The 218,876-nt window shown below is 50.0% G+C and overlaps 2 protein-coding genes across 2 annotated transcripts; one reads left to right on the top strand and one right to left on the bottom strand.

Moving 5' to 3' along the window:
• Positions 1–43,165: 43,165 nt before the first annotated feature.
• LOC119943903 (ecto-ADP-ribosyltransferase 5-like) lies at positions 43,166–44,712 on the top strand. The gene is made up of 2 exons (XM_038765094.1): positions 43,166–43,380; positions 43,917–44,712. Exons 1-2 carry the CDS (start codon positions 43,166–43,168, stop codon positions 44,710–44,712), a joined length of 1,011 nt encoding a protein of 336 aa, XP_038621022.1.
• A 10,900-nt stretch (positions 44,713–55,612) lies between these two features.
• PDE2A (phosphodiesterase 2A) lies at positions 55,613–211,716 on the bottom strand. The gene is made up of 31 exons (XM_038766628.1): positions 211,506–211,716; positions 164,485–164,545; positions 113,203–113,292; positions 109,110–109,198; positions 91,670–91,779; positions 90,744–90,799; positions 83,149–83,208; positions 82,761–82,935; positions 81,981–82,033; positions 81,645–81,719; positions 80,779–80,820; positions 80,219–80,287; positions 79,492–79,622; positions 78,486–78,597; positions 75,311–75,350; positions 74,907–74,970; positions 74,364–74,442; positions 73,789–73,966; positions 71,921–72,033; positions 69,404–69,481; positions 68,746–68,868; positions 68,110–68,180; positions 67,272–67,394; positions 65,264–65,351; positions 64,466–64,513; positions 63,913–63,987; positions 62,437–62,536; positions 60,805–60,917; positions 59,463–59,501; positions 57,189–57,295; positions 55,613–57,051 (listed from the first exon to the last, which is right to left on the bottom strand). The coding sequence occupies exons 1-31, from the start codon at positions 211,571–211,573 to the stop codon at positions 56,850–56,852; spliced, it is 2,832 nt and encodes a 943-aa protein (XP_038622556.1). The 5' UTR covers positions 211,574–211,716; the 3' UTR covers positions 55,613–56,849.
• Positions 211,717–218,876: the final 7,160 nt, after the last annotated feature.

Genomic DNA, 218,876 nt, shown 5'->3' on the forward strand with positions numbered 1-218,876 from the left:
TAAATGACTTGCCCAAAGTCACACAGCAGACAAGTGTGGAGCCAGGATTAGAACCCATGACCTCTGACTCATAAGCCCAGGCTCTTGCCACTGAGCCACGCTGTTTCTCTTAGAGATAAACTGTCGACTGTCAGAGATAAACTGTCAGCTCCTTCAGGTCAGGGATTGTGTCTACTAACTCCATTGTAGTCTCCTAAGCACTTATTACAGTGCTTTGTGCAATGCTCAATAAATACCATTATTTTACTTGTACATATCTATTCTATTTATTTTATTTTGTTAATATGTTTTGTTTTGTTCTCTGTCTCCCCCTTCTAGACTGTGAGCCCACTGTTGGGTAGGGACCATCTCTATATGTTGCCAACTTGTACTTCCCAAGTGCTTAGTACAGTGCTCTGCACACAGTAAGCGCTCAATAAATACGATTGATTGGTGGAAAATCTTAAAGTCAGCAGTCAGGAATCTGGTCCATGTGGAGGGAGATTATAAATTCCTTAAGCACTGAGATTGTGTCTACCAGCTCTTTTGTATTGCACCTTCCTAAGTGCTTAGTACAATAGCTGGTAAATAGTAAGTCCTTAACAAATACCATTTTTTTTTAAAAAAAGTACTTAATACAGTGCTCTGCACACAGACACGGCTCAATAAATATGATTAACTGATGGAATGATTGAGGGAAGATGTACACTGAGAAAGATCTCGGGAAGCTGATCTGGGCAGGACCATGGACTGTGGATTGTGGACTCCGTGGGGATTAGGGACAGGGGAGTTAGATGCAGGGAGACTGACAGGGAAGCTGAAATGGAACTCAAACCAGGTTATGATAAGCACTTGGACCTGAGTGTTTGAGTGGGGAAGGAAGAGAATAATGGGCTGATCAATTAATCAATCATTTGTATTTTATTGAGCACTTACTGTGTGTGCAGGACACTGAACAATGAATGAATATATGCTTGTACATATTCATTACTCTATTTTACTTGTACATATTTACTATTCTATTTATTTTATTTTGTTAATATGTTTCCTTTTGTTGTCTGTCTCCCCCTTCTAGACTGTGAGCCCACTGTTGGGTAGGGACCATCTCTATATGTTGCCAACTTGTACTTCCCAAGCACTTAGTACAGTGTTCCGCACACAGTAAGCACTCAATAAATACGATTGAATGAACAACCCCCATCCCTCCCCATCCCCCCCGCCTTACCTCCTTCCCCTACCCACAGCACCTGCATATATGTATATATGTTTGTAGGTATTTATTACTCTATGTATTTATTAATTTTATTTGTACATATTTATTCTATTTATTTTATTTTGCTAATATGTTTTGTTTTGTTCTCTGTCTCCCCCTTCTAGACTGTGAGCCCACTGTTGGGTAGGGACCATCTCTATATGTTGCCAACTTATACTTCCCAAGTGCTTAGTACAGTACTCTGCACACAGTAAGCGCTCAATAAATATGATTGAATGAATGAATGAAAGAATGAACCAAGCACTTGCGAGAGTTCGAGTTAGTAGATGTGATTGATTAATTAATGATGGCATTTATTAAGCACTTACTATGTGCAAAGCACTGTTCTAAGCACTGGGGAGGTTACAAGGTGATCAGGTGGGGCTCACAGTCTTAATCCCCATTTTACAGATGAGGTAACTGAGGCACAGAGAAGTGAAGTGACTTGCCCAAAGTCACACAGCTGACAATTGGCAGAGCTGGGATTTGAACCCATGACCTCTGACTCCAAAGCCCGGGCTCTTTCCACTGAACCACGCTGCTTCTCCCAATCCCCAAGGAGCTTACAGTCTAGTGGAGGAGACCAAAATGAAAAGAAATCATAGATAGGGGGAGGAGGCAAAGTGTAGTCAGTCAGTCAGTCCGTCAGTTGTACTTATGGAATGCTTACAATGTGCAGAGCACTTTACTAAACATTTGGAAGAGCACATTATAACAATGAACAGATGCATTCCCTACCCAAATGAGCTTACAGTCTAGAGGGGAGCTTACAGTCTGGAGAGGATATGTATATAGCACAGTGGGGGTGGGGTGAGTATAAAAATGGTTAGGGGTGTCAAAGAAAACTTCACGGGCTCTGCATTATGTTCAAAGGGGTATGTCGGAGACAAATTTATTTCTAGTAACACTTCTTCTAGCATTAGTAGGCAGTGGTTGCTGACAGGCAGTTTCCTCTACTAGTCAAGGCCACCTCAACTTCAAGCAATACAGAGTTTCCTTATATACAGTTAGTACAGCATCCTAGCTTCCCATTCATTCATTCATTCAATCGTATTTATTGAGTGCTTACTGTGTGCAGAGCACTGTATTAAGCGCTTGGGAAGTACAAGTTGGCAACATATACAGACAGTCCCTACCCAACAGCGGGCTCACAGTCTAGAAGGGGGAGACAGACAACAAAACAAAACATATTAACAAAATAAAATAAATCGAATAAATATGTACAAGTAAAATAAATAAATAGAGTAATAAATAGGTACAAACATATATACATATATACAGGTGCTGTGGGGAGGGGAAGGAAGTAAGGCAGGGGGAGGGGAGACCACAATTCATAATATATACCTTAAGACAAAGAGCAATAAATTTCTCCTTGACTAATTGCTCAACCCTGCCTCATTCTCCTCACTATAGAGGTCTGGTGGGCAAATACTACAGATAAACCAACCAGGGGTCTTGATGTTGCTAAGGGAAGAACAGCTCCATCCTGTCTCAAGACCTTGGCATACCGAGCAGGCATCTGGACTGACATCTGGACAGGGGAAACAAAGGAGGAGAGGATACATGATGTGCCCACTTTGAGTAAATGGTGACTTGGCCAGACAAAATGGGGTCCAGGCCTAAAAACCTATTATGTTCCATCCCTTGGTATTCTACCACTCCCAGAGACTCTAGTCATCAGAGCTACTCTTAAATAAGATGGTTAGGAGGCCATCCAAAAGGCCCAGAGACAAATCATCTCAGAGGGAATGGTTGGATGCGTGGCTCAGTGGAAAAAGCACAGGCTTTGGAGTCAGATGTCATGGGTTCAAATTCCGGCTCTGCCACTTCTCAGCTGTGTGACTTTGGGCAAGTCACTCAACTTCTCTGGGCCTCAGTTCCCTCATCTGTAAAATGGGGATTAAGACTGTGAGCCCCCCGTGGGACAACCTGATCACCTTGTATCCTCCCCAGCGCTTAGAACAGTGCTTTGCACATAGTAAGCACTTAATAAATGACATCGTTATTTGCCGCTAGTCTCCTCACTTGCCGCTAATCTCACTGTGCCTCGTTCTCACCTGTCCCGCCGTCGACCCCTGGCCCACATCCTCCCCCTGGCCTGGAAGGCCCTCCCTTCGCACATCTGCCAAACTAGCTCTCTTCCTATCTTCAAAGCCCTACTGAGAGCTCACCTCCTCCAGTAGGCCTTCCCACACTGAGCCCCCTCCTTCCTCTCTCCCTCCTCCCCCTCCCCATCCCCCCGCCTTCCTTCCCCTCCTCACAGCACCTGTATATATGTATATATGCTTGTGCATATTTATTACTCTATTTATTTATTATATTTGTACATATTTATTCTATTTATTTTATTTTGTTAATGTGGTTTTTTTTTGTTGTCTGTCTCCCGCTTCTAGACTGTGAGCCTTCTGTTGGGTAGGGACCGCCTCTATAGGTTGCTATCTTGTACTTCCCAAGTGCTTAGTACAGTGCTCTGCACACAGTAAGCGCTCAATAAATACGACTGAATGAATGAATGAATGAATGAATGAATGGATGGAAAGGGGTTAATGCAAGGCCTAGACCTCCGTGCTTCCATAGGGAATACAGGAAAGCAGTCCTAGTGGAAAGAGCCTGGGGCTGGGAGTCAGAGGACCTGGATTCTAACCCTGGCTCCGCATCTTGTCTGCTGTGTGACCTTAGGTAAGTCACTTAACTTCTCTGTGCCTCAGTTACCTGGTCTATAAAATAGGGATTAATATTAATTATGGAATTTGTTAGGCACTTACTATGTGCCAGGCACTGTACGAAGTGCTGGGGTGGAAACAGTCCTTGTACTGCATGGGGCTCACAGTCTTCATCCCCATTTTACAGATGAGGTAAGTGAGGCACAGACAAGTTAAGTGACTTGCCAAAAGCCACACAGCAGACAAATGGCAGAGCCAGGTTTAGAACCCATGACCTACAGACTCCCAAGTCTGTGCTCTATCCACTATGCCATGCTGCTTCTTCTCAGCAGATTAAGGTTAAGGCTTCTCAGATTAAGATGGTGAGCCCTATGTGGGACGGAGACTGTGAGATTGTATCTACCCCAGGATTTAATACAGTGCCTGGCACAGTGTAAGGGCTTAACAAACACCATAAATAAAGTGCATAGGCAATGCAGAAGGGAGAGTGAAAAGAATGGGGAAATGTGAGGTTAGTCAGGGTTAGAAGACTTTCTGGAGGAGAAAAGATTTTAGTAAGCTTGTGAAAATGGAGCACTGAAATATTTTAGAGGAAGAATTTTGTAGTTAATCGGATGTGAACTGAACGGCAGTGATGAGCCAAGGATGACTTAAAGGTTGTGGGCCCCAATCATTCAATCAACCAATCAATTAATGATATTTATTCAGTGCTTACTGTGTGCAGAGCACTGTACTAAGCATTTGGGAGAGTACAACAGACTTAGAAGACCCAATCTCTGCCCTTAAGGAACTAGGTTCCCTTCTGTTCAAGGCACTTAAAGACTAGAGGAGGAGACACATTGATATAAATAAATAAATTACGGATATATACATAAATGCTGTGGGGCTGCAGGAGGGGTGAATAAAGGATGCAAAAGCACTTAGTGTAGTGCTCTGCATGCAGTAGTGCTCAATAAATATGATTGAATGAATGAATGAATGAAAAATGCAAGTGTGAAACAGAAGGTAGTGGAAGCAGGGGAAATGAGGGTTTATCGGGGAAGGCCTCTTTGAGGATATGTGCTTTTAATAAGACTTTTAATAAGGCCTCAATAGCACGAGCGTCTACTGTGTGCACAGAACTGAGTATTGAGCACTGTGCTAAGCACTTAGGAGAGTATGACAGACGTAGAAGACACAATCTCTGCCCCCAAGGAACTTAAAATAAATTAGATAGGAGGAAGACAATGGAAAGATGATGACTATGTGGATAAATGAGTGTTTATATGGAGTATGTACATTGCTGTGTGGCAAGTTTATTCAATCACATTTATTGAGGGCTTACAGTTTGCAAAGCCCTGCACTAAATGCTTCTGAGAGTACAATACAGCAACAAACAGACACATTCCCTGCCCACAATGAGCTCACAGTCTAGTGGGAGATTAGAAGTGCTATGGGGTGAGGATGAGTGTGTCAGTGTGGAGGTGGGGCCAAAGTACTGAAATGCTAGTTCAGAGGATGTGTTCTGAGGATGAGAAAAATCAGTTAGGGAAAGTCATGTGGAGGAGATGGGATTTCAGAAGAGCTTTGAAGATGGGGAGAGCTGTGGTCAAGGGGATATGAAGCAGGAGGGAGTAAGCTCCTTGTGGACAGAGAATGTATCTGTTTATTGTTATATTGTAGTTCCTGAAGTGCTTAGCAAGGTACTTTGCACACAGTATGTGCTCAATGAATTTAATTGAACTAATGAATGAAAGAATGAAAGAGGGTGAGCAAGGGTTCAGAGGTCAGGGAGATGAGAATGAGGCATGTTTTCCTGAGAGAAGTAAAGAATGCAAGTTGGGGTGTGCTGGGAGAAGAGAGTGGATAAATCAATCAATCAATCAATCAATCATATTTATTGAGCGCTTACTGTGTGCAGAGCACTGTACTAAGCGCTTGGGAAGTACATGTTGGCAACATATAGAGACAGTCCCTACCCAACAGTGGGCTCACAGTCTAAAAGGGGGAGACAGAGAACAAAACCAAACATACTAACAAAATAAAATAAAATAAAAGGAGGGAAAGAGCTGATTGAGTGTTTTAAAGCCAGTGGGCAGGAGTTCCTTCTTGATGCAGAGAGGAATGGGCTGCCAAAGGAGGGTTTTGAGGAGAGGTTGAGGCATATGACATTTTAGGAAAATGATCCAGGAAGCAGAGTGAAGTTTGCACTGGACGGAGGAGATATGACAAGGGCTTGGACCAGGATGGTGACCTTTTGGATAGAGTGGAAGAAGGGGATCCAGAAAATACAATTGAAATGTGCTGGGGGAGATACAAGATATTCAGGTAGGATGCAGTGCCTGCCCCACATGCATCTCACAGTATAAGTAGAAGGTAGAATATGTACTGGATCCCCACCTGACAGATGAAGAAACTGAGGTCCAGAGAAGTTAAGTGACTTGCCCAATTTCACACAGCAGGTTTGTGGCAGAGCTGGGATTAGAGACGGGAGTCCATGCCCTTGCCACTGAAGATGTCCTAGAGGTGGGAGGAAATGTGAAATTGCAAAGGAGACAGGGGACCATGCTGCGGAGGCCACCCCTCTCTATGGATGACTCTCGCATTGGCCTTACCAGCCTGGGGAGGGAGAGGAGGAAATGAGGGCCTACTTGGGGAAGGTCTCTTGATGGAGATGTGCCTTCAATAAGCGTTTGAAGGTGGGGTGAGTGATTGTTTGTCAGATATGAAGAAGGAAGGTGCTTCAGGCCAGAGGCAGGATGTGGGCAAGAGCTTGGTGGTGAGATAGGTAGGCTTGAGATTCAGTGAGAAGCAGAAACAGCGTGGCTCAGTGGAAAGAGCATGGGTTTTGGAGTCAGAGGTCACGGGTTTGAATCCCAGCTCTGCCAGTTATCAGCTGTGTGACTTTGGACAAGCCACTTAACTTCTCTGGGCCTCAGTTCCCTCATCTGTAAAATGGGGATTAAGACTGTGAGCCCCCCGAGGGACAACCTGATCACCTTGTAACCTCCCCAGCGCTTAGAACAGTACTTTGCACAAAGTAAGTGCTTAATAAATGCCATTATTATTAGTGAGTAGGTTGACATTGAAGGAGCAAAGTATGCAGGCTGGGTTGAGACCCAGGAAGAGGCCTAGTCCATGCCCTCCCTCCATACATCCACCAAGCTAGCTCCCTTCCTCCCTTCAAAGCCCTACTGAGAGCTCACCTCCTGCAGGAGGCCTTCCCAGACTGAGCCCCTTTTTTCCTCTCCTTCTCCCCATCCCCCCCACACTACCTCCTTCCCCTCCCCACAGCACCTGTATATATGTTTGTACAGACTTATTACTCTATTTTACCTGTACATATTTACTATTCTATTTATTTTGTTAATGATGTGCATCTAGCTTTATTTCTATTTGTTCTGATGACTTGACAACTGTCCACATGTTTTGTTTTGTTGCCTGTCTCCCGCTTCTAGACTGTGAGCCGTTGTTGGGTAGGGGCTGTCTCTATATTTTGCCAACTTGTACTTCCCAAGTGCTTAGTACAGTGCTCTGCACACAGTAAGTGCTAAATAAATGTGATTGAATGAATAAATGAATGAATAAATGAACATTGGGCCAGCTGGTCTACCTCAGAGGCCAGGTGGTGTTGCCTGGCATGTCTGTTCCACTTGTGGTCCTGTGCAAATCTTTCAGAAACAATGGTGATGGTAGTGGTGGATATGCTTGTATCCGTCCCAGCTCTTGGTACAGTGCCTGGTACTTAGTAAATGCTTACCAAGTACCACAGCTATTATTCTCTAGCCCTGCATCATCACCACCACCACTACTACCACCACAACCATCAGCATCACCACCATCACCACCTCCACCCCCACCACAACAACCATCGCCATTATCACCACTTTCATCACCACCACTACCACTGTCACCATTACCACCATCACCACCGTCACCACGACCAGATTCCAGGAGTAAGCCCCTTTTCAGAGCAAGAGTGAAAGAACAGTCCCAGCTCCTGTGCTCTAGAGTTTCCGATGATGTGGGCCAGCCCTCCCTGACCACCCAGTCTAACCCCACCCGATCCCCCTCCTGCTGGTTTAAAGGGGGTAGACAAGATGCACTGCCCTTTTAAGGCTCCAGAAGCCTTTGGCCTTCTCTTTCCCCTACAAAAGTCTTCTGCCTGGCAAACTGGTGCAGTTTGCATATGAAAAGGAGACAGAGCACAGTTTGGTCAGGGTTTGGTGAGTAGGGGCTGTGGCTTAGCCTTCTCTTGCCTTTTCCCCTCCCCCTTGCATGGGGTAGGGGCAGCTGATGGTTATTGTATTGATGATGCTTCTGCTGCTGATGAAATGCCGCTATGGAGTTAGCGTGAGCAAGGGGAGAGGGCTGAGGAGCGTAAGGGCTGGCTGGTGGGGGCAGCATTGACTCCAAAATTGTCAGAAATGATTTTGATGGATGCGTGGCTGAGCTGTGGGTAACTGGTGTTGAGCCCTCAGGATGTGGGGCGCCTGATATTGATGGTTATGACTGTGTGTGGTGGGTAGGTGTGGTGAGTGGTGGGAGTGGGGAGGAGGTGGGAAAATGGAGAGGGGCTTGCGGGTGGGCTGAGGGAGGTGATGGTCTTTTTTTATGTTTCTGTTAATGCTACTGGGCAGGTGGTGTTTGGAGTTGGATCCGAGGAGGGAGGTGCTGGACGGAGGCTTTACTTGTGAGCCCGTTGTTGGGTAGGGACCGTCTCTAAATGTTGCCAAGCACTTAGTACAGTGCTCTGCACACAGTTAGTGCTCAATAAATACAAATGAATGAATGATTATATTTATTAAGTGCCTACTGTGAGCAGAGCACTGTGCTACGTACTGGGAATTGGACAAGGAGTCTGTCCCTTGAATATAGGTGGGGGAGAGGACTGGAAATGAAACAATTATAATAATAATAATGATGGCATTTATTAAGCACTTACTATATGCAAAGCACTGTTCTAATATATGTTTGTACATATTTATTACTCTATTTTACTTGTACATATTTACTATTCTATTTATTTTATTTTGTTAATTTGTTTTGTTGTCTGTCTCCCCCTTCTAGACTGTGAGCCCGCTGTTGGGTAGGGACTGTCTCTATATGTTGCCAATTTGTACTTCCCAAGTGCTTGGTACAGTGCTCTTCACACAGTAAGTGCTCAATCAATATGATTGAATGAATGGGGTGGTTACAAGGTGATCAGGTTGTCCCACGGGGAACTCACAGTCTTCATCTCCATTTTACAGATGAGGTAACTGAGGCACAGAGAAGTTAAGTGACCTGTCCAAAGTCACACAGCTGACAATTGGCGGAGCTGGGATTTGAACCCATGACCTCTGACTCCAAAGCCTGTGCTCTTTCCACTGAGCCACACTGCTTCTCTAATAAAATAATAAAACAATAAAACAATAAGACATTGAAACAGCATAAGGGACATGGACAAATGCACAATGCAAAAATTAAAAAGTCAGCAAGGAGCTTTGACTGGAAGAGAGGACTGTCAGGCTCCTCATGATTCAGAGTCCACGGCAACCCCCAGAGACACAGCAAGGACTACCATGCTGCTGGTTCTCTTTCCCCCCAGGATGGTGGAAGGCTGGATGGGAGGTGGTGTCTTTGATGGTGTGAAGGGAAGCCGATGCTGGTTCTCAGGGAGACAGGGCGGCCGGAGCATCCTGGGAGCAGAGGGTTTGCTTGGCTGTGGCGGTGGCAGCGTCAGTGAGGTGGGAGGGGATGGATGAGAGCTCATAGGGAGGTTGAGCTGCAATACCTGGATGCTCCCCTCAGAGCCGGGTGGGGGGGGGGGGGGTGAAGAGGGTGTTAGAAGATTAGTAGCAGAAGCAGCAGCAGCAGCTCTTAGATGCACAGAGCATGCCGGAGGGCAGGAGGTTCAACAGCTGGGGTGCGGGTGTGGGGGAACAAGATGCAAACATGCAGGAAGGCAAGGCTGTGGTTACCAACTACCTCATGCTGCAGTGTGACAAGGTTTGTGAATCCATTTTAATCCTTATTTTAAGATCCACTAGAGGCATTTTGGAGAATGGTAGTACCTGGATGGGCAGGGGTGGAGACCATCTTGCTTATGTGCAACAGTGATATTTCGATAGGGTGCTGGAGACAGGGAACTTCCGTTCCCACTCACCCTACACTGTGAAACATCCTGGGGGCTCAGGGTGGTGTGGATGAGGGTGGTTCTAGCTTGGGGGTGACTGCTGGACTTGGAGTCAGCGTTGCCAACCAGGGGTTCATGGGGGATGGGACAGATGGCACCTTACTGACAGGTCTGTGGGGTCTGTGTGAGGCCTCTCTAAGTGACTCTCCTCCTTCTATACCCATTTCCTAGTTCTTCCCAATGGACTGAGGTCACCGAGGGAAGGGCATAGCTTCTTCTCTCCATCCTGAAAGCTCAGTGCAGTGTCTGTACTCATTGGGAGCTGGGCCCAGTGTGGGAGGGGCTGCCCTGGCAGCTGTTGCTGCAGTGCTCGGCCAGTTCATTTATTCATTCAATCGTATTTATTGAGCGCTTACTGTGTGCAGAACACTGTACTAAGCTCTTGGGAAGTACAAGTTGGCAACATATAGAGACGGTCCCTACCCAACAGTGGGCTCACAGTCTAGAAGGGGGAGACAGAGAACAAAGCAAAACATTAACAAAATAAATAGAATAAATATGTACAAATAAAATAGAGTAATAAATACATACAAACATATACATATATACAGGTGCTGTGGGGAGGGGAAGGAGGTTGGGGGGGGAAGGAGAGGGAGAGGAAGGACGGGGCTCAGTCTGGGAAGGCCTCTTGGAGGAGGTAAGCTCTCAGTAGGGCTTTGAAGGGAGGAAGAGAGCTAACTTGGCGGATGTGTGGAGGGAGGGCATTCCAGGCCAGGGGGATGATGTGGGCCGGGGGTCGAGGGTGGGGCAGGCAAGAACGAGGCACAGTGAGGAGATTAGCGGCAGAGGATTGGAGGGTGCGGGCTGGGCTGGAGAAGGAGAGAAGGGAGGTGAGGTAGGAGGGGGCGAGGTGATGGAGAGCCTTGAAGCCGAGGGTGAGAAGTTACTCCTGATACTGCAATACTGAGGGCAGGAGACCAGTGAGGCGCTCTTCCTCCTCTACACTCTTTTCTTCCTCTGCTCCTCAGCTCGCAAACTCCATTCCTTCCCAGATAACCTTCTCTCTGTCCCTTGTGCTCCCTATCTCCCCAGCCCACCTCCCTCACTAGTCTCCACCTTCCCAGGTCCACTCAATAATTGCACTTAGCATTTGCACACACTCTTGACTTCAATTAACTTATTGTCAGCTGTGTGACTTTGAGCAAGTCACTTAACTTCTCCATGCCTCAGTTAACTTATCTGTAAAATGGGGATTAAGACTGTGAGCCCCACTTGGAACAACCTGACAACCTTGTATCTACTCCAGTGTTTAGAACGGTGCTTGGCACATAATAAGGGCTTAACAAATATTATTATTATTATTTTTCATTTGTTTTTCGAGCCTCTTCCTCTCAACAACCATAGTGTGTGTGTGCCTGGTCTGTGACATTTCCACTCCTCAAATGGCACTGAAGCTTCTTGTGTTCAGGGACTAAGTCTTCTCCTCAGGCTGTTCTCTATTTCTTCCTCCTCCCAATACTCACGAATAACTCTTGTCTCTGACCACACCATTAAGATGCAAGTGTCTTTCCCAGGTGCCTAACACTGCGCTGCACTAATAGCCTTGAAGATAAACTGTACTCCCCCAGGTGCTCAGCACAGTGCTTGGTGCCCAGTAAATACTAGTGATTGCTTAAGTGACTGAAGCTCGGTCCTCTCCTCACCTGTTTCAGGAACACTGAACTGGTGTTCTGGTGTCTGTCCTGTCTGAGTGATCAATCGGCCCATAGTGTTGATTGAGTGCTTACTGTGCTCAGAGCACTGTACTAAGCTCTTTAGAGAGTACAATTCACTCATTCATTCGATTGTATTTATTGAGTGCTTACTGTGTGCAGAGCACTGTACTAAGCCCTTGAGAGAGTACAGTGCAACAGAGTTAGTAGACATGTTACCTTCCCACAAGGAGCTTATAGCCTACTGGGGGAGACAAACAACAGACATGAAAATAAATCACGGTGAGATACATAAGCATTGTGTGGCTGAGGGCAGGGTGAATATCAAGTGCTTAGAGGGTATAAATAATTCCCATACAACGGCAATGCAGAAGGGAGAGGGAGTAGGGGAAATGAGGGCTTAGTTGGGGAAGGTCTCTTGGAGGAGCTGTGATTTTATTCATTCATTCAACCATATTTATTGAGTGCTTACTGTGTGCGGAGCACTGTACTAAGCACTTGGGAGAGTACAGTATAACAACAAACAGACATATTCCCTGCCCACAACATTCTTATAGTCTAAAGGGGGAGACAGACATTAATATAAATACATTACAGATATGTACATAAGTGCTGTGGGCCTGGGAGGGAGGATGAATAAAGGGAGAAAGTCAGGGTGACACAAAAGGGAGTGGGAGAAGAGGAAAGGAGAAGGCTTAGAAGGTGGGGAAAGGAGGGGAGGGATGGCCGCTGTTGGAAATGAACTGGGAGAGAGTTCCAGGACAAAGGGAGGATGTACTTAGTAAGGGATGAGACTGAGGTACAGTGAGTAGTTGGCGGTAAAGAAAAGAAGTGAGTGGGCTGGGTCATAGTAGGAAATCTACGAGTTAAGGAAGAAGGGGGCAAGGTGGTTGAGTGCTTCACAACCAATTGTAAGGAGTTTCCATTTGCAGAAGTGGATAGGCCACTGGAGGTTCTTGAAGAGTGTGAAAACATGGACTGAATGCTCTTTTAGAAAAATGATCCGGGCAGCTGAGAGACTGGAGTAGGGAGAGTTAAGGAGGTCAGCAAGCAAATAAATGCAGTAGTCAGGGTGGGATAGGATATGTATTTGGATCACTGTAGTAGCAGTTTGGATGGAGAGGATAGGACGGCTTTTAGTGATGTTATTAAAGTAAAGCTGACAGGATTTAGTGACAGATTGAATATTTAGTTTGACAAAGAAGAGTCAAGGATAAGTGCCAATTTTATGGACTTGAGACAGTGAAGATTGTAGTTTTGCCTACATTCATTCATTCATTCATTCATTCAATTGTATTTATTGAGAGCTTACTGTATGCAGAACACTGTACTAAGCACTTGAAGAGTACAATTTGGCAACAAAGAGAGACAATCCCTGCCCACAACGGGCTCACAATCTAGAAGGGGGAAGATAGACATCAAAACAAGTGAACAGGCATAAATAGCATCAATATAGATAAATGGAATTATGGATATAATAATAATAATGGCATTTGTTAAGTGCTTACTATGTGCAAAGCACTGTTCTAAGCTCTGGGGAGGATACAAGGTGATCAGATTGTCCCACGTGGGGCTCACAGTCTTCATCCCCATTTTACAGATAAGGGAACTGAGACACAGAGAAGTGAGGTGACTTGCCCAAAGTCACACAGCTGACAATTGGCGGAGCTGGGATTTGAACCCATGACCTCTGACTCCCAAGCCTGGGCGCTTTCCATTGAGCCATGCTGCTTTATTCATCCCCCCCTCCCAGGCCCTCCGTACTTATGTACATATCTGTAATTTATTTATATACACATCAAAACAAGTGAACAGGCATTGATTATAAATAAGTAGAATTATAGATACATGCATATATACACAAAGTGCTGTAGGGTTGGGGGGTAAAACAAAGGGAGTGAGTCAGGGTGATGGGGAGGGGAGGGGGAGCTGAAGAAAAAAGGGGAGGCTTAGTCTGGTCCTAGTCACTTAGTCTGTAGTGATGGGGAAGTCACAGGGAGGACAGTGTCTGAGTGGGAAGATAACGAGTTCTGTTTTGGACATGTCAGGTTTGAGGAGTCAGCGGAACATCCAAGTAGAGGTGTCCTGAAGGCAGGAGGAAATGTGAGGCTGCAGAGAAGGAAAGAGGTCAGGGCTGGAGATTTGGAAATCATTTGCATTGAGATAGTAGTTGAAGCAGTGAAAGCAAATGAGTTCTCCAGGTGAGTGGGTGTAGATGGAGAATAGAAGGGCAGCGTGGCTCAGTGGAAAGAGCACGGACTTTGGAGTCAGAGGTCATGGGTTCAAATCCCAGCTCCGCCACATCTGCTGTGTGACCTTGGGCAAGTCACTTAACTTCTCGGAGCCTCAGTTACCTCATCTGTAAAATGGGGATTAAGACTGTGAGCCCCATGCGGGACAACCTGATCACCTTGTATCACCCCCAGTGCTTAGAACAGTGCTTTGCACATAGTAAGTGCTTAACAATGCTATTATTATTATTATTAAGGGGACTCAGAACTGAGTCTTGAGGGGACCCCCCCGCCAAGTACCGTGGCTTAGTGGAAAGAGCACAGTCTTTGGAGTCAGACATCATGGATTCAAATACCGGCTCCACCACTTAGCTGTGTGACTTTGGGCAAGTCACTTAACTTCTCTGGGCCTCAGTTACCTCATCTGTAAAATGGGGATTAAAACTGTGAGCCCCCCGTGGGACAACGTGATCACTTTGTAACCTCCCCAGCGCTTAGAACAGTGCTTTGCACATAGTAAGTGCTTAATAAATGCTATTATTATTATTATTATTAGAAGGTGGGAGGCTGTGAAAGAGCTTGTGAAAGACATTGAGAATGAGTGACCAGAGAGATAGGAGAACCAAGAGAGGACAGGAGCAATAATAATGATAATAACAACAGTAACAAAGATGATGATGATGATAAAAAATTGACACTGTATAAGCATTGGGGTACATACAAGATAATCAGAGCATACAGTACAGGGGGGAAGACATGTTAATGTAAATTAAATTATTACATATATGTACATAAGTGTTGTGGGGCTGAGGGTGGGGTGCTGAAGGGTGTAAATCCAAGTGCAAGGGTGATGCAGAAGGGAAGTTTACTTATCTGAAGAAATCTACCAGACAGTAGTATTTATTGAGCACCTTTTAAGGGCAGAGCATTGTACCATGAATTTGGGAGAGCACAGCTGAATTGGTTAACATGGTTCCCTCATTCAGTAGGTCTTCCAGACTTGTTGGGGATTTTCAATTTCTGATAGGAGGAAGTTGGGTACATAAAATGTTGTGGGACTGAATATGTACCTTAGTGTTGAAATACATTCAATTGTATTTATTGAGCACTTACTGTGTGCAGAGCACTGTACTAAGCACTTGATGGAACTGAAATGGTCAATTGGAAAGAGGGATTCATCAGGAAATGCCCCCTTAATGACAGTAAGTGCTCAATAAATACGATTGAATGAATAAATGACATGTAATTTGAGTAGAGTTTGGAAGATAGGCAGAGCTGTGGTGTACTAGATATGAAGGAGGAGGTGAGGGAGTGAGCGAGGGGTCAGTGGTGGAAGAGATGAGAGTGAGACCGACGAGAAAGTTGGCTGGAGAGGAATAGAGTGAATGAACTGGGATAAATTGGAAAAACAAAGGTAAAGTAAGAGGGAAACATGACTCTCTGGGGAAATGGGAGAGATGTGGACTGGAGGCTGGAAGTCTGGAGAACAGCGAGGCAACCGATGCTGTGGCTGAGCTAGGATATGGCAGGCATCAGGATGTTGGGGGGAAAGGGGTGGATATGGGACATACTGTAGAGAAAAGTCCTGTAGGATTTAATGACACAGAATGTGGGAGTTGAGAGACTATGAGAAGTCAAGGATGATAAAGCTAAGAGCTTTGGAGGCAAAGAGTACAATGAGAAGTCAAGGATGATAACAAAGTTAAGGGCTTTGGAGGTGGGAAGTGCAGTGATGGCTTTGACCCTGAAACAAGCAGTTCCGTGGCCTGATGATTTGCCTCCTTTGACCTCTGACCAGCCCAGGGGTTGGAAGGCCACTGGTAGATTGCCATGAGCCTCTAGTTGGATAGGGAGGGCACTCTCTCCTGCATGTGTCTTGCCTTCCCCAGCCCCCAAGAAAGAATAATAACAATGGGATTGAGAGTGACAGGTTCTGTACTTAATACTGTACTGCAGAGAGTTCAGTATAACAATAAACAGACACATTCCCGCCCAAAAGGAGCTTACACCCTCCCATCCATCTGGAATTCCCTCCCACTTCATATTCCCTTGAGCACAGCTCTCCCCATCTTCAAAGCTCTTCTGAAATCCCACCTCCTCCACATGATTTTCCCCAGTGGATTTCTCTCATCCTCTGAACATGCCCCCTGAACTAGCATCTCAGTACTTTGGCCCCACCTCCACACCGCCATACTCATCCTCACCCCATAGGACTTCTAATACTCCTCTAGACTGTGAGCTCGTTGTGGGCAGGGAATGTGTCTGTTGTTGTAATGTACTCTCAAAAGCGTTTACTACAGTGCGTTGCACTCATTAAATATCATTGAAGAAACGTCTGCACATAGCAATATACAAACAGTATTTAAACACTCACTCATCCACATAGTCATCATTCTGTTGTCTTCCTCCTATCTAATTTATTTTAAGTTCCTTGGGGGCAGAGACTGTGTCTTCTATGTCTGTCATACTCTCCTAAATGCTTAGCACAGTGCTCAATGCTCAGTACTCTGCACACAGTAGACGTTCATGCTATTGATTGAGGCCTTATTAAAAGTCTTATTAAAAGCACATATCCTCGAAGAGGCCTTGCCCAATGAACCCTCATTTCCCCTACTTCCACTCCCTTCTGTTTCACACTTGCATTTTTCATTCATTCATTCAATCATATTTATTGAGCACTACTGCATGCAGAGCACTACACTAAGTGCTTTTGCATCCTTTATTCACCCCTCCTGCAGCCCCACAGCACTTATGTATATATCTGTAATTTATTTCAATCAATCAATCAATCGTATTTATTGAGCGCTTACTGTGTGCAGAGCACTGTACTAAGCACTTGGGAAGTACAAATTGGCAACATATAGAGACAGTTCCTACCCAACAGTGGGCTCACAGTCTTATTTATATTAATGTCTCCTCCTCTAGTCTGTAAGTGCCTTGAACAGAAGGGAACCTAGTTCCTTAAGGGCAGAGATTGGGTCTTCTAAGTCTGTTGTACTCTCCCAAATGCTTAGTACATGCTCTGCACACAGTAAGAGCTTAATAAATATCATTTATTGATTGGTTGATTGATTGATTGAGGCCCACAACCTTTAGGTCATCCTTGGCTCATCACTGTTGTTCAGTTCACATCTGATCAACTACAAAGTTCTTCCTCTAAAATACTTCAGTGCTCCATTTTCACAAGCTTACTAAAGTCTTTTCTCCTCCGGAAAGTCTTCTAACCCTGACTAACCTCTCATTTGCCCACCCTTTTCACTCTCTCTTCTGCATTGCCTATGCACTTTATTTGTGGTGTTTGTTAAGCCCTTACATTGTGCCAGGCACTGTATTAAGTCCTGGGGTAGATACAATCTCACAGTCTCTGTCCCACATAGGGCTCACCATCTTAATCTGAGAAGCCTTAACCTTAATCTTTTGAGAAGAAGCAGCATGGCACAGTGGATAGAGCACAGACTTGGGAGTCTGAAGGTCATGGGTTCTAAACCTGGCTCTGCCATTTGTGTGCTGTGTGGCTTTTGGCAAGTCACTTAACTTGACTCTGCTTCACTTACCTCATCTGTAAAATGGAGATGAAGACTGTGAGCCCCATGCGTGACAGAGACTGTATATCCTCCCTAGTATTGAGTACAGTGCCTGGTACATAGCAAGTTCTTAACAAATTCCATTATTATCATTATCCTTATCATTATCAATAATAATCCTCATTTTATAGATCAGGTAACTGAGGCACAGAGAAGCTGTGATTTATTGAAGGTCACACTATGGGCAAGAAGCAGAGCCGGGATTAGAATCCAGGTCCTCTGACCTCCCAGTCCCAGGCTCTTTCCACTAGGCCACTCTTTCCTGTACTCCCTGTGGAAGCACAGTGGACTTGACCTTGCATTAGCCCCTTCCCATCCAACCATTCCCTTGGAGCTATTTTGTCTCCGGGCCTTTTGGATTGCCTCCTAAACATCTTGTTTAAGAGTAGCTCTGATGACTATAGTCTCTGGGAGTGCTAGAGTACCAAGTGATGGAACATGATGGGCTTTTAGGCCTGCACTCCATTTTGCCCAGCCAAGTCCCCATTTACTCAAAATGGGCACATCATGTATCCTCTCCTCCTTTGTTTCCCCTGTCCAGATGTCAGTCCAGATGCCTGCTTGGTATGCCAAGGTTTTGAGACAGGATGGAGCTGTTCTTCCTGTAGCAACATCAAGACCCCTGGCTGGTTTATCTGTAGTATTTGCCCACCGGACTTCTATAATTAGGAGAACCAGGCAGGGCCTGCTGTTTGTCTTAAGGTATATATCATGAATTGAGAAGCTAGGATGCTATACTAAATGTATATAAAGAAACTCTGTATGCTTGAAGTTGAGCTGGCCTTGACTAGTAGAGGAAACTCTGCCTCTCAACGACCACCACCTACTAATGTTAGAAAAAGTGTTAGAAATAAATTTGTCTCTGGTATACCCCTTTGAATCCAATACAGAGCCCGTGAAGTTTTCTTTGACACCCCTAACCACTTTTATACTCACCCCACCCCCACTGGGCTATGTAAATATCCTCTCCAGACTGTAAGCTCCCCTCTAAGCTGTAAGCTCATTTGGGCAGGGAATGTGTCTGTTCAGTGTGGTATTGCACTCTTCCAAATGCTTAGTAAAGTGGTCTGCACACCGTGAGCATTCAATAAATACAATTGACTGACTGACTGACTATACTCTCCCTCCTCCCCCTATCTGTGATTTCTTTTCATTTTGGTCTCCTCCACTAGACTGTAAGCTCCTTGCAGACAGGGATCGTGTCTACTCACTCTACTGAACTCTCCCAAGTGCTTGGTTTAGTGTTCTGCACACACAGTAAGTGCTCAATAAAATACAAATGATTGATTGATTGATGGGTTGACCTGAGCGTTGGCTGTATGAGTGGAGAAGACGGAGGAGAAGAAGGGGCTCTCAATAATAGCATTCCAACTGAGACTAGGAGCCCACTGAGGGAAGAGCTGCACCTTGGGAATCCCTCAGCATGGAACCACGTCACTGATGGACCCTGGTGTTGAGGAGCTGGGGACAGGCAGGGAGGGAAAGGCTGTTGATCAGAGTGAGTCCCCCAGAGGCTCAGAGTGGCCCAGCCTCCCGAGGTTACACCTGATCTGGTCAACAGAGAAAGACCTGGACTTTAAAGGTCTCCTTTCAGAACCTCCCCCGTGGGTGGAAGGTGGAAGGGTGGAAGGTGGGTGGGTGGAAGGGGAGAAGGGGTCATTCCAGGACTACTACTTCTGCCAGAGCTGAGGTCAAGCCCATCCTGACTTACTTACAGGGCTGGGGTAAAGTCTGGGAAGCAATAACATCCCAGTGTTTAGGGTGCCAAGTGAGGAGAGATGGCAAAATCAATCAATTATATTTTTGAGGGCTTACTGTGTGCATAGACTATACTAAGCAGTTAGAAGAGTCCAGTCTAACAGTTGGTAGACACATTCCCTGCTCACAAGAAGTTTATGGTCCGGAGGGAGACAGGAAGCTGAGTGTCAGACCCTGGCTTCTGGCCTGGTTGCTGTAAATTGGAGACTGTGTCCACAGGTGATCTGGTCTGGGGAGAGAATGATAGAGGGGTTCCCAGTGGCCCCAGAGCTTCAGCTCTCATTCACTACCCTGCCAAGCTCTGCTCACAACCCCCCTCATCCCCTCTCCTTCGCACAGCCCCAGGGTCCCCACCTGGAGGGAACAGATTCACCATGTGTCTGGGATGTGGTTCTGGCCTAGGAGATGCACCAAATACTTTCCCACTTTGTGGCACACTCAATGATATATTCGATCGTATTTATTGAGCGCTTGCTATGTGCAAAGCACTATATTGAGCACTTGTCCACCTTAGAGATTGTCTCTCTGCCTGGGAGTCAGAGGAGCTGGGTTCTAAATCCCCCTTTCCCACTTGTCTGTTGTGTGATCTTGAGAAGTGGCTATACTTCTCTGTGCCTCAGTTCCCTCATCTGTAAAATGAGGATTAGGGCTATGAGCCCCAAGTGGGACATGGACTGTGTCCAACCTAGACGGTGAGTTCATCATGGGCAGGGATCATCTCTTTTTATTGCTGTATTGTCATTCATTCATTCAATCGTATTTATTGAGCGCATACTGTGTGCAGAGCACTGTACTAAGTGCTTGGGAAGTACAAGTTGGCAACATGTAGAGACGGTCCCTACCCAACAGCGGGCTCACAGTCTAGAAGACTGTGTGACTTTGGGGAAGTCACAACTTTATGTCTCAGTTACCTCATCTGTAAAATAGGGATTAAGAATGTGAGCCCCACGTGGGACAACCTGATTACCTTGTATCCTTCCCAGCACTTAGAACAGTGCTTTGCACATAATAAGTGCTTAACAAATGCCATTATTATTATTATTGTACTTTCCCAAGAACTTAGTGTAGTGTTCTGCACACAGTGAGCTCTCAATAAATAGGATTGAATGAACCTGATTAACTTATATCTACCCTAGCCCTTAGTAGACGGCCTGGCACATTTTAAGGGTTTAACACTGCAAGCCCGTTATCGGCAGGGAACACATCTGCTAATTCTGTTGTATTGTACTCTCCCAAGCTCTTACCACTGAGTGATCGACTGGTAAACAAATACCGTTAAAAAATCTGGGGCTGCTTCTCTATCGCCACCTGGTGGACAAAGACATTTGAATACGAATCTGTTCCTGTTTCTCTATCGCCACCTGGTGGAGGAAAATATTTACATGAGAATCTGGGGTGGGCACTTCTCTATCGCCACCTGGTGGACGAAAATATTTACATGAAAATCGGGCTGCTTTTCTATCATTCATTCATTCATTCAATCGTATTTATTGAGCGTTTACTGTGTGCAGAGCACTGTACTAAGCGCTTGGTAAGTACAAGTTGGCAACATATAGAGACGGTCCCTACCCAACAGTGGGCTCACAGTCTAGAAGACTCTATCGCTCTCCTGGTAAACAAGATCTTGTGTGAAAAACTGAGGCAGCCTAGTGCTCACCAGGCCGGGATTAAAAGCAGCAGCTGGGCCTTCTCAGACCTTCTCCACTGTGGCTGGTGAAACATCTGGTAATTGCAGGCTCACATCCCCGCATGTTCGCACCTTTTAACCCTCTCCACCGTGGCAGAGAGAACTGCCTTTCCTCCCCACCACTTAGGAACCCTGCTTCTGACAAGTTCTGTGCATTATTATTATTATCTGCTGTACTCCTCAAGGACTTTTGATATTCACCCCTCCCAAACCATGCTCATGTACATATTCCCATACTTTGAGTTTCCCCCCTATCCGTGATTTATTTTTGTCTCCCCCAGTAGACTGTAGTTGAGGAACCAGGAAACTGGCCTTGGCTTTCCTTTGCACCATCGAGGAGACCCCATCGCGTCCTGTTCTTCACCACCCGAGAGGGAAAGAGAAAAACACCTGCAGCATGAGGTCTCTATAAAACCTCACGAAGGGTGGTGGTTGCAGTAGTGGTTGTTGTAGCTAAGGGTGCACCTTGGATTCTGAGCCTTGAGGAATTCACCTCCTCTAGTCACAACGTCCTATTGCAGGCTCTGCCAATTGTCAGCTGTGTGACTTTGGGCAAATCACTTAACTTCTCCGGGCCTCAGTTACCTTGTCTGTAAAATGGGGATTAAGAGTGTGAGCCCCCGTGGGACAACGTGATCACCTTGTAACCTCCCCAGCGCTTAGAACAGTGGTTGGCACATAGTAAACGCTTAATAAATGCTATTATTATTATTATGAGAGGTAGAAATGTATTTACTGAGCACTTACTAAGCACTTGAGAGAGTACAATGCAACAGATTATGTTCTGAGCCCCTCCCTGACCACCCAATCTAATCCCACCCAATCCCCTTCATGCTTGCTAAAAGGAGTCAGACAAGTTGCACTGCCCCTTTAAGGCCCAGGGGCATTTCGGCTCCTCTTTTCCCCTACAAAAGGCTCCTGCTTGGAAAATTGGGCTAGTTTGCATATGAAAGGGAAGCTAGAGCTTAGTTTGGCCAGGATTCTGTGAGTAGGGGCCGTGGCTCCTTCTCTTGCTTCCCCCTCCCTCCCTAACCTTACCCCAGTGGGATAGAGGCAGCTGATGGTTATTGCTGCTGCCCAGATGAGTGGTCTCAGGGGCTGGCTTGGGGCAAGGGGAGGTTGCTGGGGAGAATGAGGACTGGCTGGAGGGGGCGGGATTGACTGCTGAGGGTCAGAAATGATTTCGTTGAATGCGCGGCTGAGCTATGGGCGACTGGCGTTGGGCCCGCAGGCCAGTAGGTACGTGGTTGTGTTGAGGAGTAGGGGATAGAGGTCAGAGGCTGGAGTGGAGTTAGCTTTCATATGTTCCTGATAATGCTACTGGGTGGGTGGTTGTTTGGGGTTGGGTCTGAGGAGGGAAATGATTGAGGCTATACTTGTGACCGTATTTATTAAGCGCTTACTGTGTGCAGAGCACTGTACTAAACATTGGGAATGAGACATGGACCCTGTCCCTTGAGGGGTGAACAATCTATGAATATAAGTGGGGGAGAGTTGCATATACTCGTTTTTCGAGACTCTTCCTCTCAACAACCATAGTATGTGTGCACCTGGGCTGTCATATTTCCCCTCCCCAGATGGCACTGAAGCTTCTTGCGGTCAGGAACTGTCTTCTCCTCAGGCTGCTCTCTATTTCTTCCTCCTCCCAGTACTCACGAATAACTCTTGTCTCTGACCACACCGTTAAGATGCAAGTGGCTTTCCCAGGTGCCTAACACTGTGCTGCACTAATAGCCTTGATGATAAACTGTATTCCCCCAGGTGCTCAGCACAGTACTTGGTGCCCAGTAAATACTAGTGATTGCTTAAGTGATTGAAGCTCAGTCCTCTTCTCACCTGTTTCAGGAACATTGAACGTGTATGCTGGTGTCTGTCCTGTCTGGGTAATCAGTCAACCAATAGCATTGATTGAGTGCTCACTGCGCGCGGAGCACTGTACTAAGTCCTTTAGAGAGTACAATTCTTTCAGTCATATTTATTGAGCGGTTACTGTGTGCAGAGCACTGTGCTAAGCCCTTTGGAAGTACAATGCAACAGAGCTGGTAGCCAGTTGGGGAGATAAACAACTAGCCAGCCTAGTTGGGGAGAAAAACAATAGACTTGAAAATAAATCACAGTTAGATACATAAGTACTGTGGGGCTGAGGGCGGGGTGAATATCAAGTGCTTAGAGGTTATGAATATATAATAATGATGGCATTTGTTAAGCGCTTACTATGTGCCAAGTACTGTTCTAAGCGCTGGGGGAGATACAAAGTAATCAGGTTGTCCCACATTGGGCTCAGTCTTAATCCCCATTTTACAGATGAGGTAACCGAGGTCTAGTGAAGTGACTTGCCCAAAGTCACACAGCTGACAAGTGGTGGAGCCGGGATTAGAGCCCATGACCTCTGACTTCCAAGCCCGGGCTTTTTCCACTGAGCACAGGGGCAACGCAGAAGGGAGAGGGAGTAGGAGAAATGAGGGCATAGTCGGGGAAGATCTCTTGGAGAAGCTGTGATTTCCTACCTCTGGCCTGGAATGCCCTCCCTCCTCACGTTAGCCAAATTAGTTCTCTTCCCCTCTTCAAAGCCCTACTAAGAGCTCACCTCCTCCAGGTGGCCTTCCCAGACTGAGCCCCCCCTTTTCCTCTGCTCCTCCTCCCTTACCCATCTCCCTTACTCCCTCCCTCAGCTCTACCCCCTTCCCCTCCCCACAGCACTTGTGTATATTTGTACATATTTACTACTCTATTTTATTAATGATGTATATATATATATCTGTAATTCTATTTATCTATTTTGATGGTATTGATGCCTGTCTCCTTGTTTTGTTGTCTGTCAGCCCCTTCTAGACTGTGAGCCTGTTGTTGGGTAGGGAGTTTCTCTATCTGTTGCCGAATTTTATTTTCTAAGCGCTTGGTACAATGCTCTGTACACAGTAAGTGCTCAATAAATACGAATGACTGAATGATTTTATTCATTAATTCAATTGTATTGAGTGCTTACTGTGTGCGGAGCACTGTACTAAGCACTTGGAAGAGTACAATATAAAAATAGACACATTCCCTTCTCACAATAAGCTTACAGACATTAATATAAATTAATTAATTTAATTAATATAAATAAATTACAGATCTGTACATAAGTGCTGTGGGGCTGGGAGGGGGATTAAATCAGGGTGTTGCAGAAGGGAGTGGGAGAAGAGGAAAGGAGGAAGGCTTAGAAGGTGGGGAAAGAGGTGGGGGATCTGTTGGAGATGAATTGGGTTGGAGTTCCAGGACAAGGGAGTATGTGCATAGTAAGGGGTTGGTGTCAAAACAGATTAGACTGAGGTACAGTGAGTAGGTTGGTGATAAAGGAGAGAAGTGAGTGGGCTGGGTTGTAGTAAGAAATCTGTGAGGTCAGGAAGGAGGGGGCAAGGCAACTGTGCTTCACAACCAATTGTAAGGAGTTTCTGTTTGCAGAAGTGTATAGGCAACCAAACCACTGGAAATTCTTGAGGAGTGTGGAAACATGGACTGAATGCTCTTTTAGAAAAATGATCCAGGCAGCTGAGAGAAATATGGACTGGAATAAGGAGAGGCAGGGGGTTCAACAAGCAGACAAATGTGGTAGACAAGGTGGGTTAGGATATGTGCTTGGATCAGTGTAGTAGCAGTTTGGACGGAGAGGATAGGACAGCTTTTAGTGATGTTAAGGTAGAGCCTACAGGATTTGGTGACAGATTGAATATTTGGTTTGAATGACAGAGAGGAGTTGAGGATAAATGCCAATATTGTGGACTTGTGAGACAGTGAAGATTGTGGTTTTGCCTACATTAATTCATTAATTCATTCATTTATATTGAGTGCTTACTGTGTGGAGAACACTGTACTAAGCACTTGGAAAGTACAATTCGGCAACAAAGAGTCAATCCCTGCCCACAACGGGCTCACAATCTAGAAGGGGGCAAACAGACATCAAAACAAGGAAACAGGATATAGATAAATAGAACTATGGATATATACACATCAAAACAAGTAAACAGGCATTAATTATAAATAAATAGAATTATAGATATGTACATATATACACAAGTGCTGTGGGGTGGGGGATAGAGCAAAGGGAGTGAGTTGGGGTGACAGGGAGGGGAGCGGGAGCCAAAGAAAAAAGGAGAGGTTTAGTCTGGTTTTAGTCATTTAGTCTACAGTGATGGGGAAGTCACAGGGAGGACAGTGTCTGGGTGGGAAGATAACAAGTTCTGTTTTGGACATGTGAAGTTTGAGGAGTCAGTGGAACATCTAAATAGAGGTGTCCTGAAGGCAGAAGGAAATGGGAGGCTGCAGAGAAGGAGAGAGGTCAGGGCTGGAGATTTGGGAATCATTTGCTTAGAGATAGTAGTTGAAGCAGTGGGAGTGAATGAGTTCTCCGGATGAATGAGTGTAGATGGAGAATAGAAGGGGACTCAAAACTGAGTCTTGAGGGGACTCTCCCCTCCGTCCCCCGAGTTAGAAGGTGGGAGGCAGAGAAAGAGCTTGTGAAAGACGTTGAGAATGCGTGTCCAGAGAGATAGGAGAACAAAGAGAGGACAGGAGCAATAGTAATAATAACAAAAGTAACAATAATGATGATGATTAAAAATTGTGGTATTTTTTGACCACATATGATGTGTCAAGCACTGTATAGGCTCTAGGGTACGTACAAGATAATCAGAGTTTACAGTGTAGAGAGAGAGACAGACATTAATGTAAATTAAAACATTACAGATGTGTACATAAGTGCTGTGGGGCTGAGGGTGGGGTGCTGAAGAATATAAATCCAAATGCAAGGGTGATGCAGAAGGGAAGGTTGTTTATCTGAATAAATCTATCAGACAGTAGTATTTATTGAGCACCTTTTATTGTACCAAGAATTTGGGAGAGCACAGTAGAATTGTTAACATGGTCCCCCTCCTTCAATAGGTCTTCCAGACTTGTTGGGGAATTTCAATTTCTGATAGGAGGAAGTGATTGAGTCTAAAGACAGGTATATAAAAAATGCTGTGGGACTGAATATGTACCTTAGTGTTGAAATTCCTTCAATCATATTAATTGAGCACTTTGTGCAAAGCACTGTACTAAGCTCTTGATGGAACTGAAGTGGCCAGTGGGAAAGAGGGATTCATCAGGAAATGCCCCCTAGATAACATGTAATTTGAGTAGGGTTTGGAATAATAATAATGATGGCATTTATTAAGCGCTTACTATGTGCAAAGCACTGTTCTAAGCTCTGGGGAGGTTACAAGGTAATCAGGTTGTCCTGTGGGGGGCTCACAGTCTTAATCCCCATTTTACAGATGAGGTAACTTAGGCACAGAGAAGTTAAGTGACTTGCCCAAAGTCACACAGCTGACAATTGGCAGAGCCGGGATTTGAATCCATGACCTCCGACTCCAAAGCCCACGCTTTTTCCACTGAGCCATGCTGCTTCTCTTTGGAAGATAGGCAGAGCAGTGTTCTACTAGATAGAACAGTGCTTTGCACATAGTAAGCGCTTAATAAATGCCATCATTATTATATGAAGGAGCGAGGGAGTGAGCAAGGGGTCAGTGGTGGGAGAGATGAGAATGAAACCGACAAGAAGGTTGGCTGGAGAGGAATGGAGTGAATGAACTGGGATAAATTGGAAGAACAAAGGTAAAGTAAGAGGGAAATATGATTCTGGGGAATTGAGAGTGGTGTGAACTGAAGAGGCTGGAGGTGGGGAGAAGAGCGAGGCAGGCGATGCTGTAGCCAAGCTAGGCCATGGCAGGACTTGGAATGTTGGGGGAAGGGGTGTATATGGGAAATATTATAGAGGGAAGTCCTGCAGGATTTAATGACACAGAATATGGGAGTTGAGAGACATAAGAAGTCAAGGAAGATAAAGTCAAGAGCTCTGGAGGTGGGGAGTGTAGTGATGGCTTTAATCCTGAAACAAGCAGTCTCACGGCCTGATGGTTTGCCTCCTCATAATAATAATAATAATTATAATAATGGTATTTGTTAAGCTCTTAGTATGTGCCAAGCACTGTTCTGAGTCCTGGAGGAGGTACAAGGTCATCAGGTTGTCCCACGTGGGGCTCAGTCTTAATCCCCATTTTACAGATGAGGGAACTGAGGCACAGAGAAGTGAAGTGACTTGCCCAGGGTCACAGAGCAGACAAGTGGCGGAGCCGGGATTAGAACCAGTGACCTCTGACTCCCAAGCCCAGGCTCTTGCCACTCAGCCTCGCTGCTTCTATGACCTCTGCCCGCCCAGGGTTTGGAAGACCACCAGGGAGAGTGCCATGAGCCTCTAGTTGATTAGGAAGGACACTCTCTCCTGTATGTGTCTTGCCCTCCCCAGCCCCCAGGAAAGAATAATAACAATGGGATTGAGCACTACCTGCAGGGCAAGCCCTGCAGTAAGGGCTGAGGTCCGTACAATGCAAGCAGGTCTAGCACAATCCCTGTCCTACATGAAGCTCACCATCTAGTGGGGAGGAGTTTGAAGCATAGAGAAGCTACGGGAATTGCCCAGGGTCACACAGCAAAGGGGCAGATCCACTTCTACCATCCACTCCTGGTTGGTGGGAGGGGAATTTGGAATTTGCTCCGTGGGGCAACACCAAACCAGAAGGGGTTGCAGCCAGCTTGGACTTGGGCCGCATCTTCCCCAGCACCCCCAACCTGCCAAAGAGTGGCAAGTCCCCTCTGGGGGGGCCTGGACTGAGCAGGGAGTGTCTCGCTGAGACCGGGGCAAAGAGCTACAGTGGGTAGGGTGGCTTTGTACCCATAGAACAAACTGACCATGCAGCTTTGCAGGTGAGGTGGGGGTGTGGGGGACTCTGGCGCTGACTGAAGAGGTGGACAGTGGCTGAAGACAAATTTGGGGAGGAGAGAGGGGTTGGAGAAATGTCTGCAGCTGCAGAGAGAATTATTTCTAAGCAATAAATGGTTAAGAGTACCAGAAACAATAGTAGAAAATTGCCTGGAAAATCACGCCTTTCATCAGTTTGACACCTTTCATAACTAGTGGAGGTTTAGGAGTTTGCAGTGGATAAGCCACTCTCAGAAGCCGATAATTGAGAACAGGCTGTGTAAAGAAGAGGGTGCAAAGCCCCAGGGTTTTTCTGGTTGTTTGGGGTGGCAGATCCCGGACTGGAACAACCAGGAGAGGTGTTAGGGGGTGAGCGGCTGGATGGGGAGGTGGTGCTGATAGAGAGCAGGGAGACAGCAGGGGCAGAGAGGAAGCAGGTGGGCATAGCCATTATGGAGGCTGACAGTGCTGGGGGTGAGTGTGCCTGAGCTGAGCAGCCCCGGCTGTCACACACAGGGGTTTGGGGGGGTCCAGCCTGGAGCTGGGGAGCAGGACAAGGAGCATGGAGAGCAGTAGCCGGGTCAGAGGGCCAGGGACCACCATACTGGGAAATGTTTGGAGAGATGGGATATCGGGTTACCCCTGGGACCACAGGTGAAAGAGAGGACCCTCTGGCCCCCCACCCCCACTTTGCTGTTGTCTCCAAACAGCAAAATAAGGGACCTTGGGAGGGAGGGATTCCTCCCTGCAGCGCTCCATGCCCCGTACCAGCCCTTGCTCCGAGGCAGAGCCAGGTCCCCAGCAGCCAAGACAGAATCCTGAAGCCTCACAGACCTAGGGTTGGACAGTGCCTGGGCAGTCCCTCTGACCTTGACCCATGGGCCCCTTCCCACACCCACTCCCCAGGACAAGAGGTGGAGGGGATGGGCAGAGCAAAGAGGTGACTGGGTCTCCGCCAGCAGGGTAACTCAAGCCATAGGGGCTGCAGCCAGAGGCACAGATGGGACACAAAATGGCCCCTCACCTAAATTGCAAGCAGCATTTTTCTTATCTGAAACACTGAGAATCAGTCCCCTCCTACTTCCTCTGTGGAGCTTCCATGCTTTGGCACTCTCCACCCCAAAGCACTATAGCAACACCCCATTTGCCCCACTCTTGTGTTCCTGGTGGACACAGCCCTGGTCTCCCTCTAGTCCTGGGTCCTCAGCCCCCACACAGATGGTAAAAGCCCCTTCTGCCAGTCAGTCACCAGTGTCTTCTGAACAGCCCCTGTACCCTATACTGAGCGCCTCTGGAGTTTACAGTGGAATCAGGGAGACTGAAGACACTGATTATATTCATATAATGAGAACAGGAGGAAAAGCATGGATACTACAGATAACAACTGAAGTAAGCAAGTATTAATAAATAAATTGATATGCAATGAGTGGGGGGGTGGCTGAAGGAATGATGATAGCTGGGATATGGGCATTACTCAGGAAAGGCCTCCTGTAGGAGGTGGCTTTGGTTTTGAAGAGAGAGAGACCCAGTTATCTAGACACCCCCCCCCCCCCCCCCGCCCCGCTGCCAGGGATCTAACTCCCAACTCACTCCCCAGATAGGCACAGCTGAAGCAGGTTAAAGTCTTCTCTGATCTATTGAGGAGAAAATTTCTGCTCCACTTCTCATTGGTAGCGTTCAACGTGGAAGACTTCATTCATTGGGATCAGCACCTCCTCCTGATCTGACTGGTAGGAGAAGTCTCAGATCCTTGCCCCCAGGCAGGTCCAGATGGGGAAGATGGTCGTGTTGCCAAATTCTGGAGTTGCCTGGGACTTCAGGGCCCTGGAGCCAAATGACCCCAAGCAGATGGTTCTGTTTCCACAGTGAGTGAAGAAATTGGTAGAGTGGAGGATCACATCATTAATGCACTCCTTGTGCAGGAGCTGCAGTGCTCTGGTCAAATAGAAGTGGATGATTTTGTAGTGAAAATTCTTCTTGTAGTTTTCCTGAGGATTCCTAGCAGTCCACACGGCCTCATGAAAATTTGTACTGAAATTTGGATGGGTGTACATCACGACAGCTATGCAGTATTAATCTTTGAAGTTCCACGTTGTTTCCTTGGCATTTTGGTGCCATTTCATTTTTGTGCCAGCCCAGAGATTGCGGAGGTCTACATCCTTGTCTGTTTCATTTCCTCCTCCAGCAGCCATGGGACTTTAAAATCCATGCCTTTTGCATACTTTCCATACTGGTCATTGACTGTGTTGAACTCCATGGTCATGTTGTTGCTCTCCATCGGGAGAGAGAGAAAGAGAATGAGAAAGCTATATCAGGCTGGGGTAGCGATTCGAGGAAGGCGTGGAAGCACTAAAATCCTCCCATCCCTACAGGTTTCCATGTGCTAGTCGGATGGGCCAGGATCTGACCCGTGAACCACGGGTACCAGTACCACTCAGGAGTCTGAGTTGGATTGGCTTGGGGCAGCCAGGGAAGAGGAGGGCCGTGTGCAGGTCTCCGCAAACAGAGGACATCAGACTCTGGACCAACATAGTGAAGGCAAGACCAAGGACATATGTTAGTTCATTCATTCATTCATTCAATCGTATTTATTGAGCACTTACTGTGCGCAGAGCAGTGTACTAAGTGCTTGGGAAGTACAAGTTGGCAACATATAGAGACGGTCCCTACCCAACAGCGGGCTCACAGTCTAGAAGCACTGCTAGAACAGCCTAGAACAACTAGAATGAGCTAGGCCTAGAACAAGCTAGAACAACTAGCAAGGTCTAGAACTGCTTTCTAGTTCTGAAAGCAGGGGAATAGAGGAGAAGAAAACCTAAAATAAATAAATCAACACCAAGTCAATAAAGAGATCTTCATGAGGGGGCTGAGGTGGCCTAGTGGGTGGCCAAACCAGGGGGTGTAACATACCACTATCCTTATTATTAATATTAGTATTACTATTCCTATGAAGGTGGAAGACTAATTTGGGAAGGCTTTCTGGAGGAGGTGGGGTTTCATTTGATTTCCAGGGGAAGGTGTGAGTATGGGGTTAGCAACAGGAGCCAGTTGTCAGCTGTGTGACTTTGGGCAAGTCACTTAACTTCTCTGTGCCTCAGTTACCTCATCTGTAAAATGGGGATTAAGACTGTGAGCCCCCCATGGAACAACCTGATCACCTTGTAACCTCCCCAGTGCTTAGAACAGTGCTTTGCACACAGTAAGCGCTTAATAAATGCCATCAAAAAAAAGCATTAGAAGGTGGTGAGGTCAGCTCAGGTGGAGAGAAGAATATGAGTGAGTCAATGCCTCCTGACTGCCCTTGACCCCTCTGCCCTCCCCAGCTACTGGTGGCACCCAAGGCCAGCTCCTCATCCTCTTCCTGTGCTCTGGGGCTCAGGCCTGCTATAGACATAGAAAGTGGGAGTAGTGGCCCAAAGGGGGCCAGTGGCAGTTTTCCTAGTCAGCCCAACTGGGGACTCCTCCAGGATACAGAGGTCAATTTTCAGGGGTCGAGACAAATTGTCAAGAAAAGATGAAAACTTTTCTACGAACAAAACCAGTGCCAGCAAGTATTTGCTCCCTAAGCCCCACCCTGATAGGGGAACTCACTCAGCCAGGAGAGAACTATGGGGTGGCATTAAACTGAAAGCCTATGGGGACAGTGTCGGATCTGCTGTGGACTCTGCAGCTTCTGGGGCTGAGAGCCCCTTCATTCCTCTCCCCCTTATCCCCCTCCCCATCCCCCCCCACCTTACCTCCTTCCCCTCCCCACAACACCTGTATATATGTTTGTATGTATTTATTACTCTTTTTTATTTGTACATATTTATTCTATTTATTTTATTTTGTTAATATGTTTTCTTTTGTTCTCTGTCTCCCCCTTCTAGACTGTGAGCCCACTGTTGGGTAGGGACCATCTCTATATGTTACCAACTTGTACTTCCCAAGCATTTAGTACAGTGCTCTGCACACAGTAAGCTCAATAAATATGATTGAATGAATGAATGGGGCTCTGACCTCTCTGGGGAGCAACGGGTTCAGGGTTTGGTAACCCTGGATGTGACCCTGGAAAAGTCATTCTGGGTAGAATAGTATAGGTAGAGGAGAATATCCCAGAATTGGCTTAGAACTGTTGGATATGTGCCTAATGCCCTTCTCCCCCCATATCTTCCATTCCTGCCCTATTTTTCCTCCTATTTTTTACCCCTCACCTTTCTCTTGTCCCGCCTTTACATCGCAGCTCAGGGGCACCTCTTCCAAGAAGCTTTCCCTGATGAGTCCCACCTCCTCTCCATCTTGCCTTCAATCACTGATCCTCACCTCCCCCCCCCCCCACCCCCCAGGCTCTCCCTTGGAATGCTTTTTAGTCTGGAGGGAACAGGATGGTGGGGGTTGAGCAGTACTTGAGGGGTTTGCACCAAAATCTGGATAGAGAAGCTCATGACAATAATCAAGAGGGAAGACTCCATGTCCCAGACCTGCAAGAAGATTGTGAAGTCAGTCCAGTGAGGGTGGGGGGAAGGAGACACCCGACTTAGCCCCATTTCATTTCCCCTTTGGGGATGCCTATAACTGGCCCTTCTATTCTCCATCTGCATCCACTGTCTTGGAGAAATCATTCACCCCATGGCTTCACTACTATCTCCATGTAGATGACTCCCAAATCTGCCTCTCCGTCCCAGACCACTCTCCTCCTCTGCAGTCTCATATTTCCTCCTGTCTTCAGACATGTCTAGTTGGATGTCCCGCTGACAACTCAACCTACGTACTGTGCCTTGATCTTGTCTCTCTCTTGCTGTCTGCCCTTCTTCCTGCCTGAAATACCCTCCCACTTCAAGAACAGTGCTTGACACATAGTAAGCGTTTAACAAATGCCATTATTATTATTATTATTACTATTATGTCCAACAGACCACCACTCAGCCCACCTCCAAAGCCTTATTAAAATCATATCTCCTCCAAGAAACCTACTCTAACCATACATCCTCCCAACCACTTCTCCCTCACTTCTGCTTCATCTGTGCACTTAGTTTATACCCCCTATGCACTTGGATAGTCAATCCACCCCCACAGCACACATTTGCATATGCTTATTCACTGCTGCTTCTGTAATTTATTTGAAGGTCTGTAACGCCACTTGATTATAAGCTCCTTGAACACAGAGATTATGCCTACCGATGCAATTGTGCTGTCCCAAGTGATTAGTACAGTGTTCCATCCACAATAAGTGCTCAATAAGTAGCCTTGATTGGGAAGATGCAAGAAGATTGGCTAAAACACAAGGAGAGATGCTGTCTTGCCCACTGGGCCATGCTAATGCAGTGAGGCGACTTTTCTGTCCCCATGGCATTGGAGATCATCCCTTCAGCCTTTCCTCTTTCACCACCTCCTGCTGGGGATGAACCTGTATCCTATCTCTGCATTCACCCCAGTTCTGCTTCAAAGCCTCCAACCACTTGACCAGCTCGGGGGGCCCCAGAATCTGGGACTTGATTCTGATACTGCTTTTGCACAGACGTGAACTCCATTTCTCTGGGGCTGGGACTTCTCTTTCTCCCAGCTCACCTGCTCCTGAGGTGTCCTGCTCACTACTGCAAATTTGGCTCAGGACCTGTGGTCCGTTCCACAGACAAGGGTAGGGAGGAGGAGGAGGGGGAGGAGGAGGAGGATGACAGAGTTGAAGCAACTGCGCTTTCGCTTTTAACAGGAAGAAGCGATAAATTCAGTGCCTGACAATTTTTCATTTCCTGCTGAAGCACTGAGGCAACTCGAGCCCAGCCTCAGCACTCTCCTTCCCCTCTCTCAGGACTTGGACTGAACCAGCCCCATACAGGCCTCTCTGCAGACTTGCTCTTGCCATAAGGTCACACTGCTTCCCATCCACAATCACGATTACAATCACATCACCCATCTATAATAATGATAATAATGGTAGTGCTCGTTTATCACTTACTATGTGCCAAGCACTTATTGAGTGCTGGGAAGAAACACTATAAGAAGATTACACAGTCCCTCCCCGACAAGGGGCTCGAAGTCTACGGGGGAGGAAGAGCAGATATCTTACCCCAATCAATTAATCAATGGTATTTATTGAACATTTACTGTGTGCAGAGCACTATATTAAGTCCTTGGGAAAGTACAATGTAACAATATAGCAGAGTTGGTAGATGCATTCCCTGTCCACAATGAGTTTATAGTCTAGGGGGATCTTGTGTGGGTTGCGGGGATGGATAGCGATGAGGAAACTGAGGCACAAAGAAGTTAAGTATCTTTGCCCAATATCATACAGCAAGCCAGAGGTAGGATTGGGATTAGAGCCCAGGTCTTCTGACTCCCAGATCTGTGCGCTTTTCGTTAGGTCACAGCAGTGGAAAGGAAAAAGAGACCTGGGAGAGAGAAAGCAAGGGTAGCCAGTGTCCACCAAGCCACAGACCTCCCTGTTGGCACAGTTTGTTGGCTCAGCCTGGTTGTAAAAGTAAATATTTAGGCTCCTCTTGGAGACAGCATCCTTGTAAAAGAGGAGAGGGAAGCTTATACTTGATTTCCTCCTCTCTGAACTACATTACCCAACACCTAGGTGGACTTGGTCTCCCAGCATGCTTTGGGAGATTGGAATCTTCAGGGAGGGAATGAGACTGATCAAATAAGCCTCAAGCAGAAACTGCTCATCACTTGATTTAAGGCATTTGATCAGTTCTCCCCCTCGTACCTAACCTCCCTCAACTTCCAATGTGCCCCAGCCTACACCATTCACTCCTTTGACACCAACCTATTCACTGTATCTCAATCTGATCTTTCTCCCAGATGACCCTTGCTCACACCCTCCCTCTAGCAGGGAACTCCCTCACCCTTCATATATGACAGATCAACACTCTCCCCACCTTCAAAATCAAACTAAAATCACAACTCCTCCAAGAGGCCTTCCCTGACTAACTTCTTATCCCCCCATCTTAGTCCCCTTCCCCTCTGTGTTGCCTATGCACTTTGGTCTATTCCCCTTATGCATGTTGATAGTCACCCAACTCCCACCCCAACAGCACATATGTACAGAGAAGCATTATGGCCTAGTGGATAGAGCATGGGCTTGGGAGTCAGAAGGACCTGAGTTCTCATTTTGGCTCTGCCACTTGTCTGCTGTGCGACCTTCGTCAACTCACTTCACTTCTCTGTACCTCAGTTACCTCTTCTGTAAAATAGAGGTTAAGACGGTGAGCCCCATGTGGGACAGGGACTGTGTCCAACTTGATTTGCTTGTTATCTACCCCAGCTCTCAGTACAGTGCCTGGCACATATTAAGTGCTTAAAAATACTACTACTATTGTTATTATTATGAATAGTATTATTATTAGTATTCATTTTGATATGAATAATAATAACAAACAAGCCAGAAGAATGTTTCCATTCAGGAGTGGAGGACCTTCAGTTCCCTCTCTTCTCCTGTCCCCTGCTTCCTCCACCCCTGCAGGCCCTCGTGGCTCAATGGAAAGAGCCCGGGCTTGGGAGTCAGAGGTCGTGGGTTCAAATCCCGGCTCTGCTAATTGTCAGCTGTGTGACATTGAGCAAGTCGCTTAACGTCTCTGTGCCTCAGTTATCTCATCTGTAAGATGGGGATGAAGACTGTGAGCCCCACGTGGGACAATCTGATCACCTTGTATTCTCTGCAGTGCTTTGCACATAGTAAGCGCTTAACAAATGCCATCATTATTATTATTACCATCACCCCTGCCCCATCTGCCCTGTGGATCCTCCAGCTCCCCTTGCTTAGTGATACCCATAATCTCCTTCTCATCTTCCCCAAATGAGCAATAGGTGCCAATCCCAGGGAACAAAGTCTTAGGGAACAGATCTACCAACTCTGTTGTATTGTACTCTCTCCCAAGCACTTAGTACAATGTTCTGCATATAGTAAGCACTCAATAAATATCATTGATTATTTGACATCCACCACCCAGTGTGGGTGAAGGGTTTTCGACCTCAGAAGCACAGAGCAGCCTTGCCCTGCCTCAACTGTGTCCTCCAGGAGGGTGAGAGGGAGTGAAAATGTCAGGGGGTGATGTCCTGGGAGTCTCTGGGAGGCAGGACTGACCAGGAGGCTCTGCTCTGGAAATGGACACTGGAGATCCTGGGCAGTAGAGATCAGGGCCGTGTCCATCAGGAACTCTGGTCTCTGGGGCCTAGAGGAGAAGGAGGAGGAAGACTGGGTGAATCAGGAAGAAGGGGCTGTGGGGAAATAGGCTGGGGAGGGGAATGTCCCCAAAACTAGCATAGAAGTTCCATCTCTTTTTAAGCCTCTGTTTCAGGTTTTTAAAAAAAGCAACCTGAGTTTCAACTGGCTAAGATAAAAAAAAATCCCATCGACTCCTTTCCATGGTCACCTCTCCATGACCCACTTCTGGAGAAAGGACTGTCCACTTTGTGTGACCTCTGGGCCAGTTTTCTGAACTCTAACCACCAGGGAATTGCTTTTTTTTTTTCAGATTGGTGAGTGAGATGACATGAGCACATACTCTTTACTGTGGATTCTGAGCTGGTGCAGCGGAGGGACCTTCTCCCTACAGAAAGCAGGAACTTGTTTTTTTATCTGCTGTGGGTGTTTCCTATTTTCACCCTTTGATTTTCTCCTTAGGACTACGGTGACTCAGAATACATGCAACTCTTTGCCTCGTCTCTGTTTAACCCTTCCTGGTGCTTAGTTCGACTGTACTCACTGAAGAGTAAATACCATTGAGTGCTCATGTATTCAGCACAATGGTTGGTTGGGAAACAGTGTGGCCTACTGGATAGAGCCCAGGCCTGGAAGTCAGAAGGATTTGCGTTCTAATCCCTGCTTTGCCACTTTTCTGCTGTGTAACCTTGGGCAAGTCACTTAACTTCTCTGGGTTTCAGTTCCCTCATCTGGAAAATGGGGATTAGGACTGAGCCCCATGTGGGACACAGACTATGTCCAACCTGAATATCTTGTATATACTCTAGTGTTTAGAATAGAGTCTGGCACATAGCAAACGCTTAGCAAATACCATAAAAACCAGGGTAAATCCCTCTGATTTTTTTCTTTTTATGATATTTGTTAAGCACTTACTATGAGTCGGACACTGTTCTATGAACTGGGCTAGGTACAAGGTAATTAGGTCAGACACAATCCCAGTCCCACATGGGGCTTACAGTCTAAGTAGGAGGGAGAATGATTTCTCCATTTTACAGTTGAGGAAACTGAGGTACAGAGAATCAATCAATTATATTTATTGAGCACTTACTGTGTGCAGAGCACTGTACTAAGCACTTGGGAAGTACAAGTCAGCAACACATAGAGACAGTCCCTACCCAACAGCGGGCTCACAGTCTAGAAGGGGGAGACAGAGAACAAAACCAAACATACTAACAAAATAAAATAAATAGAATAGATATGTACAAGTAAGATAAATAAACAAATAAATAAATAGAGTAATAAATATGTACAAACATATATACATATATACAGGTGCTGTGGGGAAGGGAAGGAGGTAAGATGGGGGGATGGAGAGGGGGACGAGGGTTAGAGGAAGGAAGGGGCTCAGTCTGGGAAGGCCTCCTGGAGGAGGTGAGCTCTCAGTAGGGCCTTGAAGGGAGGAAGAGAGCTAGCTTGGCGGATGGGCAGAGGGAGGGCATTCCAGGCCCGGGGGATGATGTGGGCCGGGGGTCGATGGCGGGAAGGCGAGAACGAGGCACGGTGAGGAGATTAGTGGCAGAGGAGCGGAGGGTGCAGGGTGGGCTGTAGAAGGAGAGAAGGGAGGTGAGGTAGGAGGGGGCAAGGTGATGGAGAGCCTTGAAGCCAAGGGTGAGGAGTTTCTGCCTGATGCGCAGATTGATTGGTAGCCACTGGAGATTTTTGAGGAGGGGAGTAACATGCCCAGAGCGTTTCTGGACAAAGATAATCCGGGCAGCAGCATGAAGTATGGATTGAAGTGGGGAAAGACACGAGGATGGGAGAAGTTCAGTGATTTGCCCAGGATCACAAGCAAGCAATCGCAGAGCCAGGATTAGAGCGCAGGTCCTTCTGACTCCCAGGCTTGTGCTCTCTCCACTCGTAATAATAATAATGATAGCATTTGTTAAGCACTTACTATGTGCAAAGCACTGTTCTAAGTGCTGGGGAGGATACAAGGTGATTAGGTTGTCCCACGTGGGGCTCACAGAGAAGCAGCATGGCTCAATGGAAAGAGTACGGGCTTGGAAGTCAGAGGTCATGGGTTCTAATCCTGGCTCCACCACTTGTCAGCTGTGTGACTTTGGGCAAGTCATTTATCTTCTGTGTGCCTCGGTTACCTCATCTGTAAAACGGGGATTAGGACTGTGAGCCCCACGTGGGACAACGTGATCACCTTGTATCACTCAGCGCTTAGAACAGTGCTTTGCACATAGTAAGTGCTTAACAAATGCCATCATTATTATTATTATCCCCATTTTACAGACGAGGTCACTGAGGCACAGAGGAGTTAAGTGACTTGCCCTAGGTCACACAGCTGACAATTGGCAGAGCTGGGATTTGAACCCACGACCTCTGACTCCCAAGCCCATGCTCTTTCCACTGAGCCATGCTGTTTCTCTGAGCCATAGTGATCTCGATTGATTTGAGGCCGTTCCTTTCCTCCCGCTTTTACAAATCACTTGTTTCAGGAATGTTGAATGTGAGTCTGGATGCCTGTCCTGTGATTGCCACCTGTATGATGATCAGGTTCGATCCTGAGCCCCCTGGAGGGGACCACTGTGCCCAAGTGATGTTGCCTGTGTGAGTCCCTGAGAGCAGTGACAGCATCACTCCTTCGTGTGTCTGTCTGAGACTACCCCTGAGAACAAGAACGTGAGAATCTGTCCAGCAACGGAACAGCTGTGGCTGGGGGGCGAGGCAGGATGTGGGGATCAGGCAACTGTTAGACTGGAATCCCACCGAGGATGGGGACCGTGCTTCTTGTCTCACCGCAGAGTGTAAACCGGGGCCATTCAGCGCCCCCTTATCACTGCCGACTGTCTGTGCTGTAATCAGTTGTAGCCGACAGTACTTTAACACACCCATCCATCGATTAATCAACCACTGGTGCTAATTGAGCACTTTCTGTGTGCAGAGCACTGACCTAAGACTTGGAAGAGTACAATGTAATAGAATTGGTAGACACAATTGTTGCTCACAGGGAACTGATAGCCTAATGGGGGAGGAATGCAATTCTTGTCAGCCTGTCTCCCTCATTAGATAGAAAACCCCTTGAGGGTAGAGATCCTGGCTTCTACTCTATGGGATGGCAGTGAATCTATAACAAGCTTTTAAGCCCTAAGTGTGAGAATCCAGTATACTCTTACCTATTAAAGAGAACCATTTAAGATGAAAAAAAGGAACAGCTTCGGTAAATTCTCAGGGTTGCCTAAAGACACCATCCAAGTGTCTTTAGCTCCTGGAGGGAGAAAGAAGCTTCATGGAAAATTGGCATTTGTTAAGCACTTATTATGCTTATTATGTGCTAAGTTTTGAGGTTCAGATATAGGTTACCATACTAGGCAAATTCTGCCTCTTGTCTGTTGTGTGACCTTGGGCAAGGCACATTCACTTCTCTGGGCCTCAGTTTTTTCTTCTGTAAAATGAGGATCCAAGACCTGTTCTTCCTCCTTCTTAGTATATGGGCCCCATATGGGACAAGGACTGTGTCCAACCTGATTGTACTGTATCTACGCAAGTGCTTAATAATAATTGTTGTATTCCTTAAGTACTTATTTCGTGCCAAGCATTGTACTAAGCATGGTGGTAGATACAAGTTAATCAGGTCGCACATGGGGCTTGCATTCTAGGTAGGTAGGAGAGCAGGTATTGAATCCCCATTTTGCAGATGAGGGAACTGAGGCATGGATAAATTGCCGGTTGTCCAGGGTATGTAGCAGAGCTGGGATTAGAATCTAGGTCTTCTGACTCCTAGGCTCATTCTCTTTCCACTAGACCATGCTCCTTCCCAATATGGTGTACAGTGTAAATGCAGTAATGCTGTGTTTAGCACATTGAAAGTGTTTAATAAATCAGACCTAGTGGATAGAGCATGGGCTTGGGAGCCAGAAGGACCTGGGTACTAATCCCAGCTCCACCACTTGCCTGTTGTGTCACATTGGGCAAGTCACTTCATTTCTCTGGGCCTCAGTTACCTCATCTGTAAAATGGGGATTAAGACTGTAAGCCCCATGTGGGTTGGCCATTACCATATCCAACTTGATTAGCGTCTATCTAGTTCTTAAAACAGTGACTGTTACATAGTTATCATTTAACAATTGCCATTAAAAAGGCACACAGGGGAGGGACCTGCTGGAGAGTTGCTCACTCTGACCTTGCTTTTCACACTTCTTTCCCTCGAAAGTGAAAATGCTGCTGTCTCTGTCCCCTCCCCTCAAAAAACAGAAACCAGGTCCCGGTGGCAGTTTACAGACTCCCCAGCTCCAACCCGGGGTCTGAGGTGCTAACCAGACAGTGAGCCGGAGAAGCAGGTTGGTTGTTGGTTGGGAGGGTGGGGGTCCGTTGGGCATGGGCAGGGCTGGGCCCTGACCCAGATTCTAGTGCTCCAGTGGGTCGGGATTTTGAAGAGGAGTTGGGGCTCTGCCCAGCAGGAGAAAGGAAGATAGAATAACAGGAGAGTGTTCTCCTAGCCCCCACCCTGGGGGGTTGTCCCCCCCACCTGTCCTTGGGGGAGGGTACATGTGGGGAAGGGCCATGAGAAGCAGGATCCAGCACCAGGCTTGGAGGTGGAGGCTGAGCATGGGGGAATTTGACTAGGAGGCTCCCAGGGTTGGGGGCAGTACCCAGCCTTTGAAGCCAGGGAGCACTTCCCTTTATCCCCTCAGCTCCCTGTCCCCCCTCACCCCCACAAAAAAGCACTCCCATTGTCTTTCCGGGTTTCCTTCCAGGTCACCACGAAGCTAGGAGATGGGGCTGCTTCTCGTGGTCACTGCCCTCTGGGTCCAGATTCTGTTCCAAACACCTCAGGTATTCACCCTCCCCCATCTTCCTGTACCAAGAATCAGTAAAAGATGTTTTCTTTTTTTTCCTTTTTATCAATCAGTGGTATTTATTGAGCACTTAACATGTGCAAAGCATTGTTCTAAGTGCTTGGGAGAGTATGATGCAAGAGAATTAGCAGATACATTCCTGGCCTTAATATGCTTATAAAGTATTTGGAAGGAGCTTTTTTTTAATGGTACTTGTTAAGCTCTTACTATGTTCCAGGCACTGTGCTAAGCACTGTAGTAGATACAAGGTAATCAGATTGGACACAGTCGCTGCCCTCATATAGCTCCCAAACCCTGCCCTCTCCTTGACTTTCCATCACTGTAGATGGCACTACCATCCTTCCTGTCTCACAAGCCCACAACCTTGGTGTCATCCTCGACTCCGCTCTCTTGTTCACCCCTCACGTCCAATCCGTCACCAAAACCTGCCGGTCTCACCTCCGCAACGTTGCCAAGATCTGCACTTTCCTCTCCATCCAAACCGCTACCTTTCTGGTTCAATCTCTCAACCTATCCCGACTGGATTACTGCATCAGCCTGCTCTCTGATCTCCCACCCTCCTGTCTCTCCCCACTTCAGTCTATACTTCACGCTGCTTCCTGGATCATCTCTGTGGAGAAACACTCTGGGCATGTTACTCCCATCCTCAAAAATCTCCAGTGGCTGCCAGTCAACCTACACATCAAGCAAAAACTCCTCACTCTTGGCTTCAAGGCTGTCCATCACCTCACCCCCTCCTACCTCTCCTCCCTTCTCTCCTTCTACAGCCCAGCCCACATCCTCCACTCCTCTGCCACTAACCTCCTCACTGTACCTCATGCTTGCCTGTCCCACCATCGACCCCCAGCCCATGTCCTCCCCCTAGCCTGGAATACCTTCCCTCCACACATCTGCCAAGCTAGCTCTTTTCCTTACTTCAAAGCCCTACTGAGAGCTCACCTCCTCCAGGAGGCCTTCCCAGAGTGAGCCCCCTTTTTCCTCTACTGCTCCCCACCCCTCCACCCTACCTCCTTCCCCTCCCCACAGCACCTGTATATATGTTTGTACAGATTTATTACTCTATTTATTTTACTTGTACATATTTACTATTCTATTTGTTTTCTTGATGATGTGCATCTAGCTTTATTTCTATTTATTCTGATGACTTGACACCTGTCCATATGTTTTGTTTTGTTGTCTGTCTCCCCCTTCTAGACTGTGAGCCTGTTGTTGGGTAAGGACCATCTCTATGTTGCCAACTTGTACTTCCCAAGCGCTTAGTACAGTGCTCTGCACACAGTAAGTGCTCAGTAAATACGAATGAATGAGTGAAGCTCACCTCAATCCCCGTTTTACAGATGAGGAAACTGAGCATAGAGAATAATAATAGTAATAATAGTGATAGCATTTATTGAGTTCTTACTATATGCAAAGCACTGTTCTAAGCACTGGGGAGGTTACAAGGTGATCAGGGGGCTCACAGTCTTAATCCCCATTTTACAGATGAGGTAACTGAGGCCCAGTGAAGTGACTTTCCCAGAGTCACACAGCTGACAATTGGCAGAGCTGGGATTTGAATCCATGACCTCTAACTCCAAAGCCTGTATTCTTTCCACTGAGCCACACTGCTTCTGCCCATGGTCCCACAGCAGAGAAGTGGAAGAGATGGGATTAGAACCCAGGTCCTTCTGACTCCTAGACCCGTGGTCTATCCAATATGCCATGCTACTTCTCAGTCATTGTACTAAATTCTAGGATAGATGTGATCTTATCAAGTTGGACACAGTCCTTGTCCCACATGGGGCTCGCAGTCTTAATCCCCATTTTACAAATAAATTAACCTAGGTACAGGGAAGTGAAGTGACTTGCTCAAGGTCAAACCGGTTCCTGAGACATGCATATCCCTGTTGCTCTTGGGGCAGGAGCAAGTAGAGTTGGGATCAGGAGGGAGCTTTGGGTGGAGGTGAAAGTCAGGGATAGGGTGGCAAGTTGGAGAGTGGGTGGGCATAATGAAGGAAGACGTCACAGTGGTGGTGCTCTGGAGCTGTGCTGTAAAGGAAGGAAAGAGGGATATGGACATTGGAAAAGGGGGTTCTGCAGTTTCTGGTAAAGCCAACATCATCATCATCATTATTGTTATTATATTTGTTAAAGATGTACTATGTTCCAAGCATTGTTCTAAGTGCAGGAGTAGATACAAGATAGGTCAGACACAGTCCTTGTTCCATATGCGGCTCACAGGAGGAGCAACAGGCATTGAATCCCCATTTTATAGTTGAGGAAACTGAAGCACCAAAAGTGAAGTTACCTTGCTTGCCCAAGGTAACATAGCAAGCAACTGGCAGAACCAGGATTAGAACCCTGGTCCTCTGTCTTCCGGACCTGTGCTCTTTCCACTAGGCCAAGTTGTTCCCCAAAAGAATCCCCCCGGAGAATCCTTGCTCCCAGAATGACCTTTCCAAAGCTGTGGTTCTCCCTGGTCCCCTGCACCTCGAATCCACTGGCACCTGGTTTGCTGGATCCAGGGCACTACCTTCAGGAGATGTGGTGCACCAGCCCCTATCGCACTATTCTCCACCTTCAAACATTCTCCAAAGATGTCAGCGATCCAGGAACAGTGGTGGGCATCAAGGGAGTCCAGAGTGGGCCAGGGAGGGCCCAAAGGCATTGCCCCACTTGGGCTTTCCATCCTCTCCCCCAACCTCAGCTATTTCCTCTTCCAACATAAGCTTCCTTACTGTCCCTTGGTTGTACTCCCTCCTCTCCCCACCACCTGGAACCCCATTCCTGCTCTGATCTGCTGACCTACATTCCTCTCAAATTCTAGGTCTTCCTGAAAAGTCACCTCCTCCAAGAAGCCCTCCCAGAAGGAGCCACCACACTCTCAGCCCCTCAGCTACCACAGAACTCATGTGTAAAACTGTTTATTGATTAGTTAATCCTTGATTGATTAATTCATTTTATGAGTCCTTTCTATCTAGTCCCATGTTTTTGGTCTTATTTTCATTATATCAACCCAGATTCTAATTCCTTCTGCCCCCTGGATGCCTTAAAGTGCTTCCCCCACCTAATCCTAGGCTTCTGAATGGCCCTGATCACTGACCATCTGAGGGTTGGACACCCTTGTCTGGCCCCCAGCTTCTTGCCCCAGCTCCATCTCTGACGGGGAGAGGGAGGGTGTACGCTTGATGCCCAACAAGCTCCTGTCCCTCCTCTGGTGCCTGCCCCCTAATCCTCTCTGTCCAGGTGAGAGGCGAGCAGATCAAGATGACCATGGAGTATGATGCTTTTGATGACCAGTATAAAGGATGTGAAAACGAAATGGATTTGGAAGCCTCTCGACTCCTGGAGCACGAAATGAGAGAAAATGAATTACTCCAACTTTCCTGGGTTGAAGCAAGGGAAAAGTGGCAAAATGGGACCAAGGAGAAGGTGTCTCCCCTCCCCTCAGGCTTCAAGGATGAGTACGGCATAGCGGTTGTGATGTACACTAATGACAAAATTCATCTAGACTTCAACAGGGCCGTGCGGACAAATGGTACGTCTCTGAAGAACTACAAGAGTAATTTTCAGTACAAAGCCGTCCATTTCTACCTGACCAGGGCCCTGCAGCTCCTGCCAAAGGTCAAATACACCATGCAGCTGTTTCGGGGCTCTAAGGAAGAGTTCACTCACAGAGGGATGGGCCCCATGCGCCTTGGGCGTTTCGGCTCCACGTCCCAGAATCGTTCAGTAAGTGAGGAGTTCGGTACGTGCACCTTCTATACCATCTATACCTGCTTGGGGGTGGATATCCAAAAGTTCTCCTTTGATGAAGGTCAACGAGAAGTGCTGATCCCTGTGAATGAAGTCTTCACCATCACTCCAGGGAATGAGAGAGGCCACTTCATTCTCAACTCAAAGAAGACTTTAGCCTGTTTCAACTGTGCCTACAGAGGAAGTGAGTTAGTGTGTAATATCCTGGGGTTAGTTCTTGAAGGGAATTCCCTGGGGTGAGCAGGGGGGTGGGTGTGGGTCCTCTCTGGTGTCTTCTCTCTAATTCTTTCCTGACTAATCCTCTCTCATTGCAAACCAAATGTAGTTATTCATTCAGTTCATTCAATCATATTTACTAAGCACTTACTATGTGCAGAGTACTGTACTAAGCGCTTGGGAAAGTACAATACAACAATAAACAGTGACATTAGCACCTCACCCTCTCCTACCTCAACTCCCTTCTCTCCTTCTCCAGCCCAGCCCGCACCCTCTGCTCCTCTGCCCCTCACCTCCTCAGCGTACCTCATTCTCGCCTGTCCCGCCGTCTACCCCCAGCCCACATCCTCCCCCTGGCCTGGAATGCCCTCCCTCCACACATCCACCAAGCTAGCTCTCTTCCTCCCTTCAAAGCCCTACTGAGAACTCACCTCCTCCGGGAGGCCTGCCCAGACTGAGCCCCCTTTGTTCCTCTCCTCCTCCCCATCTCCCCCCACCTTACCTCCTTCCCCTCCCCACTGCACCTGTATATATGTTTGTACAGATTTATCACTCTATTTTACTTGTACATATTTACTATTCTATTTATTTTATTAATGATGTGCATCGAGCTTTACTTCTATTTATTCTGATGACTCCTGACCACATGTTTTGTTATGTCTCCCCCTTCTTGACTGTGAGACCGCTGTTGGGTAGGGACCGTCTCTATATCTTGCCAGCTTGTACTTCCCAAGTGCTTAGTACAGTGCTCTGCACACAGTAAGCGCTCAATAAATATGATTGAATGAATGAATCTAGCTTTATTTCTATTTATTCTGATAACTTGACACCTGTCCATATGTTTTGTTTTGTTGTCTGTCTCCCCCTTCTAGACTGTGAGCCCGTTGTTGGGTAGGGACCATCTCTATATGTTGCCAACTTGTACTTCCCAAGCGCTTAGTACAGTACTCCGCGCACATAGTAAGCGCTCAATAAATATGATTGAATGAATGAATGAATGAATTAGCAGCATGGCTTAGTTCTTATCCCAGCTCTGCCACTTGTCTGCTTTGTGCCTAAGTTCCCTCATTTGTAAAATGGGGCTTAAGACTGAGCCTCATGTGGGACAGGGACTGTATCCAACCTCATTTTGCTTGTATCCACCACAGCACTTAGTATACAATATGTGCCACGCACATAGTAAGTGCTTAATAAGTGCCACAATTATTATTATAAACAGTGACAGAGAGAGGTGGTAGTTGAGTGAATGAGTTCTTCAAGGGGGTGGGTGTAGATGGAGAATAGAAGGGGATCCAGAAGGGGACCCAGAAATGAACCTTAAGGGACTCCCAGAGTTAGGGGCTGGAGGGCAGAGGAGGAGCCCACAAAACAGACTGACAATAAGCGGCCAGAGAGCTAGGAGTAGAATGAAGAGAGGACCATGTCAGTGAAGTTGAGGTTGGATAATGTTTCCAGGAGAAGGGTGTGGTTGACAGTGTCAAAGGTAGCTGAGGGTTCTAGGAGGACTAGGATGAAGTAGAGGCCATTGGATTTGTTGAGAAGGAGATCATTGGTGACCTTTGAGAGGGCCCTTTCTGTGGAATGAAGGGGTTGGAAACCAGCTTGGAGGGGGTCAAGGACAGAATTCGAGGAGAGGAATTTGAGATAGCAGGTGTAGACAACTTGCTCAAGGTGTTTGGAGAGGAATGGTATGGGGCAATAACTGGAAGGAGACATGGAGTCAAGGGAGGGTGTTTTGAGGATAGGGCATGGGCATGTTTGAAAGCATTGGAGAAGAAGCTATAGGAGAGAGAACAGTTGAAGATGGCAGTTAGGGAGGAAAGAGAGGACAAGTGTTTTGATAAGGTGCAAAGGAATGGGATTGGATGGGCAGGTGTAGGGAGTGGGGTTTGAGAGACGGCAGGAGATCTTCTCTAGAGATACTACTGGGAAAGATGGGAGAATTAAGGGAATTGCAGCAGGGAAGAGGGACAGCAGGAGGAGCAGGGGTGATTTTAGGGAGATCATGCCTGATAGTGTCAATTTTCTCGATAAAGTAGGTGGCTAGGTCATTAGGGGCAAATGATGGGGGAGGTGAGAGGAATGGGGGTTTGAGGAGGGAAATGTCTGGAACAACTGGGGAGGGTGAGGGACATGGGTGTCAATAAAGATGGAGAAAATTTTGCTGGGCAGAGGAAAGGGAAGAGTTAAAGAATAGGAGGGTAAACTTGAAGTGGACCAAGTCGACCTGATATCTAGATTTCTGCCCACAGTGCTCTGTGGCTCACGCGCAAGAGTGAAGGAGGTGGACTGTGCAGGTTATTCAGGGCTTTAGGTTAGTGATATGAGATAATAATAATAATAATGGTATTATGCGTCAAGCACTCTTCTAGGCACTGGGATAGATATAGGGCAATCAGGTTGTCCCACATAGGGCTCACAGTTTTAATCTCCGCTTTACAAATGAGATAACTGAGGCACAGAGAAGTTGTGATTTACCCAAAGTCACACAGCTGACAAGTGATGGAGTCAGTATTAGAACCCCAAACCTCTGACTCTCAAGCCCGTGTTCTTTCCACTAAGCCACGAGGGATTAGGGGACTGAGTGAGCTGAGTGAAGAGCATGGTGTTGAGAGCATCAGTTTGGTTATCAAGGGATGGTAGTTTGGGTATGGAAGCTAAACGGGGCTAGATGAGTTGAGAAAATTGGATGGGGTCAAAAGATTGGAGATCTCTGTCTGGGAACAGTACAGATTTGCAGAGAGGTGTGTGAAAGAGAAGGCAGGTGAGGAGGTTGTAGTCAGAGGGATTTCAGGGTTGGTTAGAGTAGAGACTATGCAGTCGCTAGAGATAATGAGATCTAGTGTGTGTCTAAATTAGTGAGTGGGCTAGGTGGGGTGGAAGAGGAGGTCAGTGGAGTTGAGTGATGGAAGGCGGGTTGCAGAAAGGTCATCAGGCACATCTGTGTGGATACTGAAGTCCCTACAAATCAATGCAGACAAAGAGAAAGAGAGAAAGAATGTGAGAAAGGGATCAGAATGGTTAAAGAAGTTAGAGGTGGTATCTGGGGGTGGTAAATGACCGTTATTAGAATCTGGAGTGGGTGATAGAGGCAGATGATATCGGCTTCGAAGGAAGGGAAAGTAAGGGATGGGGGAGGTGGAATGGTGCCAAAGTGGCACTGGGGTGTGAGAAGGAAGCCAACACCTCTTCCTAACTCTGTTGCGTTGTACTCTCCGAAGCACTTGCTTGGCATACAGTGAACACTTAATAAATAACACTGATTCATGGATTAATTGATTGATCAAGGGCTGGGAACCAGAGGACCTGGGTTCAATGCTCACTCCATCAGTGTGGCCTTGGCCAGGCCACTTAATTATTCTGTGCTTCAATTTCCTCAACTGTAAATTGGGGATTCAATATCTGCTCCTCCACCAACTTAGACAATGAGCCTCGTAAAGGTCAGGGCTGTGTCTGACCAGATTAACCTGTATTTTTCCCAATCAATCATATTTATTGTGCACTTAGCCTGTGTGGCTCACTGTACTAAGCACTTGAGAGAGTACAGTATAACAGAGTTGGTTAGACAAGTTCCCTACCCACAGTTGCTTTGAGAAGCAGCATGGCCTAGTGGATAAAGCATGATCTAGGAAATCAGAAGAATCTGGGTTCTAATCCTGGCTCTATCACTTGTCTGCTGTGTGACCTTGGAAAAATCACTTCACTGCTTAGTGCCTCAGTTACCTCATCTGTCAAATGGGGACATAGATTCCAATCTGTTGAGCTTTTATCCACCCCAGTGCTTAGTACAGTGCCTGGCACATAGTAAGTACTTAACAAATATCATTTAAAAATATGAGCTAAGTCTAGAGGGGGAAACAGATATTAATATAAATCTACAGATTTTTACATAAGTGTAGTGTGGATGAGGAAAGGGTAAATGAAGAGTGCATAACTAAGGGTAAAGGAGACACTGAAGGGAATGGGAGAAGAGTCACTTCAGTTCTCTGGGCCTCAGTTACCTCATCTGTAAAGTGGGGATTAAGACTGTGAAGTCTATGTGGGACAGGGACTGAGTCCAACCTGATTAGCTTGCATTTGCCCTAGGGTTTAGAACAATGCTTGAGACATAGTAAATGCTTAACAAATACCATTATTATGATGATTACTATTATTAATCATCATCATCATAAGAGGAAATGAAGGGTTAGTCAGGGAAGACATGTTGGGAGGAGATGTGCTTTCAATAAGGTTTTGAAGGTGGGGAGAGAGATTGTAGGATATGAAGAGGGAAAGTGTTCCAGGCCAGAGGCAGGACATGGGCAAGATGTCAGTAGCCAGTTAGGCGCTATTGAAGTGAGTAGGTTGGCAGTAGTGGAGCCACGTGAGAGGCTTAGGTAGTAGTAGCAGATCGAGGCGGTAAGGTAAGAGGGGGCTAGGTGATTGAGTGCTTTAAAACTGATAGTAAGGAGTTTCTGTGTGATGTGGAGATGGATGGGCAAACCAATGGAAGTTCTAGATAAGGTGTGCTTAGTACAGTGCTTGGCACATAGTAAAGCACTTATCACATTCCACCATAATAGTAATAATATTTAGTATTATTATTGTTGTTATTACAGGGCACTGCACAAAACAGATGCTCAGTACCTAGTCATGACTGACTGACATAGAAGTGCTTAGTATAGTGCCTGGCACATAGTAAGCACTCTCATTCACCCCACATATCCAATCTTTCACCAAATCCTGCCAGCCTCACCTTCACAACATACCCATGATAAGCCCTTTCCTCTCCATCCAAACCGCTTTCACGTTAGTACAATGACTCATCCTATCCCGACTGGATTACCACATCAGCATCCTTTCTGACCTTCCAACCTTCTGCTTCTCCCTACTTCAGTCCCCACTTCACTCCGCTGCCCAGATATCTTTCTACGGAAACGTTCAGGGCAGGTCACCCACCTCCTCAAAACTCTCCAGTTGTTGTCTGTCAGCCTCCTTATCAAAAAAACTCCTCACTATTGGCTTCAAAGCTCTCCATCACCTTGCCCCTTACCTCACCTCCCTTCTCTCCTTCTACATCCCAGCCCGCACACTCCGCTGACCCTAACCTTCTCACTGTGCCTCGATCTCGCCTGTCTCACCGTCTGTCTTGCCTCTTGCCCCTGTCCTACCTCTGGCCTGGAACGCCCCCCCATCTCTAATCTGCCAAACAATCCCTCTTCCCCCCCCTTCAAATCATCATCATTACTGAAGGTGCACCTCCTCCAAGAAGCCTTCCCAGACTAAGCCTCCTTTTCCTCAGCTCCCCCTCCCTTCCACATCACTTCAACTTGCTCCCTTTGCTCTTCACCTCCCACCCCACAGCACTTGTGTATCTATGTATATATCTATAATTTTATTGATTTATACTGATGCCTGTCTCTCTCCCCCCCAACTAGACTGTAAGGCCAGTGTGGGCTGGGATTGTCTCTATTATTGCTGAATTATACTTTCCAAGTGCTTAGTACAGTGCTCTCCACACAATAAGCATTCAATAAATATGATGGAATAAATACATAATTATTCTTGTTATTGTGCTATAGGGAAGGGGGTGGAGAGTCCTGAACTAAATGGAGAAGCAGCATGGTGTAGTGGATACAGCATGGGCCTAGGAGTCAGAAGGTCATGGGTTCTAATCCAGACTCTGCCACTTGTCTGCTGTGGGACCTTGGGCAAGTCCTTTCACTTCTCTGTGCCTCAGTCACCTTATCTGTAAAATGAGGATCGAGACTGTGAGCCCCACATGGAACAGGGACTGTGTCTAACCCAATTTGCTTGTATCCACCCCAGTGCTTAGTACAGTGCCTGGCACATTGTGAATGGTTAACAAATACCACAATTATTATTAATATTATGGATACCAGGGCTGTGTCCATCAGGAATTCACACCCCGACCCCAACCCCATGTGGCTGGGGGCGATTTGTAGGGGCTGATGGGGTGCTGTTGGAGTGGAGTGTGGAGGGCCAGGAGAGGGGAGAAGGAGCCAGAGCAGGCAGATGGGAACTGACCTTCTATTCTCTTTGTGTTTCAGATGAGAAAAATGCCACTTGCAGTTCAGGTGAGCAGCCATCCCTTCTCCCATCCCCGCCCCTCACTCCCAAGGTCCCTGACTCCAGCTCTGTGCTCTATCCAGTATGCCAAGGACCCCGGACTGGAGGGAGACCAGGGCTGTGTCCATTGGAAACACAGGAGAGAGGACAGATGGGGTGTTGCTGTGGTGTTTTTGGCAGGGGCAGAGGGTTAGGGTTGAATATTGTTTTGCAGGTGGGGAGAGTGATTGCCTGTTGGATATGAAAAGGGAAGGCATTCCAGGCCAGAGGCAGGATGTGGGCAAGAGGTCAGCAGCAAGATAGGTGAGATTGAGATACAGTGAGTAGGTTGGCATTAGAAAAGTGAAGAGTACAGGCTGTATTGTAGCAGCAAGTCAAGGAGGTAAGGTAGAAGGGGGCTAGGGAATTGAATTAGAGAAGCAGCATGGTTCAGTGGAAAGAGCCCAGGCTTTGGAGTCAGAGGTCGTGAGTTCAAACCCCGGCTCGGCCACTTGTCAGCTGTGTGACTTTGGGCAAGTCACTTCACTTCTCTGTGTCTCAGTTCCCTCATCTGTAAAATGGGGATGAAGACTGTGAGCCCCCCGTGGGACAACCTGATCACCTTGTATTTCCCCCAGCACTTAGAACAGTGCTTTGCACATAGTAAGCGCTTAGTAAATGTCATTTAAAAAAATTGAATGCTTTAAAGCTGGTGGTAAGGAGCTAGATGCTTAGGTGAATGGGCAACCCATTGGAAGTTCTTGAGAAGTGGCGCTGAGTACAGTGCTTGGCACATAGTAAAGCGCTTATCACATTCTACTATAACAACAATAATATTATTACTAATTATCACCATATTATCAAATTATAATATAATAGATGCATATCATTACAATATGATAGGATACATTATAATATAACCTTACCATTAAATTATAATTATTAATAATTAGGATTCTTATATAATTATTGTTATACAATTATATTATGTTATAATATATGTAAATATATATATGTAGGGGACCTCGCTCTGACCCGGGACATGAGGTCAGGGCAGTACAGTGTGGGGCGGGACTGACGCTGTCTGGAAGTATCCCTCACTCCCTAAGTCCCTTGTTTCCTGGTTTGGAAATAACAGCAGAGTGGGGGTGAAGGTGGGAGGAACTTCTGTTTCGGTTGGTTTCCCCAGTGTAACCTCTTCCCCCCACCCCCCATCTCTCAGATTACTGCTCTCAACTCTACCCTTTCTACTCAGCTAGACTCGCTCGCTCCCCTTTCCCTTCGCCGCTCTCGCACCACTAACCCACAGCCCTGGATCACTGCCACTGTCCGCCTCCTTCGCTCTTATGCTCGAGCTGCTGAACGCTGCTGGCGAAAGTCTAAACACCATGCCAACCTCGTTCACTTCAAGTTTATCCTTTCCTGCCTTAACTCAGCCCTCTCTTCTGCCAGACAAAACTATTTCTCCTCCCTTATTGACACCCATGCCCATCACCCCCGCCAGCTCTTCCGTACATTCAACTCCCTTCTCAGGCCCCCGGTTCCTCCCCCTCCTCCTTCCCTCACCCCCAACGATCTGGCCTCCTACTTCATTAACAAAATTAAATCCATCAGGTCCGACCTCCCCAAAGTCTCTTCCCCCCTTTCTCCAACCCCCCGGCTCTCAACATTCTCTGCTACTCTCCCATCCTTCCCAGTGGTATCCTCAGAGGAACTCTCCTCCCTCCTCTCAAGTGCTACTCCGGCCACCTGTGCTTCTGACCCCATTCCCTCTCATCTTATGAAATCTCTCGCTCCATCCCTTCTCCCCTCCTTAACTTCCATCTTCAACCGCTCACTCTCCACTGGTTCCTTCCCCTCTGCCTTCAAACATGCCCATGTCTCTCCCATCCTAAAAAAACCCTCTCTTGACCCCACCTCACCTTCTAGTTATCGTCCCATATCCCTCCTACCATTCCTTTCCAAACTCCTTGAACGAGTTGTCTACACGCGCTGCCTAGAATTCCTCAACAACAACTCTCTCCTCGACCCCCTCCAGTCTGGCTTCCGTCCCCTTCATTCCACGGAAACTGCGCTCTCAAAGGTCACCAATGACCTCCTGCTTGCCAAATCCAACGGCTCATACTCTGTCCTAATCCTCCTCGACCTCTCAGCTGCCTTTGACACTGTGGACCACCCCCTTCTCCTCAACACGTTATCTGACCTTGGCTTCACAGACTCCGTCCTCTCCTGGTTCTCCTCTTATCTCTCCGGTCGTTCTTTCTCAGTCTCTTTTGCAGGCTCCTCCTCCCCCTCCCATCCTCTTACTGTGGGAGTTCCCCAAGGTTCAGTGCTTGGTCCCCTTCTGTTCTCAATCTACACTCACTCCCTTGGTGACCTCATTCGCTCCCACGGCTTCAACTATCACCTCTACGCTGATGACACCCAGATCTACATCTCTGCCCCTGCTCTCTCCCCCTCCCTCCAGGCTCGCATCTCCTCCTGCCTTCAGGACATCTCCATCTGGATGTCCGCCCGCCACCTAAAGCTCAACATGTCGAAGACTGAGCTCCTTGTCTTCCCTCCCAAACCTTGTCCTCTCCCTGACTTTCCCATCTCTGTTGACGGCACTACCATCCTTCCCGTCTCACAAGCCCGCAACCTTGGTGTCATCCTCGACTCCGCTCTCTCATTCACCCCTCACATCCAAGCCGTCACCAAAACCTGCCGGTCTCAGCTCCGCAACATTGCCAAGATCCGCCCTTTCCTCTCCATCCAAACCGCTACCCTGCTAATTCAAGCTCTCATCCTATCCCGTCTGGACTACTGCACTAGCCTTCTCTCTGATCTCCCATCCTCGTGTCTCTCTCCACTTCAATCCATACTTCATGCTGCTGCCCGGATTATCTTTGTCCAGAAACGCTCTGGACATATCACTCCCCTCCTCAAAAACCTCCAATGGCTACCGATCAATCTGCGCATCAGGCAGAAACTCCTCACCCTGGGCTTCAAGGCTCTCCATCACCTCGCCCCCTCCTACCTCACCTCCCTTCTGTCCTTCTACTGCCCAGCCCGCACCCTCCGCTCCTCCACCACTAATCTCCTCACTGTACCTCGCTCTCGCCTGTCCCGCCATCGACCCCCGGCCCACGTCATCCCCCGGGCCTGGAATGCCCTCCCTCTGCCCATCCGCCAAGCTAGCTCTCTTCCTCCCTTCAAGGCCCTCCTGAGAGCTCACCTCCTCCAGGAGGCCTTCCCAGATTGAGCCCCTTCTTTCCTCTCCCCCTCGTCCCCCTCTCCATCCCCCCGCCTTACCGCCTTCCCCTCCCCACAGCACCTGTATATATGTATATATGGTTGTACATATTTATTACTCTGTTTATTTATTTATTTATTTATTTTACTTGTACATTTCTATCCTACTTATTTTATTTTGTTGGTATGTTTGGTTCTGTTCTCTGTCTCCCCCTTTTAGACTGTGAGCCCACTATCGGGTAGGGACTGTCTCTATGTGATGCCAATTTGTACTTCCCAAGCGCTTAGTACAGTGCTCTGCACATAGTAAGCGCTCAATAAATACGATTGATTGATTGATTGATTGATCTCTCCACACAGCACCCAGCATGGTGGCTCCCACCCATCTGACCCTGCTGCTGCTGCTCTTGGGCCTCCTCATCCTGCTCCCCGGCTCCCGTCTGGATCCCCCAACCCTCTGTGTGTGACAGCCTGGGGTCTCTCACCTCAGGTACACTCACCCCCAGCACTGTCGCCCACCAGGATGGCTCTAACCCACCTGCGGCCCACCCTCTCCCTCACTGCCCCTGCTGTCTCCCTCCTGTCTCTCAGCACCAGCTCCATGCCTCCACACTCACCCCCACCTCCCCAGCCAAGCCCTCCCACTCCTCTCCTCATTTTCCCAGTCCAGCATCTGCCTCTGCAAACCACCAGAGAAACCCTGGACTTTGCAGCTTCTTTTTTATGCAGTCTTCTCAATTATCCACCACTGTAGATTCCTCAGCAGCCAGCAGTTATGAAATATATTTTTAGATTGATGAAAGAGGTGGTTTTCCAAGACTCCCTGAAGGAGAGAGACTTTATCTAATTCCCCATCCCTGCTGCTTAATTCTCACCCAGCATTTAATGAAATTTACTGCACATAGTAACTACTATTACACAGTTAGTGCTACTTGTTCGGTTGTTCTTGACTATTTATTTTTCTGTTTGTTTTTTCTAAATGAGAGTGAGCATCTCTCTAGACTCAGGGAAGAGAGAAAAGGGCAAAGAGATAGTGGAGTAGGGGGGAAATGAAGGAAGTTGCCAGGCAGGCTCAGGTTGTGGCCGCAAGCTGGGTGGGGAGAGAGGGGAGGGTGGTGCCTGTGGGAGTCCAGCCCCAGGGCAAGGCCGGTGCAGGGTCAGAGGTCGGGGGGTGAGGTTGGTCTTTGCTATTGGAGTGATGAGTGGGTGGAACTGTGGAGGTCCGGGATGGGGAGTGGAGGGGGTGACAGGCGGACAGATGATCATCAGGGATGGGATCATGAATTTTTCCTCTCAGGGTGTTGGAAGCCAAGGTCCTGCCAGAGAGGCAGGAGAGAGCCCTGGGTCCTGGGCCCCAAGGAAGGAGATGTTCCTAGCCCGGGGCCGGCGTAGGATGGGGGAAGCGGCGGAGAGTGCCCATACTCTGGCCCGTGTGGACCCTTGCCCCTTCGGTCCTGCCGTGATAGGGGCTGTTTTGGGTGACCCCCTCCTCCAACCCTAAATACATGCAGGCAGATGAAGTTCATGCCACCCCTCTCTCATCCCCTGCCAAGTGCACAGCTGGGAATTTCCCTCCCCTCGAGTGGACCTCTCGGCCTGAGCAGCCCCTTCCCCTTCCCCATGCAGCTCGAGCCCCATGGGGTCCATTAGAAAGAAATAGATTTATTCTCATGTACAAAGCGACCAGCCCACAGGACCACGGACACAGTGGCGAGGGGCTCCGTGGAGTCAGGACCAAAAATGCCTCCGTGCAAAGGCCACTCGAGAGGGTAAGGCAAGGCCCTCAGCCCAGCCTCTGGCACAGCCTCCCGCCCTGCCCTCCCGCCCCCCACGATGTGGACTCAGAGACACAGAGGAGGGAAACACGAAGGGAAGGGCCGGCGGCCCCCAGCTCCTGTTCCCCGGGCAGTCCAGGGAATTTGGGGGCCCGGGGTCCGATGACCTGAGAGAACGGGGGGTCCAGAGGAATGGGGAGATGGGGGACCAGGGCCAGCAGGACCCATGGTTTCTTCCTGACAAGAATTGTCCTGCTCGTCCCCCGGTCTTGGCCGAAGGGTGGACAAGGAGGCGCAGAGTTTGCTGGCCCAAGCTGGGATGGCCTAGGGGCCGGGGTGGAAAGGGGACTGGGGATGGTCTGGGGAAGCCTGCCTAAATCTCCCTCTGCACTTTGTCCTTTCTGGAGATTGGGGTGTCTGGGCTCCACCTGGAGGGGTGCAGGAGCTTGGGCCCTGGGGTGGTCTCTGGGAGTCCTGGGGGCGCCAATAAACCCTGACCCTCCTCTTTCCCCCAACTGATGTGCCCTAATCCCTGCCCCTCCACCTTCTGCTCCCTTCCCAGCTCTGTGGGGGATGGTTATGGGGGGGACACTTGCGTGAGGGGGTAGGGGGGCAGTGTGTGCCAAATTTCTGGGCATACTGGGAGTCCTGCACGTAGACTTCTAAGTCCTTCCTGGGGGTGGGGGTGCCATATTTCTGGGCACTCAGAGATATCTAAGTCCATTCTTTGGCACCCCCTGTGGAACCCAACTCTGCCTCTTTCACCCTTTTGTGGTCTCCCTCTCCCCGCCCCATCTGGATCTCTGGCCTATCTCTAGGTATGACATCCCATCACTCAGAAAACGCGGGAGGGGTATGGGGGCACATGAGGTCACAACTGGGAAACATCTGGAATAGATTCCATGAGATTCCACGGTATCCACGAGCTGGTCTAGGTGGAGGAGGGGAGGGAGCCCCAGGACCCCGGCCCCCACCCGCCTCCCTGTGTGGTTCCCTGGAGCTGAGAGGGCAGGGGGAGAAGGGGAAGGGGGACATGGAGCCAGAGTCCTTTCCCTGGAGAGCCCAGAGGGAACGTGCCTGTGGGCGCAACCCCTGTGGGGAAGGTCACGCCGTGTCCAGGCTGCAGCAGCCGTTGAGCCGGCCGCCCCCGTCCTGGAGGTCGTACTCCTCATCCAGGAAGTCCAGAGAGTTGTTGCTGGGCAGCCCGCGCAGCGTGAACTTGTGCGACACCTTGGTCCACTGCTCACGGTTGGTGGCCACACGCTCGTACAGCTCGGCAGACTTGGGGAACAGGTCCTGGAGCAATCTGGGGATCAGCCCGAGGGGTGGAAGAGGCTGTCACTCTGGCCCTGGCCTTTTCCATCCCTGTCTTCTCCTCCCTCCGCCCCCTCCCCAGCAGGAACAGGCCGATCCTGCCCGGAGCCAGCGGGCGCGCATGCGCACCTGTAGATGGGCATGGCGATGTGCTCCATGAAGCTGATCTGCAGTTCGGGGATGTAGGCTTTCTCCCGGTCCATCATCTCCATGGGCCGGTTCCCCATTGCCTTCTCCTGTGGGGCAGCGGTTGGGGCCGGAGGGCAGGGTCAGAGGTCAGGTCCAGCGTCCCCCCAACCCACACCTTACCTAGAGGTCCACATGCATAACCCCCCCTCACTCCCTGCAGCGCCCTGCCCGGCGTTTTGAGACCGTGGCCACTTTCCCCGGACCCACCAGGAGGGGCTTGCAGCTCTCCAGAGGGATGGGGGAAGGGGACTTGGGCCAGGCTGATCACACCCACTTTGAGTCTTCTGCTGCCTGATGGAGCAGGTGACTTGCTCCTCCTGTCCAAAATCCCCTCCCACCAATCAGGAGCAGGTGGGAGAAAGAAATAGACCCAGCCCATGAGGATAGTCTGTCTGCCCTCAGAAGCAAAGCACTGGAACCAATGCACCTCAAACAACCAATGGTATTTATTGAATGCCTACTGTGGGCAGACCACTTTACTAAGCACTTGGGCTAGAACAGAATAACATAGTTGGTAGACTAGATCCTTGTCCACAAAGAACTTACAGTCTAAAGGGGAAAAGGCTTTAAAATAAAATAGATAGGGGAAATAAATCATGGAGTACAAGCCTACATACGTAAGTGCTGTGCTCCTGTGCACTTCCCCTTCCATCTCTATTTCATCCATTTCTCAGCTGCCTATGACACTGTTGATCACCCCCTTCTCCTGGAAACATTATCTAACCTCAGCTTCACTGACACTGTCCTCTTTTGGTTCTCCTATCTCACTGGCTGCTCACCCAAATCTACATCTCCAGCCCTGATCACTCTCCCTCTCTCCAGTCTTACGGTTCCTCCTGCCTTCAAGACATCTTTACTTGGATGTCCTCCTGTCATCTCAGACTTAACATGAACAAAACAGAACTCTATATCTTCCCACTCAAACCCTGTCTTCCCTGACTTTCCCATCACTCTTGAAGGCATTGCCATCTTTCCTGTCTCAAAAGCCCATAACCTTGGTGTTATCCTTGGGTTCTCTCTCTCCTTCAACCCACATATTCAATTCATTATTAAATCCTGTCTGTCCCACCTTCACAACATAGCTAAAATCTGCCCTTACCTCTCCATCCAACTACTACCACAGCAATATAATCACTCATGTTATCCTGCCTGGATTACTGCAACAGTCTCTTTGCTGACCTCTCAGCCTCCTGTCTTTTCCCATTCCAGTCCACACTTCACTCTGCTGCCTGTATCATTTTTCTGCAAAAACTTTCAGGCTATGTTTCTCTACTCTTCAAAAACCTCCAGTGGTTACCCATCCACCTCAGCATCAAACAGAAACTCCTTACCGCCAGCTTTAAAGGACTCAATCTCCTTGGCCCCTCCAAACTCCCCTCACTACTCTATTACAACCTAGCTTACACACTTCGCTCCTCTGATGCTAACCTTCTCACTGTACCTCAGTTTTGTCTGTCTCACCACTGACCTCTTGCCTATATCCTGTCTCTGGCCTGGAACACCCTCCTTCCTTCATATCTGACAATTACTTGTCCCACCTTCTAAGCCTTATTTAAGGCACATCTTCTCCAAGAGGCCTTCCCTAAGCCTTCCTTTCCTCTTCTCCCACTCCCTTCTGAGTTGCCCTAACTTGCTCTCTTTACTCATCCCCTCCCCGCCCCAGCCCCACAGTCACTCAATTGTATTTCTTAAGTACTTACTGTGTGCAGAACACCATACTAAGTGCTTTGGACAGTACAATATAACAATATGACAGACACATTTCCCACCCACAATGAGCTTACAGTCTAGAAACTTATGGACTATAAGTTACAAATATATCTGTAATTTTATTGTATTAATTTATTTTATTTATGCTATTTATTTTTTGTATATTAATATCTGCCTCCCATCTAGACTAAGCTCATTGTGCATAGGAAATCTGTCTGGTAATATTGTTATATTGTACTGTTCCAATCGTTTAGTACAGTGATCTGCACACAGTAAGCACTCAATAAACATAACTGACTGACCTCCCCCATCCCCCAGGCCTTTCAGAGCCCAGACCATCCCTCCATCTCTCCCTCAAGGACCTAGGAACCCGGCCCCACCCATCCCCAGGCTGTCCAGGGCTCTCACTGGTATCCAATCCCTATCTGGCCCTTGCCCATCCAGATTTCAAGGTAAGGTTGGAAAGAAGAGCTTTCCCATGCCCGTCCCCAGCCTGACACGTACCAAGTCTCCCTGGGAGAAGAACTCCTTGTAGATCAGTTCCTGGAGGGAAACAAAGCCAGTTTTGCATGACAGAGCCTCCCCAATCTTCCCAATGGGAAATGGCCTAAGACCCCCCACTAGATCATGGAACTGGGGAACTTCCCAACCCTCCACCCCTGCTCCTCCCAGGGATGCAGCATAACCTAGTTGAAAGAGCACAGACCTGGAAGTCAGAGGACCTGGGTTCTAATCCTGACTCTGCCACTTCCCTGCTGAGTGACCTTGGGCAAGTCAATTAGCTTCTCTGTGCCTCAGTTACCTCATCTGTAAAATGGGGATTAAGACTGTGTCCTCCAGGTAGGAAAGGGACTATGCCCAACCTGATTAATTTGTATCCAATCCACCACTTAGTATAGTGCTTGGCCCATAGTAAGTACTTACGTTATTACCTAGCACTTGCCTTTTTTTAAATGGTATTTGTTAAATAGATAAATAAATAATGATGGCATTTGTTAAGCGCTTACTATGTGCCAAGCACTGTTCTAAGCTCTGGGGGGGATACAAGGTAATGAGGTTTTCCCACATGGGGCTTACAGTCTTAATTCCCATTTTACAGATGAGGTAACTGAGGCCCAGAGAAGTTAAGTGACTTGCCCAAAGTCACACAGAAGACAAGTGGCAGAGTCAGGAAAAGAAAACCATGACCTCTGATTTCCAAGCCTGTGCTCTTTCCACTGAGCCGCGCTGCTTCTCTATTTATTATGTGCCAGGCATTGTACTAAGCCCTGGAGTAGATACAAGCTAATCAGGTTGGACACAGTCCCCGTTCCACAAGGAGGTCACAGTCTTAATCCCCATTTTACAGATGAGGGAACCAAAGCACAGAGAAGTTAGTGATTTGCCTGAGGCCACACAGCAGGTAAGTGCCAGGGCTGGGATTAGAATCCAGATCCTTCTGACTCCCAAACCTGTGCTCTATTCACCAGACCATGCTACTTCACTCCTCGGGTGGGGCAAGGGAAGGCAAGGACATCCTGGCTGTCAGAGGGGTCAGACACTAGAACAGGGGAGTGAGTGAGGGGGTGAACTTCTGACCAGAGTCAAGGAGTTGGAATGGATGATCCTAGGGTTGCAGAATCATCCTCCCTGTTTCACAGGTGGGGAAACTGAGGGATACGGGGCAGGGCTAGAGGAGGGGGCCAAAACCTGGCTGGAATGCTAACTTTAGGAACCTGGAGTCCAGGCCTCCAGCCCTGCTTTCCCCACCCAGAACCTCAGCCCTTCCCACTGTTTACAAGTGTGACCACGTGGGTGGGGAGAGCGTGCAGGTGTGTTCCTTCTCCTAACCCATCGAGGGACTCACCGCAATCTTCCGAGTGGTCTTCCATCCCTTGGTCTGGTCGGAAAGGTCGCAGGAGGTCATGAGGAGGCAGAGCAGCAGGCCGTGGTGCTGCTTGTTTTTCGGATCGTAGCCCACTGGGGACGGGGGAACAGACCGGAGCGTAGAGCGGGGAGGGATAATCTGAGCATTCCTGCCACCTAGTGGGCACGGCCGTGAACTGCACGGGACCCATGGCCCTGTTCGGGGAGAACTGGACCCCGAGCAGAGTGGGGCGGGGGAAAAGAAGGTGCGAAGGGCCGAGGTCTGGGGAGGGCGGGAGGATTGGACGCTTAGGGATGATGACCAAGCCCCTTTCCCCCTTCATCTTGATAATTGCCTCCCTGGCGCAATTCCCCTCCAATCCCAGGTCCCCAGGAGTGGAGTGGCCCATTGCTTGCCCAGCCTTGGAGAACAGCGCCTCGGGCAGACCAACAGGCAGGACACTCAGCCCCTGGGGATAGGGTTAATTGCCTCCCCACGACCCCCCAACAATTTCTACCTCACCTCCCTTCTTTCCTTCCACAGCCCAGCCCGCACCCTCCGCTCCTCTGCTGCTAACCTCCTCACTGGGCCTCGTTCTCGCCTGTCCCGCCATCGACCCCCGCCCCACGTCCTCCTCCTGGCCGAGAATGCCCTCCCTCCGCACATCCACCAAGCTAGCTCTCTTCCTCCCTTCAAAGCCCTACTGAGAGCTCACCTCCTCCAGGAGGCCTTCCCAGACTGAGCCCCCTCCTTCCTCTCCCCCTCCCCATCCCCCCACCCTACCTCCTTCCCCTCCCCACAGCACCTGTATATATGTTTGTACAGATTTATTACTCTATTTTACTTGTACATATTTACTATTCTATTTATTTTATTTTGTTAATGATGTGCATCTAGCTTTACTTCTATTTATTCTGATGACTTGACACCTGTCCACATGTTTTGTCTTGTTGTCTGTCTCCCCCTTCTAGACTGTGAGCCCACTGCTGGGTAGGGACCGTCTCTATATGTTGCCAACTTGTACTTCCCAAGCACTTAGTACAGTGCTCTGCACACAGTAAGCACTCAATAAATATGATTGAATGAATGAATGAATGACGGCACTGTTGCTGGGGCATGTGCAAATCATCAGTGAATATGTGATGCATAAGGGCTGCTTGTTCCTTCTGTGGGTTGGGTTGTACCATTAGCTGATTGGGTGCCCACAGTAGTCTGGGTACCACCAGCAGCCTCAGTGCCACTGAGGGTTGAACCAGCATGGGCCCAGTCTTTTACAGCATCCTGAGGCCCTGAGACGCCACCAGGGCCATGAGTGGTTCTGGTCATCAGTGACAGTCTGCTCACATCAGCCATTTGGGTACTATCAGGGATCCAAGACCCCCCAAGGGTCTGGGCACCATCAGCAGGAAAGCCTGCCTGTTTAGGATGGTGAAAGAGCCTGGATTTCCATTCCAGAGGTTAGGGAATGGGGAAGACGAGCCAGACTGGGGGTCTTCCCATCCTTTCCCTGCTCCCCCCTCCCTCCGAGACCCCTCCTCCCACTTCCCAGCCCCAGGGACATTTCAGGTCTGTGTCCATGTCAAGCTGATCCTGGGTCACAGGGTGGGGACCCTCGGGCTTGGCTGGCCTTACCTTCAGCCATCCTCTGAAGGTCCTTGAAGATCCTCAGGTGGTGGGCCAGGTCGGTGGCCAGGATGATGTCTCTCATCAAGTCCAGCATCCTTTGGTAGTCCTGGGTGTTGGGAGGACAATCAGGGGCCAGACTACTGCTCCTTGCCCCAGGGAGGTCATCATCATCATCATCATCATCAATCGTATTTATTGAGCACTTACCATGTGCAGAGCACTGTACTAAGCGCTTGGGAAGTACAAATTGGCAACATATAGAGACAGTCCCTACCCAACAGTGGGCTCACAGTCTAAAAGGGGGGGACAGAGAACAAAACCAAACATACTAACAAAATAAATAGAATAGATATGTACAAATAAAATAGAGTAAAAAAATATGTACAAACATATATACATATATACAGGTTCTGTGGGGAAGGGAAGGAGGTAAGATGGGGGGGATGGAGAGGGGGACGAGGGGGAGAGGAAGGAAGGGGCTCAGTCTGGGAAGGCCTCCTGGTGGAGGTGAGCTCTCAGCAGGGCCTTGAAGGGAAGAAGAGAGCTAGCTTGGCGGATGGGCAGAGGGAGGGCATTCCAGGCCCAGGGGATGACATGGGCCGGGGGTCGATGGCGGGACAGGCGAGAGCGAGGTACAGTGAGGAGGGAGGTCCGTTGCCATTCATGAGATTTGATCAGCTGGGGTGTAGAGAGCCCCAGGGAACTTATGGGCATACCAATCCGTCCAATGCTAGGGTCTGGCTGCTATCCTTCGTGGGTGGTCATACCCTCCCCCCCCCCCCCCCACAGATTGACCCAATGGACCCTGATATCTAGTCTAGGATGTGTCAGGCTGGATGTGGCTGCTGAGCTCTGTTGTCTGTGGGTCTGACCCGTCTCTGACACTTTTCTGCCCCCAAGAGGAAGCAGAAGTTGAAACTGGCTATTTCAGGCTGCAGCTAGGGCACTGAGGCCATGACCCCTCATTCCCCACCCCCCACCCCCACCCCGGTCCCCATTTGGATCCCGGGCTGGAAGCTGTGATCTGTCATGATCATGCCCTCTCCACCCACCATGAGAAGCAGCATGGCTTAGTAGAAAGAACATGGGCCTGGGAGCCAGAGGTCCTGGGTTCTAATCCTTGATCCCCCAAGGTCCGCTTTGTGACCTTGGGCAAGTCAACTTCTCTGTGCCTCAGTTTCTTCAACTCTTCATTCATTCAGTTGTATTTATTGAGTGCTTACTGTGTGCAGAGCACTGTACTAAGCGCTTGAGGATTGAATCCTACTCCCTCATATTTGGACTGTGTCCAACCTGGTTAATGTGAATCTACTCCAGTGCTTGTACCTCAGTACTCCAGTACTATCAATGTACTCAGTATGTATCAATGCTTGGTACATAGTAAGCATTTAACAAATATAATAATGCTAACATTAATAATGATGATGATAACCCTAATCCCCCAGCCCAAGAGGGCTCCCCTCCACCTCAGCCCCTCTTTACCTTCCTGGAGAAGTGGTCAAAGATGTTGCAGCCCTGGGTGTTGAGGATGGCTATGGCCTGAGCAAAGTGATGTCTCTGAGGGAGGCAAGCAGAGAGAGCCCCCAGGCTCCGTATCAGTCACTGCACCCATCTCCCCACCACCCCTACTCCCAGGGCAAGTCCTGCAAATGGGACAGGTAAGAGAAAATGAGATCGGACTGCAACAGGAGGGATGCAGTTTACACCACAGATAGAACCATGAGGGCAGGATGCATGACAGTGGATCAAGGGGCCAGGTGGAGGCCTCTTGAACCCAGGAGGGAATTTGCATGGGGCCAGGAGGCAGAGGGATGAGTAAGAAGACTCTTCAAGGTCCCTCCCATCCCAGGGATTTTATTGAGTCCATGGTGATTGCCAATGCTGGAAAGGGAAGGGGCAGGGGATAACAGAGGTCCACTGCTCCCTTTCCCCGCCTCCATGCCTTGCCAGGGCAGGGTCAGGAGCAGTCCACAGGGCTCCCTGAGAGACAGTGGAGAGGGGGTGTTGGGGGCTCTGGATGCTTCTAATCCAATACCTCCATGACGGAGCCCTCTGAGCTGTACAGTGCTGCCAGCACGGATTTCTGAAAGAGAACAAACACCTGACAGTCAGCAGGGCTGGGGGTGGAGAGCAGGACATGCCAGCTCCTGCTAGACTGGGGATGGGAGGGGGAACATGAAGCTGAGGTGGGTGCTTTGGGCAGCAGGCAATGGGGTCTCTGAGCTCAGGTCTGAGTGGTAGTAGTACAGGAGAAGTTCAGGGGATGCAGATCCTGACAGTTTGTAGAGAATGGTGGCCAGGGGCAGGGGCTGAGGGGGGCTTCTAGGAGGAGAAGCAGTGCTCAAATACAGTAGTCGGGATCCAGGGACCACCTGGGGTCTTTGCAGCCCCTCTCAGAAAATCCCATGCCTTGTCAGAAGCCTGGGGTGAGTGAGGCTTGGAGCCCCAACAACAGGGAGAAACAATGGCTTCTCCCCAGAGCAAGAAGTCCAGAGGGATGATGGGCACCATCATGCCCAGGGAGCCGGTGGCTCTGCAGGAGGGAGGAGCATGGGGGAAAGGGGCAGGCAGCCCCTCTGGTGTCTGGCTGTCCCCTGCCCAGCATGTCTGCCCACCCCCAAGCACAAAGGGCAGAATCTGGAGATAAATTAGGGTTCAGAGTGGCTGGAGCCCACAGAATCTGAGAGGAAGCAGTGGCAGGTTTGGCTCAGATGTTTGGTGTGCGGACTCTAGGTATGTCCCGAGCCAAGCCAGGATCGGCTCGCCCCTTCCCTACTGGATGCCTGGATCCCAACCCCCAGCCCTGGAGAAGCCAATGGGGGCCAAGTCTCACCGAGGCCACCTGGAAGCTGTTGTTGGTGCCTCTGTGGTCCAGGTCGTGGCACATGCAGGAGATGAACAAGGCGAAGATCTCGATGTCCCTGGAAAGTGTATGAGGAACAGAAGGGAGGACTGCTGGAGTCAAAGGGGAAGATGTCCAAGCCACCCCAGCCACCAGCCTGGACTTCTGCCCTCTCTGGAGATGGTGGCAGGGTCCAGTCCCAGGGAGTGGGAGGAGGATGGGACTGCTGGTCTCCCACCCAGAGCAGTGGAACTAGATGTGGTTTTGAACCCCTTTCGCTGTAGGAACAACTTCCTGGGTTGGGTGGGGGGCGAGAGGCGGGGAGATCATGGAGGTCTTTGAACTCAGGACAAACCCTTCATTCCCCATCAAGAGGATCAAGGGGAGTGTCTCTGCTGAGAGGCAGGGGGATGGTGATCCTCGACTGCTCCCTCTCTTTCAACCTCCATAGTCAGTCTGTCCCCAGGTTCTTCCTCTGCGACATCTCCAGAATCTCCCCCTTCCTGTTCGCAGGTACAGGAACTTGTCATATCCCTTTTCAACTACTGAATCAGCCTCCTCGCTGCCCTCTCTGCCTCCAGTCTCTCCCCTCTCCAGTCCATACTTCACTATTCTGCCTGGATCATTTTTCTAAAACACAGTTCTATGCACATCTCCCCACTCTTCAAAAACCTCCGCAACAAGTGGGAACTGCTGACCCTCAACTTAGCTCCCTCACTCCTATTTATCCTCACTCTTCTCCCACTACACCCCAGTTCTCACACTCAACCCAGCCTACTCACTCTTCTTCTCGAGTCCCCTGTTCTTCATTCTTGTCCCACTCGCCACCACCCTCTTGCTCACATCCTCCCTCCACATCCAACAAACCACTGCTCTTCCCATTTTCAAGGTCCTCCTGAAATTACGTCTCCTCCAGGAGTCCTTCTCTGGTTAATCTCTAATCTCCCCACTCTATTTGTCTCCCACCTGAAACTTCAGTAGTTCCTTGTCACCTAAGCAGTGTGGCTTAGTGGATAGAGCACAGATCTGGGAATCAGAAGGATCTAGGCTCTAATCCTGACTGCTGTGTGACCTTGGGCAAGTCACTTAACTTCTCTGGGTCTCGGTTACCTCATCTGGAAAATGGGGATTTTGTTAATCAGGGATTGTGTCCAACCTGATTAACTTGTATCTACCCCAGAGCTTAGTACAGTGCTCGGTACATAGTAAGCTCTTAACAGGTACTATTGTTATTAATAATTATTGTTATTATTATTGAGCATTTGGTAGCAACCTAAACTGTGGGTAGAGAATATATTCATTCATTCAATTCAATCATATTTATTGAGCGCTTACTGTGTGCAGAGCGCTGTACTAAGCGCTTGGGAAGTACAAGTTGGCAGCATAATCTAGGCATTCAATAAATACGACAATGAATGAATGAATCTACCAACTCTGTTGTATTTTATACTCCCAAATACTTAGTACAGAGCTCTGCACACAAAGTGCTTAATATATATCAATTGCTGACAGTTTCACCCCAACTTTAGCACTTATGTAAATATTCCTATACTCCATTGCTTCTACCTGAAATTTATTTTAATATCTGTCTTTCCTCCTTGATTTTAAGCTCCTTGAGGGGAAGGGATCATATCTACTAAACTCTATTGTATTCTTCCAAGTGCTTAGTTGAGTGCTCAATAAATACTGTTGGCTGAATGATTGACGGACAAAAACACCTTTGTACTGGTGAGCTCAGATGGCAGCATGGACTTAGGGAGACCACAAATATGAGCATTCTGGGGACACTGCTTAACCTTGTCCTGGCCCCCCCTTCTTCCAGAGCTTAGGGTTGGGGGCACTGGAGAGTCTATCTCAGAACAAGATCCCTTTCCCATTTTACCCACAGAGCTGGGATCCAGTCACCTGTCTCCCTCTCCACCCCCCTCCCCAAATCTCCCCAGGGGCTGGGCCCACTTCCCCCTCAGCTGGATGACCGGCCTGGTTGGAAGGGGCTCACTCGAGATACTTGGCCAGCTCCAGGTTCTTGTAGAGGAGGTAGCAGAAGTGGGAGACAGAGAAGGCGTGCATCCAGTTGTGATAGGGGGGGTCGCGGTAACCCTTCTTCACCATTAGGCAGAAGCTGCAGAGGAGACCACCCTTTAGAGCTGAACTTCCAGACTGCCTGCCTACTCCCTCCTGGAGGCCCACCCCCTCCAAGAAGCCCACCCTGGGTGACAACACCTCACTCCAAAGCTTGCAGTCACTCTAGACTCTGCCATAATCTGTGTGTTTAGCCTGGTGTCTCCGTCTCTGAGGGTCAGGGGTTAGGGGATGGTGCTGCGGTTTCTAGAGGTGTTTCTATTTCTTTAATTGGCCTCCTTGGATGCTTTTTTCAAGACAAGTGTTGCTGTGGCTCCTGACTCTCCCATCAGACGGTCAGCCCCTCAAGGGCAGGGACTGTGTCTTTTCCTCAGCCCTTACCCAAGGCCCTAGCTAGCATCTGATAGAGCAGATAAGGTGGGCACACACACAGACTGTCAGCTTCTTGGGGTGGATCAGTCTGAGATGGAGGTGGTCCTGAGGTATGGGGGAGGCTGGAGTAAAGTTGGGGGAGGGGTGCTCAAATCCAGCCCACCTGAAATGAGCATCTAGGAGGAGAGACTAGGTCGACACTAAGAAAATGAAGTTTGTGGATTATCTGTGGCTTTCCATCTCCCAGATCGCCATGCCATGGATAATGAAGACTTGGCTTAATTGTATGCTCAGGGGTACAGAGGCGGCATTGGGGAGGAGAGGTGGGACCAGGACACAGAGGTGGTGGTGGGATGTCAGGGGCTGAGGGGTGGGAGGCGCACCGTGCCAATGTCTGCCGGTCAATCTTGTAATTGTTGATGAAGTTCATGTCCTGCAGCATGCTCAAGATGGCCTGAGGGAACAGGGAGGGGCACAATGCATCCATCACTCATCACCACCCTCAGCTGCCTTCCCTCTTCCTTCCTTGGTGGGCTCAGCAAGGGGCTCTGACTCCCCTAAGATCATCCCTGGCTCCAGCCCTGGGGTTCCTCAAGGGTCTCCACCTGTCAGGTCCAGCTTCCAGCAGAGTCAGAAGGTCTCTTGCCCTGCTCTCTTCCCCTCCTTGTGTGAACAGAAGCTCCCCAAAGTGTGGGAGGCATTTGTCTCCAGAGCTCCAGTCTGAGGGGACCCCCATCCTCTGGGCAAAACTGACCCACCTCCCCCCGTAACTCTTGATCATCCATTCCGAGCATCCCTGTCTGACAGTTGGGAAGTCTCTGTGAGATCTAACCCTAATCCCTCCTATTGCAGCCCCTCTTGCTCCCACAAGATCAAGTTTCCCTCAAGTGTATCTGCTTGCAGCGTAACCTGTGAGATGTTATGAAAGAGTGAGGAGGTTGGCAGGGAGAGAGAAGAAAGGATGGGGAAGAAGAAGGGCTGAGGCAAAAATGGGAAGGGGGACTAGGAGGCTTCCTCACCATGGAGGTGTCATCCTCGGGGAGAGAGCGGGGGGTGTAGGTGAAGCAGGCGAAGTTGGAATCGATGGCGGCCACGGGCTGGATTCCGTCCCGGAGCAGCTTGGTGTATTCATCATCGGAGACCTGGAGGGAAGGGTGGTTAAGACAGGATGGGGGTTTTTTTACAGGCCAATATTCTTTTCCCTGTCCCCTCCACCCTATCTGACTGCCTCATCCGTTCAGCTCCATCTACTCCTCCCCAACCCTCTGCCCCATCCCTTCCACCCCATCCCTTCTGCTCCGTCTGAGCTGCCCCATCCATTCAGACCTGTTCCCTCTGCCCTATCCATTCAGCCCCATCTGTTTTGCCCCATCCCCTCTGCCCTATCAGCACTGTCCCATTCATTCAGCCCCATCCGTACAGTCCCATCCTGTCTGCCTCATCCATTCAGCCCCATCCGTTCATCTTCACTTCCATCCCCTCAGCTTCTTCCCCTCAGCCTCTGCAGCCCAGGGGTGCAGCCCTGGCTTGGCCCTCCCCCCGGACCTGTGGGAGGGGCCGGCTCCCCCAGCCACTCTCAACCCCTTCCTCCATGACTCAGGAGGGAGCCATGGCAGTGCTTGGGGGGGAGTGGCCCAAGCCTGAAGCCCAGGCCCCCCTGCCCTGCTGAAGGGTCACCTTCATGTGGTACATCATCATCTCGTTCGCCAGGTGGCTGCGGTACTGGGCCTCGTTCACTTTCTTGTAAAGCAGGGACTGCCAAGGAGAGAGGGGGCAGTGTGTTAAGGACCTCTGGCCTTCCCCGTTATGTCTCTATTTTCTCTCCCGTGCCTCTGTTTTCCTGCCAAAGTCTCCACCTTCCCATCAGGTTCTCCACTTGCCTAGTAATGTCTCTTTCTTCCCTCCAGTGTCTCCTCTTTCCTGCCAATGTCTCCACCTTCCCACCAGTGTCTCCACCTTTCCATCAATGTCTCTGCCTTCCTGCTAGGATCTCCACTTTCCTGACAATGTCTCTTCCTTCCCTCCAGTATCTCTACTTCCTGCCAGTGTCTCTACTTTCCCACCAACGTCTCCACCTCCCTCTATAGTCTCCACTTTACTACCAATGTCTCTTCTTTCCTACCAATGTTTCTTTCTGATAGTCACCATTTTTCTGCCAATGCCTTTACCTTCCCACCAATGCCTCTACCTCCCTGCCAACGTTTCCAGCTTCCACCAGTGTCTCCACCTTCCTGCCAATTTCTCCACCTTCCTGGTAGTGTCTCCACTTCCCTGCCAGTGTCTCCATTTTCCTGCCAAAGTTTCTGGCTTCCTGCTAATGTGTCTATCTTCCCACCAACATCTCCACCTTCTTGTTAGTATCTCCACCTTCCTGCCAAGTATGGGAAGATCCTGTGTGTGACAATGTCCAGGCTCCTATTAGAGATGGAACTGAAGTCAAAGAAACTTGCAGGGCCTGCTGCCTAGTAACTACATTTTCCAGAGGCACAAGGACTTCATTTCCCAGAATTCTCTTGATAGGCAAGCTAATAAGCCAGGCAGTCTTCAAATTCAGTAGCAGAATTTTTGCTCCCTCTCCTCCTGATTCCTGGGCGTACTCTGGTGTCTTGCCAGACATCCTGTTCCATGTGTTGACCCAGGGGTACCCATAATAATAACGATGATGATAATAATAATCCTCCTCTCCTCCTCGCCTCCCACTCTGCCCTACTCCCTTCTCCTCCCCACAGCACTTGTATATATTTGTACATATTTATGACTCTATTTTATTTGTACATATTTACTACTCTATTTTATTAATGATGTGCATATTGCTATAATTCTATTTATTCTGATGGCATTGACACTTGTCTACTTGTTTTGTTTTGCTGTCTGTCTCCCCCTTCTAGACTGTGAGCCCATTGTTGAGTAGAGACTGTCTCATATGTTGCCAATCTGTACTTCCCAAGCACTTAGTACAGTGCTCTACACACAGTAAGCGCTCAATAAATATGATTGAATGAATGAATAATAATAATAATGATATTTGTTGAGCACTTACTTTGTGCCAAGCACTGTACTAAGCGCTGGGGTAGATACCACAAGGTAATCAGGTCCCACTTGGGGCTCACAGTCTAAGTAAGAGGGAGAACATGTATTAAATCCCCATTTTACAGATGAGAAAATTGAGGCTCAGAGAAGTTAAGTGACTTGCCCAAGATCACAGCAAAGGCAGGATTAGAACCCAGGTCCTCTCACTCCCAGGCCCGTGCTCTTTACAGGGCCATGCTTGCAACTTTGTGTGTCACAGGGAATATGGTTGTCTTTGGACATATTGAAGTCTGAATAGCAAATGTAGTGTAAACACTGGTTTAGCTTTCCTCTTTCTCTGTGCTTGGGTCTTAAAAGAAACTGTACCAGAACTTGGAATGTTTGTTAGATGTCTGGAGAGTAGAGTGGGGAGGTGCCATGGATTTCCCTCTGGTTCCTTCACCTGGACCTGGTAGCATCTGGCAGCCCACAGCTTCTTGGTTGTCACATGCCCAGCGATGTGAGTCCCGAGGCTTGGAATCTGGAGTTGAGACCCCCTTAAGGGGCTACGCTCACTGCCCTACAATCTTTTCCCTCCATTACCAATTACAACTTTCTGAATCTCAAGTACCACAGGCCCCCTCCTCAATTACACCCCAGCCCTGGGTGGAGTGTGGGGCCATTCTGACTGGAGGGTAAAGGGAGGGAAGGGGCAGGAGGAGATGGTGGGATAGGGAGTGGGAGAAAAGGATTGTGGTAGTGGTGGTATAAAAGGAGGCGATGGGGAATAAAGGATAGGGTTAGAAGGTAGGGGAGATAAGAGACAGAAAGTAAGAGATCATAGATGAAGAGATAAGGGAGAGGGGAAAGGGTCAGGGGATAGAGGTCGGGGAGAAGAGAAAGGAGATGGGGATATGGGACAGGGAAGAGAGGATAGAGGGCATTAGAGAGGGGAAAGGGACTAGAGAATGGGACAAGGGAAAGGGAATAGAGTGCAGGAGATGGAGAACAGAGGAAAGCGGGTAGAGGATGGGTACAGGGGAGAAGGGATAGGGGAGAAGGGACAAAGGACATAGGAGAGGGATGGAGGGTGGGTATAGGGAAGAAGGGATAGAAGTGAGGAGACAGAGGCTAGGGGTGAGGGCCTGGCACAGGGGATGGAGCCCAGCCAGGGTTGGTGCTCACGTGGGCGATGCTGATGCCGCAGTAGATGGAGAAGGCTGTGGCTAGGTCCTCGTCGAACTTGCTGAACCAGGGTCCGTTGATCTTGTTCACCAGCTCGGCCACCCCGATGACTTCTGAGGGGGTCATCGAGTGGGGGGCAGGAGGAGGATAAAGAGGGGTGAGTTATTTTCTTTTTTTCATGGTAATTGTTAAATGCTTACTGTGTGTCAGGCACTGTCACTAAGCACTACTGTAGATATAAGCTAATCAGATTGGACACAACCCATGTCCCGTGTGGGGCTGGCAGTTTTAATCCCCATTTTACAGATGAGGAAATTGAAGCAAAGAGAAGTTAAGCAACTTGCCCAAGGTCACACAGCAGACAAGTGGCTGAGCTGGGATTAGAACCAGGTCCTTATGACTCCGAGGTCACTAAGCCATGCTGCTTCAGGATCAGCAAAAGCCACTCCTAAAGTCCCTCTAGATTGTAAACTCATTGTGGGTAGGGAATATATGTTATGTTGTGCTGTACTCTCCCAAGCACTTAGTACAGTGCTCTGCTCACAGTAAGCGCTCAATAAATATGATTGACTGACTGCCCCTACCAGCTCAGTGATCCTCCAGTTCTGGCATCAAAAAGGAATGGCCAGGCCCCTGGTCAACACTTGTGTAGGGGGAAGGGTGGGGAGGGGTCAAGGGCTGCCTGAGCCTGGCGGACACAGCTTGGCCTCTAGTGAAAGGGCTCTCACCTACGAGTCAATAAGGGCATGTGCCTCCTGGTCAGGTCAATCTCACATCTGGGCTAAGCAACCCCTGGCCCCCCATCCCTACCTCCCGGCTCCCATCCTCTGCTGTTCCTCACCCCCAAATCCTGTTCGACATCACCTAGTGCCCCTGTTTTCCAGTTGAGCAAAGTAAGCATGATAATGGCTATCTTTCCTCCCACCACCAAAGGCCCCTGCTCCCAGCATTCTCTGGGCCTGCTGGGCCACTGTAATTAAAGCTCCTACTGTGTGCCAGCCCCACTGCCTCCCCGGGAGGCTGGCACTAGCTTTCCACCATGCCATCGAGGAGACCCTATCCCACTGGTGGGAAAGAGAAAAACACTCCCAGAATGAGGCACATCTTGAAGACTCCATAAAACCCCAGGAAGACTGGTGACTGCTATAGTGGTCGCTGTGGCTGAGGGTGTGCTCCGTACTGAGTCCCCAGGAGCCTGAAATTCTGCTCCTCTAGCCCCAGCATCCTACTGATTTTGCTTTTATTTTGCTTGTTTGTGTCTATGTTTTAGGCTGTTTTGGTGTTTTATTGTTTCATCACTCATGATGTGTCTGTCTCCAGTTCCTTCTCTCCCACTTATCACAGACTGTGAGCCCCAGAATGAAGGGAACCATGGCCAATTCCACCCCTGCACACTTTTCCAGCACTTAGTACAGTGCTCTGTACACAGGAAGCACTTAATAAATACTAAATCCTACTCTCTCCTACTAAGACTGTGAGTCCCATGTGGGAAACTAGCTTCTAGCCCAGCACTTAGAAAAATGCTTGACACATAGTAAGTGCATAACAAATATAATAATGATAATAGTCATTATAATTATTGTATTATTATTCATTATTATAGTATTATTATTATAATACTCCTCTGCAGGCTCAGGCCACTACCAAGCTCCTTGGCAACTCCCCAAGTCCTCTCTGCCCTGGCCTGCCCTGCAGCTCCCCTGGCCCTGGCCACCCCCCAAGTCCTCCCCACCCCTGCAAGAACTGTAGTTCCCCTGTCCCCTGCTGCCACCCCGTCCTCTCCACCCCCACAGCCCCCTGGCTTCTGCAGTTGCCCCAGTCCTGTCCTCCCCGACAGGCCCTGCAGATCCCCCAGCCCGGATGCCCACCATGGTTCTCATCCTTGATGGGGAAGCAGAGGATGTTGCGGGTGCGGAAGCCAGTGCTGTCGTCTACCCCACGGTAGAACAGTGGGTGGGAGTAGGCATCCTTGATGTTGAGGATGGTGCCCGTGGTGGCCACATGGCCAGCGATGCCCTGGTCAGCCGGGATGCGGAACTCCTGGCTCTGAGGGCACAGTGAGGGGTGGGGATGGGCAGGCAAGTGGATGAGAGCATCAGAGGGTTAAGGTTGAATCCAGCCCTCAACCCCAGCCTCTTCGATTTACCCTTCTACCCTAGAAGACCCTTAACAACCCCTCTTGTGACCCCTCACTTCTGCTTCCATCTAGTAGTACTCTACCCCATCCTCTTCCATCACCCACCCAGGGACCCCTCCCCCACACACCACCCTCCTCACCCTCTTCTCCCTCCCCAGAGTGTCCAGTCCTTTTCACCCAGTAGCCCCCACCCCCTCCTCCCCTCTCCTCACAGAGTGCCCAGTCCCTTATCCCCAGCAGACCCTACCTCAGTTCCCCTCCCTCACAATAGAACACCCACTTCCCTCCCTGCACAGTGGCCCCCACCTCATCATCCACCACACCTCCATCAAACACTTTAGCCACCAGCTCATGGTTGAGTCTGTCCAACAGGAACACAGAGCATCTAGAAAACATGGCGGGAGTCAGGGGATTGGGTGGGATGGGAGTAACTCCTCTTAGATCAAGGCCTCTCCCTACAGGGTGGGAATTCCTCCTCTAAGAGGTCCATGGGGGTGGAAGGGGTGGACTGGGGTCCAGATCCAAGCACAGAGGGAGGCAGAGGCTCCTGGATCTGACCTACAGCACTTGAGGCCCAAGGCTGAACTGGACCATCCTAGGGAAATCTAGGGGCCTGAGGATGAGGCAGGACTGGAGGGGCAAGCAATGGAAGAGGGTCAAGGGCTGAGGCACCAGGGAAAAGAGGAGCAGGGGTTCTGGGAGGAGGGGGGCAGGGCCAGAGCTATTAGGGAGGAGGAGGAGGTAGGGTTGGAGTCATTCTGGGAGGAGGGGGACAGGGCCAGGGGCACCAACCAGGGAGGAGAGGGGTATGAGGCTGGGGGCACTTTCATGAAGAATCCTGCAACTCACATCTCTGCATTGCTGAGGTTTCTGGCCTCAGTGATGATCTCCTGCAGCAGCACTGACACATCATCTGTGGAGCAGAGAGAGGAAAGTGAGAGAGAAAGTGAGAGGCTGTGATGGAGGGGCAGGAGTGGACAGGGGACGAGGAGGAGTAGGGACAGAATGGCCTGGCAGACACTTTGGAGATACAGACAGTCATTCTTTAATTCATTCAGTCCATTTTTCCCAGGCGAAGGGCAAAGGTGTCAACACAACCAACCTGGTTCCTGGAATGGGGTATGTGGGGAGGCCTAGTCTGGCAGGTAGGATGCTAAGAGGGAGAGGTTCTTGGGGGACCCTACAATGCCTTCTCATTCTCCCCGTCCTCCCCGGCCTCCCAGTGTGATGGACACAGCAGCAAGGACACTCACCCAGGTGAGTGAAGAGGTTCTTGGCCACTTGCAGAAGAGCCTGTGGGAGACAGAAGACCCAGACCCTTCAGGCAGGACAGAACAGTCCAGAGGTCACTGGGGACATCCTCCTACCCCTGAGCCCTGACCGATGAGCTGAATTTTTCCCCTCACCATTGGATGGAAGGTTCCCCCAGAGTGGGGAAGGGGGCTTTCCGGGGTCATGTTCCCAGGAACTGGGTCTGGAGGGGAGTGACCCAGATGGACCTGGTCCCCAGAATTCCCACGGAGGAAATCAGGGAGCTAACAAGTTGACCTGGTGCCTCCTGCCCTGATCCACCTAGGGACCCAGAGGATACTAGATGAATAACCCTGATCTCTGTTTCCCTGAAAAAATACCCCACCTCCTCTGGCACAGCAGGTCCAAGGATAGACAATTCCCCATTATCCAGGGGCCCACCATCCAATGGTGGGTTATTTGGATCCTTGCCTTCCCCTCCCTGCATAAAGAAATGGAAGAAGCAACATGGCCTAGTACATTATTGGATACAGTATTGGCCTGGGAGTCAGAAGGACCTGGGTTCTAATCCTGTCTCCACCACTTAATCGTTGTGTGACCTTGGGCATATCACTTCACTTCTCTGGGCCTCACTTTCTCCATCTGTAAAATGGAGATTAAGACTGTGAGCCCCACTTGGGACATGGAATGTGTCCAACCTGATTAGCTTGTATAGGCCCCAGCGCTTAGTACAGTGCCTGGTGCATTTTAAGCACTTAAATACCATAAAAAAGTCGGTGGAGAAGGAACCAAAGATTGGTGGGGGGGCAATATTCTTTGCTGATAGCATCTTGGGGGGTTGAAGAGGATTGGGGGAAGGAGTTGAAGCGTTTGGATAACAGGAGGGTTTTTGCTCTATCTGTGATTCCAGCTGTTCAGACTCTCCTTGCCCCCTTGACCTGAGATAATGGGGAGTTACCTGCATCCTGACACCCCACTCTGTTCTGGGACGGAAACTGAGAGAGCTAGAGACCCAGCCCTTGTCAGGACCAAGATTCAGGCGTCTCGCCTCCCTGCCTGGGGGTCGCTTATCAATGAGCCTCGGGTGTGAGGATGCCCGGCTGTGAAACTCCCAAGGAAAGCAGCCGAAACGTCTCAGGTGGTCTCGGCTGGGATTTTCTGATGATCCCTTCCCCTGCTCTCACACTTGGACTGGCGCTCGGGATCCCTGCAGTGCACAATATGACCACTAGAGGGAGCGCACACATAGCCGGAGGGCAAAGCCTCGGAAAAACATTTTTAGTGGTGTTAGGCTCTTATTATGTGCCAGACACTATACTAAGCGCGGAAGTCGATATAAGCTAATCAGGTTGGGCACAGCCCCTGTCCCAGACGGGGGTCACAGTCTTGATCCCCATTTTACAGGTAGGGTAATTTAATAATAATAATAATAATGGTATTTGTTAAGCGCTTACTATGTGCAAAGCACTGTTCTAAAGCGCTGGGGAGGTTACAAGTTGATCAGGTTGCCCCATGGGGGGCTCCCAATCTTCACCCCCATTTTAAAGATGAGGTAACTAAGGCACAGAGAAGTGAAGTGACTTGCCCAAAGTCACACAGCTGAAAATTGGTGAAGCCGGGATTTGAACCCATGACCTCTGACTCCAAAGCCCGGGCTCTTTCCACTGAGCCACGCTGTGAAGTGACTAGCCCAAGGTCACACAGCAGACAAGTGGCAGAGCCGGAATTAGAACCCAAGTTCTCTGACTCCTAGGCCCCTGCTCTTTCCACTAGGCCACACGGCTTCTCGTGGAATTTCAGGCCATGCAGGACTTTACAGTGGGGTACTGGACTCAGGATTCCGGGACTCCTTGAGAGGTCATCTTATAATAATAATAATAATAATAATAATAATAATAATAATAATAATAATGGCATTTGTTAAGCGTTTACTATGTGCAAAGTACTGTTCTAAGTGCTGGGGGGGAGATACAAGGTAATCAGGTTGTCCCACATGGGGCCCACAGTCTTCATTCCCATTTTACAGATGAGGTAACTAAGACACGGAGAAGTTGAGTGACTTGCCCAAAATCACACAGCTGACAGGTGGTGGAGCCAGAATTAGAACCCACGACCTCTGACTCCCAAGCCCATGCTCTTTCCACTGAGCCACGCTGCTTCTCTTATCCATCCTTCTGCCTCTGGGCAGGCCCATACCATGACTATCTAGGGCAGAGAGCAGTCCCGTACAATTTTCAAGCCATTTTGTCTTATGTCATTCTAAACTGGTTAATCTGGGACTGAATTTGAATCTTTTATCAGCCCTGCTTCAGGCTAAGGCCGTAGCTTCTTGCTTGTCTCTTTTTTGGATCCTAGGGTGCCCAGGTGGATAGAACAAAGATGGGGATGCTCAGGAGGGCCAATGTGGGAGCCCAGTGCTGGGCAGGAGTCCCCGTCTCACCCCTGCCATTGAGCCAGGCTGGCAGTGGCCACAGCGCGCAAGGAGGTGGAGTGGACGATTGGGTCAGGGCGTGTTCCTGAAGCTCAGATCTCAGGGAGGCAGAGAGGCATGGGAAGACTGAGGTGATGTAGTCAACACTGGGGTCAGGGAGAGGTTGGGGCCACAATGAGAGCTGGGGTTCTCCAGGAGGCAAACCATCTCTTGGCTCTACTGCTGGACCCAGAGTTCTAGATTGGGTGGGCTCTGAGGCTGACTCAGGAGGGTATCGCTTGGGTCTGATGGCCTCCTGCTTCGAGTTTCCACTGAAGTTAGGGCAAAGTCAACAGTTAGACTTAAAGCTAGGAGAGGCCCAGGGTTGGGGTCAGAGACAGAGTCAGGTTCCTGTTCATTCATTCAATCGTATTTATTGAGTGCTTACTGTGTGCAGAGCACTGTACTAAGCGCTTGGGAAATACAAGTTGGCAACATATAGAGATGGTCACTACCCAACAGTGGGCTCATAGTTCGAGGAAGTTCGACCCGACAGGCCACTGGGGCAGAGAAATCACTGTCTTTGGGGTTCCCAGGCTGCCCTCCCCGCCAGGCCCTGAATGAACCAGTAAGGCAGGGAGTCAGACAAAACTGCTTGGATGGGGAAGCTGAAAAGTTGAGAGAGGGGCTGGCTGAGGGGTGCTGAGCCTAGGAAGTAGCTAGGGGCAGGAGACAGGGAGAGCAGGAAAGGGCAGGGTCTTGCTCACCTGGCATTCACACTTGAGCTTTTGTTCCTTCTGGAAGGCCAGAGTGCTCGTGAGCACTGTGGATGTGTAGCAGAAGCAATGGAGGATTTTGTGTTCATCCTCATCTGTGTACCTGGCAGAGGAAGAGAGAGACTGGGGCCAAGGGCTTGGGCATGGTCCCTGGGGGACCCAGCCAGGCATAAGGGTGCTTCTCGTCCAGGGAGAGAGAGGGCCTGCTCTGTGACCTGGAGCAAGTTGCTTAACCTCTCTGGGCCAACCTTTCCTCATCTGCTCCAAAGCAAGAATCCTCCAGCCCTTCCTGGATCCTGGGGGGAAGGAGAAACCTTGCCTTCCCCTGCCCTCTGTTCACGAGCATCAGGGCTGCTTGGTGGGGTGACAGGTGTCTGGGCCTGGAGGTGAGGGGTTTTTCTCCCCAAGCCTTCAGGGGGCTTGATTGTCCCACAATCCCAGCACTGATGGAACACTGGCCAGGGGAATCCTCCCCTTATAGTTCTGAGGCTAGAGAGTGCCTTTTCTGGTCATCCTCTGCTTTCAGCCCCTAAACTCTTCTGCCCTTCATGCTACTTCCTTCCTCAGACTCTGTTCCTGTGTCTCACAGACTCTCACCCCCAGAAAGAGTTCCCTGCTACCTCATCTCAATCCCCCTTACTGCAATTCCAGCCCATTTCTGCCCTCACTGGAGATTCTCTTTCTCTTTCACTCTAGTAGTTGGGCTTCCAAGAAACCCAAGAGGCCTTGAGATGGATGGTCTCTGGGTCCATCTTACCTCTTCACTGGGCCCCTGGCACCACAACTCACTGCTGCCTAGCAGCAACGTTATCACACTATGGATGGACTGCAAGCTCCTCTTGGGCAAGGAATGTGCCTTGTTTTTTCTCAAGCACATAAGCAGCAAATGTGTACTCAATAAATATCATTACCACCACCACCACCACCATATATCCCCTCAGTCCTAACTCCCCACCACAGACTGCCATTTTGGTGCTGTCCCAGCCCCTTAACTCACATTTCTCCTCCCTTTTTGTTGAAGGCGCAGGCCAAGGCGACCACCTGGGATGTGGCTCGGCTGATGACCGGCACACATAGCATGGAGAGGACCTCACATCCTAGCATGCTTTGCAGCTGCCTCAGCTCCTCCTGTGGAGAAAGCAGGAAGACAGAACTCAGGGGAGACAGAGCTGGACAGAGGCAGAGGGCAGGGAAGGTGGGTGTTTCTGCCAAGCCCTCCTCTCCTTCTAGACTGTAAGCTCAATGTGGGCAGGCAAAGTGTCTACCCAAATGTTATATTGTACTCTCCCAAACACTTGTCCACTGCTATGCACACAATAAGCATTCAATAAATATGACCGATTGATTGGTTGATTCAGAAGAGGCTAGCTGAGGCCTAGGGAATTGGGGAGATTAGAGCCCAGGCCTCCTCTGAATCCTTGTGGACAAATCCTGATGAGCCCAGGGCTAGTTAACCAAGCTCATATGCTTTTCTCCTGACAAGTGACCCGGCTCTCAGACAGCTCTCCAAGGAAGGGGGAGGGAGAAGAGGAGGTGGAAGTGCATTTTGGATTATTGGTGGATTTTCTTTATCCAGGTCTTCCCTCAGCAACCACAGGCAATTGAGCACAAGCTGCCATGCACATATGTTCTGCCCCAGGCTGCTCTGTTCCCACTGGGCATCTCCCCCTGGGCAGCCCAGAGGACTCCAAGCTGGCTCGGGCATGGGGGATAGTGGGACTCACCGAGCTGATGTCCTTCAGTGTGATGGATTTCTTCTTCTCCACTACATCCCCAAGGCGCCCAAATGTTAGCTGGAGGAGGGCAAGATGGGGGTGTGGAAGGGATATAGGCATCCGGCCCAGCACCTCCCAGGAAAAGGCTTGTCCCTGGAACGGGGCCTGGACCAGAGCTCCAAAATTCAATATCCCCTTCTACCCCCATGTTGAGGCCCTTGGTTTCTTCTGCCCACAACTTCCCCCACCCAGTCCCAGCATCTCCCTGCTTTCCCCGAGGTCAGCTAGTGGGTGGAAAGAGGGTAACATTGGAGGTCCCTCATCTCCGCATTTCCATGGCATCAGGGTCTCTGGCAATATAGAGGATGAGAAATAAGGAATGGACAGGGGCATGCTGGGAAAATCCCACCATGAGAGGCTCAAGCTGTGGTAGAAGGGGATGGAGGGGAAGAGGGGAGGGGAAGAGAAGGGAGGGAAGAAGTAGACCAACTCCCCTCCCCAATTCCTCGCTCCCCCAGCCATCCCTCCCTCTCCCCCATCCCCCCCAAGGGCAGGGGGCAGATTCTCACAGGAAAGCTGATCTCCTCTTCCAGCACCTTGTCCCCGATAACCTATTAATAATAATAGTAATAATAGTGACATTTGTTAACCCATGGCAAAAAGAAGATGAAGAAGATGAGAATAGAGCACAGATAGAGTGGACAGAACACGGGTCTGGGAGTCAGCTGTGTGATCTTGGGCAAATCCCTTAACGTCTTGGGGCCTCAGTTATCTCATCTGTAAAATGGGGATTTCAACTGTGAGCCCCATGTGGAAAATGAAGCTTGTATCAACCCCAGTGCTTAGCACAGTGCCTGGCACATAATAAGTACTTAACAGATACTATCAAAAAAAAGAGATGGGGAGGGTGGGGGTGGCAGTCTGAATGATTCTGAACGACCCCCTGTAGACTGTAAACTACAGTCTAAATTCCCTGATGGACAGGGAATGTGTCTTTAATATTGTTATATTGTGCTCTCCCAATAATAATAATAATAATAATAAGAAGAATAGGCATTTGTTAAATGCTTACTATGTGCAAAGCACTGTTCTAAGCACTGGGGAGGATACAGGGTGATCAGGTTGTCCCATGTGGGGCTCACAGTCTTAATCCCCATTTTACAGATGAGGTAACTGAGGCCCAGAGAAGTTAAGTGACTTGCCCAAGATCATACAGCAGACATGTGGCAGAGTCGGGATTCGAACCCATGACCTCTGACTCCAAAGCCCGGGCTCTTTCCACTTAGCCACGCTGCTTTGCTATGCACACAGTAAGCTCTCAATAAAAACAATTGACTGACTGACCACCCTATCTGCCCGAGATCCCATCTCCTTGAAAGATCCCTCCCGATCTCTCTTCCTTTTACTCTGCCCCGAGGGGTCTCCTAGTACCCACCTGGCAGGAGAGTTGATTGTTATCCTCTGACACCAACAGGAGGCAACAGCATGGCGACTGGGTTTCCTGCTGCAGCTGGGAGGGCAGAGGACGCGGGATGGCGGGGAGGGGGTGTCAGGTGGGTCAGGTCGATTCTGTTCATCTCCATTCCCCTCTCCCCGCAGCCTCCGACGCCATCATAGTCTAGATGGTCCCTAGGGCCTAGACCAGGATGGTTGGCAGCTAACTTCGGTGGCCGGAGCATGCAGGGGCCCTGGTGCTGGGGGTCAGAGAATGAGGGACTGTATAGGGGTATAGGTCTCAGGGATTCCATAGCGGGTAAGGGCGGGTCCTTACATGGTTGATGACTTTGAGCTGCAGGGAGGAGGCATCCAGGTCGTAGAGTTCACCTGTGGGAGTCGGACACAGTGAGAGCAGAGAGACAAAGGGAAAGGGAGGGAGAGGGCCATCCTCTGCCTGGCTCAAGGTCCTACACTCCCCAGCCCCCATCCGCCCCCCACCCCAAGGGCTAGGAGCCCACAATCTGCTCTTGCCCAGCTAGGTGAGAGCTGGGCAGTATAGGGAGCCTCTAGTCTCTAACCGGAGATGAGGGTGCGGCCAAACCGAGAGATCATTCCGGCCGACCCCCAACCTCCGGGAAGAATGGAGAGGGACCTGAAGATGCAGGAGACTCCCTTCCCCGAGAAGCAGCGTGCCATGCGCCCAGGAGCCAGAAGAACCCGGGTTCTAATCCTGACCACCACTTATCTGCTGTGTAAACTTGGGCAAATCACTTTACTTCTTGGGGACCTCAGTTACCTCAACTGTAAAATGGGGATTAGGGCTGTGAACCCCATGTGGGATAGGTACCTTCATTCATTATTTAATGGCATTTATTGAGTGCTTACTGTGTGCAGAATACTGTACTAAGCACTTGGGAGAGTACAGTATAACAATAAACAGGCACAATAAACGAGCTTACAGTCTAGAGTCCAACCTGATTAGCTTGTATCTACCCCAGCGCTTAGTACTGTGCCTGGTACATAGCACTTAACAAATGCCATTTTTTTAAAAAAGGAGGACGTGGGAGGGGGTGGGCAATGGTTCCCTGCTGATCTGCAGCCCCACCCCGCTTACCGCACAGCTGCAGGATCTTCTGGTCCAAGTCGCTGTAGGACCTACTGTCTCCAGGGGGGTCCGGCAGAACCAGCGATGTCCGGGATGGGCTCAGGGCTGGGCTGGCCTGAGGGCTGGGCCGGGGGGTCGGCTGGGGCTTCTGCAGGGCCCTGACCCGCCGCAGGGCCACCAGGATCTGCAAGGCAGGTGGAGAGGGGAACCTCAGGGTTTGGGGGGTGCGGGGGCAGAGGTTCTATCTATGGGTCTGCCCTGTCTCCCCCATCAGACTGTTGGCAGGGAGGCAGGCGGAGCAGCGGGGGCAATGACGTTGGTATTGAAGGGGATTACCCACCCCTTTCCCTGCCCTTTCGGGTCCCTTATCCAGCCCCTACCCCAGGTCCTGACTCACATGCTTCTCCAGCGCCTGCAGGCTCCGTTCATCTGCGTCGCCCAGCTGTCCACTGCGCACCTGGAAGACATGGACAAAGGGGCTGATGGACAGAGTGGCACGGCTCTGGTCTCCAAGACATCCAGAGACCGAAGGGAGCAGCGAGGGAATCCATGACCCACGGAATCTCCCGTTGCATCCCCTTCCATCTGGTCAGCACAATTCCCAGCTCCCTCAGCCCCCAGCCCTGCCTGAGACCTCACCCTGCAGCCCCCCAGGCCACTTCCATCCCCACCCTACTGATACAAAACCTACAAACACCCCTCCTCCTCTAGCAAGGCCAGAAACTGGCAGTGCATCAATCCTCAAAGATGGCTCCTGCACAACATTCTGGGGCTCAGAGCTGCTGGAGGTCATCCCCACCCCCATCTTTTTGTCCTCCATCCCTGACCCCAACCCCTTCTCAACCAGCTGCTGGGTGCAACTGCAGCCAGTTGGGAGGGAGCCCAGCCCAAGGTCTGGAGGGCGAGATGACAGTTCCAGGTTCCAGAGACAGAAAGAAGGCTGCCACTGCTGGGAGTAGTGAGTGGGGAGAAACAGGGGGCAGAGGGGTGTTGAGGAAGTGGAAGAGGGGACAGCTCTAGGGTCTGCTGGCTCCAATGGGAACCACAGAGATCTGGGTCTCATTGTCAAAGCTGGTGGTGAAGGGAAGGGAAGGAGAAGGAGTCCTTCTCGAGTGGGCAGGCCTATGTCCCAGCATGTTCCAGCATGCCTGCAGCATGCCCCTAGCTGGCAACAGGGAATTCTCTAGGGACAGGGGAATGTAATGTTGGCTAGATTGCAGGATGAGGGCATTCTGTTGGCTGATGAGCTTCCTTTAAATCCCTGTCTGATTTGTTTCCCAGAGAGGGTGCTTTGTCTACAAAATTTTCTTTGCTCCTAAAAGCGTTGTTATAATTCTCCATTCTGGCTTTGTCAGCCATTTCCCCATCTCTTCTGGCTGAGGGGGCTTTTCAGGGATAAGCTAGTGGTTCAGTGGCACAGAGACATGTGAGATTCACCACCAAAGCTTCACTCTAGAGTGATGGTTTTCCCTTCACTATCTCCTCCTCACTGCCATCTGCCACAAGGAGAGATAACAGGAAGATTCTCCCCATTTTATAGATGAGGAATTTGAGCACTAGAGAGGGTGAATGACATGCCCCAGGTCATCCAGAACCCAGGTCTCTTGCCTCTCAGCCCTATCCTCTCCCTACTAAGCCTTACTGCCTCTATCCTTGTATTTTGGAAGGGGGATGGGAAGACCAGGGAGGGAGGGTGAGATCTGGATGTGGAATGAAGCCTCTGTGCATTTGACCAGGAGCCCCACTAGACTGTAAGCTCATTAAGGGCAGGGAACATGTCTACAACTCCGTTATATTGTACTCTCTCAAGTGCCTCGTGCAGTTCTCTGCATACTGTAAGCACTCAGTAATACTAACACAATTAATTGACTGACTGACTGAGAGAAGCTGAATGAGCAGCCCAGCCCAGCCTTTCCCCACCTGCTAGGCCCTGGCACTTGTACACTGGCCTGTCATTTTCACACTTCTAGACTGTGTGGCCTCTTGCGCTTGTCTGCATCCACTTCTGCCTCTCTGGCTCCATCTTTGTCTCTCTGTCTGGTCTCTCTCAGTCCTGTCTCTTTCAGGTCTGTCTTCCTCCCTTTCCAACCAACCAGCTTACTGTGCTTTTATCTCCAGTCTCCCCATCCCCCCATTCCACTTGGAGTAACAGAAATTGTGGCCAGTTTATCCATTCAAGAGCCCCAGTGATAGACACTCTACTCTAGCCCCATTCAGTTCAGGTGCTACAGCACAGAAATCCAAAGTAGAAAACACTCCAGCCTAGAACCTTGCCCTGGCACACCCTCTAGTCTAGAACTTTTCCGTAATCCTTGTCAGATCAGGCACTCTGGTCTAGAACATTTGTTGAGGTGGGCACACTGACTGATCTAGAACCTTGCCAGGGCAAACATTTCAGTTTATAACCTTTGTTGGGGGAGGCACTCTGATCCTAGAACCTTGTCAGGGCAGGCACTCTAGTTTAGAATCCTGTTAGAGTAGACATATTAACCTAGAACCTTGTCAGGACAGGCAGGCCAGTCTAGAACCTTGTCAGAGCAGATAGTCAGCCTAGAACTCTGGTCTGCAAACCCAACTGGAAGCCCCCAGACAGCATTATCTTTTCCACTTGAAGTAGGAGTCATCTTAGAGCAATCAGGTTTCAAACAGACACTTCTGAATTCCCTTCTGTGGTTAAAGCCTCACACAAGGGGTTAAAAAGGGGCTTGGGGAATCAGAGGTTGTGGGTTCTAATTCTGGTTCCACCACTTGTCTGCTGTGTGACCTTGGGCAAGTCACTTAACTTCTCTGTGCCTCAGTTCCCTGTGACCATCTAGACTGTGAGCCCATTGTTGGGTAGGGACCGACTCTATATGTTGCCAACTTGTACTTCCCAAGCACTTAGTACAGTGCTCTGCACACAGTAAGTGCTCAATAAATACGATTGAATGAATGAATGAATGGGGATTAAGACTGTGAGCCCCACATGGGACAACCTGATTACCTTGTATCTACCTCAGCACTTAGAACAGTGCTTGGCACATAGTAAGTGCTTAATAAATACCATCATCATCATCAAAAAACTCAGTATCTGCTGCCAGGGAGGGGAAATTTGGGAAGTGCATAGAAACAACAAGGGGGGATAGAGGGCCTGGAGTTCTGAGGAGGAAAAGTGACCCTAGCCAGGCTGGTGATGAGCAGGGAAAGGAAGGAACAAGCTGGAATCCTGCCAGAGGTCAAGATTCCAGAAGATGATTTGGGGTTGGGACTGTAGCTTACAGAGCTTCAGGTCTGCAAGAGGGGGCACCATCAGAGAAGGAGTAGTGGAGGAGAGGAAGAAGTTGGGTAGGATGGGGGCAGTGAACCAGCCTTGGGTTGAGCCTTTGGGGTGACGTTGATTTTCATTGGAATCTTGGAACTATTGCTGCCTTGGGATCGGTGGATTGGAGGCTACATTGCCACAATCCAGGGGTAGGGGTTGCAGGGCAAGTGGGCAAGAGTAGGAAAACAACAATGAATCATGGGGAACTGTGGGGCTGTCCTGACCCAGGCTGTCCTTGCCCTTGCCTATTAGTGTCCCAGAGCCAGCTGAACTAGACCAGGGCTTGACTTGGGACCAATCGTAAACTTCGCACTCGCACGCTCTTTCCCAGGACATTCCCAGCCACTGGTTCATTCACTCATTCATTCAATCGTATTTATTGAGTGCTTACTGCATGCAGAGCACTGTACTAAGCGCTTGGGAAGTACAAGTTGGCAACATATAGAGACGGTCCCTACCCAATAGCAGGTTCACAGTCTAGAAGGGGGTGACAGACAACAAAATGTATTAACAAAATAAAATAAATAGAATAGTAATAGAATAGAATAGAACTGGTTCTGGGGCTACAGAGAGCCACCTGGTAACAGAACACCCCTACTTTAATGCAGCAATGGATCACATCACAAATCTGCTCCCTCATTCAATCTCCAGGTCAAGAAATGCCTAGTGCCCCTTCTTGCCCCTTGGTTCAGGACTGAGCTTCTGGGAAGGATTCCTAATTAACACCCAGGAGTCTCACCCTTGGCTCCCACCCTGCATAAGGAATGAAGAGCCCAGCCCCAGTTCATGAGGTGGGTCTCTTTCTGCTCTGCTCTTTACCCCATGGAAAGGGGGAATAGCAATAATAATAATTGTGGTATTTGTTAAGCACTTGCTATGTGCCATGGTAGATACAAGCAAATAGGGTCAGACACAGTCCCTGTTCCACATGGGGCTCATAGTCTTAATTCCCATTTTACAGATGAAGTAATGGAGGCACAGAGAAGTAAAGTGACTTGCCCAAGGCCACACAGAATACAAGTGTCAGAGCTGGGATTAGAACTCATGACCTTCTAACTCCTAGGCCCATCTCTATCCACTATCCATACTGCTTCTCAGTCTTAGGAGGGATGGGAACAGAGGCCAGAGCAAGAGAGATAGCTCCAGGCTTGGAGAGGCTTGTCTCAGGCCTGGATACTTTGACTCCAGAAGAATGGGAAGCAGTGTTGCCTAGTGGAAAGACCACTGACCTGGGAGACAGAGGATCACTTGTCTGCTGTAAGAACTTAGGCAAGTCACTTCATCATCAATCGTATTTATTGAGCGCTTACTGTGTGCAGAGCACTGTACTAAGCACTTGGGAAGTACAAGTTGGCAACATATAGAGACAGTCCCTACCCAACAGTGGGCTCACAGTCTAAAAGTCACTTCACTTCTCTGTGCCTCAGTGACCTCCTCTGTCAAATGGAGGATTGAGACTGTGAGCCCCATGTGGGACAGGGACTATGTTCAATCTGATTAGCTTGTATCTAAGGGCTTAGGACAGTGCCCGGCCCATAATAAGTGCTTAACAAATACCTGCCACCCATCCCAGGCTCTAGAGCATTTTGTCAAGAATGGGGTACTGGGAGGAATCGAGAGCAAAAGATCTATCATTTCAGAACTCCCCACATGGTCATTGCTCTAGATTGGAAGTCTAAGGCCTGAGGTTTGAAAATCTTGATAATCCTCCACCTGGGAGATGTTGTCCCAGCAGGCTTTTAATCCCCCTGCCACCTCGGTCAGCGATCCAAGAGAACCTCCAGGTTCATTCATTCATTCATTCAATTGTATTTATTGAGAACTTACTGTGTGCAGAGCACTGTACTAAGTGCTTGGGAAGTACAAGTTGGCGACATCTAGAGATAGTCCCTACCCAACAGCAGGCTCACAGTCTAGAAGGCGGGCTCACAGTCTAGAAGGGCTCACAGTCTAGAAGATAGATTTATGGAGTTGACTAGATGGTAAAAATTCTAAACTCCTGCCCTTACCCCAACACCATTAGAAAAAGCAGAGTTTGCCCCGGGAAAAGGAGATTTCCAGAGGAGACAGAAATGCAGTGGAGAAGGGGGAGCCTTAGGATCCCAGAATTCCTGGCTCACTGAAAAGAAAGAGACCTTGGAGTCCATCTGGCACATCCCCCAGTGGCGGGCAGGGCCACCATCAATGGCCAAGGAGAAGGTCAGAGCTGAAAGTTGGGGGGTGGGGACGCCTGCCATTTACAGAAAAACTGAAGCTTCTGGCTGACTGATTGCTGTTTGACTTGCAGAACAGAATGACCTACTTAGGGGAAGAGAACAAGAACATTGTGCATGCACGCATGCGCACACACACACAGAAACATAAAAACACACCAGACACAAATATAGCCAAAAAATAGGCCTTGACACGCTTGCACATTCATATGCATGCATGCACACAAACACAATCACCCACACTCGCACACTCACACCCTCTCATTCTTGAAAAGTGTTCAGGTTCCAGGTCCGACAGGGAGAAGGAGACAGTTCCTATCCAAGATGGATAGAGACTTTCCCACACTCCAAGGTGGGAATGGTCTGGGTCGGTGAAGGGACCGGAACACAGGCCCTGGTGCAAGGGAGCAAGGAGCTAACTGGGACAACTGGGTTGGAGAAGAGGAGGTTGAGGGGCTTCCAAAAGGATTATAACCTGAGGAGAGGAGATGGCCTATAGGGTTTCCTGACAGAGAGGGGTAGAGATGATGACTTCTGGCAGGCCATGGCTGGGGCTTTTTTAAAACCTAGAAAAAGTGGAGGGGGCGAAGGTTAAGGGGCCAAGGCAGGCTTTCAGCTAATTTTCCTAACCCTTCTAGCCAGGAGAGCCAGTGGGTGTGTGGTACAGTGGGAGGAAGGGGTACAGAGGGCTGACCTTCCAAGCCACAAATAAATCCTGCTGTTGGAGTGCCTGAGAGGAGGGTGTTGATGTAATCTAGGGGCCCAAAGATGGTTGGGAGGAGAATGAGAGAGGAGAACCATCTTGGCTCCTTCTCTCCAGGGAGCTGGGAGTGGGGAAGAAGCCAGGGCTGCAGGCCCCTCGAGGCACCACCTGGAATTTCCCAGGTTAGGGCTCCAAGCAGGGCTTCAATTTCATTCGCATGAATTTGTATTTATTTGCATGGGGTTGCCAGGGCAGGGTCGGGGGCAAGAGAAGCAGGTCCTGGCTCCTCCTGCGGAGATTTCCTGCCTTGGGATCCCCCCAGACCCTTCTCTCAGTTCCTCTCAACCCCTGGCCTGAGTCCAGGCCCAGATCCACTCTCTCCACTGTCACAGGCCAGGTGAGGAGTCTCGGAAGAGGGAACAGCAGCTGGAGGCTAGGGAGGAGGTCTGGGACTGAGAATCTGTGGGGTTCAGAGGCAGGTGGATGAACGCAAAGACCTTTGACATAGCCCCTCCAGGACGGGTCCAGTTCTGTATGATAGAGATTGGATAGCGGGAGGGAGAGGGTAGGAGGGGGTGCTGGTTAGGAGGACAGTTACCACCCTGGTTGGTGGGGGCCGGACACCAGGGTTCTTGCATTTTTCCCATCCCGTTAGACTTTGGCCCAGAGTGGATTTTTCAGATAATTAATAATAATAATTAATGCCATTTATTAAGTGCTTACTATGTGCAAAGCACTGTTCTAAGAGCTGGGGAGGTTACAAGGTGATCAGGTTGTCCCATGGGGGGCTCACAGTCTTCATCCCCATTTTACAGATGAGGTAACTGAGGCCCAGAGAAGTCAAGTGACTTGCCCAAAGTCACACAGCTGACAATTGGTGGAGCCGGAATTTGAACCCATGACCTCTGATTCCAAAGCCCGGGCTCTTTCCATTGAGCCACACTGCTTCTCTATCAGATCAGATTGGGATGGCCCCAGTTGGTTCAGGAGCTTAGTCCAGACAGAGTGAAGCTTGTCTGATCAAGAAGGAAGCTGGACATCCCTTGGGGAGGGAGCAGGGCAGGGGCTGGGGAGGGTGGGGAGGAGAGGAGCGGGGGGGGGGGGGGGGAAATGGTGAAATGCTTTGAATGGGACCCAGGCCCAATCTCAACCCAGGACGGGTCAGAGAGAGTAGTGTGGGCTGGACTCAGCTCATTCAGGACTCATTCAGGACTCATTCATTCATTCATTCAATCACATTTATTATTATTAATAATAATGGTATTTGTTAAGCGCTCACTATGTGCAAAGCACTGTTCTAAGCTCTGGGGAGGTTGCAAGGTGATCAGGTTGTCCCCTGGGGGGCTCACAGTCTTAATCCCCATTTTCCAGATGAGGGAACTGAGGCACAGAGAAGTTAAGTGACTTGCCCAAAGTCACACAGCTGACAATTGGCAGAGGTGGGATTTGAACTCACGACCTCTCACTCCAAAGCCCATGCTCTTTCCACTGAGCCACGCTGAGCGCTTACTGTGTGCAGAACACTTTACTAAGCGCTTGGGAAGTACAATTTAGCAACAAATAGAGACAATCCCTGCCCACAATGGGCTCAACACTGGGACCTCCTCAGGCCTCCCACCCAGGGGGCACTCAGGGAGAGGAAAGAAGCCAAGAACTTTGGATGGGGGGCTTCCCTGCAATCCATCACCCCCCAAGCTCCTCCCCATCTCTCCCTCCCTCCTGTGTCCACCCCCATCCCACCACACCACAGGGCTCCCCTCCCTCCCTCCTCTTACCAGGATCACGGCCACCACGGCTGCTTCATCCTTGTCCACCAGTGGAAGGATCAGCACTGGAGGAAGGGGAGAGAAGAATCAGTGGGAAGGGGAAGGGGCAGAAGGAGTTAGTGTAGAAAGGGAGAGGAGAAAGAAAAGTTGAAGGGGAGTGGGGAAAAAAAGGAGTCAATGGGGAGGAGGAGCAGGTGAGGGCAGAGGACTCTGGCCCTGGAGTTGAAAAGGGCGAAGACACATTCTAATCTTGCTGGCAGGGACTCTTTCAAGTGTCCCCACACAGTAGGTGTTGGATAAATGCTACTGCTACTGAATGAATACATGAATCTCAGGACCTTTACTGCCCTGGTTCTTTCCCACGGTGGGGAGCCCTGCTCCCAGGCTCAGATTGCCAGAGGGGGCTTGGAGCCAGGCCCCGAGAGGCCATAGACAGTTGATATGCCATGCTGTGGGGTGGGGGGGGGCAAGGGGGAGTCTAGAAGCAGGCATCCCTCTTCCTCTCAGGGCTTGGAGATCTCCCAGTGCTGGAGAGGCCGGGATCCTGGGTGGGGGCGGTGGGCTGAGGGGGAGGGAGAGAACAGGGGTGGGGGTCTGGACCAGGAGATTATATTTGAGGCAGGAATAGGGAAAAGGAGAGAGAGGCTTTTCCAGGCAGTGTGAGCAAGAAGCAGACCCTGCACTTAGATTTGCTCCCTTTTGTCACTGCTCCCTCAGCCCCACAGCATTTATGTCCATTTCAGCAATTTATTTTTTTATATTAATGTTGGGCTCCCCCCTCCAAGGATTGAAAGCTCACTGTGGGCAGGGAATGAGTCTACCAACTCTGTCATATTGTATTCTTCCAAGAGCTTAGTACAGTGCGATTGATTGATATGATATGATTGACTGAGGGACATAGAAAGCCACCTCCCCACCCACCCCTCGACCCCTACCTTGTCTGTCAGCAGGCAGTGGTGCAGTCAAGACCCCCATCTGCTTCTCCTGCAGCTCAGTGGGGGCCAGCCCATTGCAGGCCAGCCGTTTCTGGGTAAGGACAGCATCTCTGGAAGATCAGATCACCCACAGTCACAAGCTAAGACCCACCAGGGTCATTCCCAGGGGAGAGAAGTTCAGGAGAGCATGGGGTCATGGGCCCATCCTAACACAGCAAGAACAAGGACAAGGACAGGGTAACTGGGGTCCAGGTCCTAGGAATCAGGTTCCAGCCCCCCAACCACACACACACAGATATATGTGCAGTTGTGCTCAGGTCAGAACAGGGTGAGGTGTGACATTCATTCATTCATTTGTGACATTCATTCATTCATTCATTCAATCGTATTTATTGAGCACTTACTGTGTGCAGAGCACTGTACTAAGTGCTTGGAAAGTACAAGTTGGCAACATATAGAGACGGTCCCTACCCAACAGCAGGCTCACAGTCTAGAAGGGGAAGACAGGGAACAAAACATATTAACAAAATAAAATAAATAGAATAAATATGTACGAATAAAATAGAGTAATAAACACGTACACACATATATACATATATACAGGTGCTGTGGAGAGGGGAAGGAGGTAAGGTGGGGGGAAGGGGAGGAGGGGGAGAGGAAGGAGGGGGCTCAGTCGGGGAAGGCCTCCTGGAGGAGGTGAGCTCTCAGTAGGGCTTTGAAGGGAGGAAGAGAGCTAGCTTGGTGGATGTGCGGAGGGAGGGCATTCCAGGCCAGGGGGAACATGGCATGGAAGACACTGACCCATCCTTCCTGATGGGAATCAGAGCAGGAGAAAGCCAAGTCAGAAACATGGGAAAATTTCCAATCGGTCTGGGTGAGGGGTGGGTGGGGTGGTGGTGGTGGTGGTGTGTGTGTGTGTGTGTGTTAATAATAATTACTGTGGTATGCAGCCATGTTTGTCCCTGTGTCTGTGTGTTGGAGGAGGGGAGGGGCTGAGATATGGGATTAGAAACTACAGAATTATTTCTAGGGAAGCAGCATGGCATAGTGGATAGAGCACAGACCTGGGAGTAAGAAGGTCATGGGTTCAAATCCCAGCTCCGCCACTTGTCTACTGTGTGAACTCAGGCAAGTCACTTCAATTCTATGTGCCTCAGTTACCTCATCTGTAAAATGGGGATTGACAGTGTGAGCCCCATGTGGGACAGGGACTGTGTCCAGGCCAATTTGCTTGTACCCAACCCAGCTCTTAGTACAGTGCCTGGCACATAGTAAATACCATAATTATTATTATCATTACAGGATGAACCCAGCTGTCAGAGAGTCTAGAGGCTGCCAGTTCCCCTGCAGACCACAGGACTGCTGAAAACCAGGGCCCAAAAGCAGGGAGGGGGGTCTTCTTTGGCCTATATTTTTACTGCCAGGCAAATTTGTCACCTGGGATGCTTCCAGGGATGCCAGCAAGTGATAAACCCTCCCCCATCAGCCCACCTCTGCCCCTGACAGCCCTCTGCCAACACCTTCTGGTGGGCAGAAGGGAACCCAGGCCCAGAAGTGGGCAGCAGTTGACCAGGGGTTACACAGCAGACTAGGTAAGGGAGCTAGGCTTATCAAATATGATAAAACAACAAACATTTAAAAAAAGAACATCAGAGGGGTTCAAGAAGGATTTGCAAAAATTCATGAGTGAGCAGATGATGACTAACAGCCATTGGAAAACGTTTAGTACATATTTACTATTCTTTTTATTTTGTTAATGATGTGCATATAGCTTTAATTCTATTTGTTCTGACAATTTTGACACCTGTCTACATGTTTTGTTTTGTTGTCTGTCTCCCCCTTCTAGACTGTGAGCCCGTTGTTGGGTAGGGACTGTATCTATATGTTGCCGACTTGTACTTCCCAAGTGCTTAGTACAGTGCTCTGCACACAATAAGTGCTCAATAAATACGATTGAATGAATGAATGGGGGAGCTGTTGAATGTGGAAGAAAATGGTATTTGTCAAGTGCTTACTATGCATCAATCACTGTTCTAAGCACTGGGGGAGATGCAAACTAATCAGGTTGGGCCCAGTCCACGTCCCACATGGGGTTCACAGTTTTAAACCCCATTTTATAATAATAATCATTGCCGTATTTGTTAAGCACTTACTCTGTGCCAGACACAGTACTAAGCACTGGGGTGGGTACAAGCAAATTGGGTTGGACACAGTCCTTGTCCCAGATGGAGTTCACAGTCTCAATCCCCATTTTACAGATGAGGTAACTGAGGCACAGAGAAGTTAAGGGACTTGCCCAAGATCTACAGCCAAGTGGCAGAGCTGGGATTAGAACCCAGTTCCATCCTTACCTGGCTTCCCTACCAGACACTCAGCCCTTTGAGGGCAGGGCCATGACCATTATTCATCAGTGCCAACAGTTTGTGGTGAGGAGGACTCAGGCATGCTCTCACTCTGTCTGCAGGGGCAGCAGGGAAAGGTCTCAATCAGGCAGGGACCAGCTGTCTACGGGACCAAGGACTTTGTTCCTTGCCAGGGTGGAGAATGTCTATCTTTTTCGCTCCAGGATCCCCGGGCCCCAGCTGTGGGCCAACTTGCCTGGGGCTAATTACCCAGCTGGCACCTTGATGGAAATGTCACTCTTGCCTGATTAATTGTCCTGGGGCTGCTTGCTCCCCACCCTCCCTGCCCTCTTAGTGATGGGTCTGAAACCACCTGGGCTGAGCTGATTGAAGTGGCAGGATTCTGCAGGAAGGGGGAGTGAACCAGGGGATACAAGGTGAGGGAAGTACTTTGCAGAGATCAGACGGGAATACAGGAGGAATGGAGAGACTGGAAAGAGGGGAAGTAGAAGAAATAGTTTTTCTGGAATGTTTGGGCCATGTGACATCTACCCTTCCCCCAGTTCTTCATTTGGGAGATGGGGAGGCCAAGACACAGATGATAATAATCATTATTAATAATAATATTACAGAGAGGATAAGAGACCTGCCTGGCAACAAACAGCATTTCAGTGTGGAATGAGAATTCGAACCCAGGAGTCCTGGTCTCCAGGATTATAAAGCTGCTCTGGAAAGATGGTGGAATAGGGGAACAGTGGAATTACCTTTCCTGGGGGCAGGGAGTTCCCACTGCTGGGAAGACTTTGTAGCAGACCTCCCTGGAGGCAGAGGGATGGACAGCACGACCTCTGGGACTGCCCTACAGTTAAGGGACACGAACTAGGAAACCACCAGAGACTGGATATCCTGCTCAAAAGCCTCACCTGCCAAAGTCTCATTAATAGCATCACCATGATGGGATTGTACTGGACACCTTAATCATGCTGAGTACTGTATTGGGCTCCTAGTGGAGGCCAAGTATTGAACAATATGTCTGGTGCCAAAGAAAAACCTTCCCTTGACCCCATGACTCCCTCCAGTTGTCTTCCCATCTCCCTCCTATCCTTCCTCTCCAAACTCCTTGAGCGAGTTGTCTACACCTGCTGTCTCAAGCTCCTCTCCTCCAATTGTCTCCATGACCCCCTCCAATCTGGCTTCTGTCCCCTTCACTCCACAGAAACTGCCCTTTTAAAGGTCACCAATGATCTCCTTCTTGCCAAATCCAGCAGCCTCTACTCCATCCCAATCCTTCTTGAACTCTCAGCTGCCTTCAATACTGTGGACCAACCCCTTCTCCTGGAAACGTTATCCAACCTCAGCTTCACTGATACTGTCCTCTCCTGGTTCTTTTCCTATCTCTCTGGCTGCTCATTCTCAGTATTCATTCAATTGTATTTATTGAGCACTTACTGTACGCAGAGCACTGTACTAAGCACTTGGGAAGTACAAGTTCTTTCACAGGCTCCTCCTCACCCCATAACTGTGGGTGTCCCTCAAGGTTCAGTTCTGAGTCTCTTATTTTCCAACTCTACCCACTCCCTTGGAGAACTTATTTGCTCCCATGGTTTCAGCTGCGACTTCTATGCAGATGATTCCCAAATCTACATTGGGAAAAGCATTACTTCTCTCTCTCTCTCTCTCCAGTCTTGCATTTCCTCCTGCCTTCAAGACATCTCTACTTAGAAGTCCTGCTATCACTTTAAATGTAACATATCAAAAACAGAACTCCTCCTCTTCCAACCCAAACCTTGTCCTTCCCCTGACTTTCCCCACCACTATAGACATCACCTCCATCCTTCCTGTCTCATAAGCCTGTAACCTTGGCAATATCCTTGATTCTGCTCTCTCATTCAACTGACATATTCAATCTATCACTAAATCCTGTTAACTCAACCTCCACAATGTCACTAAAATCAGTCCTTTCCTCTCCATCCAAACTGCTGCCACATTAATCCAATCACCCTATCTCACCTTGATTACTGTATCATTCATTCAATCTTGCATCAGCCTCCCTGCCTCCTGTCTCTCCCTACATAGTCTATACTTTGTTGCCCAGATCGTTTTTCTACAAAAACCATTCAGTCCACATTTCCCCACTCCTCAGGAACATCCAGTGGTTGCCCATTCACCTCCACATCAAACAGAAACTTCTCATCATCGGCTTTAAAGCACTCAGTCACCTTGCCCCCTCCTACCTCACCTTGCTCCTCCTACAACACAGTCCATATACAACACAGGCACTCCTCTAACACTATCTCACTGAACTTTGACCTCATCTACCTCTGTGCTGACCTCTCACCCAGTTAATTAGGTCAGACACAGTGCCTGTACCACAAGGGGCTAACAGTCTAAGTAGGAGGAAGAACAGTTATCCTCATTTTACAGTTGAAGAAACAGGCACAGAGAAGTTAAGCAATTTGCCCAAGGTCACCCAGCAAGCAATTGGCACAGTCAGGATTAGAACCCAGGTTCTTCTCACTTCCAGTAGGCCACATTGCTTCTGCTGCCATTCTAAAACATTGCAGTAAAAGCTCCTTCCCATCATTGCATGAGCCCAACAGAAAGGAAGAAACACCAGGCCCTCAGTTCTGCCCACATTTGTCCATGAAGGACCATAATTACCATCAGCCACTAAGCTCTGGCAGCTGCAGGGCACAGGTGGAGGATCAGCACCATCATGGCAATTTCAGTTCTGGCATCTCCTCCCAATCGCTTAGTAGAGAAGCAGTGTGGCTTAGTGGCAAGAGCATGGGCTTGGGAATCAGAGGTTGTGGGTTCTAATCCTGGTTTCACCACTTGTCCGCTGTGTGATCTTGGGCAAGTCATTTTACTTCTCTGTGCCTAGGTTCCCTCATCTGTAAAATGGAGATTTAGACCGTGAGCCCCATGTGGGGCAATCTGATTACCTTGTAACTACCCCAGCGCTTAGAACAGTGCTTGGCACATAGTAAGTGCTTAACAAATACCAAAATTATTATTATTAGAGTGCTCAGTACATAGTAAGTGCTCAGTAAATAGCATTATTCATACATTCATTCAGTCATATTTATTGAGCACTTACTGTGTGCAGGACACTGTACTAAGCGCTTGGGAAGTACAAGTTGGCAATATATAGAGACAGTCCCTACCCAACAGCAGGCTCACAGTCTAGAAGGGGGAGACAGAGAACAAAACATATTAACAAAATAAAATAGAGTAATAAATATGTACAAACATATATACAGGTGCTGTGGGGAGGGGAAGGAAATAAGAGGGGGAAGGGGAGGAGGGGGAGAGGAAAGTCTGACTGGAAAGTCACCCAGTGCTGTCAAGGTGTGCCTGAAGTACCCTCCATCCTCATATCTGACAGTTACTCTCCCCATCTTCAAAGCCTTATTGAAGCCACATCTCCTCCAGGAGGTCTTCCCAGACAAAGCTCTCCTTTACTCTTCTCCCTCTCCCTTCTGCGTCACCCTGACTTGCTCTCTTTATTCATCCCCCATCCCTGCCCCACAGCACTTATGTAAATACCTGAAATTCATTTATATTAATGTCTGTCTCCCCCCTTCTAGACTGTAAACTCATTGTGGGCAGGGAATATGTCTGTTAGGTTGTACTCTCCCAAGCGCTCTGCACTCCGTAAGCACTCAATAACTACGACAAGAAAAGCAGCATGGCTCATTGCAAAGAGCACGAGCTTGGGAGTCAGAGGTCATGGGTTCTAATCCCGACTCCACCACCTGTCAGCTGTGTGACTTTGGGCAAGTCACTTAACTTCTCTGGGCCTCAGTTCCCTCATCTGTAAAATGGGGATGAAGACTGTGAGCCCCACGTGGGACAACCTTGATTACCTTGCATCCCCCCAGCGCTTAGAACAGTGCTTAGCACATAGTAAGCGCTTAACAAATACCAACATTGTTATTATTATTATTTTTACGATTGACGGGCTATAGCTGGCGTGGCAGGACCACGAGACAGCAGTAGGGGGCGCTGCTGGCCGCAGTCTGGAGACCGTGCTGGAGACGTTTCGGAATAAAAAGGAACTGCTGACAGTGGGCCGGAGAAGTTCCGGACAGGGGCGTGGGGAGTTTGGGTCTGCCAGGGTCACCTCGTCCATCCCATCTCTGCTCTCACTGAAGCCAAAATCAGCATTCGCTTCCCCCCTTCCCTTCCTGCAGAATCTCCAGGACGGGGGAAAAGAGCCAGAGCCATTAGCTGTTCCAGTCAAATCCTAATCCTGATCTCAGGTGTCCCCGATCCTTTCCCATCCCGTCCCAATCACCCCCAACCCTCGCTTAGCTCCCCACGCTCTCTGTTCTCCAACACTCTCTAACCTCTGAATCTATCCCCTCCTTCTCTTCCCTCCTTTAAGGCCTAATAAAGCCCCTCCTCTCCGACCAAATCTTCCAGGGGGAGTTCCTCAACTCCAATCCCAGCCTCTGCTCCAGCTGCCCCCAGTAATCTCAGGAATGTGCTATATTCCGTTTGTTCACCCTGACCCTGTGATTTGTGATTAATTTTTTGTCTCTGTGTGCATGAATGGGTGTTATAGAAGCAGCGTGGCTCAGTGGAAAGAGCCCGGGCTTTGGAGTCAAAGGTCATGAGTTCAAATCCCGGTTCTGCCAATTGTCAGCCGTGTGACTTTGGTCAAGTCACTTAACTTATCTGCGCCTCAGTTACTTCATCTGTAAAATGGATATTAAGACTGTGAGCCCCCGTGGGACAACCTGATCACATTATAACCTCCCCAGAGCTTAGAACAGTGCTTTGCACATAGTAAGCACTTAATGAATGCTATTTTTATTATTTTGTCTCCCCTATCAGACTGTCAACCCCCAGAGAGCAATGACCACATCTTCTCCCATCTGATCTTCTGTCCCAGGACTTCGAATGGCTCTAGAAGTGACTGACTGATCTAGATGTTCCTGCCCCACATAATGAGGAGCCCGTCTGGGAGGGAAGTGGGGATGGAATCCAGGTATCCTTCCTCCCAGCCCCCTGCCCACCGACCTTGTTGACCCAAAGGGAATTGAAGGTTCTAGAAGAGCTACCAGGCCCCGCCCACCCCAGATCCCCCCCACCCCCAGCAGCAAATATAAAGGGGGGTTGGGTGGACAGAGAGGGAGCTAATGTTGGGGGCAGAAAGAGGGGGTGAGCACCACATGGGGGGGGGGAGGGGCAGAGGTGCACTCTCGCTCCCTGAAACTGGAAATTAGGATGGCAAAGTAATGGGGAGAGAGAGAGACTGGAGGAGGAACTGCAATCTGACACCTTTAACAGGAAAACTCTATCTGATCGTCTCTCTGCTATCCACAGGAAATTACAGTAATCCAGTCTGAGGACAGCCATTGGAGACTGGAAGCCAGTGGAGAGGGAATAGTGCTGGCAGCTGAGACTTTCTCTGTTGGGAAGGAAATGTTTAAGGTTGTCCTGTCTATACCCCGATTTAGGGTAGAGTTCATTTTTTAATGATATTAAGCACTTATTGTGTGTCCAGCACTGTATTAAGAGCTGGGATTGGTACAAAGAAATCAGGTTAGACAGAGCCCCTGTCCCACATGGGGCTCACAGTCTAAGTACATGGGAGAGCAGGAGAACTGAGGCATGGAGAAGTGAAGTGACTTGCCCAAGGTCACACAGAAAGCAGTTGGCAGAGTCAGCATTACAACCAGGTCCTCTTACTCTTGGGCCCTTTGGTCTTTCCATTAGGCAATACTGCTTTTCACTAGATCATGCTGCTTCTAATTTACATCATCCAGGCCAGCTGAGAGTCTCCATGTGGATAAAGATTTCTCAGCCTCCCTCCCCAACCTCAGTAGCTTTTCCAGGGCCTAAAAGTGCTCCCAATCAAAAGATCATTCTTGCAGTCTAACTTCAATCTCTCCTGCTGCAATCATAGCCTGTCTGTTTTTGCCTGGTTACCACCAGAGTTAGAGCCATATCAGGGCCTCCTCTGATGTGGTCCTGCTTCCCTCTCCAACTGGCACCCCATCCCAAAAGTCCTATAAAAGAGCCTCCCAGAGGGGTGCCCCAGCATGTCACCCCCAAACAGAACAAGTGCCTTCCCTTCCAGTCCTCCAAGCCGGTCCAGCCATCCAAACATCAGCACTTCACCAGCGACAATCTGTTTCCGCTGATGGGAGCAGTGGGTGGAGCAGACATGTTGCCAAGTTGTACTTCCCAAGCGCTTAGTACAGTGCTCTGCACGCAGTAAGTGCTCAATAAATACGATTGAATGAATGAATGAACAGACACAGTGAGCGTGCAGGCTCCCATTTTACAGATGGAGAAATGGGATTTTAGGGTTTGAGGGGGGGAATTGGGGGAGCCCTACTCTTTGGAGAGGCCCAGATAGAACCAGCATCAGGCTCCCCTCCCGACCCAGCTGGTGAGCTGACTTTCTCCTGGTGGGAGATTGGCTTTCAGGAAAGGAGAGGTGGGGTGTGCAGGGGAGGAGGGGGTGGTCCCTCTCTCCATGCCTTATGGTAGCTGGCCTGGCTCTCAGGCCCTGCTGAGAGCTCACCTCCTCCAGGAGGCCTTCCCAGACTGAGCCCCTTCCCTCCTCTCCCCCTCGTCCCCCTCTCCATCCCCCCATCTTACCTCCTTCCCTTCCCCACAGCACCTGTATATATGTATATATGGTTGTACATATTTATTACTCTATTTATTTATTTATTTATTTTACTTGTACATTTCTATCCTATTTATTTTATTTTGTTGGTATGTTTGGTTCTGTTCTCTGTCTCCCCCTTTTAGACTGTGAGCCCACTGTTGGGTAGGGACTGTCTCTATGTGTTGCCAATTTGTACTTCCCAAGCGCTTAGTACAGTGCTCTGCACATAGTAAGCGCTCAATAAATACGATTGATTGATTGATTGATTGGTGAGAGTCTGGGGATTGTTTATGGCTCCTCACGGGCTGGGCAATAGGGTCCAGGTGTCGCCTGCCAGGTCTGGAGAGGGAAGTCTAAGGTTTATCGCGGCTCTGCCCTGCACTTGGCTATTTGTTCAAGGGCTGGGGAGTCAGGGCCTGAGGCACCACTGAGGAGGCTTTTCCCAACACCTCTGGTCCAGGGGGCCGAGACAGAGGCTGGGTTGGTGTCTGGGTGGGGGACAAGGGGAGGATCAGCACCCCCATTTAGCAGGCCCACATAGGGAGCTGCCAGCCCAGGACACAAGGGGGACTGGGCACGTAGAACATAGATCCCCAGCACCCAGGGCCCTGAAGGTTCTTAAAGCCTTCATCCTCCTCTTCCTCTGGCCAGGGCCACCTTGGACACCCTCCCAGTTCACAGTCTTGGACAGAAGGAGATGCCACAGCCTCTGCCTTAGTTCCGCCTTAGGTCTTACTTTAAATCCCTACTGCTGCATTTGCCACCCACTGTATTGTGCTCTCCCGAAGACTTAGCACAGTGCTCTGCACATAATAAGCTCTTAATAAATACTATTGATTGATTGATTTCCTTCAGGTATGCTCTTAATGCATGGGGAACTGTCAGACTTTCCTCAGACTCATGCCCTTCATAGATCAGCCACTCCAATTGCCTGCGATAGGCCCATTATCACAACTCTGAACTGTATACACAGATGACACAATATGCACCCAGCACTAACACACACAAACAATGCATGTCTGCTCTCACATATACAAACACAGACCAATGCATGTATGCTCTTACAAACACACATTCACATGCAGATGTACACACTCACATACACCCACACTCCATGGAAACACACCCACTCATACACACACATGCATATGTAAGCACAATTCCACATCTACACATGCATCCACTCTCAGTGAACATACACACACACACACCCCTTCCCCACAGTGACAGGCCTCAGTATACTTGCTGGCTGGTTGGTCCTGCCCTGGCAGTGACCCTACCACAGACTGGGCAGCACCTGGTGACCGTCCTTCCCATCACACAATTGATTTATCTGCAGCTCCTGGGTGGCAGCCAAGCCCCTCAGTTACATGGCCAGGACCAAGAATGGTGCCAGTGTGGGATTGTTCCCTGGTCTGGGCGCTGCTGCGAAAATGCCCTGAAAAGATCCTACCCTCATCCCTGCACCTGTCTTCTCTAACAACAATAATAATAACTGTGGTATTTGTTAAGCCCTTACTATATGTCAGAGGTAGATACAAGTTACGTAGGTTGGACACAGTCCCTGTCCTACATGGGACCACAGTCTTAATCCCCATTGTACAGATGAGGTAACTGAGACACAGACAAGTAGAGTGACTTGCCCACAGTCACAAAGCAGGTAAATTCCAGAGCCAGTATTAGAAACCAGTCCTGATTTCCAGGCCTGTGCTCTATTCACTAGGTCATGTTGTGTCTCTATCCTGCCCCATTCAATCAGTCAATCAATGGTATTTATTAAATGCTTACTATGTGCAGAGCACTGTACTAAGCACTTGGGAGAGCACAATACAAAAGAATTAGCAAACACGTTTCCTGCCCATATTGAGCTTACAGTCTAGAGATTCCATCCCCACCCCGGCTCCTGCCCAGCCCGTGTCTCTGACACTTTCTCTGGGGCCACAGAAAAACTCAAACCACCTGCAGGCATGGGTAGGGGGAGGTTCAGGGACAGAGTACACTCCAAGCATCTCTTAGGTCTACACTTGTCCACTTCCTAGACCCTGGATGACTTCTTTGCAGTCACCCTGCAGCCTGATTAACATCCAGGTGGGGAAGCAGCATAGCCTAATGGATAGAGAACTGGCCTCAGGGGCAGAGGATCTGGTTTCTAATCCCTGCTCCCCTACTTGCCTGCAGTGTGACCTTAGGATAGTCACTTCATTTCCCTGTACCGCCATTTACCTACCTGGAAAATGGGATTAAATGCCTGTTCTCCTTCCTAACCAGACGGAGATCCACGTGAGACAGGGACTGTCAGACCTGATTATCCTGAACCCTTCCTAGAGCTTAGCACATAGTAAGTCCTTAAAAATGCCACAATTTTTATTATTTTAATAGAACTCCTCTCTAAAATCCATCTCCTGTAAGAAATTTTACTGAGTAAAACACTTGGGTTGTGAGCCCCACGTGGGACAGGGAATGAGTCTGACCCTTTTTTATTTTATTTTCATGGTATTTGTTAAGCACTTACTATGTGCCATGCCCCGTACTAAGTGCTGGGGCAGCCACAAGCTAAACAGGTTGGACACAGTCCATGTACCACATGGGGCTCACAGTCTTAATCCCCATTTTACAGATGAGGTAACTGAGACATGGAGAAGTTAAGCGACTTCCCCAAGGTCATGCAGCAGACAAGTGACAGTGACCTGATAACTTGTATCTACTCCTTAGTACAGTGTTGTCACATAGAAAGCACAAGCAAGTACTGTAATAACGATAACTATTGTTGAGTAACCCAGACACCCCCATCTTACGTAGACCTCCCCAAACAGCACACTTTGAGGCAGAGCTGGAATATCCCTGAAGAGAGGGAAGGAGCACAGGTCTCCCCTGTCCCACAGTCATCCAGCCATTTTCTGCCATTAGGCTCCATTGGATGAGCTGCTTCCCTCCATCAAGGGTCCTGTGTTCCTTAAGCACCTCGGTCCTGTGTTTTGTCTATCCTAACTTCCCTACAGGACTGGAGCTTCCCTGAGGGTGGGGATCATGCTTATCAATAATAATAATAATGGCATTTATTAAGCGCTTACTATGTGCAAAGCACTGTTCTAAGCGCTGGGGAGGTTACAAGGTGATCAAGTTGTCCCATGAGGGGCTCACAGTCTTAATCCCCATTTTACAGATGAGGTAACTGAGGCCCAGAGAAGTTAAGTGACTTGCCCAAAGTCACACAGCTGACAAGTGGTGGAGCTGGGATTTGAACCCATGACCTCTGACTCCAAAGCCCATGCTCTTTTCCACTGAGCCACGCTGCTTAATATTTTATAAGTGCTTACTGGGTGTAGAGCACTGCACTTGGGAGAGTGCAATGCAAGGGAATTAGCAGACATGTTTCCTGGGAGAGTACAATATAATAGAGTTGGTAGACACATTCCCTGACCACAGTGAGCTCACATTGTAGAGGGATCCCAGCTCCTGTATTGGAATGGGGGCTACCCAAGGGTGGGGAATGATGTCTATCCCATCTCCCTTCCTGGTCAAGCATTGAGAAGCTGTGTGGCTTAGAGAATAGATCACATGCCTGGGAGTAAGAAGGACCTAGGTCCAATCCTGGCTCCACCACTTGTCTGCTGTGTGACCTTGGGAAAGTCACTTCACTTCTCTGGGCCTCAGTTACCTCATCTGAAAAATGGGGATTAAGAGTTTGAGCCCCATGTGGGACAGGGACTATGTCTAACCTGATTAATTTATATCTACCCCAGTGCTTAGAACAGTGCTTGGCACATAGTAAGCACTTAACAATTACTATTATTATTATTATTATTATTATCCTGTCTCCCCTACCTGACTGGGGGCTCCCTGAGGGCAGGAAACAGGTCTGTCCTCCCACAGCACCCCCAGGGTTCTGGGGAATTCAAGCAGCGATGAGCAGCAATGAAATTCCTAGAATTAAAGAACCAAACATCCAGTCCAGGCTCCTGCCTCCAGGAGGGTGTGAGGCTCTAACATCCAGGACAGATGGCCAACTATTCATTTTTCAAGGGGACGATGATGTTGATGAAGATGAGATTTTCGGAATCGGGGAAGTGAAATGTGATTACAGGAGCCCAGACCTCGCAGCCGGGTGGGTTGATTCGATTTGCCGTTTGGTTTTCTGGAATATCTCCCGCCTCCCAGCGGGGGCCGGCCGAGCTCCCCGCCTGTCTCAGCCCCAATATCCGGTGGCTCTATCCGTGGCCTCCCTATCTCCTATCGGTGCGGGTGTAATTTCATTTGAACAGTTGCTTTTAATTACTTGTTCTGTGCTGTTTCCAAATGGCAGGGAATCAGGGAAATGCACTGAAAATGGACCAAGAAGAACACAAGTATCCACAACAGAGGGACCACATGATGAATGTTTGCTGGCAGTCTGGTCCTGGGCACACAGAAACCTCAGGCCTGGGAAGGAATGGAGCTTTCAAGCGGGGGGCAGAGGGGAAGCTGCCAGGACATTTGCAGCCATTCATTGGCACAGAGTCAGCCAGTGGTGCCGCGTCCTGGGCTCTGATGAGGGCTCCTTGACGGGCACAGCGCTGCCCGTAGAGGATGCTCTTGGCTAGGGTGGGTCAGGAAGGAGGAAGTAGCTACTGCCAGTATGGGTTTTCCATAATTCTGCCCACCCTGAAGCAGGAAGGTCTAGTGGAAAGAGCTCTGGCCTGGGAGCCAGAGGACCTGGATGCTAAACCCAGCCCCATTACTTTCTGCTCCGTGACCTTGGGCAACTCACTTCACTTGCCTCTTACCCCATCTGTATAAAGGGGTTTAAAATCCTGAGCCCTATGAGGAGCAGGAACTGTGTCTGGCTTGATTGGAGAAGCAGCATGGTGTAGTGGATAGAGGGCCTGAGAGTCAGGTCATGGGTTCTTGTCCCAGCTCTGCCACTTGTCTGCTGTGTGACCTTGTCACACAGTCACTTCACTTCTCTGTGCCTCAATTACCTCATCTGTAAAATGGGGATTGAGACTGTGAGTCCCACGTGGAACAGGGACTGTGTCCAACCCGATTTGTTTGTAACCACCCCAGCGCTTAGTACAGTGCCTGGCACATAGTAAATGAATAACAAATACCATAATTACTTAATTAGTACAGTATAGTGTCTGACACATAGTGAGAGTTTAACAAATACCATTAAACCCCCCCCAAATCCCAGTGGCGTAACAAGCCTTTTTCTGCCTAATGTAGCTAGCCCCAAATATAATAATAATAATGGTATTTGTTAAGCACTTACTATGTGCAAAGCACTGTTCTAAGCACTGGGAAGGCTACAAGGTGATCAGATTGTCCCACAGGGGGCTCACAGTTTTAATCCCCATTTTACAGATGAGGTAACTGAGGCACATAGAAGTAAGTTGCCCAAAGTCACACAGCTGACAGTTGGCAGAGCTGGGATTTGAACCTATGACCTCTGACTCCCAAGCCCGGGCTCTTTCCACTAAGCCATGCTGCTTACCCGGCAGAGAAGAGGTATGGTAGGTTCAGACCACCTGAGTCAGCTTAAGGATCAGACCTAGTCCTGGGTTTGTGGAATATTTAAGCTGCCCCTGAGGGGAAGACTGGAGCAAGCTTCAGGGGATTCCTAGCCAGGCTGTGAGTCAGAGCAACCCAGCTCTGTCCTTGTCCTGATTTGTGACCTCAGGAAAATCAATTACCCACTCTGAGCCTTTATTTCTCCCTGTGAACAATAGGGCAATTCCTCCCTGCCCCTCCCTGCCATCCTGGGGTGGAAGCAAATGCCCTGTACTGCTTGGCAGACACCATGGAAGTGGAGATCACTGACCACTCTCCTGCCAGGGCTGGACACTAACTGGTTGGAGGAGACCAGGCCAGAGAGTCAGAAGGTGATGGGTTCTAATCCCAGATCTGCCACTTGTCTCCTGTGTGGCCTTGGGCAAGTCACTTCACTTCTCTGTGCCTCAGTTACCTCATCTGTAAAATGGGGATTAAGACTGTGAGCCTCCTGTGGAACAACCTGATCACCTTGTAACCTCCCTAGTGCTTAGAACAGTGCTTTGCACATAGTAAGCGCTTAATAAATGCCATTATTATTATTATTATTATTGTAAAATCAGCCTGCTTTACGTTTTATATTACACTGTGGGTCCCATGTGAGACAGGGACTGTGTCCAACCTGATTATTTTGTATCTACCTCAATGTTTAGAACAGTGTTTGACACATAGTAAGCACTTAGTACTATTATTATTGTTATTATTAATATATGGGTGGGAATTAGACCTAATGAGACCTAATTCCCAAGGGTTCAGGAATGGGCTTCCCTGGGGGTTTACGGTCAGTAGTTGTAGCCTATGGTTGGAGGTTGGTTTGAACCTGGGTTATCTTTTAGATTGTGAGCCCCATGATGGGCAGGGACCATGTTTAATTCCCACCTATGTGTTTTCTAACAGAGCTTAGTACGGTGCTCTGTACTAACACTTAATAAATACTATTCCTACTACCTGGGAGGTGTTGGAGGCCTATCTCCACTTCTCTCCTTGCTTGAACAGGAGCCTGAAAATCCCAGTTACCTCCCCACCCCCGACCCCACCTCCAACCCCCCTTCCTCCTCACCATCCCATCTTCTTCCTAAATAAAGAAGAGGGCCAAGTGTGGGGGTTCTGGGTGACTGATTGAAATCACGACCCTTCAATTTAATTAAGCTCCCGCTGTCACGACTTCATTGACAATAATAGAGCTGGGGATGAGGGTTGGGGGAGGGGTCAAGGGAGGAAAAGAGATTTCCCTCACTGGAACCCACCTGAGAAAGTGTGGGAATGTATCCACGTGTGTGTGTGTGTGTGTGTGTGTGTGTCTGTGAGAGAGAGAGAGAGAGAGAGAGAGAGAAAGTATGTCTGTGTGTGTCAGTGTGAAGTAGGTCTCTTGGTTCTAGCATTCTGTGTACCCTGCGCTGATGTACCCTGACTTTGGAAAAGATAAGATATGACCACGAGATAAGATATGACCATGTGTTCTATTCTGGGGCTGGGGAACAGCCTTTTGGAAGAACAGTAGGCTGCTGGATGGTAGAATAGCATTGCCCAGCTCCCAACAGCCCCCCTGGTTTTGGTGAGTTTGAGTCAGACCAAATGGGCAGGCAGCTTGGGTGAAGCTGGGGCTCTTAGGGCCTGAGGAGTCTCCACTGGGTCTCTGAGCCAGGAAATGGAAATAGCGGACTGGGGACAAGTAAAGGGAAAGACCTAGGAGGAACGAGAGGCTTTGGCCATGAAGGGAGACTCCAAGGTGAGGACAGGGGCTCCTACGGAGAAGGCCCCGTAGCAGAGGATGCTGCCTGCCACGTGACTGCAGCCCCTGGTTGGGTGGAGATGCTGAGGGTTGAACCTTGGGGAGATTTGTGTCTGGGGCTGGATTTGATTTTCTGCTCTGTACACCTCATTCTGGTGCGGCCTGGTTATCTCAGCAAGCATGTTCGGGGTGACTGCTGTTTGTGGTTTAACTTGATCCTCAAACACCCTAACCTGAGCAAAATAGCATTGATCTTTTCCTATAAAAAGCAGCAAACCTATGTGTGCCTGGGGTCCTGCGGCCTCTCACTTTGTCCATTTGATCCTTTGCCCTTTTCCTGCCCTGGGATTCTGTCAGCCCTTCACTGTTCAATTCATTCATTCAATTGTATTTATTGAGCACTTACTGTGTGCAGAGCATTGTACTAAGCACTTGGAAACTACAATTCAGCAATTGAGAGACAATCCCTGCCCACACAGGGTTTACAGTCTAGAAGGGGGAAGACAGACATAAAACAAGTAGCTGTCTCAGCCCTGAACAACGAGGAGGCCTGACCCTCCTTCAGCCCCATCCTCAAGCTATCAAGGAGCCCAAGGTTCAGCCTGGAGGTGGGGGGTGAAGGGCAGGGGGTCCGGAGGAAGGGAGCAGCGGCAGGGAATTCAAGTTACTGGCAGAGGAGGGTGTGTCCATTGAAATGGAGCATGGACTAGTGACAAGAGCATGGGCTTGGGAGTCAGAAGACATGGGTTCTAATCCCAGTTCCACCATTTGTCTGCTGTGTGACCTCGGGCAAGTCACTTCACTTCTCTGTGCCTTAATTACCTCATCTGTAAAATGGGTATTAAGACTGTGAGCCTCACGTGGGACAACGTGACTACCTTGTACCTATGCCAGTGCTTAGAAGAGTGTTTGGCATGTAGTAAGCACTTAACAAATACCATAATTATTATTATTACTGACTGGGCCCTCTGGCAGCTATGGGGTTGTTGATGGCAGAGAAGAGCCAGGACATAGGGCCCCAAACAACATGAAGGCTATGTGGTTTTCACTCATTAGACCCTCCCCTCCTCCACCAGTCAGCCCCAAGGAACAGTGCCTAGTGTCAACAAATGACTACGAGATTCAGAAACAAACCCAGGAGCAGGTGGCCATTTCTCCCTCCTCTGTGGGCACCCAGCTCCTCCCCCTGCCCCCACCCCACCTACTCACCTGAGTCTCCCTTCCTGGGGCAACTCATGGGGGGGATCATGGCACACCAGCCTGGCATCTCCATCCAGCAAATAGGTGTAGACATTCTCCTGCCAGAGAGGAAATGACATCAGCATATGGAGGAAGTGGGCCTCTATCCCACCTCATAGCCCTCTTCAGTGCCCTGAGTCCAGGCACCTCTCAGTGGGAAAGGCTCATCCCAGAGTCACTCCATCCCTGATCAGTACCCCCTCAGCTAAAGCAATGGACCCAAGATTCCTCCACCCAGTCTACAGATAGGATGACTGAGGCCAGAGACTGACCATTCTAACTAAAGCATAAACACAGTTGATGCCAGAGCTGGACACTTGGATTGGAATACTAGGGCAGCAACTCCAGGAAGTTTTCCCTGATTACTTCCTCCAAACCAACATCAAAATGCATAATCTCCTCCTCTTTGCCACCCACAACTCAACTGAGATGACTATGTCTGTCTGTCTGTCTGTCTGTCTGTCTGTCCAGTGCCCCTCCCGAACCAGGGCCTCCTAGGGCCTGGAAACTTAGAGAAGCAGCATGGCTAAGTGGAAAGAGCATGGACTTGGGAGTCAGAGGATGTGAGTTCTAATCCCACCTCCGCCACTTGTCTGCTGTGTGACCTTGGGCATGTCACTTCACTTCTCTGTGCCTCAGTTACCTCATCTGTAAAATGGGAATTAGGACTGTGAGCTCCACATGGGACAACCTTGTATCTACACCAGGGCTTAGAACAGTTTTGGCACATGGCAAGTGCTTAACAAATGTTATTATTATTATCATTATTATTATTATTATTATTTTATTATTATCTACAACCCAATACATCCATGGAACAACAAGCTCACAATCATACAGCCCCTAGAGCCAGGGTCAGTCGGGTAGCTTGGGATCCAACAGATCATTTTTGTAGGCACAGGGAACTGCAGGGCAAACCCAGGCTGTTTCAGTAGGGGATGAGGGGGCCCAGTATTAGGGGAGCAGGAGTTGGGGGGAGTGAAGGTTGGGGGCAAGTCCCACCCAGACAGGGGCTCTTCATTCATTCATTCATTCATTCAATCAATCGTATTTATTGAGCGCTTACTGTGTGCAGAGCACTGTACTAAGCGCTTGGGAAGTACAAGTTGCCAACATATAGAGACGGTCCCTACCCAACAGCGGGCTCACAGTCTAGAAGGGGGATACAGACAACAAAACAAAACATATTAACAAAATAAAATAAATAGAATAAATATGTACAAGTAAAATAGCGTAATAAATAAGTACAAACATATATACATATATACAGGTGCTGTGAGGAGGAGAAGGAGGTAAGGCGGGGGGGATGGGGAGAGGGAGGAGGGGGAGAGGAAGGAGGGGGCTCAGTCTGGGAAGGCCTCCTAGAGGAGGTGAGCTCTCAGTAGGGCTTTGAAGGGAGCTCTTCCTGATAGCACCCTGATAAATTCCTCCCAGAATCTTCAACAGTGACAGGGGTGTGTGGGTGTGTGTGTGTTTTGTGGGGGTGAGGGAGGGGTTCCCTCCATCCACCCCTCCCCGTTCCCAGCATCCCCGAACCCCAACACCCCTTGCCCAGCCCCCCCTCGCACTCCGGAAGGAAGGAATTTCGTTCTGTTCCATATGGAAAGCGGCGATTTGCATTCACGTGGCGCGGGCCGTGCCGCCCAGGACAATGGGCCCTAATGAAGCTGCGAGGGCGGATGGCGCCTGGCTCCCTTCTCCTACTCGTTCTCCCGCCCCTCCACCTCCCCTTCCTCTCTCCTCCGCATCCTTGCCCCCCACCCGACTCCTCCCTGCCGCCACTGCTGCTGTAGTGGATAGAGCAGGGGCCTGGGATTCAGAAGGTCATGGGTTCTAATCCTGACTCCACCACTCATCTGCTATGTGCCCTTTGGTAAGCCACTTCACTTCTCTGTGCCGAAGTGACCTCATCTGTAAAATAGGGATTAAGAATGTGAGTCCCACGTAGGACAACCTGATCACCTTGTATCTACCCCAGCACTTAGAACAGTGCTTGGCACATAGTAAGTGCTTAACAAATACCATCATTATTATTATTATTGTTTATTACTATCTTTCCTACCCGCAGCTCACCACACCCCACTCCCTCCTCTAGACCAACTTCTGGGTCCCTAGCTTCTGCAGCCTGATGAATTTGAGGAGTGGGGATGGAGAGGGCTGGGGAAGAGTCCCGTTTCCCAGATTGACCTTCAGAGAACAGGTGGGGTGTGCCCTCTTTCCTCGCCAACTCTCTTGGTCCCCACCTTCACCCCCGGTGCCCCAGAATGTTCAGGAAGTGACCCCTAGGACCTGCCTCAACTCAGCTGCAGTTTAACCCCAATAGTCCATGGGAGGGGCCCATCTGGATGGACCCCCAACCACTCTCCACTCTGGAAGAGCTCAGCCCCACTCCCATAGTTCCTCGGGGTGGGACTACAGATGGGATGAAGTTGGCAGGGGGGTAGGGTCCTGCTCCCACCCTCTCAGACCCAAGCAGGTCAGGACTGACTTTAGACTACATTCCCATTTGTCCCACTCCTGTCTTCCAGCCAGCCATGGCCTACACCCTCCCTACCTGGAATGCCCTACCCTCCTCCTTACCAAACCACCTCCCTTCCCTTCTTTGGGGTTGGATGGATGGAAAACCTGCCTCCTCCTGGGAGGCTTCCCAGATTGACTTTGCTTGACTCCCAGCCTCTCTGACCCGGGAACATATTTTTGTTTCTGCTGGAACTTCCAGGCTCCGTCTCTGAGCCCCTGGTCCTTGGATTTCTTCTTCTTCATTGGCCGGAGTCTGAGTCTGAGCCACTTCCCCTCTGCCCTGAGACCAGTCGACGTCACTGTCCAGGGTCAGCGGGGGGAAGGGAGGACACTGGACCTAGGGCCTGTGTCCTCCTGGTGTCTCAGAAATAGGGTACAGAGAAAGGTCTCACTTCCTCCCACCTGAACCCCACTCTGTCAGAATCTGTCAGAATCCCTCCAGCAGACAGCCCCAGATCAGGTGTGATACAGTTGCCAGCACCACTAATAATAATAATCAATAATACTAATGATGGCATTTGTTAATTGCTTACTATATTTCAAGCACTGTTCTAAGCTCTGGGGTAGATACAGGGTAATCAGGTTGTACCACGAGGGGTTCAGTCTTAATCCCCATTTTGCAGGTGAGGTAACTGAGGCACAGAGCAGTTAAGGAGCTTGCCCAAAGTCATACAGCAGACAAGTGGCAGAGGTGGGATTAGAACCCTTGTCCTCTGACTGCTAAATCCGTGCTCTTTCCTCTCTGTGCCATGCTGCTTTCCTGAAACACTTGCACTGAAGCTCTTTCTGGGGGCAATGCTGCCCCAGCAGGGGGTGAGGAAGGGCAGGGTGGAGGGGAGTAGTAGGGGTTGGACCCCATATAAATCTTCGCAGGATGGCTCAACTGAGGCCCCTCCTGGTATCTGGGGGAAAGGGCAGGACTCCTGGGTCCTTATCCCAGCTCCACCCTGACTCACTGCATGACCTTGAGGGAGCCGCTTCCCTCTCCGGGCCTCAGGATCTCTATCCATCACACCCACAGACAACGAGCCCTGACCTCTGGGGAAGGGGGAGGGGAGTCACACTTGGTGTTTACAGTATCGTTTCGCTAAGGGTCTGTCTTCAAGAAATCCAGATCCAGGCTCCTTGCAGGCTGTTCAACCCTTAACGAGCCTTTTGGGGTATGGCAGGGCAGAGCTGGGTCTCATTCTCTTCTCCTTTGTTATTCCACACAGGGTCTGGCCCAGTATCCTGCACTTGGTGGGCCCTCCCTCATTCCTCAGACTTGGTCTGCCATGGATCAAGAGTGTTTTGGGGCTGGGGGTCTGAGGGTGGAGGCCAGCATGGGAGCTTTCTGGAGGGGAGGAGGGGAGGGCTTACAGAATGGAAACATGGTGGTTTCTGACTCCACAAGGGCGCTTCCCTCCCTTTGAAGCTGCTAGATGTCTGGGCCATTTCAGACTTCTTCCCACCCCTGGGGCAGGCCTCTGGGCAGGGAAGCAGGTAGGGGGAGCAGCACTAGAGACCCCTGATGATGAGACGAAGACCGGCAGCTGCTACTTACCACTTTGGGGAGCACAGCTGACACAGCATCCTTGATGACATCCCTCAGACCAGCGACATCAATGACAGAGCCAAGGGTCAGGAGCGCATCCTGTGAGGGACAGACAGCAAAGTGTCTTTAGGGATGGTTATCCAGAGGGTCCCAACCACTGGAGGGGAACCTGTCTGCACCTCCTAGTCCCCTGCCAACAGGCACTCACCAACCCGGGACCCCAACATGACACCCTAGTTAAGTATAGGGACCCCCCAAAAAATGTTCTGGGAAACAGCTGTTGACATCCCATGGAGGCAGCAGGTCCCTGAACAGGGGCTTCCTGTGGGTCTGAGAAAGGAGCTGTGACCCGGGTCAGACTGTCCTCCTGTCCCGTGACTGCCTGAGGGGTCCAGCTGGGCAAGGTCAGAGACCCAGAGAACACATGGGGAGAGAACATGTGCCAGCCATGGTCAGAAATCCAGGGCCAGAGTGACCACATGGGGAGAGAGCATGTGCTGGGCATGGTCAGAAACCCAGGACCTAAGGGAGCACACGGGGAGAGAGTGTCTACCCTGAAGGAAGATGAAAATCTGGGAAAAAATTTAAATTCAGAGTGGAAGGCTTCTCCTGTCTCCCCAGCTGGTAGGACAGAAGGGAAACAAGGAACCTCTGCCCAACCATCCAAAGTAGGCTTGGCTCAGGATCAAGGAGGCTGTAGGAGGGTCCTTAGGGATGGAAATAATAATAATAATAGTTGTGGTATTTAGTAAGCACATGCTATGGGCCAACCACTGTACTAAGTGAGCATTGGAATAGATAGGAGATTATCAGGTCAAACACATTCCCTGTCTCACACGGAGCTCACAGTCCAAGTAGGAAGAACAGGCATTGAAACCCCAGTTGGCAGATGAGGAAACTGAGGTACAGAGAAGTGAAGGGGCTTCCCAATCAGGCAAGTGGAGAAGCCTGTACTAGAACTGGGCTTTCCTGGCTCCCAGGACTGTGCCCAGCAGACTACAGTTCTGTTGCAGCTGCTGTACCAATCAATCGTATTCATTGAGTACTGTGTGTAGAGCACTGTATTAAGCGCTTGAGAGAGTACACTACAACAGAGTTGGTAGACACATTCCCTGCCCACAAGCTTACAGTCTGAGTCTGAAATGAATCTGAACACCAGGACAGTTTGGGTGCCAGTTCATCAGAAAGCGAGCTGGGGCTTCTAGTGGATCCCATCTGATTATGCTGCAGCAAGGCAAAGTCATAATTAGAATAGTCAGCCTGACGCTGAAGCATGACTGCAAAAGAGGGGGACACACAGAGTGGGCTACTGGGAGCCTGCTGGGTGCAGAGCAACATATTAGCCAGTTGGGAACACACCCTAGAGCACGGACCTGGGAGCCAGGGAACCTGGGTTCTAATTCTAACTCTTCTCACTAACCCTCCCCTTTGGAGGTGAGGCCCCTGTGGGACAGAGACAGTACCTGACCTGATGATCTTGTATCTACCCCACCACTTAGTACAAGGCTCTGCACATTTCTAGACTGTAAGCCCGTTGTTGGGTAGGGACCGTCTCTACATATTGCCAACTTGTACTTCCCAACCGCTTAGTACAATGCTCTGCACACAGTAAGCGCTCAATAAATATGATTGAATGAATAGTAAGCACTTAACAAATATAATAATGATGATAATAACAAGGTGCTTAACAAATACCACAATTGTTCTTTGTAGTAGAAGTAAATGTTCAACGTTTCCTGCCCTTGAGGAGGTTACAAGCCAATGGGAAAGACACAAATTTGTGTATACACCTCAGTTCAAAGGACATGAGACAGACAAGATAGAATAAACCAGGAACAAATAGGCAAGTGCCCAAAGAAACTGGCCCAAGGTATCTTTGGCCAGGATCCCAAGGACTTTGCAGGGACGGAGCCCAGGGGCGCATCAAGTTGACTGGCCACTGTCAGTGGCAACTGCTGTGGCTACTGGACCAAACCCACCTTATTGCTGCTTTGCCTAAGGACGGGCAACTTGTCCACACCTCCATCCATCCTGCAAGGACTAGCCCTCAGAGTTCCCTGGCCCCTTTCCCTCCCTCCACCCCCGCCCCTCCAAGCTGCTCTGAATGCCCCCAGATAACAGCAAATCCAGCTGCCCCCAACCTGGACCTGAACCCAGCTCTAATGTCCGGGCTAGAGGGGTGGAGAAAGGGGACTGAGCAGAGTTGGGTAGGAACCATCTCTATATGTTGCCAGTTTGAACTTCCCAAGTGCTTAGTACAATGCTCTGCACACAGTAAGCTCTCAATAAATACGATTGAATGAATGAATGAATCAATCAATAAGAAGCTAGATGCAGGGTGGGGTGGGGGGATGCAGCGGCGTGGAAGGACCTAGAGAGGACTTCTAAACCTAGCTGAAATTTTATTTATTTATTTATTCATGTTAGTGTCTGTCTCCCTCTTTAGCTGTAAACTCATTGTGGGCAGGGAATGTGTCCTGTTAATTGTTCTATTGTACTCTCCCAAGCGCTTAGTGCAGTGCTTTACGCATAGTAAGCACTCACGGAATACGACTGAATGAATGAAAGAACACGAAGATGCAACAGGGCCAGCTCCAGGCTAATAGGGGCCTAAGCTTTGTCTTCCAACTCGGCTGAGGTAGAGACGGGTCGTTCAAAGCCACGGGGCTGGGGGGAAGGCTCAGGTCTAGTGGCTCGGACTCCCGTGACCCCCTCCCACCCCCCAGATGTATTAGCCTGCAATCGATCCATGCTCTGGTTTAGCCACAGGACTCCACCTTCTCTCTCCAGTGGGCTGGCCAATTCTCAAATGGATTATCCACTCTGTGAATAGTCTGTAGGAGCTTCCTAAAATCCATGCAGTGACAGACAAGTCTTCCCGTTGACTTGCTCCCCTGCAGTGGCAACCTCAGCCCACATCTCTGGCTAGGCCTAGACCCCCGCACCCACTGACACCTGTCCATCTGACGTCCAACTAATCAACTGATGGTATTTATTGAGCATTTAACGTATGCAGAGCAGTGTGCTAAGCGCTTGGGGGAGTACGATGCAATCCCTGCCCTCTAGGATCCCAGATAGGGTGCAACCGGCCCTCCCCCTCTGATCACCTGCCTCCCTTTTCCCCTCCATCGATTCAGATAATCGTGAATGAACAGCCCTTGGGTGGGCAGGGGGTATAGATTGGATCCCTGGCCCTGGTGTAGGGGGCGAGGGTTGGCCTCAGCTAACAGGCCATTTCCTCCTTGCAACCCCTCAGGAAACTCCAGTACAACACCATCACTTCAGCAGAAGGTTGTGGGGAGGGGGGAAAATAACTCCAGGGTGGTTTTGGATTATCTGTGGATTTTCATTTTCCAGCACCCTCTCCCCCAACCACCAACCATGCCCGGAAAACCGTGAATCAGCTGGGCACATCCAAACTCAATTCCTCCTGGAGTGGCGCCCTGACCCAAGGCCGAGACCGGCCGGGCTGAGCCTAGGGCCCAGGAGATCCCAATGGTGACTCCCTTTGCCCGGTGGCAGGAGAAGGATGGCAGCAGTGGGCCCCGAGGGAGCGAGGAAAGAGACAGATGGAATAAGGTCTCTGTGGAAGGCGACTGTGAGGAATGGGCAAAGCTTCGGGGAAGACTTCGCTACCAAGAGATTGAAGCCAAAACAGAAGAGGGAGCTGCATCCGGCGAATTTAACGGCCCGACAGCGGGAGATCGGCACGTGGAGAAAGGATGTCGGTAATCAACGTCATTGTCTCCGGCTCAAAGGACAGCACGTCCTCTCTCTACCCCTCGCCGTCCTGGCTGCCTTCTACCTCCCACTCAGTCTCTCAGTCTCTCACTCTGCATCTCTGTCTCTCTCTCTCTCTCTCTCTCTGCTACTCTACCTCCGACTTTCTCTTCTAATCTCTTCATCTGTTTTTGAATGCCTCCTGGCTGCTTCTGCCTCCCACTCGTTCTCTCTCCCTGCATCTCTCTCTCTCTCCCTGCATTTATAATGATAATAATGATGGCATTTGTTAAGCACTTACTATGTGCAAAGCACTGTTCTAAACGCTGGGGAGGATACAAGGTGATCAGGTTGTCCCACGGGGGGATCGCAGTCTTAATCCCCATTTTACAGGTGAGGTAACAGAGGCACAGAGAAATTAAGTGACTTGCCCAAGGTCACACAGCTGACAAGCGGCAGAGCCGAGATTAGGACCCATGACCTCTGACTCCCAAGCCCATTCTCCTTCCACTGAGCCACGCTGCTTCTCATCTCTGTCTCTCTCTGCCTCTCTACCTCTGACTTTCTTCAGACTTTCTCTTCTCATCTCTTCATCTGTTATTGAATGCCTCTATCTCTTGAATCTGTCTCTAGCTTGTTCTCTGTCTGTGTCTGTGTATCTGTCTCTCTCTGTGCATCCACGTGGACATAATGAGAGGTGACACAGCCTTCCCCATCAGAAGCAGCGTGGCCTAGTGGAAAGAGAACAGGCCTGGAGTCAGAGGACCTGGATTCTAATCCCAGCTTCTCCACTTGTCTGCTGCGTGTCCTTGAGCAAGTCACTTCACTTCTCTGTGCCTCAGTTATCTCATCTGCTAAATGGGGATTGAGACTGTGAGCCCCATGTGGGACAGTATCCAACCCGATTTGCTTCTATCAACCCCAGTGCTTAGTACAGTGACTGGCACCTAGTAAGCACTTAACAAATACCATAATTATTATTATTTATTGTTATATTACACTTTCCCAAGCGCCTAGTACAGTGCTCTGCACACAGTAAGCGCTCAATATATCCGACTGAATGAATGATTGAATGAATACAGTGTCTGGCACATGGTAAGTGCTTAACAGATAACATTTAAGAAGGCAGGGGCGTTAGGGGCCCTGATTCTGACAGCTCCCATGTGGGACTACCCACCTGCTAAGATTACTTCAAAACTGTAGAGGGATTCAGGCCCCAGGCTCCTCCCAGCCTTCTCTACGCTTCCAGGAATTTCTGCTCGAGCCCACAGCACCATCTTTCCTCCTTCTTCCCATCTGGAGTCTGTGCTCCTGCATCACTCTCACTGCCGTTCGTGCTGTGTGGGGAGGAGGCCAACTCTCTGGGGAGGCGGGGGGGAAGGATAGGGTATGGCCAAACTCTGGGAGTCAGAAGACCCGGGCTGTAATCCTAACTCCACCACATACCTGCTGTGGGATTTAGGCAAGTCTACTAACTTCTTAACTCCGTTCCCTTATCTGCAAAAGGGGGGTTCAATACCCATCACCCTCCTACTTAAACTGTGAGCCCCATATGGGATTTGATTATCTTGTATCTACCCTAGAGCTTAGAACAGTGCTTGGCACACAGTCAGAGCTTAACAAATATCACAGATTCATTCATTCATTTATTCAATCGTATTTATTGAGCCATTACTGTGTGCAGAGCACAGTACTAAGAGCTTGGGAAGTACAAGATGGCAACATATAGAGACGGTCCCTACCCAACAGCGGGCTCACAGTCTAGAAGGAGGAGACAGACAACAAAACAAAACACACATGTGGACAGGTGTCACAAATACCTCAGCGCCAGGCTGGGACCAGATTAATGACCTGGGACCTCTGGAGCCTTAATAGGAGGATGAGGGGACCCAAGACTCTGGCGAAGTTGGAGGCTGAGCAGAGTACTGACGGCTGGATGACACCTCAATGTTTCACACTCCCAGTGGGTAGGGAGGGAGAGAGGAGACAGCAGAAAGCAGGACCTCACCCACCCCACCCCACCCCACCCCTTTTCCTTTTCCCTCCAAAAACCCATATTCCCTTCTCTTCTCAATTTACACTCACTCCCTTGGAGACCTCATCTACTCCCACAGTTTCAGATACACAGATAAATACTAAATCTATGTTGTTGCTAGAGCTGACCTCTCTCCCTCTAGACTATAAGCTTGTTGTGGGCAGGAAACCTGTCTACCAGCTCTGTTATATTGTACTCTCCCGAGAGCTTAGTACAGTGCTCAGCACTCATAATAATAATAAATTGTGCTATTTGTTATAACCACTGGGGTAGATAAAAATACATTGGATTGGATCCAGTCGCCGTAATAATTATGGTACTTGTTAAGTGCTCACTATAAGCCAAGCACTGTTCTAAGCACTAGGGTAGATACAAGTTAATCAGATTGGACGCAGTCCCCATCCCACATGGGGCTCACACTCTTATCCCCATTTTACGGATGAGGCAACTGAGGCACAAATAAGTTATAAGTGCCTTGCCCACGATCACACAGCAGGTAAGTGGAAGACCCGGGATTAGAACCGTCCTTCTGACTTCCAGGCCCGTGCTCTATTCACTAGGCAACACTGTTTCTCTAAGTGCTTAATAAATGCCACTGATTAATTGATTGATTCTCTGCCATCTTGCATTTCCTCCAATCACCAGTACATCTCTATACGGATGTCCTGCTGGCATCTCAGGTTCAACATGTCTAAAACTAAACTCCTCTCTTTCAACCACTATACTTCAGTCTGTCCCCTAATCCTGTCTATTCTCCTCCACAACATTTCCAGAACCCATCCCTTCCTCTCCATCCAGTCACCACATTAGTCCAGACATTTCATCATAACCAGACAACTACTGCATCAGCCTCCCCGCTGACCTCCCTGACTCCAGCCTCTCCCTTCTCCAGTCTATATTTCACTCTGCTGCCCAGATCATTTTTCAAACTCTTAATACACTGCTCACCTCAGCACGAAGTAAGTGTTCAATAAATACTACTGATTGACTGAGCATACTGCCCATGTCTCCCCACTCCTCACAAGCCTCCAAGGGTTACCCATTCCTCCTCGCTTTAAGTAGAAACTCCTGACAGTCGACTTTAAGGCACTCAATCAGCTCTCTCTCCGCCACTTACCCTTTCTTTTCTCCCACTCCATCCCAGCTCACAATTTTCGTCCCTCTCAAGCCAGACTTCTCACTGTGCTCGCTGTCGTCTTTCTCACCATCAACCTCTTGTTCACGCCCTCCCTTCTCCTGAAGTTCTCTCCTCCTTCACATCAGACCACAGCTCTCCCCACTTTCAAAGCTCTTCTGGAATTGTATTTCCTCCAACAGGCTTTCCCCAGCTAATCTCTAATCTCTCCACCTTTTATGCCCGCAGCAGCCACTTCAGTCCCTCTTCATCGCCTGTGCTTCGAAATGACCACAATCCTGGTAGCTTTTACATACATATCATAAACAGTCTATTACTTAATCATAATAATAACAGTAATGGTATTTGTTATGCACTTACTATGTGCCAAGCACTGTTGCTAAGCTTTCAGATAGATAAAATATAGGTGAATCAAACACAGTCCCTGTCCCACATAGGGCTCACACTTACTATTGTGCCAAGCACTGTTCCTAAGCTTTCGGATAGATACAATATAAGTGAATCAGACAGGGTCCCTGTCGCGAATGGGGCTCACGATCTAAGGATGAGAGAGCTTCATACCCGTTGGTACAGATGAGGAAACTGAGGCATAGAACGTGTGTGACAGATCGAGGATTAGAATCTACATCTCCTAACTCCAGGGCCCAGACTCTTTCCATTAAGCCATGCTGCTTCTCTATTTCCTCCTCTACTCTCCCCTTTCATTCATTCATTCAATCGTATTTATTGAGCGCTTACTGTGTGCAGAGCACTGTACTAAGCGTTTGGGAAGTACAAGTTGGCAACATATAGAGACAGTCCCTACCCAACAGTGGGCTCATAGTCTAGAAGAGTGGGCTCACAGTCTAGAAGAATAATAATGATGGCATTTATTAAGTGCTTACTATGTGCAAAGCACTGTTCTAAACGCTGGGGAGGTTACAAGGTGATCAGGTTGTCCCACGGGGGGGGGGGGGGGGTGGCTTACAGTCTTAATCCCCATTTTACAGACGAGGTAACTGAAGCACAGAGAAGTGAAGTGACTTGCCCAAAGTCACCCAGCTGACAGTTGGCGGATGCGGGATTTGAACCCATGACCTCCGACTCCGAAGCCCGGGCTCTTTCCACTGAGCCACGCTCCCCTTCTACATTTACTTCCTCCTTTATGCAATTTATTTGTGTCTCCTGAAGCCACTTCTCTACCCTAAGTTGTAAGCTTCTTGAGGACAGGGATCATGCCTTCTAACTCTTTTGTAGTCTCCCAAACAATTAGTACCGTGCTCTGCAGGTAGAAGGGTCTTCATAAATGCTATTGATTGATTGATTGGGCTTGACGGATCAGGACCAAGGACAGATCTCAGCTCTGGGCAACACTGTGTGGGTGTTGATCACACCCAGGCCACCAACTCTATTGTAGACTCCCCAGTGCTTAGCACAGAGTTCTACATACGGTAAGTGCTCAGTGAAGGTGATTGATTGATTGACTGACTCTCTTCCAATGGAAGAGTCCACTCCTTTGGGGCGGGGGGGAACGACATCAGTTATAATAATAATGGCATTTATTAAGCGTTTACTATGTGCAAAGCACTGTTCTAACACTGGGGAGGTTACAAGGTGATCAGGTTGTCCCACGGGGAGCTCACAGTCTTAATCCCCATTTTACAGATGAGGTAACTGAGGCCCAGAGGAGTTAAGTGACTTGCCCAAAGTCACACAGCTGACAATTGGCAGAGTCAGGATTTGAACCCATGACCTCTGACTCCAAAGCCCGTGTTCTTTCCACTGAACCACGCTGCTTCTCTAACCACGCTGCTTCTCTCAGTTGACATCTCACACCCTCCATCTCTCCGGTCTCATCTTCCTTTCTGGAACAGTCCCCCTCTATCCCACCCCCCACCCCACATCCACTTAGATAACTCCACCAACTGACCGTCTCCCACAGGCCTCCCCTACCGACAGGTGAATTCAGGTCTCAGCATGGTGGGCGAGGCAGCTGTTGTTCCTAACCGGATTAGACTGGAATTCTGCCTGGTAACCAACAGAAATCATGCCTTCACCACAGCCACCGGAGACAGAGAGCCCGAGTCCCAGAGATACACACAGGCTCACACAAAGGCCCAGACCCTCACTTGGATATGGACAGACCCACGGAATTTTAGGCTCCATTCCTGTTCCTTAACCCTAACCCTCTAGCTCCTTTTGGGCAGGGGATGTATCTATCAACTCTGTTATATTGTACTCTCCCAAGTGCTTAGTACAGTGCTCTGCACATAGTAAGCATTCAGTAAATGTGTGCTCTGCACATAGTAGGCATTCAGTAAATGTGATCTAATCCCGGCTCAGCCAGTCTGCTGTGTGACCTTGGGCAAGTCACTTCACTTCTCTGGGCTTCAGTTACTTCACTTCTCTGGGCTTCAGTTACCTCAACTGTAAAATGGAGATTGATACTGTGAGCCCCATGTGGGACAGGGACTGTGTCCAACCCAATTTGCTTAGTACAGTGCCTGGCACATAGTAAGCACTTAACAAATACCACAATTATTATTATTGTTATTATTATTATTTGATTGATTGATTGCAGGGAACGAGGCTAGGACAGAACCCTAGTGACCACATTACTAAGGCTTTGAGCAAAAGCCTCAGAAGGAAAAGGAATGGAAAGATGTGAAGTCAGCTTTAATCACGGGAAACACAGCTGGTAGAGAAATCAACAAAAATGTGAAAAGGTCAGAATTTTTTTATTTTTATGGTATTTGTTAAGGGCTTACTCTGAAGGGCTTGCCAAGTCAGTGCTCTATCCACTAGGCCACGTTGCTTCTAATGTAAATTCTAAGAATGGGACCACCCCTGTGAGCTCAGCACCTCACTCTGTCTCAGTCCCAGGACCCCCACCCTGCCTGCTGACTCTCATCAGTCCTTGGGGCGCATCTGGAGGTGCTTGGCAGTCCCAGGTGGGGCCTTAATTGCCTTCAAATTGGGGCAAGAGCAGAGATTTTAGGGGAGATGAAGCCTGAGAGGGGACAGCCTCCCAAGAGTCAACAGATCATAAACCTGCCATTTTCTCACCTTGTTCAGCCCTGACTGGAAACTCTCAGGTTGCATCCCAGAGAGCTGTGGTGGTTTGTTGACCTCACTGTTCTCACAAACTTTGCCCCCCTGCCCGGAGAGGTGAGAAAGTTGTCTCAGAAACCAGTGGAGCCCTCTGGCACAGCCAAGGTGGTGGGGGGAGCTAAGCCCCCTAACACACACACACACCACCTAACCCTGGCAGCCCACTGCCAAATGCCCTCTCAGAAAAGGGGTCCAGAAGATGTTTACATATCTAGATTGTAAATGCACTGTGAAAAGGGAATGTGTCTTTCTTATTGTCATAGTGTATTCTACCAAACTTTTGGTACAGCGTTCTGCACACAGTAAGTGGTCAATAAATACGATTGACTGACTGACTGATATCATCAGTAGGGCCCAGACCCCTGTAGACTGTCAGCTCCATGTAGGCAGGAATTGTTTCTACCAAATCTATTGCATTGTACTTTCCCAACCCTTAGTACAGTGCTCTGCACAAAGTAAGCACTCAATAAATCCATTGATTGATTGTTTATTGATATACCCCTAGCCCTGACCCTGAAACACAAAACAGACCTAAGAGGGAAGAGTTGGCAACCCTTTTACATCAAGGCCTGTATGGCCTCCCCCTCCCACCCCACCCCTGCCACACACAAACACACACACACAAACATATCAGCTGCTTGCTGTCCTCTGTACCCCATCCCACTCTGCCCCCGTTTCCTTCTCCCGTTCCTCATGACACAAGACCACCACCAAAAGGAAATGTTCTTTCATAATTAGCTCTCTTCCCCCTGCAATGACCACCTGTAACCATCTCCCTTCCCTGCACATCACTCCTGCTTGGTTGTCCTGTCTGTCTGTCAGTCCCTGTGACTCTAGCTGACCTCTGTGTCTCTCCTGTCTTCCCCTCCCAATCAATTCACAGAGATCAGAAGACACATGCTGAACCGGGCTGCGGGGGAGAGAGAAAAAGGGAGGAGGTGTCTTGGTCTCTGTGCCCAAGGAGCTGAAAATCTGATGGAGAGACAGGGAACACACACACACACTCCCCCACACATGCACACACACGCACATCCACGCACTCCTAAAACAGCACCAGCAAGAAGCAGCAGTCACGTCGGATCCCATGAGCACAGGCCATAGAGACACAGATACGTGACTTCCTCGTGCTGGAAGACTGGAGGGTAGTTGAGGTAACCCAAGTCATGCCCTGCTGCCCCACTCCACCCCTCTCCTGAAGCCAGTGGCTTCGGTTGTATCCAACAGAGCTGTGTCTCCAGCTGTCTAGTGTCCCTGGAGACACATGCACTGTAGACTACACCCGGGCCCCCCGACAGCCTGGTCCGGTTCCTGCCCCTACTCCCCTTCCCCACATGCCCCAACCGTTCCATACACGCATGCACACACACCCATGTACATATACCCTGCCTCACTGCCCACCCCAACACACCCACATATACATCCAGCTCCTCATGCCCCACGCCTTGTTCCCCAGCTTTCTGCTCATCCCGAATCACTCGGCCTGGCTCACCCATCCCACCCTCTTCACCTCTTCCCAGCCCACAGCAAGTCCCACATGTTCCCCTACCCCCCAATCCAGGCAGCAGTGGGGCCAGAGAAGTAAACTGGCGAGACAGTGAAGGGGTAGAAACCGAGAAGGGGGTGGACAGAGACAGGAGGAGGAGAGGATGAGGGGAGATGGAGGAAGAAATCTCTGATCCACAGGTCAGGGTTGGTGAGGACCCAGGGGGTCTCAATGGCACTAGGTTCTGATGGTGCCCTAGCAGGGCATAACTGTACACAACCTGCCCTCCGTGCCCTGCACTCACATGCTATGGCAATCTGGAGCCACTCTGAGCCACTTGACCATGAAATGTCTGAAGTGGCAGAGATGGGGAAAGCAGGTGGAGCCATGCCTTCTCCCAGCCCTCAGTCACATGCTTCGATCAATCAATCAATCAATCAATCAATCAAATTTAATGAGCATTTACCGTGTGCAGAGCATTGCACTAAGCGCTTGGGAGAGTAATAATAATAATAATAATGGCATTTATTAAGTGCTTACTATGTGCAAAGCACTGTTCTAAGCTCTGGGGAGGTTGCAAGGTGATCAGGTTGTCCCCTGGGGGGCTCACAGTCTTAATCCCCATTTCACAGATGAGGTAACTGAGGCACAGAGAAGTTAAGTGACTTGCCCATGGTCACACAGCTGACAAGTGGTGGAGCCAGGAGCTGTGTGACTTTGGACAAGTCACTTAATTTCTCTGTGCCCATGACCTCTGACTCCAAAGCCCTGGCTCTTTCCACTGAGCCATTCCCTTCCCACAACAAGCTTACAGTCCAATCAATCAATCAATCAATCAATCGTATTTATTGAGCGCTTACTATGTGCAGAGCACTGTACTAAGCGCTTGGGAAGTACAAATTGGCATCACATAGAGACAGTCCCTACCCGACAGTGGGCTCACAGTCTAAAAGGGGGAGACAGAGAACAGAACCAAACATACCAACAAAATAAAATAAGTAGGATAGAAATGTACAAGTAAAATAAATAAATAAATAAATAAACAGAGTAATAAATATGTACAACCATATATACATATATACAGGTGCTGTGGGGAGGGGAAGGCGGTAAGGCGGGGGGATGGAGAGGGGGACGAGGGGGAGAGGAAAGAAGGGGCTCAATCTGGGAAGGCCTCCTGGAGGAGGTGAGCTCTCAGCAGGGCCTTGAAGGGAGGAAGAGAGCTAGATTGGCGGATGGGCAGAGGGAGGGCATTCCAGGCCCGGGGGATGACGTGGGCCGGGGGTCGATGGCGGGACAGGCGAGAGCGAGGTACAGTGAGGAGATTAGTGGTGGAGGAGCGGAGGGTGCGGGCTGGGCAGTAGAAGGAGAGAAGGGAGGTGAGGTAGGAGGGGGCGAGGTGATGGAGAGCCTTGAAGCCCAGGGTGAGGAGTTTCTGCCTGATGCGCAGATTGATCGGTAGCCATTGGAGGTTTTTGAGGAGGGGAGTGATATGTCCAGAGCGTTTCTGGACAAAGATAATCCGGGCAGCAGCATGAAGTATGGATTGAAGTGGAGAGAGACACGAGGATGGGAGATCAGAGAGAAGGCTAGTGCAGTAGTCCAGACGGGATAGGATGAGAGCTTGAATTAGCAGGGTAGCGGTTTGGATGGAGAGGAAAGGGCGGATCTTGGCAATGTTGCGGAGCTGAGACCGGCAGGTTTTGGTGACGGCTTGGATGTGAGGGGTGAATGAGAGAGCGGAGTCGAGGATGACACCAAGGTTGCGGGCTTGTGAGACGGGAAGGATGGTAGTGCCGTCAACAGAGATGGGAAAGTCAGGGAGAGGACAAGGTTTGGGAGGGAAGACAAGGAGCTCAGTCTTCGACATGTTGAGCTTTAGGTGGCGGGCGGACATCCAGATGGAGATGTCCTGAAGGCAGGAGGAGATGCGAGCCTGGAGGGAGGGGGAGAGAGCAGGGGCAGAGATGTAGATCTGGGTGTCATCAGCGTAGAGGTGATAGTTGAAGCCGTGGGAGCGAATGAGGTCACCAAGGGAGTGAGTGTAGATTGAGAACAGAAGGGGACCAAGCACTGAACCTTGGGGAACTCCCACAGTAAGAGGATGGGAGGGGGAGGAGGAGCCTGCAAAAGAGACTGAGAAAGAACGACCGGAGAGATAAGAGGAGAACCAGGAGAGGACGGAGTCTGTGAAGCCAAGGTCAGATAACGTGTTGAGGAGAAGGGGGTGGTCCACAGTGTCAAAGGCAGCTGAGAGGTCGAGGAGGATTAGGACAGAGTATGAGCCGTTGGATTTGGCAAGCAGGAGGTCATTGGTGACCTTTGAGAGCGCAGTTTCCGTGGAATGAAGGGGACGGAAGCCAGACTGGAGGGGGTCGAGGAGAGAGTTGTTGTTGAGGAATTCTAGGCAGCGCGTGTAGACAACTCGTTCAAGGAGTTTGGAAAGGAATGGTAGGAGGGATATGGGACGATAACTAGAAGGTGAGGTGGGGTCAAGAGAGGGTTTTTTTAGGATGGGAGAGACATGGGCATGTTTGAAGGCAGAGGGGAAGGAACCAGTGGAGAGTGAGCGGTTGAAGATGGAAGTTAAGGAGGGGAGAAGGGATGGAGCGAGAGATTTCATAAGATGAGAGGGAATGGGGTCAGAAGCACAGGTGGCCGGAGTAGCACTTGAGAGGAGGGAGGAGAGTTCCTCTGAGGATACCACTGGGAAGGATGGGAGAGTAGCAGAGAATGTTGAGAGCCGGGGGGTTGGAGAAAGGGGGGAAGAGACTTTGGGGAGGTCGGACCTGATGGATTTAATTTTGTTAATGAAGTAGGAGGCCAGATCGTTGGGGGTGAGGGAAGGAGGAGGGGGAGGAACCGGGGGCCTGAGAAGGGAGTTGAATGTACGGAAGAGCTGGCGGGGGTGATGGGCATGGGTGTCAATAAGGGAGGAGAAATAGTTTTGTCTGGCAGAAGAGAGGGCTGAGTTAAGGCAGGAAAGGATAAACTTGAAGTGAACGAGGTTGGCATGGTGTTTAGACTTTCGCCAGCAGCGTTCGGCAGCTCGAGCATAAGAGCGAAGGAGGCGGACAGTGGCAGTGATCCAGGGCTGTGGGTTAGTGGTGCGAGAGCGGCGAAGGGAAAGGGGAGCGAGCGAGTCTAGCTGAGTAGAAAGGGTAGAGTTGAGAGCAGTAATCTGATCATCAAGACTGGGTAGAGAGGAGAGGGCGGCGAGGTGGGGTGTGAGGCGTTCCGAAAGATGGGTGGGGTCCAGAGAGCGGAGATCTCTGTGAGGGAGTAATACGGAGTTACAGGGGAAAGGAGTGTGAGTGAGGAGGCAGGTGAGAAGATTATGATCAGAGAGAGGGATCACAGAGTTGGTGAGGGTGGACACAGTGCAGCGGTAGGAGATGATGAGGTCGAGGGTATGACCAAGTTGGTGAGTGGGTGAGGTGGGGTGGAGGAAGAGGTTGGCAGCGTCAAGGAGAGATAGAAGGCGGGCGGCAGAGGAGTCGTTAGGGATATCCATGTGGATATTGAAGTCTCCAAGGATCAGAGTGGGCATGGAGAAGGAGAGAAGGAATGTGAGGAAGGGGTCAAAGTCGTTAAAGAAGTTGGAAGTGGGGCCCGGAGGGCGGTAGATGACGGCTACAAGAATCTGGAGGGGGTGGTAGAGGCGAATAATGTGGGCTTCAAAGGAAGGGAAGGAAAGGGAAGGGGGAGGAGGGATAGTGCGAAATTTCGACATTTCGAAATTTGCGACATTGGGGGGCGAGAAGGAAACCGACACCTCCTCCTTTTCCGGTGAGTCTGGGGGAGTGGGAGAAGAAGAGGCCTGCACTGCAGAGAGCAGCAGAAGAGACCGTGTCGTCCGACGACAGCCATGTTTCAGTTAGGGCGAGGAGGAGTAGAGAACTGGAAAGGAAAAGGTCCAGGATGAAAGGAATCTTACTTAAAACGGAGCGGGGGTTCCAGAGGCCACACTTGGCATCAGCTGTCGAGGGTGGGGAGGGAGGGGGAAGGGTGCGAGGGGTGGGGAGGGTTTGGATTGGGATGAGTTGGCGGGGGCCTGGGCGGGGAGAGTGGGAAGGGGGGTGGCGATGGGAAAGGAGAACTGGGATGGGCTGGGGGCGGGGAGAAGGGGAGGAGGGGGGCCGGGAGGGAGAAGCGGAGGACCTGTGCTGGTACAGAGGAATCCTTGGTAGGGGTTGAGGGGGAGCGGTCTTGGTGGGTGAGAGGGAGGGAAACAGCTGGGTGGGAGAGGGGAAGGGGAAGGTGAGGAATGGGAATGGCAGTTGGGAGCAAGGGAACTGAAAGTTCATGGTGAGGTCAGCAGGGCGAGTGACAGTACAGTGGGGGGTTAACAATTGAGATGCAGAAGCAATAAAACAGTAGCAATGATAAAAGTAGGCGATGGCATCACAGGGTGTAGTTGAGCAATCAGTATGCTATGGCAATAATAGAATTGGCAAACAATGATGCCACAGAGAGCAGATACAAACTATTAAGAGCTGGAGTAGGGTGGGCCAGTTAAGGGGGGTCAGGGAGCAGAGATACCTGGGGAGGGGAGCGAACAGTCAACTAGCATGGGAGGGCCGAGGAGGTGTGAATGAGGTTGTCGTTAATGTAACATGTAACATGGTGCTAACATGGTGCTAACAAGGTGCTAACAAGGGCTTTTTACCTGGGGGCGGGCGGGGGTAGAGTCAGTCAGGACCGGACCGGGAAGGGGGGGGGGATGAGGGGCACTTTACGGAAGGCCTCCTAAGTGGGGGGGGTGGAAGCAGGCGGGGCGTCCGTGGGGGCGCTGAGATGGCGGGAGGGTGGGCGGCCAGGCCTCTCGGGAACGGAGTCACGGGCGTCAGTCCAGAGGGGGAGACAAACATTTACGTAAATAAATAAATTGCAGATAATAATAATGGCATTTATGAAGCACTTACTATGTGCAAAGCACTGTTCTAAGCGCTGGGGAGGTTACAAGGTGATCAGGTTGTCCCATGGGGGGCTCACAGTCTTAATCCCCATTTTCCAGATGAGAGAACTGAGGCACAGAGAAGTTAAGTGACTTGCCCAAAGTCACACAGCTGACAATTGGCGGAGCTGGGATTTGAACCCATGACCTCTGACTCCAAAGCCCGTGCTCTTTCCACTGAGCCATGCTCTTTCTCTATGCTTCTCTGTTTCTCTTCAGATATGTACAAAAGTGCTGAGGAGCTGGGGGAGGGGTGAATAAAGGGAGTTAATCAGGGAGATGCAGAAGGGAATGGGAGAAAAAGAAATGAGGGCTTAGTCACGGAAGGCCTCTTGGAGGCCTTCAGTAAGGCTAAGAAGGTGTTGAGAGTAATTGTCTGTTGGCTATGAAGAGGGAGGGCATTCCAGGTCAGAGGCAGGATGTGGGAGAGAGTTTGGCAGTGAGATAGACAAAATCGAGGTACAATGAGTAGGTTGGCATTAGAAGAGTAAAATGTGCAGGCTGGGCAGTAGTAAGAGAATAGAAAGGTGAGTTGGGAGCGGGGAGGAGATTAGGCTTGGGGCTGGTCCACAGGGACCTGGGGCCTTCCTTCACCCAGATATCTGATGTCACCTCCTGAGGATTCTTTGTGGGATGCCTCGTCTCAACAGGGCAAGGAATCAGCCTGGCTGGAGGCAGAGGAATGGATGAGATGATCCCCAAGGATGCACTGAGCTAGAGTAGCTCAGGGGTTTGGGTTTTTTTCATAAACCAAGGCTGGGGGAGGGTAGGACAGTTGGAGAGAATGCTGTTTGGTTTCACAACTTCCCCCATCCACCCCCCTCCCAACTCTTTATCATCAACATCAGGGCAGGGCCTAGTGGGCAGAGGGTCCTGGCTCTGACCCAGACCTGCTGGATGACCTGAGGGAAGTGGCTCACCCTCTCTGGGTCTTGTTTCCCCACCTGAGCCATTGGATGGAAGCTTCCCCCACTTTCCTGGGGGGCAAGGTGGAAGAGAGGGAGGATCGTGAGGAAGGACTCTGGTTGAGGGGTGGACAGAGGGAGACATTTTCACTGAGGCAATGGGGGGGACAGAGCTTCTGGAGGTCCCACACATGCAAAAAGATGGACATATCTACTCTCAGAAAGCCCCAAGGCCCTAGAGGGGAGCAGGATGGACAGAACCAAAGACACTCCACATCCACAGACTACAATGATAATAACAATGATAATAATAAGATTTGTTCAATGCTTACTATATGCTAAGCACTGGGCTAGATTCAAGATAATCAGGTTGGATGCAGTCCCTGTCCCACATGAGACTCATAGTCTAAGTAGGAGGGGAACAGAGATTTTGTCCCTGTTTTCAGATGAAGAAACTGAGGCACCGAGCGGAAAAGTGACTCGCCTAACACCACACAGCAGGTGGGCCTAGGATTAGAACCCAGGTCTTCTGACTCCTAGGCCCCGGCTCTTTCAGCTAGGCCATGCTGCTTCTCTAAACCACCGAATGCTTAGAGACTCCAAATCAGCCCATTCCTCCCTTTCCACCTCTCTGCTAACCCTTCTCCCAAGACACAGTGAACAAGCAGTGTGGCTCAGTGGAAAGAGCACGGGCTTTGGAGTCAGAGGTCATGGGTTCAAATCCCGGCTCCGCCAATTGTCAGCTGTGTGACTTCGGGCAAGTCACTTAACTTCTCTGTGCCTCAGTTATCTCTTCTGTAAAATGGGGATTAAAAAACTGTGAGCCCCCCGTGGTACAACCTGCTCACCTTGTAACCTCCCCAGCGCTTAGAACAGTACTTTGCACATAGTAAGTGCTTAATAAATGTCATCATTATTATTATTATTAAGTGACCCCTGGGTCAGTCCTGCTGCCTGGGCAAGGAGGGAGCAGGACGTTGAAGCAGGGGACCTCCGACCTCTCCTCCTCCCCACCAGAAGTGGCTTCCCTGGATTGGGGAGGGGTCCTGTTCTCTCAGCCTCTGACTCTTCCTTTCCATCTCCTGTCTGTCTGCCTCTGCCTCCACCTCTGCTCGGTCTCCCGGGCTTCTCATCTCTCCGAGCCGCCGCCTCCCCAGCCTCTGACCCATAAACCCGGCCGACTCGCTCCGCAGCCCGTGTTTGCACGAGGGGCCCGGCCCCACGCCTGCCACTCGCCGCTCGCCACTCGCGAGCCGCTGTTTGCCTTTGGCGGAGCCGCCGGCGGCCCAGTGCAAACACCAACATCCTGCGGAGATCCGGCCGGGAGTGTCGGGGTGCAGGGGGAGAGGACGGGGAGGAGGAGGAGGAAGAGGGAAGGAGGAGGAAGGGAAGGAGGAGGAGGGAGAGAAGGGAGGAGGACGAAGAGGAGAAAGGAGGAGGAGGAGAAGGGAGGAGGTTGAGGAGGAAGGCAGAAGAGGAGGAGGAGGAAGAGGGAAGGAGGAGGAAGGGAAGGAGGAAGAGGGAGAGAAGGGAGGAGGACGAGGAGGACGAAGAGGAGAAAGGAGGGGGAGGAGAAGGGAGGAGGTTGAGGAGGAAGGCAGAAGAGGAGGAGGAGGAAGAGGGAAGGAGGAGGAAGGGAAGGAGGAGGAGGAGGAGGAAGAGGAGGAGGAAGAGAAGGAGCAGGAAGAGGAGTAGGAGGAGGAAGAGAAACGAGGGGAAAGAAGGAGGATGAGAAGAAAGGAGGAGGAGGAGAAAGGAGGAGAAGGAGGGGAAAGAAGAGGAGGAGAGGGGAGGGAAGCAAGGAGGGGGAGGGAAGCAAGGAGGGAGAGGGAAAGGGGGAGTGGCGGGGCTGGTTGGAGAGGGGAGGATGAGGGAGGTGAAACAAGGTGGGATGGGGATGGCACAGGTGATGGGGAAGGCCAGGCATAGCGGGGAATCTGACCAGAGAGCCAGGCTTTCCAGTGACAATCCTGACCAGCTCTTTAGAGACTAATCCCATCTATGTCTTATTTCCCAGCCCTTAGTACTGCACACAAATTATAATAATAATAATTGTGGTATTTATAAAGTGTTACTATGTGCCAGCCACTGTACTATGCGCTGGGGTAGATACAAGCAATTCCAATCCATGTTCCAAATGGGACTCATAGTCTTAATCCCCATTTTCCAGATGAGGTAACTGAGGCACAGAGAAGTTAAGTGACTTGCCCAAGGTCACAGAGCAGACAAGTGGCAGAGCTGGGATTAGAATCCAAGTCCTTTTGACTCCCAGGCCCATGTTCTATCTCACACAATAAGTACTTAATACGTACTAATTCCACTAACCTCCTCCAGGAAGCCAGCCCAGATTTATCCTTCCTACCGCCCTCCTTCTCTCCCTCCCTCCCTCTTTTCTTTGATTTATCAGGTTCAGGTTCCTTCCAGCAGCTGGCCTAGATGATCCTGCATTCTTTCCCCCTGGAACCAGGTGTGGAGGGCTGGAGAGACGAATGAATGGAAGAAGGGAGGGATGGACAGACAGATGCATGGATTCTCACCATGGCACGGGGAAGCAAAGCCAGGATCACTAAAGTGCTTAGTGCCTGCTCACAGAAAAGGCCTTGCCCCCTGTCCTTACCTAGACCTGACCTGGGACTTCCAGCTCAGGGAGGGTCTGGGAGAGGTCATCCGGTCCATCCCTCAGCCTTCAGGGTGCTGAATGACTTCTCTCTCCAAGGGCCTTGGGTCTTAGGTCTTGGGTCAGTGGGTCTTCGGTCAGTCTCCGCAACCACGACCGACAGCCCTTACCAAACAGCCTTCTTCCTGACATATCTCCCTTCTCAGCCCCCACTTCACTGCCTGGTCTTGTCCCCCTTCACTGCCTGGTGCTGCCTCCCCTTCTATGCCTGGTTGGTTCAACCCGTGCCAACCCCTCCTCTGGGACAAAGAGGACCCGTCAGGTTCTCCCCCCCGCAACAAATCCTCCCTCCTTTCCAGGTTTCCCTTCTTACCCCTCCCCACCAGACTTCCTCCTTCCTCCAGACCCCATATCCCCACAGACACGGGGACCAGTCCAGTGGGTCCAGCTTTTCTTGGATCAGGGAAGGGGCAGGTGTCATGACAGAGGGACCGTCTGCCCAGTAACCTGCCCCCACCAACCCGTTGACCCCCCCACACACACACGCATACCCACCCCTCAGCCAGATTAGGCCAGAACCCCACAATCGGCCATTAAACAAATGAACTTGTCTCTCCCTGGAAGATTGCGGGCGGGACTAATCTAATCAGGTAGCAGAAGTGGGATGGAGAGGTCCCAGTCTCCAATTACCTGCAGAGAACAGCAGGGAAACTAAGACCCAAAGACACAGATAGAGAGATGACAGACAGAGACTGGGAGACTGAGAGCGGCTGCTGGGAGCCCACTGCGCCCATGACTCTGGCCCTGCCCACCATAGCAATCAGTCCCTGTCTCCCAACCCCAGACAGCCTGAGCCATTAGGCCAGGGCTGCTCAGTGGCAGCGCCATGGCTCTGGGCGACCCCCTGGCCCCTGAGTTTAGCGCTACTCTCCAGGGGGGAAGGGTCCGGGCCGCTCTTCCCAAGGTGAGGGCGTGGGCGTGGATGCAGCGAGGCTCTGGATGGGGACCTTGGCCGGCAGGGTCTCCCCAGACTGGAGAGTGGCCATGGGGCTGGGAGAGCTGGGACAGAGATCAGCTGGACTTGGAGCCAAGGCGCATACACACATACACACACACACACACACAAACACACACGTAGGCACACCTCATATCAACATATGCCCCCTGCACTTGTGTACAGTCACACACCTTGTGGGCACACATATCCCCTGAACACACCTATGTATACACTCTCTCCACCTAGAGAGGCGAGCCCAGAAACATGCACTGTGACACCTTTATTTTTTCTTGCGTTTGTATAAGCTGCCCAACAGATCCCCCAACACTAGAGAAGCAGTGTGGCTCAGTAGGAAAGAGCCGGGTTTTAGAGTCGGAGGTCATGGGTTCAAATCCCGGCTCTGCCAATTGTCAGCTGTGTGACTTTGGGCAAGTCACTTTACTTCTCTGTGCCTCAGTTACCTCATCTGTAAAATGGGGATTAAGACTGTGAGCCCCACGGGGGACAACCTGATCACCTTATAACCTCCCCAGTGCTTAGAACAGTGCTTTGCATGTAGTAAGTGCTTAATAAATGCCATCATTATTATTATTATGATTACCCTAACACCACAATCACACACACACACACACACACACACACACACACAGATATTCAAGGACACATTCTCAATACATGATCACTTATAACTTTGACACACACCAAAAGGAAGGCCTAAAAGCACACACATTCATACACCCTGATTTGCACCTAGAAACCCCGTCACACTCTGAAACTACACACAAACACAAACACACAAGTAGACACACACACACACACAACACAAACTCACACAGGCATTCAATAACCCATTCTCAATACATATTCACTCTAAACTCTGATACATGCCAGAACAGGCCTGAAAGCACTCACATACACCCTATATTGCACCCATTCATTCATTCATTCATTCATTCAGTCGTATTTATTGAGTGCTTATTGTGTGCAGAACACTGTACTAAGTGCTTGGGAAGTACAAATTGGCAACATATAATAATAATAATAATGGCATTTATTAAGTGCTTACTATGTGCAAAGCACCGTTCTAAGCGCTGGGGAAGGTTACAAGGTGATCAGGTTGTCCCTCGTGGGGCTCACAGTCTTCATCCCCATTTCACAGATGAGGCAACTGAGGCTCAGAGAAGTGAAGTAATAATGGCATTTATTAAGCGCTTACTAGGTGCAAAACCCTGTTCTAAGCGCTGGGGAGGTTACAAGGTGATCAGGTTGTCCCTCGTGGGGCTCACAGTCTTCATCCCCATTTCACAGATGAGGCAACTGAGGTTCAGAGAAGTGAAGTAATAATAATAATGGCATTTATTAAGCACTTAAGCATTTATAGAGACGGTCCCTACCCAATAACAGGCTCACAGTCTAGAGGACAGGCTCACACCCAGACCTCCAGTCACACCCTGAAACTCTTCCCAAAACACAAGCAGGCACATAAACACACACACATACACACACAAAGCCACACATGCACTCGATGATCCATTCTCAATATTTAATCACTCATAACTTTGACGAACACCAAAACAAAAGCCAAAAAACACATACACTCATACACCTTAATTTGCACCCAGACCTCCAGCCACACCCTGAAACATGCACACAATCACAAGCAGACACACACACACACACACGCACACACACACACACACACACATAAACACACCGTTAGCATGGCTGCTGGCTCAATCTCTTCTCTTTGTTCCCTCCCCCAGGCTGACCCAGGTGTCAAGGGCTCTTCCTGTTGTTGCTGTGGATTGGCCCAGGACAGACTGTGTCAAGGCGTTGAGCTGTTCCCTCCAAGGATTTCCTGTCACAGCTCGGGACATGTTGGGCCCTCTCCTGTCCCCCCTTCCCCCTCCCCCTCATCCTCCAGTCCCACATCTCTGGCCCTGAAACTCAGAGTCCCCTGCAGTGAGGCTGAAGAGGACAAAGCAAACAGAGGCTGAATTTCCCATTCTGCTCTGAATGTCTCCTGCCCAGAGCCCAGCCAAACTGGTTTGTGCCCACGTGCCAGAGACTGAAAAGAAATCAGGCAGAGAGCCAAAGGGAAAGCAGGCAGCGAGTCAAAGGGAAACCAGGCAGCAGGCCAAAGGGAAACCAGGCAGCTGGCCTAAACAAATCCAAGTTCAGCATCCAAACCAGTCAATCTTACACGTTTCAGCCTGCAAGCTTGAGTGTGCACCAAGGGGGGATGGGCTTGTGTAAGGGTGGGCACGGGCTGGCGTGAGCGTGTCTTGGGGGTGTATGGGTTGGTGTGAGGGTGTGTTGGAGGGATGCGGGCTTGAGGGTCCACTAGGGTGTCCACGCAAGCTTGAATGTGTGTTTGGGTGAATGTTTATTTGCATTATGTGTTTTCCTTGTGTCCATTTGGAAGGGTGTGACTTCCCATCAGGTGTGGAGCCAGGGATGAGGGATTGGGCAGGGCAGGGAAGGGATGGGATAACAATCATACACAAGTAATCAGGGTTCATGAATCTGGCTTTGGACTTGTACAGGGCTCTTAGGGGCCGGGGGAAGGGGAAGGGGGCTTAGGAGCCCCCAGTCTGATATATATACACGTGTGTGTGTGTGTGTGTGCGCGTGTGTGTGTGTGTGTGTGTGTGTGTGTGTGTGTGTGTGTGTGTGTGTGTGTGTGTGTGTGTGTTGGGGCTTGGGAGGGGGGAAATAGGCTCACAGAGTGAGAAATGGGATGGGCCATAGGAATAGTCTCATTTTAAATTAGAAGTGCCTTGTAAATAGAAAGTCCAGTCCTTCCCTCACTAAGCCCTCCTTTCCTCTTCTCCCTCTCCCTTCTGCATCGCCCTGACTTGCTCCCTTTATTCATCATCCATCCCAGTCCCGCAGCACTTGTGTACATATCTGTAATTTATTTATTTATGTTAGTGGCCTTCCTCTCTAGACTGTAAGGCCGCTGTGGTCAGGGAATGTGTCGATTTATTGTTATGTTTTACCCCCACCCCCACCAAGTGTTTAGCTCTGCACACAGTAAGCGCTTAATAAATACAACTGAATGAAGGAAGGAAGGAATGCTGGAGCACACAAATAGCATGCAAATGATATGTAAATAGGACACAAACACACCTGCTGATGATCTTTGCATCTCAACCACCTGGATGGAGTCCTGGGGGAGGTGGAGAAGCTCAGAGCCCACTTACCCCAGTCCCCCTGGGCCACTGACTCCACATTTCCTTCCTCGGCCCCTGCTCTTCCCCCAGCCCTCCTCCTCCCCGCAGCCTGGTTCTCCAGGGCCCCACCTTCTGCCCCTTCCTCACAGACCTCAGCTCTTCTCCCTGCCTATGGAATTCCCCAGGCCCTAGGCCCATCCCTGTAGCCCCGCATTCATTCATTCATTCAATTCATTCAATCGTATTTATTGAGTGCTTACTATACCAACCTTTTCCCCAGTGCAGTGGCCCCTGCCTCTCTAGGCTGCAAAGGAACCCAGCTGCCACCCTGCAGAGCCTTTCCCTCTCTACTGTGCTGCCTCCCCTCTCCCCTTCCTTGTCCTCTCCCCGGCCCTACCCTCTCCTCTCCCCTGCCTTGCCCTTTCCTCTCCACTACTCTGTCTTTTCCTCTCCTTTTCCTTCCCCTCTTCTCTCCCCCTCTCTGTCCTGCTCTTTCTCCTTCCGTCCCCACCCTACTGCTCCCTCAGGACCAGCCCCCCAGACCTGGTGCTCCATATCAGTCCATGCCAGACAAACAGGTTCATGGAAACGGAAGTTGCTCAGGCAGTTTACGACTGAACGTCCACAGGAGATGGGCTCACAATGCCATCCTGCAGCCGCTGCCTCCGCCAGGGAAAGGAGGGGCTGGGAGGCGGCTTTGAGGGTCCCTGAGCCCAGATCCCCAGCCTTCTGGATGGACTTTGCACTGGGCTCCAGCCCCACTGTGCCCACCAGCTTTTCCCTTTCCCGGGAGACAGTGGTTTGTGTGTTTGTGTGTGTGTGGTGTCCATCCTCTTCAGAATTCCAGCTCCTCGAGTGAAAGGGCCCTGTCTCTTCTCCCCTCTCAATCCCTCCTCCAGAGCTCGGCCCAGGGCTCTGCACACAGTGGGCAATTGGGACACACTGTTCATTGATTGATTGACTGTGGGTCGCTTGGTTAAGCCAGCCAGAACAGATGGTGTCTCTTCCTTTTTGAAAAGATTCCCAGGATTGGAGGTTCCACTGTCTCCCTCAGCCACTGTTCTAGCTCCTCATTACCCTGACAGTCAGGGAGTTCTTCTTTATCTCTACCTGTACTCTGTCTTTCAGGACTGGTGACCTGCCAAACTGAATGGTGCTAACCCCAATCTCTCCCTCTCTCCATTCCCCATCCCACAGCACTTATGTACAAACCACATCCCTTATGTACATATCCAAAATTCATTTATTTATATCCATGCCTGTCTTCCCCGCTAGACTGTAAGTTCAGTGAGGGCCGGGAATGTGTCTACCAACTCTGTTTATTGCATTCTCCCAAGTGCTTTGTACAGTGCCCTGCACATAATAAGCACTCAATAAATACCATTGACTGACTGATGATTGATTCCCAGTTCCCCCACAACTGGGGTAGCTTGCAGAATGCACAGTCATTCAAGAGAGGGTTGACTTTTTCCTGGAAGTGTTTATTCCAGATCTTGGCTGGTGCAGCCGCTTGGTCCTGGGCACCTCCGCCCCACTGCCCCACCTCTAAGCCCACTAAGTTCCTTGAAGCCATCCTGACACAGGACTGTGTCTGGGTGTCAGACACAGATTTCTGTACTGCAGGGGGTTTCTAGGCCCAGCTCCTTTAGGGACCCCAGAGCAGATCTGGAACTCAGGCAGGCCGGAGACGGGTTAGAGTGGGGAGTGCGGGGCAGTCAATACTTCTGGCAGCAGCTGTCAATCAGCCAAACTCCCAGGCCATCATGGAGTACAAACACAAGCACCTTGTCACCTGTCCAGACACAGAGACTCCAGGCCTACCTTGGGCATGTCTACGTAAAAGTCTACTGAGCCCCTTTCTGAGAAATCACAAATGAGGAGCAGGGAAATCCATTTCCTCTTCCCTCTTCCCTTGTGGGTGGCTCCTCTCCAGCTCACCATTCAGCAGCTGCTTGGGTACCCTGCTGTCATCCATGCTCCTCCCCAGTCCCGCCCAGTGAAGCTATGCTGCTGTGAACATTGCCTCCAGACTAGGTTGCTGCCCAGCTTCCAGGACCTGACTGTGGGGGCCTGAACCTGACAAGCCCTTTGGGATGATGGTGGCTTGTAGGCAGCGCTGATGGACCCAATGGCTACAAGTGTGTGTGTGTGTGTGTGTGTGTGTGTGTGTGTGTGTGTGTGTGTGTGTGTGTGTGTAGAGATGTGATCAAAACACAATCACTAGTGAGTCAAAACATTTTCAATACCCATTTAATTGACAATGTTAATAATTATTATTATAATTGTGGTATTTGTTAAGTGCTTACTATGTATCAGGCACTGTACTAAGCACTGGGGTAGATATCCATTCATTCAATTGTATTTATTGAGCACTTACTGTGTGCACAGCACTGTACTAAGCACTTGGGAAGTACAAGTCGGCAACATATAGAGATGGTCCCTACCCAACAGCAGGCTCACAGTCTAGAAGGGGGAGACAGACAACAAAACAAACATATTAATAAAATAAAATAAGTAGAACAAATATGTACAAATAAAATAAATAAATAAATAAATAGAGTAATAAATACGTACAAATATATATACATATATACAGGTGCTGTGGGGAGGGGAAGGAGGTAAGGTGGGGGGGATGGGGAGGGGGAGGATAGGGAGAGGAAGAAGGGGGCTCAGTCTGGGAAGGTCTCCTAGATACAAGATAATTGGGTTGGACACAGTCCCTGTCCCACGTAGGGCACCCAGTCTCAATTCCCATTTTACAGGTAAGGTAAGTGAGGCACAAAGAAGTGAAGTGACTTACTCAAGATCACACAGCAGACAAGTGGCAGAGCAGGGATTAGAACCCAGGTCCTTCTAACTCTCGGGCTCATTCTCTATCCACTAGACCAATTCATTCATTGAAAAAAAATAAATACCCAAATATGTCTGTGGGCTAGGGCTGGAGTTGTGGTTAAGTCTGGGGATGGGGGTTGATCATTCATTTGTTGACAGAATGAATCTATGCTCAGCCATCCAGCGTTTGATATTCCGGGGCTCACGTCAGTTTTGGTCATACACCAACACACAATGTGCAGTCTCATACAACAGTCATGCATTCCCACACACAATCACACACAGTACTCACAGTCACACACAGCATTAACACAGACATATACACTCATCATACATATAAACACATACACACACACACTCATACACAGTCATATACATCAACAACACAGTCACACCCACCAACATGGTCACATACACACGAGTCATGTTGACCACACTGTCACATTCAGCCACCCAATCACCCGCACATGCATATGTGTGCACGCACAAACACACATACACACACACAATCACCTTACTCCTGTAGATGTGGAGGGCTCCCTGAGGTTTGGGATGAGGGGCAGGCTGGTTCAGATTCTGTCTCACCTTGCAAGAGGAGCCTGGCAGAGTGGGCAGCCACTGCCAGCTGAATGCCAAGGAAGTGTTTTGGTGTTTGCATGTGGAGAAGGAGAGCAGGGTTTAGGTGAGGGCTTCAAGCTCAAATTTCTGCTCTCTCTACCACGAGCCAATGGGCCAGAGAGTCGGAGGAAACTGCTGCTATGTTAATCCAAACCCTTACCCCATCCCGCCTTGATTACCATATAAGCCTCCTTGCTGACCTACCTGCCTCCTGTCTCTCCCCATTCTAGTCCATACTTCACTCTGCTGCCCAGAGTAATTTTTCTTCAAAAACATTCAGGCCATGTTTCCCCACTCCTCAAGGACCTCCAGTGGTTGCCCATCCATCTCCACATCAAACGGAAACTCCTTACCATTGGCTTTAAAGAGCTCAATCAACTTGCCCCCTCCTATCTCACCTTACTACTTTCCTATTACAACGCAACCTGCACCTTCTCGCTGTACCTCAATCTTGTCTATCTCGCTGCCGACCTCTCATCCATGCCCTGCCTCTGGCCTGGAACGCCCTCCTCTTCATATCCACCAATTACTCTTCTCCTCTTTAAAGACTTATTGAAGGCACATCTCCTCCAAGAGGCCTTCTCTGACTAAACCTTCTTTTCCTCTTCCACTCCCTTCTGCACCTCCCTAACCTGCTCCCTGTATTCATCCCCCTTTCCAGCTCCATAGCACTTATGTCCATATCTGTAATTTTATTTATTTATATTGACATCTATCTCCTTCTCCAGACTGTAAGATCAGTGTGGGAAGGGACTGTGTCTGTTACATTGTTATACTGTACTCTCCCAGTGCTTAGGAGAAGCAGCATGGCTCAGTGGAAAGAGCAAGGGTTTTGAAGTCAGAGGTCATGGGTTCAAACCCCAACTCCGCCAATTGTCAGCTGTGTGACTTTGGGCAAGTCACTTAACTTCTCTGTGCCTCAGTTACCTCATCTGTAAAATGGGGATGAAGACTGTGGGCCTCCTGTGGGACAACCTGATCACCTTGTAACCTCCCCAGAGCTTAGAACATAGTAAGCGCTTAATAAATGCCGTCATTATTATTATTAGTAGTAGTACAGTGCTCAATAAATACAATTGACTGACTGCCTGAGGGAGGAAGGGCTGGATGCCAGCTAAGCTGGTGTCATAGATTTGGGCCACCGAGTGATAAAATAAATCTTCAGGTGCCCATGCCCATCTGGTCTGGCCACTCTGTAGGGATGGGATCATTTGGACCATGGGGTGTGGGGGCAGAACAAGCAGATAGGCAGCATTCCCCCCCCCCCCGCCCCATTGCCAGTTCAACCTGGAGTCTGGAGCCAGTGGCCACCTTCTCAGATCCCCAAAAGCCCCCATCCCCTTTACCACCACCCCCACCAGTGGCCTACAACACTCCAGCCTCCCTTCACCATCCCCAGTGTCCCCAGGCTGACAAGCCCTCCAAGCCCCTCCTCCCTTCGCCCCATGTGCCCAGCCCCGGGCTCCCTCCCACGCTGCCACCTCATCTTCCCACCAGAACCAGCTTGTTGCGGGCAATGGCACCAGCTGCTGGGGGCGTGAGGAGCGGGGGAGGGGCCGGGAGGAGGCGATGAGGGACTCTGTCATTGCAGGCAGGAGAGGCAGGTGACTCATGAATTAAAAATATCCACGGAAATACGCCCCCTCCCCCCCAGCCCCAGGGCTGCATTGCCAGTGGGGCGAAGCTGGAATCCAACGACTTCAGCTTCAACGGGCTTTGGCTCCTGTGGTAATCCCATTCCCTTCGTTCCCTTCGACCCTTCTCCCCCATCCCTCCCGGCATGGCCAATTGGGAGCTTGGGGTAGGAGGGAGGAGATCTCCTCTGAGCCTGTGCTATGTGATTCCCCACACAGGGCGAGGAGCCCAAGACCCTCCACACCCTCCCACCTCCATGTAAGTAGCAGGCCCATGACAGGAACCTATAACCCAAGTGAGTCTAGGATAACAAAGGAGAGGGTGATTCTGGAAAAGTCAAGATAGCCTGTGATTGCACAAGGCAGTAAATAAAGCCACCTTCAATAATAGAGTGGGTCGAGCAAAAAGCAATGGGGACTGTATGTCCAAGAGGATGGGCGGAGGGGGAGGCAGAGTACATGAAAAAAGCAACATTTCAGATTGAGCGGTAATAAACCTCCAGAATAAACTCCACCAATCTTCCCTACCACACCCTAACAGTCACTCTACAGGAAAGTCCCTCAGGCTCTGAGTGGCTACACTGCCAAATTCATTCATTCATTCAATCGTATTTATTAAGCGCTTAGTGTGTGCAGAGCACTGTACTAAGTGCTTGGGAAGTACAAGCTGGCAACATATAAGAGAAGCAGCGTGGCTCAGTGGAAAGAGCCCGGGCTTTGGAGTCAGAGGTCATGGGTTCGAATCCCAGCTCCGCCACATGTCTGCTGTGTGACATTGGGCAAGTCACTTCACTTCTCTGGGCCTCAGTTACCTCATCTGTAAAATGGGGATTAAGGCTGTGAGCCCCACGCGGGACAACCTGATCACCTTGTAACCTCCCCAGAGCTTAGAACAGTGCTTTGCACATAGTAAGCGCTTAACAAATGCCATCATTATTATTATTATTATATAGAGATGGTCCCTACCCAACAACGGGCTCACAGTCTAGAAGGGGGAGACAGACAACAAAACAAAATATATTAACAAAATAAAATAAATGGAATAGTAAATATGTACAAGTAAAATAAATAGAGTAATAAATATGTACAAACATATATACAGGTTCTGTGGGGAGGGGAAGGAGGTAAGGCAGGGGGGATGGGGAGGGGGAGGAGGGGGAGACGAAGGAGGGGGTGCCAAAGTGAGTTTTTCTGCAGTCCCATGGACTGTAAACTCTCTGTGGGTGGGGAACAGGCCTACCAACTTCGGTGTTATATTGTACTCCTCCAATTCTTAGTAAAAGGTTCAGGACACGGTAAGCCCTCAAGAAATACCACTGACTGATTGGTAATACAACCAGATGGGGTAAAGTCAGATTGCTGCAGGTGGAGGTACCAATTCATCTCACCTTGAGACTTCTGTGTCATTTACCATGAACACAGGAAGCTGGCTAACTAAACCTCAGGGATTCAAGAGGAGTGAATGGTAGGAGGGGAAATAGCCCTGACAGTCTCCCTGAGCTCTGTAGACAACGGACTGGGGGCTTGGCTGGGGGGAGCTGAAGGCAGCTCGGGGGAGGAGCAGTCAGCGCTCACCCTGGTCCGGGAGAGGTCGAGACATGGAGCAGGTTGGAGGCAGATGGCTGAGCCAAGGGAGGGGGGCTAATAGGAAATCAAAGGGAGATGGAGGGGGAACAAGGTAGAGCCTTTAAAATAATAATGATGATAATAACAATGGTATTCATTAAGTGCTTATTATGTGCCAGGCACTGTACTAAGCACTGGGGTAGATACAAGCAAATCGGGTTGGATACAGTTCCTGTCCCACATAGGGCTCAGTCTCAATCCCCATCTTACAGATGAGGTAACTGAGTCACAAAGAAGTGAAGTGACTTGACCAAGCTCAGAGAGCAGACAAAAAGTGGAGCCGGCATTAGAACCCATGTACTTCTGATTCCATAATGGCATTTGTTAAGCCATTAATGAATGGCTTCTTAGCCATTCATTAAGCTATATGCTATATGCTATGCCATATGCTATTCGTTAAGCTATATGCACAGCACTGTACTAAGCCCTGGGGTTAGATTCAAGATAATCAGGTTAGTTTATAGTCCATGGCCTCCTCAGGGTGTGTGAGGTGGGAGGAGGGTAATGAAAGAGCCCCTTTCTCCCTGGGGGTCCTTCCCATCACCCCCAACCCCGCCAAGCCCTGCGCTTGTGTGAGTCTAGGGAGAAATGGGAGGCTGTGGGCTGCCATAACTTAATAATAATAATAATAATGGCATTTATTAAGTGCTTACTATGTGCAAAGCACTGTTCTAAGCACTGGGGAGGTTACAAGGAGATCAGGTTGTCCCAGGGGGGCTAACAGTCTTAATCCCCATTTTACAGATGAGGGAACTGAGGCACAGAGAAGTTAAGTGACCTGCCCAAAGTCACATAGCTGACAATTGTCAGAGCCAGGATTCAAACCCATGACCCCTGACTCCAAAGCCCGTGCCCTTTCCACTGAGCCACGCTGCTTCTCTAATTTCTGCAGGATTTCTGCAGAATTTCTACAGTAACGTAGGGTCTGCCAGAAGTGGGCTGGGACCTCCCAGGTGAGGAATACCAGTGTGTGGGTCGGGAGGCAAGACTGTGGGGAAGGGTCTGTCCACACCACCAGTCCCAGGCCCAGCTCTGCTACTCTATGGGAAGCAGCATGGCTTAGTGGCAAGAGCACAGGCTCGGTTCTCAGTTCTGCCACTTGTCTGCTGTGTGACCTTGGGCAAGTCACTTCACTTCTCTGTTTCTCAGTTACCTCATTTGTAAAATGGGGATTAAGAGTGTGAGTCTCACATGGGACAGGGACTGTGTCCAACCCGATTAACTTGTATCTACCCCAGCACTTAGAACAGTGCTTGGCACATAGTAAGCACTTAACAGATATGATCATTATTATTGCTATTACCCTGGCTGCCACAGGAGAGGGAGGGAAGAACAGGGAGGGGGGCCCATCTTGGCCCGTGCAGCCGCTGCTTGACCTTCATGCCAGGGAATAGTTGTTCATGCTGTTGGATGCTTTTTTTATCCTGAGGGATGGGGGTCAGCCCCCTGGAAGCCAGGCACCGCCGAGACAGCAGACTGGGGTTTGGGTGGACTCAGGACTCCTTCCTGCCAAGTCCTGAGTGAACGTGCCCTGACAAGCCCAACTCCCAACCAGATCTGGATAACTGCCCTGACCCCATTGATGCAGCTGTCCCAGGGTCCCAACAGGTGAGGTTCTGAAATAGATCCAGGGGAGAGTGGGGGTGTCAGGGGCCACCCCCTCCCCATACAGCCCTCCCCCAACAGGACCCTCTTCTCCCCCCAAGATTGACCACGGCTTGAGGAGGAGGGGAAACCCAGGCTCTGTGAACTGGGGGAAGGGGAGAGGAGGGGGAAAGGAGGGGAAAAGGGGAATTGGGGGAGTGAGGAGGGAAATGATTCCCCTCTTCCCCCCCGGATGCCAAAGCCCAGCTCACAGGCCTGGCTCCTAGTCCCTGACTTTGCGCTGATTAAAAATAATATGGGCCCACAGGCAGCAGGGCGCCGGCCCAGGCCTGGGTTGCTAGGCTCCCCATCTGCTCTCCGGGTGGGGGTGGTGGGTGCAGGAAGAAAGGAACGAGGAAAATGTTTTCACTGCCGCTTCCTTAGAAGGGGCCGAAGGCTCAGTTCTGGACCTGGGCACCCTCCCCATGCAGCCCTGGCTTTTTCCCCAAGACCCCCAGACACTGGCAGGGAGAGATGGAGCAGTCCATACAGGTATCCGCCCTCCGGACCCGGGCACAGCCTCTCAGAGCTCTGCCTCTAGACTGTAAGCTCGTTGTGGGCAGGGAATGTGTCTGTTTATTGTTGTAGTATACTCTCTCAAGCGCTTAGTATAGTGTTCTGCACACAGTAAGTGCTCAACAAATACGATTGAATGAATGAATGCTACCCCACAAAGGCGTGGGCCAGACATTTGGAGATCCACCTTCTAATCCCAGCTCTGCCACTTGCCCTCTTTGGACTTGGGCAAGTCTCTTATCTGCTCTGGGCCTCAGTTACCTTATCTGTAAAATGGGGATTAAATCTTACTCTCTCCTACTCAGACTGAGATCCCCATAATTATCATTATTATTATATTGTTGTATTGTACTCTCTCCAGTGCTTAGTATAGTGATCTGTGCATAGTAAGCACCCAATAAATTCCACTGATTGATTGACTGATTGATCAGATGCTATCCAGGAGTTTCCAGGTTCCTGGGAATTTCTACAGCCAGAGCTGGGTGGAGCCAGGGCCTGGGGTCTCTAGGCACAGCCCAGGACTGGCCCATTCAGATGCCCCAATAGGGGGCAAGGTTTCTGGGGTTTTGTCTTCCAGGGACTTAGCCAGAGTTCACTTCATCTTCAAGAAGAGCTTGAACCAGGTATTAAAGGTGGAAAGAATGGGGAGAATCCAGGAAATAGTGTGGATGAATTACCAGCAGCTTGGCCACTAGGTGCATGGACAGAGTGCGGACCTGGGAATCAGAAAGAGATGGGTTCTGGCCCTAGCTCCGCCACTTGCCTGCTGTGTGGCCTTGGGCAAGTCACTTCACTTCTGTGCCTCAGTTGCTTCATCTGTAGAATGGAGATTAAGACTGGGAGCCCCCTGGGGGTCATGGACTGCATCCAACCTGATTGGCTTGTATATACCCCAGTGCTTGGTATAGTGTCTGGTATATAGTAAGTGCTCAACAAATACCATTTAAAAAAAAGGACTGAGACAAACAATGTGGAAGGTGAAAGATAGAAAGGAGCCAAGGATGGCACCAAGCCTGTAAAATTTCTGGGACAGGGAGGACAGTGGTATAATCACTGGTGAAGGGGGACTGGTGAAGGGGGAGTGGGTTTAGAAGAGACAATGTTCAGTTTAATCCATACTGAGTTTAAGATACCCAAGGATGATCCTCTAGACTGTAAGATCATTGTGGGAAGGGAATGTGTCTGTTATATTGTTGTGTTGTACTCTCCCAAGTGCTTAGTACAGTGCCCTTCACACAATAGGTACACAATAAATATGATTGATTGCTTATGGTATTTATTCAGCACTTTGTGTCCAGGACTGTTCTACGCACTGGGGTAGATACAAGTTAATCAGTTTGGACACAGTTTCTGTCCCACAAGGGGCTCATGATCTAAGGAGGAGAGAAAAAGGTACTTAATCCACATTTTACAGTTGAGGCAACTGAGGCAGAGAGAAGTAAAGTGACTTGCTCAAAGTCATACAGCAGGCAAGTGGCAGAGCCAGGATTGGTACGCAAGTCTCACGACTCTCAGTCCTGTGCCACAAATGAGCAGGGATTAGAACCCAGATCCTCAGACTCCAGGCCCTTGCTCTTTCACCTAGACCATGCTGTCCCACCTGGGACAGAGATTGTGTTTGGCCTAATTATCTAGTATCCGCCCCAGCTCTCAGCATAGTGCTTGGCTCATAGTAAGTTCATTCATTCATTCAATCAATCTTATTTATTAAGCACTTACTTTGTGCACAGCACTGTACTAAGCGCTTGGGAAAGTACAATATAGCAATGAAGAGTGACAATCCCTGCCCACAAGGAGCTCACAGTCTAAAGAGGTGGAAACAAACACCAACACAAATAGACAGCAGTAGTGCTTAGCTATTATTATGAAAATCATTATAAGAATGATTACCATTGTTACATAACAATAATCATTATTGTTACCACCCTCAAGCTTCTCAGAGCTTGAATCTTTGGGCCCCAAGACCTCCTTGGCCCCCCAGGTTGTGATACACTGACTGCAGGGAGAGGATTCTTTCAAGTCTCTCCCCACCACCCTCACCAGTTCCTCCTATTGAGTCTATAACATGGCCCTGGGTCCCTTTCCCCGGGGAACAGAGACAGCCAGGCCAGAGCTGGGGAGAGCTCTCTGAGAGAATCCTCCAGGCCCCAGACCCCAGCCCCCTCCCTGAGCTCTCGGCATGTGTTCGGAGTCTCTCCCGCCAGAGGCCAGAGGCCGACCCGACCGGCTGCAGGTGGAGGAGGTTGGCCTGTCTCCCTGTGTCCTTCCCTGCCAGGCTCTCTCCTTCTAGGAAGTTCCTTGGGGTTTCCGACTCCTCACTCTTTTGGCTGCAGCTGGAGGGGTGCCCCCTGCCATATTCAGTGCCCACTAGGTCATGGAAACCTCCCCTGCCACCCTAGCAGGTCGTAGGAAGGTTTTCTGTGGAAGCAGGCTTCCTTATATACTGGCATATATGGTAACCTTCTGGCCCAAATCTCTGCCCGGCCTGAGGATGCCCGGCCAGGTAATAATAATAACAATAATAATAATCACATTTGTTAAACACTCACTTTGTGCCAGGCACTGTACTAAGCGCTGGAGTGGATACAGACAAATGGGATCAGACACGGTCCCTGACCCAGGTGTGGCTCACAGTCTTAATTCCCACTTTACAGATGCACAGAGAAGTGAAGGGGCTTGCCCAAAATCCCACAGTAGACAACTGTTGGAGCCAGGATTAGAACTCATGACCTGCCTATTCCCAGGCTCATGCTCTATCCACTACACCATGTTTGGTCCAGCTCTAAAGCCACCCAAAGGCTCATGGAGGGAGAAGGCAGGGGCACAGGTGGCCAGGCTGTGCCCTCCTCCAGGCCCCAAGCCTGGCATCTCCCAGTCTGCCAGACCCCAGGGATGTGTCCACCAGCCATCCCAAGCTGGGAGATAATAATGACTATAATAATAATTATGGTATTGTTAAGTGCTTACTATGTGCCAAGTACCGTTCTAAGCGCTGGGGTACATACAAGGTAATCAGGTTGCCCCCTGTGGGGCTCACAGTGTTAGTCCCCACTTTACAGATAAGGTAACTGAGACACAGAGAAGTCAAGTGGCTTGCCCAAGGTCACACAGTGGCAGAGTTAGGATTAGAACTCATATCCTTTGACTCCCAAGCCTATGCTCTTTCCACTAAGCCACACTGCTTCTCTGTGCTCTCTGCTCTCTGCTTTTCTGCTCTTCTTGATAGTGCAGCAGCCAGCTCTGCCTGTGCCACCAGGCTGGCATTGCCCAGGCTGGACAACAGAACCTGCTTTGTGGGTGGGGAGGGGGGAAGCCACGGGACCCACCCAGCCAGGACAATTCAGGGAGCAGGTTGGACGACCAGGCTGGGGTTCATCCAGAGTTTGGGCAGGAGGACTCCCCACCCCCAGAGGGCCTCCAGGGAAGCAGCACGACAAAGTGGATAGAGCACAGGCCTGGGAGTAAGAAGGTCCCGCCTCCCACACCTGTCTGCAGTGTGACCTTGGGCAAGTCCTTTCACTTCTCTCAGTTACCTCATCTGTAAAATGGAGATTAAGACTGTGAGCCCCATGTCCAACTTAATTTGCTTCTAACCACCCCAGCATTTAATACAGTGCCTGGCACACAGTAAGTGCTTAACAAATGCCGCAACTCTTATTGTTATTATTATTGTTAAGGATTCTCAGAAGAGGATTCAAAGACAGAGAGGGGAAGAGGCAGGAGCGGTGGTCCTACCCCTCCCTCTTGTAAGAGAGAGGGTCAAGCCAAAGGGACTCCATGATGGACAGGGGTGGAGGCAGGTGGGTGCAGTCAGGGGCTCCAGCCTGGGTAAGCGGTCAGTCGGGACAGCGGACACCCTGCCAGGCCTCTCAGGAAACGGCTTCCCCAGTAGCCCGGAGCAGAGGTCAGGGGTTGCTCAGCAGAGCCGAGCGGGAGGGGCCAGGGCGCCCTATCCTCCCTTATCTCTCTGGGCAGGAAGAAGGACTGTGAGGTGGAGAAGGAGGTGGGAGCCCAGGGTCATCCGGTCCTGCCCCCTGTCTCTGGGCAGCAATGACTAACCTCACCCAGGGTCTGAGCCAACTGACCTGGTGCAACCACGTGCCCCAGGTCCCTGAGGACCGGGAAGTCTATCCTCAGTGCCTCCTGCTGCAGAACTGGGAGGTAGGACTTCCATTCAGGCTCTCCTGCTGTAAGCTCGTTATGGGCAGAGAACTTGTCTTCTAATTCTGTTGTACTGTGCTCTCCCAAGCAACTAGTGCAGTGCTCTGCACATAGTAGCATGGCTTAGTGAAAAGAGCACAGGCTTAGGAGTCAGAGGACGTGGGTTCTAATTCGGCTCCACCACTTGTCTGCTGTGTGACCTTGGACAAGACACTTAATTTCTCTGTGCCTCAGTTACTTCACCTGTAAAATAGGATTAAGACTGTGAGTCCCACATAGGACAACCTGATTACTTTGTATCTACCCCAGTGCTTAGAACAGTGCTTGGCACTTAATAAGCACTTAACAAATAATAATAATAAGTGGTCAATAAAAACAATTGTTTGCTCGATCATCATCATCATCATCATCATCAATCGTATTTATTGAGCGTGATCAATGACTGATGGACCTTGTGGGGTCCAAGGAGTGGAATGTGGGGGAGGTTTATGCCTCTCGTCTCCCCCACTCTCCTCTGTGGGGCACCCCGATGGTCCAGAGTCCCTCCGGCGCCCTGACCCAGCCAAACGGGGGCGTGGCAGAGGGTAGGAAACACATCCATGTCTGCTGCTGCTGTCCCTGAGGTCATCTCCGCAGGCACATTGTGTACCTTTCCTTCCACATCGCCCCTGGGACACTGGCGGAGGGTGCCAAGGCCTAGCCCTGTCCCGGCCTCTGGGCCACAACTGGGCGGTGTCTACCAAGATCCGGGAGAACTCCATTCCCACTGAGACCTCGCCCCAACACACTCTTACTCCCACAACAATAGGCCTCCCCAGGGTCACTGTCCTGGCCTGGCCCGACCCCTCCCACTAGGCAGAAGGGGAGGGATTGATGTTGATGGTATCTGTTTAAGCACTTACTATGTGCCAGGCACTCTACTAAGTGCTGGGGTGGATACAAGCAATCAGGTTGAACACAGTCCCTGTTCCATGTGGGGCCCAAAGTCTCAATCCCCATTTTACAGATGAGGTAACTGAGGCATAGAGAAGTGAAGTGACTTGCCCAAGGTCACACAGCAGACAAGTGGCAGAACTGGGATTAGAACCCATGACCTTTTAGACTGTTAGCCCACTGTTGGGTAGGGACTGTCTCTATATGTTGCCGACTTGTACTTCCCAAGCACTTAGTACAGTGCTCTGCACACAGTAAGTGCTCAATAAATACGATTGATGATGATTGATGATGACCTTCTGACTCCCAGAGTCTCAATCCCCATTTTACAGATGAGGTAACTGAGGCACAGAGAAGTGAAGTGACTTGCCCAAGGTCACACAGCAGACAAGTGGCAGAACTGGGATTAGAACCCATGACCTTCTGACTTCCAGAGTCTCAATCCCCATTTTACAGATGAGGTAACTGAGGCACAGAGAAGTGAAGTGACTTGCCCAATGTCACGCAGCAGACAAGTGGCAGAACTGGGATTAGAACCCATGACCTTCTGACTTCCAGAAGGTCTTCTGCTCTATCCACTATGCCATACATTGGTAGGATGTACTGAGCACCCCAGGAGTGCTAGGGAAAGTGCAAACCAAAGGAGATAGCAACGTTTGCTGTCCACAAGCAGCTCAGTCTAATGGGGAAACTGACATTCATTCATTCAATCATATTTTTTGAGCGCTTACTGTGTGCAGAGCACTGTACTAAGCGCTTGGGAAGTACAAGTTGGCAACAATAAAAGAATGAATCAAAATATGTATTTACAGTCGAATCAAGAAATATGCAAGTGTCAAGGGCAGGAATAAATGGAAGCATAAGAGGAATGATCGCTGGGCTTGTAAAGCCTGCAGTGTTGGGGGTGAAGCAGGGAAGTCTTGTTAAAAGAAGTGGGATTTGAGGAGGGGTTTGAAGATGGGGCGAGTTGTAGTCTGGTGGATTTGCCCGCGGAGGGAGTTCCACGCTGGGGGAACAGGGTGAGCCAGGATATGTGGATGGGCAGATGGAGAGCCAGGAACAGTTGGGAGGGATTGAGAGGATGAGCTGGAGAATGGCAGGGGAAGAAGGCGGGCGTGTCAAGAAGTCTATCTTGCCCACGTCAAACCCACAGCCCAGTGCCAGCTCTGTCTCGTTTAGCTCACCTTCCACAGAGGGGCTACCCACACCATCCACCTCTAAACTGTAAGCTTGTTGTGGGCAGGAAATGCATCTGTTACATTATTATATTGTATTCTCCCAAGCACTTTGTACAGTGCTCTGCACACAGTAAGCGCTCAATAAATGAGAAGCAGCATGGCTTGGTGGAAAGGGCACAAGCCTGGGAGTCAGAAGGTCATGTGTTCTAATCCCGGCTCCACCACTTGTCTGCTGTGTGACCTTGGGCAAGTCACTTCACTTCTCTGTGCCTCAGTTCCTTCATCTGTAAAATGGGGATTAAGACTGTGAGCCCCATGTGGGATGACCTGAATACCTTAAGCACTTAGTACAGTGCTCTGCATACAGTAAGCGCTCAATAAATATGATTGAATGAATGAATGAATGAACAGTGCTTGGCATATAGTAAATGCTTAACAAATAGCATCATTATTATTATTATTATTACTATTGTTATTACTACTAATAATAATAAATACAACTGACTGGCTGACCATCCCCCAATCTGGAGTGCCCTTCTTGCTTCTCCACCAAATCCTCTTCCTCTTTCTGTGCCCCCAGAGTTTGTTTGCACCAAGCTGGCAGCCCCTTGGGGGGCACAAGGACCAAGTCTCCCCTCCCTCTGCCCCCCCCCCCACACACACACATAATATCCAGGGTGGTCTCTGTCATTGGCTGGCTCAGTCAGGGCAGGAGGGACAGGACAGACACTCAGGCAGACCAGCATCAGGATGGGTGCTCTGTGCTGCAGGGCAGAGGCAGCTGGTATTGGGTAGGTTTGAATCAGCCATGAGATCTGTGGTAAACAAGGGATTAATCACTATCCACCCGGGAAGGCTGGCTGAGTGGGCAGTGGGATGCTGCTTTAGGGGATCCAGCCAACCCACTGAGGGTACAGAAGTTCCCAGGCCCACCAACCCCCACCCCTCCGAGGGATAGACGATCCAAGCCTGTTGTCTGTCTCCCCCTTCTAGACTGTGAGCCCGCTGTTGGGTAGGGACCGTCTCTATATGTTACCAACTTGTACTTCCCAAGCGCTTAGTAAAGTGCTCTGCACACAGTAAGCGATCCATAAATATGACTGACTGACTGACTGAATGAATCTGTAAAATTGGGATTGAGAGAATAACAGTAATAATAATGGCATTTATTAAGCACTTCCTATGTGCAAAGCACTGTTCTAAGCACTGGGGAGGTTACAAGGTGATCAGGTTGTCCCACGGGGGGCTCACAGTCTTAACCCCCATTTTACAGATGAGGTTACTGAGGCACACAGTAGTGAAGTGACTTGCCCAGTTGGTGGATCCAGGATTTAAACCCATGACCTCTGACTCCAAAGCCTGGGCCATATCCACTGAGCCACGCTGCTTCTCCTTACTGCTTCATGAGTATGTGCCCCCATATGGGACATGGACTGTGCCCAACCTGTTCCTACCCCAGTGCTCAGTACAGTGCTTGGCACATAGTAATTGTGTAACAAATAATATAAACCTCTCCAAAAAAACAAAATAGTAAGGGCCAGGGTTATGGGAGGGGGGGGAAAGAGCTGGGTCCTGGGGGCCAGTGGTTTGGGAGGCTAGAGGGTGGGAGCCTGTTGTTGGGTAGGGACCGTCTCTATATGTTGCCAACTTGTACTTCCCAAGCGCTTAGTACAGTGCTCTGCACACAGTAAGTACTCAATAAATACAATTGAATGAATGAATGAATGAAAGCCCCTGGCTGTCACCAGCACTGTGGACTGGACTTGGACATGGCTCTGTCCTGAACTCTCCAAGAGGTCATGGGACAAAGACTGTGTCCAATCCAATTTGCTTGTATCTACCCCAGTGCTTAGTACAGTGCCTGACACAAAGTAAGCACTTAACAAATACCACAATTATTATTATTATTATTATTCATCCCTCTGCCTTCAGTCAGGATAATGTTTTCACCTCCCAAGGTGGATGGGTGTTCTTTCCTTCTGTTGAAATCTTCAAATTTGACACCCTGCTGGCTGTCAAGAAAGTCCTTCCTTGTGTCTAACTCAAATCCTTCCCTCTGCAGTTTGTCTTGTTCCAGGAGCATCCCAGGGAGAAGGGCTGGGCTAGTGTTTACCTGCAGGGGTGATTACAGTGCCTTCTGATAGGGAAGGAAGGTCAGAGTTGACAACCATGAAGATTTCCCTATCAGCAGGAGGGGTCAGCCCCCTTGAGGGACTACCACACACACGTACTACTACTACTAATAATAATTGTGATATTTGTTAAGTGCTTACTATGTGCCAAGCACTGTACAAAGCACTTCACAAACACATACACCTACACGCATGCACACACTTATATGCACACTCTGAAAAATTGATGTGAGCTGATGGAAACAGTTGCTGGGGAGAGAAAGGGCAGATGGGCAGGAAACTAACGCCGGGCCCAGAGAAGGCAAGCAGAAGGCTGCAGACTCATCTCACTTGTTTTCAAAAGAGTGGCCAGTTGCTCCAATGATGAGGGCAATTTTCTAACCTGCGTGGCCAGCAGCATCAAACGGGACCTTCCGGGCCCCTCTCAGAGGCAAAGGTGGGTGAGGGGCACAAGATCCATGGTTGACTCCCCCTGCCCGCCATCAATTTTGACAACATCAGCAAATAACTGGAACCCTGAGGGCTGGAACTGCTGCAAGTAGGATTAGGGCTAGCCTAAAGGAAGGATTTACAGGCCAGGAGGAGCACACCCAAGGGAGATGGAGGAGTTTTCCCTCACTGAAGGGAAAAGGACAGGCTCCCCACGGGCAGGGGGTTGGACCAGATGACTAGTGAATGGGGGAAGTGGGGATAGGGGAGAAAGGGGCCCGGGCTCTCACTCAGCCTCCATCAGGTCTCTCTGCTTAGCCTGAGTCACAAAGTAATTTTGTATCTTTAAAGCTCTGTCTGTTCTGCTGCTGGTTCTCATTTTTTATGATAAAAATGGACATTAATAGGGCAGCTGGGCCAGTGGCTGCAGCAGTGAATGACCCTGATGAAACGTCCTCGCTGACAGAAGGCAAGGAGGCTGGGCCCCAACCTCCTCTTAGCACCCCCTCACTAGCCCTCCACCAACTGGGGTCAGAGGGGAAATGGGTTGGAATGGCAACAGGAGGGATTGAGGAAGAACTTCCTGATACTGGACCTGCTGTGAGACAGATGCCCAAGATCTTCCCCTGGAGCCCCCAGTCTGCCTGGGTCTTGAGGAGTCAAGTTTGGGAGCAGATATTCTTTACCTTTACTTGGGAAAGGAAGATGCTGGGAAAGTCAGGGTGCCAGTGGATAAGCTAGTCCCTGGGGTTCAATTCCTCACCCTGGGCATGGAGCTGGGCCAGGCGTGGCTCAGTGGAAAGAGCACAGGCTTTGGAGTCAGAGGTCATGTGTTCAAATCCCAGCTCCGCCAATTGTCAGCTGTGTGACTTTGGGTAAGTCGCTTAACTTCTCTGTGCCCCAATTACCTCATCTGTAAAATGGGGATTAAGACTGTGAGCCCCCCGTGGCACAACCTGATCACCTTGTAACTTCCCCAGCACTTAGAACAGTGCTTTGCACACAGTAAGTGCTTAATAAATGCCATCATCATCATCACCTAGAACCATTCGCTATTAACAATGGCTGTGTAGACTCCTTCCCCATCACAACTTCTATGCCTCCCCGGCACATGAGGGAAGGGATCTACATAGTCCTGAGGCCAGCGGAGGAGTGGGGCAGACTCCCACCCAAGATTGACTCCTATCCTGGCCTATCCCTACAGTTTGCTGTCATCCCCAAGCAGAAGAGAAGGGAATAGGTTGAAACTGCAGTAAAATGAATTTTTGGCACATCTGAGTCTTCCCAGAGCAAGGAGAGGGGGGGCGGCGAGGAAGGCAGTGGGGGTCTTTTCCCTGGAAGCCTGCACCAATACAATGGAATGAGGCTAGGGGTGTCTGGCAGTAGGGGAATAGCCTAGATGACCTCATTGTGACTCCCTTCTAAATCCCAAGCCAGGGTTGGCCTGATCCAACCTCTGCCAGAGTTGCCGCCCCCAAGTTTTCTCCCTGCCTGAAAAGAGGGTTCTATGTCTATCATCTTGACTGTCTGCTTCCCCAACCTCCCATCTGTCCCAGCTCCCTTCCCAGGCCCCTGTGCCACACTCACCCTTTCCGCTCCCAATCATGCCCTCTGCACAAAGCCAGTGCCTGGACCACAAGCTGTTTGCGCGAAAGAGGAGAGAGTCCTTAAATGTCTAACCACAACCTCTCTTCCCTTCCTGCCTCCTTTTCTGCCTCACACCTACGTTTGACCATCTGGATGTCCTATGGGGGCTGGTCCCCATCTGACTCAGGGAAGGAAAGAGAAAGTGGAGACACAGAGACAGAGACCTAAGCAGAGAGAGGCAGAGAGAAAGAGGGTCAGCAAGAAGGAGAAACCGAGGAGACTGTGGGGAGGGGAAGGGACACAGAGCCTCCCTGCCATTTCCCTCATGGGCGAGGGGTGAGGGAGGGGTTGTCAGGGAGTTGTGGGTCCAGACCCCTCCTAGATTTTCCTCAATCCTGAGTAACTCCCAACCTCTCCCTTGCCCTCTCCGAGTTCATAGTCCCTGCCCTTCTCCCACAACCCCTGGGGCAGTCAGAACTGAGATCTTAGACCTATGACACCCGCAAGATACAAAACCATGAGCTCATAACGATGATCCCTGGCTCCAAGGGTGGCATTAAGAGGACACCAGGAGGAGGAGTGGGGGTGGTCCCCTGCTGGACAGCCCTGCCTCCATCTTACAGGACCAGACCCTGCCTCCAGTAGGCCCTTGTATCTTAGGAAGACATTGGGCCACCGCTGGAGTTCTAGCACCACAACCACACTCTATGGCCCCTTCCCCCAGCCTGCCTCCTCTGTTCTGTGGGCTTCATTTACCCCTCCTGCCATCTCTAAACCCTGTATATACTCTAGCCAAGACTTTCTGGGGCTTGGGGGCTCTAGGCAGGGAGAGCATCAGATGGACATTTCTGGGCACAAGGCTCAGGTCTGTGGGAGGAGGGTCACCCATGAGAGGGGCCACATGTTATCACAAACACACACACACACGCGCGTGTGCGCGCGCACACACACACACACACACACACACACACTCCCAGGAGGCAGCCCCTCTTGGCAGCCTGAAGCTGTGACGGACAAACCATTTACTCGTGAAGGAGATGCCTGAGGGGAGGTATGGCCTCAGTAGAAGCAGCATGGCTCAGTGGAAAGAGCATGGGCTTTGGAGTTGGAGGTCATGGATTCAAATCCTGGCTCTGCCAATTGTAGGTTGTGTGACTTTGGGCAAGTCACTTAACTTCTCTATGCCTCAGTTACCTCATCTGGAAAATGGGGATTAAGACTGTGAGCTCCCCATGGGACAACATGATCACCTTGTAATCTCCCCAGCGCTAAGAACAGTGCTTTGCACATTGTAAATGCTTAATAAATGCCATCCTTATTATTATTATCTCCTGCTGGCCAGCTCCTCCCCATCCCTCACTCCAGCCTGGGGAAGGGGAGAAGTCACTGGGGATGAGAAGGAAGAAAAGGGGAAACAGAGTTTGCCCCAACCCCACTTTTCTCATTATTGGTCACTCAACCCCTTCAGCCTGGCATGGGCAGGGAGAGGGACCTATGGCCCACATCTTCTAGTCTGTGAGCCGATTGTTGGGTAGGGACCGTCTCTATATGTTGCCGACTTGTACTTCCCAAGTGCTTAGTACAGTGCCCTGCACACAGTAAGTGCTCAATAAATATGATTGAATGAATGAATAGACAAAGGGACCGGTACACATACACTCCCCTAAGAAAGGTCATTTGAGCCATGGTCACTCCAGGCTGAGTGAAGTGAACCACACTCCAAACTGAAGAACCAAGCTCTCCCTACAATTTTTTATGATACTTTCTAAGCACTTAGTATGTGTCTGGCACTGTACTGAATCCTGAGGTAGATACTAGACTGCACGCAGTCCATGTCCCACATGGGGCTCACAGTCGTAAATCCCCATTTTACAGATGAAGCAACTGAGCACATAGAAGTGACATGACTTGCCCAAGGTCACACAGGAGACAAGCGGCTGGGATTAGAACTTGGGGCCTCTGACTCCCAAGTTTGTGCTCATTCCACTAGGCCACACTACTTCCCTTCTCCTGAGCCCTTCAGTGGTGAGAGAGGGCATCAGAGAGAAGGGGAAAAGAGGAGGCCAGAGAAGGTGGGACAGCCTCTGATCAGTCAATCAATCAATCAAGGGTATCAATAGAATAAGTTGACAGGATCCCTGCCCTCTAGGAGCCTAAGCACTTAGTACAGTGCTCTGCACACCGTAAGTGCTCTATAAATATGAATGAATGAATGAATGACCTTCTGATTCCTAGGGCTGTGCTCTATCCTCTATGCCATGCTGCTTCTCAGTGAGTGGGAAAATCTGAACCCTAGGCTCTGCTCTGGACTGGACACTAAACTAGAGGGTGAGAGGGGTGGAGATTGAAGATGATGGTGATGATGATACTTGTTAAACTCTTACTGTGTACCAGGCACTGTTCTAAGCACTGGGGTATATAGAGGTTACTAGGATGGACACAGTCCCTGTCCCACATGGGGCTCACAGTCTTAATCCCCATTTTAATTCCTTAATTCCCTGAAGCACAGGGAAGTGAAGTGACTTTCCTAAGGTCACACAGCAGACGAGTGGCGGATCTGGAATTAGAACCCAGGTCTTTCTGACTCCTGGGCCTGAGCTCTATCCACTAGGCCATGCTGTTGCTCCCTTGGGTGTATGCATTCACCCACAGGTGCTCTTCCATGTTCACATGTTTTCTGGTGCACGTATTATTATTATTGTTGTGGTAGTGGTGGTGGTTGACATTATTATTATCTCTGCCCTGGCCCGCTCCTGGATCTTGGGCTCACCCTCTCCATACCTCAGAGTAAATCACAGACTTATTCCTGGCCTCCTAGGAACAGTGTGAAGGTGTGATGGGTTCGATGTCCTCAGGGGACCAAACAAGGAGACTTTAGGTAGCAGGAGAGAGTTGGACTAGACACTAGGAAGAACTTCCCAAAAGTTGGGAATTCAGCACTGGAACAGATGACTGAAGGAGGGCGGGGGGGAAGGTCGCCATCCTTGGTGATAGTTAAAAGTCAAAAATAGAGCTGGGCTTAGATGGGGCTGGGACCTGGTGGGAACAGCAGAGTTGATTGGACTGCGTCTGAAGCTGAAACCGAATTGGGTCTACACCTGAGTTGAGATTGGCTGGGCTGGGTTTGGAGTTAGGACTGGGGTTGAAATTGGCCTGGGGCTAAGGGATGGAGACAGAACTGGGGCTGGGGGGCATCCAAGGCTTGGGGTTGAGGTTGGAGCTGGAGTTTGGGGGCTGGGTTTGGGACTGGTTTTCGGCTGTGATTGCATCCGGGAGTTGCCTGAGATTTGGGAGTTCATCATCATCATCAATCGTATTTATTGAGCGCTTACTATGTGCAGAGCACTGTACTAAGCGCTTGGGAAGTACAAATTGGCAACATAAAGAGACAGTCCCTACCCAACAGTGGGCTCACAGTATAAAAGGAAGTTCAGTCTAGTTCAGACTAGAGGTTGAATTGGGATTGGGACTGGAGTTTAGACTGGGACTGGAATTTGGGGCTGGGGTTGGGATTTAGGATTGGAGCTAGAGTTTAGACTGGGGGTTTGGTCTGGAGCTGGAATTTGGGGCTAGGGCTGGAATTTGAGGCTGTGACTGGGTCAAGGGTTTGGGCTGGGGGTTGGCTTTGGAACTGGGGGGCTGGGGCTGGAGTCTAAACTGGGGCTGCTGTTGGACTGGGACTGGGGTTTTGGCTGGGGGTAAGATTTGGGGCTAGAGCTTGGGCTGAGGCTGGGGTTTGGACTGGGGGGAGAGGCTTGGGCTGGAGCTGGGTTTGGGGCTGATTTGGGGGCAGAAGACTGGACTGGGAGTAGAATTTGGGCATGTCACTTCACTTCTCTGTGCCTCAGTTACTTCATCTGGAAAATGGGTATTGAGACTGTGAGCCCCATGTGGGACAAGAGACTGTGTCCACCCAGATTTGCTGGTATCCACCCCAGCCCTTAGTGCAGTGCCTGGCACATAGTAAGCGCTTAACAAATGCCACAGTTATTATTATCATTATTATTATTTGGGCCTGGGGCTGGGATTTGAGGTTGGGGCTGGGGCAGAGGTCTGGGTTGGGGGTGGAGTTTGGATTTGAGCTGGTGGTGGTAGTTGCCTGGGGCAGGGGCTTGAAGCTGGGGCTGGGCCTGGAAATCAATCAGTGGTATTTATTGAGCACTTACAATGTGCAGAACACTGTACTAAGCACTTGGGAAACCGCATTTTTAAAGTTGGTAGATGCAATCCATGCCCATAAGGAGCTTACAGTCTACAGCTAATCAAGCAATCAATTATATATATATTGAGTGCTTTCTGTGTGCAGTGCACTGTACTAAGCACTTGGGAGAGTATAGTAATAATAATGATGGCATTTATTAAGTACTTACTATGTGCAAAGCACTGTTCTAAGCACTGGAGTATGATATAATAGAGATATGTTCCCTACTCACAGCGAGCTTACAGTCTAGAGGGGGAGACAGACATGAATATAAACAAATACAGGGAAGGAATATTCATTCATTCAATCATATTGATTGAGTGCTTACTGTGTGCAAAGCACTGTACCAAGCGCTTGGCACTGTACTAAGCGCTTGGATAGGGATAGTGGATCAATGTGGGCGATGGAATTGAGCACGCCCAATTTTTATTTGGTTGTTTAGCATCACACAGATCTACATCATGTGCAGACACACAAAACACCCACCCCACAAAAACTCATAACGCATCCAAAGCCCCTTTACCACCCATCACGCATCCATCCAAGCAACATTCCAATAAACATGGCACACCCCACCGGCAACCTCTGTACAGAATCTTCGTATATCCCCCACCCCCCATACAGAGGCCCAAAGCAAATACCCCAACATGGAAACACAAACCACACCCTCACACAACATACATAGCATCCAATACCAGACACACCCAGTTATGCTTAGCCTTCAGAGACACCAACACACTTTCTACCAGCATGAGATTGAAGGCCTAAACTCGCTACATAGATTCATACATTGATCGTACCCTCTCCCACCTACACACACACACACACACCTATGCCTTATACTTATTTTACACACTGCCCATCCCTAAAATTCACCAATGTCTTCACTGCAGCCATGCAATCACCTAACACAACCTTCCCCACTCTCCTGATACATATGCTGACAGTCTGGACAGAACAAAGATCACCAGCTCCACCCCACTATCAACTAACACCCACCACTGACCCACTCAAACACCCACAACAGCACACACACACACACACACACACACACACACACGACCGATAGAGCACACTGAACACTCTGCTGGCCTCCTGCTCACCATCTGCCCTCGCCTCCAATCCGGACAAACTCAGTATCAATACAGGAACGCACATTCACAAAAGACACGTGTCCAAACAGCTGCAAAGCATGCATTCAGTGTCTCACGTACAGACCCACGCAGCCTAGACTAACCAACTGTGCAGAGATCACCCTCTCCCTTCCACTCTCCCTTCCCCACCCTCCCAGCACCCCTATTCACCTGACTGAGCCCTCTTTTTCCTCTTCTCCTCCCCATCACCCCGTCCTACCTCCTTCCCCTCCCCATAGCACTTGTATATATGTTTGTACAGATCTTTACTCTGTTTATTTTACTTGTACATATTTACTATTCTATTTTGCTAATGATGTGCATTTAGCTTTAATTCTATTTGTTCTGACGACTTTGACACCTGTCTACATGGGTTTTTGTTGTTGTCTGTCTCCCCCTTCTAGACTGTGAGCCCGTTGTTGGGAAGGGACCGTCTCGATATGTTGCCAACTTGTACTTCCCAAGTGCTTAGTACAGTGCTCTGCACACAGTAAGCGCTCAATAAATACGATTGAATGAATGAATGAATGAGGCTCTTCGCATGAACACATTATACATGCGCACACACGCACACACACACACACACCCCTTTCTTAGGCCTTTACACAACACTCCCTCCACACTTACATCCTTTTCTGGACCCTCTCCACCCCACCTACAACACAATCTCCACACATCTACACAAGCACAGCAAGCAAACATAAACCACAGACACAAACCCCAAAACACACAAATACACTCTCCTGCCCAAACTCTCTCTCTCTCTCTCTCTCTCTCTCTCTCTCTCTCTCTCCCAATGTCTCTCTCACACACTCACAGACACAGACAGACGGGGATGCGGATGATCTCTGTCCCTGCCTCCCTCATTCCCCCTATAGACACGTATTTCTCTGCCCTGCTCCTGCGGGATCGGGCCCCGCCGCAGTTGGAGCAGGGAGGCCGGGGCTGGACCCCCTTGCCTCGGCCAGAAGAATCTCCGAGCCCCTCGTCCGCAGCAGACTGGAGACTGGGCTCAGGGGGAATCGGTTCTGGAGCCTCTCTATCCAGCCCCCCTCTCCCCTCGGCCAGCCTCCCCTTCCCCGCTGGGCCATGGCACCAACTTGAGCGGCTCCTTCTCCTCCTCTTCCTCCTCCTCCTTCTTATCCCCTCCGCCCATGAGCTGCGGGGCAGGACCGACGCGGAGCCGAGATGCAGAGAGCTAGTCGCTCCCCCCGCACATTCTCGCATCCCTCCATCCCCCTGCAAAGCCCACTGCTCCGGGCTCTTCCCTCTCTCTGCCTCTGTCCCTCTTGTCCCTGCCTCATTCCAGCTCCCTGTCCCCCTATCCCGGGACCCGTACTGCCTCGGGCCTGCCCTGGGCCGGCCTCTAGCCCCTTTGTCCTGCCCCTGTCCTTCTGTCCTTCCCCTGTCCTCCTGTCCAGCTCATGTCCTCCTGTCCAGCCCATAGCCTCTTGTCCTGCCCCTTGTCCCCCGTCCTGATCCTCTTCCCCTCTAGTCCCTGTCCCCCGTCCTGCCTCTGCCATCCTGCCCCTGTCTCTGTCCCCCATCCTGCCTCTGTCCCCCGTCCTGCTTCTTTCTCCCTGCCCTTGTGCCTGTCCCCCCTGTCTTCATCCCCCTGTCCCCTGTCCTGCCTCTGTCCTCCTGCCGCTGCCATCCTGCTCCTGTCCCTGTCCCCCGTCCTGCCTCTGCCATCCTATCCTGCCTTGTCCCCCTGTCCTGCTTCTTTCCTCCTGTCCCTGTCCCCTCTGTCTTCCTCCCCTTGTCCCCCATCCAGCCTCTGTCTCCTGTCCTGCTTCTAGCCTTCCTGCCCCTTTCCCTGTCCCCCGTCCTGCCTTGTCCCCCAGTCCTGCTTCTTTCCATCTACCCTGGCCCTGTCCCCTCTTGTCTTCTTCCCCCATCCCCCTGTCCTGCCTCTGTCCCTCTTCCCTGTTCCCGTCCCCCTGTTCTCTCGTTGTCCCCGTGTCCTGCCCCTGCCCTTTTGTCCTGTTCCTGTCCTCCTGTCCTGGCCCTGAACCTCGTCCTCCCCCTCTAGGCTCGTTGTGGGCATAGAATATGTCTATTATGTTGTTTTCTTCTACTCTCCCAAGCACTTAGTACAGTGTTCTGCACACAGTAAGCACTCAATAAATTGGAATGACTGCCTGACTGACTGTCTCCCTGCCCTGCCCTGCCCCTGGCCCCCATTCTACCTCTATCCCCCTTGTCCTATTTCCCTGCGTCCTACCGGTGTCTGTCCAGTGCCTGTCCCCCTGTCCGGTCCCTGTCCCCCTGTCCTGTCCCTGTCCCCCCGTCCTACCTCTCCCCCCGCCTCGCCACTGCCCCCGTCCCGGTCTCCCGTTCCCAGCCCAGCTGGGACCGGGCCGGAGAGCGGTGACCCTTGAGTTGGACCCGGCTCCCTGCCCTTTGGGGTCAAACCCGGGATTCCCCTGTGCCCGCCCCCCTGACTGGGGTCCATGCCGGGAGAGAGGGAGGGACGGACCCAGCGGCCCCCGACCCCGGGGGTCGTCGCCCCCCCGCGCCCTCCCGCGCCCCCTCCGCAGGCGGGACCCCCTTACCTGCAGGCTGTCCGCGCCGGGCAGCGGCTCGTCGGGTTTCAGGAAGCCCTGCTGCCCCCGCCTGAAAAATTGAACGGCGGCGATGAGGATGTGGTGCAGGACCAGGACCATGCTGCCGCACGCCGCACGCCGACTCCCCCGGCCTCCCCTCGCCTCCCCTCCTTCCCTCCCCTACCCCTTCTCTCCTCCCTCCCCCTGCCCCCTCCCTCCGCCCATTTCCCCTCCCCGCGCGTGCGCGCGCACGGACACACACACACACTCCAGACACACACACACACACACACACCCCAGACATACACACATCCCCCCCACACATACACACACTCACACACACACAACTCCCAACTCGGCCTCCCCAGACCTCCTGGCCCGCTCATGTCAAGGGCCTCTGCCCCGGCCAGGCCCCCTCCCCTTCTCCCCCGGCCCAGCCCGCTCCCTTTCCCCCCAGCCCAGCCCCCTCCCTTCCCCCCAGCCCAGCCCCCTCCCTTTCCCCCAGACCCAGCCCCTTCCCCTCTGACTGTCACCTCCCTCTCCGCCCCCCAACCACCCCCCCCCCCCCGCATGCACACCTGCTCCTCGCGGAGAGGGGTCCCGGGCGGCTCGGCCCCCCGGAGGTCAGAGGTCAGAGGCAGGGGGCGGGGGGGGGCAGGGGACGGGGTCCCGGGGGTGTGGGGAGGGCGGCGGGGGCCGTGGGAGGGGGAGAAGGGGGTCGGAGGCGCTCGGCTGTCGGTCCTCCCTCCTGCTGCAGGGAGACTCACACCGGGCCCGGATCAGGACCTGCTGGGTCCTAGAGACCCTCCTCGATGGACGGGAGGGAACCAAGGAGCGAGGAGGAGAAGACCCCTCCAGGACACGGGGGTCCAGGACTCCTGAGTTCCGTCCGGAGGGCTGGAATGGGGGAGCGGAACCCAGGGAGGGACTGGGCTCTCAGCCAACCCAACCCGCAGCCGTGCCCAAAGCCACTCAGTCCATCATTTGTATTAATTGAGCTCTTACTATGTGCAGAGCACTGTACTAAGCGCTTGGGACAGTACAACACCAGACACATATCCTGGCCACAACGAGGTGCCCGGGCCAGGCCCATGCCCGGCACGTGTGCCCGTCACCGGAACCAGCACCATGGCCAGCGCTCAGTACAGAGCCCCCGGGTCGCCCCCGGCTGCCCAGAGCCCAGGGAGCTGCGAAAGGGGTTGGGTTAACCTTTCGGCGCCCCTGGGGCAGGGGAGAGGGTGAGGGCCGAGCCTTCTAGGACCAGCTGGAGGCTGGAGAATCCTCTAGGCCTTCAGAGGTGAGGGCCTCCAATCCCCTGCCTCTGGACCAGGCCGCCACCTTGCAGATTCCCCGTCCAGGCTCCCCAGCCCGAGCACGGAAGGGGGTAATGGTTGCAACGTGGATAATAATAATAATAATAATAATAATAATAATAATAATAATAATAATAATAATAATAATAATAATAATAACATTTGTTAAGCACTTATTATGTGCAAAGCACTGTTCTAAGCGCTGGGGGATACAGGGTGATGAGGTTGTCCCACGTGGGGCTCACAATCTTAATCCCCACTTTACAGATGAGGTAACTGAAGGCCAGAGAAGTTAAGTGACTTGCCCAAAGTCACACCGCTGATAAGGGGTGGAGATGGAATTAGAACCCATGACCTCTGACTCCCAAGACCGGGCTCTTTCCACTGAACCACGCTGCTCATCCACGTGGATGAGCAACGACCTGAAGGGTGAGACTCCACCAGTCAGCATGGGGTGTCAACCTATCTGCAGGCCTCGCAGACCATCCTGGCCGTCCCGTCCACCCACTCCCCCAGGGTGCGAAACCCCTTCTTCTGCCTTCTTAAAAACATTTTTATGGTATTTGTTAAATGCTTACTATGTGCCAGACACTGAACTAAGCACTGGAGTAGATACAAGCTAATCAGTCCCTGCCTCGCATAGGGCTCACAGTCCCAATCCCCATTTTGCAGATGAGGTAACTGAGGCCCAGAGAAGTGAAATGACTTCCCCAAGGTCACATGGCAGACAAGTGGCAGAGCTGGGATTAGAACCCCCAGTCTGTGAACCCCGTGTGGGTAGGGATTGTCTCCCTTTATTTCTGTATTGTACTTTCCAATCGTTTAGTACAGTGCTGTGCACACAGTAAGCACTCAATAAATATGATTGAATGAATGAACCCAGGTTCTTCTGACTCCCAGGTCCGTGTTCTATCCATTAGGAAATTCTGTTTCTCTTTTATTCATCTTCCACTCCCTACCTTGGGAGAAGTTCTGCATGTCTCTGTGTTTCAGTTTCCTCATCTGTATAATGTTCTCCCTCCTCCTTAGACTGGGAGACCCAGGTGGGAAAGGGACTGTGTCAACTTGGCTCATAGAGGAGTTAACAATTATCACAGTGATGATTATTAATTATTACTATTATTATCAGGACAGTTGTGAGGGTGAAATGAGGACCAGGGAAGGCTCAGGGACACATGCCACAGCACTATCCCTTCTCCCACTTTCAGTCCCAGAGTCCAAGAAGAGCTAGGAGTGGGAGGCTAAGACCTAACCCCGTGGTGTAGTGGATAGAGCAAGGGCTTGGAAATCAGAAAATCATAGGTTCTAATCCCAACTCTACCGCTTGTCTGCTGTGTGACCTTGGGCAAGTCACTTCACTTCTCTGTGCTTCAGTTCCCTCATCTGTAAAATGGGGATTAAGACTGTGAGCCCCATGTGGGGTAGGGACTGTAACCAGACGGATTTGTTTGTAATAATAATAATAATAATAATAATAATGGTATTTGCTAAGCACTTACTATGTGCCAAGCACTGTTCTAAGTGCTGGGTAGATACAGGGTAATCAGGTTGTCCCACACCTCCTTCCCTTCCCCACAGCACCTGTATATATATATATGTGTTTGTACGTATTTATTACTCCATTTATTTATTTATTTTACTTGTACATATCTATTCTATTTATTTTATTTTGTTATGTTCTCTGTCTCCCCCTTCTAGACTGTGAGCCCACTGTTGGGTAGGGACTGTCTCTATATGTTGCCAACTTGTACTTCCCAAGCGCTTAGTACAGTGCTTTGCACACAGTAAGCGCTCAATAAATATGATTGATTGATTGAAGGGGCTCACACTTTTAATCCCCATTTTCCAGATGAGGAAGCTGAGGGCCAGGAAAGTTAAGTGACTTGCCCAAGGTCATACAGCATTGTAACCACCCCAGTGCTTAGTACAGTGCCTGGCACATAGTAAGGACTTAACAAATACCATAATAATAATAAGTTATTATTATTATTATTATTATTATTATTATTATTATTATTATCTGGCCTTCTTTCTCCAGGTTGCTGGGGCTGAGGAACCGAGAGGGAAGGGAGCTATCCTGGGGTCACAGGGCAAAGCCGCTGCAGAATAGAAGGGACTCAGTCTTCCCGGCCGCCCCTCACTGCTGGGGCCTCAGGCCCAGGAAAATGACCAGAGGGCCAGGCCCATAGGGCCTTCACCAGGCCAGAGCCAACCTCATGGTCTACTCTGTGCTGCTGCCCACTCCTGACCAGGTAATGTCACAGTCAGAGGGCGGAAAGACGGAGTGTCAGCCCTCCCTCCAAAACCCCCTACATGCACACCTCATTTTCTGGCACTCTCCCCGTGACATCTGCCGCCATGGATTATGTCCAACCCGATTACCTTGCATCTATGGCTCTTAGAACAGTGCTTGACACTTAGGAGGCGCTCAACAAGAACCATCATTATTATTAATATTATTATTATTACTGCTTACTCTTGCCCTAACCAAGTCGGGAGAAGAAGACACTGCAATCTCTCCTGCTCAGATATGTCCACCCGTGGTGGTTTCATTCATTTATTCATTCAATCGTAGTCATTGAGCGCTTACTGTGTGCTGAACAATGTACTAAGTGCTTGGAAAGTACAATTTGGCAACATATAGAGACAGTCACTACCCAACAACTGGCTCACAGTCTAGAAGGGGGAAAAACAACAAAACAAAACAAGTAGACAGGTGTCAATAACAACAGAATAGATAAATAGAAGTATAGATATGTACACGTCATTAATAAAATAGAGTACTAAATATGTACAAATATACACAAATGCTGTGGGGACGGGAAGGGGGTAGGGCAGAGGTAGGGAGTGGGGGTGATGAGGAAGGGAGGAAGAACAGAGGAACAGGGGGGCTCAGTCTGGAAAGGCCTCCCAGAGAGGTGAGCTCTCAGTAGGGCTTCGAAGGGAGGAAGAGAGCTAGTTTGGTGGATGTGTGGAGGGAGGGCATTCCAGGCCAGGGGAAGGATGTGGGCCAGGACTGGGCCGCACTCAGTGTGCAGGCTGGGCTGGAGAAGGAGAGAAAGGAGATGAAGTAGGAGGGGCAAGGAGATTCATTCATTCAATCATATTTAATGAGTGCTTACTGTGGAGATGGTGAGCTTCACACCCCGCTCCCATAGAGAAGGTGATTTTCTTTTTTTCCTTTTTTTTTTTTGTGGGCGGGGGTGGCTATTGTATTTGTTAAGCCCTTACTATCTACAGGCACTGTACTAAGCCCTGGGGTAGATGCAACTTAATCAGGTTGGACACAGTCCCAGTCCCACATGGGGCATGCAGTTTTCATCCCTATTTTACAGATGAGGCAACTGAGTCTCTCTCTCTCTCTCCCTCTCTGTCTCTCTCTCTCTCTCTCTCTCTCTCTCTCTCTCTCTCGTATTCGTTAAGCATTTATTATGTGCCAGGCACTGTACTAACTGCTGGGGTAGAGGCAAGCTAATCGGGTTGAACGCAGTCCATGTCATACCTGGGGCTCACAGTCTGAATCCCCATTTCACAGATGAGGGAACCGAAACACAGAAAAATGAAGTGACTTCCCCGAGGTCAGCCAGGAAGTAAACGGTGGAACTGGGATTAGAACTCAGGACCTTCCTAATGTCTAGCCTGAATCTTTCCTGCTCAAATGTTGCCATCTTCCCAAAGCCCTTGAAATCAGAACTGTACACCAGAACTATACCGGACCTTCCAGCCAGGGACGATTCTGAGGCATTTCCTGAGCCATACAGGCAGTCGGAGGAGAAGGAAACTGAGGTCCAGAGTTAGCAGCCGCTACCCTGGCATCATACTGCAGGACAGAGGCAGAGCCAGTAGCGGAACCCAGGCCGTAGGTTGGTTGGACCCAAGCTGTCTCTCCCAATTCCTAGACTCCTGCCCCTCCATTTTCCCAGAATTTCCGTCTCCTGGCTATTTCAGAAGACGGGACATCACTGCCCTCCATTGCAAGCGAAAACGCCCCACCTCCCTTCTCCCATCCCCAATCCGGAATCCCCCACCCCCATCTCACGTTTCTCCCCCGCCTGCCAGAAGGGTGGGGGCTAGGGAATGTAGAAGATCCGCGTGCCCCCTCCCACCCCCCGGAGGAATCCACCCTCCCCGGCTTTCAACCGAACCAAAATAGCCCATGATTCCTATCCCACCCTGCCCAGGGAATAAATCAGCCCCGCCACCTCGCCCCGGGGTGGCTTTTTGACTATTTCTATTTATTGCCAACTGGCAGGGACTGCTGGGGGTCATCTGGAACGGCCCCGTGGGCCCAGAGCGGAGATTGTGGATTCAACCTCCTTCCCCGTCTCACAAACAGCTCACAAACAGTTTCGGTGGCTAACTAAAATCCCTCTTACTGCAGCTCCAAGCCCTTATCCAAAGCTCCTGGCCATAACAGAGACCTTAGGAGGGACCTGCAGAGTCCCCTATTTAATCAATCAATCAATCGCTCACATTTATTGAGTGCTTACTATGTGCAGAGAATTCAGGAGAGAGAGCCTGTTCGGGTCCCATCCCCTCCTCCCCTGACCCTTCTGCCTACCCCCAGCCCTGCCCCAGCTTCTGTTCCTGTCCCTGCCCCTGCCCTCAGCCAAGTTGGCAGGGAATGTGTCTGTTATATTGTACTCTCCCAAATGCTTAGGACAGTGTTCTGCACACAGTAAGCACTCAATAAATAATAATAATAATCATTATGGTATTTGTTAAGTGCTTAATATGTGCCAGGCACTGTTCTAAGTGCCTGGTAGATACAAGGAAACCTGTTTGGATGCAGTCTCTGTTCCACACGGGGCTCATAGTCTCAATCCCCATTTGACAGTTGAGGTAACTGAATCCCAGACAAGTGAAGTGACTTGCCCAAGGTCACATAGCAGACAAGTAGCAGGGCCTGAATTAGAACCCATGACCTTCTGATTCCCAGGCCTGTGCTGTATCCACTACACCACGTTATGATTGACTGAAGGTGAGAAGGGCTTCTGGCTGGCTATTCATGTTTCTGATCATTTCAGTAGTTAGAATTCTGGCTGGTTTGCTGGCTTCTGGGGACTGTCACTGAGTTCTGCTGGTCCCAGGGCCCTTAGGCTGCCCTGACATAGAACGGGACCTGAACTTTTCAGGCAGCATGGGCCAGGGCATCAGCAGGCTGCAGCCCAAGAGGCTGGCACCCTATGTTGTGGGGGGCAGAGGGCAGCAGACTGAGTCCTGGGGGGTGCAATCAATCAATCAATTGCATTTATTGAGTGCTTTCTGTGTTCAGAGCACTGTACTAAGCACTTAGGATAGTGCAGTATCACAGAGTAGGAAGACAACGAGCTTACAGTCCAGAAGGGGAAACAGACATTAATATAAATAAATAAATTATGGTTATGGACAGGAGTTCTATGGGGCTGAGAGAGTGGGGTGATAAAAGGTGCAAATCTAACTGCAAGGGTGACACAAAAGGGAGTGGGAGAAGAGGAAATGAACATCTAGTCTGGGAAGGCCGCTCAGGGATCACATAACTAGCAGACTGCACCCTGGGGGGACCAGAAGGCTGAGTCCTGGGGGGCAGTAGGTTGTGTTCTGGGGAAGACAGAAGTCTGCGTCCCTGGGGGGACCAGTAGTCTGCATCCTGGGGGCTAGCAAGCTGTGTTCTGGAGAAGCCAGAGGCTATATCCTGGGCCTAGCAAGCTGCATACCGGGGCCGGTGTGGGGAGGTAGTAGCAGGGGGACAGGGGAGAACAGAAGGGTACATCTCAGGGGCCAGCAAGCTGCGTCCTGGGGGAGCCAGAAGGCTGTGTCCTGGGGGAACCAGCAGGTTGTATCCTGAGTCCTGGGGGGGACTAGTAGGCTGCATCCCAGTGACCAGCAAGCAGTGTCCTGGGGAAGCCAGAAGGTTGTGTCCTAGGGAGACCAGCAAGCTGTTTCTTGGGGGAGCCAGAAAGCTGCATCCTCGGTGTGGACCAGCAGACTGTGCCCTTAGGAGGACCAGCAGGTTACAACCCAGGAGCCAGCAAGCTGTGTCCTGGAGAGACCAGCAAGCTCTGTCCTGGGGGAGCCAGAAGGCTGTATCCTTGGTGTCCTGAGCCTGGCATGACTCTGCCCAGCCAGCCAGCATCTGGGTGGCTCTGAGCTCCTGAAGGACCTGGCCTATCCCTCTCTTGCCCCTCCCTCCCAAGGTTGGCAGCCTGAACGACTGGATCATTTAGTCTTATCCTGGGGCACCTCAAGGCCACGGGCAACATCCAGCACTCTGGTGGGACTCAGCATCCCTCGAGTCTCACCAAGGGTGACGATGGCCTGATGGGCCCTTCGCTGTTGCCCTGCCCTTGGAGGAGTGGACACGGGAGGAGCCCTTCCCATCCTAGACTCCCTGCAATGGCTGGGAGGTAGGCAGTGGGGGCCGCAGGTGTTCTGGGAGGTGGCATCTGGTGAGGACTTCCCTTAGTACTAATGAGGCAGTGCCAGGGCATGTCTGGCCAGTGGTAATAATAATAATAATAATGGCATTTATTAAGCACTTACTATGTGCAAAGCACTGTTCTAAGCGCTGGGGAGGTTACAAGGTGATCAGGTTGTCCCACGGGGGGCTCACAGTCTTCACCCCCATTTTACAGATGAGGGAACTGAGGCCCAGAGAACTGAAGGGACTTGCCCAAAGTCACACAGCTGATAATTGGCAGAGCTGGTATTTGAACCCATGACCTCTGACTCCGAAGCTCGTGCTCTTTTCCACTGAGCCACGCTCCAGGCACAGTGGTAGAATTGCCAAGAGGGAGCAAGGGTGATACCATAGCAATAGTGTGCTCCAGGACATTTTTTTCCTAGTATTTGTTAATAATTATTATGGTATTTATTAAGCGCTTACTGTGTGCCAGGCACTGTATTAAGAGCTGGAATCGATACAAGCAAATGGGTTTGGACACAGTCCCTGTCCTACGTGGGGCTTACAGTCTTAATCCCCATTTTCCAGATGAGGTCACTGAGGCATAGAGAAGTGAAGTGACTTGCCCAAGATCACTCAGCAGACAAGTGATGGAGTCGGGATTAGAACCCAAGACCTTCTGATTCCCAGGTCCGTGCTCTATCCACTACACCATGTTGCTAGCGCTTACTATGTGGCAGGCACTGTTCCAAGCGCTTTGGTAGGTACAACCTAATCAAGTTGGACACAGTCTATGCCCCATAGGGGGGCTCAAGTTCTTAATCCCCATTTTACAGATGAGGGAACTGAGGCCCAGAGAAATGAAGTGATTTGCCCAAGGTCACACAGCAGACAAGTTGCAGAGCTGGGATTGGGACCCGGATCCTTCTGACTCCCAGGCCTGGGCTCTTTCCACTAGGCCACACTGCTTCTCAGACCATTCCCCAGCCTCCTCCTCCCCGAACCCCGCCCACCCCCACCCCCAGGCCTGGACCTCCATATGCACCTCCAACAGGGAATCCTCCTTGATTGATTCCTGCTCTTCCTCTCATAAGATTCCCTCCAACGACTCCCCTCTTTCACACAGTCACCGACCTCCACACACCACCCTTCCCGGTCTAGACTGTAAATTCCTTGTGGACATGGGACGTATCTATCAACTCTGTTATACTGTATTCTCCCAACTACTCAGTAAGCACTCGGTAAATTAGATTGATTGATTGATTGGTTGATTCTGGCTTCCAGCCCACACCGTTCCCGCCCCCGCTCCTGGACCTCTCTATTCTATTTATTTTATTTTGTTAGTGTGTTTGGTTTTGTTCTCTGTCTCCCCCTTTTAGACTGTGAGCCCACTGTTGGGTAGGGACTGTCTCTATATGTTGCCAATTTGTACTTCCCAAGCGCTTAGTACAGTGCTCTGCACATAGTAAGCGCTCAATAAATACGATTGATGATGATGACCTCCTTCTCCCAGTCTTCCCTAAACCACATTCCACCTCTCCATCTCACCCATCCCTTCCTGGAAACCTCCGCATTGATCCAAACCAACTCTAGTCATTCCATAATCCTCTGTTAAGCACAAATCCTTGTGTTTCTCTTGTTCGTGTTCTTTGTTACTACAGCTATGAGCACTGAGTTTGCTTTTTTGCCCCGCATACTTTTTGCTTGTACGTGAGTCTGTCGGAGCTTTTTGTCAGATTGTGGGTCTTTCAGAGGGGAGAAACGGCTTCCCCTCTCTCTAACCCTCTCCCGGCATCCAGTACAACTGTGTGTGTGTGTGTGTGTGTGTGTGTGTGTGTGAGAGAGAGAGAGAGAGAGAGAGAGAGAGAGTGAGAGAGAGAAAGAGAAAGTGTGTGTGTGTGTGTGTGTGTGTGTGTTATTTCATCAGTGTGCAGCGCCAAATCCGCTACTAATTCGGGGGGCTGGACCTTCTCCCTCCTTCCCCCGCAGGAACAGCCAAGAAGTGGCACTTGGATCCTAGTTTTGTTTCCAGCTCCCGGCTCCTGTGACTGGCCAAGTGGCTCCTGAGACAGAGACACCTAACCTCTGCCCCATCCCTTTCTCCTGGGACCCGCCCAGCCCATTGACGCACCCCTGTCAACCCAGCCATCCCTCTGCCTCTGGCCAGGTCTGCCCCCTCAGCCAACCCGCTGAATGGGACCTGCGAATCCAACAATCCCATCTGTCGTGGGCAGAAATCTCTTCTTTCTTTTTATGGTATTTGTATTTGTTAAGCACTTACTATGTGGCAGACCCTGTACTGAACGCCGGGAGTAGATACAAGCTAATCAGGTTGGACACAGTCCCTGTCCCCCATGAAGCTCACAGTCTTGATCCCCAAGTAACTGGGGATGAAGTACAGATGAAGTAACTGAGGCACAGAGAATTATTATTATTATGGTACTTCTTTATAATAATAATAATAATTATTATTATTATTATTATACTAAGCATTTACTACTTGCCAGGCACTGTGCTAAGCTCTGGGGTGGATACAAGCTAATCGAGTTGGACATGGTCCCTGTCCCACATGGGGCTCACAGTCTCAATCCCCGTTTTACAGATAAGGGAATTGAGGCACAGAGAAGTGAAGTGATTTGCCCAAGTTCACACTGCAGACAAGTGGTGAAACTGGGATTAGAACCCTTGACCTCATGACTCCCAGGACCATGATCTAGTCATTATGCCATGCTGCACTTATTATATTCTAAGCACTGTTGAAAGTACTGAGGTAGGTATGCAGTCCCTGTCCCACATGGGGCTCACAGTCTCAATCCCCATTTTAATGGATGAGGTAACTGAGGCCCAGAGAAGTAAGGTGACTTGCCCAAGGTCACACAACAGACAAGTGGCTGAGCTGGGGTCAGAAGCCACGTCCTTCTGACTCCCAGGACCACTAGGTCATGCTGTTCTCAATCTGATTTTGTAATTTAACCTCAATCCTTCTCACTGTAGGGCAGGAAGCAGAGGCCGGGGTTGCAGGATGCTCTCAGTGTGGCTTAGTGGAAAAAGCCTGGGCTTGGGAGTCAGACGACATGGGTTCTAATCCCAGCTCTCCCACTCTCTGTGCCCAGTTACCTCATCTGTAAAATGTGGATTAAAAGTGTGAGCCCTATGTGGGACAATCTGCTTACCCTGTATCTACCCCAGTGCTTAGAACAGTGCTTGACACATAGTAAGTGCTTAACAAATACCATCATCATTATTGTTATTATTATTACTCCCACCTTCTGGATGAAGGTGGAACTCTGCTGTGGGTCCATCTGCAGTGACCCCCGGGGTGCAGACATCCCAACTCCCGGGGAGATGGGGCTGTTCAGGGCTCCCTTTTCCCATACCCTTCCCTTCCTCCTCCTTCTACCACCCCCTTCCTCAACACCTTCCTCCCACTCTCCTGGAACCCAAGAACGCTCTGGGGGTGTGTGTTTATGTATGGTGGCGGGGGGTCTCGGATCCAACTGGATCTGAGAGAGGCACCCCGTGATCCATAGTTGATAGAGCATAGGCCTAGGAGTCAGAAGCCATGGGTTCTAATCCCACCTCCACTATTTGTCTGTTGTGTGACCTTGGGCAAGCTTCATGCCTCTGTACCTCAGTTACCTCATCTGTAAAATGGGGATTGAGACTTTGAGTCCCATATGGGACAGGGACTGTGTCAAACGTGATTAGCTTGTATCCCCCCTCCCCTCATTCAACTCCAGCGCTTAGTACAGTTCCTGGCACATAGTAAGCACTTAAGAAATAGCATGATAACCTTGGGTGTGTGTTGGGGAGGGAGGCATCCCGTGCTCCTGGACCAATCCTGGAGGGAGGGGTGTGTCGGAGAGGGACCACGTGATCCTGTACCAACCTGCTGCTTCCTTGCCTTGGACATCCACTATCACGGGCCGGTTCCTCTGGCCATTCAGCACCCTGTCCAACCCCACTCTCAATCTCTAAACCAGCCCTGTGCCCAGCGCCAAGCCCAGAACAATGCCCAGACCCAAGCCTGGGGCCAAGTCCAGCCCCGTGCTCAATCCCTGCCCATTACTGTGCCATACACCAAGCCCAATCCCATACCCAGCCCCGTGCCTGATCCTCTTCCAACTCTGTGCCAGGGGCCAAATCCAATCCCGTCCCAGGCCCGGTACCAATCCCCGTCCAGTCCTGTGCCTAGCACAAAGCCTAATTCCTGTCCACCCCTGTGCCCGGAGACAAACCCTATCCCATGCCCAGGCCCGTGCTCAATCCCTGCCCAGCCCTGTGCCCGGCTCCAAAATCCATAATAATAATAATAATAATAATGGCATTTATTAAGTGCTTACTATGTGCAAAGTATTGTTCTAAGCGCTGGGGAGGTTACAAGGTGATCAGGTTGTCCCACGGGGGGCTCACAGTCTTAATCCCCATTTTACTGATGAGGGAACTGAGGCACAGAGAAGTTAAGTGACTTGCCCAAAGTTACACAGCTGACAAGTGGCGGAGCCGGGATTTGAACCTATGACCTCTGACTCCAAAGCCCGTGCTCTTTCCACTGAGCCACGCTGCTTCTCGTAAAATAATAATAATAATAATGATGACATTTGTTAAGCGCCTACTATGTGCGAAGCACTGTTCTAAGCGCTGGAGGGGATACAAGGTGATCAGGTTGTCCCTTACGGGGCTCACAGTCTTAATCCCCATTTTACAGGTGAGGTAACTGAGGATCAGAGAAATGAAGTGACTTGCCCAAGGTCACACAGCAGACATGTGGCGGAGCCGGGATTAGAACCCATGACCTCTGACGCCCAAGCCCAGGCTCTTTCCACTGAGCCACGCTGCTTTTCAATCCCATGCCCAGCCCCGTGCCAGCGTGCAACAAGACTGCCTCCCGGTGGACACCCACCCAACTCGGTTCTGTTCCCCAGGAAATCCCCCCTCCCCTCCGACCCCCGGGCCTCCTGGACCCAGGCTTTCCCGCCCGCCACTCGATGGCCCGGGGCTCTTTTAGTCGCCTCCCTCCCTCCTCCGGAACCGGACTGGTGGCGCGAATGCGAGGGCCGTCCACAGTGCCATTTCGGGTGAGCTAGACCTGCTTCTTGGTGGGGGCTTCTTGGTGGGGGGTGGGGGTGAGGGGGGACTTTCTTGGCGCATCGGAGAAGGGGGCCTCCCCCGCTCCCTGAGTCCGCAGGTCCTGGGCTTGCCATAATAATAATAATAATAATAATGGCATTTATTAAGTGCTTACTATGTGCAAAGCACTGTTCTAAGCGCTGGGGAGTTTACAAGGTGATCAGGTTGTCCCACGGGTGGCTCACAGTCTTAATCCCCATTTTACAGATGAGGGAACTGAGGCCCAGAGAAGTGAAGTGACTTGCCCAAAGTCACACAGCTGACAAGTGGCGGAGCCGGGATTTGAACCAATGACCTCTGACTCCATAGCCCGGGCTCTTTCCGCTGAGTTACGCTTCCTAACCCCTAAGGGGGACTCAGGGAAAACAGCGCCACCCTCATTCCGGGTTTGGGGCTCCTACAGTTTTTATGGCATTTCTTAAGAGCCTACTATGTGCTAATCACTGTTCTAAGCGCTGGGGTAGATACAAGATAAATAGATTGTACACAGTCCCTGTCCCACAGAGGACCCACAGCCTAAATAGGAGAGAGGAAGATTTAATCTCCATTTTACAGATGAGGTAAATGAGGCACAGAGAAGTGAAGTGACTTGCCCAAGGTCACACAGCAGACAAGTGGAAGTGTCGACATTAGAACCCAGATCCTTTGACTCCCGGGCCCGTGCAATGCACATCGGTTCCCAGATCCCAACAAGTGGTAAGACCCCTAGAAATCATCCTGGGCAACTTCTGTTTTTGGCGGAAAAATGCAGAAAAAGGGTCATTTGTCCTTAAACACCCCAGGGACGGAATCTCTCCCTCCCTCGATCGCCGGTTCCATTGTCTGAATGCTACCGCTCCTATGCCCACAATATTCAGGAAGTCCTTCCTCCTGCCTAACTGCAAACTGTCCTGCTGTCTAGTCCTGTTTTCCCCTGTCCAGTCCTCCTCTGTAGAGAGGGAGACCAGCTGATCTCCACAATCTAGGAGACAGACACTCAGTCACCTCTCCAGGCCAGACACCCAAGCAGTGTGGCCTAGTGGATGGAGCACTGGCCTGGGACTCTGAAGGTCATGGGTTCTAATCCCGGCTCTGCCACTTGTCTGCTGTGCGACCTTGGGCAAGTCACCTCACTTCTCTGTGCCTCAGTTCCCTCATCTGCAAAATGGGGATTGAGACTGTGAGCCACACGTGGGACAGGGATTGTGTTCAACCCGATAACCTCAGCACTTAGCAAAGTACCTAGCACATAGTAAGCACTTTAACAAATAGCGTGGCTTAGTGGAAAGAGCACGGGCTTGGGAGTCAGACGACGTGGGTTCTAATCCCGGCTCTGCCACTTGTCTGCTGTGTGACCTTGGGCAAGTCACTTCACTTCTCTGTGCCTCAGTTCCCTCATCTGTAAAAGGGGATTAAGACTGTGAGCCTCACGTGGGACAACCCGATCACCTTGTACCTTCCCCAGGGCTTAGAACAGTGCTTGGCACAGAGTAAACGCTTAACAAATACCATCATTATTATTATTACCACAGTCATCATCGTCATCATCAGAGATGGGCTCCTCCACATTTCTGGGTCCCACGGGCTGGGGGGTGAGGCAGGGAGGGGGCAGGTTCTAGCTCCGTACAGAACTTCCTTGGGAGTCTTGCGTTCTGCACGCCTCCCACCCCTCTCCAGCGAGAGACCTTTCCCTCTGCCCCCCGACCTCCTCATCCGCTGGCACGCTGGTAGCCTGGGGGACGCGAGTCAACGTTGCTACGGCTCCTGTTGTCATGGCAGCTGAGCTCCCTCACTGCAGCGTCCTAGCAACGGGAAGAGGAGAGGGAAGCTCCGCCCTCGGCTCCAGGAGCTGGAACGGGGCCAAGCAGGGGCGGGGGAGGAGATAGTGGGGAAGTTGGGGGAAGGGAAGAGAAGGAGAAGGGGACCGGGCTGACCGATGGCACCGGGGCCTGATAATGGGATGGAAGAGAGAGGGGGCTGGGACGGTCACCCCTGGATATTTGCCCCACGGGCTGGGTTGGAGGAGCAGTCCAGCCCCGGGAGACACACACCTCCGCAGAGTCGGAGTAGCTTCAGGACAAAAAAAGACACCGAAAGAGTCCCAGAGAGAGAGAGAGAGACAGGTTCACACACCAGAGACAGAGAGCCAAGACACACAGAGAAAAAAGGAGACGGATGCACTTGTACAAATCAGAGACAAAAAAAGGCAAAGACCAACAGAGATAGGAAGCGAGAGGATAAAGTCTAAGACACAGCGAGGACAGGCAGAGAAAGGTACAGATGTAGAGAATTAGGCAAAGAAGACCGAGGGACAGATAAATGGGGGAAAGAGAGGGAGAAAAGGACAATGAAAATGTTTGCCTCCCCCACTCTTAAATGTGAGCTCGTTATGGACAGGGAATGTTACTGTTCATTGTTGTATTCTACTTTCCCAAGCACTTAGTACAGTGCTCTGCGCACATTAAGCGCTCAATAAATACAATTGAATGAATGAATGAATGAATGAAAGAGAGGAACAGACAGAAAAGTGATGGTCCAGTGATCAGCCCCTAAAAAAACATTTGCTATTTCTATTTCAATTCATCCTCTGTCTCCCCATGCAGTCCCCACCCCTACCCCACGTTTGGACAAGTCACTTCACTTCTCTGGGCCTCAATTACCTCATCTGTAAAATGGAGATTAAGAGTGTGAGCCCTATGTGGGACAGGGACTGTGTCCAACCTGATTGTCTTGTATTTACCCTAACACTTAGAACAGTGCTTGTCACATAGGAAGTGCTTAACAGGTACCATATTATTATTGTTAATAGGTGAAGTGACTTGCCCAAGGTCACACAGCAGACCAGTGTCAGAGCTGGGATCAGAACCCAAGTCCTCTGACTCATTTGTTCATTCATTCATTCAATCGCATTTATTCAGTGCTTATTGCGTACAGAATACTGTACTAAGCACTTAGCAGTGTCCAAAACAACAATAACAGACACACACACTGCCCACAGTGAGCTTACAGTCTAGAGGGGGAGGACAGACATCAATACAGATAAATAAATTATAAATAGGTACATGAGGCTGAAAGGGGGGAAGAGCAAAGGGAGCAAGTCAGGGCAATGCAGAAGGGAGTGGGAGAATAGGAAAGGTGGGGGACTAGTCTGGGAAGACCTGTTGGAGGAGATGTACCTTCAATAAGATTTTGATTTGGAGGCGGGGGTGCTACGTGCTCTCAATTAGGCCATGCAGCTTCCTGTTGTTCCTTGTAGCAGCAACTTGTAGGCTAGCCTCAATCCCTTTTTTTGCAAGAGTAAATCTCTCTGTGTGTGTGTGTATGTGTGTGTGTGTGTCCTGTCTCCCCATTTGGGCTGTCAGTCTACAGTCCTTCAAGGGTCCAGAGAAGTGGAGGGGTCTCCAGAAACCACCCGAGGCCTCCTGCCTGTGGGGTGACTTCCCTTCTCTTCATCTTTGCCTTTCACAGCAGAAGAAATGTCTCTGTTCTCTTTGGGGGGAAAGCTTCTCCCTACTCACTGCCTGCCACACTTCATTTCATTTGCCTTTCCTCCCTGACTTTCCACCCCAGTAGAAGCCCTGTCCACCCCAAACCAAGACCAACTCCTGTGCTCCCAGCCCCCGGCCTCTGAAGGCTCCAGGGGACCCTGTCCTTCTTTCCTCCCTGGACAGGAGGGGTGCCCTGAGCAGCCAGTTGAGGAAGCAGGTGAAGACACCCTTTCTGGGTACCTTTTGTGCAGAAGAAGCTAAGACCCAAACCCAGCAAGGGCTCAGCAGCCCCAGAGACCTGGGATAATAATAATGGGATTTGTTAAGCACTTATCGTGTTCCAGGCACTATACTAAGCACTGAGATAGAGCTAAGCAAATCGTTTGGGGCACAGTTCCTGTTCCAAGTGGGGCTCCACGTGGCTCACAGTCTCAATCTCCATTTTTTACAGATGAGGTAACTGAGGCACAGAGAAGTGAAGTGACTTGCCCAAGATCACAGAGCTGAAAAATCGTATAGCTGGGATTAGAACCCATGACCTCCCCCTAGACCGTGAGCTTGTTGTGGGCAGGAATGTGTCTGTTGTTATATTGTACTTCCCCAAGCACTTAGTTCAATGCTTTGCACATAGTAAGCACTCAATAAGTATGATTGAATTAATGAATAACCTTCAGACTCCCATGCCCATCTTCTATCCATTATGCCATACTGTGACAAAGTGGATATGGAGAGGGGCCCTAAGAGGGAAAAAGGGGCTTGAGAGGGTCACACAGTCATACATGAGCATGGATGCACACACACACACATACACACACACAGCCTCAGATGGTTACATATTGATAAAAAATCATATTGACACACATCCTTGAAAAAACTGACAAAAGCATTGACACCCACATGCACTAAAACTAACCCACCTACACACAGGAACACTTTTACACAGACATTTACACACATGGACACAATGACACAGATGTACTAATACACACATGCCCACCCACTAACATAACTCCAGGTACTCATGCATACACATGGTCTTACTAGCACACTCACACCCATACACACCTACCATAGTCTGGGAGATGAAGCTGTTGCCAGAGAGGAGGGGGTAGGGATGTTCTATTGAGAAGTGGTCAAGTGGACATCAGTGTGGCTCAGTGGAAAGAGCACAGGCTTTGGAGTCAGAGATCATGGGTTCAAATCCCCACTCTGCCAACTGTCAGCTGGGTGACTTTGGGCCAGTCACTTAACTTCTCTGTGCCTCAGTTCCCTCATCTGTAAAATGGGGATTAAGACTGTCAGCCCCCCGTGGGACAACCTGATCACCTTGTAACCTCCCCAGCGCTTAGAACAGTGCTTTGCACATAGTAAATGCTTAATAAATGCCATTATTATTATTATTATTATTAAACTGCAGCAGAAAAGACTACAGTGAGACATAAAGGAGAATTTCCTGGTTGTCGAGGATGATAAATATTGGTGAGTGGGAAGGGGTGTCACCTGTGTCTTCCAACTATTAAAGACAGAACCTTCTCTCGGAACCACCTGGTTTGTCCAATGGCCTCAGGCTGGAGTCTGATGTAACTTCTTGTATTCTGCAGCTTCTGGGTTCAGCCAATGCGGTCAAAATCCCAGCAGTCCCTCAGCTCCCATGCCCCCAAGCCCCACCCCCTGCTAAATGAAGCGGTCTCCCTCAGCCTCAGCCATTCTGATAGGCTACAGAGTTGGGAGTGGGATGGGGGAGGGATTCAAGGCAGGAGAAAGTCCGTCAGTCACCATCGCCATAGTCCTTATCCCCCAGCTGCTCGGAGCCCTGCAGCTGCCCCTATTGCTTGCCTACTTAGAACCCCGCACCTTTCCCCACTGCATAGCTGCTCAGAACCCTGCAGCTGTCCCCACTGCACAGCTGCTCAAAATCTCACCCGTAAAAAATGGGGATTAAGACTGTAAACCCAACATGGGACAGGGACTGTGTCCAACCCGGTTAACTTGTATCTACCTCAGCATTTAGAACAGTCTTGGATCATAGTAAGCTCTTAACAACTACCATTATTATTATTATTATTGTTAATAGTAATAACCCTGAAGCTGCCGCTATTGCACAGCTGCTCAAAACCCTGCAGCTGCCCGTATTGCATAGCTACTCCGAGCCCTGCAGTTGCCCCAGAGCTTGTAGTTCTGACTCTGAGATTTCCTTGGGACCCCCTCAGTTGGGGAACGTCATGAGGAGGGAGGGGAGTCAGGGTCCCTAATGCCAGGACAGGAATGCGCTGAAGGGTTTTCGGGGCCCCAGGACTCCACCTCCTGACTAGGAGGCCATGGGGAGATCAGGGTACAGAAGTGGCCAAAGAGGGGCAGAAGGGTCACGGGATCCTTGGGAGGCAGGGAGAGCTCCCCTCCTCTTCCTGCTTTTCCTCCACTTTCTACCCTGGGCCGGGAGGCCGGCACCGTGCTCTGCCTGGGAAATCGACCGCGTCCTGCCCCGAGGGGACAAGTTCCTGGAAGGAACGAAAAGCTGAGAGCACAATCAATACCCCTCCTGCTTGGCCTAATGCGGACACGGCCCCAGCCCCAGCTTCGGTCCCAGCCCGGCCCCAGCCCCTACTCCTGGACCTGGTTAATGAGGCCCCTCCTGTGCTACTGCAGGGTTCAGGGGCACAGGAGTGGAGACAAAGCTAGGTTGGGGGGACAGGACCAAGATATGGGGGGAGGGGCAGCTCCAAGCTTGGGGGAAGGGCAGCTCCAAGCTTGGGGGAAGGGCAGGACCAGACCCCAATACCCAGGACAGAGGAGCATCAGGACCTCTCCAAGGACCCTCAGACCAGACAGTGGAACTCAGATCCAGTGGAGATCAAATTCTCACAGGACCCGATCCCTCTCTCATGTCCTTCTTCTGGTCTGGAACTCCCTCCCCCTTCTTATCCGACAGACCATCGCTCTCCCCACCCTGTAAACCTTGTTAAAATCACATCTTCTCCAAAAGGCCTTACCACTAAGCCCTCATTTCCCCTCCTCCCTCTCCCTTCTGAATCACCCTTGCACTTGGATTTTCACCCTTTGAACACTTGATATTCACTCCACCGACACTCCCGCAGCACTTACGTCCATATAAATACAACTGAATGAATGAATGTATGAACAAATGAATCCGTAGTTCATTTTAATGTCCGTCTCCCACTCTATACTGTAAGTTTCTTGTGGACAGGGAACATGTCTACCAACTCTTGTAAGCTCCCAAGCACTTAGTAGTTCAGTGCTCTTCACACAGTAAATGACCAATAAATACCACTGATGGATTAATTGATTGATTGATTGAAGACTCCCTTTTCCCAAACAGACTGGGAGAGGTCACCCTGCCTAGCCCCATGCCTTCAATCTGATCCCTTGGGTGTAAATATTAAAGTCGAATGTCTCCAGAGAATGCCCCCTCTCCCACTGCCCCTCCATCCAGTCTCTTTCAGGAGAAGTGAGCTGATCGGTTCAGCCACTTCTGGGTTGAGTGCTGGAAGGTGGCCTTCTGGGAGAGGGTCTAAGGGACCCAAGGGAACGTGATGAAATGTGGGTCGGGGGCCTGGGTTCTATCCTCATGGCTGCCACCTGGACGCAGATTTCCCCATAGGACTCAGCTTCCCAATCAATCAGTCAATCGGTGGCATTTATTGAGCACTCACTAAGTGCAGAGCACTGTACCAAGCACTTGGAAGAGTACAAGACAAGAGAATTAGTGGACAGGTTTCCTGTCCACAACAAGTAAGAAGGCTATGAGTTCTAACCCCGACTACACCACCTGTCTGCTGTGTGACCTTAACTTCTCTGTGCCTCAGTTCCCTCATCTGTAAAATGGGGATTAAGAGTGTGAGCTCCATGTGGGACAGGGACTGTGTTCAACCCAATTATCTTGCATCTGTCCCAGTGCTTAGAACAGTGTCTGGCACATAGTAAATGCTTTAAAATACCAGTATTATTATTATTATTATTATTATTATTATTATTATTATTAAGCTTCCTTTCCCACCCCTGACCAGAGAAATTGTTTAATAGTCCAGATATTCCCCTGATCTCTGGACCACCAGAGCAACAATGTTATAGCTGTTCCTCTGATGGGATCCCTGAAGTGTTGGGCTCGGGGAGGCTAAAAGCCTCTCAGCCCTCTCTCTGCCCAAAAGTGCCCTCTGCCAGGGCTGGAGCCTGCTGGAGCCCCTGGGGGAGGGGAGGGAGCAATGATGGGACTCTCCCTACCCCAAGTACAGTAAGAAAATGTAAACTCTTTCAACACCAGTGCTGGCAAAGGCCATGGGGTTTTATTCCCTATTAGAACCTGAGTTTCTCATGGGGAGGGACTGTGTGTCTTGCTTCTGTACGAATCAATTTATTGAGCACTTACTGGGTGCAGAGCATAGCATGAAGCACTTGGGAGAGTACAAGACAACAGAGTTGATAAACCCAAGTCTGAAGAGGGAGACAGGCATCAATAGAAATAAATAATGGATAATGAAATTGATAAATAATTCTTAAATTATTTAATAATAATTAAATAATATTTGATTTAATTTATGTGAATATGTAAGCTTGTTATGGGCAGGGAACAAGTCTGCTAATTCTGTTGTACTGTACAACAGTTCTGCCCAACAACTACAACAATTCTGTTGTACTCTCCCAAGTGCTTAGTATAGTGTTCTGCACATAGGAAGAGCTCAATAAAAACGATTGGTTGATTGATTGATTTATGTGCATGGTGGCAGATACTGTGCCCGACCTGATTATCATACATCTATGCCAGCCCTTTGTATAGCGCTTGACACAGTTATTATTATTCCTGCTTAGACTGTAAGCCCCATATAGAGTAAGAATTGTGTCTGACCTGATTACCTCATATATATCCCAGTGCTTAGTACAATGTTTGGCCAGCAGAAAATGCTTAGCAAACACCATCAAAGAAGCAGCTTGGTTTAGTAGGGAGGATACGGGCCTAGGAGTCAGAAGGACCTGGGTTCTAATCCCTGCTCCACTATATGTCTCCTCCTTGACCTTGGGCATGTCAACTTCTCTGTGCCTCAGTTACCTTATCAGTAAAATGGGGATAAGAGCATGAGCCCCATGTGGGACAGGGACTGTATCCAACCTGATTAGCTTGTACCTACCTCAGTGCTAGAACCCTACTTGACAAGTAGTAAGCGTTTAACAAGTAGCACAATTATTACGATTACGATTATCATGATTCTTATAATTCTATAACTCCCAAACGGTTAGTCAGTCAGGAAATTGTATTTGCTGAGCACTTACGGTGTACGGAGCTCTGTACTAAAGGATTGGGAGAATACGACACTAAACAGACACATTTCCTGCGCACAACAAGCTTACAGTGCAATGCACTGCTCAAGAAATACCATTAATGGATTGATTGATTCTGTCCAGCCCACTGCTTCCATTCGGAAATAACTCTCTTTCTCCTCCGTCTCTCCCACCCACTCAAACCCCCAACTAGAAACCGGACAGGGGCGAGGAGGCAGGGAGCCTGGGAGAGCAGGAATTGACTCTCTTTATTGCTGTACTGTACTTTCCAAGCGCTTAGTACAGTGCTCCGCACACAGTAAGCGCTCAATAAATATGATTGAATGAATGAATGAGAGAGGAGGAGTGGCGCTCTCCGCGGTGCTGAAGAGGCTGGGCTGAGGCTGAGGTTGGCCAGCCTTTGGCTGGAGTCATGGAGAAGTAGAGTGACCTAATGGTTAGAGCATGGGCCTAGGAATCCGAAAGATCTGGATTCTAATCCCGGCTCCATGGAGAAGCAGCGGGTCTTAGTGGTTAGAGCCCGGCCCTGGGAGTCCGAAGGAGCTGGGTTCTAATCCCGCTCCACCACGTGACCTGGGGCAAGTCACTTCACTTCTCTGGGCCTCAGTTCCCTCATCTGTAAAATGGAGATTAAGAGTGTGAGCCCCACGGGGGACAGGGGCTGTGTCCAACCTGATTAAATTGTCTGAAAACTGACCCCAGTGCTCGGTACCCCAGTGCTTCTCGGTAGAGAAGCAGCGTGGCTCAGTGGAAAGAGCACCGGCTTTGGAGTACGAGGTCAGGGGCTCAAATCCCGGCTCTGCCAATTGCCAGTTGTGTGACTTTGGGCAAGTCACTTCACTTCTCTGGGCCTCAGTTCCCTCATCTGTAAAATGGGGTTGAAGACTGCGAGCCCCCCGTGGGACAACCTGATCATCTTGTAACCTCCCCAGAGCTTAGAACGGTACTTTGCACACAGTAAGCGCTTAATAAATGCTATTATTACTATTATTACATAGTAAACGCTTAACAAGAATGATGATGATTATTATTATTGCGGGTCAGTGGGGGCGTTTCTGGGGAAATCATGCATACATGTGAGTATTGGGGGACCTAAAAGTCCCAGAATCCCAGAGGGCAAGATCTGGTCCCCGAGATTTGGTCAGCTTTCGGGCCGGGCAGGGACTTAGCTCCAAAAAAGCCGGGGCAGGAAGATCGGGTATCTCATGCACCGACTCTATTATAGCGCATTTTCCCAGAGCTCAGTCCAGGGTTCTGCACACAGTAAGTGCTCAGTTAAGATTGTCGATAGATCGTTTTTGATCCTCTGGTCTTCCTCAGGTCATCTCCTCCATTCTCCTGCGCCCAGGAGACGTATTAGCCTTCTTTTCAAAGCCTCCAGATAAGGATACAACACAGTCTTCCTCAGCTGATGGTTTCCACATCTTAACCTTACCCTAGATTCGGGAAGGTTCATTCATTTGTACTTATTGAGCGCTTACTGTGTGCAGAGCCCTGTACTAAGCACTTGGGAGAGTACACTATAACAATAAACAAATACATTCCCTGCCCACACCGAGCTTACAGTCTAGTGAGGGAAGCAGATATTAATACAAGTAAATACATTACAGATAACAATAATAATAATAATGGTATTTGTTAAGCGCTTACTATGTGCCAAGCACTGTTCTAAGCGCTGAGGTAGATACGAGGCAATCAGGTGGGACACAGTCCCTGTCCCACATGGGTCTCACAGTCTCAATCCCCATTTTACAAATGAGGTAACTGAGGCACAGAGAAGTTAAGTGAATTGTCTAAGGTCACACAGCAAACAAGTGGCGGGGTTGGGATTAGAATCCACGACCTCTGACTCTCCAGCCCGTGCTCTTGCCACTATATGTACATAAATTACAGATAGGTCCATAAATGACAGAAGGTATTTCTGGGGTCTAACCTAAATCCCTCCTGCTGCCAACCTAGTCCATTTCCCTAAATGTCCCGAACTCAACATGACCCTTTTCCCCTATAGAACATCCTCTAAGAACTTCAGAAGGGTCGTCATGACCCTCCTTCTTCCCCTACGCCACCTTCCAGCCCCTTCAACTCCCAACAGGGACATCTCCTTTGCCTCCATAGGCAATGATCAATATCGCCCACTGAGAGCCCCTCTAGCCAGAGAACAGGTAAAGTCTATAAATACTCTGATCCTCCCGCTTGCTCACTCTGTTCTCATTCTAATTAAGCTGAATGAGTCACTCTCTTTAAGTAATTTATTGCTCGTTACATAATTGCTTTAATATTTAGTTCTAGAACTGAAAGAGAAGACATTCCCACCCTCGAAGCCTTTTCCTCGCCTTCTTGTCAAAAACCTAACACCTCACAAGATTGGTGGTGGGGGAAGGAAGGTTTGGGTCTCAAGAGCTCATCTTATCCCGGCTCCAGGCAGGAGAACTCCAGAGGGAAAGTTGAGGTGGGCAAGAGGATAGGAAGGAGAGATAGGGAATGGGAAAGGAAAAATCTCAAATTTTCAGCCCCTCCTGTTCTTCAGACTAACCCAAATCCTTCCAGTTGCCGTTCGGGCCTTGGCTTCAGGGCACTGGGAGGAGAGCTGGCCAGAAGTTTCCCTGACTCATCGCAGACCTGGCGACCCTAACCACCCTCCACATAAAACTTCCGTTGACTTTTTTAATGGTATTTGTTAAGGGCTTACTATGTGCCAGGCACTGTTCTAAGCACTTGGGATAGACACAAGCTAATCAGTTTGGGCACAGCCCGTGTTCTACACGAGGTTTACAGTTTTAATCCCCATTTTACAGATGAGGTAACTGAAGTACAGAGAAGTTAAGTGACTTGCCTAAGTTCACACAACAGACAAATGGTAGAACCAGAATTAGAACTCAGGTCCTTCTGTCTCCCAGACCCGTGACCCATCCACCAAACCACCCTGCTTCTCTTGACATCTCTCCACGAGCTCCGTAGGTTTAGTTTTTCAACAGTTATCTATCTACCTATAGCCACGACACAGAGACACATATATACACACACACAGAGAGAGATGATGACGGTTAACAGTTGCACACATAGGAAGATGATGATGATGATGAAGATGGGGACATCTCCCATTGGGAACAATGGCTGAGCTTGGACCACGACTCAGCGTGGAAAAATCGATTGCGGCTCTGATAATTTTCACAGCACTACTCTCCCTCTCTGGTCCCTGCCAGCTATGATCCCGCTGAGGCAGAGGATGCAGCAAGCAAGTAGGCAGGCAGGGGTGCAGCCCAATCTGAAGTGCACATGATATTTTTCTTCCAGAACCCATTTAATAACAATTAATAATAATTACTATGGCACTTGTTAAGCACTAATCATTTGACAAGCGTTATTCTAAGCGCTGGGGTAGGTACAAGTTAATCAGGTTGGACACAGTCCCTGTCCCCCATGGACAGGGGGTAGCTGCTCCTGCTTGGGTCGTGGGTTCTAATCTCAGCTTTGCCACTTGTCAGCTGTGTGACTTTGGGCAAGTCGCTTAACTTATCTGTGCCTCAGTTACCTCATCTGTAAAATGGGGATGAAGACTGTGAGCCCCACGTGAGACAACCTGATTACCTTGTATCTACCCCGAGCACTTAGAACAGTGTTTGGCACATAGTAAGTGCTTAACAGATACCATTATTATGATTATTATTGGGTTGCCTACCCTGGCCAGCTGTTTTTCAGGATTCCTGTGGGTTCTGTCCACCTCCCAGAATGCCCTAGTGTAACGGCATAGTGAATAGAGCACGAGTCTTGGAGTCAGAAGGTTTGGAGCGCTCCCCCTCCACTTTTCCTCTGCTCCTCCTCCCCTTCCCATCGCCCCTACTCCCTCCCTCTGCTCTACCTCCTTCCCCTCCCCACAGCACTTGTGTATATTTGTACATATTTATTACTATGTGCATATATCTATAATTCTATTGATCTATTTTGATGGTATTGATGCCTGTCTACTTGTTTTATTTTGCTGTCTGTTTCCCCCTTCTAGATTGTGAGCCCATTGTTGGGTAGGGATTGTCTCTATCTGTTGCCGAATTGTACTTTCCAAGCACTAAGTACAGTGCTCTGTACATAGTACGTGCTCAATAAATACGACTGAATGAATGAATGAATAATCCTGGCTCTGCTACTTGTCTGTTGTTTGATCTTGAGCATGTCACTTCATTTAGACATCTCCTCCCCTGATCTCTTCCTCTCTCCAGGCTCGCATCTCCTCCGGCCTTCAAGACATCTCTACTTGGATGCCCTCTCGTCACTTCAAACTTGACTTGTCCAAAGCAGAACTCCTTATCTTCCCACCCAAACTCTGTCCTCTCCCAGACTTTCCTGTCACTGCAGATGACAACCCCATCTTCCCCATCTCAAAATCCTGTAACCTTGGTGTTATCCTTGACTCCTCTGTCTCATTCAACCCACATATTCAATCCGTCACCAAATCCTGTCAGTCCCACCTTTACAGCATCGCTAAAATCAACCCTTTCCTCTCCATCCAAACTGCTACCATGTTAATACAATCATTCATCCTATCCCGCCTAGATTACTGCATCAGCTTCCTTGCTGTCCTCCCAACCTCCTGCCTCTCCTCATTATTACTCATATTTATTGAGTGCTTACTGTGTGAAGAGCACTCTATTAAGTTCCACTCCAGTCCACTCCACTCCAGACTCTGCTGCCTGGGTCATCTTTCTAAAGAAACGTTCAGGACGTGTCATCCCCCTCCTCAAAAATTTCTAGTGGTTGCCCATCCACCTCCTTATCAAACAAACACTCCTCGCTATTGGCTTTAAAGTGGTCTGTTACCTTGCCCCCTCCTACCTCATTTCTTTTCTCTCCTTCTACAACCCAGCCCTCCCACTTGGTTCCTCTCATTGTGCCTCCATCTCACTTGTCTTGCCTCAGACCCCTGACCCAACTCCAGCCTCTGGCCTAGAATGCCCTCCCTCTTCAAATCCACCAGACAGTTACTCTCACCCCCTTCAAAGCCTTACTGAAGGCACATCTCCTCCAAGAGGCCTTCTCAAACTAAACCTCACTTTTCCTCATCTCCCACTCCCTTCTGCATTACCCTGATTTTCTCCCTTTGCTCTCCCCGCTCTCCCAGCACCCCCAGCACTTATGTATATGTCTGTAATTTTATTTATTTGTATCGAGGTATGTTTATTTGTATTGATGTCTGTCTCTCCCCTCTGTAAGCTCATTAAGAGCAGGGAATATTTTCATTTATTGTTGTATTGTACTTTCCCAAGTGCTTAATACAGTGTTCTAAACACAGTAAGCACTTAATAAATATGATTAAATGAATTATCTGTGCCTCTGTTACCTCATCTGTAAAATGGGTAGTCAGACTGTGAGTCCCATGTGGAACAGGGACTGTGTCCAATCGTATTTGTTTCTAAACACCCCAGCTCTTGGTACTGTGCCTGGCACATAGTTAGTGCTTAACAAATACCACAATTATTGTTATTATTATTATTATTAATTATCGGACAGAAACTGACCTATACTGGTAAAGTTCCCGCAGATAGAACAAGAACTAGAACCCAGGTAGCCTGATTCCCAGAGCAGGGTATTTCCCACTGGACCCACAGCAGCACTGACAGACACATGTAGATACACTCAGACATACACTCATCACACATGCACACATGGATTCAGACAACTACACATATGCACACACATTTATAAACACCTATACAGTCACATACATAGAGACTCACAAAGTCACACACATAGACACAAATACAGGCGCACTCACAAACATTCAGAAATACACATACACACATAAGGATTCACACAAATATACATATGCATATCCAAAAGGACACATGCACATATGGCCCAATGGAAAGAGCACGGGCCTGAGAGTCACGGGATCTGGGTTCTAATCCCAACTCTGCCACTTGTTTGGGCAAGTCACTTAGTTTCCCTAGACCTCATTATCTCATTTGTAAAATGAGGATTCAATGATCTGTTCTCCCTCTATTTTTTAAAAATGGTATTTGTTAAGCATATACTATGTGCCAGGCACTGTTCTAAACGCTGGGGTAGATACAAGGTATTCAATTTGGTTACAATCCATGTCCCACATGGGGCTCACAGTCTTAATCCCCATTTTACAGATGAGGTGACTGAGGCCCAGACAAGTTAACTGACTTCCCCAATGTCACTCAGCAGCCATGTGGAGGAGCCAGGATTAGAACACTGGTCCTTCTGATTCCCAAGCTCATGCTCTATACACTAGGCCATGCTGCTTCTCAACTGCTTCTTGCTGCTACTTACTCCTGTGAGACCTGATTATCTTGTATCTACCCTAGCGCTTAGTACAGTACTTGAATCATAGTAAGCACTTATCAGATATCACTGTTCTCACACACTGGGACATACAATACACACGCACACACACACACACACATTTACATATCTGACATCCACATTCTACTATACACAGTCGCCCATAGAGGCACATGAATGCACACAAATAAACAGATCCTTATCCAGTCACACAGATGTACTCATATAGAAAGAAAACTTTTATACCCATCTCAATACAAGCACACTGTTTGTAGTACACAAGCAAACATGCACACTCACGCCCTTTATGCAAACACAAAAGAACCACCACTGCCTTGGGGGAGGTGCATTGGAGGAGGATGTCAGGAGGCAGAAGAATAGAGGAGTTCACCTTGCCAAGTCCGTGCTAGATTGTAAACTCCTTGATGACAGGAATCAAGTCAACTTACTCTATTGGATTATTATTGTTATTATATTTGTTAAACACATTAAACAGTTGTTAATATTTATTAACACTTGTTAAACACTTTGTTAAGCAGTGTTAAGCACTGTTCCAAGTGCTGGGGGAGATACAAATGATCAAGTTGGACACAGTCCCTGTTCTACATGAGGCTCACAGTCCATGTACTACTGTACTCTCCCAAGCTTTTTGTACAGTTCTCTACACACAGAAAGCGTTTCTACACACAGAAATCTACGATCTACGATTTAATGTCTGTGCTAGGGGCTTGGTTGGGTCGCTGCTCGTTCTAGGGTTTCTGGGACCCCTATCTTGTAGTCCAAATGTTTCCTCTTCCCACCTTGTCTTTCCTTGTGGTGCCCTTGGGAGGCAGCAGTGAGGATTCTCCCCCTTGAGCAGATAGAAAAACTGAGGCTCAGAGAGGCCCAGTGATTTCCCTAAGCCACACAGCCTTTCAGCTTCAAAGTCATGACTAGTCCAAGGTCCCATCTCCTAATCCACCTATCCCAGATGCCCAGGTCCTCCTGAACCATGGGCTCCTCCTCCTTTGAGAGACGAGATTCTCTCCCTCTTCTGGCCCAGAGGCCTGGTTGGAAGACTCTTCAGTGGCTCCCAACCCTCCTCCTCCCCTATCTCACACCCCACAGCCAGAGAGGGCAGGGTGACTGGTTCTGGGGTAACGGAGAGCCACCCAATTAGCACAAATGTCTCCATCCCTTAACTAACATAACAGGAGAAATGATTTCTTTTTCAATTAGCAGCTCAGTTCTAAAAATGGGAACTACTGAGAAGTGACAATTCTTGCTCAGTGGGTGGGTGGGGGGAGGGGGTGGGGGGGGAGAAGCCGGTAAGGGAGAAGATGATGCCTTTCTCCTCCACCCATCACTGTCAAATAAGTACGGTGCTCGGGAGGAGCCAAACTTTCTAGTGAGTCACCGGGGGCTGGAGGGGGGATGGGGGAGAAGCCAAAAAGCGGCTAGGACCAAATTATCCAAATCACTGCGACAGTCCCCCCCACCCCCCACACTTTGCTGTATAATGGTCCTTCCCTGAGCTGGTTCCCATGGAGATGATGATGCTGATGATAATGGTATTTGTTGAGCTCTTACTATGTGACAGGCACTGTACTAAGCGCTGGGGTGGATACAAGCAAATTGGGTTGGACACAGTCCCTGTCCCACGTGGGGCTCACAGTCTCAATCCCCATTTTACAGATGAGGGAACTGAGGCATACAGAAGTGAAGTGACTTGCCCAAGGTCAAACAGCAGACAAGTGGAAGAGCCAGGATTAGAACCCATTACCTTCTGACTCCCAAGCCCTTGCTAGAGTAGCAGGACCACCTGCAGGGAGCATCCCATCCAGAAGGGAGATGGACCTGATTCTTTATGTGTGCAAGTGTCTCCAGGAGGTGAGTGCATTTGAATCTAGGTAGCAGTGTGGCCTAGTAGAAGAAGCACAGGGCTGGGAGTCAAAGGACCTAGAGAAGCAGCAGGGTGTAGAGAAGCAGCATGATGCACAATGCTCTGCACACAGTAAGTGCTCAATAAATATGATTGAATGAATGAATGTGGTGGATAGAGCACGGGCCTGGGAGACAGAAGGTCATGAGTTCTAATTCCAGCTCTGCCACTTCTCTGCTGTGTGATCATGGGTTCTAATTCCAGCTCCACTACTTCTCTGCTGTGTGACCTTGGGCAAGTCACTTCACTTCTCGGTGCCTCAGTTACTTCACCTGTAAAATGGGGATCGAGACTGTGAGTTCCACATGGGACAGGGACTGTGGCCAACCCTAGTTGCTTGACTCCAGTCTAGTGTTCAGTACAGGGGCTGGCACATAGTAAGTGCTTAATGCATATCATAATTATTATTATTATTACCTGGATTCGAATCCCAGCTCTGCCACTTGCCTGCAGTGTGACCTTGGACAAGTGACTCAACTTCTCTGTGCCCTAGTTTCTTCATCCATAAAATGGGATTTCAATACCTGTTCTCCCTCCTACTTAGACTGTGGGGCCTAATTACCATTTATCTTCTCTAGTGCTTGAACTTAGAATAGTGATTGACACATAGTAAGTACTTAAAAAACCCAATTGTTCATTATTATTAATTATTATTAGGTGTGTGATCCTTTCAAGTGTGCCGGTGTGCACTAACTCTGCTCCCTTGGCTGAGTGATGCTAAGGACCAGACACTCCCCCGGAGAAGATGTTGCCCTTTGACCTGAAGGAGAAGGCATTGAGGGTTGCTAGAAGGGGACTTAGGCTAGACCCAGGGGACAACTCTCAGCGTGAGTTGATAGATGATGGAAAAGATGCTGAAGTTGACCTTAGAATCTGTCTCAGGAACAAGAGAGAATCCCCATAGGTCATCCTATAGTTTGGCCTCCAGGCAGCTTGAAATCGAGACAATCTGCAGCCAGCTGGGAGTCCTCACTAAGAACTGGCCTGGTAGCATCTGTTGGCTGGGGAGTGGCTGTCCCTTAGGGCCTGTAAAGAACCCAGAGAAGACAGGAGAAGGAAGAGAGGAGGATTTGGTGGCGGGGAGGAGGGGCATGGTTTTTATCCCCAGGACGTGGAGTGGAAGGAAGAGAGGCAGAGGCAGGACACCATAAGGAGAAGTAGCATGGCCTAGAGGGTAGATCATGGGCTTGGGAGTCAAAATGACCTGGGTTCTAATCCTCGCTCTGCCACTTGTGTGATGTGTAAATTTGGGCAAGTCACTTCACTTCTCTGGGCCTCAGTTACCTCATCTTTTAAATGGAGATTAAAACTGTGAGCCCCATGTAGGACAGGGACTGTGTCCAACCCAATTTGCTGGTATCCACCCCAGCATTTAGTACAGTGTCTGGCACATAGTAAGTGCTCAACAAATATCACAAAAAAGTCATTCAGTCAATCGTATTTATTGAGTGCTTACTGTGTGCAGAGCACTGTAATAATAATCATAATAATGATGATGGTATTGGTTTAGGGCTTACTATGTGCCAGTCACTGTTCTAAGCACTGGGGTGGATACAAGCAAATGAGGTTGGACACAGTCCCTATCCCATGTGGGGCTCACAGTCTCAACTTCCATTTTCCAGATGAGGTAACTGAGGCCAAGAGAACTGAAGTGACTTGCCCGAGGTTACAGCAGATAAATGGCAGAGCCCTGGATTAGAACCCATGATCTTCTGACTTCGAGGCCCATGCTCTATCTACTAAGTCATGCTGCTTCTCTGTGCACACTGTACTATGCACTTAGTACATAGTTATATGCAATATAACAGACACATTCTCTGCTCACAATGATCTTACAGTCTGGTGCGGGGGGAAGACATTAATATAAATCAATGTCATTCATTCAATCGTATTTATTGAGCACTTACTGTGTACAGAGCACTGTACTAAGTGCTTGGAAAGTACAATTCAGCAATAGAGACAATGCCTGCCCACACTGGGCTTACAGTCTAGAAGGGGGGAAACAGACATCAAAAGAAGTATGCACATGAGTGCTGTGGGACTGGGTGAAGGGGATGAATAAAGAGAGCAAGTCAGGATGATGCAAAAGGGAGTGGGAGAAGAGGAAAGGAGGGTTAGTTAGAGAAGGCCTCTTGGAGGAGATGGGTCTTCAATAAGCCTTTGAAGGGGAGGTTCTGGGAGCCAAGGGTCCAGCAGTGAAGGGAGCAACAGCAAGAGTTTGTACTAAATCATGGGATGCACAGTCTGGGGGAAGATGGGAGCAGGGAAGTCAGGCTTCCCTGGACCTATAGGGGCAGAGCCCACGACCTTAGACCCCAGAGGCTCCGACCCTGCCCGCCACCAGGCCCCACAGCTGGGAGTCCCTTTAAGGCAGGGCAGCCTGGAAGATCCACTGCCTTCAGGATAACCCTAACGCGATAGGGTTCCTGGTTTTACATCCCTCAGGGAAAGGAGCTCTGTGAGCATCCAGGGAGATCCTTTTCCAACCCTCCCTGTCAGGAAGTTCTTTCTAATAATAATAATTGCAGTAGCTGTTAAGCAGTCTTTTTTTAAGCACTTACTATGTACCAGGCACTGCACATAAGCCCTGGCTAGATACAAGCTTATCAAATTGGACAAATCCCTGTCCCACAGGGCCTCACAGTCCTAATCCCCATTTTACAAATGAAGTAACTGAGGCGCAGAAAAATGAAGTGACTTGCCCAAAGTCATACAGTTGACAGGTGGCAGAGCCGACATTAGAACGCAGGTGTTTCTGACTCCTAGGCCTGCAGATTACCCACTGGGCTATGCTGCTTCTCAAGCACTTACTATATACCACGAACCGTACTAAACCCTGGGATCTTTAATAATAATAATAATGATGGTATTTGTTAAGCGCTTACTATGTGCAAAGCACTGTTCTAAGCTCTGGGGAGGTTACAAGGTGATCAGGTTGTCCCCCGGGGGGGCTCGCAGTTTTAATCCCCATTTTCATTCATTCATTAATTCATTCAATCATATTTATTGAGCGCTTACTGCGTGCAGAGCACTGTACTAAGTGCTTGGGAAGTACAAGTTGGCAACATATAGAGACGGCCCCTACCCAACAGTTCCAGATGATGGAACTGAGGCCCAGAGAAGTGAAGTGACTTGCCCAAAGTCACACAGCTGACAGTTGGTGGAGCCAGGATTTGAACCCATGACCTCTGACTCCAAAGCCCGGGCTCTTTCCACCGAGCCACGCTGCTTCTCCAGCATGTCTGTCTTCCCCACTCGTGTCTGTATTGGTTATTGGTGTCTGTCTTCCCCACTTGAATCTGTAAACCCGTTGTGGGCAGGGAATGGAATTGTTCTACTCCAGCACTCAGTACAGTGCTTGGCACACAGTAAGCACTTAATAAATATCATGATGATGATGATGATTAGAGATACAAAATAATCAGGTTGGGCACAGTCCCTGTACCCGATGGGACTCACAATGTAACGGGAAAGAAGGGCAAATTTTTAATCCCCATTTTACAGATGAGGAAACTGAGGCATTGAGAAGTTGAATGTGACTTGCACAAACTCAAGCAATAGACAAGCAGCAGAGCCAGGATTAGAACCCAGGTCCTCTGACTCGCAGGCCTGGGACTTTTCCACTAGTCAATCAGTCTATCGTACTTACTGAGCACTTACTTTGTGCAGTGCACTGAACTAAACATTTAGAAGGGTACAATATAACAGAGTTGGTAGGCACATTCCCTGCCACAAGGAATTTATAGTCTACAGGGAAACAAACATTAAAATGAATTATGAATATGTGGTGCTGAGGGTGAGGTGAATAAAGGGTACATAGCTAAGTGCAAGGGTGATGCAGAAGAGGGAAGGAGTAGGGGAAATGAGGGCTTAGTCAGGAAAAGCCTCTAGGAGGAGATGGGATTTTGAATGTCTTAAAATCTTAAAATCTAACTCAGCCCCAATTTGCTGCCATGGTGATGCAGAAGAGAGGACAAACAGTTTTTCAGTCCATCCAGGGACACGTGAAAGGTCATTTTGTCCACCCCCTGGCCTCTGGCAGCCCCACCTCCACTATGATCCAATCATTCCTTTCCCCACCGGGGTTAAGGATCCCAGAGCGGGGAGAGTCTGCAAAGAACAGAGAAGCAGCGTGGCTCAGTGGAAAGAGCATGGGTTTGAGAGCCAGAGGTCATGGGTTCTAATCCCGACTCTGCCACTTGTCAGCTGTGAGACTTTGAGCAAGTCACTTAACGTCTCTGTGCCTCAGTTACCTCATTTTTAAAATGGGTATTAAGCCTGTGAGCCCCACGTGTGACAACCTGATCACCTTGCATCCCCCACCCAGTGCTTAGGACAGTGCTTTGCACTTGGTAAGCGCTTCACAAATGCCATTATTATTATTATCATTATTATTATTAACTGTCAGAAAGTCCTGTCTTTCAATAATAGTAAAAATAACGATTGTGGTATTTGCTAGGCACTTACTATGTGTCAGGCACTTTAATAAGTGCTGAGTTGGCTACAAGCAAATTAGGTTGGACACAGTCCCTGTCCCACACGAGGCTCACAGTTTTAATCCCCATTTTACAGATGAGGTAACTGAGGCCCATTCATTCATTCATTCATTCATTCAATCGTATTTATTGAGCGCTTACTGTGTGCAGAGCACTGCACTAAGCGCTTGGGAAGTACAAGTCAGCAACATATAGAGATGGTCCCTACCCAACAACGGGTTCACAGTCTAAAAGGGGGAGAAAGGGGCCCAGAGAAGTGAAGTGACTTGCCCAGGATCACACAGCAAACAAATGGCAGAGCTGGGATTAGAACCCAGGTCCTTCTGATTTCCAAGCTGGTGCTGTATCCCGTAGGCCACGCTGCTTCTCTATTTTTGCCTTTTGTCTATTTAAATCCCTCCTGCGGTAGCGCACACCCACTCACCCCCTCGAGAAAGACCCCCTAGCCACCACCCCGGGAGGTCAACGGGTCCAGTCCTCTGCCTCCAGCCCAGCTCCCACACCAGCTGCTCATGGAAGCTGGATAATAATAATAATAATAATGATAATAATAATAATAATAATAATAATATTTGTTAGGCAGCGTGGTTCAGTGGAAAGAGCACGGGCTTTGGAGTCAGAGGTTATGGGTTCGAATCCCGGATCTGCCACCTGTCTGCTATGTGACCTTGGGCAAGCCACTTAACTTCTCTGAGCCTCAGTTACCTCATCTGTAAAATAAGGATTAAGACTGTGAGCCCCACGTGGGACAACCTCATCACCTTGTATCCCCCCAGAGCTTAGAACAATGCTTTGCACATAGTAAGCGCTTAACAAATGCCATCATTATTATTATTATTATTAAGCGCTTACTATGTGCAAAGCACTGTTCTAAGCGCTGGGGAGGTTACAAGGTGATCAGGTTGTCCCACGTGGGGCTCACAGTCTTCATCCCCAAAACCCGGGCTCTTTCCACTGAGCCACGCTGCTTCTGCTTCCCCCGTGGAGCAGTTCCGCCGCTGCCGGATCCCGAACAATAGCAGGCTCGTGCGAGAAAACGTGCCGGGGGCTAAATATACCTTCCCGGGGCGGGGGGCGGGGGCGGCGGGAGGTGACACGGGGAGAACTCGTCGCCCCTTCCCCCCGACCGCGGTAAAGCGCGGGGCTGCGGAGGCCGGGCTGGCCGGGACCGGACCGGGCGTGGGGTTGGGGCTAGCGAGAGGGGTAAGGGGCAGGGGGGAAAAGGCAGGGGCGGGAGGGGAACGAGGGACAGGAGGTACGGTATCTGTTAAGTGCTTACATGTGCAAGCTAGCTCTCTTCCTCCCTTCAAAGCCCTCCTCCAGGAGACCTTCCCAGACTGAGCCCCCTTTTTTCTCTCCTCCTCCTCATTCCCCCCGCCCTACCTCCTTCCCCTCCCCACAGCACTTGTTTATATGTTTGTACAGATTTATTACTCTATTTTACTTGTACATATTTACTATTCTATTTATTTTGTTAATGATGTGCATCTAGCCTTACTTCTATTTATTCTGATGACTTGACACCTGTCCACATGTTTTGTTTTGTTGCCTGTCTCCCCCTTCTAGACTGTGAGCCCGTTGTTGGGTAGGGACCGTCTCTATATGTTGCCAGCTTGTACTTCCCAAGCGCTTAGTACAATGTTTTGCACACAGGAAGCGCTCGATAAATACGATTGAATGAATGAATGAATGCCAGGCACTGTGCTAAGGGGCAGGGGGAAGAGGGGCAGGAGGAGAGGAGGGGGAGGAGGGGGGAGGGGGACGAGGAAGGGGGAAGAGGGACAAGAAGGGAGGGCCAGAGGGAGGAGGGAGAGAGGAAGAGGAGGAGGGGAGGGGCAGGGGGACGAGGATGGGGGAAGAGGGGAACAGGGGGAGGAGGGCGAGGAGGAGAAGAGGGGAGGGGCAGGGGGTCTAGGGAAGAGGAGGGGAGGAGGGTTAGGAGAAGAGGGGAGGAGCCGGGGGAGGAGGGGAAGGAGGGAGACAGGGCCAGAAGGGGAGGGGAGAGGAGGGGAACAGGGGCAGGCAAGGAAGAAGGAAAAGGGGGAGGAGGGGAGAGGAGTAGGGAGAGGAGGGGAACAGAGGCATGAGGGGAGGAGCAGAGGGTCGAGGGGGAGGAGGGGAGGGGCAGGAGGGGAAGCAGGGGCAGGAGGAGGAGGGCTAGAAGGGGGGGGGGGAGAAAAATAGGGCCAGAAAGGGAGGGGAGAGGAGGGGAGCATGGGCAGGAGGGAAGGGGAAGGAAGAGAGGAGAGGAACAGGGCCAGGAGGGAAGGGGCAAGAGGGGAGGAGGGGAACAGGGGTAGGAAGGGAGGGTCAGGAGGGAGGAGGGGAATAGGGATAGAAGGGGAGGGGAAGGGGAGGAGGGGCATGAGGAGAAGGGCAGGAGAAGGGAAGAGTAGGAGCCAGGAGTAGATCCACGCCATCCATGGACCGGAAGCGACCGAGGCCCATGGGCTGTAGATTTCCCGTTGTTTTTCATCTCCTTTAACGAGGTTTGTTTCCTGTCACAACAACGTGGGCCCTGGACCTCTCCTGGCCTCTGGACCTCCTCATCCTGCCCATCCGACCCTAGGCCTCTCCCTTCCTCTTCCCACCCTGTACCCTCCTTCTTCCTTGCGACCCCAACCCTCTCTTCGCCCTCAAAGTCACTGCCAAACTAGGCCGTCTGCGAGAGGTACTAGGTTTGACACCGGAAAGGACTTCCTGGCCGGGAGGGGTGGGAGACCCGGAAGGCGGCCCCTGAGAGAGGCTCAGGGGGCCCATGGAATTCTGAACAGGAACTCTTCCCTCCTCCTTCCTCCCCCCTCCTCCCTCTACCCTAGTTCCTTCCCTCCCTGTCTCCTCCCTCTTACCACCCCCCACCCCCATCTGTCCTCTCTCCCCCCCCCACTTGACCTGGACGAGGGAGGAGCCCATCTGTCCGCCAACAGTGGGATGGCTCCAGTGACCTCCGGCCCGGGCAGGGTCCCACCCCTCCCAGCCATGTTTCCACCGGATGATGAAGGCGCCGGTGTCTGGAGTGGCCCTGGAGTGAGCAGGCCCTTTGGCCTGGGTTGGATCTGACCCCACCAACTCCTCCAGACCCCGGGAAAACCCCTCCCAGAGACCTGGAACCCAGTGCAGGGGTGGGGGGGGGAGGGAGTTACCTTTGATGGGATGTGGGCTCTTACTGTAGGTCAGATGGAGATGCAGGATACAAGTTGGGAGCTGGTCCCCCTGCCCGTCTAATGCAACTTTTCCTCCCATTCCTCCCACCCTGGTTGTGTATCCATAGAGGTTTCTTGGTAAAATTATGGAAGTGGTTTACCATTGCCTCCTTCCATGCAGTAAACGAATCTCTGCCCTCCACTCTCTCCTGTGCTGCTGCTGCCCAGCACAGGTATCCAGAACGATTGCAGATGGAAGTGGGGTGTGCTGGGAGAGATGTGTCTATGGCGTCGCTAAGGGTCAGACAAGACTCGACAGCATAAGAAAACAACAACAACCTCCCAACCTATTGCATGTCCCCTTCCCCTCCCCACTGCAGGGGCTGGTACCAACAACTATGCTACTTCTTAAGCATTTACTATGTACTCAGCACTGTATTAAATACTGGAGTAAGTACAAGATAATCAGGTGAGGCACAGTCCCTGTCCCATATGGGGCTTACAGTCTAAATGTATAGTCTTGTACATATTTACTCTTATACATATTTACTATTCTATTTATTTTGTTAATGATATGCATCTAGCTTTATTTCTGTTTGTTCTGATGACTTGACACCTGTCCACATGTTTCGTTTTGTTGTCTGTCTCCCCCATCTAGACTGTGAGCCCGTTGTTGGGTATGGGCCGTCTCTATATGTTGCCAACTTGTACTTCCCAAGCGCTTAGTACAGTGCTCTGCACACAGTAAGTGCTCAATAAATACGATTGAATGAATGAATGAATGAATAAATGGGAGGACAGGTATTTGACCCCCATTTTACATAAGAGGAAACTGAGGCACAGACATTAAGTGACTGGCCCAAGGTCTCCCAGGAGGCAAACAGCAAAGACAGGATTAGAACCAAGTCAGTGTGGGTGACGTGCCAGCTCCCTCACTGTTATGGCTAGTTCCCTGCTCACCTGATAGCCCTTTTTCCCCAGCAGTTTGACTGTGCTGACCCTGCGGGTGAAGCTGGCACAATGCAGAAATTGATTGCTTGACCTCTGACATCTGGGCATGGAGGATATGTGTGAGCCAAAGGGGTTCTGATTCTGCTCTCCCTTCCCTAGGCCCCAAAAGTGCCTGGAGTCTGTTCAGCTTCACGGGTGGTGATGGTTGGGTTAATAAGATGGTGGTGGTGGTAGTGATACTGGTAGTGACGACAGTGGTGACATTGATGATGATTTGTGGTGTCCTCACCATTCCCCATGGGTGAGAAGTTCTTCCTCTTTGTCTAAACTATATCTTAGTAATAATCAAAAATAATAATAATTATGATATCTGTTAAGCACTTGCTATGTGCCAGGCACTGTACTAAGCACTGGGGTAGATACAAGCAAATTGGGTTGGACACAGTCCCTGTTCCACATAGTGCTCGCAGTCTTAATCCCCATTTTACAGATGAGGCAAAGATGAAGTCAAGTGACTTGCCCAAGGCCACACAACAGAAAAGTGGTGGAACTGGCATTTGAACCCACGACCTTCTGAAATGCAGGCCCATGTGCTATATACTACGCCATGTATACTTGTAGTGGCAATCACATTTCCTGAGCACACATAGAAAGCAAAGCAAAAGTGAACTTGAAAAAGTTCATTAGGAGCCCATGACAGGTTCCCTGTCCACAAAGAGCTTACAGTCTAATGGAGGAGATGGACATACCAATCTTCACACAGAGTGGAGTCAGAATACAGAATCAAATGTGCCAAAAGACACGAGTGCTGAGGATGGATGTAAACAACAAAGTGAGTGGTAAAGTGGGCTGGAGGGTTGCCACGACTCAGGCCACTAGGATTTAGGGGAAGAGGTATTGGGGGCAGAGAAGGAGGGGCTGCCATTCAAAGTCTATTCCCCCCAGTCCAGGGTCTGCAGAGGAGAACTCCAAAGGGAACCAAGGAGTCCTATTCCCAGCCTCTAGATATCATTCCAGCCCCCTTTTTCCTCTCCTCCTCTCCATCCCCCCCGCCCTACCTCCTTCCCCTCCCCATAGCACCTGTATATATGTTTGTACAGATTTATTATTCTATCTATTTTACTTGTACATATTTACTATTCTATTTATTTTGTTGATGATGTGCATCTAGCTTTATTTCTATTTATTCTGATGACACCTGTCCACATGTTTTGTTGTCTGTCTCCCCCTCCCAGACTGTGAGCCCATTGTTGGGTAGGGACCGTCTCTATATGTTGCCAACTTGTACTTCCCAAGTGCTTAGTACAGTGCTCTGCAGACAGTAAGCGCTCAATAAATATGATTGAATGAATTCCAGTGCCTTTGCTTCATCCTCTCTTCCAAACCCACCTTTGTTATTTCTTCCTTAGAGGAGAAATTCTAAAGTTTATTTCACTAAGCATTAGATCCTTAGAGAGAAACCTGATGTGTCTAGCTCTACCGGTCGCCAACAGGGAACACTGCTACTCCTCCCATGTGTAGACCCTCGATGGAAGGAAGAAGTAGTGTGGCCTAGTGGAAAGAGCACCACCCTGGAAGTTAGGGGCTGTGGGTTCGAATCCCAGCTCTGCCCCATGCCTTCTGTGTGACCTCGGGCAAGTTACTTAACTTCTCGGTGCCTCAGTTGCCTCACCTGCAAAGTGAGGATTCAATATCTGGTTTCCTTCCTACTTTCTCCCTCTAGATTGTAAACTTGTTGTGGGTAAGGGAATGTGTCTGTTATATTGTGTTCTCCCAATTGCTTAGTACAGTGCTCTGCACTCTTTAAGTGCTCAATAAATGCAATTGATTGATACTTACAATGTGAGTTCCAGGTGGGGCCCAGTTATCTTGTATCTACCTCAGTGCTTCATGAATAACAGGAGTCATTATTATTAAATAGCCTCGTCTGTGGACAAATTCAGCAACTGTTAATGGAAAAGCTTAGAGAAGCAGCATGGCCTAGTGGAAAGCACAGCCTGGGAGTCAGAGGACCTGGGCTCTAACCCTGGCTCTGCCCCTTGTCTGCTGTGTGATCTTGGGCAAATCACTTCACTTCTTTGTGCCTCACTTCCTTCATCATCAAAATGGGGATTAAGACTGTGAGCCCTTTGTGGGATAGGCACTGTGTCCAACCTGATTATCTTGTATCTACCCCAGCGCTTAGCACACAGTAAGTGCTTAATGAATTATTATAAAGTGCCATCTAGTCATTTCCAATTCATAACGACTCCATGGATGTACTTTCTCCAGAACGTCTTGTCCGCTGCCATAACCTTTCTAACAGTTCTTCCGTTATTGTTGTTATGGTCTCTGTCTGTCCAGCTGCCGTTCTGCCTCTTCCACCTTTTCCCTGGACTTTCCCTAGCATCAGTATCTTCTCCAGAGAATCAGTCCTCCTGATTATGTGTCCAAAATGTGCTACTCTAAGTTGAGTTATTTGGCCTTCCAAAGACCACTTTGGCTTAACTTGCTTAATAAATACCATTTAAAAAAGATTCTCCCTTGGTTTCTCTGGCTAGCTTTATCCACGACCCTGCTCAGTTTCTGCTCTACAGAAGATGGTGCGGAGGGGATTTAAAGTCTCAAGGTCTGTGATCGGCTGCTGTCCATCTTCACCCAGAGCAAGACAAGGGTACAGGTGTGGAAACTACAATGGGTGGGATTGAGATTGGACAGGAGGAAGCACTTCCTGTGGGTGAGGGGAGAAAGACTTCAAAACTCCACCTCCAACAGCACAAGGGTCCCTGTCTCCCCCTCTAGACTGAGTTCACTTGGGCTGGGAATATGGCTGCCAACTCTGTTGTATTGGACTCTCCCTAGGGCTTAGTACAGTACTCTGCACACAGTAAACACTCTATAAGTGCAGCTGATTGATGGATTGGGTAAAGGGAGCCCTGTCTGCTAGCAGGGGGATGATAGGATGACCCCTGAGATGGGAGAAGCTTGGGGAAGAGACTCCATCTGGGGCTGATTCGGAGAGTGATTCAGTCACATCGCTAGAGGAGACAAGGGGCTTAAAGGTTAGGGTCCCTCTGCATTCATCCAGCGGGAGATGAGGCTTGATTGACACCTCCCAGATGGCCACGGAAAGCCATCTGTCCCGGGAGCCCGTGGGAAAACAGTGGAAGGGTCAAAATGCTTTACTGTACCCGACATTCATCCCTTTGGGGCTGGGGCGTTCCCAGAAACTCTTGCATCTGATGGTTGTATAATATATGTCTCAGGCACTGCCATCTCTAGGGGTGGTGGGGGGAAGAGAGAGAGACAGAGACAGAGAGAGAGACATAAGAGGGAGGGGTGATAATCCTGTGGCCGTCCTTCCGCACAGGCCAGGAAGAGTTAATACAGAGAAAGGCAGAGAGAGACCCGTGAAACAGGGACAGAGAGGGGAAAAGAGGAAGAGAGGGACAGTGCGACAGAGAGACAGCGAGACGGAGAGAGAAGGCGAGACAGAAAGAGAGGGAGACAAAGGTGGGGGTGGGAGGACCCCCCGGGAGCGCGGATGAGCGCTCAGAAGCAGCGTGGCTCAGTGGCAAGAGCCCGGATTTGAGAGTCGGAGGACGTGGGTTCTAATCCCGCCTCAGCCACTTGTCTGTTTTGTGACCTTGGGCAAGCCACTGAACTTCTTTCTACCTCAGTTCCCTCCTCTGTGAAACGGGGATGAAGAGTGTGAGTCCCATGGATTGGGTCCAACCTGATTTGCTTGTACCCACCCCAGCGCTGAGTACAGTGTCTGGCACTTAGTAAGCGCTTAACAAATACCGTAATTATTATTAGGAGAGCGCGGAGGTCCTTGGAGAGGCGTGCTCGTGGAGCCTCGCAGACCTCGTGTCCCGATGCTGAAGCGGGGGACCGGGGGTCGCGGGGGAGGAGGGGGGTTTGGGGCCGGGCTGGAGAGCGCCGGTCCCGCTTCCTCCGCCGGCGAGAAACCCCGTGTCTGGCCGGAGCCCAGAAGAGCCATCAGAGGCCCCCGGAGACGGTGGGCGGGGGAGGAAGGGAAAGTGGCAGAAATGTCGCCCGGAGGGGAGGGGGCCGGGGAGGGGAGGGGGCAGGACCAACACCGGGAGCTTAACCCTCTGCAGGCCGGACAGGAGCCCCGAGCCGGCGCTGGCTTCAACTTGGAAAATCGTTCTTCCAAACTGGGAGGAGAGGGGATGGGGTCGGGGGCCACCGATGAAAGGGGCTTCTTCAATCCATCAGTCAGACCCCACGCTTGGCATACACTCCTCCCTCCCTCCTCTTCTTCTTTTGCAAAAGCTAAAGAAAAAAAAAATCTCCTCCCCTACGAAAGCTTTCCGGATTAACCCCAATTGACCCCACTCACTTCGGATCTTCCCATTCCCCCGCGGGACTCCACTATGAAGAGTGGTAAGAACGCCTAAATGCTTTTGCTCCTAGCCTTGGGTACATCTTAAAGGATCCCAAGTTTCTGCCAAGTGTTTTAGGAATAAACTGCGAACCAATGTTAGAGCCTTAATCCCAGGATTTACACTGGTCATCCAGTCCGGACCCCTGCTTTACAGCTAGAGGATTGGTTTCTCACTGGGCCTGGCAATGTCCCCTCTCTTCTTAAGGGTCCCCAAAGACGGACACCTCCTTCGTTCGCCCACCCATTTCAATGTCCGATTCCCCTGACAGTCAGCAAATCCAAACACGATCTCTTCTGCTTCGATTGGAGACTTGATTCTCACACCAGAGCCTCCAGGAGGGCAGGAACCGTGGGTTTCTGTAATAAAGGAGTCTGTCTCTAATACCATCTTCAGCGAGCTTTATCTGGATGTGTGCACCATACATATGTGTGTGTGTGTGTGTGTGTGTGTGTGTGTGTGTGTGTGTGTGTGTGTGTGTGTGTGAACCAGTGAGTCAGTTTATGGACTGAACACCTCCTGCGCAGGTGAGGGGGGATATTTGGGGCCTGGCCGTGTGGATTTGCAAGTCTGCATTCCAATAATAATAATGATGATAATAATAATAATAATAATAATAATAATAATATTTGTTAAGCACTTACTATATGCCAGGCACTGCATTAAGTGCTGGGATGGATACAAGCAAATCAATCGGACACAGTCCCTGTTCCACTTGGGGCTCACAGTCTCAATCCACATTCAACAGATGAGGTAACTGAGGCCAGGAGAAGTAAAGTGACTTGCCCAAGGTCACACAGCAGGCAAGAGGCGGAGCCAGGATTAGAACCCATGACCGTCTGACTCCCAGGTCCATGGTCTATCCACTGGGCCATGCTGCTTCTCATTTGTGTGGATTTACGTGTGCTGTTGTGTTGGGTCTGAATTGTGTGTTTAAATTGTATGACTGTAGTTATCCACCTATGCTTTTGTGTGTCAGACAAGGTATGTGGTGGTGGTGTTGATGAAGATGATGATGATAATAATGATGGTTGTAGTAGTAGTGGTATTTGTTAAGTGTTTACTCTGTGTCAAGCACTGTACTAAGTGCCGGAGTAGATACAAGATGGGTCAGAAAGTCCCTGTTTCTCATCAGGCTCACAATCTAAAGGAGATTAGATAGTGAATCCTCATTTTACAGATGAGGAAACAGACACAGAGGGACTTGCCCAAGGTCCCACAGCAAGCAAGTGGTGGATCCTGGATTAGAACCCAATCGGTAGTCAGTCAATCATATTTATTGAGAGTTTTCTGTGTGCAGAGCACTGTACTAAGTGCATGGGAGAGTACCAGAGAACAATATAACAGACACATTCCCTGCCCACAACAAGTTTACAGTCTTGAGGGGGCAGCTCCTAATATATGTATGCATATGTGAGTGTCTGAGTTAGATGTGTCTACATGTGCCTTCTAGACTATGAGCCTGCTGTTGGGTAGGGACCGTCTCTACATGTTGCCAACTTGTACTTTCCAAGCACTTGGTACAGTGCTCTGCACACAGTAAGTGCTCAATAAATACGATTGAATGAATGAATGTGCCTCTATGTATCTAATAATAATAAAAATGGTGTTTGTTAAGTGCTTACTCTGTGTCAAGCACTGTCCTAAGCACTGGGGTATATACAACCTAATAATAATAATGGCATTTATTAAGCACTTACTATGTGCAAAGCACTGTTCTAAGCTCTGGGGAGGTTACAAGGTGATCAGGTTGTCCCAAGGGGGGCTCACAGTCTTAATCCCCATTTTACAGATGAGGTAACTGAGGCCCAGAGAAGTTAAGTGACTTGCCCAAAGTCACACAGCTGACAATTGGCAGAGCTGGGATTTGAACCCAAGACCTTTGACTCCAAAGCCCGTGCTCTTTCCACTGAGCCATGCTGCTTCTCACATGCTGCTAATCAGGTTGCACAGAGTCCCTGTTTTACATGGGACTCAGAGCCATAATCCCACTTTCACAGCTGAGGTAACCGAGGCCCAGAGAAGTGAAGTGACTTGATGATGATGTATGTTAAGCACTTACTATGTATTAAGCACTGTTCTGAGCATTGGGGTAGGTATAGACTAATCAGGTTAGACTATCTTACATGGTGCTCCCAGTCTTAACCCCCATTTTACAGATGAGGTAACTGAGGCCCAGAAAAATGAAGTGACTTGGCCAAGGTCACACAACAGACAAGTGGTGGAGCTGGGATTAGAACCCAGGTCCTTCTGACTTTCAGGCCCGTGCTCTATCCTTTAGGATGCATATGTATATACATGCCTGTGTGCGCTTCTGAGAGTGGACACACACCCAGACACACACACAGAGACAATACGCACATGCACTGGCATGCACACACACAAACATATACCAAGACACACGCAGACACACAGGCACACACGGACACAGAGGAACGAGGGGGAAGGACCCAGGGCCAGAGGATACGGTGGAGGCAGAAGGACTCAGGGTTCAGTTGTCCTTCCCCCCACCTCCAACCCTGCACCACCCCCACTCCCAGCCCCAGCCCTTGAACAAACAGCTCTGCCCCCAACTCCATTTCCACCCTCCACGAACACTTTGACTGCCGACACCCACCATTGTCCACCCGTACATGACGATTCTGTTCCCACTCCTACGCCCCACCTCCACCTCTCTGCTCCCAACCTAGTTTTCCACCAGAGCCTGTCCCACTCTCCCCCTCCCCCAGGTAAGCCAGGGCCCAGTGGGCAGAGACAGGGGCAGGGGGATGGCATTCTTGGGGCCTATCAAGCAGGAGCCCCAGGTGGCAGATCCTGGGTTAGTAGTTGGCGGCCATGGGGAAGCTTTCCCGGTCTCTCTGATGGCTTTGGCGAAACCCTCTCCCCCTTCCCCTGGTTCTCTGCTCTTGTCTCCCTGCCCCTGAACTCGGTGGTCAGGGCTGGGGACAACCCAGGGCAGCAGCAGCAGCAGCTCGGGTCAGGCCCTGGGGGCAAGAGGACTCCACACAGGTTTGGGATTATCCAGACCTGCATGGACCACGGTGAGTCAGGTGGTCCGGCCCTCTACCTCGACCCCTTTCCCTTCCCCCTGCCATCCGGTGGGACGGGGATAGGAAGCACAATCTACTCTCCCCCACAAATGGCCGCTGCCACAGCAGACACACACAAGCCTGCACACACACACACACACACACACACACACACACACGCACACACACACACACACCCTCTCTCTCTCTCTCTCTCTCTCTCTCTCTCTCTCTCATGTCTTTGCCGTCTCCGAAGCGGGAGACCCCCGGGGAGGAAAGCAGGCAGGCTGTGGTCTGGGCTGCCAAGCCACGGCGTCCCCACTTCCTCCCCCCGTGGAAGTGGTGATCATCCACACGCTCCGGCAAAGCCCCCCCACCAGCACAAGTACAGGCACGTGTACACACACAAAAAAACCCCCCCACACACACATACACATAATACACACCCTGACATACATCAGACCAACTCATTGATTCCTGCAGGGACCCAAGAAACGTGTAGACCTGCAAGACTACCCACCCCATCACTCACAGAGACTCACATGGGTATTGTGGCACACAGAGGAGACATGGACTAGAGCTTTTCCAGATGCCCCCCTCACACACACACACACACACACACACACACACACACACACACACACACTCACGCCCTGAGGGGGACCACCCAGTCACCCCGCAGGGATCCCCAGACCTCCGAGTCCCGCCAGCTCTTGCTCCTCACTGCCTTCAACCACGAGCCCCCTCCCCAGCGCCTCCCGGCAACCACCGAACCTCACCTCCCTCAACCCCCAACCCCACCCGACTCCCGCCCAAGGCCTCGTGGAATCTGCCCCCCCGACGACTCCCTTCCCTGGGCACGAAGACCTCAAACCACCCACCCACCCCCTACACAAACACACAAACACACAAGTCCCTCTCCCAGTTCGAGGTGCAGAGTGGTGGACAGTACCCGGAGAGCCAAGGGTCCGGGAGACGGAGCCCCCCACCCAGCAACTCCAAATTCCCCTGCTCCCCGCAAACACCCAGGATCCCCCTTCCCGGGACCCCATCCCGCCCTCCGGGTGGCCTGGCTCCCCGTCTCCCCGGGCCAAGTTGGGAATAATAATGATGGCAGTTATTAAGCGCTTACTATGTGCAAAGCACTGTTGTAAGCGCTGGGGAGGTTACAAGGTGATCAGGTTGGAAGCCCCCCCCTCACCCCGGGTCACTCACAGGTCAGACGCGGCCGGCTGATATTGCTGACTCCGACAGAGGATGGAGTGGCCGCACGCCTGCCCCATCCCTGCTCATGGTCTCCCCGGCCCGGCCGGCCGGACACTGGGCGTCGCCGCCGCTCCGGACATGAGATGGACACCGACAGGGAGAGCCGGGCCGGCCGGGATGCCCGGAGCCAGGCGGGATGCCCCTCGCCCTCTCCGGAGCCCAGCCCGAATGCGGCAGCGGCAGCAGCAGCAGCAGAGAGCGCGAGAGCGAGCCGAGGGAGGGAGAGAGGGAGGGACGGACAGCACACGTGGGGGGATGTGGGTGTGGGTTGTGAGTGTGTTGTGGGTGTGGGCACGTGAGTTTATGGGGGTCAGCGCGGGATGACGGCGGGCCTGTGTGTCCGGATGAGCGGCCGGAGCCCGGGTTGGGAGTCAGAGGTCGTGGGTTCCAATCCCGCCTCCTCCACTTGCCAGTCGTATGACTTTCGGCGAGTCCCTTCACTTCTCTGGGCCTCATGTGGAAAATGGGGAGTAAGGCTGGGAGCCCCACGTGGGACAACCTCATTACCTTGTATCTACCCCAGCGCTTAGAAAGGGCTTAACAATTACTTATTTTATTTTGTTAATATGTTTTGTTTTGTTCTCTGTCTCCCCCTTCTAGACTGTGAGCCCACTGTTGGGTAGGGACCGTCTCTATATGTTGCCAACTTGTACTTCCCAAGCGCTTCAGTACAGTGCTCTGCATACATGAATGAATGAATGAATGAACAAATATCATTATCATTATTATCATTATGAGATTGTGCGTGAGAGCCTTTGAGTGTGTGTAAAGTGGAAATTTGGGTGACTCTGGAGTGGGTTTGCGGAGGTGTGTATGTGTGTGTATTTGTACACAAGAAAAACAGAACGGGAGTGTTCACACATTTTGCACACGGTAATCTCTCAGTAAACAACATGGTGTAGTGGATAGATCACCTGCTTGGGAGTCAGAAGAGCAAGAGATCTAATCCCGAATCCATCGCTTGTCTGCTGTGTGACCTTAGGCTAGTCACTTCGCTTCTCTGGGCTTCAGTTACCTCATTTGTAAAATGGGAATGGACACTGTGAGCCCCATGTGGGACAGGGACTATGTCCAACCCGATTTGCTTGTATTCGCCCCAGCGCTCAGTACAGTGCCTGGCACATAGTAAGTACTTAACAAATATCATAATTTTTATTATTAAAAATGATTGAATGAATGAATGGTAGTGTGAGCAGGGGAGAGGAGTCAAAGGCAACTGGAGAGATGGGTCTAGGGGAGAAAACGACAACAATAGCAATAGTATTTGCACTTTCTATGTGCCAAGCACTGTACTAAGCACTATATAAGATAATCAGATTGGGCACAGTCCCTGACCCATATGGGGTTCACAGTCTAGGGAGAGGGAGGATAGATATCAGATCCCTTCTGTATATATGTACATATTTATAATTATGATTCTATTTATTTTTATTAATGATGTGTATATATCTATAATTCTTTTTCTTATAATGATGCTACTGATGCCTGTTTACTTGTTCTGACGTCTGTCTCCCCCTTCTAGACTGTGAGCCCGTTGTGGGCAGGGATTGTCTCTGTTGCTGAATTGTACTTCCCAAGGATCTGGATTTTCGCAACCCATGGATAATCCTCAAATACATTTTAGCCAAGAATTCCAACTTCCCTTTTCCTGCCCGTTCTGGAGGTGTTTCCAAGAAGCCCCAGGGCTGGGCCTTGGAGATCCCCCCTTGTCCCTGGGCCTTGCCCTTCTACCCTTCTCAGGGGCGGGGAGGTTGATAAGGATCTTGAAGGGGGCGGCAGGGCTAGAGTTAAGGGTTGAATAATCCACAGCCGCCGGATAATTGAGAGGGGGAGAGCCCTGCTAATGGGGAGGGGAGCACCGGACGCAGAAGAGAAGGCGGAGAGAAGAAGGGGACTTTGGCACATCTCCTGGGACAGGGGAGCTGTGGGCCGGGGGCAGGAGAGCCGGGAGGACCTGGATTCTAATCCCGACTCTGCCACTTGTCTGCTGTGTGACCTTAGGCAAGTCGCTTCACTTCTCCATGCCTCAATTACCTCATCTGTTTAAATGGGGATGAAGACTGTGAGCCCCGTGTGGGGCGGGGACTGAATCCAACCCGATTAATTTGTATCTACCTTGGGGCTTAGAACACTGTTTGGCACATAGTAAGCAGTTCAATCAATCAACCAATCAATCGTATTTATTGAGCGCTTACTGTGTGCAGAGCACTGTACTAAGCGCTTGGGAAGTACAAGTTGGCAACATATAGAGACAGTCCCTACCCAACAGTGGGCTCACAGTCTAGAAGGGGGAGACAGAGAACAAAACCAAACATATTAACAAAATAAAATAGAGTAGATATGTACAAGTAAAATAAATAAATAAATAGAGTAATAAATATGTACAAACATATATACATACATCTAGGTGCTGTGGGGAAGAGAAGGAGTTAAACAGTTAACAAGTATCATCAGGCTTATTAGGCCAGGGGCGGGGGGCCGGGGAGCTAAGGAGCCGAGGCTGAAGGATCGAGGGGCTGGGGGCAAGGGACTGAGGGGCTTAGGGGCTAGGAGCTAGGGGACCCAAGTCCCGGCTCTGCCACTTGTCTGCTGTGTGACCTTGGGCAAGTCACTTAACTTCTCTGTGCCTCATTACCTCATCTGTAAAATGGGGACAAGAGACTGTATCCAACCCGATTTGTTTAACTCAGCGCTTAGTACAGGCACATGGTAAGCGCATAACAAATGCCGTTATTATTAGGGGCCGGAGAGGCGGGAGCCAGGGACAGCCGGTCAGAGACAATAGCCGAGCCAGCGGCAGCAGGGAAGAGCTTCCTGCCGCTGAAAATCCGGGCGGCCGTCAGGGGACCGGGCGGAGCCCCTGCCCCGGGATCGTCCGGAACGGGAAAGAGACAAAGCGATTCCTCAACCGGCTCCCGGGAGACCCGCACGGGGTCGAAGCGCACAGGCAGGGGGGCTCGACGGGAGCGGGGCCGTTAATGTTACTGGAGCTGTGCGGGGCAGAAGGAGACTGGGAAGACAGCCCAACTCTCCGGCTTCTAATCATTGGGGTTCTTGAAAAGCGCTTACTGAGTGCCAAGCGCTGTTCTAAGTACTGGGGAATAATAATAATAATAATAATGGCATTTATTAAGTGCTTACTATGTGCAAAGCACTGTTCTAAGCACCGGGGAGGTTACAAGGTGATCGGGTTGCCCCACGGGGGGCTCACAGTCTTCATCCCCATTTTACAGATGAGGTAACTGAGGCACAGAGAAGTTAAGTGACTTGCCCAAAGCCACATAGCTGACAATTGGTGGAGCCGGGATTTGAACCCCTGACTTCTGACTCCAAAGCCCGTGCTCTTTCCACTGAGCCACGCTGCTTTTCCAAAGATACAAGATAAACAGGTCAGACACTGCCTTTGGCCCAAACGGGGCTCCCAATCTAAGGAGAGGGAGAATAGGTATTTAGTCTCCATTTTACAGATAAGGGAAAAAGAAGAAAGAAGAAGAAAGAAGAAAGAAGAAGAAGAAGAAGAAGAAGAAGAAGAAGAAGAAGAAGAAGAAGAAGAAGAAGAAGAAAGAAGAAGAAGGAGGAGGAGGAGGAGGAAGAAGGAGGAGGAGGAGGAAGAAGGAGGAGGAGGAGGAAGAAGGAGGAGGAGGAGGAAGAAGGAGGAGGAGGAGGAAGAAGGAGGAGGAATTAGAAGAAGAAGAAGAAGAAGAAGAAGAAGAAGAAGAAGAAGAAGAAGAAGAAAGAGGAGGAGGAGGAGGAGGAGGAGGAAGAAGAAGAAAGAAGAAGAAGAAGAAGAAGAAGAAGCAGAAGAAGAAGAAGAAGAAGAAGAAGAAGAAGAAGAAGAAGAAAAGAAGAATGGTATTTGTTAAACTCTTACTATGTGCCAGGTACTTTACTAAGCGCTGGAGTGGATACAAGCAAATCGGGTTGGACAGAGTCCCTGTCCCCTGTGGAGCTCAGTCTCAGTCCCCATTTTACAGGTGAGGTCAGAGGCCCAGAGATGTGAAGTGACTTGCCCAAGGTCTCACAGCAGACAAGTGGTGGAGCTGGGATTAGAACATATGACCTTCTGACTCCCAGGCCCCTGCTCTATTCATTCATTCATATTTATTGAGCACCTACTGTGTGCAGAGCACTGTACTAAGCGTTTGGGAAGTACACCTTGTTGCTTCTCTAAGTCAAGTGACTTGCCCAAGGTCACACAACAGGCAAGAGGTCGAGCAGGGTTTAAATCCCTGTTCTGTTCTCAGCTTGGCTGGTTGAAAGAGTTCCTCAGGGCAGCAGCTGATGTTCCAACCACAACTTCCAGGTTGTGTTGTCGTTGTGTTTCCAAACCCAGATGGGTATGCTAGGTTGGATGGCTGGTACTGAGCTCTACTTTACCTCATTGCTACTAGGGTGAGGATCTGACCGGCTTGTCTTCATCCCTCCTCCTCCTCCCCTGCCTTTCATTGCTGTGGCCAATCACACCATCCCAAACTAGCCCACCGGCCCAAGGTGTGGAGAGCTGGAGGAAGAAGCAGGAGCAGGAACTGGAGGGCCATGGGAGAGGTTGGGAAAGGAGGGAAGGGTGATGAGCTGAGAGGGGCCGACCACAAGCACATGGAGAAGGACTCACACACCGGAGATTGAGGCGGGGCAGAGAGAGCTTGGGAGTTGCTGAGGTCAGCATGGCCTAGTGGCAAGAGAGGCAAGAGAGTGGCTTGGAAGTCAGAGGATGGGGGTTCTAACTCCAGCTCCGCCACGGGTCTGCTGTGTGACTTTGGGCAAGTCACTTAACTTCTCTGGGCCTCAGTGACCTCATCTGGAAAATGGGGATTGAGACAGTGAGGCCTATGTGGGATGGGACAGTGTCCAACCCAATTTGCTTGTGTTATGCTTTAGGAGAGGGGAGGAGGGAAAGAGGGCCTCCTCCAGGAGGCCTTCCCAGACTAAGTCCCCCTTTTCCTCAGCTCCCCCTCCCCCCACCTCGCCCCGACTCGCTCCCTTTGCTCTCTACCCATCCTCCCCACCCCACAGCACTTGTGTATATATGTACATATCTATAATTCTATTTATTTATATTAATGCCTGCTTTACTTGTTCTGATATATATATACATCTCTAATTCTATTTATTTATATTGATGCTACTGATGCCTGTTTACTTGTTTTGACGTCTGTCTCCCCACTTCTAGACTGTGAGTCCGTTGTGGGCTGGGATTGTCTCTTTTGGTTGCTGAATTGTACTTTCCAAGCGCTTACTACAGTGCTCTGCACACAGTAAGCACTCAATAAACACGACTGAATGAATTTCAGAGGGGAAGGCTGGATCCTTGTGTCCAGAGATAACTGGGCAGTGCGGGCTCTTGGAAGGCTGGGCACCTCCGTGGTACCAGATAATCTCCTTAGATAATAACAACAATAATAATGATGATGATGATGATATTCAATAAGCGCTTACTATGTGCCAAGCACTGTTCTAAGCGCTGGGGTAGAGACAAGGTAATCAGGTTGTCCCACATGGGGCTTATAGTCTTTATCCCCATTTTACAGATAACTGAGGCACAGAGAAGTTAAGTGGCTTGCCCAAGGCACACAGCAGACAAGTGGAGGAGCCGGGATTAGAATTTACATCCTCTGAGTCCCAAGTCCATGCTCTTGCCACTGGGCCACGCTGCTTAGATGCCCGGGTCCTGGAGTAAAATCGGGGTCAAGAGGCAATCCAGGTTTTGAGGGCAAAACCTTGTCCGTGACCCCACCCGTCCATTCCGCAGCCTTGGATAGTGCGGGATCAGCCCTTCCCGCCCACAGGAGCGGGAGAGCCCAGTCGTGCCTTGGGGGTCTTCCAGCTGAGGGCATCAAACTGTGGACGGGGGCTCACAGTCTTAACCCCCATTTACAGATGAGGTAACTGAGGCACAGAGAAGTGAAATGACTTGCCCAAAGTCACGCAGCTGACAATTGGCGGAGCCGAGATTTGAACCCATGACCTCTGCCTCCCAAGCCCGGGCTATATCCACTGAGCCACGCTGCTTCTCCTTACTGCTTCATGAGTATGCGCCCCCATATGGAGCATGGACTGTGTCCAACCTGTTTCTACCCCAGTGGTCAGTACAGTGCCTGGCACATAGTAATTGCATAAAAAATATTAAAAATCCCTCCAAAAAACCAAAATCGCAAGGGTCAGGGTTAGCGGAGGGGGGAAAGAGCTGGATCTTGGGGGCCTGTGGTTTGGGAGGCTAGTGGGTGGGAGCCCGTTGTTGGGTAGGGACCGTCTCTATATGTTGCCAGCTTGTACTTCCCAAGCGCTTAGTACAGTGCTCTGCACACAGGAAGCACTCCATAAAAACGATTGAATGAATGAATGTGGCATGCAGAGAGAAGGGGGCGTGACTGGAGCTAGGGTCGCCAAGACCCCAAGTCCCCGAGTTGGGACGCCAAGAGACCATATGATCCAGTCCCCAGTCTTCAGAAGCAGCATGGTGTAATGGCTAGAGCACGGGCCTGGGAACCAGAAAGTCATGGGTTCTAATCCCAGCTCTGCCATCTGTCGGCTCTGTGACCTTGGGCAACTCACTTCACTTCTCTGCACCTCAGTTACCTCACCTGTAAAATAGGGATTGAGAGACTGTGAGCCCCAAGTGGAGCAGGGACTGTGTCCAACCCGATTTACTTGTATACACCCCAGCGTTTAGTACAGTGTCGGCACATAGTAAGTGCTTAACAAATACCATAATTATTATCATCATTCATTCATTCAATCGTATTTATTGAGCGCTTACTGTGTGCAGAGCACTGTACTAAGCGCTTGGGAAGTATAAGTTGGTAACATATAGAGACGGACCCTACCCAATAGCGGGCTCATAGTCTAGAAGGGGGAGACGCACAACAAAACAACACATATTAACAAAATAAAATAAATAGAATAGTAAATATTCTGTCTGTTGGGCCCTGAGACCTCTGACGCTGCAGTAGGGAACAAGTCCAGGACAGAAAGTTCTTCTTAAAGTCCAAGGCCCTCCTGCTGCAGTTTAAGCTATTTTTCTGTCCTCCTGCTTGATCCCTTTAGGAGGGAAAGGTCAGGTAGACACGAACTCCCCGCCCCGCCTCGCCTCCAAGCCCCATACTCGTCCTCAGTGCCTTGGGCGAGCTGAAGTGGCAAGGAAGGTACCTAAGGGAGAGATGCTTAGAGTTCTCACTCGAGACTCCAGAAGGAATCCAATAAAGAAGGTACGAGGAGTTGGGAAGGGGCTGACATTGCAGCTGGAAGCATTTAAGCTAGACAGATTCAAGCTATCTTCTGGCCTGGAATGCTCTCCCTCCTCAAATCCGCCAATCACACTTC

Source organism: Tachyglossus aculeatus, chromosome 2, assembly GCF_015852505.1.
Source record: "Tachyglossus aculeatus isolate mTacAcu1 chromosome 2, mTacAcu1.pri, whole genome shotgun sequence".
NCBI classification, from domain to species: Eukaryota; Metazoa; Chordata; class Mammalia; order Monotremata; family Tachyglossidae; genus Tachyglossus; species Tachyglossus aculeatus.

Coding starts and splice junctions, on each gene's coding strand:
- PDE2A (XM_038766628.1), bottom strand. CDS start 211,573: ATGGGGCAGGCGTGCGGCCACTCCATCCTCTGTCGGAGTCAGCAATAT. Junction 74,971..75,310: donor GAACCTCTTCACTCACCTGG/GTGAGTGTCCTT, acceptor TCTGCTCCACAG/ATGATGTGTCAGTGCTGCTG. Junction 60,918..62,436: donor CCTTCAGAGGATGGCTGAAG/GTAAGGCCAGCC, acceptor CCCCGTCCCCAG/TGGGCTACGATCCGAAAAAC.
- LOC119943903 (XM_038765094.1), top strand. CDS start 43,166: ATGACCTTTCCAAAGCTGTGGTTCTCCCTGGTCCCCTGCACCTCGAAT. Junction 43,381..43,916: donor GGGCCAGGGAGGGCCCAAAG/GCATTGCCCCAC, acceptor ATGCCCAACAAG/CTCCTGTCCCTCCTCTGGTG.